Source organism: Rhamphochromis longiceps, linkage group LG5 (genome assembly GCF_057381845.1).
Source record: "Rhamphochromis longiceps isolate RC_006_pf linkage group LG5, R_longiceps_female_GT1.1, whole genome shotgun sequence".
Lineage (NCBI taxonomy): Eukaryota > Metazoa > Chordata > Actinopteri > Cichliformes > Cichlidae > Rhamphochromis > Rhamphochromis longiceps.
The window spans coordinates 33,255,021-33,478,548 of record NC_140561.1 but is presented as its reverse complement, the minus strand read 5'-3'; the positions used below and the strand labels follow the sequence as shown (position 1 = coordinate 33,478,548).

Here is a 223,528-nt window from a genome sequence, read left to right as displayed (position 1 = left end):
ATATGATAAGTTTATCTCTATTAATGGGGTACACAAAAGCTGTAATTACACAACAACATGAAAAGCTTTTACTTGATCCAGTTGTCTTAGCTAATTATAACCCAATCTCCAACCTTCTTGTTATGTTAAAAAAAAAATCTTGAAATCAATGTTATCAATGAGCAAACTGATCATTTACAGTGGAATGGTTTATTTGAAGAGTTTCAGTCAGGATTTACAGTCAATTTCTATCATAGAACATAAACTGTCATGTAACTGAAACAGAATAGGAACAGATCCTGCTGCAGAGCTACCTGTCGGACATTTTACTGTACTATTCATCAGGATAACGTTTCTATCATAGAATAGAAACAGCACTAGTTAAGATTATAAATGACCTGCTTATGGCCACTGGCAGTGGACCTAGCTCTGTGCTTGTCCCATTAGACCTCATTCTATACTGCTCATCATAACATTTTAATACAGAGATTGAAAACATTCTTAGTATTAAAGTCAATGTACTCCAATGGTTTGAATGGTATCTACCTGAAAAGTTCCAGTTTGTGCATGTAAAGTAAAGTTAGTCATGGAGTTCCACTGGCTTCAATGCTGGGGCCAATAATTTTTACATTATGCATGCTTCCCATATTAATATAAACTACTGCACTCTTTTTTATTACAGATGATGCCCTGATATCCAGGTATATCTGTCTATGAAGCCATAAATCAATTAGCTAAACTAGTGTCATGTCTTAAAGATGTAAAGGCCTGGATGTAATTTTCATCTGCTAAACTCAGACAGAACTGAGGCTATCATGGTTGGCCCTAAAAATATGATGTCTAACAGGATAATCTGGATAGCAGTATCTTGGCCTCCAGTAAGACTGTGGGGAATCTTGAAGTCATTTTTGATAAGGATATGTTAATGTGCACATTAAACAGACATTAAGGACAGCCTTCTTTAATCTGTGCAGTATCTCTGAAACATCCTGTCTTAAAGTGAGACTGAAAACCTAATAAATGCATTCATTACTTCTAGGCCAGAGTTTTGTAAACCATTATTATTAGTTGTCCCCAAAGTTCCCTGAATAGCCTCTAGGTAACTAAAAATGTTGCAGCTAGAATGCAAACAAGAATGAGTAAGAGAGATCATAATTTTCCCATATTAAATTTAAAATCCCTCTCCTCACATTCAGTATTAGCATCATATTGTCCTAACAGAGCACTTCAATCTCAGACTGCAGGCTTACTTGTGTTCCTTAAAATACATAAAAGTAGACTTGGAGGCAGACCCTTTAGCTATCAGACCTCTCTCATATGGAACCATCTCCCAGTTTAGATTTGGGGGATAAAGATAGATATCCTCTCTATTTTTAAGATTAGACTCAAAACTTTCAATTTGATAAAGATTATGGTTAAGACTAGATCGGGTAACCCTAAACCATCCCTTAGTTATACTGCTAGAGGCTTAAACTCTTTTGGGAATTCATGTGATACACTACGATACACTTATTTTCAGCTTTCACCTTCTACTCACCTCTTTTCTCTCTCTACATGTTTATATGCCACTTCAGTATGTCAGTAAATGTGCTTGCTCATTGGGGATCATCTGATTGTTGGGGTTGGTTTTCTCCATTCTGAGGAGACTGCTATTGTGGTTTGGTGGTATATAAATAAACTTGAACTGAACTTAATTGAATCAAACTGAACTGAGCCACATCAACTGCAAACAGATCTATGAATATCATGCATACATCCATGCATGTTCCTTTGAAAAACCACTGGTGACAAAACATGGGGTCACACTGCACAGCTCAATGACTTTAGGGTGGCTTAGTCACAGGATGCCATCTTTACACTAAGTTAGTTTGACAAATGTCTGCCCAGTGTGGTCATAGCAAAGTGTAAATATCTAGGAGCAAAAACAGCTTGTGAAGCAGTATGCTACAGAAGTCCCTACACTGTAGAGTACTCATGCACACAGGAAAAATGTTTGGAAGTGTGAGACTGCTTCTGAAAACATGTAATGGCATGTGTACACAAGACATCAAGGCAAGACATCAGCAGTGCCAAATGTCAGCTGGGGTGGGGTAAAGTGCTATTCAATTGGAGTTTCAGGTTATGGTTTCCTGGTCCTGCAGGTTAGATTAAACCTTTTCTCTTCTTTTTAAAATTGTATAGTTACATGTTCGAAGCAAATCAATCATTTTTCTTCTTTCAGCTGCTCTCTTTAGCGGTTGTCACAGTGGATAATCTACCTCTATCTCACTGCAACTTTAGGATCTTCCTCTATTACACCGTTTCCTCCTTCACTACATTTGTGAATCTTTTCTATTATCTTCCTCTTTCCCTCCTGTCTGGGAGCTCCATATATATCCACTATCTCTCCTCTGCACATGTCCAAACCATTTTGACCTTGCTTCTCTAACTTTGTCTATAAATTGATCTGATATACTCATTTCTAATCCTGTCCCTCCTGGTCATTTCCAGTGAAAATCTTGGCATCTTTAGTTCTGCGACATCCAGCTATGCCTCACATTCACATCTTTTTGACAGTGCTATATTTTCCAACCTCTCTCTCTTTCATTCACATGTGTATTCTGTCTTGCTTTTACTGACTTCTATTCCTCTTCTCTCCTGAGCATTCCCCCACCTGCATCATACGGCTCTCTTCTGGCTGCTCCCTATTCTCACCACAGATCACAATGTCATATGCAAATATCATAGTCAAATTGTTTTCCACTGACTTCCCCCTTACCGATTTGCTGCATTCATCCATCCTCTTTCTCCCTCCCTTGCTCCCTGCTCTCTCTCTCTCTCTCTACATTAATTAGCTCAACAGAAAAAATTCTTATAAAATTTAAATTGAATGAGTTGAATTGGCAGCTGTCTAAAGACTCAATAATTCTCTTCACAAATATAAAATTGTATTGCTGGGCTGTTGTATTATTTTTTGATAAAGCCCACTTTATTCTATTCTATTCTATTCTATTCTAATTGTCAAGTGTCAAATTCTATATTTAATGAATTTGTTAATTGAAATGTTATATAGCAGTTGATATAAAGATTGAAAACAAGGGAAAATTTACATACATAGGTTTCCAGTTTGCCATAATTTTGAATAAAATATACTCAGAATGCAACAGAAACATTTAGCAAATTTGCCCAAGTATGATGCTTATCTCACCGTGTGCATAAAGTAAAGCACTGAAGTTCACATTAAATTCTGAGCTAACCACATCCCCCACCCCACCCATTCAGTGTTTATTTATTCTAGAGGGAAGTATTCTAACACAATGGATAACACTAGAAATCACAGTTAATCTATTTAAAAATAAAGTATTAAGTTAAGATCACACAGTCCAAATCTTTTTATATACATAAACAATTAAAAATATCAATGAGTGCATTTAGGCAACCAAACAACTTTCATATATCATCAATTATAACGATAGATTATATATTCACAAATCACACTGGTGCTGCTTTTTGTCTTTGTAGTGGAGTATAAATATGTAAAGCAGTCATTGTAGGATCATAATAATCAGTTTAATGCTTTTAGAAATTATAGATTCTTTTTTTTTTAAAACTTTTTTTTTACTGCACACTCTTTGTTATTTCTTTTATTGTGTATTCTTATTTTACTTCATTTTCTGATTTGTATTTTTATATTGTTATTGCTACTACTTACTCCCTCTACTCACAGATAGGCCTTTATATATATATATATATATATATATATATATATATATATATATATATATATATATATATATATATAATGGTGATAAAAGCAAAATTTAAATGTGCTCTTTACTTGTGGCTATGTGTTTGAAACTGTGAAAATGCGAACAAATCAAAACAAAACATTTTCCTAAATCAAAAAGTAGATTTTACCACTAACAACCGCGAGGATCTGGAATACTATTTCATACTTCAATAGTTCTTAAAAACTTTTTTCCTGCAAACAGTGTCGGACAAAAACACGATCCAATCAAAACGACGCAAATGGTTGACAAGCAAAATCACGGACCAATAGAATAACTGTAAACATGCTGTAGAGGGGCGGGATTAGGGTATCCTGTGTCATCAACTCACGGGGCTTTGTTGTTCTTTCGGGATGGAAAGACGGGACAAAATTTCTTTAATTCTTTGTAAACAGTCTGAGTTAAACGCCCGTAACATTTCATTTGGATCAGTATAATCAAAAGCGGTTATCGTACGGATTTGAACTGATCTCTTCTGGTGAAAAGTGGCGTGTTTGTGGGACCAACTCAGTTCAGCGGTGAGCTAGCTAACCTCTCCGGGAGGGTGTCCTGGCTGGAGCGGAAGGAATTCCAGCCACTGAAAGAAGAGCAGAAATCTCTGCTGGGATGCCCCGCTTAAGTTGGAAAAAACTGCATTTTACGATTCCACCTGGAATCGTGACGATATAAATCTTAAATATGTGCTTGCTTGAATGGTCGTAAACTACAAAAACAACTCTGTGGTTTTATAAGTGTTAAGTTAACGTGCCAGTTCTAGCTAGCCACGTAGCTAACTCTCAGTGGGAAGGCATTTAAAATGGCGGAAGGCTGGCCCATTCCTTCGGCCCTTATCTTCATGCTGCTAAGTTTGGGTGCCTGGGCCAGTGAGACTTGTCCTGCTCCTTGCTCGTGTTATAAAACAGAGGATGAGGTTCATATTCTGGACTGCAACAGAAGAAGGCTGTCGATGGCTCCAGTGGAAGTCCCAGATGGGATAACCCAAGTGTAAGTACACATCTGGATGAACATAACTGAAGTTAGCAGAGCTAGTCCTTTACTGAACCGCTGCACTGATTGGTTGCTCAATAAAAGATTGGATAGTAATATAGAGATACAACCAATTTGAATACATTTTAACCACTTAACCAACACCTTTGAGTATTTTAAGGATAGGTAAGATTATTTTTGGAAATATACTCGTTGTTTGTAACTTTTGTTTTGTCATGAAGAAAAGTGTGATATATAAACCTCTGCTCACAGTTTATAAGGGACATCAGAGTAAATTTGTTTAAAATCTCAGTTATGTATGGCTATTTGACTGATGCAACTTTTTCATTTTTGTTTAAATTTGATTTCAGTACTTTGAATCACAATGAGCTGACTGTTTTTCCCTATCTTGGCGATGTCTCCTCAAACATCACAGGACTTTCTTTGTAAGTACAAAATCCTCTTCAGGGTTTGTTTTCAGTTATGTTTTTTTTTGGTCTTTTCTATCAGCACTCAAACTAATTATTAAAATATTCCTTGAATTCTTCTGCACATTTAAACACTTTGTAAAAAAAAAATTGTACAGTATTTAATGTTGGCTGAATTTTTATGCTTTGTTGGATGTTAGATTAAAACATATTTATACAAAAACAGTGGAAGACACCACCAGAGTCAGTCTTTTGTTATTCCCCCCCCCCCCCCCCCCCCCCATTCTTTCACCATGTTAATAATATTTTAATTAGACTAAGAATGCTTTAGTAAGCATTGACATCATTAAAACTAATACCTTTTTATATTTGATATATTTCAGAGTCCACAATCGGATCACTGAGCTGTCAATGCTTCACCTACAACCATATGTTTCCCTGGAGACACTGGACCTTACATCCAATTCCATCTCTGAGCTCAAAGTTGGATCCTTTCCATCTATGCAGCTGAAATATCTGTAAGTCAAAGTCATCTTTATTATCAGTACTAGGACAGTGTGTGAGACATGCAGTGTTAAAATATGGTTTAACTCTACATTGACTTGCTTGTATGACCGTGAATAAGTTTGCAATTGGAAACATTCTGTGTAATACAACAGTAAGAAGATATTCATAGTATTGGAGGAAACACATTAGAGCAAAGCGTCACATGCTCTTACGAGAGTACTGAAAACACCTTGTTTTGTTCAGTTTGCCCTAGAAAGCATTTTATTGCAAAGCAACCATTTTTGTAAATATTTACTTCACACAGTATGCGTAACTACAAAGGAAGAATGATTCCTTCTGCTAAATTTGGTAGTAATGTTTTTTCTTTTTTTTATCTCATAGTAATTTAAGCAACAACAAGATCAGCGTCCTGGAGCCTGGCTGCTTTGAAAACATCTCCAGCTCCCTGTTGGTGCTGAGGCTGAACAGGAACAGATTGACTGTGCTTCCATCCAAAGTCTTCAAACTTCCACAACTTCAGTTCCTGTAAGTATAATAAAATGCTGTAACATTATCACTCAGTTGGTGAATTTTAATTTATATAACAGATGCTCTTATTTTACTCAGTTTTGCGCAGTTTTACAATTAGGTTTGTAAGTTATTGGACATTGAAACTTTAAAAAGAAAGATTGCTTCTGTACACAACCGTGGATTTTCAAGTTAAACAATTAAGACAGAATTGAAGCTTTAACACACATCGTGCCCTATTTACAGAGGATAAAAAATAATTGGACCGTTGCCTGACAGTTCCATGGGCAGGTTTGGCCTTCTTCCTCATTATTTAATGACAAACTAAGCTGATAGAAAGATAGAATTGTTTCCAAGAGTGTAACTTGCATTTGGCTGCTTTTCCCAGAAAATCTAAATATGAAGTCCAAAGAGATATTGATGCAAGTAACGGGGGGGTGGAAAAACCACAATAAACCAATTTGAGAAAAAGAGCCAAAATTTTATGCTTGGCCAAATCGACGATCTGGTACATTCTTTAAATGAAGGAATGAACCATTCAGCTCCAAAAGACCTAAAGGCTTGGATGACCACAAAAGTGAGTGATTACACAGTTCTTCCCTTGGTTACATAAAACTCTTTTACAACATCTAGCGTAGTAAAGAGCAATCTTGAGGGGATAGGTGTTTCATTGCTAATGCCTACAGTTAATAGATGCCTTTATGGATGTGAATACATCATGTCAGTCACCTGTTCTGAAACTAACAGAGCATACCTTTCAGTTACTGAACACAAAATCTAATTTAGAAAGACCCAGACACAAGTAGCAACTGAATGCAGCTGCAGCAAACATTTGGCAGAACATCTTAAAGTTCGAAACACAGCATTTGGTGGTGTTTGTGCATTTCAGATTTCAGGCAGTCTTTGTCTGCAAATTGTTTTCAACAAAGCAGTAAAAACAATCCTTATGTAAAATTATGTTAGTTTGTCCAATTATTTCTAAGCCTCTGAAAAAGCCACACTACGTATAAAAATGGCCATAAATCTTAAACAGTTAATGCAAAACATTTCTAAAACCTTTGTAATTAAAAGCCTGCAAGTCTTGAATCATATCTTGATTTGTATAATTTTTAAAACCACTGGATTTAAAATCGAGCAATGTGGTGTTGTACAGAGGCAAAATTCCAAAAACCTATGGATCCAAATGTTCCTATTCGAGAAGCTCTGTTGTGTGAGTTTGTTTATGTATAAAAACACTTGGTTAAAGAAAATGGATTCTTTGTGTTTGTAGTGAACTGAAGCGGAACAAGATCAAAATTGTTGACAGCCTTACATTCAAGGGGATGGACTCCTTGAAATCACTGAAGATGCAGAGGAATGGCATCACTAAGCTCATGGATGGAGCCTTTTTTGGACTGAACAACATTGAAGAATTGTGAGTGCAATCTTTTGGACTTTGGCAATATATTTAGCAAAAAATGTGCAGCACCTATGAAAAAATCTTGCTGAAAAAAAATCTTCCATAAAATGTTCTCACCTATGGTTCCCCCTGCAGATATGTTAAAGCAATAAATTGATTTAATACAGTTATTTTTGTCAATAATGTCGCCCCCCCCAGGGAGCTAGAGCACAACAACCTAACAGAGGTTAACAAAGGTTGGCTGTATGGCTTGCGCATGCTGCGTATCCTGCGGGTCAGCCAGAATGCTGTTGGCATCATTGGACCAGACGCCTGGGAGTTTTGCCAAAAGCTTGAGGAACTGTGAGTCTGTTTGCTTCGTTGCTACAATCCCAATGTAGCTAAGAGTACTTGGAGCAGTTACTGTTATCTTGCTGCACTGTGTTTGTCTGGGCTGGTTCAGTGAGGTCTAGCTTCTACCTAATGCACCATATATGGTGTTTTTGTGAAAACAGCTCATTTCATCCTTAAATGTGGACTAATATTACCATACAGAACATAGGGAAATTGTTTTTAGTTAATGTTTGTCATATTTGTGGTTTCTTTGAACAGAGACTTGTCTGGCAATCATCTGACTAGACTTGAGGAGACAGCTTTTAAAGGTTTAGATTTCCTGGAGAGCCTGAACCTGGGAGAAAACTCTATCAGCCATTTGGGAGAGGGAGTGTTCAGTGGCCTGTCAAGTCTGCGCACCCTGTAAGTGCAATGCCCGAATCTGTCTGCAGTATGTGTTTATTATTTGTGGTTAGAAGTTTAATGAATCTCTGTAAACGAATTAACTCAAGTCCTGTTGGCTCTGCATTCTCATTGAAGGCTTCTTGCAAAAGTAGGTCTGCACTTGTTTCTTTCTACATTTGTAGTTTTAGTTTTTTGTTCTTGAATTCTTTCCAAGTAGTTCAGAGAAAACTGTAGAAAGTACCACTATTTCAAGTCCCCATCTTATTGTAGTGCCATGCAAATCTTTTGTTGTCAATGGTGTACATTTAGATTTAGATTAAACCACTCTGTGTGTGTTTTCCATAGATGTATGTTTTTCCGGCTTTGTGTTCTTTGTCCTGAAATTTACTTACACACAATTGTGATTCTTTTTTTTTCTTCTTCTTTTTTTAATTAGTTAAAATGTGAAAAATCTACGTGAGGTGTGTGCATCTCCACCCAGATAGTAAAAGTTTCAGGTTTACAGTGTTTTTGTCAGTAGCCTCTCAACATTCATGTTGGAGAGGCTTCACTGTCAGAAGCACTTGTTGGTTGATCTAGACCACATGTTGGCAACCTTCAATATCAAAAGGGCCATATTAGGCCCTTCCACCAAACAATGGGAGGACTAATGTAATTGGGAGAAGATAAATAAGTACATGTAGTGTATGTATTAATAGGGTTGGGGTTAGCTCTAATCCTAAACTGCAGCTTTTCAAAGAGTATCTTTTGGGGTTGGACAGTGAAGTGACTGGAGAAAAAGGTAGCAGGAAAGATTTTGGTATGAAGATGGTTAGCAGCAGGGAGATTCTCCTTGGTCTCATCTGTTGTTGTATCATGATGTTCTGATATTGAGTCAGGCAATTTCATCTTCACCACTTTAATGTAAGGGCTGGGCAAGGTTACTGTACTGGAATTCCTGGATAGCACCACTGTTTTGACTGCCGTTAAAGTAGGGCTGCTCAATTAATCGAATTTTAATCACGATTACGATCTGGGCTTTCAATGATCATTAAAAATGACTGAGCCGATTATTAGCCCCTCCCTCATTTATCCGCGACACCTTATAAACCGGTCCGTGGCGCAAAAAAGGTTGGAGACCGCTGATTAAGAGGACCCGAGGGAAGCTTGGAAAGCTAAGCAGAAGTTATTTGGAGAGGAGAGTGACTGCCGTTGGTTGAAAAGAGAGGTAAAAAAAAACTTCAGTGGTTTTGCACACTATTTTATATTATTTTTTAAAGTCATTGTTAACCCTTTAAATCCGGTCAGAGCAGCACGCTCCGTTTTGTGTAACTATTTTTAAATCCCTGTAGAACCTGAACCGTGTAAGCTAGCACAATAATTTGTTTTGCATATGAAACCGGAGGAGTTGTACTTACATCTTATGCCATCAGCTTGTCCTCGGTCACGGTTTCCTTCCACATAAAGCTTTGCAAAAATTGCATAAAAAGTGCTTGCAGCAACAAAAACATAATATTCGAGAAACACGCTTTGCCGATCCGATCAGCTGTTTGTAACACTTCCCACAGTGAAACAGATGTCAGCGCGAACTATCGCATGTCCGCCATTTCCTGGCCGAAACCGGAAGTGACATCATTTTCGCGGAAATGTAGTTTTTTTTACTTGTAGGCCTTAAAAGCCTATACTGGTCATGTTTGACTTTTCTGAATAGTTGCTGGGATGCTTAGAACTCGAATTGCACTGCTGGAAATAGTTTATTTTGATGCACCTGCTGTTTTCTTTGCAAATTTGCATCATAGGATTGTTTTTTCGTTTTTCCTGCAGTATATAAAAATTGCTGTATCTCCAAAATAAAACTATGAAGACACTCAAAATAAATTTCCTGTTGTTGTAAACTATTTTTTGCAACTTTTTTTGTATTTAAAGTTTTGAGGGATAAACCTCTTAAATTTCTCCAAGTAGAAATATATGTAAAAAAACCAAAAACGATTTTCAATTTTTTTGTAGTTTATTGCACTTTTTTGCAATTAATGTAATTAATGGACTTAATGCATACATATTATTAAAATATGGGCTATAACAGTTGCATAGCAACTTGAAATGCTCCCACAAATGGCACTACAACATGTAAAAAAAATAATATAAGCTCTGGCGGACTTGGTTCTATAGTAGGTCTTAAAGGGTTAAATAAATATCGTCAAATAATCGAGATTTCAATTTCAGTGAAAATAATCGTGATTATCATTTTTGCCATAATTGAGCAGCCCCTACTTGCTTTACAAGTGGATTATTTGACACAGTCTAACACGGTTGTTGTTGTTGTTGTTGTTGCTGCTGATCTCGAGCTAGGACATGTTAATGAGAGTTTTTCGGGTTTGTTTGTTTGTTTGCTTGTTTGTTTTAAAGTAAGGGCAGTATTTTAGGTTTAAAACCAAAGCTATTAAAATTCTGATTAGCAAAATATCAGCCCAATTAATCGAGTATATCTTCTTCATCCACAGTTTATCTGTGAGAAAGTTATGAACTCATTATTTGCTGCACGGAGCTCTCTTTAAGCCAGTGAACTACAATGACAAAGGGGTTGCATTTGGGATTTTGACCATCTCGGGATCTTTCATGGGAGAGGGGAACTGGTGAGTGCAGAACTTCTTTCAGAGGTAGCCAGGCATGAGGAAAGAGAAACAAAAGAGCCCATGACCCATCCTGTAAACACAAGGCCTCCCTGGACTTGCAGTGGACCCATGAACTGTCTCAGTGCTAAACAGAGCCAATTATTTCCCCTCATCACAGCGGCAGGAGCAGCAAGCTGTGACATAGTGTGGAAGTATGGTGTCTCAGATTGTTAGTCTTCTAACGAAGAGTCACTGCTGCTGGCAACCCCAGTGGTGGTAATGTGTGCTCTTTGTTCTTTGCAGGAGAAGCCTTTAGATGTTCAGCCTGTGTGTACTGTGTTTAATATCTAATATGAGTCTCTTTGCTTTTCAGAGATATCCGTAATAATGAAATCTCCTGGGCCATTGAAGACTCCATTGGTGTATTTGATGGCATGAAGAAGCTAAACACTCTGTGAGGGCATGATATGAATTTTAAAAATTGTATTTTTATATATAGTATGCAAGTTTGTAAAATGTTTTTGTATTTAGAGAAATAGAGCTGGTTTATGTTAAGATACTTTACAGTGCATCAAACAAATGGCTGCACAAATTTTCAGAAAGGTTAAATTATATTGTAATGTTTAATATACTACATATCTGTTTTTAACACATTTGATTTATTTAGTTCTCCAATTTATTTCAATTTGCAGTGTAATTTGTTTCAGATGTTATAGCAGCCTTCACAAAAGCTGCTGGAGCAGTGACTTGTTTTTGTAATAAAGGATGGCCTAGGAGCAGGCTAGTTTGAACTGTTCACTTGGCCTCGTGTGAAATATCTTTATTTTTTCCAGAATCCTACAACAGAACAAAATCAAATCCATCACAAAGAAAGCGTTTGAAGGCCTGGAAGAGCTCGAGCACTTGTGAGTAAAGCCCTTATCTAATACTTTTTAGCCATGCAGTCATTTTGATATCTATTATTAAATGTTTAAACATAGCAGAAAGGTTTATTGTCCTGTTGTTGCGTTACACTTCTGACAAAAATGTCAATTTGATCAAACTGGTGTGTTTAATCCATATTTGTGTCCCATCTTTAGGGACCTCAGCAAGAATGGTATCATGTCGATACACCCAGAGGCGATGTCTCATATGAAGCTGAAAGTGTTGTAAGTAAAACAAAACCAAACACAGAAATATCCTACAGCTCTCATGCGCATGTATTAGCTGGTATTTTCCTGTGTTAATGTTTGTTAGACTGATTTATTGTTATTGACCTCATTAAAAAGGAATTACAATGATTAAGAAACACTGCAGGGGCAGTGATTTACATTTTAAATTGGCGTCACTGAAGCTTTTAAACAGGGAGTCATTGTTGATCCACCATAGCAATTTTAATTTTGTTGCCCCATTTAAAATCTTTATTTATTTATTTATTTATTTGGTTGGTGAAATTTAAGGCTAAATATATTTACTGGGTTTATATCTCCAAAAGTTGATTCTGTTCATCCGGACGTAGTGTTTTGTGGGAGAAACGTTTCGTCACTCATCCAAGTGACTTCTTCAGTCTCAGCTGACTGCAGCGTGTTTTGGGGTTTAAAAGCCACAGAGACCCGGTGTTTAGAAAAAATGCGTCTCAACTGCTCCGATACTCCTGACACATACGTCCAGATGAACAGAATCAACTTTTGGAGATTTACTTTCCTGGATGATTGAGAATGCATCAAGATACTGGGTTTATACTTTTTTTTTTTTTATTCGCAGTTGGCCAAGCAAAGACTTCTGATTTAGTTTTTGAGTTGCAGCAGCCTTTACTTAGTTGGGACAGCTGTCTCCTGTGTGCGAGGAAAGGGAGCGGAAATGCAAAGTCTCTCACTGTTTTGAGCTTTTGATCAACCCATCTTAGGAGTGTCTCTCAAGCAGTGGCTGGCTAAATGCCCCAGCTGCTGTCAAACTGACAGTACTCATATCCTCTTGTTAGTAATTAGTGTGCTACCTTAATAGAATTTAACAGTATCTGCTTTGCAAGCGGATAAAGTGGCTTGGTTTGATAACTTGACTAGAAGAAGATGGCAGCATTCCTCTAATTAAAATGTATTTTTGTACAAAAAAAATAGAGCGCAGTTCTGGAGGCTTTTTATAGCCTTGAATCCAATTTCATGCCACAATTTAGATCCTTTTGCCATGGTCCAGCTGACAGGTTGACTAAAAGGCTTTATAAACAGATTTAGATGTTCACCAATAACAATTCCCTGTGTGTTTCACAGGAATATAGCTTTATTTGGAAGCTATATAAGCTTTATTTAGATATCTGTAAATGGCTCACTTTAAATTATTTAAGATTAAATCTTCTTTTCAAGTTAGTATGTGGAGGTTTCTTTTCTAAAAGAATAAATTCTATTAACTCTCTGAAGAGTGAGTTCAGATGAATCCCTGAAATCCCAGATTAATTTTCCCTTTATTTCCAGTGGTTCAATCTCATACTTCATTAGTAGAATCATTCCGTCTTATATTACTATGAGTCATCTCATGTTTCCCAAATTACTCCTCTATTTTCAGTGTCCTGAACACAAGCAACCTGCTGTGTGACTGTCACATGCAGTGGCTGGGTCCTTGGTTGACAGACAGCCAGTTCCAGCAGTCTGTCACTGCTATCTGTGCCCATCCTGTGAATCTGCTCGGTCGCAATGTCCTGTCCATCAGCCCGGAAGAGTTTGTTTGTGGTCAGTCTTTTTTTCTTGTTTTAATTATTCCCAGCCTGCCATTATAGATTCTGTTGAATAAGCACAAAACATATAAAACAATGTTTATTGGTATATGGAAGAAAAGACTAAAATTAATATTTATTTTGGATGTTTTGAGAGTGTCCAGCGGATTATTTCACTTAAAAAGATCCAAAATACGTGAAAAGTTGTTTTGTTTTTTAACTTGTCATTTTTTGAAAAGCTGTATTTGTTTTTTTGTTTTTTGATACTGTGTTGCATTCTGGTGGAGCTTAAAATCTTATATATATATTTCAGTTAGAAAAATGTTTCTTTTATTTCCTTTGTTTTTATTTTCCCAAACACATGTGCCTACACAGATGATTTCCCCAAGCCTCAGATCACAACTCACCCAGAGACGTCTGTTGCACTGCGGGGAAACAATGTGACTCTGAGCTGCATTGCGTCCAGCAGCAGTGATTCACCAATGACCACAGCCTGGCGGAAGGATGGGGAGGTGCTGTATGATGCAGAAGTGGAAAATTATGCCCGGTACCAAGAGGGAGAGCTGATCTATACCACTGTGCTTCACCTCCTCAATGTGAACTTCACCGATGAGGGGCGTTACCAGTGTGTGGTCTCCAATCACTTTGGTTCCAATTACTCCAACAGGGCCAAGCTTACTGTCAATGGTGAGGATGTGTTATCTCTTTAAATGAACGTGATCAGTGATTGCCAGTTCTTTTTTGGTTTGTTTGTTTTTTGGGAGGTTTTTGCGTCTTGTTCACTTACCCTGTTTAGGCTTTGGGTTGCTGGTTTTGCCAATTCACTGCAATATATCTGCATGAAGTTGATACTTGTATATAGTTTATTTGTTAAGTAGTATTGCTACCCATTTGACAGTACAGTAACTGGGGAAAAAATTAAATAAGAGAGAGGTACCCTAAGGTTTTATCTCGTTTTCATACATATATGGTATATATCAGTATTTGTTTCTGTCTGTACCATTGTATTCCACCCTTGACTTTCTATTTTCTGTCTTTCAGAGATGCCTTCCTTTCTTAAGACCCCCATGGATCTGACAATCCGGACTGGGACTACGGCCAGGCTGGAGTGTGCTGCTGAAGGCCATCCATCACCACAGATTGCTTGGCAGAAAGATGGAGGCACTGACTTCCCTGCTGCCCGAGAGCGCAGGATGCATGTGATGCCTGACGATGACGTCTTTTTCATTGCTAAAGTGAAAACAGAAGACATGGGAGTGTATAGCTGTACCGCTCAGAATGCTGCTGGAAGCCTGTCGGCAAATGCTACTCTGACTGTTCTGGGTGAGTCAGCCATCTGATTAACTGAGTTTTTTTTTGTTGTTTTTTTTATCTACTGGGGTCATTTCAGATAACTCACTACTCCAATTGGCCGCTCATTTATGTCTGTTGCTCATTACAAGCTCTTGTTTATGTGTTGCCGCCCTGCCAGTTTTAACTAATGATGACGTAAAAGCAAAAATTCCACATGGCCTTGTTATAACACGACCATGTGGAATATTTAAAGGAGACTGCCTGGCGCATATCCGAAATCAAATATAGTATTATATTTCTTAATTAATGTACTTGCAAAATGTGACTTGAGCTACTTGCAGGAGTATATAATGACTGACTGTCCAATTGGCGGAGTTTGTGATTAATCATTAAATATTAGTGCTGGAGAAAAATTGTTTAGAAAATAGCACACATCCATCTAAACTGGCCACGGATGACTTAAATCAAAAATGAGTTCATCCTCTTCTCTTTTTTTTTTTCCCTTTTCCTCTGCAGAAACCCCATCCTTCATGCGGCCACTGGAAGACAGAACAGTGGCCCGGGGTGAAACTGCTGTGCTTCAGTGTATAGCTGGAGGCAGCCCTGCTCCTCGTCTCAACTGGACCAAAGATGATGGGCCTTTGGTCCTAACAGAGCGCCACTTCTTTGCTGCAGCCAATCAACTTCTTATCATTGTTGATGCTGGTCCAGCTGATGCTGGGAAATACACCTGCATCATGTCTAATACTTTGGGTACAGAGCGTGGCCACATATACCTGAGCGTCTCACCATCACCAAATTGTGATACAGGCACAGTGTATGACCAGGATGCCTGGACCACTGTGGGCATCGTGGTGATTGTGGTGGTGTGCTGTGTGGTTGGTACTTCGTTGGTCTGGGTCATTGTAATCTATCACATGCGTAGGAAAAGTGAGGACTACAGTATTACCAACACAGGTAAGTAGTTTGGACACACAGCCATCTGTCCTGTAACATAAATGTGCCTTATTGAAAGCTTTATCCAGAAAAGATGGCTGCTTGTAAACTGAAATGTTTCCGTGGACACTTTGTTTTGAAGTCATGACATAGAACTGAAAATATGTTTCCGTTACAGATGAGATGAATTTGCCAGCAGATATTCCCAGCTACCTATCCTCTCAGGGTACTTTGTCTGAGCCTCAGGAGGGTTACAGTAATTCTGAGGCTGGGAGCCACCAGCAGCTCATGCCTCCCCTCTCTAATGGATATGTCCATAAGGGCACGGACGGTGGGTTACCTGCCCTTTGAGTTTGAAACAGAAAACAATAGTTCCCTTCTGCATCTACAAACCAAACTAGATATTTCAGTAGTATCCTGTCAGTATTTATGAAGGATTTTTCTTGTGCTTTAATGTAAACTTTAAGTGACATGAACCATTTCTTTTAATGTTAGTGGTCTGTTGAAAATTAGTCAGCAGTCTAGTTTAAAGTCTGAGGGTATGTCAACATTGTGATCACAAGACTGCAGAGTCTTGTAAACAAGTCAGTGCTGAGATGACAAAAACAGAAACTTCCCATTTTATAATGTACCTTTTAAGGGTTCGGTTGTTCGGGAAATTCCAGTGTCTCTTAGGTTCCTATTCCTTCATTTATGTTTTGGATCAGCTCCCCGCTGAAATAAAACTGTAACTAATTATCATGTTGCTCCCAGGTGTGTGTTATGGAGACACAGGCAGTGAGGTGGAAACTGAAGGGAACAGCATGCTGCACTGCAGGGTTGGCTCGCTGTTTACTGGCCGTAGCAGTTTCCACCCCGGGGAGCCTCGTGAGGGACTAGCTGGAGTCCCCCCAGGTGAGTGTCATTAACACAAGTGTTTGGGCTTGCTGCCTCACCAGCAACGGCCTTGGCTATAGGTATTATATTTCTGCACTGACTCTTAAAGCAATTAATTGATTTAACAAATTTGTGTTCTGTAGTTATTGTTTTAATGCCATCAACAGCTAAGCCAACCAACCAAAATATTGAAATACAGCTAAACCTAAATATACATAATCTTTAAATGTGTACTGGTTTGTATGCAGACTGTTTTAAAATGTAAAATTCTGTTCCAGGTCTTGTCTATAAAAAACAAAAAGAACTTCAGAGTTCTTTTCAAACTGTGGAACCATATAATCCACCTTTCATAATAGTTTTGCATAAAATGTATGGTCATAGTAGTTTTGAGAAGAATCTTAAGTACACAGATTATTGTATGGTATGACACCAGTCATGTGCTTATGTAATATTTGTTCTTTGTTGCCAGGCGGTGCAGGTCCTCTAGTAATTTGCTCTGACTGCTATGACAATGCCAACATCTACTCTCGCACGCGGGAATACTGTCCCTATGCTTATCTGGGGGAGGATGATCCACTGGACAAGACTGTGCCAGGTCTGAAGGAGAACCTCAGTGAGCATGCCCAGCATGAGGACGCAGCTCTGAATAGCCTCACTAGCAATCAGGACTCTTCTGTCTTTTTCACCTCACATGATAAAAGACTAAGCAGCCACACTCCTCCAGAGCACTATGGTGAGAGTTGTAAACAAAAATTTCAGTTCTACTTTTTAAATCAATATGTTTACATCCTAAGTTTATTGCAAACTACCAAGCCCTTCCCACTGAGGCAAAATTTTGAAACTTTCCACTCTGACATCTAGTACCTTCTTCAGTGTTAACAACATATTATTTGTAGGCTCAAGGTTGAATTTTGCAGACATCTTTTTACACATAATGAACATTTCGGACATCAGTTCACAGTTCAATAAATTTGAGATTTTCCAGTGAACAGGTAAAAAAATACTGGAACACATCTGAGTTGAGTTTGTAAATGTGGCATCTCATCATTAAAACTGCATGATTCTGAAAGTTATAAGCTAAAACTGATTGTGGAAAAAGTTACTTTGTGAAAGCATAACAACATCTAACTACACATTTAGTAATATGAATATAATATTTGAAAATAAAAAGCCTTGGGCCTTGGGTACTAACAATGAAGGTCGAGGTCAAATGCTTAGCCAACCAAGGTACCAAGGCCCAGTATTTTGTTTTGAAGTTTGAAGACGATTCATAAAAATTGGGCAATATAAAGTTTTTACTGATTTTTCACATTTGGTGTAACCTTGACGTTGAAATCTTGATAATGTTATTGGTATTTAAAATCACACAAAACCTGAAATTATATTTTGAAAACCCTTGATGCTAGATTTCTAAAAAAACAAAATAACAGAAGCGATTAAATACTTCCTTCGGGGGAGAATGATTTTAAATTCTTCTTGAACTTAACAGTTCTTTAAGGTAAGACAAGCCAATGCAAATAGCACTGAATGGCACTATTGTTGTAAACAGCTATTGTTGTTGAATGTCTTTGCAGATTCACTTAGCAGGTCTTTCTGGAGAGAAGCAGAAAATCTATCTTCGAAGCCACTGCCTGGAGCATCCCAGATCCCAGTGACTGTACATAGGACGCCTCCTCTGACCTCTGCAACTGATGGAGCAGTAGAACAGAGTGAAGCAGAAGTGGGCTATTCACCCAGTCAATGCAACCAAGACCACAGAAGTGCCTCTAATAGGACTAACCCTCAGGAGCATCCAGCTCCCACATAGGGTTTTTCATTCTGGCCACATTCTGCCTCTGACACTTTGTTGCTGCAACCCCCCCATCTCACATTCACCCTTCACCCACTACCTCCAAAAAGACTCCTCATATTCTGCCAAAGATGCTCTCTTGTATGTTTACATTCCCCTTTAATCAAGAGGACATACTAGTGTGCTCCAGTGTGGAAAGACTTGCCACATCAGACCGGATATGTGGACAGGTGATTAAAGTGACCTCCTTTCTGACATCTCCACCTCTGCAAGACCTCTTTCCTCCCAGAGCCTCCACTCTCCTTTGTTCTCACCCAAGAGAAAACTATGAATGTATGCTTTAAGAGCCATGTCAGATGCTGCCATGAGAGAACACAGAGACACGGTCGAGTCCTCACAAGCTCTCGTCTGGCCCTGGTACTGTGAGACTAACATATGTTGTGCCAGTTGATGTCATGCTGGCAGTTTTGTCTCATTATTCCTGGTACAGACACCTGTTGGAGCAGCCTAGATGACTTGAGAAGAAGTCGCTAGAATACTGCCTCTCAAGCGGGAAAAATGGGGGTTAAAGAGGGGACAGTGGTAGTTCCCTGACCAGCAGTTTTTGATGGATAATATTGGAAAGACCCTTGAAGGCATACCTACATTCCCACAGCCATCCTGACTGACTCAAACTATGCTATGGTATCCATTTATGCAAATCCCAGAGACATGACATCAAAATATGGTGTATATTATGAATATATATGGATATATCATATATTATCAAAACTTAGTTTTTTTTCTTTATGTCAAACGCAGTTGATAATTCCATATTTTATGTCTTCGTAATGATGAGCAGTTTGAGGACAAAGGGTACAGTTGTTATTTTGGTGTGTTTGTTTTTATTTTGTTTTTTTGCACATGAGACAATCACAGTTTTGCTGTCGACCACTTTCAGTTATTGTCTAATGGATGGCCTTTTAAACAAGCATTCTCAGTAGCCTTGATCATGTGACATGATATTTTTCATGCTTTTTTTTGTTTGTTTAAATACAGTATGCACTGATTTGTTTTTCCTTTTCTCCTATGTTAACAGGCACTTAATTTAATGGTGGCAAAATTAATTATGCAGTGTGCATGACTTTTTTTTTTTTTTTTTTTAACAAGTCGATTTATCATCATAGTTTATTCTCTCAAAGCTATTGTTCCTTCTATGAATATTATGTAACCCTAGGTTTCCACTTAGGACTGTGAACATGAGAATGTAATGTATTATTTTATACATGTATGTATGTGTACATAATACTAGTTATTAAATTCAATGTTCTAATAATCCATTTGCTGACAGGTTTGACGGATGAGCTGCAGTAGCTTTGAAAACATTAAGCTTATTTGTTTTAGGTTTCTGTTGTCCCACAGCTATTCTCAAAATCTTATGTTCCTTCAAGTAGCAAGATAACATTTTTCTTGATAATGGGGTGTTATTTTCTTAGAATTGAAAGACGGCACTCCCAACAGCTGCCTGGCCTCAGCAAGCTGTGCTCTTTCCAAATAAGAGCTATTGTTATTCTTTAGGTTTGCAAGCAAAAATGCCCCCGTTAAAAGAATGTCCTGTCCCATCAGTTTTGATCTAATGAGTTGTTCTTAAAGTCTTCTAGATTATTGCACTTTGAAGTTGTTCATCTATGATTGTTTCTGAGTGGTATTTACTCAGTATTATTCGAAAATTACACTTAGCTGCCAGTGTATTAGATAAACCTAGCAAAAATGAACTCATTCAAATAGTGTTATTTTGCCGTTTGCGTACCATTTTAATGAATTTAAAGTGTTTTTATTTAAATTTTATTAGCAACTGACTCAACTGTGCAGTCATTTTGTTGGGTGTAGTTAAATGTGTTTGTGCTCTATACCAATGTGAATAGAAACATTGCTTGTATATAGTCAAATTGACTTCTCCATAATGATTATACAGTTGAGTAAATACCTTACCAAAGTTTTCTTTTTTTTTTTTTAAACCGAACAAGTCTAATGAATAAGGATTATCCTAACTGCATGAGTTTTTAGTTAGGTGCTCTAAATAAACTGGCAGCTGAGTGTATGTCATGTTCATATTTTTCTAGACCTTTTTTTTTTTTTTTTTTTTTTTTTTTTTTTGCATATAGTTGACCAACACACGTTTGAGAAATGGAGTATTCAAAGGTACTGAGTCGAGGCACAGAAAAAAATCACAAAGTAAAAAGTTCATCTACCATGCGCATTGTAATGTAGCTTGATGCTGTGTCTTCCATGTAATGTCAGAATATCTAATTTATGTGTCATCAGTAACTTCTCAAAAATGCATTGATTAATATTTTCCAAGAACTTCACCTCCTTGCTGGTACGTGCAGACATGAATTGTATTTTGTTTCCACTTTCTTCTACCTGCACATTCCTATAAATTCCTTTGAATAACATCAACTGTTATTGGCATCAACTTTCCCGGCCCCTCTGTATTTTTTCTATTTTTTCCACATTTCTTTTTTTCGGTGGTGGCACATTTGTGTGTCGATGTTCCCAGACCGTTGGTCAAAGTCAATTTCATGCCCCTCTTAAGCGATACAAAAATTTAAATGAAAACTCACTGCGATAAGTTATCCTAATGAAGCTACATATCTGGGAGGCCGAAATCAATTCAGTGTTCAATACTTTTCACCAACGCAGCCTAAAATAATGTGCATTTGTTTTGTTTTCTGAAATGCCCTTTATGACTTTATACCAAAGTTTAGCAGTAACTGCTCTGGCAATATCCAATGCTGCTTTTTGTTTTTTACCTTGTTTCCTGTACATTCTGTAAAGCATGTCTAAAAAGCCTTTTTGTTACATAGCCATTATTCAAACATTAAACGTGAATTCTGATCATGTCTTTTGAATCTTTGTCTCCCTCTTTACTTAAAGTGGATTTTCTTTCTTAAGCTGTTGTTAAACATTTTCCAAAAAATCTTCGGATGCTCTCTGAAATGTAAATAAAAGCAACACACTGATTTGCACATCCCTTAAACTGCATCTTCAATTTAATGCAACATCTCAAATGTAGTGTTGATTTTGGAGGAATTCTTTCATATGTTAGCAGATTGGACAAATTGGTCCATAACTTACTGACAATTTTTGATGTGAAACAAAAGAACCCTGGGATTTTGCCTTGTACATAAATAATAATGAAGACGGAAAGAGTCAGGATCAGTCTGTACAAAAAAATCATACATTCATACTGAATGGCTGTGACTTTAGAACACTAAAGTGGGACTGCATTAAATCACACTTTTAATAACAAAGACCACTACACAGGCTCAGGAACAAATTCAAATGGAACATCACATGATGACAAAATTTCATTTAAATGACTTTGTACATGGCATGGCTGTTAATGCCAGGCGGACTGGTCTGAGTATAAGTAGAAACTACAGATCCACTAAGATTTTCCTGCACAAACACGTGGTACTCGCAAGGTGTGTGTCAGTGAGCATGAATACCCAAAAGTTATTTACAGAGACCCAGGTTAAAGTGCTACCTTTATGGAAGTCTAATCAACTACATTTTCTCAACTGCCATGGTGATGCTACCACGGCCGAATTAGAATAACCAGTTAAAAGTAAATGCAGAAACATTTTGACCAAGGCAAAACAAACAAGCAAGCAGAGAACGCAAAATCAACAGAGAAATGCACTACCCAAATCCCTCCCAGGTCACTTTCTCCTGGAGTATGATACTGTGGATGAACGATAACAGTGATAATGTTAGCTGCTACTCCTTCATGCCATCTTGTACGACAAGGCAGTTGATTTTATTCAATTTTGCTTTTTATCAGTTCATATTTCAAAAGCCATCTGTGTGGATATGTGAGTGCAATAGTGCACATGGCATAGGCAACTTTCACATTTGTGAAGGCACCACTAATGCTAGACTGTAAGGATTTCTTTTTATTGTTCATATATTCATACTTGAATTGCACCATAGGTTGCCCTCCATATGATCCCATCCTTTTCAGGAAAGATTGCTTATTTTAGCAAGATAATATCAAAGCACTTTCAGCACCTTTACAGTGGCACAGCTCAGGTTTTAAATTGATGGACTATGAAAGGAAAAATAAAACAAAGAACCGTTAAGTAGCTGAAATCCTATATAAATTCATAATAAAGGGAAAATGATTCAAAATGTAACTGCCATGGCAACTAATAATACTAATAAACTAATCAAATAGTACTATAAATGAAAAATAAATAAAATGAAAAATAAATAACTTCAACTTCATTTTTTTTTACATTGTCTGTGAGAGGAGATGATTATTTTTTTTTATCTACATTTAATATAGTGTTCAGGACTCTTTTGGAAATGGTTTATGTGAATTCATAATAATATGTGACATTGATTGTGATTTTTTTTTTTATCTGACCCCATCAATTTAATTTTCAATGAAAACCACTTCAAGTAGTAGTTTCTACTGGTTGTTATGGTATTTTTCCTTACTCTGACAGTAGGCAACTTGGAAGAAAAATCTAATTATGTGCTAGAAGGATTTAATTTTGGTTACAAATAACTACAGCACAGCTGTCTTAGAAACGACATGATTTCTGGGCACACCATGGAACGATTTAGAAGGCCACGACATCTATAATCTGGATTTAGTCATGTCAAGCCAACACAAAGCCAGCTAATATGGGATTTTAAAAATGTTAGTTTGTCATAAGGCCTGACTTCAAGAAAAAGGCCTCTTTTTTTGTCCCCACCCGCATATATCTAGCAAAATCCCAGGAAACAGTGGAATTAAAATGGACAGTTCTTTATCCCTTTAAAGTGTAGAGGTTGTTTGGATTTCTGCTGCGCTCCCTGGTCCTGATCAAAGATGCTGTTAATCATCTCCTAGTAGCCGGTGAATTACTCAACACAATGTCCAGGGTGGCAACTGTGTATTTAAACACAGACTTGATGGATCATATCCAGAGAACAGAAACAACTACAGATTCATAAGTGCTACTGATGGTACAGTATGTTCCCATCTTCCAGTCATCCAGTTAATGAACTCTACTGACATCCTTACACGGCAGTAACATTTCACTGTCCTACTAGTCAACTTGACATATCCATGGGAATGGATGTCTGTATGTGTGTGCCTGTATGTCTGTGTCTATATGTCAGGTTGGGTATCAGACGCCACCTCTCTGGGGACATCTCAGGACCTCTAAGGTATCTCCCCCCACCACCACTTCCCCTGCCAGTGGCAGATGCTCTCAGACATCGGTGCGTTGGTGGTTCTTTGTGTCCGGGGGTGGGCGTCCAGGTACACACCGGCTCACTCCTTGGTGGCTGCTTATCGGGGCCTGGAGCCTGGGGCTCGCTCGGGCCACTTCGGGGGTGGGGTGCCCTCAGCCTCTCGGCCTGGGGCTCGTTCACTCTGTCACAGCTGGCTGCCGGCAGAGCTCACGGGCATGTCACTGCAACCCCCCCGGCTTCTGCTCCGCGGCTGCTGAGTGACCCCTCATCTGGGGCTCTCCTCAGCTCTTTCTGGGACAGTGGCGCGGTTGCCCCTCTGTTGGTCTTCCTTGGTCTCTTGTGTTCTGAGGGCCTCTGGATGTCTGGAGCCTGGATCTCCTCCATGCCTGCTTCATGCCCTGGAGGACGGGGCTGTGGCCCCCCACACCCTCTAGAAGATCATTACATGAAGGAACCTTTTAAAACAAGCGTGTTCATGCTCACAGGTGTACAGACGGGTGATCACACCCACAAACTACACCCTTTTTGGCTCCTACCTCAAAGCACACTGTGCGCTGTCGAGCTTACGTGCTGCACAATAATGTTTAACATTTAGTATTTACTGTTATATTCCCATATATCATCGTGATGTTGTTTATTATGTTGCTCTTTTTTTCTTTTGCTTGTTTTCTCTTTTTTCTTTCTCAACAGGTGATCCAGGTGATTGATATATGTATTTTTTTCTGCTTGTTTTGTTTGCTTTTGTTTTTTGCCCTTTATCACCGTTCCTCTTCCCCGCTGTTTTTCTTTCCCTCTTTCTTTCTCCCCTTTCTTTTCCCCAGTCAAATCTGTCCCGTATTTAGCAAGTGAAAATAAAATAAAATAAACAATAAAAGGTGAATCAAATAGACCATTACGGCAAGGCTGGGATGGTCCATTTGGTAAAGTAAATCTGTTGGGCATCTTTCTTCGCCTTTAGACAATAATTCTGATGGCAAAAGAGCCAAACGGGACAGGCAAAAAAACCCAACCAAACAAAAAAACTTGACACATCCAAACTGTCAAAATTTGTCACACTGTATTGAAGATGTTTTGAAGAGGTTTTCAATATGCCATGAAACAACAGCTACTCATCCCCAGAAATAATGAAACATATGCAAGCTTTAATGTACTTTTACACCTACACTAAACCACGTCTGCAACATCCTGCACTGTATTATCAACATACAGTCTATTTAAATCCAACATTTAAAGACAAAGGAGGTGTTATACTCTCTCATAGTGTATATCAAAACACCTAGTTTTATGTAAACGTATGATGCAAAACCCATGTTCTGAAGATGGAATCTGCGGGGCTGGATGTAGGTGGGAGTGCAGTTTTCTCTTGAGTAAAAGGTCAGGTTTACAGCAGCAGAGCTATTTATATGATAATAATCTAAATGACTTAAAGGATTTTTTTATACCACAAGATGTGCTGTAATACTGTTTTTGTTGCCTCTACAAGTAAATGAAATCAGTCATTTCATGTTTTTCTGATTTTTGTCAGTTCTTTGTCTACTTTGTCTACTCTCTCCTGTAGTTTGTGTTTTGTGAAAAATGCACCTAAAGGTGCTGGTGCAGAACTGTTTACATCAGTAGGTGGCGTAGTGTAGACGTTAATTTTGGAGACCAAAAATTACCTCCCCAAGCATAACTCATTCATTACGAACGCAGGGTCACAATTAGATGTAATTTATTTTGCATGCTTAATATTAGGATTACATGCTTGTGCGTTTTAATTAGTCCGATATGACACACCTATTCCACCAAATACAACAGCACGAGTCTCATTTTATATAGAAAATAAGCTGAACTTGTTCGTTTTTTCAGGATCTAAGATGACATCAGGTTACTCTAATCGTTGTTGCTCTGGTACAGTAGCCTATGTTGTTCAGTTCTCATTTTTTCTTTTTTTTTTTAATTTCCATTTTATGTTGTACCGCATCACACCAGAGGATGGAGCCAGCTTGAGAGTCTAGAAAACACTGCTGCTGTTGAGCGTAAAAGGGGAGTTTCGGAGCTTGGCAACATCTCTCTTGACGGTGCCAGGTGTGTTCAAACCTGTAGCAGACAAACGCTCGCAGATGTCTTTCAGCTCAGTCATCATGGGCTGGATCTCAAAAGCGTAAACCGCCAACCGGTAAGCGCTGCCGCCCGTCTATTTTCAGCCTACCCACAGGTATGAGGGATTTCTCATTGACGCACTAAATTTCAGCGTCTGACACTCCACGATCTATCGCCGAGTAAGTAAAAATATACTCTGTTTATATTTTTATTACTACTTCACGTTTTGAGGATCCTCTACAAGACGAAGGAAAGCGCGGATATGGTTCCAGAGAAGCAATGGAAAGCATAAAACCTTGATTATCTTCTGGTTAACCATATCGCTGCAGTCAACTCTCCTGTTTTACGCACAAAAAGCGCTCGGAATTATTGAAACCAAGGCAACTGTGCGCACACCGGAGCATAAGCCCGTGGGATGACAGAGCTCAGCGGCAAATTCACGGGTGAAGATAAGCCTCATAAATGTCAAGAAGATGAAATTCCCTGCAGGTCGCGAGAATAACTCACGAGGGTTTATTAGGCCGCATCACTTCGCGCTCATTTAACAACAAAAAGCCGAGGCGACTCCTACCAGTTAGATTGTTAGTTATTTGAAAAGGGGACAACCATGTCTAGAACACTGAAGAAGAAGAAACACTGGTCCTCTAAAGTGGTGGAGTGCGCCGTGTCATGGGGGAACCTGGGAGACTTTGGCTCCGTGGTGGAGGTCCTCGGAGGAGCAGAGCTTGGACAGTTCCCCTACCTGGGCCAAATGAAACTGGACGTGCTGGTGTGTCACGTAGGGAAGCTTCCCTACTACGGAGACGTTCTGCTGGAGGTGAACGGGACGCCTGTCAGTGGACTTACAAACCGGGACACACTGGCTGTCATTCGTCACTTTCGGGAACCGATTCGCTTAAAGACCGTCAAACCAGGTGCGTCCACTACTTTCAAACCTCATCGCTACTGCTGGTGTGCAACTCGAGTTTCTGTTTTTGTAAGATGAGCGTTTTGATAGGTTACACACACTAACCCTAACTACCCACATGCGTATGTACACCAAGTAATGCAGGACTCATTATTGATGATCATCACAACTACACAAACATTGATATAACTAGTTTTTAAATTCTTTTGGTACTTACAATATAAACATTTATTAACCACCTCAAAATAAATCAGAAAGGTAAAGAAAAAATATTAGTCTATCCCTGTCTACCCGCAGCTAAATAATTCTGCACTTCTTAAAGGACAGCCCAGACTTAGACTATAAATCTCCTACTGTCTCGGAGCATCTAAGTGACCAATTCGACCACCACTTTCTCGGGGAGAGCAAATAGTGATAATGGTAATAATGGAATGCAGCCCAGTAGCTTCTAAGCTAAGTGCACTTACATGCATAGAAAGAAGGCCTAATTACTGCCACCCATTATTCAGGCTTATTTGCTGCCCGTTGGACAGAAGTTGGTGTGGATAACTGCTCTGTTTTATCCCACTGTCCCATCATTCCCCATCCAGCTTTCTAAGGATGATTGCTTCAACATCCCAACTCTTGCTTTAATGCTGGGATGGCTTGGTAATGCTGCTGTTGCTGCACTGTGGCTCTGACCCAACCTGAAGTAAAGGGTTTTCGTGACACTGGTGGGGCAGCTTTGTGGTTTTAAGTTAGAGGGAGATGACTTTACTTTGACTACATGCTGGAGCTAGAATGTCTAAACAACAACTACTAAGGCTGTTGAAAAGGTTACATCAGCAGCAGCAGCTGAGTCTCAGGACCTCAGGCCAGAATCCCTGAAGATCAGCTGTATGTGTGCACATGCAAACTTGTGGTGTGTCTGTGCGCATGTGAGTGTTTTCATCCTTAGAAGTGTTTCAGCATTTTTAAATTAATAATGTTTTATATCTTTTATAAGTAAAAGATTAAAGGCAAAACTCCCTAGATCTATGAATACAGAGCCTGTTAGTGTGAATGCACATGAAGGTGTGTGTATTTCATGGCTTTACACTCTGCAGAGCTCCTTACACCATGCTCTCTGCCCCACTAACCAAGGATGATTAATAAAGGGCCTGAAGGAATGATAGAGCAAGGCCAGGAGAGAGAGACACAGTGGGAGAGAGAGGAAAGCAAAAGGAGAGAGACATGAAGGGAGACGGGGAGAAAATCGGCTCTGCCTTTGCTCCAGGCTCGACTCCCACGCAAGGCTGTTTTGGTCTTTAAAGCTCACAGGGAAGTAATAGGTGGCAAAGATGGCAAAATTCCTTGTCACATATTTCTTCACTGTCATCCTTACAAGTCTGACCTAGATGCCCATACGCTCATTCATTAACATGCTCTTCACTGTTCCTTTAGCAAAGAAGACCTCACAAAGCCCCCCGGCATCAGCATACAGATGGGATTCTTATATTGTATGGTTACGTATTATGTATCTGTGCACATCTGTGTTGTGTGTATACATTCCTATGAGGTAGCTTCATGTTTAATTCACATCTCTTACATAATTGAGTTAGCGAGTGGATTTTCTCCACTCTGATGGAGGAAATAGGCCTAGATCAGCTGTTACTAGCAAGCCCACTAAGCCACTTTAATAGTGGACAGAGTCCCTGGGACTACCAGATGTTCTACTATACTCTTCCCAGTTTCTTCTTGTGCTCTTCCTGTCTTGCCCTCTGGAGCTGATGGGCATCCTACAAAGCTGACATGTGGGGCAGAGTGAGGAGGGAAGACAGAGGTGCAAAGACAGAAATGGGAATTTGAGGAAATGATAGAGGGGAGATGCGAGAAATGATAGAGGGGAGACATACCCCTCGTCTGTGGGGGGATTTGTCTCGCTTAGCCTTTGATCGAAAAGTGAATGTGAGCTGAAAGAGTTGTAGAAACTATTTCAAGTAGTCTTCTATAGCTTGCTCTGGTGCATTATAGTATATTCTCTAGAGGCTGCCTAGAAGTCTCTTTCACATACATCCTCACATGCATAGCCTTTTGGTATTACAATAACAAAGTTCATACTATGCCTTTTCTAAGGCTTAACAACATGCCACAAGCTGGATGTGCCCATTTGGTATCTTTGATTAAGCTAGGAGATGCCTTTATTAGAAGCTTTGCGCTCAGAACAGGAATCTATTTTTGCCCGTACCCCCAGCTAAAGCGCGGAAAAGATGTCTGATGAAAAGCTTTATGATTGGCATCCCAGAATTCCCTTTCCGCTGCACAGTTATTTTCTGCTGTGCCTCCTATATGTTTGCAGCTTCAGTCACTGTGCAATCAAACATACTTGCAACCTGTAACCATTTTTGTGCAGCTGAATAGATGATGACTCTGGCATCAAATGAATAATTTCACATTGGAGTACACAGTGGAGCTAGTGCAACAAGCCTTCATTTGTCTTATAATACTAAGATTAGCTATGTGAATGTATGAAACGCATGTAAACAAGGCCTTGCTTTAAAATTGATGCACCCTGGTTCTTCTTCGTCTACGTCAGTTGGAGACGGAAAACGTAATACATATAGTCATGCAATCTAACAGTAGTCACCAAATTACAGGTTTATTTGAATGAAATGGTAATTGAGTGAAATACTCAAACATCTCTGGGGTGTGTGAATAACATTATTTTGATTTGGAAATGATATTCATTTTATCTTAATTGATTTCAATATTTTTTAATTGTTCCTCTGATAATGGGAACATATCACATCTGCAAAATAGCTTAATTCATCTGTTCCTGTAAGCTGCAGAGTTTCAGAGGCTAATTTTGTTCTTTATTGTCTTTCAATTTTGAACCCAAATTACATAATTGAGTTTGTACAAAGCTGCAGTAATTCTGCTATTGATAACACTTTGTTGCCTGCTCTTGATCACAGTTTGATTTACCTGATTCTACTCATACAGTAGCATTTTCCATTTACCTGCTGTTGATGCCAATAGAGAAAAATACACAGTGACATGAGCCCCTAAGCCCCTGTATCAAGCAGCAATAATGAGTGTGGGTTAATCACATTAATGCACCTCTCATATCAGAAAGTGCCTCTCAATGGAATCATCTTCCTGACAGGCGATGCTTTGTCGTTGCAAAGAGATTTGCAGTTGGCTGCAAAAAATGAGGGATTGAGTGAGAGTGGGAATACATCAGTCCAGAGAGCCTGGTCAAATAACTGGAGACATCTGTTCTTGCCTCAGATATGTTTCTGACAATCAGCTGAATGAAGCCAGAGAGCCACTGTGCACACCGCTCCTTTGGAACAGGACATGTAACAACGTAATTTAAGGCTGAAATAGCACTTTCTTACTGAGTTGAAACTGATTATGAGTGTTTTTATGCAGATTCAGTAAGACATCAGCTGTGTTTTTAATCTGCTTTGGCTTGGGAACTGATCTTGGTGATCTGTTATTGGATGATCAACGCTTTGGTGATTATTTCATTACTTTCTAAACTTCTATCGTGATTTTCATTGCTCCTGTTGTTTTGCTTTGTATACTTTGTGCAACCTGCTTTAGGATCTCAAATAAATACCTGACTGTATTGTTTATTGGAAATAAATATTCTTAATCACGTTGGCGTTAGTTGGCTGAAAAGAATTAATGAGGAAAAAGTTGTGCTGATACATGCAATAAACTGTAGGCACTGATGAATTTTCATTGACCTCATTAATAATTTAAAATGGAGGTAATGCAGATGATAGATTATAGAAAATGAAACTGCACAAATCTCTGCTGGACACTTATATGAGATATAAGCATAATATTGCATCAGCCAGCCTGCTGGCTCCTTCTGAATTTATTAAAAACATCACAGATCTACTATCCTCAAATGTATGGGCTTAAAGAACCTTAGCTGTGGTTTTCTATAGTATGTTTCATGTTTGTACCTAATTACTGCTGTTTTCTAAAGCAGGCTGTAATGTTTCAGTTCTTGTTTTTTCCCCTGACTTTACAGGTTTCCATGGTTTTCAGTTCTTTTAAATGAAATATAAAAATCACTCCTCTAGAGAGTCTATAAAGGTTATTATCACAGTGTATGTTTTTATTGTTGCCATATATGACTGTGTGGTAACAGCACATAGATTTTTCACTCACAACTGAACAATGGCGACATAACTGTAACGACAACAAAAGCCGGCATAATGTTCACTTTGATTCTCATTCTGTTCTGAATTGACTTGGAAAGTCTGAAATGCTACATGGAAATACAAAGCTAAAATAGGGTTTTGTTACTTAGAGAAAGTTTTTTAAAACCTACTATGGACAAACTAAGCCGAACTCAGCTTTTAGCTACTACCATAGCTTTTCTTTTAACTATATACAATAAATATCTGACATCATTGGGAGAATAGGGTTGGGAATATGTCTGAAGTTGCCCTTTCTCAGTTGTAGCACATAACTGGAAATAGGCTCTTTCAAAGGATTTCTCACTACAGGAAGTATTTAGTTTGGTAAGGTCAGGGTGCTGCTTGGATAGAATAGGGCAGGAGGAAGGAAACACTGTCCACTTGCTGTGAATTCACTGGACAATTACCTGTGCAATTGCCACATGGGTGCAGTCGGACATCACACAGACTTTGTACTAAGGAGCTGACAGGCAAAAGACTGTTCAATTTCTGATCCAAATGGAGTTGTTATTACATGTGTAAAAACGGCTATAAAATCTTCTTGATGTTGCTCAGTTGTCATGGAGCTGAATCTTTTCACTATTGATATGATTCTATTAAAAGAGTGATCTCCAGTCACTATGTTGTTATCAGACTTCTATGCTAGGTATTGGTGAATATAGCAAACACCATGATCAAGCATAAAGTGGCTCAGAAATCTGCTTGATACCATTAGCACTGTAGGATAAAGTTCAGTGATCGACTTTGCTGTTGTGTCATCTGAACCAAAGCTGTATGTCTTAAACACTGAAAAGAGGAGTGGAGCTGTCAGGTGATCACTGCATAGTGGTGAGTTGGTCCAGATGGTGGGAAAGGTTGTTAGATAGACTTGAAAAACTCAAACTGGGAACTTGTGGTGCAGGTCCCTGCCTGTATGGTCTTTATCTCCCATATTTGGAAGGATTTCTATGACATCTTGGAGGTGGGTGGGGACTTAGTATCCAAATGGGCAATGTTTAAAATATCCATTACTGAGGCTGCTGGCAAGACCTGTTGTTCTAAGGTCATCCTGAGGTACCAAGGACCTGCTGGTGCACGCGGGTGGTGAGGAGGCCGTCAGGTTGAAGAAGAAAGTTTTACTGGCTTGGTTGGCCTGGGGGGATTTCTTGAAGCATCAGCCAAAAGGGTTGCATCCTCAGGAGTTGCGAAAGCAAAAACTTGGGTGTGGTAGGAGTTTGGTGGAGACTGTGGAGGAGCATATTTAGCAGGCCATAAACAAGCCAACAACTCAGGAAGGTTAAACAGGGCTTGGCTTAGGGCATGTTCAGTTGGGGAGGAGAACTGCTAACCTAGACTGGAATATTGTTGGGCCATGGAAAGAGCACTTTGAGGAACTCGTACATCCTGCCAAAATGTCTGATGTGGAGGAGGCAGAGGTCACCGGGGTAGTTTAAAAGCTCCCTGGGAGTAAGACACTATGACTGGATGAGATTCACCCTGAGATGCTGGACACTGTACGGCTGTTTTGGTTGATACGCTTCTTTAATGTCACAGAGATCAAACATCTCTAGAGATGCTGCTCCTGCATGTCAACAGAAGACAGCTGAAGTGGTTCAGGCATCTGGTTAGGATACCTCCTTAGTGCTTCCCTTTTGAGGTTTTCCATGTACGCTAAACTGGGAGGAAACCCTGGAGTAGACCCAGAACCGCTTGACCTGGGAATGCTCAGGGATCCTTCGAGAGGAACTGAAAAATGTGGCAGGGGAGAATGTTTGGAATACCCTGCTTAACCTGCTGCCAGTGGATGGATGGGTGGATGGATGGTTGAATGAATGGATGGATGCATGGGTTCACAAATAGTGTATTCATTGTCACAAACACCACTGCAATAACACCTGTTCTAAGTTAAATGCACAAGCTTTTTCTTGTTGGGGGAGAGAGGTTTAAACTCAAGAGAAAAAATCAGCTAGACAAAAGCTTAAAGAATCAATTTTTACACTGCATCCTGAGGGAGATGAAATTATTGGTTCCTACAGTTTTTGTGCTATACCATCTTATACAAATTAAGATACTAACATTTAAAAAAACATTGGACCTTGTTCTAGAGGCAAAGTCAGGTGATTGCCAAAGTTAGCAGGTTGAAAATGCCAGCCATGACAAACCATCACATTGTTGTTGAAATGTATATGATATTAGTTTGAACCTAAACAGCTGACCATGTGGGGTCTGTGTTTAAAATGCTATAGCAATAACCACCCTTATGTATAATAAGGTTAAACACCATCCACTTGTGCATGGTGTTTAACGCAAGTTAAGAAAAGTGGTTTTGACAGAGAGACTAATCTAATTTAAATGTTATTTAAAGGTATATAAGACAAAGAACCCTTTAAAGCTTACTCCAATCAGATGCTGATGATCTGACACTTGCGATACTTAACCTCTACCAGTGAGAAGCACAGCAGCAAACAATTTTTTCTCAAGCCATCCTGTTGTTTTAATACCACTATGCTGCGAGCATATCACCATGTTTATCAGCTAGCGTGGTTCTGTTGGTGCTGCACAGGGACATTTGAGCAAGACAACCAAACAATAAATACAAGACAGTTGCAACAGCACCTGCGTATGACAATTAGCAGGAGTGCTGCTCCAGCCTTGAATATTGTCAACCTTCTAACCTCGCCTCATTAATGCCTCATTAATTTCTATTGCTGCCTCTGTACTTACTTTCCCTCTTCACTTTTGCGTAAGATGGATATATTTCTATAAGAGTTTTGTCTCTTAAAATGTTGTACAAATAGGTGAAGCTTTAAGACATAATCTTTCAAATTTGCCCAAACTATTTTAAATTCTTATCTAAGTCTATTTTCGTTCAATTAATATTTTTGTTTTTGAACCCATTCCTGCTTTTTGTATCGTTTGGCCTTTTACACTATATCATCATACAAGGCACTTTGCTGATATACAGCTTGTTTGTCCTTTGTGACTCTCATCAACCATCTCCCGTATGTGCCTAAGGCAGCTGTCAAGTTTGTAGTGAAGTGCTGCTGTCTTACCTCACGCAAGCACTCATGCAGAGAGAAAGAGACAGGCTGAGAGAGAGAGATGTGTTTTTGTAAATTCAGATTACAATGATGTGCATTAATTTTAGAGATGCACCTATTACAATTTTCTTAGCCAATTCCTTTTTTTCTTTTTTCTTTTTACAGTTTGTCCTGCCAGTACCGATTTTGCAGATTCGATTTTTCTTTTTAAGAACTAAAACTCACAGCCTAAAGAAAAAAATAACTTTTTTTCTTAATGGAAAATATTATTTTATGATAAAAGAAATTAAAATCTTTAGTTTCCCACAAGTTACAGGCTCTTCTCTCACTGAAATAGCTGAAAATAAAGTGCTCTGCTTTTGGAAGAAGGCACAAATAATTAACTCAACACAAGTTTTTATACACTAACCTTTAACTGGCATATTTTTTTTACATTCCCAAACAAAAGCAGGCACAACAGATTTATATAACAAAACAAATGTCAGTAATACAGTTTTCCAGTATGTTTAAAAAAAATTCACCAGACAACATGACATTGATTCCTTTCTCTTTTTCATTCGACTCTATAATTTTCCTCTTTACTGCTTTGATCCTTGGCTCGTACTGAGGCTGCTAGCTTGTGGGTGTGCCACCCTCCCCCGTGTGGACTGTGAACACGTGTGCCACTATATATGGAATATATATCCCTAAATTTAGTAAGACTCTCTCACTAAAAGCCTAAATAGGTACTTTTTACAGAAACACTGAATTTGTCCTCATATTCATATTTTTCCCTAAAGACTTAACACCAAGAAATGTGAGACCCTGTTAGGGAGAAGAAATTAATGAAGTTTCCAACATAAAATAAAGTTATTTAAACTAAACTTAAAAAAGCAACATCTAAAATGATGATGCTGTAGATGTGTTCTAGTTTTACATTTCTCAATCATTAAAGGGCATCTTGATGCATTCTCAATCATCCAGGTAAGTAAATCTCCAAAAGTTGATTGTGTTGATCTGGACGTAGCGTTTTCAGTGGGAGAAACGTTTGGTTACTCATCCAAGTGACTTCTTCAGAGAGGAGGGGGCCTAAGAGTACATCTTTCACCATCTTACAATGCTGTGATTGCAGCCATTCCCCAACTCTCTGTGAATGGTACTCATGGCCATTGATCAGTGGTCTTTGATCAGTGGTTGTTGATCAATGGTCATGAGAATTTGCATAATTAGGATGAAGGTGACCTCCCAGCCCATTGTTCCTTCAGTGGGCTGGTTTCAGTCATTATGCAAATGTACTGTTTATAAGATTGGGGAAACCTGCAGTCAGCTGAGACTGAAGATGTAACTTGGATGAGTGACGAAACGTTTCTCCCACTGAAAATGCTATGTCCAGATGAACAGAATCAACTTTTTGGACATTAAAGGGCATGCACATATCTTTTTGAAAATTATTTAAATTATATGAGGTAAATTAATGTCTCTAATCACAAGAAGTTTTGGCAAATGTGTTTTTTCTGCATCCAAACCAAATGGTAGTTTTGTTTTTTGGCAATGTAAGATATCAAGAGCAATATCAGAGCAGTATTGCACCATTTTTCTAATAATGTTACTGCAAAGCAGAGCTGCCAAGATCCCATAGCATCCTATGAGGGCCCACTCTCTCATGTCTCAAAGTGTGTTTGTGGGAGTGGAGGAGGGGGGAGCTGGCGAGGGGAAGGTGGGAGGAGGCGTAATGTGACTACAACACAAACAAGCGTAAAGTTGCTCCCACCCCTACTCAAAGTCCTCAATAATTCATTTATACCAGAGCGGGATACTCCACTGTGCATGTGCGTGTACATGTGTAAGTGCGTGGCATCTTGTGGTATTAGTGTAAAGCTGGAGGATGCAGTGAAAAGGCATAGCATGACTCCTGGTCTCCAGCCCTCTCATTATTCCCACTTTAATCAAATTGGTGCTGCTCTGTAACACTTTCCACTAGCACCTGCAACAATCTCAACGCAAACAGGTCTCTTGATTAGATGGTTTAAGGCTGGAACTCTGTGTTTTGAGATCAGTGATAAAGAGTGTTTCATGGTGATTGCTGTGCAGGATGTGAAATGTACAGTGTATATACAAATCTTTGCAGTAAGGCTTGTATTGAGAGATGCAGAGGTGGTTGAAGTGGCTGATAAACTGTAACTTCTAGTTAATTTCATCAGAATTATAAACAACCACCTTTGAATTATTGGTTTCTTTCAGTTAAAGATTAACATTAACTAAAATACACATCTGTATAATGGGTATTGTGGCAAAGTTACTGATACATTCTGAAGAATTGAGTCTAAATTGTCTTTTTTGCACCTGAATATATTAGCTGACATGGAAGAAAACTATTTTAGTTATGTCTTGGGAGAAATAATTCTTTGATTCTTTGCTGATTTTGTAAGTTTGACTACACAAAGAAATGAAAAGTCATGTTTCATTTTAGTGGAATGAGACAGGATATCTGTTCATGAGTGTTCATTTCTTTGTAAGGGAGAAAACTTAAAAATTCCAAGGGAATCAAAGAATTATTTTCCTCACTGTATATAATACCAAGCGAGCAGAGAGTGGTGGACAAGGGTCATAGTAGCACTGTTTAATGTGTTTGGGAGAGACAGGGGCAGGGAATACAGAGAGGATTACTTCCACTCAAATCTATCCTGTATGAAAAAAAGAGCAAACATTCATAGAAGTTGCATTTTCTACACTGTATAACTGTGTATCTAATTGAATTTGCTACAGTCGCTTACAATAGCATCGGTCATAAAGCCATAAAGCATACAAATAGCATTTGGGTGTTTACAGTATCTACAATTTCCTCTGGGATATTTTTTATCTTTGTAAGGTTCTGGGGGATTTCACTTCCTCCCTGCCTTCAGTCTCTGTTCCAATTAAAGACTCTGTTGTCTTCTTAAATGCCTGTTAGCGCTCATACAGCGATATAATGACTAATTCTAATCCTGGCCCCATAAATATGTATTTATTGTGGGGTTATAAAATCACGTTATATATCTGTTGTGTTTTCTGTGCCCCAATAGTAACAAATTATTTGCAATTGGAGTTGGGCTTTACTGCTGACTGAGTAGACGAAGAATAATAGGCACTAAAAATGGTCATTTTTTGCTTTGACCTGCATCCTATTTGGCCTCATTACCCACTGTTCCTTCTGCCTGCTTTGTAAAGAACTCTTTTCTCTGCTCCTATTTCCCCATAACTATGGCCATGAGCCTTATTTACTACGGTACATGAAATTGAAATCTGTCATTCATTGCTCTTTTTCCGAATGAACCGTGGTTTATTTATACAGTAAATGCACAGATACTTGTTAGACAGCACCATTACCTAATAATATCATAAAATGGTCTAAAACACTGCTATTATTTTGTCTCCTAGAACCCAGAGAAACCTATGTGTTACAGGATAATACCAGGAATTAAAATAAATCCTGAAAGGATAGTTTTTGTAATGTGATAGCACTAAAATTATTATTATTTTCTGAGTACATCAGTCACATCCTGCAAATGTGAAACTAAATTAGAGGAAAAAACATAAAGGTTTGGATGTGACGGTGGCTTGGATCATCTTTTGCATGAGGATCGCCGTTGTCAGTGTCAGCAGATTAGAGGAGATGGCTGGTGAGGAGTCACTCAGACTGAGAGGCTTGTTTATTTTACCAGAGGCACGGCAGCCATACGGCCGCTGACTGACCCAGCGCGTGAAGGACGTTATCTTTATGCAACAATGATTGCTACATGCAGTTGTCTCTGCACCCCCTTCAGCTGCACTCAGTGATTGCACATTTAGCCAACGTGTCACTTCCCACCTTCCTATTATACAAATGTGCATTATCCTCAAAATGGGGTTTTATCACTGCAAGATAGGGGCTCAGGTCACCTCTAGACTGCTCACAGGTAATGGGCCTTGACATCTGAATTAGTCTACTCTTTCATAGGGTGATTAGCAAGTAGCTTATGATTCTGGGGAGATGTTGATAGGCTGACATAAACAGGCAGGGGTGATGAGCCAGTGGGTTGCTCTCTCTGTGGCTCATGATGGGAGGCTTGCCAGTAATATGGCTCATCATGAAGTGGTCACGGTATGGTTTTGCAGCTGACAGTGGGTGGGATGGAGGGGGTGACTGGGGAAAGTGCGATTACGTGTTTACACTGGTGATTTGGCCACTCGGAGTATATAATTTTCATTAGCCAGTACTGCAGTCTGAGGATCAAGCCGATGACCCCGTAAACTTTATGAATAGCAGAGCTTTAAATTTTATACCAAAATCCTTTTCCTGTCTCTGTATCTTGGCTGTGTGACTGGCGGCCCAGCTGTTACGCTTATCCTTCCCCCAGCTCTTTTATTATTCCTTGGCTGTGTGATTCCCTGTGTGCTTGTGGCGGCAGGGGAACGGCTGGCTTTGTAGAATCTTAATAGCGGTGAGCTAGTGCCAAGCTTTCCATTCGCTGCTCGCTGCAGGCGTGTGACTGAATGCCAATGAGACATTAGTGTTGAAACAGGATGGATCAGGCCAGGCCATGGCAGGCAGTATCTGAGTGGCTGTAGAGCCCTTTACCAGGTGAAGTGTGCACATGTCGGCTCCCAGAGGGTTCACAGCAAGAGGCGCTCTGTGTCTCAGGGTTATCTCAGCGCACCTAATCATCAGAATGCACCATATCTTGTGCTTCTCTGTCAAGAGTGAGATAATCTAAGTGCATTCTGTTCGTCTTTGACTCAGTGTTGCTTTCTCTGTAACATACTGCCCCAGAAAGTGAAGATGTTAGATTAGACCTGTTAGATTCTGATTCAGTAATTATATGGAGATAAATTACGTTAAAGCTGGGGAGCACTCTCTTCTCTTCTCTTCTCTTAGATTTCAGATCAGACTGGGTAATAAATATGATCATAATTTACCATAGAATGCAATCATTTGTAAGACTGTTATTTAGGCTTACCCTTGTAATACCACTGTTTGTCTGGATATAATCTCCTCACAACTGCTTATCACCACAAATTATTTATTGTTACCTCAGTATAATTTTAAGGCCCTGAATAAAAAGTACATCACTGAAGACAGTATTATTAAACTGCAGTGATACTGCAAAATACGTTTGTCTTGCCCATCCTTGCTGTTTGGTTTTTAATTGATGTATAGTCTCATTTTGTGTCTCCCCTGTGTTCATTCTGATCACATAAGTAATCACTGGGCTAATTAGATGGTTGTTGTTGCTGAAATGCTTAACCAGCCATCTGGATGGGAAAAAAAATCCTGTTTTTCCAAAGGAGTTTTATCCCATTTTTCAAGTTGCACCTCTGCTACCTAATCAAAGCAAAGATGGCAGCTTGCCAGCTACCTGGATTACAACTGCAAAGGCAGGGAAGACTGAAGCATGCTCGTGTAAGTGTCTGTGTGTGTGTTTGCGTGTGCATGTGTTTTATCAAGTCATGAACAGTGAAAGCAACAACACTGGACCTGTTAATGGAGATCTGCTTTACTTTGGTTCTCTGTGTACATGCACACACACCCATTGGCACTTTAATTTGTCTCTTTCGCAGCATGCACGTGGTGCTCCACATGACGCAGATGTTGTTAACAGTGGGATGGAATGATGGGTGGATGTGAAAGGCCCAGTTACCCAGTCACTGCCTAATCTGATTACAGACAGCTTTGCACGGTCATCCTGACTGGCTGATGAAGGGCATCAGAGGAAGGACAGATGGCCGATGGTTGTTAACAGCTGTGGTTAAGGCTATTGTATAATATACAGTTTTGGTACTGGTATGAGGGGGGCAGGTGCTCCCATTCTAGTAACCGTACCATCAACACAGCCATGTGGTGATTTTTAAGCATTTGAGATGAAGAATTCTGATTCTACAATAAGTTGTAATTCATCCTAAAAACGTATCTTAATGCATCAGCCATTAATGATTTACATTTTCCACAATTCATGCAACCAGTTTGGCTGGCATTGTCTGTAATGCCACTTCCCTCACTGTATGCAGAAAGAAGTAGGAAGACAAGGGTGTTTGTATTAGATTATATATAGAACACGTTTCACAGTTGATTAACAAACTAAAATCAAGAGTGGCTTGTGCTGATTAACATTGAGCTCGTTGTGTTTTTCAGGCTCTCTAACCAACCGCTGTCAAAAATGTGACTTTGTAGCAGTTTGTAAGAATAATAGCAGCTGCTGCTGGAGGAGCTCTGTCAGATTTGCAGGGAAATAACACTGAAATATTTTTCTCTTTTCTCTTTTTATTGTAAATGTGAAGAAAATTTGTAGGATTGAACTTGTAGATGACCACAACACACCGATAAGGATGTTTAAACCCATTTATAAGACCAATTCTGTTTCTGCAAAAGTTAGGATACAAATAATTAAAAAAATATATATAACTGAACAAATCGAAGCATCAAATATTAAACTGGGAGTTTTTTGTGTATTATAAACTGTATATCCAGCAACTGAGGACATGGGGATGTTTACCACTGTCTTGCATCACCTCTTATTTCAACACTCTCTAAGCATTTGAAACAGAGTACAATAGCTATAGTTTTAAAAGTCAAAATAATAGAGAGGTTATTTTTACTAGGCCCTGACACATAAAACACTGACATTTAAAAATGCTTTACTTTCTTCTTTATATAGTTTGTTAATATGAATTTCTATGTATCAATCGTTGTATCTATCTATTAATGTCTGTCTGTCTGTAACATGTACATATAGACTGATAGAGATATTTAATGGTGTGATAAAAGCTGAACTGGATTAAAAGCATAATCATGTACCTCTGCATTATGGGTGACAGTAATTGAGAATGCTGAAAGCTTTCTTGAGGTGTTTAAGGATTAAACACCATCAGCGACAATGACCATCAACATCTAATTTAGACTTATTTAAATATGAAACATACTTTCGTGAAGTGGCTGTTTTTAAATTAATTATATAAAATTATTTAAAATCCAAGCTTGCACAGTGTCTGTGGATGGAGAAAAACCTTAGCATTCAAGCTGTAGAGATGAAACTGCCCAGTATTTTAAAAGGAGAAAAAAAAAATCACATTACAAAGCTGTTGCAAACTAAGTAACCATAATTAGGCAGAACAGGTTTAAAATTTCTAGGGCATTTGTTTTGTTTTAGAGACAACATAAAAGCTAGCAACATAAAAGTTTGTTTCTAAGGTAAAAGACTAAGCCTTTGAAATAGTTTTAACAGTGTGGATAAAAAGAGAGCAAAATCTAATTTGACATCATTGCTGCTGCTGCTGCTTCCCTTTTGTTTGCTTACTGTATGTGAGAGCTTTGAGGATTTGTTTTTTCACACTGGGATGCGTCAACATCTTTGATTTACCCGCATTTGAAACAAACTTTAAATCATATAGTTGTTTGCACTAAATATAACATGTCAGTTCTGTATATAGCACGCATTAAGCGTGAGTGCAATCATCACTACTCTGTGTTCATGAAAGCAGGTGTTGCTGACAGGCTTTTAGCCTGCCTGTGCAGCAAATTGGTCAATAAAAAGTAAAAATGGAGCATTCTCCTCTGCTAACTTTCTTCCTTTGTTCAAGGACTAGCTGTTCTCTGCTCCGTTGCACTCTGGTCTGTGTCTGCAATTGTGTGCGCTATGCCAGTGATGCGTCACAAATTGTGGTTATACCTCTGAAATTTTGATACAGATCTGTTGGTTCCCTCTTTGTTTCGCCTCTCTGTTTATGACCTCATCATCTGCACAAGTCCGGGCCTGTTGTGTTGCAGACGCACTTAGTGAGGAGTTAGGTTTCTCACATAACAATTGTTTAGTTGGGGGATTCGAACAACAGTGAAACCAACAAAAGACTTTATTGTATAAACTGATACAGCATCAGGCGACAGAAAGCTGCATATTTACAGGGCTGCAATAATGAATAAGTGTCTTGATTTTCAGTTTATTTTCCTGCTTATTCAGATGCAGATGGGATACACGGTAACATACGCTCCAGCCTAACATCATCAGTGATGTGCGTAATGTAAAAAAATGTGTTTTTCTCCAAACATTTAAGGTAACACCGTTACATCAAAGATGCCGTTAGTTCAGGCAGGTCACAACTGATCTGATGCCACCCACAGCAGCTGATAGCTCAGCTGATAAAGTTTGCTATTTAAGTTCTTTTAGTCTGCTCACTGTTGTTGAACATTTCAAGCCACTTTGAAACCCACATCCAGTCCAGCTCCACCTTTCATACTGTGTCTTACTCAGTCATATCTGTTGTCTTACTGCTGCCTTCAAGCATTCTTGTTTATATACATTGGGAAGGTAGGAAGATCCAAGAAAAGAGCTATACCACCAAATATGAACTACTGCATATGGAAATAATCTTATTTTGACTATACCTGATTACCATCCATTCAGTTCAGACATTAAATGTATTCTTTTTACTGTCATATAAAACAAATAAAACTAGAAAAAAATTCTTAAAAATTAAACTCACTTGCATTAACTGTGTAATTGTTTAAGCTGTTGTTTGTATTTCCCTATGAATAATTGTAAACCTCAAAACTAACTTTTAAATAGGTCAAATTTTGGATGCTAATCTCTGTTAAGCTTAGTTATTTACTACCTCAGACGTTGTTGTTAGTTTTCATACTGGGGGATGGGTTTGCGCTTTGGCGCTTCAGGCCAGATGATGCAGTGTGGCATTATGATCTCTCCTCTGATTCAACAGACTGAGCCAGTTTGTGTTTTGACATGGCTGACTCTGACCCCGAGCCCCAGTCTGTCTGGATGACTGTTTTTATACCTGGCTGAGCAGGCCTGCCATTGGCATTCACCCACACATGAATGTACCTACAAGCAAATCCATTCACATACACGCACACAAAAAACTTTTAGGTTGGATGTGGTAGAAGATGGAAGTCGGCAAAAGGCAGTCCAGCTGTCCATCAAGCTGAGGTTTATTTTCACATAACTTATGTAGTGTGATGGGTAATATTTATTTTGAAATGAGAACCAAAGCCTGACAAGAGCGATATTAATTTTATTATGGCGAGTGTGTGATTGTGGCTGTCTCCAGGCTGACATTTGAACAGTTAATAAAACAGAAAAGGCTTCTTGGATTGGAGACCAGCAGAGGCAATGCTTCTAAAAGTTAATTTAAAATATGAATGATGAAAATGACATTTTTAGCTCTCTCCGATATTGTGAAGTGAGTGTTCAGACCCATCGTTTCCTTGTTTGGTGCTGTCATACTCAATAATGCATAGAATCACTTATGAGGATACATTTTTGAGCATTATTAAATTAAGGGAAATCGAATCTTGCGTTTAAGTGAATCTCAAATTACAGACTCCTTTCTATTTTACACTTCATATGATATTCAATTAACAAAAAAAGAATGAGTTGGAAAGCTTGTATTGTTTCTCTCTTCCTCAAAACACAGAAACAGCCTTGCGTGAAGAATCCTGCTGCATAATGTCTCGCAGTTCTCATGAATGTATTTAAACGTAAAGCATTGTTGTCTGTCTCAACAAGTCGGTTATATATATTCACCCCAATTAGATCCTCTGACCTGTAACGCTCCTTTTGGTATAGGATGCCCAGGTTTGAGATCATTTGAGATATCACCTCGAGAAATGTCTGTGTTTACTGAATGTGATGGAGCCAGACGCCTTCTAGTGTTAACAATCTGTAAAATACATTTTAAAAACTCTAAATCTGAATGTACCAACTGAAAGAAGTCATCGGTTAGACAACATTACAGCTAAGCTGAGATGGCATACCATTAACGTTCCCATCTTGTCACGCTGTCACTAACTCGACTCCCTCGTCATGGGTAGATTGATGCTCTTGTTGGGTGAGGCTGCAGATAAAAGAGATAATAGCTCCTGCATGAAACTGCGTACAACAGAATATGTGGATATGTTTGTTTTTTGGCTCAACCAGGTCATGTTTTTGAAAAGGCACGCTGTTCCCTGACACCACACGGAGTACCGCAAAGCAAGGAGTACTTTTCAGTTCTACTCAAGACAACCACTGCAGAAATGTGTACCTTATCTCTAAATCTGGGCATGGATAAGTCACAGAAAAGGCCAGAAGAAAAAATATATATTTATTTTTGAGTGAACTGTCAGGAGTTGTGAATGTCCGTCATAAAGCGCCGATCCTTTTTCAAGGATAGGTTTCATTTTGTCAGTCAAGTTAATTTTGCTCCTTTGAAGACCCCAAAATACATTAAAAAAACAAACTAAAAAAAAGGAAAAAGTAAACATTTTACTCGGAGAGATTTGTGAAAAGAAATAACAAAATCCAATTTTCATATTGATAAAAATCCCATTTGGTTTGAGCATTGCAGACTTATATCTCTATATTTGTGAGTCAGATGCCCTGGGAAGACCTCTGCAGTTTGAATTTTTAGGTTGTATTAACAGTAAAAGGATGCAAGATTGGAAGAACAATACAACCTGGGAAAAGAGTCCATTTGGCAAGCTATTTCACAGCCGCATACCAAAGCAATTTCGTTTCTCTGGAACACAAACAAAAATTGATCTGTGTAAATAGACTGGATTACTGTTGCACTGGAGGGGCCTAACAGAGGAACACGGACAAATATATCCACTTATCCTTCTGTCCATCCATCCATCTATCCATCTGTCCATTCAGCCGTCCAGCGAGACATTGTTTTTTTTTCTGACAGGGATGTTGCTCACTGTGACAGGCTTATTGACAGGCCAAGGAGGAGCTCAGGATTATGGGAGTAGAGGACATCATGAGTGCTTTTCAGACTGATGTGGAGGGTAAGGCTTACATGTTGTCAACAGGCTGAACACACCTCAGTGGCATGTGTGGAATCCATGCAGCTGAACTTTGACAGAGAGCGAGAGAGCTTTTCTGATGAAAACCAGTTGAACCAGTAGCACCTTTGGACATGCACCGTTGCTGCTGAACATTTGGGTTTATTTATCTGTGTGGAAGAGGGATAGATGTATATAAGCTGATTTAATTACATTACTGACCTTTAAAAAGGGGAGGAAAAAGCTAATAAATAACGTCATGGTCTGGCTGCTACTGAGAAAAATAACAATTCTGTACATGAAGCATTTGTTGTGTATTCATCTATTGAGCTTCAGTAAAGCTCAGCTTCAAATGGCAGCACAAGTTCGCAGTGTGACAGGTTTGGATATTGAATATGAACTTTGCATTGTACACCGAAGGACTAGGGTTTCATATTTTTATGAAACTAAATTTTTCTCTGCATTCATTATATATGTGTACATGTAGATCTAGTTAAATTGGGTGGTGGGTGGTTATCGCTGTCCCCTCACAGCAAGAAGGTCTTGGTCAATCAAGCAAAACTTTACTGTACACTAACTTTAATTGAACATCTTCTATCCAAAATAAACTGTACCTGTGTTCTTACTTTACTGACAAGCAAGTTTGTCTTTTGTTAAAATTTCCACTCCATCAAGCAGCAAGCTTTGAAAATGTTTTGGGGGAAAATATTTAGAACTCAGAGGTTTTGACAAATACATCTAAAGTCAGACATTGCTACAACACGGATGAGCGATTACATTACTTTTTCATCTCCCTTCAAGGACATGAACCGGAGTCTGACAGCCCATATAACTTACAGCATTCTGGACAGATCCAGCCTTGGGTTATTTGTCAATTCAAATGCATGTGTGAAGATACTAAGTGAAGAACCCTGATTGATGTCTGTGCTTTAAGTGTTTTCATGGGATTCATGTCTTAATTTGTGTTACTGCTTATAACTGTTATGGGAACACGTTCATAAATAATAAAAGCAAGATGGAGAATCAGGTGTGGGTAAAGTGACTTGATTTATTTGATTGTATTTGAATTCCACAGCGTGTCTGAACCACAAGGCCCTACATGTCTCTGTGTACAGAATGCTCTGAATCATCCTCCTTTATAAAACCAGTGAGTAAGCCTTTGGTATTCTGTTCCACCCAGCCACACCAGTTGTGTTTCCAAGTTTTTGAGCACTCAAATGGATCCTTCCTACAAATCCCTCGCCGGCCTTCTTCCCCTATAAACTTGCTAAAGCACATGTTTGCAGGGAGGGGCATTGAGTTTTTAATGCAAATTTTACTGCCATATTATGGTAGTGGATTCATTCTGTGAGGCTTCCAGTTTATGTCTAAAAAGCAATTGTAGCTGTGATAGTTGGATTTCATTTTCCAGCAACAACCAATGCTCGCTTATCACTCCTTTTACTTTGATGCCTACTATAATAGCTTTACACAGGCATAGGAACAATCCAAGCAGCCTATTACCTCTACCTGCATTTAATTTGCCTAAGCGCGGAACTAAAATACTAACCTTAGCCTGCACCGCTCAATATTGCACTACCATTAAAATTTTTTTTACCAGAGATGAAAGAGAGAAAATTAAAAAAAAACAACAACCCAACAACCTTGGACTATACTCCCTCTATAACAAACTTGTAAATACTAAAGATTGGGATTTTGAAACACAAAATCACAATCAAAATCACTCTCAGAGGTTTTTTCAGTATAAAAAACCTCAGAGATTAAATTGGGAAGAGTCACATATTTTTCAGACATGCTTTTTTTTCTTCAGGTTAACTGTAACTCTAAAGTTGAAAAAAAGCATCCCATATTCAGTACTTTTTTGATAGAGGAAAGTGACAGATTGCCCAGTTCTACCTGATGTACCGTGCTGTGCAAAAGTCTTGAGCTACCCCTCATTTCTTTTGTATTTTGCTTCCAACGAGGCGACTAGACACGCTTAACATTGACCTATGAATCATTTAAGCATAAAAAAAGCACCTTACTTAAGTGATGAACTAGTGCTATGTCCACATATAGGAGATAAATTGGTAGTTAAACAATTCTAAAATCAATTTTAGGCACTTTTGTATGTGCAGCATGTCCCAAGTTGAATCTCCAAAAAGAAAAAAAAAATCCCAAACAGAAAAAAAAATCAAGGAATAAGCTTGCATCCAGGAGTCTATGTTCATTACTAATGCTCATGAGGGAAACACAAAGACATTAGACACTAATGAAAAACCTAAGCCCTTCCTACTTTCCACACAGAGATCAGAAGGCTCTTCCAGGAATTTATGATGCTATTTTCTGGAGAGTTAATTGGTCAGTAGGTGATGATTTCAAACCTGTTGATTTGTAATCTGATCCATAGCAGGTTACACAAAGCAGACATCACTATGTAGATTTACCCAAGTAAAGAGTGAACCACCTTTGTAGAACAGAAAACGCAGGTGAGACAAAATTCTGTTTCATATTACATTCCTCATGAGAAAGGTACAAAACTGAGTGTCTACAGTCTTCCGTAAAACACACACAGGGCTCTGTCATGGTTTGAGGCTGAATTTCTGGCAGTGCTATTTGTGATTTTGTCAAAATTTATGGAATTATGAATCCAAAAACTATTGTCAGATTTTGAACCACCATGCCCATCCATGCCACGTATCTGGAAGGCTTCTGATTGGAAACAGCTTCATTTTTCAGCATGACAGTGATCCCAAACGCACTGCCAGTGCAGTAAAAGCATACCTGGATGAAGGAATTATATTACTGAGCAATATTTAATACGTGCTATAATGCTCACTGTATATATAAAATCCTTGTTTATTCTTGAATATGTATATAGAAGCAGAACTGTGCACCCCCCCCCCCCCCTTTTTTTTTTTTTTTTTTACATGTCTGCACTGGGTAGGAGTTGCTTTTATTCTCATTGTACATGTGCATAGTGAAGATAAAAGGCATTCTATTCCATTGTATTCTATATGCAGTAAAGTATTGGAAAAACCAGGAAAGAAGAAGAACACTGTTTGTTTTGTTGTGATATGTAAAGCACTTGTTTTTTAAGTGCCAACTCGGTTGAAGTCATTGTGGAAGTGTAAATAGCAGCAATTCCTGGAAGTGAGCCACATGTTAACGTGCCCAACTTACCAGCATTAAAAACATGTTAAGATCCTGGAACAAAAAACTGTTTAGAGTTCCGTGGATACAATAGTTTCCACCTTTATAACAACTGTTGGAGGTGATTGGTGTTTTTTTTTTTTTTTTTTTTTTTTTAAACTCACCTGTTTAGATTCTTCCCAATGCAAAGTTAGGGGTGAGGCTGCTTGTTAGGCATGCTGACACAGGTAACAGTTATTGATACCTGCCTGCCAGGCCTCACCTCCTCAAATTGTCACTGAACTGGATCTCTTGGTCTTGTCTGTGGTGTTACTTTCTTTCCAAAGATTTTTAAATGGAATTTCTAAATTAATTTTAAATGAAAAGTGGTTGCTTTAATTTTTCTGTCTGAAATTATTGTATTTTATTAATTAAATTTATGAATAAAGCTTACAAACCAAGACCAACCTAGCATTATCTGATAACTTAGCGTTTCACCTTCGTAAGCTTATTAGGTAACTTCTGGCTCCCCAAACCCCCCAAAATGGCAGCAGTCAATATCCTAACACCGAACGCCTTCAAAATGTGTAACATCAGATATTTTATTTCAAACCAACATAAAAATAATCAGGCAGATATTATTAACACATTTAAATGTATATGCATATTATTTACATGGCTAGCTTAATCTTTTCTGGTGATTAATGACCCTGTAATGCTGACTGCTGACTTCTTGCATGTAAATATACTCTCTCCCCCTGCTGGCAATGCAACTTCTGCATGTGTGTCCACTTCAGGTTTTTTTGAGGCAAAATGTGGAATGGAGACTGGTGTGCTTATTACAAGTTTTTTTTGCGATACTGGGTCAAGCTACAGCCATCTTTTCTAGAATGTATGTCTATTTTAAACAGTTTTTTAAAATGTACAGTAAAACTTCACATGACCTCTTTAAATAGCCGGCAAACTGATTTAAGACACTTTACTCATTCTGACGTTACTGAATAATGCAGGATTGCACTTAGAATATAAAATGTCATTTTTCCAATCAGTTCTTCTGGTTGGATGATTAAATTAAAGTAGATCTGTTTCAGGAAGGAACTTGTGTGGCAAATTTTATTTGTAAAACTATTATGTAAATACATTTATGCTTAACATAGGTCTTTTCTAAATATCCGTATTTAATGCTTTGGACCAGTTTTAGGATTCTGAAATTAATTTTCTTGACTTTGATGAGGCCCTTTTGAGGAATGCCACTAATAAAAGTAATTTAAAGAAAGGCTTTCGCTTGTAGTCGGCTGTTTTCATAATGTGTTCTTTTACAAACAGATAATTAACAATAAGACTTGCTATCATATTTTAATGGAATGTACTGTTGATAGAACAACTTGGCTAATGTGGACTTAGCCCTAACATCAAACCTCCTCAAATAATAAACACAGTTTATAACCCTTTGGCAGTTTCATCAGAAGTGTAAGGGAAACTGAGAAAATGGTAAAATTAGCCACCTCGAGTAATATGTCTGGGCTAACAAAAACCTAACCCATCTTACTGAGATTAAAATGAGGCCTCATGCAGGTTTTTACTTGTGCTTGCATCATCCCTGAGAGGCGAAGCTGTGGTTGAAATGGCGGACCCCTGGCTAGCCACCGCCATCCTTATGCATCAATTTGCAAGCAATAGCTCCTCCCCTTTTATCTGGGCGTTTATTCCTGAGCATTTCTATTATTGGGCTCTCCTGCATTCATCTGTCAGTGGATGCTCCGTGATACGAGGTGGCAGGCCACAGAGGCACTGAAGCATTTCCGCTCCAAGTGCCCTCTCTCCCTATTTTCCCTCCTCTTTTCTTTTTCTCTGCTATCATCCTTTTTTTGGGCTCTGTTTATGTCTTTTGCCCATCTGGCCCGTCCATAGACAAATACATGCAGACACACATACTATGCACACATTAATTGTGGTCTAAGTCACACATGAATAAGAGTGCGTGCACACATGCTGTTTTGTTTTCACTATTTCAAAGGGCATTGCATTTCCTTAGATTTTCATTTTCTGAATGCGTACTGTAACCCCACATATCGCACTACTTGGCTAACTCTAAATATTCCGGTCATCCTGACCTAAACCTAACCTTAACCTAGCTTTAATCCTTTAATAGCTTTAGAAATGTCCACAATGTGACTGTTTATAGAAAGGTTTATGTCCCCACAACATAAAGAAATAAGTACACACACTCTCTCTCTGACATTGCCATAGAGAACTGTACTAAGGTATGCATCTGTGTTGATCCCCTTGCCCTCGAGTTGAAGCGTAAATCACTCAAGCATTGCCTGTAAAGAGGAAAAGGCTTTTTTTACTCATAGTTCTTAATGCATGCTTAGATTGCGCTTGCACAGATGGAATTGAGCTGTGCACGTGCAGGCGTTTTTGTAGGTGGGTGAATGAACATGCCCACATGTGTCCTGAGAGCTGACAGGATGAGAGGGTTGAGATAAACAGTCCATTGTCTGTTGCAAAGCTGGACGAGAGTGCAGGGCTCTTGTTAAAGGCGTAAAAAGCTGAAGTGAATAACTAGATGCGCCTGCCCTGCTGTTGACTCAGAGGGAGGATATATCCACCTCTCTAAACCTGTATTTCCAGATCCAACATATCTTACTTGGTGTTAACAACCGTTAACAACCGTTTCTTCTTGTTTTTTGTCCATCAGTGATGCAAGAAGTATTTTAATTCCTTAAGTAGCAGTAGTAATTATCTCATGTTAAAATATTGTTATCTCTGATACAGCTCTGTTACCCTGTAAAGGGTAAACCCATAAACTTGAGGGTAGCTGAAGAACATTACCTCAGAGTTACCTCACAGTTTGTAGTTTTTTTAAACAATATTAAAGGAAATGTGAATCTTAGTATAATGGACGTTGCATAAGAATGTAAAAATGTCTGTAAGTGTCTTATTTCCACCTTGGCTGATGAGCCAATCTGAACAAAACTTTGAACTAACTTTTTACATATACTGTGATTGTTTGTTTGATTGGACTAGAATGTCGCAGCCCCCGTGAATGAACCTCAGTTCTTGCTGGGAGATGATGTTCGTGATGGAGAAATTTTCACAGCATTTTCCTACTTATTTACATGTAGATTACCCCGATCATGCACATCTTCTGAAATAGCTCATTGAGGTTTGTTTTTCTTAAAAATGTCAGGCTTGTGCTCCAGCACACCAGCACATAAAAAAGCCCATTCACTAGAAATATTCATAGCATGTTTGCTGTTCAAGTGGGCTCCTGGGTATTTCTACTCCTATATCATCTCCCCTATCACTCATTTAATTAAAAAGTGATATTAGGAGATTTTTCTAAAAACATTTTTGCTAATGTTGAGCTGATGGTTCAGCCCACACAATCCTCTAGAAACTCTAACACATCTTCTCACCTGATGACCCCAAATGCGGAGTTATCAGTAAGCTTCTTTATTTGAGTCTTTGTGTAGTGCCTAGAGTCCCAAACGCACAGGATAAAGAAAGAGGGACAGAACAATCCCCTTTGATAGCATTGTCAACTACATTCACTCACAAAGGCAAACTGGAGGGGGTCTAATCAATGTTCGAGCAAGGCTGCAGGTCAGCGTTCATTGTCTGTAGTTGTTGTCATCACAAGCCTTCTTTGGTACAGTGACCAGGCTCCACAGCACAGGGACTTCCTGTAGCTCTAAGCAAAGGTTAGAGAGGTGCTGGATCATGACACACAGTATGAAGGTGTGTGCATTAACACCCTCAGGCAGATACCCATGTGTCCTTGCCAGGTGGAGTTACTTAGTATCATTCTTATATTTTCAGCAGAGATGGTCAGCAGATTGGAGATGTCTGTTGCTAGGTGGTTACTGTCTGTTAAAGTTGTAATTTAGTGCCTTGTTTTTCTCTGTATTTGTAGGCCCTGTCTGAGGGTTTGAATTGATCCCTTTTTATAAATGAAGCGTCTGACACGTGTCTTAACAAAGTCATGCAGAACTTTTCCTTTTGCCTTGCACCCATGGCTGGGTGTTATTACTGACAAAAGATTGATAATCAAATGATAAAATAAAAAGAGTTTTCAATCAAAATGGACCCCAAAGGATGTACAAAAAGGAAAAATAAAAGAGAGCCTAGTCTAGAGCCTTGTGGTACTTTAGGGCAGATTAGTGCAATGAAGGATGACTTCTTATGGAAGCTTATGTGCTAGTGTTGTGCTCACAATTTTCTACTGCCCCCAAGTGGACAAAACGTCATTTGTTTCATGTGTAATGAATCAGGATTTTGGCAACATGCTACATCAATATTAAAGAATATCTCAAATATGGGATATCTTCTCTTATCTTAAACTCAAGCTGACTATTTGAACCAGTGGCTTTGCTTAGATTAGGGAGCCTGTTTTTAAGCTTCATATTTTCAGCTAAAATTGCGATACAATCTGAGGCCTGTGGCTGAAAACTGTTTTCCACACGAGATTTAAGAAGATGCAAATATGAGCTATTTGCATGTATCGGTAAATTATTACCTTAATCTTAAATGACAGTCTAAGCAGACTTTTTTTTTTTTTTACACTGAAGATATTATTCACAAAGTTCGCTAGTTATCAGATATATCCTTCAGTGATGAAAAAATCTCATCTCCATCTGCTCTGTCAGGCTGCCAAGATCCTGCTGTAGATTTCACGTCACGTACAATCAGCATGCTTTGAGCCACCGGCTCACATTCAGTCTTTGAAGTAGTCTGCTTTTCCCTTCCTTGGTCCTTTCTCCCATGCCAATACTTCCCTCAAAGCTGTGTTCCCATCAGTCCCTGCTCATAAGTGGGCCATTGCTTCAACTGTTGTGCAGCATTTAATACGGGATAGTGCTGAGGTTTGTGATAAACGCATACACTGAGATTTTCTCGTAAGCATGCAATTTTGAACCTCAGAGTGGTTTCTGTGTGTAAATGCAAGCCAAAGCTGCAAATGAAATGCGTTCATTCATGCGCTTTCACAGATGTTAGATCTTAATTTGAATAGTATTTGGCTATGACTGATAGACATTTGATATTGGTCGTGCGTACGTGAGGTGCCTTGTATGATTTGTGTTTGGCTTTTCTCCCATGTAATGCTTAAATGCAGAATTGATATGTTTACTTCACCCTCAAACGCAGCGCTGGAGCAATAGAAGCAAAATAAAAATCACTAAGCAGTTACCCCTGTTTTTCAGTAAATAATGGCATCACTTGAGTCATTGAGCCTGTATGTAAACTAATTTCCCATGTAGATAATTGTATTGCATCTTTTTACAAAGATGGAATGCCAGTACATCTGCATTTGGCAAGAATAAAAATGCAGAATACTGGATATCGTTTTTCCAGTTTCTAAAAAAAAGAAAATATCTGTCTTATGTTAATTTTAAGCTAATCAATCAAACTAAAAGCTACAAGCCTTTTAGTTAATTAGTGTTAGCTGTTTTATGATGACTTATTTATATCACTGTGAACAAGACGATTGATTTTTGGAGGAATTTAAAGATGTAAGTTGAAGACCTCTATTTGTTAGTAGTGTCCCATTATCAGGGGGCTTTGGAGCTTCAGTAGCGATCCACAGCACTGATTCAAAAGTTGTCCTACAGTTTAATTAAAGGCATTAATTTTTAAAGATTCTGATTTTATAACCACAGCACTAATTAACAAACTAAACACACACACACGTTATGTTGAGAGCACAAGCCCTCATGCTGGCATAGCAGGACAAATTTGCTTAATTTGTCACCAACAACCTGTTAAAAGAAAGTTGCTAAAAGAACATGAGAAAATACTAAATCCAGTGATAAAGTTGCTAAGTAACTAAGCAACAATGAAGTGAGCCGAAACTGGATGATAGGTGCTGCGGTCCAAATACTTAAGTGTTCAAGTTGAGCTCTAATTTCCTTTCAAAATAACTTGTTTTTTCTGCCTCCATAACATGACGATAATCTTTGTTTGCAACTTATGTGAGGGCAGCTTAAAAACTCATTGTTCGGTAAAGTATAGAACAGATTCCTCTAAAATTGACTCCATTCAACAAACAAAAGCCTTGCCGTAATCAGATCACATATAATGTTGATCATTGTATCATGCACTTCTAAACTATAGCTGGCCTAATGGGACTTCTCATCTGTCCTGGTGGACTCTCTGCTTATTGACTTGTGAGACTCAGAACATGACTCGCATCGCATACCTGTCTAATAGATTTGCAAGGCATCATTTCCAGCTCCTGCTGAAATAATTAAGTTGACATTCTCTTCCCAATGCAATTAACAGTGAGTGCTGTCCAATCTGTGACCTGTTAGATGTTTGATTTCATGGACTGCATCTAACATTACAAGCCTAAGACGCAGGAGGCAGTATGAGAAACTCATCAGGGGTACATGGTGCTAAGAGGACGGTGCCTGTGAGGCATATCTGGTTCACTTAGCTAATTTTCTTGAGGTGTTGTGGGCTCTGCTTGCTTGTGTACAAATTGCTGTCATAATGCTGTAAATTACCCATCTTGCACAATTGATTGTGTTTTTAAATGCTTTTTTAAAGGACTAAGATTTGAACATTGACAGCCTTTTGCTTCATATCTGTAATATACTGCTAAAAAGCTCATTGTCACTATTTTTCCTGTTTTATTTCCTTCTGTGTTGTAATTAAATGTATCCGTGCCCTTTTCCCCCCCCATCTGTGACATTTTATGTGTGTCTGCGCGCACATGCGTTTACCTTGATGTACAGTAGATCAAGCAGCTCCTCAGCTCAGTCTGAATGGCTGAAAGCAGGATGCTGTGAAATTCAGATGCACCGTGTGCTGGAAGGGAGGCAGCCTCTGATGTATTTTTAGACAGGCTAAATAATGAATGCCTGAAAAGACTGCTAGGACCTCACTGCCAAACCTTCCCCTTTTCTCTATGCTCACCTGCGTTCTTCTCGTACATGTCTTGAGACGGAGGGTAAGAAAGAGGGCGTCTTCACCTTCACCAAAGCAGCCTCCTGCTTTTGTCAGCAGCTGTCACTGGGAATGGCAAAAGATCACTTAAATGTCTCATCTGAATTCACTCAGACTTTTACTGCCATTAAAGCCGGGGGAATGTATGACAACTGTGTGAGATTACTTCATGTCACCTGCTTTAATGTAGCTTGAACCTCTCTTATTTCTCATCTGGTTATGTTTGATATGTTTCATAAAAAAATAAAATCTCCAGTTGATGTTAGATTGCTGGTATTATACACAACATCTTTTTTTGTTTGTTTTTTAAAGGCTTTGTGAAAGAATAGGAAACACCATTTTAAGATGTACATATTAATTTTAATGTTTAGTCTAAAAAATAAGAAACTAATGATTTTCTTTGGGGCTTTCACCATTCACGTTACACAGATGTACCGCTGTACTACTGCGATTGTTGATCATTTCTGATACTAGACAATGAATAACCAATTAATTAGTCATTTACAAGCCAGTCCATACTGAAAATAATTAGCTGCAGATCTAATTTTATAAAAACATGCTGTTAACTGCATTTGAAATTGCAGTGTTGTTTCCACTCTTCCGACTTCTCATTTAAACAACACTGGGAAGAATGGAAGTATGTCTTGATGATGTTTTTTGAATATAACATTTTGAAATAATTCCAACCAGTCAAGCTGAACCACTGCTTGTGCACAGACCAACAGAAGTGATGAAGTATCAGATTAATGCCAAGATGCCATGGACCTCTGGGTATTACTGAGGCATCTCCATGAAGAGAGATGATTAAAAAAATAATAAAAAGAAGAGTGGTAGAAACAGTGCAGTGTGTGTGTTGTGTACAGTATGTGTGTGAGATTTTCAGATGGCAAGACATGTCAAATAGGGCCCTTAGAGGAGGAACCCTGGCTGAGCTTCTTCACAAACTAAATGTCTTAAATTCCACTCCATAAATGCTGTGGGGCCGATTAAAGGGATGATTACACAGGCAGTGGGGCACTCATTAAAATATACCACAGATAACAATGGCAGTGTCATCATTTATATTCCCACTGCTATATCATCACCAGTTTTTTGCTTAAATATAGGCAATGTTGAAATATCTTATCTTAATATTACCCTGTGTTTTTCACGTCTTAGTTCTTTACATCGATGTGAAAAACACATATTCTATGTATTCCTGAGAATTTTTTAAAAATCCCTCACTGGGGGTTTGCTCCTTGATATCTCTGCTGGAAAATACAAGCTGGGATTTAGTAAATCTCTCATCATGAGCTCATTAGTCGATGCTGGAGAAAAAAAGATGAGAGATAGTTGTGCTGACTCTGTAGGAGCCCCGGAGGTGTGTATGAGTGTGTGCTTGAGTTTGTCATTTTGTGGGGACATAAATGTGTTTACACAGCCACATTGTGGGGACTCTCTTTCGAGCACAAAAACAAGTCCCTGTAATGTGAAAAACTGACGTTTTGGGAGAAGACCTTGTTTTACTTTAGGATAAGTTTACTCTCATTGGTCAAAAAAAAGCACACCCACTGTCAGTTCTAAGGTTTTATATTTCAGGGCACGAATAAAAATGTATCTAGCCCCTAACAGGTATTAAAGACAACATTAGATGAACAAAAACACATGAAATTACACACCATTACATATCATTATTTATTTAACAGAAATTAAACCAGAATGAAGAAGTACACCCCCGTGATTCAGTAGCTTGTAGAACCACCGTTCACAGTAACAGCTTGAAGTAATATCGTCTGCGTGACTTAATTAATTTTTTAAATCATTATGAAGGAATTATAGGTCACTTTTCTTTACAACGTTGCTTCAGTTCATTGAAATTCCATTTATGCACAGCTGTCTTGTGGTCCCACCATAGCATTTCACTTGGACAGAGGTCAGGACTTTTCATCACTGCAACAGTTTGATTCTTTTCTTTCAAAGTCTTGCATTGTGTTGTTGTGTTCAGATGCAATTTTTCAAACCTAAGCTGTGCTGCCGCGTTCTTTTTAGAAAGAAAAGGCTTTTTTCTGCTAGCAGCCTTTCCAAACAAGCCATGATTGCTTAGTCTTTTTTAATTGTGCTGAACTTTAACATTTAACATGCTAACTGAGGCTTGTAGAGTCTAAGATGTAGTTCATGAATTTATTTTTCAGTTTCTCTGAGCATTGAATGTAAAAATAAATAATGATACTGTGTAATATATCTTATTTTGGAGTTTAATTTGGATTTTAAGACCTCCTAAGAACAATATTTTCTTTACTATGTCCTGACACATAAAACATTGACATTTAAAGAGGATTTACTTTCTTTTTTAATATTGTTTATGTTATACATTTCCATATATCTATCTGTATATTTGAAGTTGTAACTGGAAAAGTAATGCTTGTGTTCAGTGTTCATTTTATAGGAACTGTGTGTGTGTGAGCTGCTCAACTGTCAGCCACAAGGATTTTATCTGTATTTCTTTCTGGAAGTACCACCATTGTACTGTGATTGATTTCTCAGTGTTGCCACAGTGCCAGCTGACCAGCTGAGGTTAGTCAGGCAGGTTGAGCAGTTCCACATCATCATTCTCTACCTGCAGTATAGTAATGGTGAAACTATCATTTTTCAGATAAAAAGACTTGTTCACTGTGTTGGTTTTCTTTAGAGCGCATTACAAAAGAAGATTTGGGGCTGAAACAACAAGTTAATTGGATTAGACAAGTAATTAAATGGAATGATAATTAGTGCGGCATTTTATATAATGCTTTTCTAGTGTTATTAATTAGCCAAAGAATTTGTACACTATAAGCCAAGTACACCCACATGCACAATAATGTTGTTCTTTATGTATCACAGACTCATAATTTGGGGTCCAGTATTGACTAAGGACACTTCAGCATTCCTTAATTGAATAATTATGGCAATTATTGACAGTAACTATTACTATTAAAGATTTAAAGATTGGTTTGTATGTATTAGTGATGCACTGATAAAAATAATAAACCAAAGACTGCTAGAGAATGATATTCACCTCACTGAATGCCATCAGTCAATTGGCAAATAAGATTAATCAATGGCAGCCACTAATGCTCTTTCTTTCTTTTCTTTTTTAAAAGATGCATATAAACAGATGTGCAGCAGCTGTCATCATTTCTCTGCTACTGCAAAGAGAAGCAGCAGCTGCTCTTCTTTTGTTTCACATTTACCAATTTTACTTCTTTGATCTTTGTTTTTCAAACCCATATCCCTGAAGCCTTTGTCCTTATTATCTCCATGTCAGCACTTCACTCGATGTAGCTAAGGAAGGCTGTATGTGTCCTGAGGGCTCTGTCCAGCTTTAGTGTCCCACTAGTCAAAGCTAAACACCTGTCACTTCACAGCTCTGCTTCCGTCCCCTTGTCACCAGCAGCACTGGGGGTTTGATGGGCCTTGTCCCGGCCTTTCAGTGTCAAGGCATATGAAACTCAGAGGACTTTCCCCGTCCGTTTCCTTTTACACACACAGTGAAGCAGATAATCTAAGAGTTTGTGTTTTTGTGTGTGTATGTGTGCCTTAATGAGTTCTCTCAAGTTCAGCTTAAGATCTGTTATTTGTGTTGGTGCACTGACTGATCTAAAGATTTTTTTTTATTTTTTTTTATTTTTATGCTTTATTTAGTGGCATAATCAAGATGACTTTATACTAATAATCTTAAAGAAATTAAACAGCATAAACAAATTCTGATCATCAGAGTGCTGAGAGCTACGCAGCTGTGCCGTTTTGCTGCCCTGATTGCTGTGGTGACAGTTGTAAGAAATTGCATCATTAAAATAACCACTTTGTAGGGTGCCCGCGTTAGTGCTCATAAAGATATTTAGCTCTATAATCTGCTTATCCCATGATAACATCCTAGAGAAGCTGGCTACTAAGTTAACGTCTTAATACCATAAGAGGAGATTTACTCGGCTTGGTTACAGTGACCAGCTTTTAGTTTGAAAATCTCTTTACTGTGACTGCCATATCTTAGGAGTGAGAAGGGAAACATTTTTGCTTGTAATAAGTACTACTCCGTGCGGCTCTAGAATTTAGAAAACCTAGAGCTTGAAGCCAGCGTACTGTACTTTAAGTAAATTTTAAAAGAGACTGGGAATTTTAAATCATGTGAGACCAAAATGTTGATATAAAAGAACAAGAGCTTGTCTACATTAAATAAAGACCGCAGGAACAAACATTATAATATACTCTAGTATTGAAAATGTCATGATATCCATAATGCATGTCCTCACACAGAGCATATAGGGTGCAGAAAATTGTAACTGTAATTTCAGAGCTATATCTCCATATATGTTGAAGACATATATAAAACAAACTAACAAACAATAAACAAAATTGTGATTTTGCTGTGGTTACCATAGATACCCAGTGTGCTCTACAGGACAGAGACTTCACTGACAGAAATTTTTAGACACCAGGCTTGTTCCATAAAAGCAGAATAACAGCTCTATCAAACAAACAGCACCCGGCTGAAAACACCAAAGGGGCAGTGAAGTACAGAGAGAGCAATCCACCTAAACTGAGAGCCTCTCAAACATTTATTACATCATATTTTGTCATCTAGAGCAGCTGAAAGTGTTGACATCTCACAAAGCCTGAAACACTTTTGTTATACGCAAACCGTGTGAAGCATTAGGCTTCAGTGTAGGTAACAAGTGGAACAAATCCCTGCTATATTCCACTTTACATATACAATGCATTTTGCAGTTTGTAACTGCTAAAAACACTTCCTTTTCTACTACAACAGTTCATTTTCGTGTGTAATGTTAATATATATTTATTTTTTTTAAATTGAAAAGACCGAAGTCCATAGTGGCACCGTAGAGACAACAAATATATAGCAGATCTCACCAAGAACGGAGGGTAGAACAATTCATGGTTCTCTGCTGAATTCATGTGAAAGTGCTACTTCGTCAATTCTGTGTAATAGCAAAACAGAAAAATTCCTCTGTGTGGTGGGACACACTAAAAATAGACAAAGTAGCCAAGGACAAACTTTTTTATGAACTTTCACAGGAAAATATCAATAGCAGCAATATAAAGTGAGGCATCAGCAGAAGAAGAAGGAAGGGTGCACTGGGAGTGCCTACAGTGTGGCAACTGTGCAGTGTGGAACTTCTATTATAATGCATTGCTGCAAATAATGTTATGTTTGCAAGTGCCTTAGATAACCAAAGTAGCTTGATAATCAACATCAATCCTGAGCTTAATAACAACTCTATAGACTTGGGATTAAAATTTATTTTTGGTCATAGTGAAATTTAACATTTTAAGCCATTTTAACAGTTATTTCTTTTCTTAAGGTTTCAACCCTCAGTTGTATATTTGTATATTGTTGTATATATATTTTTTTCATTTCCAGTGGGTGTTTGCTTTGGTATCCATTTATAGATTATCATGGTTTGCTTATCTTTTTCATGGTAGCTTAAAATCCCAGGGCAGCTATGGTTGAGTCAATACCTAAATGATTTTGATTTGAATGTTTATACTGATATCACTAGGGGAAAAAGTGCAGATGTCATGTAACTTTAGTGGGCACATCAATCCAGTGCAAAATGGAAAGGCGCACAGGTGTTTAGAGCAGAGCAAATTGTGTCTGCACAAATGTGACATGAGCAAAAAAATTTTTTGCTCCTGGGGGTTTGTGACTCTTCTTCATAAGCATACACTTACAAGACAGAAAAGGAGGGAACCTATGGAGACAATGTGCCTTGCCGTCTGTCCTCTGGACTATAACATGGCAGGGAGGATTGTGCAAATACGGTTAAAAATAATGATGCTGACTGAACTAATTATATTTCTTGATATTTTGATGTGTTCGAACACTTACATTTAAAACCAACAGCCGTTGCTGTGTATTCAAATAAAGAAAAAAAATGTAATTAACAAATGCTGTAGACAGAATTTTTATTTGCCACTACTGCTGTCTGGCTCACTTTCTTACAGAATTTGGAATGACTTCAGTAGACCCTGGCTTTATTCATAATTCCAGTAGCTCTCTCCTCACGTTCATCACTGAGGAAGCAGTTGCAGTGGCTGTGTTGTGTCAGGCTATCTGTCTCTTCCAGACAGACTAGTCATGCATGTGGCTCAGAATAGAGCAGCTGGGTTGGCTCTTAGACTGGGGCACTGAGTGCTGTATGTGGTCAAAGAAGAGCAGGCAGAGATATGCCCTGTTAAGCTGAAGCCACACATGGCCCTGCTGAGAGCCTGTATCAACTATTCAGCAAAGCTAGAGCTGTAAGAAGTGGAAAGGCAGTAGTAGAATAAGAAACAGATCGCCAACAAACTGGAAGAACATGACTGAACACTCTGTAGTACTCTGTACAGTGGGGCAAAAAAGTATTTAGTCAGCCACCGATTGTGCAAGTTCCCCCACTTAAAATGATGACAGAGGTCAGTAATTTGCACCAGAGATACACTTCAACTGTGAGAGACAGAATGTGAAAAAAAAATCCATGAATTCACATGGTAGGATTTGTAAAGAATTTATTCGTAAATTAGGGTGGAAAATAAGTATTTGGTCACCTCAAACAAGGAAAATCTCTGGCTCTCACAGACCTGTAACGTCTTCTGTAAGAAGCTTTTCTGTCTCCCACTCGTTACCTGTATGAATGGAACCTGTTTGAACTCATCATCTGTATAAAAGACACCTGTCCACAGCCTCAAACAGTCAGACTCCAAACTCCGCCATGGCCAAGACCAAAGAGCTTTCGAAGGACACCACGAAAAGTATTGTAGACCTGCACCAGACTGGGAAGAGTGAATCTACAATAGGCAAGCAGCTTGGTGTGAAAAAATCAACTGTGGGAGCAATCATCAGAAAATGGAAGACATACAAGACCACTGATAATCTCCCACGATCTGGGGCTCCACGCAAGATCTCATCCCGTGGGGTCAAAATGATCATGAGAACGGTGAGCAAAGATCCCAGAACCACACGGGGGGACCTGGTGAATGACCTGCAGAGAGCTGGGACCAAAGTAACAAAGGTCACCATCAGTAACACACTACAACGGCAGGGAATCAAATCCCGCAGTGCCAGACGTGTTCCGCTGCTGAAGCCAGTGCATGTCCAGGCCCGTCTGAAGTTTGCCAGAGAGCACATGGATGATACAGCAGAGGATTGGGAGAATGTCATGTGGTCAGATGAAACCAAAGTAGAACGTTTTGGTATAAACTCAACTCGTCGTGTTTGGAGGAAGAAGAATACTGAGTTGCATCCCAAGAACACCATACCTACTGTGAAGCATGGGGGTGGAAACATCATGCTATGGGGCTGTTTTTCTGCCAAGGGGACAGGACGACTGATCCGTGTTAAGGACAGAATGAATGGGGCCATGTATCGTGAGATTTTGAGCCAAAACCTCCTTCCATCAGTGAGAACTTTGAAGATGAAACGAGGCTGGGTCTTCCAATATGACAATGATCCACAACACACCGCCCGGGCAACAAAGGAGTGGCTCCGTAAGAAGTATTTGAAAGTCCTGGAGTGGCCTAGCCAGTCTCCAGACCTCAACCCCATAGAAAATCTGTGGCGGGAGTTGAAAGTCCGTGTTGCTCGGCGACAGCTCCAAAACATCACTGCTCTCGAGAAGATCTGCATGGAGGAATGGGCCAAAATACCAGCTACTGTGTGTGCAAACCTGGTAAAGACCTATAGTAAACGTTTGACCTCTGTTATTGCCAACAAAGGTTATGTTACAAAGTATTGAGTTGTATTTTTGTTATTGACCAAATACTTATTTTCCACCCTGATTTACAAATAAATTCTTTACAAATCCTACCATGTGAATTCATGGATTTTTTTTTCACATTCTGTCTCTCACAGTTGAAGTGTACCTCTGGTGCAAATTACTGACCTCTGTCATCATTTTAGGTGGGGGAACTTGCACAATCGGTGGCTGACTAAATACTTTTTTGGCCCACTGTATATCCTCGTAGTCAGTCGTATGACTAGCTAACCAAAACTTTATAGAACCAGCCTAACAAAAGCACACAAAATTTTCCAAAAATGCATGTCCTCAAAGACACAGGCGCTCATTCCACACCTTTTAGATTAAGCAGCCATGTAGAGTATTGTTCTAGAGGCACAGGTATGAGTTTGGAGCTCTGCTGGAGTGCTTGCAGCACCAGAGTGCAGGGCCACAGGTGTTCTGAAAACAACAAAGGCAGACCAATCAATTAGGAACATAAATAATCCTCAACAGACTCTGTCCCAGCTTGTTCTGTCTATGATTGATTCTCTGCATGCTACCAATGGTTACAACGGATCATTGGCTCATTATTTCAAGAGTCACAACCTTCAGTTGCACAAATCTTTTAAAAACCAGCTCTTTATCTGAAATAACATGTATACAAACGGAGGATATTGATCACTGGGGTGCGATTCAGTCTGACTTCTCTGAGTTGTGAAAGTGGAGTTGAGGAGCTGCCCGTGAGTGGAGGAGTTGGTAACCAATAGACTGCTTAAGCCCTCAAGCAGTTTTAGTGTCTTCATCATCTCTGTGCCATATGCATCCTGATGACTTGTGCTCCTTCCTTTAACTTCTTATTTTGTCACATCTATTTTTGTTTATACTGATCAGTGTTTCCTTACAGGTACCCAGCATAGCTAGTACTTGCATGCTACGTGTCAGGAAGTAAAACTTTGGACAATGTCTAGACTTGAATCGCCAAATGTGTGAAAATAGTTACTTGCTTAAAGCTTTTTCAGTTGCATGGATCTGATAAGTGCTCTAACATTTGAATCATAATGTTCACTTATCCGCTAATTCTTGCAGAACGAATGTGACACTCTTTGGTAACTCTTTATGTATGAGCTACTGATGGGCCAAAAGTCAAGACATCAAGGATACAGATATCAAGGATAGCTATAGGTTTGGAGGTGAAGTACATTTTTAAAAAGCTGCTTCAAACAGATGAAAGCACCTGTTTTGCTCAGCATTCGTTCAGTGCTTGTAGATGAGTGGTTAAGTGCTTGTGCATACATTAAACACAAAATTACTGACAGGAAAGGTTATGTGATCAGAGATGTTTTTGAAGGTACATTCACTATTCTTTTTCCAATACTACTCCAAGGACGTTCCAGAGTGTTTAAACATACCATGTCTCTGATACTGTTTTGTTTTTGTTTGTTTGTTTGTTTGTTTTAATTCAAAAACAGAATGAAGGCCAGTACCCGCTCTTTTTAGAATAATTCATTTATCCTCATAATACAATAAGAAGGCAAATACTAAAAACGACTCTGTTTACTCTGTGTGCACAGTTTAAAAGACAAAAGTCAATAGATTTGTTCTGACTTTATGCTTAACTCACAAATTTCTCACAGAACTCCCAGAAAGAAAGAAAAAAACATTTTCAATTTCTTTTATTTTTGCCTTTCAAGGGGCAGAACATTGCAATATAGTCTCACAAACTTCTTACAAGATTATACCTTGATTTTAATGACATTTCATGCATGCCTCTTGAGTCAGCAGCAGAGGTGGGACCAAGTCATTGTTTTGCAAGTCTCAAGTAAGTCTCAAGTCTTTATCCTCAAGTCTCAAGTCAAGTCTCAAGTAATGTCAGGCAAGTCAGAGTCGAGTCTCAAGTCACTGGTGTAAAAGTCCGAGTCAAGTCACAAGTCTGAAACTTTGAATTTCAAGTCCTTTCGAGTCTTTAAAAAAAAAAAAAATGAAAAAATAATGTTGCAGTTATGCTAAATGTAAATATTAGACCATGTAATTTTAAAATCTGTGTTTTTCTCAACACATGACAAAATAGTGAACTTAGAAAATATACACAAATTGTGAAATTGCACCTCTTTAAAATGCAGCTCAATTAAACCTAGCTCCAAGAATAATTTTCACCGACAGTTCTGAGATAAGCTGCATGTTATTCTTGGATGCGGTTGTAGGACCAGCTTTAAAATCGCATGACAAAAATATCATACACATTAAAAAAAACTGTATCACCAACGTAGCCTGGACAACATTTGCTAGTTGGATGAAGTCAGCTATCTCATCTTAGCATATTTATATGCATATTTATAATTATACGGTTCTTGGAGTGAGTGCATACACTCATGAAGTTTAGTAACTTCAGGTCACTGCAACAAGCCCAGGTACAGTTTACCGACAGATGGGTGCAGGACCTTGAAATGCACCGTGTAGAACGAAAGACCATCGTACGTATCATAAGTTTACCAGTCTCACAAATCGTCGTCATAAATACACATTCGTTAACCGTTTATTAATAGGACCTTTGAGCTCAACGGTAATTAATTAGTAGTGGAAATAATTTCTGGTAGCATCACAGAAATGTAGCAGTGACAACAATATTGTATGTTGTAATCGTACTGGACAATTAGTGATACAAAAACCTGTTTTATCCTGTGAATAAAAGTATATGTTTTTGTCAATGTACCATAATAACAGAAGCGAAACGCAATATTGTGTCAGGATAATTCACTATTTATGCACAATAAACAAAGGAGCATAGCGCGACAATTTCTGTTCAGCGCCAGACTTGCTTGTAACCTATATCACTAATTATGTTATGAAAATGACGTATTAACTACTAAAAAACACTGACCTTCGTGTAAATGCTTGGAGCAGACTAACCTGTGAGCTGGAGGGTTCTGGGACGTTATATTTGATCTTTGAATGGCTGCAATCCAGTCGCGTCTTTGTTACTTTGGAAACATGGCTCGAACAATTTCTCTTCAACGACGTAATCCGATAACAACCGATCTCTTTACCCGTCGGCTTCCCGTGGCTGTCATGCGACCGGCTATTGCAGTTAATAATACAACAGCTTCTTGACATTTTTGTGTTTCTTTTTATCGCTGTATAACTGATTTTAATTGAAAGCCTGCGTGCGCTAGTACCGCTTGCCACGAGTTCCCAGAATCCTTTGCGGTTCTACCCGTGAATGACGTCACATTTTCAATCTCTATATAATATGCATGTTAAATTTTATATTTGGGGTAAAATATCAAGTCTTTTCAAGTAAACCGGTTCAAGTCCAATTCAAGTCCCAAGTCATTGGTGTAAAAGTCCAAGTCAAGTCACAAGTCTTAGAACATTTTTTCAAGTCAAGTCTAAAGTCATAAAATTAATGACTCGAGTCTGACTCGAGTCCAAGTCATGTGACTCGAGTCCACACCTCTGGTCAGCAGTGCCTAGAACAGACTAGTCTTCAGGTAAAACTGTTATTTTCATATCACTCAACATTAGCCTGTCACTCACCTGTGATCAAAACAGTCCGGAGAACATTAACTTACATGTTTCTACATGTTCTGAAAATCCTGCCTCCTTGGTCAGTGCTCAGGTTATCCAAGAGATGCCTGTTATGAAAAAGAGCCCATGTTTCTGGCTTGTCAATAAAGAATACATCACGACTATACCAGCCGACTTCATGCCTTAAATTGTGAACACGCTACAGGACTGAGAAAGGAGCTATTTTTCTGTATTTGGTTCATTTGTCAGGGCAGGTTGAATGCCCACCCCTCCCCACCTGCAGACCAAATGGAGTCTGTCACTGTTTATTCGTCTTGACTCTGCTCAAGAGTGGAGTCTCTTTCTCCAACCTTTCATTACATCAGCAGAAATAGGACTGAGCTCTCTTCCTTTCTCTCCTGTAACCTTGGCCGCTCTGACCAATCACAAACAAGTCTCTTCTCTTTTTTTTTTTTTTTAGCCATGCTTGTTATTACTTTGGCAGCTGACACACACAAGTAATACCATGAGAGGTATGGTGAATGTCTCTCTTTGGGGAAAACAGCAGACTAATTGGTTCCATCTACTCTTGAGTAGATATTCCAGGAGCTGAACATAATCTCATTAGGCAAGCAGCAGCCGCGGGGCTGTGTGGGGAGAAAAAGGCAGTTCCCTCGCCCATACTGAACTGGCCAGAAGCAAAAAATACTCCTATGGAGACTGCTGGACATATGAAAACCATGTCAGCCAGGAATTGCCAGCTTGACAGCTCTTTGTGTATGTGTGCATGTGCATGTTTGCACTGATGTGAATGTAAGAACCCAAAATGGACCTTGTTACTATTTCTGAGACTCCAAGTGAATGACACAGGTGCAGTCTAGGGTTGTTTCCACAGTGATAAGTTTTGCCATCTCCAGTAGTTGCAAGAAAACCTTTGCAAATCCTTTGTAATAAGCAGGATTACAGCACTGACTACTCATAAAATGAGGTTTGCAAAAGCATTAACAGCAGTCTAATTACACTCTAATCCAAAATAAGATAAAGTCTCAGTAAATAGGGGAAATTAAGCACTAGCATACCAAGAAAAGCCAAGTGTAAGTGTAAAACACGTGAAGAAATCTCAACAAATGGCTAAAATCCTGGTTCATGTGTCCATTACAAGGACAATATTGATAAGAATGGTGCTAATATTAAATGATGGACTCCACAATCCACTGAAAATGAGCAAATGAATAAATAAAGTTTTACTAGTTATCTGGAAGGAGCATTATGTTTTGTGGTTGCATATGGGGTTGCTTTGTCTTCAGCAAAGACATTTTACAGGGGAATATCAGAACACAAACTCACTCTGGGTGAGGTTAGTAATGCAAAAGGACAAAGACTATAATCAGATAAGTGAAGTAAAAACAGGATGGTAAAAACATAATTCAAGTTTGGAATAGCCCACTCTGACAGTAATCCAGGTTAACGTGAAGCGGCGTAGCAAAAAAAGACATGTTCCGTTTAAAAAACAAACAAGGTTTGCATTGTTAGTGATACCTCATTGTGTTCAATAACTTTGTTAAGAGTGCAGCTGTATCTGTGTTACTAGTTTACTCAGATCTTGCTTGTCTTTATTTTGCAGAAATTCTGTTTTCTTGAAGGTTTTTCTTGCAAGTGTGTAAGCACTTAATCTTGGTAACACTACAGGTGCCAGAACACTGAGAAATGCATGTGTCTGAGAGGTTATTTGTGCAGAGGCTGTTCAAAGGTTAGGCTCACAGCTTAGCCAAAATTCTTCTTACCATAATTGTCCTTGAAACAGCTCACTAAAAGGGCCATTTACTTGGCAAGATTTATGCTTAAGCATTTTATTATAATTTAAGAATGACTTTCTGTTTTCTTCGGCAACTTAAATTCAGCCAAAGAGTTTTTTCAGATGAATATCAAAGAAAAACCTTAGCAACAAAAGTTGACTGCATTTCATTTTTCATTCATGGTAAAATCACTGTGGACATGCATTATGTCTTTCCAAATTATAGAGGGATGGATCCTATGATGTCATGTATGGCTTTACTCTTTGTACGTGCATATATCTAAGTGCAGGAGGTAAAAGAGAAATAGCTTTGAGTGGCAAATACCTTCTACCATTTAGACCTGACAGAGGAAAGGCCACTCTGACACATCTAAATCTAGGCAGTTGTTTACTAGAAAATACAGGCTTTATTTAGGCACAGTTTTTTTGAAGTACTTTATTTCCTCTAAAATGTTAAATGTTCACAATTGTTTCTACCCCTATAAACACACTCTTGGTTTTCCATCAATTATTAACAAATCTGCTTTGTAAAGAGCATACTCTTCAATTTTCAGCCTCAAGTCTTGTCACTACCAATCACTCAGAGAGCCAGCGTGATCTCCCATTCGTTTTTCTAATAAAGCCTCTTGCATCTTCTGGTCTTACACCCAGTTATTGCTATGTCAGGGAAAGGAGACCATCATCATCACTAATCATTCTCTCAGCCAGCAGGTCTGACTAAGTACTCGGTTGATGCTATTAAGGTACTTGTCAACAGCACTTTCCAGAGTGTGCAGCCTTTGGCTTTCAATCTAATCAGCCTTGATGGGAAGCCTGCCGACACCACACAGGAAATCTTCACCTCCAGCCCATCATACGTGGGCATTTAATGTCTGTCCTCACCTACCTGCACAATTAGGCATGAATCCAGTTTTCCTTTTCATCTTGTTTTTAATTAATCAAGCTCTTATAGGAGGAGTTGTTAATGGCTTATGTTGCTCAGTCACTGAAGAGCTCCAGATTTTTGACTTAATTTATAGTATGGACTCTGCTGGCGACTTATCTGCCTCATTAGACATCCAGTCGCCTGACAGGAAAGATGGACAGGTCTGATCTATTTCGGCTCAGATGAGATGGCAACAAGCATCAGATTACAATCTGGATTTCCTGCAGTTTTTTTTTCTTTTTAACTAGAGTGGCTGTCAGAGTGCTAGCATCCTAATTTCATTGCAAACAACAGTTTTGCAGTCAGGTTCTTCTGCACTACCATTGCCCCTTTGACTATCTGGGTCTGTCTGCTCATTTATCCCTTAGTCCTTCCAAAATCATGGTGTCATAACACATTGATAACTTCAGTAAAAATAAATGCAGCTGTAAAATTAAGACAACAATGAGGTTGTTGGAGTTCCACTCCAGCTAATGCATTTTTTTTATTGTCAGAAGAATTCAGTCTGTTCTGTCAGTATATATCTCCAAACCAGAAAGTTATTTATTTATTGTTATTTATTGACTCCATTCTAGGAAAAGATGTGAATTAATAGCCATAGATGGATACAACAATAAAAGGAAAAGGAGAAGCTAAATATTTTGCAGCAGTATTCGCCAAATGGAGCAGAGTGTAAGACTGCATATAGAGACCACTCAGCCTATTAGAGAGGATACACTATAATGCCAGCAATGTTTTTACAAGCCTTCAGTACTTATAGTACTCAAGGACTTTATTGCTCGACAGATTTCACTGGGTTTTCAGTGGCAAAAAACCCCCACCTTTGAATAAGGCACTGATGAGACTGAACAGTGTGGTACAGTCTTATGTGTCAAATAGATGTAAGTTGTACATATACTGAGGCAAAATTAAGATGCCCATATTTTAGATTTGATGCATGGAACCAACCAAGGTGAGCCTAATAACATTTCTACAATGAAAATTTAAATAACGCTTTCAGCTTTTTGTTTCTCACATTATGCATGCACGATAATAATCACGCCATTTTTAAAGAGTCTTTATTAGCTGAATTACTTTCACCATAGGAGGGTACTATCATTCACTGGAACGTGCCTCTTCTTTCCCAATCTGAAGAACTATGTTGTTACCATGGTAACCATATCCTTATCAGACTTACATGAGCATAATTTAAGCTGCTGACATTTATTAGAAAAATGCAGAGTTTAGGATTCTAGGTCAGAGGAAACTTGTTCAGGTGTCTTTATGTGTGTCATTTTTTGGCATATTCATGTCTTTGCACGCTTGTTCAATAATTGTGAAATGATAGCAGATATGGCATCTGTGCAATATTTTCATGCATGACATATGTGCAGTATCTGTTTAAGGCATCTGTGCAATATTTTGATGGATGCATCTGCGTGATATTTTGATACTGTTGATATTTATTTTGCTGCATGTGTTTATAGATCTGGCTGTGAGTCCCTAATGATAATGATAGGTTTATACCTGCTGCATGGAGTGCATTCACTCTTTACTGCCCGGAAAAACATTATTCTTCTGCTATATAAAGTAGATTAAATAGGACATGAACTTAGTGAACTTAGTCATTTTAACTGGACCTATTGTTGCTCATTTCCAGCTACATATTTTTATTCTTAGACTCTACTAGAGTAGCTCGAAATGAGTCACCTTTCAAAAAAAAAAACTAAACTTATTTGTCTTAAACTTCTGGGCCATGGTGCAGATCCCTGCTCGACTGAAACAAGCCTTTTTAGCTCCTCTACCTTTTAGGTCACCCTCCATTTAAGTTAGATTTTTTTCTGATCTGCTGGCGCTCACAAGATTACTATATTAGGGATATACCTTCTCCCGCTATCATACAGAGCCAAGAGTGGGGAAAAAAACTGACTGAAACCTAATGTTTAAAGCGTGAACTTTTCAGATCACAGGGGTAAATTCCACATATGCTGGCCTCATTATTTGAAACTTTGACCAAGTTTTGTTTTAATATGTACCGTTGTAACAGTGGGAGGAAGTAAGGAAAACATTATGGATTCAAAAAATCAATTACACTACTTAAAATGAAACTTTAAAGTGCTTTTGTGTGAATGGTATCATCCGTGCCACGAGTTAACACAGCATGTATATAATTCTGCAAACACTGATATAATTATGATACACATATATAGTCCTGGGAGATAAAGGGTCTAATGCAGGATCTCAGCTATTGCTAGGACTGGACTCTGGCAATTCTCTGGACAGAAACCTTTAATGTTGTGGCTGAAATCTGCTAGAGCCACTCTTTAGGTTTACAGCTCCAAATGCTCCTATTATTGCTGGAACCACTTTGAATTTTACCTTCCATATCTGCTCCAGCTTTTCCTTCAGAACCTGGTACAGTAGTTCTATTTTTATGTCACTTTGTCTGGTTGATTGATATTTAAATAAATTGAGTAAAATGGTAAAAATAAAACTGTGGATTATATAGATGCCACTTTCAGCTGGACAGTTTGCTCACAAAGTACTGTACAATCGATTGGGACATAAAGAGTCATCCAAAGAGCTCAGGCTTAATCCTTAGAGGAGTGAGCAAGCTGCTTTAACAACATGTGGAGCCAGAGGAATGTTTTGCTCAGGATGAAGTCCTGACCCAACTTCTCTGTTGCTGCCTCCTGAGGGATCAGGACCAGGACATATGATACTGTACTCATTGTTTCTAGTTTATTTATCCCGCAAGCTGCCTCAGCCTTCATGCTGCCTCACCAGCTCTGCTCCACACGGCAACAAAATTATTCTATACAACTCTGCAATAATGCAAGCCTATTCAGGGAGAATATTTTCACACTTGCATGCTTTGAATCTCCTCATCTGCTCAGTGTCAGGTGTCAGGGGTTTTCCTACATCGTCACAAATCTCTTTCAGTTTACTAAAGCTCAGAAGTTATCTGTGCAAATCTCAGTAAAGGTCTTCCCCTAAACTCCTGTGTTCAATCACTTCAGCTTATTTTCACAGAGGCAAGGAGTGTTCTCATTAGGAACTCAATTATTAGTTCAGTCATACCATTGTCTGGCAGTGTTATTGGCAGTCTAAAATGAATTTAAGTAAAGAAAACAATTCGGATTAAGCCTCGCTAGCAATTAATCACTTGTTTGTTTCAGCAACAATAATTGAGCAGTCTGCATAGGAATTTAATGTAATTCAGATGGTAACATTTGAACTCAAATAAAATATGAAGAATTAGAAATATGAAATGATTCATCCACCTTGATTTCTCCTACAGCTCAAATGAAAACTTGTCCCCTGTTACTGTTAGGACAAAAGAGGATCACTGCTATTATTTCTTTCTTTTTTCTTTTTTTAGAATTAATAGTTTGATTATTGTCTGCTAAAATTAGGCCTTTTTTCAGTTTAGTAATTTAATTTTCAGGCACAAGAAAGTTTTGCTGTGTACACACATCACTGGCTCAAGCAGATCTGGTGAATCAATCGATAAATGGCAGGGATTATGGTTTCTAGATCATTTGAAGAGTTGGCACATGAAATTACCATTACCTGAGAGGTAGCAAGTCAGATAAGGAATGCAAGAATACTATGGTTAATTGTCTTTTAGGGTTACACGTTACTGAAAGCTGGAGACGGACATTAGAAGGTCAGTGAGGATGTTTGTTCACCGTGGTGAGGACCTGACCTTAATGTTGGTGTAATGTTTGCTCTGTTGCTTTCATCTTCATAGATTCTTGCAAGCGAAGTGTACTCATTTTTTACAATTTCTTTTTCTTTCTTTTATATTTGCTCTTGAATACCTCAGTACATGTGTCCTGAACAATCACGACAACTGTAATGTTCTCAGGGCTGAGTCATCCCTTCTACTGTCTGTCAATGTGCATTTTGAATCAAAGAACTGGCATTATGAGGGAAGAAAAACTGTTTTTTTTTCTCTTTGTAAACTTTCAAACTTTAAAAACAGTTTTCTTTCATTGGTGCTTTTAGATCACCGGAGCACAGAGGTGGCTGTGTTGTAACTTCACTAATTGTTGCAAGGTTGCATTCTTGAAGTCTGACACTGACTTGTTTATGCCTGCGTTGCTTTTGTTTTGTTTTTCTTTTGTTTTTGTAGGATCGGCTGCGATCATGTTGAAATTCCGCTGAAACATAATTCCACTAATAAAAATTGACAGCAGCTGACTTATGTGCTGTTCTCAGGTGAAAACGATGGCAAACACTGATCTGAGGGGATAATAAAAAGGGAGACGAAAAGGATTACATTGAGTCAGAGTTTCAGTGTTATGAAGGTGGTTCCCTTTTTAACCTTTTTATCCTGAATACATAGCATATTTTAAGCACATTGTATATTTTATTCTGCATAGAAGTTATTTATTGTGACCAATGCTTACCTTTCCTTTAACACTGATGTGGGACAGCACTCCAGTTTTATGCTATTGTACAACTACGCAACAATAGTAGTGGAGTTAAGTGTGTGATGGCATGCTCAAAGTGAATAATACGCCCCCAACACCCCCTAAAAATGTTTTCCTCATCATGTGACAGTGTTATCCCTAAATGCACTTTCTGAGTGTAAGACTAAATAAATCTAGGTTACAGTTTAACACCTGCAATGTGCTTCTGTTATGTTAAAAATAAATGGCAGCAATGAGAGCACACTGAGGGGTAAAATAAATATTCTCTTATGAATTTACAGTTTTTCAGCAGAATTGCTCTCTCGTCTTGCAACACCGGTAGCTATTTTTTCACCCTTCATAGCTCTCCACAACCTGTTGTTCTAACTGACGTAGGCGACACTTGAGCACTTCTTTTTGCATGGAGGAAAACTCAAATGACTTGTCAAATGTCCTCCTTTATGAGTGTTCACAGGACCTGGTTAATAAAGAAAGTTGTAAACACTGTTGTGATCTGACTAGCAGTTTAGGTTTTGTCGAGCGGTGAAAAGCTAATGAAAAGATAGCCTGGCGATGTATTTTCTAATGAACAGCATTCACTGCGAGGTAAACTGAAATATTTGCAGTTTTGTGGCTCTGCCGTGTTCATTTATCGGTCACTTAATTGATGAAAGGAACCCATTTTTCCTGACACGGTTATTGCTGGTTGAGTCACACTCTCTATATGTTTATCCTGTTATCCAGGGTTGTGAGCGGTCTGTGTACAAAGTGCTGCTAGAGTTGAGGTATGTAAATATTATGCTCTGAAAAGGTGAACAAGCATGCTCCTACACCTATCTATACATCAACAGTAAAGCTTCTCTGCCTCAGTGTCACTTAGATACTTTTTTTTGTGCATCCTTCTGGTGTAAGTCCATTAAATCAAACAGATAATCTGTTGTCTAGCCTAAATGTAAGATGTATGTTTCAGTTGTGGGTGGCTTCTGTCAGTGCAGATATAAAAAATGCAATTGAAGGACAGTGCAGTTAAATAACAGAGAAGTTAATTGTTTCTAATATGTGTTTGACAAAAAATTCTTTGTCTTAAATGTAAGTATGTGTCCCTCTGTTTATTTGTGCGTTTACTTAGCTTACTTACTAGCTTACTTTAGCTTTCCAGATAACTCAGTACTGGGTAAATGAAGATGCCTTTGACTATGTTCTTTAATGTCCCATATCTTTGTATTAACCTTGAAATCCACTGGTCCCCCTCTGGGGCTGTATGAGGACCTTGTCAGGCATCCATTTTCACTGCTTGTTGGACCAATTTGTGGCTGGCATTAGGCTTTCATTACAGGCCTCCCAGTGCACGCACACCTTGTAAGATGGGACTTAATTAAGTTTATGCTTTCGCTGGCAGACCCAGGGGCTGGCTGCTTGCTTCTGCTGCCGATTGTTGATTTATGTCGAATCCTCAAGGACAATCTGCTTCCTCTGCCACGGAGCAGGGCAGGAAAACAAACAGTAGTTCACTGCCAGCTGTTTGGGGATCATATTTCCCAAATACTGTCTTAGTATTCCATTTTTTATCCTGTGTCAATCCCGTGTCATTCGTTCTTTTGCCCTCCTTTGAGTCAAATTTAGGCTACTGAAATAGCTAAAGTTGCAAACGCTCGATCCTCTAGTCGCTGTTAATTATTCTACGCCGCTTCTTTCTCGAGTGTTTTCGAGGATTCCTAGAAGATACTTCATGTTCTTTTCATGTATCTGCGTTGATGGGTAGTGCGCAAATGCACTTCAGATATTCACTTAACACTAATCAGCCATATAAAGTCGAAGCTTTTCTCATGAAGCTGGAGGTTATCATCAAGGCATGAAATCCTACCTGATCACAAACACTGCTTTTCTTTCTCCTGGTAGGATTAGCAGTGTGATTGTCTGGGAAATATAAACACAATGTGGCAGAAAGATATCATGGTATTCTGATTGACAGAATGTAGCGCAAACAATGGCATACACAGTTAGGGATGGTTTTTGTTATGTGCAGCATCATGTTTCTTTTCAGCTCTTTTCTTAATATGACTCAGTAAAATACTTCTAAATATTATGAGTGCCATTGTGTCTCTTTGTGTCCTGTCCTTATATCTGTTTGGCTCAAGAATTTCCACAGAAAAACTGCGTATTGTTCATTATAAAGAAAAAGACATTTGTCTGTGCTGGGCTCCTCTTTGATGTGCTCTTCCCTTGCTGTCAGCCACAATAAATGAGATTCATCTAAGAAGCCAAGCAAGACAAATAAATCCAATAAGGTTTTGTCACTCACTCTGTGTCCTTCAGTGACGTTCTCTCTTCCTCTTTCCCTCCTCTCACGCCTTAGCTTGTTCCCTTCTCCCTTTATTCTTTTGCTTATTCGTATTCTCTTTTTGCTCCTCCCTAGTGAATCATAGCAATTGTTTACCTTTTCAGATGGAAAAATGGTGCTTGGTTTAATAATGTACCACTCCACCACACTGCCACCTCAGGGAGTCTTAAAGAGAGCTCGACTGCTTAGCATTTTTGTCTGTTTTGGAAGGTACTGATGTTTGTGTAGTGCAAAGCCCAAAAGAGTGACAGAGTAGCAGGATAAGGTCTGCCAGATGCCAACAGCACATCCATCAGCACATCCATCAGCCACCTTCCTGACACATCTGCCGTGCCGAGGTTCCTGCTCTGAAGTCTGGCAGGCTGCAAGCTTCCCACAGCTTGTTAATGTACCACATTACGCTGGGCACTGGTACAAAAGATGGCTGCTCCTTTTTAATGTGTATCTGCTCATCTGCGACATGCTTGCACTACATTTAAGCATAGCCTTGGCATAGGCTCGAAGAGCAGGATCAAACCTGTAGCTACACCAGGAAAACACAGCAATAAAGAAAGAGTTGGGTCTATGCCCGGAAGACTCTTTGTTCATGTCACAGGGTTACTTGCACAACATGTTCTTACACAACAAAAAGCGACTCAGACACAGGAAAGGGAATGTCACAGATTACAAGTATTGGTGTGCAAACTTTGAGCCCATCTGTGATTAAACTGCTTTTTGACACTAATTAGATATGTTGATGTGAATGCAGCTGGGACAAGACCTAAAGGAGCGGAGCTCTGTTGCTGCTGGTGAAGCTGAGAGGTGAAGTGAAAAAAGTTTTTTGTAACAGCGTGAAGAAGCCAAGCCTGTGTCTTCCCCAGCAGAGGATTCCTGTCTTACTAATTGGCTTTGATTCTAGGGTGTAGTGTAAGCAGCGGTGCTTTGAAAACCTGGTGTGTGGTGTGACTGAGAATGTTGCAGGGCCCCAATACAAAGACATTGCATGCGTTATTGTTTTAAAAATGGATTTGTTATTCTGGCTCACCCATCCGTGACTAACTGTTCCTATTTGTTTGTTGGGAATGACGGCACAAGTGTAGTAGCATGGGGATATACTAGCTCCTTAGTCGACAATCCTGCGAGAATATTCTTGTGAAACACTGAAAACAACACTCAACAAGCTAATGACTGGTTTGACAGAGTAAACAGACAAATCAGCCCCATTTAAATCATTTATCCGTGTCACAGATATGTTTGTTGTTTTCATGATATATTAAAGATATAAAAAAAACTTTAACCTTTTATTTTTTTCAACATTTTTAGTTAAAATGCAAAAATGTTATGAGCAACCAAAACTCTTTTAAAACAAAAATCACACATGGAGCTTGGTGGTGGTTTTGCTGAGAGATTTTTAAAACCTAGTGTATGGGAAGTCTCTCTGTTAGGTGAAAACACTGCAGCCTGTAATGATATTTAATAATCTCAATTGAAACTGCAGGATGTTCTTCAAGCATGTGTGCACAGTAAAACTGCATCGATTCCATGATTAGCTGCAAGTGCGGTTTTAGCTTTCGTCGCCTGACTCACTGAATAAACCAGATGTGCATTCTTGCGTCTCTGTAGAGCTGTAAAATAAGTCTCTGAACATATCGAGACACCCACAGAATCAGGATCCATTAATCAAACTGAATGAATATGCAACAGGGACTGCTAGGATGCAGCCTGCTGTCTGTCTGGCTAACAAGGGTGGTATCCTGCAGCTTCCAACTGAAAGAAAGATATCTTTCTTTTCAATGGACTGAGCTCTGCACAGGGGGCGTGCCAGAGGCTATGTGCTGTTGCTCTGCATTAACTCTCTCTTCTCATTCCTTCACTGTATCTGCTGTGTCTGTATTCATTTACTCACTGACCAGCATCATTATCTAATATGCATCCTGCTTAATCATTTCTACATAGCAGATTTCCATTTTGGAAAGTTACATGGGAAGCTAACTCATTTCCTTACAAAAAATTATAAATTATTATCAAGCACCTAAAACGGGACTGCTGAAGAGCTGTTAATTGATTATAGCCCAAAGGAGCTCTCTTCGCAAAAGCAGTTCATAGGCAGAGTATTCCTTTTAGATACACTTGCTTCAGTTGATCAGCACAGCCAAGTTTTGATAACTTAGCGTTATGTTGTGTTGTATTTTAAAAGATTGTCAGGAATACATGATTAATTAAATCTCTTTTGGTTTGACAGTTGGTGTGAAATGTTTCACAAGATGCAACCTTTAAGCGTTTTTTGAAAACTGAAAAAAAAATGTTATTTTTAGACTAATTAACTGACCAACGACAGAGAAAATCATTGTGGGGGGCTGTCTCTAAAACCTGCACAGCAGTAAAGAACAAGGTGCTAAAACTTGCCCTAATTCTGATATGCCCTTTATGTGTTAAGTAGCAAACCATGATTTTTCTTTATTACCCTCAAATTTGTAGCACTTTTCCTGTATTTAACAAAAAAGACACTACAGTCTAACTCTTGCTAGATTAAATAACTTGAATATTGCAACAGTAAAAAATTTTGAGGCGTCATACTAAGCTCTGTTGCAGCTCTTCTTTCGGGCTACATTGTGCAGATGATGCTTCTGTAGATGCCAGTGACCTTTCTGCTCTTAACGTGTTAGTTGTCCAGACAAATAACCATCATTCTAAATCAGTTACATCTGTTATAGCAATATGAAATCACAACTGCGACGTGGAGAGGACCGCAAAGAGGTTGTCACAGTGTAATCATAAATGTTAGATATGGCTTTAATTGGTGTCATCAGTCAAGGCAGTATTAACCTGGTTACAGAGAACAGTTATAAAGCTGTTTCTGGGCTTCTTTCATACAGCAGCCAATAAGGACTCTGTCTCCTGAGTGCTTGGAGGAATTCTCTTTCTCAGCTGCAGGGCTTTTCTGTGTTGAGGGCTTGAGAACCTGTGTTATTAAAAAGACTGCTATCTTCCTTCTGCCTTTAGAGTGTGAGTCACATGAACAAAAACACGTAAGCCTGGCTTTCCATGTAAATCACAGAGGATTACATTCAAAGTTACATACAGATGATCAATACGTCTGTGTTATCCCTTTCCCAAAAATCTCACAATATGGCTTTTGTAAGTTCATCTCCTCATTCTCCCCCCAAAAATCTGACCTACTTTAAGTTGACTCTATTTTCTCACTGTTTCTGTGAGGAAGAAGGGGAATCTGGGGGTGGGCAACTGCAGAGCTCATCTCCCATGCATCTGTGTTTTATATGCAGTCTCAAACTTGTAACTGGCACCATTTTTAGAATATGCACACTTTGTGATTCTTGCATGCCCCTAAATCTAATCAATCACTGTTAAATCAGATGGTATTGTTTTAAAATTGTGAACCTTCTTACTTTATTAAAAATGACTTGTTGTCTTGACTATACTCACTTAGAAAATTGCTAAGAGAACTTCTTTCTCTCGAAGAATTGAAGATGCTACACAGAATAGTGGCTGTGATTCTCCTTGTGGTTTAAATGAAGCTGGCAGATTTTGATCTGTGCCATTACTGTTTCATCACATTCGTCAGACCAGACGGGCATCCACAGAGCAGAAACAGCAGCAAGCAGGTGACTGGTGTTCCCATTAGGCTCCTATTCCCTTCAACTGCTGAAACACACCACAGCGTGAGAAACATAACTGCCACTGGAGACAAAGATCTTGTCGTAATAGAACAGCTTTCACAAAAAAAGGAGCCATCAGAGTCTGGCATGAACCCTTTAGATCCGTCATTGGAATGCCGTCTATTGCAATGTTAAATGTCCAACATGGATGATGAGTCATTAAGAGAAGGCTGCAGGTTTTGGATGTGTACACATTCAATCCATCAAGTCAGGTTAAATCAGACAGACTGCAGAAGAGTAAAACCCATTCATATGTCTGTATACACACATAGACATTAATCACTACACCATATCTCATTTATTATGGCAGATGGAGTGAGTCTCACTGTCTCTACAGGCATCTGCTATAGGGAGGAACTGTGTGCACTGTGTGAAATCGAATGCATCTTCTGGCCCTGATGAATCAGATGGTGAAGAATGTGTTGGTCAGCTGAGACAACAGGTTTTAATCCTGTCCAGCATCATAACCACCACAGGGACAGTGAGCCATCCATCTACTTTATTTTGCCACCACTATAGATACGCTTAAGCTAGAGAGATGCCTACGGTATCCTGGAACTATCACCTATTGTTTTCCTGCACTGTCGTATATTTAGGCATCTCCTTGCCAAAAACTGTGCAGAATTAAACACAAACTCTCGACTAATTGGCCCCAGTATAAACCCAAAACAATACGAGGACGAGTTAATATGCAAAACGGACCAGGTTAAGTAGTATGAAAATAGAAGATAATGATTAATAATGACCTCTTTATTCGTTACGTGCCTTTTTAAACGGCGGTACTGACCACAGGAGTATATGATGAAAATACCTCACAAAATTTTCCTGCCTTGCTTTGGCAGGAAAATAATAATGTTGTCTGAGATATGCAAAGTGGCAAAGTTTAAATAAGCAGACTGCAAATATGCACTAAACTGTGCTCTTTTACAGCTGAACTTTCATCCACTGAAAGCCTGGGCTCACGGTTTCTACTCTGCATTAATTTGACAACAACTCGGTGACACTATAAAAGATAACGGTAAAATGTCATATATATCTGTGTCAATGTCATGTATATGTGTGCGTTTCACTCTGAAACACAAGTTGCTGTAGTTCTAGTAATGTAGCATAAAACATAGAAAATCTCTGCTGTAATGCTTAAAAAAAAGATTTTTTTAAACCTGTTTGATCATTGCATTTTACATTTGTAATGATCAGCTCGTCACTTGGTTTAGGAGGGGATAAACAGAAGTAACCTATGGAGCATCTTTGCTTGATTGTGATTGGCTGAGGCACCCGTCAATCATCTGAGGTGACGCTCTTCACTTCAGTTCTGCCAAACATGCCTGGCGTTTGCACAGATTTGGATTTTCAAGGCTCAGTTGTGGAAAGAACAGTGAATCCAATTCCAGGATTATAAATAGTTCTTCAAAACTGATGGCTTGTAGTCTGAACAGACATATTACTCTACTCAGGCTGCTGCTGCCTCTATAGGCAACCCACACCACACCATTATCGTCGTCTCCTCGTCTGGTTCAGTCCATCATACCTTATATCTGCTTCTGTCAGTTCCACGGCCAGGAGACCACATTATTCCACCTCCATGAGTGTTTGAGCTTCAAGGTTGTTCTGAGTCTAGTCAACAGGAATGACCTCTGGCCAGATGTCAGTTGACCTTAACCTCTTTATGCAGACATTGTCATTCCCTCTGGTGATGCTGCCAAAACAATGCAAGTGCACAGAGAACTACAACTGTCTGCTGGCAAATTTGTCAATTTACAGGGTTCATTGCTTGTTAGTTAGGAGTGTATGAGGCGGTGTTTCAGTTAAGATAACCATGAGAGTATTTTTTGGGCTTAGTACAAATAGGCACCACAGATTTTGTTCTTGTCATTTCTCCATTTGTCGGAGACATTGAGCAAAAAAGTAATGGAGTCCCTGTGGAGATGGGCAGCCTATGTGGCTCTCCTGTGGTGTGGGAGTTATAGTAGATAGATAATGTCACGGACCACTGCTTAAAGAAAAGGGGGATATGGGGGGACAGAGAAGAAGATTGAGATACAAAGGCATATGAGAAAGAGAGAGCAGGACTGCAGATCGGAATCACCAAACAGAAGCATGTGGAGCATCAGTGCAGTACAGTATATACTGTACATTTATGCAGCGTCTCTCTTACTCATCACATACTCTGCAGTGCTTAGCTGGCAGGTATTAAATTAAGCAGAACTGTCATTCACATGCTGTCTCATGCTCATTAACCTCACTGTGCATTAATCGCTCTCTTGAAATAATTGTCTGTTGAATCACTGACAAGGGCATATTACCTGCGGACTGATTTTTGTTTTAAATTTTAATTAAGCGTCTACCCTTAATTAAAGAACTCTTTATAAACTGTTTGCTTTGCTGAATATACAACATAAAATGAATTCAAAGAGCAGTTGTCATAAGGGATGTGGGATGTGGACCCAAATGAAGGACTCTCAGGCACACCAGGTAAACATAAAACTGACCTTTTTATTGAGGTAGGAAGCCAAAGTCCACAAAGTGCAAAAAATCCACAAAAAGAAAACAACTTGAATCCAAGAAATTCCAGAGCATGACCTGAACAACACAAGGGAGGTTACACAGAAACGTTGACAGAGCCTAAATGAAGACCGAGACTACTGTATATATATACACACAGGAGGTAATCACGTTAATAGGATACACTAGTATAACAAAATACCGCCGAAACCAATCAAGATCAAGACATGGGGAAGTAAAATCTTGCCAAGACAAAGACTTGACAAGATACAAGAAGACATTAGGAAGCTTAGACTAATCTAAAGCAAAAAATGAAGTATAAACTAGAACTGTAAACACTGACAAACCAAGATCATGAAATATCAAGAACTAAATGATACTAGAATACAAATGGAAATACACAACAAACCTGACATCACTTAAAAAATATTAGTAGTTCAAAGAAATGCATAATTCAAAAGACATAGAAATCCTAACTACAACTGCAGAAAAAATAGAATTCACAGACCATGACAGCAATTTTTTATTCTTTTCTTTGTCTTCTCATTTTTGATTCTATACTTTGACACTCATAAAGAAACCCTTCATCATAATGATTGCTAGTAAGTGAAGAAAAATGTGGGTGACAAGCAAGGACGAGAGCTTTGATGGCAATATTCAGAGCTTCTTTTACACTGTGTGCGTGTGTGTGCTTGCATGCGTCTGCATATGTATTAGTCCCAAGAGAGGCCACACAGTTGCTACGTGCCTCCCTGGGAGCACATAGAAATGGGGCGGCATGCATGTACTTGTTCCCTACACAGATGGGAAAACATCAATCCACAGGTGACACACACACACACACACACACACACACACACACACACACACACACACACACACACACACACACACACACAGCAACACTGTGATTTACTGTAGTGGCAAGAACTGTAGGTGTGTGTGTGTGTGTGTGTGTGTGTGTGTGTGTGTGTGTGTGTGTGTGTGTGTGTGTGCATACATATGTGAGTGAGACACAGTAAGTAGGTCATGCATCCCAGAGTGAGAAAATAGATTCACATTCAACTTAAATCACAGAAAACGAGTTAGGATTCTTTCACCGCGATGAAAAATGTTTTTCAGTTACCACAAAGGGCGACCTGCTTGGCTCATTTATCGGGTTTTTAGGTCGTACTTTTGTTTGTGTGCAGATGCAGTTTTTTGTGTGTATGTTTTTACACATGTAATTATGTTCTTGTCTTACTTTATGTTCTTTAAATGAGTCTGCTGTTCTGGCCAACAATTGGAGCTTGCTTTTGATTTTGGAGGCACAGTTTCAGGTCCTGTGGCGGTGTGAGGGAGGAGGGAGTATGAAGCTCTGATTGGACAGACTCCATTTTTACACACACACACACACAAAAATCAGAGATGTACTGTACTGAGTAGAGGGTAACCGTAACCATAGAGTGGATGTTACCTTTCAAGGTACTGTGGTAATAAAGACATCATATTGTATGTTAGTGTGTGTGTTGGTGAGAGACAGAGAGCTATAGCCATGTAGTGTTAATACCCTGGCTCCATCGATGCATTGATGAATAAAAAGAGCCTGTTTTATTAATAAACAGACCTTCTTGCTGTCATCTCACATGAAGAAGGCTCTGGGTTCAAGGTGCTGCAAAACTGACGCCATTCTGTGTACAATATACATGTTTTGCATTTGCCTGTCCACATGCTTGGGCTTGGTTAACTGGCAAAAATTAATGGTCCAGGTACAGGCTCAAGTTCACCCTGGCTGGATGAGCAGTTAAGAAAATAGATGGATGATTTAAAAATAGTAACATGAGTTTATTCATTCCTCATCAGACGGAAACTGCAGACTAGTAAACATGTTCTAGTTGGCCTTTCAATGATTTCAAAGGAATTAATTTGGTTTAACTCCATCCATCCATTCTCTTCCAGCCTCCATACAAACTCATGGTGGTCTGTGTTTGTGAGCTCTCTCTGTGCATGCTTTAAAACTGCTAAACTAATTGCTGGTTATAATAGGACCTTAGAGTTTGGATGTATGTGAGAGTTTGGAGCTGTGAGAATGATGATTGTCTTTCTCTCTGTGTTGGCCCTGTGATGAACTTGTGGCCTGTCCATGGTGTACCCTTCCTCTTGCCCTATGTCAGCTTGAATAGACTCCAGCACTCCCATGACCCTGAAGCTATGTTCACACTGGAAGCGTTTCACTCGTCGCACATCACTTTGAAGCTGATGGCTGTTTTCCTGTGGATATTCTAGGTTGCGGTTTCCAAGGTGACCTCCTATTACTACAAGTCCATACGTCAATTAATACTCTTCTTCGCTCTAATTAGCAGTTGCTTGAGTCAATAACCTGGAATTTGAGAATTCCAAATTCCTGATTCGTTTCAGGTTCCACCGACTTCCTGTCACTTCTGGTTATTTCACCCAAATGTCGCTCACTTACTATAATCTCTGGTTGTACTTCCAGTACAATTTAAGTTTATTGTCATATGCACAGTAAAGAAACACGTTTCCGTATACAGTGAAATTCTTTCAGACATCCACAAAATAAAATAATAAAAATAATTAGAGACAGTTACAGATAATTAGAGTACAAGTGGATCAGTAGTCATTCACAAACCATTGCTTTCCATTTTGCATGAGTCCATAGTTGTACCTAAACCCTGACTGAGTTACTACAATAATCACTACCTTGTCTGAGACCTATTTGTGCGTATTGTCCATATAAGCTGATAACATGCTCGACATTAAAAGTCTATATTTAGTTTTTAACAGTAATGTTTTGGCATTATTTGAATTAATTTGACAACATGAACAGTATACAGTGTCTGCTGCATCTCTTCATTGTTACAGTTAAATCAGAGGAATAGTCTTCTTTTGCACCTATAACCTCACCAAACAGAGATTTCACAGAGTACTGACACACACTCTCCCCAAAACAAGAGTTTTGTGGTTGACTAAACCTGACCTCACTGAAAATGCTGTTGTGGTCGGTCTTAGAAAGAGAGATGACAAATCAAAAGTTAAAAGTTGCAGATGAGCCTGACGGAGCTGATGGATTGCGTGACTTAAAGAAAAGCTATGCAGCTGGGTATGTTGCCAAGAATAATTTATAAATTCTGAAAAAGGTTAAAGAGCACAAGCGAAATTGAGCCCTCACTTTGATTTGTGGTGAAGATTTTTATATTTACAAATAGGAGGAAGCTGTTGTGTTCCGTACAGTGATAAACTCCTAAATGTGGAAGAGTCCCTCATCATGGGAAGCACTGGAGACAGTAAATGACAGCTTGAAAAACCTTCATGTCTCACGTTGTACCAATTCACTGTTAAATGAGTTTTCTCTTTCCAAAAGTTTGTTGTATTGTTAGAAAATGCCTTGAGGCACTGCTGAATTTGGATTTTATGCAGTTCTTTTATGAATTTCACCCAGCAGCTACTTTACCCTGGCAGAGTGTGTTAACTCTGATTTACTGTTGAGAGTGTGTTGACTCTGGAGCACTATGTATTCACCTTGTAATAAAATGGAGAGAAATAACTACTCTCTGGTTGTATTACAGTATAGGTGAAGGTTTCACTTAAAATATATGCAATGATTGTGCATAGCAGTGCTGTAGCAGAAGAGCAAATAACTGAAGAAAAAAGTATGTGGGAGACTTAAAAAAGAATAAAAGCATGGCTGCCTTCAGGATTGTTTAGGTAAATATTGAAATCATTTTAGCGCTATTTTTAAAGTTGGATTTTTTTTAAAAGCAGTTGAAATTATCATTCCAGTTGCACTGTTTTTCTAATACCACAGATGAATGAATGAACATGGTATGATGCTTATTTTCTTGCTACACTGTGCTATGAAAATAGAAAACTGCTTCCATGCTATTCAGGTGCTCGTTTAATTTTCCGCCTGCCAATAAGGCTATATGGATAGTTAAGCAGCTGTTGATGTGCTCAATGTACTATTCTTCGTAACAATTATTTATTCATAAATAGATATGGATATAGATATATAGCCTCCTTGTATTTTCTATGTTTACTGGGAAGAGATCTGTTTAGGAAAGTCTGGTGCTTCAATACAAACAATACACACAGCTCTTTATGGCTCCCCAAGTCTATTTAATTATAAAGAAAATCACACACTATTATTGCTTCCCTTTCATTCAAGCTTGATTCTCTCGAGTTATGACAAATGTTGTTTTGAGTGAGTCGATACCTCTGCTGACATTCAGATCAGGTTGTTCTGTGAAAGATGTTTTTGAGGAGTTAAAAAATCTTTCCTTAGCCTTTATCTGGCAGACAGGTCTAATTGATTGAGAGCTCAGTGGGTTGGATAGAAGCCGCACATATACTACTCTGAAGAGTACTTTAAAAAATGTAGTCACTGAAATCACAGACTGTCTTGACAGATGAAAGTAGCTTCATGATCATTTTATGTAAAGCACCGTATTGCTAACATTAAAAACATACAAGTGCTTGCTTTTGTGTGACTTGCAATCAGCCATGGGTAACGTTTTGTATCTTCCTTTAGATATGGCTATTTTGTCCACTGGCACAAAAAAAAGGGGGTGGGTTGGGGGACCATAAAGGTTGTGGGTCCTTTGCCCATTTAAGCCAGTATCAGCCTTTTAACACCTTAGTTGGACTTAAAGGTCACTTCTCTAACAAACCTCCTCATACATATTCATCCCTCCGATTCTTCAATACTTGGCTTAACGAAAGCCTAAGCATTTCTTTTATACCATCATTTCTCCCTCTTAAATGGAGAAAACCAGCTTCCAGTCCATATTCTCCTTATTTGAGGCCCCAAGCTCTCATCTCCTCAGCCAGTCAACTCCTTCAAGGAGGCTGAGTTTGCACCCTCAGAGGATCTTGCTTGTTTGGCCTTCAGGAAGAGTCAAGTGAGGAAGATAGAGCTAAAAAGTGGACTGCTGATCTAGTTGGCTAAGAAATGTACTTCAACTCTTCTCTCTGCCCTCAACATTACTTCAGCACCATCAAACTACCCCCTAATTAGCAAGTAATGTATTATGGATGCACTTCTAATGGATCTGTAGAAATAACTACACGGATGTATGTGCGTGGGTGTAAATTTGTGCAGATACTAACTCGTAGCTACTAGTGCATGCATGGCTGATATGACACATGTGCATGCCGCATCAAGTGCCCATGTGTTGTCATATCTACATGTGCATGTGGTTCCAAGCTGTTGCATATCGCCATCAGCGTTAGTATCTGGTGCAGCCCACCTGCACTCAAACCACAGGCAAGAACAGAAGAGTAGTGGATAATCTCATGAAAAATGTAGGGGAGCAGCAGCCTTATCTCTCGGGCACTGTGCTGGGGTGGTTTGTGTGCTGCTCCAGCCCTTTGATGTAGTCCATTGATCTCCCCTTGCTGACATGTTCTCCCAGGCCCATGGCTGCACCAGCCGGAGGGGTGATTAGCCTTATTAGTGTAATGGAGGGGAGTGAAGGGCTTTAGAGGTGGAAAGGATGGAAGAGAGTATAAGAGGAGGAGGAGAAGAGGGGAGGAGGGATGTTTGGCCGTTGCAGAAGATCATCAAGCTATAGCAAGATTTTCTGCTTGTAATCAACAAGAAGGAGTGAGAGCGGAAGGGAGGAGGCCAGCTGCAGCAATACGAGTCACTTGGTGACTCGGTTGGGTTAAAGTGCAGCACTGCAGTCCTTTGTTATACTGCATGCCTCACTGCCATTATTTATCTTCTGTCTCAGAGGACGAGTGCTACTGTAGAATGCAGAATTTTGTCTTTTAAGGAGGAGTCGAGAGGATTTGGCCACAATTATGCTGAAAACTATGAAAAGTCCTGGAGCTCTGAGGGCTTTGGTTTAGCTGCCAGCTGGTGTTTCTGAGAGCAGCAAGCTATAGTAGACATTATTTAACATGAAGAGATAGGTCAGCAGGAAAACAAAAAAAAAACAATGGTAGCACAAAACCATAGGCCAGTCAAACTGTAGTTAGTTAGTTGCATTAGTGCACTGGCAGTGTTGAGATCAGTGAAGGCATGTAGAAATGAATAAAATAAAAATAATAAATAATTTTTTCTCTCACTGAAAGCTGGACATTTTGCTTAGTGATGACAATAAGTGCTATTTTAGAAAGATGATTTCTTATATCACTGAGTGGGTGCTTTCCCAAGCAAGAGCCCAGATTGAACAAAATGATTTCCTCTGGGGCACAGTAAGGCTGACCACTCCTTTACGTCTTTCCCGTCATTTACTGCATAAGCATGTGGATAATGGCTGTGATTTACTGCTATGCATACACTGCCAATCTAGCTGATGGAGCGAATTCCATTAAAGTGCTTTGGTTACAGTGAGAAAGCTAAGTGGTTCAATATCCCTGCTTTCCACACACTGTGTTATCACGCAGAGATGCCTCCCCAGCCACTGTGAAACCAAACATGCATCTCGCAGTGGAGAAGGTGGCCACAGAGGGAGAGACGCAGCAGAGCCTTTAGGAGGAGGCTGTTTGTAGCTGTGGTCAGAGTAAACAGTGTGGAACAATACAGCTGAAGTTGTCCTTTACTCTCTTTTTTATTGTCACCTGCTCCTTATTCGAGCGTGAAGGGTTTTTTTTGGTACCTGGGTATGGTTTGATTGCTTGTGTATGACTGCAGAATCCTAGGGACAGACGTGGGCATGCCACAGGGCCAAGAAAAACACTGCGAAGCACATAGCTCATGTCGGTAGGAGTAAACTAGCCTGTCGCTCATATGTGTGTCTTCCTCGCTAAAGTCAGCCTCCAGTTCGATCAACCTCACAGTCCTACTTAGCACACACCTGGCATTCCTGTCCAAACATCGGAATTGCTTCACTAGTGTGAACAAAAACTTATTACAGATAACATCAAAGTCTGAGATTAATCTATCTAATCTTCTGTCTGCGGCCTGTATTTTTAGTCAAAATGGTAGCTGAAGTAAAATTTAAATTACCCACAATTGGAAAGTCATTACTTTTTACTTATTTAGTTGTTTAGCAGAATTGTTTCACTTACAGCTGACTGTGCTGTCATTTCAGTTGGGAAAGGGATTTAATTTTCCTTAGAGAACAACATCATTTGAAGCCAACACCGATGCCGTAGCCCTAACATGCCATTTTTCTCTGGTTTTAAGCCTGGAGTCAGGAAAAAACTATAACAGTTTCCTCCCATTTACCATTGGCTAGTCCATGGAAGCCTCGGGGGTGCCAAAACCAAGCAAGCACTTTACATCGCAGTTAATCCCGGCCAAGGAATGGGGCGGACAGTCGGTCTTCCTGCTGCACTCACTGACTGATAGTTTTTTAAATGAAAAAATATATTTATATATGTTACACATAACAGTGCCGGGCCAATCAGTTTATTCAGGGGAGTTGAAAAATTTAAACGTCTGAACTTGGACAATAAGAATTACTTTATCTACTGACTTACTTCTGTTCTGCAGTCACTTTAATACTATCTCAATAGGGTCTTGAAGAGCTTTAGGACAGTGGAAATATTGTCTCTGACAGTCTTCACTTTTATTAATAGTGGTAGTAGAAGCCATATTAGTGGTATTAGTATCAATAATAGCAGTTGATGGCGTTTCTGTTTTTCTATTTTATTTATTTATTAACTTTGGCTTATTTGTAAAACATAAACTTCTGTTTTCTCACCACGTTTGTACCTGAGCCCCATATAATGCTCTTCGGAATTGCTTTGGTGGTTGGAAAACGTTTTCAGTCCTAACATTACTCATTACATGCTCCTTTATAGAATGCATATGCTGTATTTCATCCCGGTTGCATGCAACATTACCACCACTTTTTCAAAAACATAATGTCTAGGATGGGGCGAACAGTATATTAATCAACAGCTTCTAACTTTTTTCTCTGTCTGCCTCTTTTTAGGAGCCACACATTCACAGATGGCACACAGATGAAAAGTCTTTTTCTCTCAGTCGCTTTCACTCTTTCCCTCTGCTCACTTATTGTCTCTCAACTAACACACACACGAACACACACATTGTCACCCATTTTGCTTCATCACCAATAGGCCATGAAAAGAGACAGTTTTTTAATGAACAGAGTAAACACTAACAGGACGACAGTCTGTCTTTCCTGGGGACCTTTTCTTTTTCCAGCAGGCTGTAGGCCCCTTGCTGTATCACACCTCAATAATCTCAGGTCAATTGCTTTGATCAAAGCACCTGCTGGCTGCAAGATTGCCTGCTATCATTTTAATGGATCGCCACTCTAGATACACTTTAATTATGCCTTACTTCTGACAAGCTGCTAAGGTTTTGTTTTATGGATTTAAAAGTGTCAGACAGGTTTAGGAAGTTTAAAAGAAATGCCCTTTCTTCCTTTACCTCTTGAAATCTGCATCTGGCCAATAGTACAGGGAGTAAGTATTTGCTGAACCATGACATCTTGTTTTTTCTCTCACAGCTATTTTCTCATGGTGGCCGGGCTCTCGCTGTGACACGATGACAAGCTGTGTCATGGCCCTGTAGCAGGACATGATTTACACACATACTCATGAGGACACCAACATGCAAAGGGCACATGTTAAGAATGCACACACGCTATGAAACACAGGGCCATGAACACCTCATATACCCACTATTGATAGAGACAAAAAAATATAATCAGACACGTGTTAGTTTCCCTTAAGTCCCCAAGCTGGAGACTAGCATCGCATACCAGCTTCACTACCGCACACCCGCAATTGTCTGTGACACACATTAGGCGCCGTGGCAACCACATCTGTCGGCCAACATCAGCACCGCAGTGGGAGGAAGCATGTGTGGTCTTTTGCTCTAAATTCAACTGTTCTAGTCGTCTTCTTCCTCCGGTCTTGTCCTTTCTGCAAGTGTACTGGGAGATGCTTCTGTCCAACAAAGTACGCTGTCTCCACTTGAGCGCACTGACTCATTTGGTTTTAGTGTGAGCTAGTCGGTGTTTGTTGGAACCACTGCAGGGTAACATGAGTTCAAGTGCCATAATTTGTTTTATTTATAAGTCTAGCAAATGCACTACTACTAATGCCACTCTTTGTTTTCCTTTTATAAAGGCGTTCACTGGATGTTTTTAATGCAGAGCCATCACTAGCAAGTTAAGCAGAAAACGGCAGAGGTTTACTTTTTGTTTAACGAATCTCGAAGCCATCTACATGCTGCCGGCTAGATACCAGACTGGTCAGAGCAGGAGAGCTCTCAAGTCTCTCAGAGAAAATTTACTGTCGCAGCACTGAAGACAAACACCGAAGGGGCAGCATGTCACGATAACAGCGGCTCATCACTCCACCCTGAACAACGCTTGAAAATCATCCAGCTGTAGCCCGGCGATTATTTCCATGTCAGAGTTTGCATGTTAGTGGCTTTATGATTTAATGAGTGAATGGTGCCAAATGTGGGTTTTTGTGTGGAGAGGAAGAGTTCACGTTAGAGAACAGCCTGTGTTGTGGTGATACACTCTCATATTGTATTCTGCCTGCGTGAACGGCTGTCATCCAAGGCAGATCAGGAAGACTAATTCAAAGGGCTTATGCATACTTAACAGCACTCTGTTTGGTTTTTAGCTATTTATTTACACACTGTATCCATGTGCATGAGACTCCCTTTTTTCCTTTTTCTCATCAACCTTCAGAGTGGCAGTGGGAGCTATTTTTGACTCAGACAAAATGGTTGTCTTAACCATTTTATTTTACTACCGAGCACTTAATTTTAAAGGAATTAGGTAGAAAGGAGCAGTTGCTTTTCAAATTTATACATTCCGCGTCTTTAGAGCAATGAGTTATTTGGTAAATTCAAACGTCCTGCTCAAGGATACGTTCATCAAACACTGGAAATCAAAATGGTGCCTCTTTTTTATGAGCAGCTCCTTACAGAATAATGCTGAGCAGCTTCAGCGGCTGCATCGATGCTGCGATGTGTCAAACGCTTAGTACTACAATATAGTATGTGAAAAGCATGTTGAATAGGATTCTGCTTTCTGGCATATTAATGCAACATGCCACCTTCTGAGTACTGTAGCTAAACGAGATTCAGATCACACACTCGCCCAGCTCGTTTGCTAGATCACCGAGTAGTGCAACCTAACAAGAACAGCAAGCATATATTAACTTCATCCTCTTCTCTGTTGTTTGCCAGTGGCTAAAAGCCAACCCCTAGAGTGACCAGCTGAGATTTTAAGCATCGTGTCCACCGTTGTTTTTTCTTTCCCCTGTTCACAAACATGTTCACACGATGTTAAATAAAACGAGCAAGCTTGAATTAAACCTTTCACTGTTATTCATTGCCTGGGAAAATTATTTAACTTTTAACGTCACACACCAAAAATGCTAATATGGGAGCTGAATCGGAGTAACACATCAGATCTCCCCTTTATGACTGTGTAACCTTGAATATTTTAGGCTTGTGAAGACCTCACTGTGAGTATGATGGATTCTGAAGGTGTGAATTGGACTTTTAAAGCGATGCTACACTCGGAAGTGATAAATGAGCCTGCATGACATGCAACACCCCAGGGACAATCAGTGCTTTAATTGGAGACAGTGAGAGCTGTACTAGCATGCTAAAACCAGGATGGTGTTGATTACACAATGCGCCGCATGTAATCATGTGACACAGAGATCATTATCTTAGTGAATTAGGTTTAATTATAAGCAGTAAAACGCGTTATGATCCTACTTAAGGTTGCTTAATAACTCAAATACACACCAAAAGTGATGAATATAATCCTTTCTCTTACTGAATTCACTCGACTCTGACCCCAGTTGACTTTATAATTCTTAGTGTGGCGATGTCCTCCATTTGTCATTTCCCTTGAAATTGAAAGAATTTGTGCTACAGCTCTGCTGGATGGACAGAAACGAAAAATGGCAGATAGAAGAGGGGTTGTGGCCGGAGACTGCCCTGGCATGGAAGGACGCCGATTTGGCAACATCGACTGTCTCCCTGATCCCCTCTCTCTAATTCTGTCTTCCCACGACAGAGAACACCCAGCCCCAGTCTCCTATCCATTATGCATGGATGAGCTTTATTGCATTATGTTTTTTTAGGCTAACACACTTAGCAAGCTTGTAGCATGCACAGCCCCTCTTCACCAACTCGGTGAATAATTCAAGGCCAGGGCATTAGGCTTGGAATAGAGGAGCTTAATCAAAGGCTACAGCTTTCAGTGCGGCTCAGCGCTGCCCCATTGGCAGTTATAACCTCAAGCTTGGCACAACATAGATTTTAAAAAGGAAGTTGAATTATCAGGCCAGAGGTAGACTTTGGAGAGCTTTGTGAGCTTTGAGAAACTCTTGAGATTGTAATGTAATTCAGAAATCTTGCGTTCAGCAAACCTTCTTAGTTTTTATTGTGAGCAGCCAGGACACCTTGAACTGCACATGCTGCTGTTGAAGAAGCTGTAAAGAAAATTCAGCTCCGCTACAACCCCTATCTTTTTCTACATTCATCCATAATTCTGATTACTGCCATTTTTTTCTACATTTTTCTGTAAGCATGTTGGAAAACTTACTTACTACTGTGAGTTTTGGAGTATTGTTTAATAATATTGTTATCTAAGTTATCTTTTCAGGAATTTCAAATAACTACCTGGCTTTCAGATTTTAAAACTTCTTCTTCTTTTATTTATTTTTTTAATCCAGTATATTAAAGTGTCCAGTAATTGAAAATGTCTTCATACGTTTTGTTTGGTGTTCACAACTGATTCTAGACTGTTTGGGGCTTTAATAAATGAGTGTTGTGCTCGTTTATGTGTGTGACACAACAGCAGTAACTTCAGTTCATTATTCATAACTATTAAAATAAGTATTCCTGCCACAGAGACAAGATTGGTGTGGACTTCATAGTAAATCACAGTCTATATTTTGCAACAATTCATTGTTACAGTTTTACAGGTAAATCATTTGCTGTACAGCAGAATAGTTGACTTGATTTTTTTAACATGACTTTTGTGTTTTAGTCTTAATAAAAGTCTAATCTGAAGTTGTTTTTCAAATTCTGAGTTATTTGCTGTTGGGCCTCAGGCTTCATGGATAAAATTAAGAGCCCAGTCTACCCAAAATACAAAAAGTTGTTTTATTAAAAACCTCTGGTACACTGTCTATTTGACTGGCACAGCTGTTGTTAAGGGCTGTAGAGATGACCTCTCCTTCTGCTTTGGGGAAAGTGAGGAGTTGTGCTAGTGTAGTTAGGATTAAGTGTTACCTTTCTATTATTCAATCCCGATATGACATCATGTCCACTACACTTTGCCAACATAGTTTCAATTTTTCTGCACCCCTTCAGCCGCTCAATCTTATTCCATCTTTGAAACTTTGCAACAACACTCCACCACCCTTCATGTTTCTTTCAATTTTTAGTCTTTTCAGCCCATCCTCAATCCCCTTTGTATGTTATCCAGCTTTCTCTTCCATTTTGCCTCCCTTCAATCCTTCTTTATCTTTCTGTCTTTCTGACTTTCTCTCTTTTTCTCCATCTATTTTCTTTCTTGCTCTCTCTTGCGCTCTCTCTCTCTCTCTCTCTCTGTTTCTCCCCTGTAAAACGCATCCAGGCTTCCCTCGGGGGCTAATCCTGTTGGAAACGTTTCAGGGAAAGCGGATTATCTGTCGGAGCGGCATGATTTTTGGAGAAAGTTCACTCACACTTGATTAAATTAATCATTGTCCTCCAAAACCCCTCATGGTCTTTCCTTGTGGATACTGGTGGAGATAAATAACTGTCCTCAAACAGCATATTCATCTCTAATTAATTTGGGGTGTTGTGCTTTCTATTTAGGTGGAGGTATGGGCCAATGGTGTTGAGTAACAGAGAATGGGTGGCAGAACTGTCAGGAGACTGTTGGCAGAGCTTTTGTAGGCACACAGACTATTTTAATCTAGCAGTTTCTGCAGGTTGATGCAAAATCTTTGACAGCTTGATTTATCCTCACTTTTTAATTCACCAGTGGATTGCTTGAAGGGGGCCCAGCATGCTTTTGTTAGAGCTAGACAGAGACTAATGCCTGATTTGGTCTGTGCTTTCATAATTTATATAGAGGTGCCAGCATGCGTCATGCTGTCACCGCGGGTATTTGCTGCAGAACACATTAGAGGAAGGAATTAGTGTTTAAATACAGGTGTGTGTGTGTGTGTGTGTGTGTGTGTGTGTGTGTGTGTGTGTGTGTGTGTGTGTGTGTGTGTGTGTGTGTGTGTGTGTGTGTGGCCAGTAGGCAATTGTTAGTTTGTTGTTTATAGCCCATGAAGAGCAGTGTGGTCAATGAAGCTTCACAGGTGGATGGGATACAACATAACCTTGAGATGATGATAAACTTTCCAGTTCCCTGCCTACAGCAATCGCTCCCTCTCTCCTTTACTTTCAAACCATCCTTTCAACGGAAAGCCCACTGAGGCTCCATTTAACAAGAATATCCTCTCATTACACAACTGCGAAACCTTAAAAGTTACCATCCGTTAAGTGGTTTCATTGAAGGCAATGGAAAAATTCCCTTTCAAAGGAAATAATTACAGCTGGTTCTTCAGGGGTGCATGTAGCGGCAGTGTTTATGGAGCATAATTGCTATGCAGAACAATTACTCCGCAGCAACAATTGGTAGCTTTACCCCACATGAGTATGAGGATTAGAGCTGTGATCACCCAGGGTGTCAAGCACTTGTCTGGGTACGATTACTGAAAAGGTCCAAGGTTTGGAGTGAATCAGCAGCCCTTTGTGTACAGCATCAATAATACGAGGAAGGTGCATGCACATATGTGTTTGTCTTGCCCAAAGGACTCAACTGTAATTTTATCAGCAACAATTATATTTTATTACCAATTTGGTAATATTGATAAATACTAAATATATCATTACCTTAAGAGATTGATGTGAAAATTAAGTAATTTTGTACCTGTAACTTTATACCCGCCGTATGTGCAGCGTAAGTTGGAGTAAGTTTTGACAAACGAACACAGACCTAAATTCAAACAGCAACAAGTACTACTTAAAACCTGCACTGTTTACACAAAGAAGTAAAATTATATGGAAGTCAATTGGAAAACAACTCAACTGCTCACTTGAGCTATGACCTCAGTAACCACTTTCCTAATGAGCAGAAACCTGCCTTCTGAACTGACAAGTCACTGTCCAACTGTCCCACGTCTCAGTCAGGCTGATACCTAGCTTGTGATGCCTGATTTTAATAAACCTAGGTGGCTAAAATGATCAGCCCACAGGGTTTGATAATCCAGAGGCGGATGTCACGGTATCTACATTCACATTTTATATACAGCCTACAGTAAATAGAACTTTATGTGAAAATTGTAATAAATAAATTAGAATTTGTGTGTACTGCATGTAGTGGTTTTGTGCTCATCATTTTTTGTGCTTTCATAGCAGGGGCAGGTTTTTATAAATGTGGTCTGGATATTATTATATGCATATGCCATGTTTGTTATTCATCCTCGCTGCAGTACAGGTTACTGTCTGAAAAATGGCAGTATCTAACATCCTTAGACCGTGTCTCTGGAGATTCATCACGTTACATCATGATCCACTTGCTCAGCAGACATCCTGCCTGAAATGTCTTTCAGGTTTGACTCTTCGGGTCTGGATACCAGAGTTTGTCTGTTATGTAATTTGTCTGCGGGAAAGATGTGGTCTTTCTTTTTTCTCCCCCCCCCCCCTCTTCCTGCTTTCAACTCCATGCACGTACCTGAGGTTGTCTGTCTTCATAAATCAATGTATCCGTTGCAGATTTCACTGTGATATGCAGAGTGGAGATTCAGACTTCGATGGATTTGCATGGTTTTTGAACTGGGACATGTGCAAATAGGGAAGAAAAAAATAGATTCCCATGTCTTGTGCACTTGTCCCTCTGGTTCAGAGAGGTTATGAAAACACGTTGTTTCTACTTCACAGACCACTGTTGCAAGCTGCTTTATTTGTGGTTTGTGTAGATATTTTGTGTGCGTTTATAGGTAGTTGCTTATTGTATGCATATGCTTTGTATAAATAATTTTGCTCCTCAGGCATTTGCTGATTCAGTGAATAATTAATCAGCAGAAAACACTGATTATGGCTTAAAGATTAAATTCATGTCAAACAGCCATTAGTCCTAGCTGCGTGTGTCAATGCTGTGTTTTAATACATTCAAAATACCCCAGTTTTTGACTACTGGTTGGAAAACAGTTTCATAACTAACACAAAATTGTCATGTGTTGCTGTTACAGCCTTACAAATTGTAGACTTTTTTGATTAATTGATGTCTGATAAATTATCAGCACTAATGAAAATGCTGTTTAGGGAAAGATGGTGTCCGTATGCCAAAATAATCTGCAGTGCAGTAAAACGCAGTAATGTTTCAGTAATGTTTTATGGCCTTCCCTTTTTGAACGTTAGACTTTTTTTGATTTTTCTTCAGTTGTTTAGCTTTCTGCTCTCTTCTAATAGTTATTGTTATCATCTTCGTTAATACATTTTATTGATGCACTGTAAAATAGCTGCCCCAGACAGTTTTTTTGTTGCTTCTCTTTATTTTTCCCCTGACTTTCCAATCCTTAACATTTTGAACTTGTTAGCACGTCTAAGGTATAACAGGGCCATTTCTATGTGGACAGCCTAGGTGAGATTGTCAACAGGTCACGGCACTCACCTGAGCCAGGTTGTCATAGGATCATCATGGGGACTGTCAAAATCTCCCTCCACCTCTAACGGCTTGTCCTCTCTTGCTGTTCTCACGTGTTACCTCCTCTACCATCGAACTTCAGGCTCTGCTGACTCATGCGCCCATCTCTCCAGACATCATGTGTGTCTGAGAGCAAATTTTTCCTGAAGCCAAAAACATGTCAAAGCCTACCCTCAATGTTTGTCTCCATCGACTTCACGCCTTGCAAGTGTCAACACGCAACTGACAGAAATTCCTCGGCCTCTGCTGCAAATTCTTCTTCTCCGACCACTCTAACCTGTCTGTCCTCCTTCCCTATGGAGCACTCTCCTATATTCCCAAGTTTTCCCTGTGTCACATAAATTGAGAGTCAGCCCCAGAACCTGTAGTGGAGACGTGAAAACAGCCCTCTTCTCTTCTCTTCTCTTCTCTTCTCTTCTCTTCTCTTCTCTTCTCTTCTCTTCTCTTCTCTTCTCTTCTCTTCCATGTGGTTATTTACAATTTCACTGGAGTCAGCTGATTATCATATTGTCATAGTTAGATCTAAATTGATGCACCTGTTTTCACACCTATACAAAATGAACACTAATATGACTAGAATATTTTTGGGCTGGTTGAATGAAATATGCTGTCTCAAAATGTCACATGTAAAGGGACGTTTTCCCTCAGGCCCCCTCAGAGGATTTAGTACAAAATTGTAAGAGTCATTGCCTTTGTCCTATGAAATCATTTTATCCCGATTGAAGCGGTAATGCCCCTATCCATATGGCACAGGGGCTGCAATTAGTCATTACCGCTAAAAACACCATATAGCTTCTGAAGGAATAGTTCCAGAGGCTTATAAACTAAATGCCAGAGTAGATTTAAACTGTTCTGTTGACATACTGCGACCCAAAACCCCTAATAAAGCACTTTATGGGAATACTCAGTGTTGTATTGTTTCATTTGAACTTGTTATTCATATGTATATTTTATGAACACAGGAGATTGGTGTCTCTTATGCCCAAGTTAGGTTATGCTTACACAAAGTTAGGTAAAGGTAGAGCTGGATCAAATCACTTTATACTTTTCAAACACTGAAAACTTCAGATTTTGATATTTTTTTTAATTATTTCTTGTATTGTTGTCATTATACAATATTTAACTTTTGCAAACTTGTTTATATTGGACAAAAGGTTGTATTAAAAAATCTTTATGTATTCTCTGTAGAAATGCATACATAGTCTACCATATGCAGCATAATTTCTGTCTGGCAGTCTAAGCCATGTGGTTGCTTTTTTGCTTGGCAGAAACCAAAATGGATTCTTTACCCTTTAGTACCAAAATCCTGCAATCCCTCAAACTCTCTCAGCCTTTTGCCAATTAGGAGCTCAGCAAATTGTGTTTCCAACTGTTTTCAAGCAGACTCCCCAACTGAAACTGTAGTTATAGCAATATAAGCTCATGATGGGGTTAGCGGTTAATCCCCGTCTGCAGATCCACAACCACACCTCCACAGCCTAATCAGCGCAGGCTGCTTTCACCTCTGATTAAACCTCTGTCATTTCTCTTCTCTGTCTCTGTATTATTATTATATTATTATTATTATTTTGGTATGAAGCCAACACATTATTCACCCTTCTGACTCAGATCATGGTGCAGACTGCAGCCTTATCATAATTTGTGAGAAATTCTGGTAGTGGAATCATACTTGCACTACTGCAAAGTGTTTACTATAGTAAATACTCAACAAGCAGACATAGTTGCCGAGATATAATGACAGCTTATAGCATAAGGCAACAAGCCTGGGATATAGCTGTGCTGCACTTTAGTTATTTTCAGATTCAGAGCCGATGTAATCTGAGTGTCTGTCATAAACACGGTGGGGATGTATTTTGTGCCATCTTCTTTATTGCTCGCATTGTTATAAATGGCTCTCTGGGTCCTCTCAGTCAGCAGGATTACAGCCCAGGATTAAGATTCTGCACAGTGAGCGAGTGGGTGTGCAGTGAGCGAAGCGAGTTATTGGAATTGCTATCATTATCCTCTGGATATCTCATCATGAACTTCTCACCTGAGTGCTCCTACAGCCGCACTGTATGCTGCACTTGCTGAATGCACACAGCTGCAGAACATTAAACGTGCAGATGTTGATGAAGTTGTTTTTCCCTCCTCCTCCTCTATATATAATCTCAAACTCAGTTTGGCTTTAGCTCGCATAAGTTTACACAACATAGTTATATTTAATTACACAAGTTGTAATGAGCACATCACAATCATTTCCATATAGAAAGCCATGGTGTTTACTGTGCATTGCAAATAGCATGTTTTTGCAGTGGGAGAGAGCTGCTTCAGTCCTCTAGTGTTTCCCAGGGACAACTGCAGTTGATCAAAAGAAAGATGATCTGAATCTCTTTTGACTAATTAGATCATTTAAAAGCCATTTAAGGAAAACAGCTCTAAATATTTTTAATTGTACATTATGTAATTATAAATTCCAATTTAAATCTTTCAGCTTTGATAGTTGCCTTGCCTTGAAATTAGTGTGCATTTTCTGATAAAAGAAATAAATAATAATCACAAAAATGTTCTGCTGCTTTACTGGTAATAAAAAGAAAATGCTTCAGCCCTATTACCTCTAAAGGGCTGATATAATGAGTCTCATGGCTGGAAATAACAAAACTGTCTCATAAAAAGGATCACTCTTTAAATAAATTGCCAACAGGTCAAAGATGTGTTTCTAATAGTGACATTTATATTTCCTCCATTCAAACTCTGTTTAAAAACTAACCATTGGCCTCAGAAAAGCTTAACATAGTTTTTTGTGTTGCGTGTCCTCATCCTCGGTGTAGCAACAAGGCTACACCGCTAGTCTAACCGCTTTGCACAACTGTGCAATAAACTGGCTAGAAATTTACATGAGAAGCAGAGGCAGACAGATGTAGCTGCCATATATAAGTGTTGTGATCATCTTAGGAACGTGATGCTGTACTTGGATGAGGGTGTGTGCATGTGTGTCTAAGGTGAAATATACTTGTGCTTTGTGCTCTCTCAACACAATGCACTTTCATAAGATGCCCCAGTGCCCCCAGGATGCTCTTTGCTCACTCAACAGTAAAATGCATGGTATTGGAGGCGATGGACTAGCATTTCAGGCAGCACGGAAAAGACGACCTTTGTCATCCACAAGAAGTCATAATGATAAAACAGAAAGTGGAAGAAGAGTTATTGCCCGGAGAGCAGAATTAGACGGTGAGCTGCACCTTTTGTTCAGTCTGTATATGATGACAGACGCATCTAGATTGACTAGTCCTTTGGTCCAGACGTTGGGAAGTTGCTCTTAATGACAACGCACTGTAATGAACTGGATAATAGTGCTGAGTGTCACACAAATTCTAACTGTCTCTGTGGTGACACTTGCACAATCTTGCTCTCTTTCGTTTTCGTTCTCTGCCAAATCTGGTGATGTGGCTGCTGTCTGAAAACAGCTAAGCTAGCACATCTCATCACCACAGCAACAACTACGGTTCTATTTCAAGCTTATCTTTTTTCTGGGTGTGCATGTGGTTGAATTAATAATATTATCCTCCTCTGTCAATCTGTCAGTCACTTAAATTCCTCACAGAGAGAGAGAGAAACAGTGAGCCAGAGATTTCCCGGTTTCCTGCCCTCGCTTTGCTATGACCCACATTAATGAGCACTTTGTAGTTTGACTATCTGTTAGTTACCACTGAGGAAGATGACTGTGATAGCCCATATTTCTCTCGCCATTCCCCAGTGGCTGGCAGGATTAATGGCAAAGCTGCAGACTATGGCACTCGACAGCCATCTTGGGTTAAGGATGACTCAGATCTTTTTGCTCACTGTAGACTCATTAAACATCAAAAAGAATTCCTCATGAGCTCAGTAGATGCAATAATGCACAGATTTTTTATGCCGTGTTGACTAAACAGTACTTAGGGTTACAGGTTTGCACTTACAGTGGCTGCTAGAGTCCTTCTCAATGCACTTTATGAGCTGCTTCTGTTTATGGTGCCTTGGTTTGACACGACAAAGAGGAAAACACACTGTGCCATTAGGTCTGAGGTGATGCAGAATGAGAACCCAGGCTTTTATTTTATGTTTCTGACTGCCTGAGCATGTTAGTCGGCTTCCACCTAATTTCAGTTGCTAATACATTCCCTTTCTTACAGTTTTCCCTGGGTTTCAATAATTGAACATGCCTGGCTTGGCTCTTGCACCACAAAAAAAGAAAAAAAAACATGACTTCACTTTTATGGAGACATGATTTGACAACAAGCTTGGGATTAGACAGACCGTCCCACAAGCAGAGAACAACACAGCCCACTTGAGTCACACTTGTTTTTTTTGTTTTTTTTAGATATAACTTGAAAACTCGTTTCTCTCTTGCAGAAACAGTGTTTGCATCCATTTATGCCAGATGTAGTTTTGCATGTGAAACAGGTAAAGTGAAGAGAGGCAGTGAATAAGAAATGCACATCAGCCACACCATTGGCTTTTCAAACTGAGTGGCTCAGAGGATGTACATTACCGCAGGGAGAAAAAGACATCGCTGAAAGAATCGGATCCACTGGGAACAATAAAAAATTCACCGTGCTGGTATGCTAACAAGGCTGTCAAGACTGAGTCTGGCAAGATTTATTCAGAAATCAAAACACCATATTAAATACAACATGGGCAGATTTTTTGCCAGGAGAAAATAAAGCTGGTGAGGCTTATAGATCCAAATTTATCAGTCAAATCCAAAATATGGCAAATATTTTCTTGCTCTCAAGGCTGCTATTAATTAAAAAAGAGATGATTCAGTTTATAAAGAAAATTCTGGCAGTGCTGCTTGCATTTATAGCAATAAAAGTAACATATAGGGCTGCTCGATTATGGCAAAAATGATAATCACGATTATTTTCACTGAAATTGAGATCACGATTATTTGACGATATTTATTTAACCCTTTAAGACCTACTATAGAACCAAGTCCACCAGAGCTTATATTATTTTTTTTACATGCTGTAGTGCCATTTGTGGGAGCATTTCAAGTTGCTATACATCAATACAACTGTTATAGCCCATATTTTAATCATATGTATGCATTAAGTCCATAGTAATTACATAAATTGCAAAAAAGTGCAATAAACTACAAAAAAAATTGAAAATCGCTTTTGTTTTGTTTACATATATTTCTACTTGGAGAAATTTAAGAGGTTTATCCCTCAAAACTTTAAATACAATAAAGTTGCAAAAAATAGTTTACAACAACAGGAAATTTATTTTGAGTGTCTTCATAGTTTTATTTTGGAGATACAGTTTTTATATACTGCAGGAAAAACAAAAAACAATCCTATGATGCAAATTTGCAAAGAAAACAGCAGGTGCATCATTTCACTGTGGGAAGTGTTACGAACAGCTGATGGATCGGCAAAGCGTGTTTCTGGAATATTATGTTTTTGTTCCTGCAAGCGCTTTTTATGCAATTTTTGCAAAGCTTTATGTGGAAGGAAACCGTGACCGAGGACAAGCTGATGGCATCAGATGTAAGTACAACTCCTCCGGTTTCATATGCAAAACAAATTATTGCGCTAGCTTACACGGTTCAGGTTCTACAGGGATTTAAAAATAGTTACACAACACGGAGCGTGCTGCTCTGACCGGATTTAAAGGGTTAACAATGACTTTAAAAAATAATATAACATAGTGTGCAACACCACTGAAGTTGTTTTTTTTTTACCTCTTTTCAACCAACAGCAGTCACTCTCCTCTCCAAATAACTCCTGCTTAGCTTTCCGAGCTTCCCTCGGGTCCTCTTAATCAGCGGTCTCCAACCTTTTTTGCGCCACGGACGGTTTATGCCCGACAATATTTTCACGGACCGGCCTTTAAGGTGTCGCGAATAAATGAGGGAGGGGCTAATAATCGGCTCAGTCATTTTTAATGATCGTTGAAAGCCCAGATCGTAATCGTGATTAAAATTCGATTAATTGAGCAGCCCTAGTAACATAAATATCTCAACAGCTGGTAGAGTTTTGTGAAATGATGTGCAGACATCCACGATGCCGCAAGGTTAAATCTTCATGGCATTAGTGATGTCACTAATTTCCCTCCATGAGGTTAACATCTGTGGTTTTAAGTGAATTGTCTACACCGCTGGATTGATCGCCAAAGATCCGAATATCTGTTATCTGCATTTCACAAGAATTGCTGCTCCTTTGAGATTATTAGTCAGATGTTTATAAAACTTCCAGTTATGATCACCAAATAGCCCTTCATCCAAATTATGCTAAAGTTCAAGGTTGCAAATGAATTATGATGATCATTAGCTGGATGAACAACGTCACGGACGTTCTGCTTTCAGTGTGGTGCAGATTTTAGTTGAATGAATAAATACGCTGTTATTGAAGACATGTTGCTTGAGCATGACGCTAGACTCTGATGCCAAGCGAGGATCTACAGGAGATGTGTTTTTTGTGTATTTCTGTGTCTACATCTTCAGCTGCTTCATTCTGCACAGACCACATTAATGATAGAACAGAGGCTTGGTCCACAGACTTCTCATTAAAAGTACAGCCATGAGATGAAGAGAAGTCAGACTGTGAGGGACTGTGAGACAGCAAAAAGAGAGAACTACAATTAAAGGTGGAAGCTTTTGGAAACAAAATAGGTAAACTAGAGCAACAGTGTGTCTCTCAGCCCCTGCAGGCTAAAAGTCTTCTTTCCTCTCAACACTTCTTCATGCTCTTTCTTCCACTTTTCATTATCTTCACTTCCCACCCGCCCTGCCCCCCGTCTCTCTGGGACCAGGACATCTCCCGCCTCACATTATCACAGCACTGCTGCTGTTGATGCTGCTGTTAATTCGCACACCCCAGCTCACTCCCACCACTGCACTTCTGCTGAGTTGGTCTGATCTTGCCTTTACTTTACAGGAGGAAGGTCATTCCTCCATCTCCTGTGTGGTGATGGACAAGAGAGGGGAGGGGCAGGAGGGCAGAGGAGAGGAAAGCATATGGTTAGTTAACTTTAATGCAGAGGCAGATGTCTCTCTGTGTAGTTGGAAGATTAGTGGGTTGGAAATGTGTCATGCTATGATCATACAAGGGAATATTTGTAGTCTTTATTGTCGAGGGGCCGCAGCCCAGGTTTATGTTACATATGGGATGTGAGCTTCACTTTTAACTTTTGCCTTTTTGATATTGAGAGTGCTTAACTTCTCATTACCTCATATAATAAATCATGTATTTGGATTTCAAAATATTCATAATATATCAGCTAATATATCGGCTTTGTTGATTTTATTTGCAGTCTACTTAAAAGTGCACACACCGTCTACACACTGCCTCCATATGAGTATGTGCTTGTCTCTGTCACAAAAATAAAGTCTGAAAAAATTAAGCACTGCCTTTAAATAGTTTCTTTTAAATGAAGTCCTGACATCGTCAAATATACAAATCTAATCGCCTGCTAAATTTTTTTGTTTTTCCATTTTTTTCTTGTTGCCTCCCCATGCCCTCTCTCCACTCCTCTTTTAGTTCATCCCTCTAAGCTGCTTATGTCAGACTTCTGTCCCGGTGTGGGCACACTGTGAAAATGAGGTGAAATGAAGTGTGCGGAGAGTGGTTTGGGCATGTGAGACCACTGCCTGTTTAACTTTGCATAGCTCTGTAGCCAGCCAGCCAAGCAGACAGACTGAAAAACATGGCTACAGAGTGGCCCATCATGTCCCTCTATTACAGAATCCTCCAGCCGTAGTAACACTCCACATGCCAGTTATATAAGTGAAGATAATTCATCTGACGGTTCTGTGTGAGGTGTGAGATCATAAGCCGGGTTTATGGCACACCGCTTCTCTCGACGGAGTCAGCGAGATCCTAGTCCCACGGACAACTGTCTGAAAAATTGAGGCGAGGCTCTTTGCTAAACTTGCCCCTCAGAAGTTCCCTCGGGCAGTTTTGTCCCCTAAAATGGCCACAAGAAGCTGCAAGGTTAGGGGAAGGGGGTGGCGCTCTGTCAGTCCAGGAAATTTATGAGAACTATGAGGGGAGCCAAACCAGAGGTCTTGCAGGTGTTGATGCTGTAGCAAACTCTCTTTGACCAAGTGCCACAGGAGATAGAGGCAAGCTTGATGTCAGAGGATGTCGGTGACTTGTCATACATCACATGATGAATGGGTAGGGAAGGCTAAAGGGACTAGAAAGATCAAGCTTCCCTGAACTATGGGTGCAGGAGAGCATTAGAGAGAGTGAATTAAAAGTGAAGAGTGTAAGAAGCACCTAAGATTAAATCTCAGAATGTAGGGAAGAGTCCAAATAGCACAAAGTATGTCTTTATCATATTTTATATGTGGTGCATTTACATATTGCATGGATTTTCGGGCTCTTTATGCATACATTTTAATACTGAATTTTCTATGTGCACTTAGTAAAGTGCATATATTTACTGTCTTTAAACCTGCATATAAATTTTCCCCATTATTTATTTCCTTTTAACTGGAGCAAGACAAATACACAACATGAGACAGGTTTCAATATTGGAAGAACCCATGCAGGGGTGTTTGTTTAATTGAGTTTGGAGACTGGAGGGATCAAACACCATGCTATCCAAAGATCTTCTCTCTTTGGTGCTTTGATGATAGTGGTGCAGAACACTGTATACAAACATGTTTAGTCCGAATCTCCCAGTTATTCAGCTGGTATCAGATGTGGTAACTGCAATGCCATAGCATTTCATTCACATAATTGTCATACACATCATGAGAATGTTGTTTTCCTGTAAGAGATCATCATCATCATTATTTGATGGGAATGTTTCATCAAAGGATAAAGGAGATCACTCTGAAAAAAAACTTGATTGCTTTATCAGTAACCCTTTCTTCCCAGACTGTAGGGGATTCGAACCATGTCAGTAAAATGCCCCCTACACAGTAATAGATCCACACAACTCAGTATTATTTCATTTTTATCTGTCACCTTTCGATTACATACAATATGTACAATTATTATAGTGGGAGAAGTGAAACGCTGAGCTGTGTCTTTGTAGTTCTGGCTTTCTCTTCATTATAACATAACATTTTGTACTTCAATAACAAACCAGTGGTTGGATTATAAGCATTTTGTGTTTTAAGCAAACACTGGCAAAAACCAGCAGGTGATGTGGAAGCGGGTGGGTGGGATGGAGTGGCAGCTGACACTATTCACTGTTGGGTCAGGGCATGCGACTAATTAATGTTTTAGATGTTGATTAACCCTGTAAACCCCTTCATACTAGGTTTTACCTGCTAAACTACTTCTTAGCTGCGATGAGCGATACCTGGAGCCTCTTCTGGTTGCCTGACATAGTAACTGGTCACTGTTATGATAAAATCTGTTAACAGAGTCAAGCTATTTTTTCCTGTCTCCAGGTGTATTGCTAAACTAACCAGTGAATAAATTTACACTATAGGAGATGTTCCCAACCTGTTTCATTTGAAGTACCAAAAGCATGTTTACTGAAAACAATTTTGTTAAAATGTATTCTTGACTACTTTTAGTTTTTCATGTGCAGTACAATTTCCATTTCTTTCTGTTTTAGTATTAACCCATATGTTATGTTTAGTGTGTATGCTGTTTGCTAAGGTTGCTGATAGATTTACTGTACTTTCTTTTCCTGTACTACTACAGTATTTCTAATATTAGTCTATCATGCTTTCAGCCAATAATTTTAATTGATACCTAAATTTTTTAGGTGGTTTAACCGTTTATTCACTTTTTGCCACTTTCTCATCTATTTTAACCATTTTACGTGGACTGTTTGCTCCTTTTTTCTGGTGGTCATCTTCAGTTATCCAATTCATGGGTTGAGGTATTTTTTTGCATTCGCATAGCATATATATGTCTTGGGGGAATTCATGCCTTGTGTTTCCATCAGTGTATAGAGAGAGGTGTCAAAGAACAGCTCAAGACCTGACGACATATTCCTTATTCAGATGTCAGTTAATTAACAGACAGACAGACAGACAACAGAGATAATGACCTCCCAGTGGACTTCTCCCTAAGGGAGAAGGCCTCAGAATGAAATGTCACAACTGACTCCAGGCATTTGCTCAACTTTCACTGTGCTTAAAGAGAAACACAATATCATGCATTTTAAAACATGCCAGGCATTTATTTATGTATTTGTCAATATTTTAATGAGATGATTGATAGCCTGTCACGTCTCTATGGTAAAGGGGAGGTAATAACTGCTGCGGGGCCACTTGTATCCTTAAAAAACTTGTACAAGTTGTTATTTGTATGGATTAAATGAAAAATATATTATGTTTTAATAAGGTTTGAGGTGACCATTTAACCATTGCCCTAGCTAACTATCTGCTGGTAGAAGCTTCATCTTAATCTTAAAGATAGAGACATCTTCTCATTTATTCCCCCAGGAAGGAAAAAAGTGTATTTTTCCAACAGCAGGCTGTGGTTATTCTGTCTTGTTTCATCAGAAAACCTAAAGCTTGCAATTCAGTGATTACATCATAATCAAATCATTGGTCAAAATGTGCATATCTTATTAATAAATTTAAAAAGTGATTTGAACTTATAGTAACCTACAGATAATATGTAATATAGAGTACAGTTTTTAATAACAAATGGTTAGCTGCTTTAGAAGTACATGAAGCATACTTAGAGAGTTGGAACACCATCAGATTACATCACACTGGAATGAAATGAATATCACTAATGTAACTAATGGTTTTTTCTCTTTCTTAATTGCTTGTCTCAGTACTTCAGTTTAAAAGTGACATGACGTTTTGTCAGGCTTACATAATAATTTTCACAGTCTGCATTTTTGTATAATATGCGGACTGGAATTTGCAATTCACTGAACAAATCTCCTCAAACAGATGCATGACGTGTGTGTGAGAAAGAGTTATGTCTTGAGCTTCGAGTGTTAATCTAATTCTGTGGCTTCTGAGTGTGGTGTTGGTCTATGTGAGGATGTTAACAGTCTGTCGCTTCACTAGGGGTGCCAGGCACCGCTTCTGTTTCTGCAGAGCGAGTGCAGATATTTTCTTTGAGTTTCGGAGAGAAAACAGTACTGCTGATGCAACACGCAGCTGAAGGATTCCCGTGGGTGACCTTGCTCTTTTCTGACACATCCTCTGCCATTACTTCATGAAAAAATGACAAGGTAGCAGATGAAAGGATTCGTGAGAAGAGTGGGATGTGAAGCAACAGCTTAATATTTAAGGGATATGTCCATTTGATTAGACTACTCTCATCCAAAATGGGCGGAAGCCTGCGAACACATGTCACAATATAACTGACAAGAAATAAATTAGGTCCGATTTCCTACCATCAGTTTGACTGCAGCGCAGTGAACAATGCAATGGAGGGGGGGACTGTCAAAATTGAGGAAACAATCATTTTAAATAAAAGAAATTCGACAGAAATTAGATCAATTTTTTCCCCTTATTATTTTCTTTTGTAGACAGCTACTGTACAGTTTGCTCATCTTTTTGGCTCACTGTAGAGAAATAACCTCCAACTGAGTGGATGGCTGATGGGGTACAATAAAGCCCATTGAAGCCCTGTCACAGAAAAATGAGGCCTGCTACAATAGCAATGTTATCTATGGGGAGGTGCAATGAGGAACTTCTCTGATGTGACAGACTCGCTAACAGTGTCTGACAGGACCCAGGAAACCACAAAGGCCGCACTGTAGCACTGTACTCGTACTGAAGTAAACAGATCAGAGCAGCGGGTATGTGTGCCTGGGAGTGCATGCATTTTTGCCCTTTTATTTATCCAGTGGCTACTCAACTGTCTTACATTATGGCACATTCACACCTAGTATCTTCACTGCATCTGTATATGTGTTTGTTGAGGATTGTTCTCCTTTGATTGTTGAGGCATGATGAAGCATTACAGTGAGAAGTTGACAGTTGTGAGAAGACTTTCTTCATCATCAAAGAGTGAGTTTCATCATCCCAAATGCACAGTTAACCTACAATTAAGGGTTCAATATGCAGACTAATATTTGATGTGAAAGTCTTGAGCGCGGGGAGGTTTTGAGAATAAGGAATGATGACACAATTAGTCTAGTGGAGCTGATCTGTGAAGTCCAGTGTTACATGCAAAGTCTGAATGGACCCTCAGACATTCCCACAACTTGAACAATGAATCTTGAAGACAATGAAAACAGTCCTCATACTCCTGGAAGAAAATTTAAAAGGACGCTACATCAGGGAGGAAATGAAAGGAAAAAACCCAGTCATAGGAAAAAATATGAATTATAGCATCCTAACCAAGGCATTTGCATGATTTAGTTAAAAATCATAATCAAATATTAAAGGTTGTAGATTCTTGAACATTTCTGATGGTTATGAATTGTCTGAAATCTGCACTTTTTTGCTATGCAAGCCATCCAGTCATCAAAGAAAGCAGAAAGCATCTTTCAGCCATACATTTAACTGCTTTTATCACTTTAGGCTTATCTTAGCTGTGAATAATTTGAGTTAATCTGATACTCCTGTAAGTTCCCTTCTCTGAAAACCAAACTGACATTTCAGTAATAGTCTAGCTGTTGCAGGTTTAACTGCCAAAAAGTGGCAATGCTCCAGTTTTAAGAAGAAGCAGTTTTAGTGATTTGAATTTAAATTTGCTGAATTTCTTTATCTATATACTAAGTTATGAGCTGTCAGTGAGCATATGGAGCACATGTAGTTTGCTGAAAAAGCCTCACTTCCCTATTAATTCCCATGTGTGCAAGCTGAAAAGGATATTCTGGGACAGTTTTGAGATGAAGTTTCCAGATTGGGCCTTGGTTCACCAGTTTCAATCTGTCTGTCTGCTAGACCAGCTGTAATGCAGCCCTCTTTGGAGAGGCAGACGGAGAACATGCAACCTTTATTCTGAAAAGCCAAGCCCGGCGGGATGACAGCTCCTAAAACTCTGTCAGATGGCAGCAAGGCCTCTGGACATGAGGGGCATTTTGATTTGAGTCAGTAGCCTCCAAAACCTGGAATGAGAGTAAGTTTAGAACACAAAATAATCGGAAAGCTGCGCTGTCACAATAATGGCCTGTGTTGGCTTCTGTCACGAGCTGATGAGGAAAAGAGGATTTGAGGGTTGAGTAAGCTTATGGAAATATACCCAAAGCTCATCATTATTCTATCACCCCTCCTTAGTCTAGTGCCTCTCCCCTCTCTATTAGTACATATACTGCATCTACAGTAGCGAGATCTCATCTTTAGTCCTTATGATTGGTATTCATAGCAATGCAGAACAGTGTCATGCTGAGCAGAGTTTGGGCTGTGTGCACCACAAAGAGGGGAAAGACACGAAGAGAGAATAGAAGTGAAATGGGGGGAAAATGATTACTTCTCCGTAGTCACGCTGTTTCAAAGCCTACTCTCTCTGTCAAGAGATGAGGAGGATGAGGGCTTGCAGGCAACGAAGATCTCTTCCTGTTTTCCAAACTCCTCATCATGTTCTTTCAAAGAAAAAGTTTTTTTTCCCTGCTTGTGTATGACGACTCAGAAGTCTTCCTCTGCCTCAAACTTTGCATGAACTTTCTTTGTTTTTTCAAAGGCTTCTGGGAGTTGAGAGCAAAGGCGAAATCTTTTCAGATCTTCTTATGAAAATCTCTGGTGTCTTGCTTCTTGGAGGTTGTGGCATTGCGTGTCTTTGGTAAAAACGTTTATGAGTCTTGTGCGAGGTTATTGAAACTGTAAAGACCACCGAGCAACAGGCACAGTTGTTATCAACTGTCTCTTAGCGGTTTGGATTTCCGATTTGTTGCCTCGGATGAATGGATTCAGCTCGGTCCAGTTTGTTCCGATTACTCAGAATGCAACAAACAGTCAGAGATGTAATCTACTGCAGCTTTGCAATCAATTTTTTAAGTGTTTCTAGGCCAGAAATCCCTCTATAGTCTCTTTTGTACTCCAAATCCCCAATCATCCTAAATGATTACAGTGAATTTCACAGAAGAGATCAAAGTTTAATAATCAGTTTAACCTTTGTTCTCCCCCTCAGTTACATTTTCAATTGTGTAATCGACCTGGACTTAGAAGGCAAATCAACAAGGATTTAAGCTCTCAGCTTGAAAGGACAGGTGGTCTCACATACTCTCCACATAAGAATATATTCTGTCAGTTTCTGACTTTGTTTTCCCTTGCCCCTTGTGAATTTTGAGTTTACCAAATGATCTTTACATTTTGTTTCATTAATTTAACCTCATTCATTCAGGGAGGGTCTTACAATTAACCCAGAGTATCAAAATTTAAAAAACTCTTAAGTAGGAAACTGCTTGCTAACCTCTGTACTGCCCTTTCATTGATTAATGTAAGCTACCATTCATTCGTTAGCGTGTCCCTTTATACTGTCTGTATACTGTCTATATAGAATGAATCAAAATACACCTAACTGAATTCAAATGATTACACTTAAAGTACTACTGGCAGACTGCAGCTGGCCATTTTCCGTGCCTTGCAATATCACTGCAGGAGTGTTCAGGGAGTTGCATGGGCTTAATTGCTTAATTATTGACACCTGAAAAGACATCTCTTGGGTAAATTGGTCAAACCATGTTGTCTGTTAAGCTCTTCATGCTTTCATGACAGTGTTTTTCTTATACCTTGATTTTAACTTGTATGATGTTCTAAAAATAAAACCCATGTCTTTATTAAGTCGTCTCCATTTCATGTTTCTCTTTGTTAGCACAGTTTGCATCAAATAATTACACAGAACACAGTTTATTCCCTGAGAAACAAACGTAAATATTACGTTGAGGCATGAAAGGGTTACAGTTTTGTCAAGAAAAACAGTTTAATCTCATTTTGTTGTATTGATTACTTTGTGAGGGTACATGCCACTTGGATGGATTTCCTTTTAGGCATAAACTCTTCTGAGAGACTACCAACATGTTTTTATTGACCTTCCTTGCCTCTGCTTCTGTTGATGCAGGAAAAGTATTGAACACGGACCTGCGCCACTACCTCAGTCTGCAGTTTCAGAAGGGCTCGCTGGACCACAAGCTCCAACAGATTATACGGGACAACCTCTACCTACGCACCATCCCCTGTAAGTACACCATTGATGGCATTCACTATACATGGTTTGAATGTACAGTCTACCCTATTTTCAGCACATGTGCACTTTTGTCTGAAGCACCCTATGGGAACAATGAGGCCGTTCTGTATGCATCTGACAGCTGGAAACATATTGCACTGAAAAGCAGCAGGCCTGTTCTGATTTTATTACGCAAGCCTGAATACGCACACCGCGCTCAAACACATATGTACCCTGTCTGCTCCTGCACTGTCAGTCACTCACAGCTCTCTGTCACACACACTACAAAACACACATTTCAGTGTCACCATAGCAACCCGGCCAAGGACATCTCTGTAACCCCCGTGTAACTTATTTACTTCTGTGCCGTATCATCATAATGATCAAAGTCGTATTCTTTCCATAAATATTCCTGCTTTTTCCCTCCCCTTCTCTGCTTTTCCTTGCTGACATTCTACTCAGCGGGGCCGTCACCAGCTATTATTCTTGCTGTAATCAGTAATTGAGTGGTAAATAAAAAGGTTGGTACTGTGGACAGTGAATGGGTTTTTGGGTAATAGTAATTTTGAGTGGAAAAACGGAAAAATATTTATAAGCAATATTAGTCATTTCATTACAAATTAATATATTCCAAAAACATACAATCCCTGTAATTCCAAACAGTGGAAATGTTTCATAATGTCTTCAGGATTTGGACTGGGTTAGTCGAGTAAAATTCACTTTTACCGTGCAGACAGAAACCTTTCATTGGTAAAATGTCACTTTCCAGGAGCTAAGAAAAAGAAGAACACATTTGCAGCCTGACGCCTCTGCATTTTCTAACCTTTTTTTAGATAATTCAAAAGGTTTTATAAGCTTGAATGTTCGCCGTTTTTGTTAAATGAAAGCATGGAAATTACCAAAATTAGAGATGAGGCTGTTAGCACAGCAAAGGTGCAAATTAATATCCCGATTAAGGGTTGTGTGGGTTGCATAAATGCAGGCTGTTTGCCACAATGATGAGAACGCCTCTAAAATTAGAAATGCAATTTTATTTCTTTTCTTAAAAGGATTTTTTTTGTGCTGTATCTGTCTGCATTGCTACTGTAATTTAAAAACAGATTTCCATTTAGAAAATTTGTATTAAATTTGTATTAAATTTATTGTAAAACGGTGAAACACTGATGTCGAATGACGCACAAGGAGAAACTGCACAGAATTTTAAGGCACCAGATGATGTGCTGAAGTGAAACTGCATCGACGGGAGACGTGACTCTGACACGGTGTCTGTAAGTCTGACGTAATGTTTGCACAGATATATTGGCCTAAATATTTACCACGTCATGCTGAACACTGACTCTGCTCAGAGAAATGCCGTAATTGGGTGTAGTCAAGGTTTAAGTCACGTGCAGAGGGACTTCTGCTGAGGCGATGACAGACTCTTAGGCACAGCCCTGTCACAAACACGCAGCATCTCAGCACTCGCGCCCCTCAGGGCTGGAAGTTGCTCTGCTTTGTTCAGAGGGGTCATGCAGCGCAAGTGTGAAAATTTTCAGAGAGTAAGCTGCTTACCTTTAATATATATTTTACTTAAGGACGATCCTTCTTCCATCCCTCGCCTCACTCAGTTTCTGAGTCTTTCTATGTTTTTCTTTGTGTTTATTCCTCTCATATACCTGTCAGTCATTTTGTGAACTTTGTGAATTTTTCTTCTCAAAACCTGGCTGCACTGGTAGAATCTTGGGTCAGTTACACTCGATGGACAGAAGTTTATTAAAGAGCTTTACAAAACTCATTCCAGTAATTTCCCCCCCAGCACTGCTACCTGTCACTCTCACCTGCTCTTCTCTGCACACACACACACACACACACACACACACACACACACACACACACACACACACACACAACATAACATGCTTGGACTCTTTTCTGTCACCCATCCACACACCCCCAGTATTAACTACCTGTTCAAACACGACGTTGTATATTTTCATGTACCGCGGCGGCGGTCAGTGAGATATTACAGGCTTTGACCACCATTCATCATCCGCAGCCAGTGGGTTCGGTGCATGAGTCTGACTCTCTAATCCCCTGCTTGAATTACTGTCTTAATGAGCAAGAGTCCGGGACTTGCACAGTGACGGCACCTCCATCATTCACTCCCTCGCTCTCGGTCTCCCATCCTTCACCCTCTCTGTTTCACTTTTACTCTTTTTCTGTTTCAATTACCCTTGGCTCTCCTTTCAGCTTTATTTAGATTGTGGTTTGAATGTATAAAAGCAAAAACATTTGAACCACAACTAATAATTTAAAACAAACAAAAAAAGATCTGTTTTTGCAGTTTATAACCTTGAAATGCTCCAGTGTATATAACCTAGTGTTGGCATTCCAATGTCAGGTGCATAAAAACATTTTACCTGTTCCAGAATCAGTTACAGTAGCATACTGTAGCACATATTATCCTCCATGTATCCAGAATAGCATTACAATATTGAATAACTGGTTGGTTTTACAGCACCAATTCAGTATTTACTCACTGTATACAGAGTGACCACACTGGTATCAACCATACCAGACAATAGTGCAGTGCAACAGCAACACAAGCTGCTTTGTTGAGTAGTGTGAATGGCTTTTTTTTTTTAGCAATAGTCTATCTTCTGCTCCCCTGCTGTGTTTTGCAGTTATTTTGCTCTTGCAATTTCACCCTGCAACTCTTCAGCATGGATTCAGCTGGTCATATATTTGGCACAGAAAAGTGAAAAGTTGTGCAGTGAGTACTCCTACCCTATAAGTAACACTATGGCATTATAAATGAGGACACATAACAATTCGCTGAATGTGTTGAACATGACGAGCTGATGATAAACAAGCACATTTGAGAGCCATGTGTGACAATCATGCTGACAGCAGGCGGATTAGCGGTTGGTTTGTGTCACCATGCCAGTGGTCCACTTTAGTTAACTACCACCACACTGCACTACGCTAACACAACTACAGCTGATCTGTGCCATTCTGTTTGTGCAGCCTACTAACACCATAAGGTCAATTCTACTGAGCTTTAGATTTTAGGTTCATAATGCAAGCATTACTTTTAGGCCAGTTATGAAACACAAAACAAATTTTTTAAGAGACAGAAAGAAGAGGACAGGCGATGAAGAGTGGTCTGTAATGGAGGAAAAGGGGGGGAACAGAGACAACACGCGAGCACAGTCTCTGCTGTTTGTGTGTGGTAAATCCCCGAGCCTCCTTGACAGGGTCTTGGGACGGGCTCCATCTCATTTGGACTTTACAAAAACGCTGGAGGAGGCTCTCAAGTGCTCTGAAGAGAACAAAAAGAGGAGGGTTTTCTAAGAGGACAGAATGCTCAGGGTCACAAGCGGTCCCTTGACTCCCCACCAAGATCAGAGATGGGGAGAAAGAGCTTTATGCCAAACAAACTCTCTCTCTCTCTCTCTCTCTCTCTCTCTCACACACACACACACACACACACACACACACACACACACACACACACACACACACACACACACACACACACACACTGCACTAGTGCAGGTACATGCACAGACAGGAATGCAGGGATGGATCAACGTGTCATGTACAAATGCTGCTGGACTATCCCTCCATTTTCTCATTTCCCAGATTGCTCATCTTCCTTGCTTCCTCTCCTTGTGTCTTAGGTCCTCCCACCAGAGATGTGAGTAGAGGAGGCAAGGAAAGGTTATGAGGAGAGAGGAGTTGAGACAAGTCCGGTTGGCCTTTTGTTGTGGGCAGTCTGAGGTACACCTGTGCACTACTCTTGATGTCAGATCAGCATCCTGATGTGGCACACCTGTGAGGTGGGATGGATTATCTCAATATAGCAGATGTGCCCACTACCACACATTTGGACTGATTTGTGACCACTGTTTGGGAGGGATGGTTATATTGTGTATCTGGAATGAATTTTAGGTCTCTACGTCCATCCCATGGGGAATGGGAGCAAAAACAAAAGTGTTGCGTTTATATTTTTGTTCAGTGTATGTTTTATGCAACATACGTACCTTTTTTAGTCACGCACAAACGGTGAAGGGTAGAAAGCTTGATCTTAAATAACTGACAAAACAGTTATTTAAACAGTCCATCTCTCATGTTTTTTTTTTTTTATATATATTCAAGCTGTGAGTCATATCTCTTTTATACACTGGAGGTAAAAAAAAACACTTCGACAAAGGACACACCTGCCCATCGTCAATTACATCTCCTCTGACAAACCTCCTCTTTCCTCTCTTCTACAAGTGCATTTAAAGAAATGAGACATCCTTCAACGTGGCATACTGAGATTGATTTCCGGGTCACAGGCAGAAGGATGGAGGATAGACAAGACACGGAGCCACAAATTAGAGAAATGAGAAAAGCATTCTGACCTCGCTCTCTGCATGCTAAATGTGGCGACAGCTCATTCCTTGTGCTCTGCCTCCCTGTTCTCCTCATCAACTGATTTTCACAATTTCCCATTAAATCAATACTGGTAGAAGGTAGATAAAGGAGCTGTTATGCATTTACTTTTTATATGGCAATATAGGGTAGTCTGTTTTACAAAAAGACATCAGCAGATAGCTAAGTGACAGAGTTTGCCAAAGTATATTTTCTCAAAGGCGATTTTTTCTGCAGAAATACCAACAGAGTTTGGATTTGTGATGATCCCTTTTGCTTTCCCTGTTCTTTCTTTCTTTCAATTTCAACATCAAAGCCCTAAGCCACCCTTGTTTGAAGTACCATCATAAAACTGTGCACGAACTCAACATGTTAAATTTATGGCCTGCCACTTCTGACTGACTACCTCTGAAGTTCCCATTGTGGCAACCTCGAGTCCAGACGGTTCAGAAAATAGGTCTCAGCAGTTAGACCTTGGAAGACTAAGGTGACAGGTTTTTTTTCTAACCAAGATAGACAGGCGCACAGCTCTGAACCACTACTCATAACCATAAAATAAAAAGAATAGTTTGACATTTTAGGAAATGGTCATTCAATTTCTAATAAGAGTTTTATGAGAGCGTTGACACCATCCTGAATGTTAAATGCAACGCTAAAGCCAGCAGCTTGTCCGTCATAGTGACAGGAAACTGGCTTTGTACCAAGGACAAATCTGCCTAACAATGCCAGTGAAGTGAAGTTTAGTTTGTATTATAAATGGAGTGTATGCATGTGACTTGTTGTCATTGTCAGGTTTGTAATCAACCAGCAGTTTTAAAGATAAAAGCTTCAGATATTTGGTTTTTATTTTTGGGGGTCAGAATTTAGTGTAAATGTAAACCATCTAAGCTTGGGCACCGGACTTACCTGTCTCATCTGTCTCTTACTCCAGGCAGGGATCATCACTCTTCAGGTCACCTCATCTTTGCCTACTCAGTGACTTTGTCACAATACTAAGTAGCTTTTTATTTTTTCAAAAAGACATGTAGCTGCAGATCTAGGAACCTTTTGAACAAGCAATGCTGTGCCAAAAGCACATGACATAGATCTCCCTAGTCCCTACCCAGGGCACATCTCTGAATTTACTTTTTCAGAGATTTCAGAGATGCTTGGTGTGATTTTAATTTTTTTAAATTTTATTTATTTAAATCACAACAAAACCCTTCGATAATAATAATAACTTTATTTATAAAGCGCTTTTAAACAAAGTCCTGTACAGCTATTTGAAACTAAAAAGATAAATAAATAAAAGCGATACATAGCGATACAAGTAGAAAACACAATACAAGTTAAAAACAGTAAGAATTTTTTTTTTTTAAAAAGAAGGTAAAGAATTAAGACATGTAGGATAGGGTAAACAAATGTGTCTTCAACTTAGTTTTAAAAACCCCCACAGAGCATGCCTGCCTAATATCTTGAAGGAGGAGGTTCCACAAAAATGGGGCACGAAAAGAAAAAGCACGCTCTCCAATTGTCTTTTTTTCTGGCTCTAGGAACCTTTAGAAGGCCAGAGTCCTGAGATCGTAGAGCACGAGATGGAACATAAAGGTGTAAAAGGTCGGAGAGGTATGAAGGTGCCAGTCCATTTAAAGCCTTGTAGGTGAGCAGCAGGACCTTAAAATCTGCTCAAACCTGACATGGTAGTCAATGAAGAGATCTCAATATAGGGGTAATGTGCTCAAATTTCCAAGTACTTGTTCAAATGTGAGCAGCTGCATTTTGCACCATTTGTATGCACAACAAAAACCTTCAATGCACTTCATATTGTATGGTAAAAACCCTACAATAATACAGAGAAAACCCCAACAATCAAACAAGACGATCCACTGTATGAAAGCACTCGGCAACAGTGGAAAGGAAAAACTCCCTTTTAAGAGGAAGAAACTTCCAGCAGAACCAGGCTCAATGAGGGGCGGCCATCTGCTGGTGGGGTGGGGAGGGAGGCAGAGCAAGAGACATACTGTGGAAGAGAGACAGAACCTAATGATTAAAAGTAAAGTGGTGTATAAACACAAACCTGAATAAGGAAGAAACAGTCAGTGTATCATGGGAAGCCACCAGGAACCTAGGCCTATTGCAGCATAAGAAAGTGAAGGTTCTGGGTCATCGGATTCAGCCCTAATTATAAGCTTTATTTATATAGTTTGACCAGACAAGCAGCTCCCTTACTATTGTTTACAATACCTCTAGCACCATCCAAAGCACATGCAGCAGATGGTGTTGAAACATTTTCTTGACCTCAGGTTACAAAATTGAAATGAATAAATAGGTCTAACTAACAAAAGGTGAGCTTTAATGACTCCACAGGGCTGATAAAAACAAAACTAGAACCCAGAAAAGCTTTTGAAATATGTGAGTACAAGAAGGTCAAACTGAAGGTAAATAGACAAATTTACAGGGGAACAGATTAAACTGCATACGCACACAGGGCTGACTGGATGCAGGTGAAAACAATCACAGTGAAATTAATGAGGGCAGGGCAGGCTACAGCAAATGAGGGAAAAACAAAAAAGAAATACCAGAGATCCACAACTAAAATAAAACAGGAGCTAACAAAAAACAAGACAACAAGGAAAAATAATCAAGTAAAAACTGAAGGGTGCTTCAGAGACCATGATGCCATTTTTTTTGTACTTTTTAAACTTTATGTAACCCCAAAAACTGGTGTCATTTTGACTTTAGAAGTCACGGCACTACTGTTGCCTTTTTCTTGTGTGTCTAGTGATTTTGTCAGATTACAGTTGTACAATTGTTGCCTTTAATTAAACCAGGAGACACATGTCCTGAATCTTTTATTACTTGCTGTTGATTCCCACTGAAGCTCCAGAGCCTGAGAAAATGTCACTCGGTACAGCCCGAATTTGAATAGAGGAGACTCTCCCCTCTGCTATGTGCCATGATCCAAATACATTCCTGCTGTGTATTGCTGGGCAATTAACTGCAGTATATCCACTTAACCTTTTTCATTATAGTATCTTTTTTGGAGGGGGGGGGGGCTTCCTGCCGTTAGTTTAGCAGTCTCCAACCCTTGTGTTCAAAAGAAAAATATGGCAAGATGCTGCAAAGTTCTGTTTGGATTTGCCACTTTCATTCATCTGCACCCTCAAAACATGAGCGAGCCCTTATTATATTGGCACAACTGATTCACAATAGCAGGTTTATGGTATATATTGGTGTGGCATCCAGGATGATGGCTTAGGGAGATTCTTGGCAGGTACAACTGTGACTCAAGTAATTGGGCTACAGGGGACATTTTCGAGGGACCAAAGCCAGCGCCGCAGGCAGACAAGTTGGTAATGAGAAGCAGCAGAGGTTGGCATTCACACACACAATGCAGTGTCAACTGCTTTTGGTAACACAAACTGTGGTATCACAGCAGACTGTAGAAGCAAGCGTCTGTGTTTTGGTTTTTTTCTCCCCAAACTGTGATTTTGCTCCTGCACTGTGCAGTGAAGCTGTCACAGTCCAATTAGGGAGAAAATATGAGTGGAAAAACAAAAGGAAATGGCAACATAAAGTTACTTAATAGGCTATTTGGCCACCATGATCTACAGACCCTTTTCACTTCTAATTAGCACAGACTCTACAAGTGCCAAAAAAATACTCTGGAGATGCTGCAGTATATTTCAGTAACATTCCACTATAGTTGTTGTAATGCCTAAATGCAGTTTATTTTAATGCAACACATGTATACTGTTGCTGAACAGATCAACGGCACACTTAGGGTATATTTGTATTTAATTCAAAATACTTATGTTACTTTCTTGCTGATACTGTGCGTTGCTGTTGCTGAATTCAGAAGTGGTAGAAGTGCTCTTGCTTGGCATTGTGAGAGCATATTCACTTACTAAACTTTTTTCTGTGTTGTAGGTCTGTGTAGTATCGTTTCTGTGTTTCCCTCATCTCCCTTTTCTGCTGCAGGGCTACTCGATTTGCTCTGGTTTCCTCTTACACTGAAATCGGGCTTATTTAAAATTTCAGATTGAATGATTTTCTGAATATAAAGGACTGTTTTATGCAAGCCCCCTACAGACTGGTAATCTGCAGGGTTGTTTCTTCATCTCCCTCTTATCCTCAACCCTCTGCCCTTCCCATGACCCTAGAAAGGATTAACTAGGAAGTATCTGCTCCAGAAGCATGACTGACATTCATTTAGGTGAGAGAAATGTCCATGAAATGCAGGATTGATGACTGGTGGCTGTGTGTCTGCTTTGTTTTGCCTCTCATGCTACCAATTACTGCTGTCCTACCTTCAACTCTTGTGGTTATTTTAGTGGAGTTTACAAGTTTGGTGACACACCACCTAATTAGCCTTGAGTGCAATTGTAGCACATTCCCACTTACTTATTCATGGAATACAGTTTACATAATCCCCATGCTAATGTAATCATTTGGTGTCAATTTTTTTGCCTTGCAGATAATCATCCTCGAAGAAAAAAATTCCCATCAGTACTGAAGTAGACTGTGGCTTCCCCACAGGGGCAAAATATGCACTCAGAATTGCCTTGTGTCATTTGCATTCGCGTTGCCCTCTGTGGCACTGAGTGAACTTAACCCACACCAGGGGGCTACAAATCCCATTGCTTCCATCATAATTCACATCTCTAATTTGCTCTACTGATTTCTGCATTTCAGCTGTAGCCAGTATATGTGCCAAGAAGCTTCCAATAAGAACTTGTTAGCAGAGGCTGCAGTTACTCACGAAGGATTAAATGAATTAAGCCCTCAGTGCTCTACAGGCCTTCATCAATTATCCATCTTTCACAAGATGGTACCAAGGTCTCTTTGGATTTTCATTCCAAAAAGAGATATCTGCTCTTATCAAATATGTACTGCAGTCCTGTACAGATAAAAAGAAAAAAACGCACAAAAACTGCATCTTTTGTATCTTTGAAATCAAGAACAGAGAGTAGAGAGTTGTTTTTATTTTGACTGGTCAATTCAGTTCAGAACCTGTTAGCCGAGAAAATATCTTAATCTCAGTTTCTGTCTCAACTGAAACATATTCTACATTACTGCTTTATCTATACTTGTGTTGACTTGTATGCTTGTGTGTTTTTCTTTGCAGGCACAACACGGCTTCCTCGAGAGGGGGAGGTGCCAGGCGTGGACTACAATTTCATCAGTGTTGGAGACTTTAGGATCCTGGAGGAGAGTGGACTTCTGCTAGAGAGTGGAACCTATGATGGTAGGCATCACGGTGGCATTAAGAATATGAGAAACCTTTCTATGTGCATGTCTTCGGCGGTGTGCATTTAGTCAGAGAATATGATTCACACTGACAGCTCTCTATAATAGAGTGAGTGTAAGCTTGCTATTCACAGTCATTATGACTTATAGCCTGCCTTAGTGAAATGTGACGAGCGGGACAAAATGTATTGATCAGTGAAACACGATTAAAGACTTGTTAGAAGTGACAGTCAGAGTAGCAGCAGTATTTGCAGCTCTTGATATAAACTGCACTATTCAGCTTCTCCTCTCTATGTGTAGAAAGGGCGATGAGGTATGACGCTTGCAGACCTTAAATTTAAATAGACATAGAAATATTGTATAAATAAGAACAAATTTTTTGTAGCAAGGATTAAATAAACTTTACATTTTCCAGGCACTTTAGGACCTGAAATAGTCAGCAGTCAGTGACAGGTGTGATAGGCAGGAAGGGTTTTTTCTTCTTTGTAGCAAAGCATTCAAAGTGTTTGAGCTAAAGGGTGAATTATAGGCCTTGTGTTATGTATGTTGCAGTGATCAGAGGATTGTAATTTCCTTTCTAAGTACTATAATTGACAGCATGTAGAGGAAAAAAACAAAAAAAATTCCAGTCTTCTTTTTATTTTCATTACAAAATTAATTATTAAACAAAACTGCTGGAGGTTACTGGATGTTCTTACTCCTAAACAACTAAAACATAAAGTGTTCTGCAACCAGAAAAAGATACAGATATTTAAATAAAAAGAGTTGCCCGAGTTTTCCCAGATAACAGGTCATTCACCCTTTTCTCTTTTCAGCTTGTCTCCATAATTAAATCTTTTGATCTTTTCACTGCTCGTACTGAAGCTTGTGGCTGGTGCTCAGCTCTGGTTAGCTTTATCTGGCATTAGACACACATGGACACACATACATTGTTAGCACACAATTCCACATCCTTGAATACAGAACAAATCCTGTCCTTCCTTCTGTCGGAATAGATCATCTAAGAATTTGAAGATCAGGTTTCCAGGGCTACCAAGGCACCCAAAACCTGTCCTTCATCTATGAGCTGAAGTCAAGTGGGATTTATACCTTTTATAAAGAGTTTGACTGTTTGCAGAAAGAGAGAAATGGGGAGCAAATCGAGGAATATAATATAATAGAGAAAGAGATGTAGTTGACAGGCATACTGAGCTCCTCGTCTCCCAGTGGAAACCCCCTTTGCCGAGGAAGCAGGACAGCGTCGGCTATGTGCAGATGTGAGGATTAGCTTCTCAAAAGTTGGAAGGTTTCAGTATACTACTCCTAAGAGGGAACACTCTGAACACTCTGATAGTGGATGCCCCCTCCTCTGCGCGTCTGCTTAAACTCAGTCAGCACAAGCGATGCACGGCTACTGTGGCAGGGAGTGTTGATCTCTAAGCAGCACAGTTTACTCAAAGGTGGAAGTAATCGGATCAAGGAATGTGATTTACTGCATTTAGTTGTGTTTGAAGCCCAGCCTATTTTTTTCTTTGGAAAGGGGAAAATAAGTTCCTGTGTCCTGTCACAGGCCAGGTGGCTTCCATAGTTCTGTGAGGACCTCGTGAATTACCTTAAGTCTGTAGTCGTGCATAATAATTGAGCTGTGCACAAGTTGCTTGGCTAATGGGATTCTTAGTTAATTATAATGAACTCCCTGATGTAATGGCCATTATCTTAATGGCTCAAGAAAAACATTTGTCCTCCACTAAGCAAATGGCTTATGGGAGGCAATGTACATATATTTTTAGCCTAAACAGCGTCTCCTTAACTTATTTGTCACAAAGCTGTCAGGGATTGTTCTTCTCTCAAGAAAGACTGGATAAAAATGAGGACACAACACACTTGTAATATCCCTCTAGGATAAGATTGTTTCTGTGCATCCAGGCTGCTCTAAAATTGGTCGGATACAAGCTGGACAATCTATGTTGGTTGTGGTCCCAGGTAATCTGGCAAGCACACATATAAGCCATCCGTGCCAAGCATTCACAGTTAGTTTTTTGGGGGGGTTGGTCCCTCCTTGATTTCTGTGCCTCTGAGATCCAGGTTGGGTCACACTTTCAGAGTTGAGCAGAGGAGGCAGTTAAAAACTAAATAGGTCTTTACAAGACTTTTTTTTCCCTGATAGATGAACTTTAATATGCTACGAGCAGAATTCTTTCATCTTTTGTCAGCCACTTCTATACAGTTGTTTTAGGGTATATTTTGTGGTAATGAGTCAGATTTTTGCAAGAAGTGAAAACAAACATTAAATTGGATTTTGAAGCTGACTGTTTGTGGATTTGGTCTGATGGATTTGTTGCTGTGTATGTGTCTGTCCGTGCATTTGGTAGGATGAAAGAGTGCTCATAACCTTGTGTAGCTTATATTGCCCTTCACAACTGGAAGCTTTTTTTTTTATTACCAGTAGCTGATTCCACCACCATGAAATTACTTGCACACACTTGGAAGGAGCAGGTTCACTCATCCTTGCTCATCAACCTCATGACACAAGGATCACAAGTAACATTGGACAAGCTTCCTTTTTTTTATCAGCTTATAAGGCTTCCCTCCATTTATAATGGCAAATAGTGCCACAAATCTCTGCTGATACACTGCTTTCACACACCGCTATATCTGCGCCACACATTTATCAGGGGCCAAGATACATGTTAGTAAGTAATTAATCACAGAGGTAGCGTCTGGCTGATAAATGTCAGCGTGTGGCAGGAGACAGGCGGGGATTAGCCAGCAGACCCAATCTTTCCCCGCTATCGCTGTGCCACCCCTGTTAATGAAGCCATCTTTGACAAATGCGGATGGCTGTCGCTTGGTAAACAGTAAAGTTACATGTGAGGAGGGGAAGGGTAGGCTTTCATCCAGCCTTCGTCTTCTTTTCAACCTTCCTGCTGCTTTGAGAAAGATAGCTGCATTAACCCTGTTTGCCGTGTACTGTTGCTGGCATGCCCGAGGAGATGAGGCCTGGCTCAAGATGGGCTCACTTATGAGGAAGGCTGATGTGGTGCTACTGTATCGCTCTGTAAAGCTGCTGGAGTGGTTGTGATATTTTCCTCACAGCCCTCTGTTCTTTCTGGCATGCACGATGCTGTCAGTTTTCCCTCTTTGTAGCGAGCTATAAAAAGATCTGGAGTTGATAAATGCTGCTCTTACAGTACACTGTTTGTGATGCCTGCATGTTCACGCTTAAATACATCAAAGGTTCATAATACAATGGTCCCATAAGCAACTGGCTCCAAATGAAAATAAGATCAAGTTTATGGAGGCTAATTAAATAGCCAAAGATCTGCATTTCCCAGCGGTATTTCTCTGTATTCTTTATTTAATCTAATTATATACGATGATTTCGCTGAGTAGGCTCAATCTGACGATCACTTATTGTAAGTAGCAAGTAAATATATGCCTTTACTAATGGATTACAAAAAAATTAATTTGATAATTTTTCCGTAAACACATCTGACAGAGCAGCATTTAACAAACAAATAATCATAATAAATGGCAGGGATTTAAATTAGTATGCACATTATTTGTAATCCTAATGGAGGTTGAATAATTACTTATTCAATGCCTAAATTGAGTTCCACATACTGCTCACTAGCCATACATAGATAGATCACCCCATGAGCTAAATGAGAAAATAATTTAACAAAGTTTTACTCTCTCCTGCGTCTCTTTACAGAGCGCTGTTATCCCACTGAATATTTATAATCCGTAACACAAGGTCTTTCTTCATTATGGAAAAAAAGCAAGCTGAGAGATAGATAATTGCTGTATTCAATGATCAGTGTAATTAGTTGCTGGCAAATTCCAAGTGAAGTGATTTTAATGTAACATGAGTGATGACAGCCCTGTGGTGCGGTTATCAAGGGGAAACAAAGCGGGGGTTTAAGAGACGGAAAAAATATGCAGAGGAATCAGACCTCTGAAATTTGTAAATGGTTGACCTTGAGTGCTGGTGTGTGACATTTAGAGAAATCATTTTTGATTTAAATCACAGAAATTGTGGTGATAGTGGCATAGTGGAGGGCCTGTCTGTGTCTTCTGGCACAGCCAAGTACAGTTTTCTTTCCTTTTGGTCTTTTTGAAATATACTCAAGCTTTTCTATTTCTGGTTACATTATTTTAAATGACTTCTTTTTTTCATTTTCCTTTCCTCTGTAAGGTAACTACTATGGAACCCCAAAGCCTCCAGCAGAGCCCAACCTGGTGCAGCCTGACCTGGTGGATCAGGTGTTGTTTGATGAGGACTTTGGTGGCGAGGTCCCCAGGAAACGTACAACCTCAGTCAGTAAGATGGACAGGAAGGACAGCGCTGTACCTGAGGAGGAGGATGATGATGAGCGGCCACCACTGGTCAATGGCTTGCCTGGTAGGTCAATGTCAAAGCATAAAATGTTAGGCTTCAAAAAAGGTGTACGAAAATAATGTGGCACTACGCTCTCCTGTGCAGATTGGTCGTCTTCGTAATTCATTTTGTCATTTTGCATCTCATTTGTCAGTCAAGATTGAAATATTTTGTACTCCTAGATCAAATGGTATTGCATATTATTTTTCTTAATGAGAAGCTCAGGGGAAGAAATTTCTACTTCCGATTTCTTACTGTTTAATAATAGTCAGTTTTCAGTTCTGTGTTTAGTTCAGTTCAGTAATACTTGACCCTAAAAGACCCTAGAAAACCCTAAAGCATCAAGAATTACTGTTAAGTCTTTTTTAGAAAGGGACCTGAGGACAGTGAGACCTGATCCAAATGCAAAAACAGGCCCAGAAAGAGAGCATTCAACAGGTATTGGATTTTTCATTTCATTGTTAAATATAATCCAGATTTTTGACATAATGACACTTAGATTGAACTCAGTCTGTGCCCTGTCTGACTTGGTTCCTGAGGATAGATTTGGGTTTCTAGTTTTGAAGGGACCCAACCGACATGTAAAGAACTTTAGGTCACAGTAATATCGCTTTCTAGAAATAATAGAAATAATGTTATCTTGGACTCTATTTTAAATGTGTGATGTGACAGCCCTGTTACCATTAGCGTTGAATAAACTCCCAGGTCACCTTGAGAGACTCTGATCTAGGAGAGTAGGATACTGTGCATGTGATCTATCAGAACAACTCCTGGGCTCTCTAAGGAGTGAATCTGTCCTTAATGCTTACAAGGAGAGCAGACCTGTAGCAGAAATAGGTTACATGCTACATACCATATCCATTTTTTTTAGTAGGAGAGAATTAGGGTTAAGATTGAGGCCAGTCCAAGCTGAAAATATTTTTTACACAATGAAACGTTGTTTTGACAGTCTCAGCTCAAGCACTGCTTGCTCAGCTGTACAAGGGATTCACAGAAATCCAGTCTGTTTACACAACTGTTCTGTCATATTGAAATCAAACACAAAACAATGCCCAGACATTCAGGAGTTCTTTTTATGGAAAGCAACCAGTCACAAATGACTGCTCTGCTACAGCCCACAGCTGTGGCAAAGAAGTCTCAGACCAACCGTAGATGGAGAGAGTTATGGTCGAATGAAAAAAGAGGTTAATGGAAAATGTGAGCTCTAAGTCTCTGAACTCTTCACTGCAGCTTCCCCCATCGTTGCTTAGGCTTTCCTTATCAACCACAGTCCTTCTATAACCCATCTGACTCGTATCGTCGAGTGGGCCCTCACCCTGCTGTGAACCTTACTGATGAGCTCTCCTTCAGGCTTTGCCCTCAGGCTGGTTCTCCAAGTCTCTACATAGCTCGAGCACATAAAGCATCTTCAAACATGCCATCCGCACTTTGTCTTCCTTTAAAAATCAAGCTCAAGTGTGCGTATTTGATCAGAGAGGCAAAAGAGGAAAGTGTTTTAGAAGCTGTAAATAACCAAAATTTGAATGCTGCTGAAGGGCTCTGTAGTTGTTTCTTTTAGCAATTTATAGGCAATATAAAATTCTGGTGGAATGATCTTTAGGAAATGCATCCCCCCAGATATGCTTTTATTGTGATTTGCGTAACATCTTTTGGCATTATCCTCTATTGTGAGGAGGGTTAGCGCCACATAAAAAGAAAAGGATGAAAACCAGTTATGTTTCAGTGCTTTATAACAATCTTCTGAGGAAGGCATGGAGTGCTCTTTGTTGTATGTTTTGTGTTCATTGGCAAGCAGTTTCTCATTAAAGGGGAGTGTCTACAAATGTAATAGAATATATTTTATGTGCAGTTATAAAGTATTATCAAAGAGAAGAAGCCTCAGGGTTCAACTGGCCCTTTCGATGTGAATCCCTGCCTCTATCATTGCAACCCACAGGAAATATACACATACATAGGCACAGACTTTTCCTCACACACAGTTTGCTCAGGCAAATCTAAAACTGCCCTTTGGCGAAGACATGCAAATCCTGTGTGTGACATGGAATCGCCAATTCCCTGCAGCAAGCAGGAACACAGGACATAGGTGTTCCTGCAGGCGAACCTTCTACTCTCTCTGCCTTGCTTTCACTGTCTTATTCCCTTTTTAATATATCCATCCTCCAACGCTCTCCAGAGCACAAAGAGGGGGCAGACTGGAGGAAAGCAGTGCCCAGCTACACTCAGTCCAGCAGCACCATGGACTTCCGCACATGGAGCTCTCTTCCTCGTGACGACAGCTTGGAGCCCCTGCCTTTCAACTGGGAGATGGCTTATACTGAGACCGGCATGGTCTACTTCATAGAGTAAGTGAGACGTGAGCTGTGGCTCAAAGTGATAATGTCTGATACAGGGCTGATTAGAAATTGCAGTTATTTTAGTTAATTTTATAGAGTTTATAAAACATAATTACACATGCTCTCAGTCCTGGATTATCAGGCAGTGCATCCTCAAATGTAAGTTATTACTCATTAACCCACAAGTTGCCATATATGCTATGTCATTCTATGCTTCTCAAACAGTGTTTATTTAATATTTATTTAATATTTATAACAAAATATAATTAAAATAACAACAATTAACTGATTCAGCCCACAAGAGTTGTTGTGTGTTGCCTGTGGCCAAAACTATTAAAACCACATCAATAAGTCACAAATATTGACCTTGGTGAAAAGTTCAAATATATCAGGGCCACTTTCACCTGCCTGCTGCCATCAATACTCATTAGCACAACAAATGTGTGTTGGAACTAATACACAGAAGAAAGTAGTCCCAACAAATGCTAATATGTGATCAGTTATTTTAGGAAATTGCTTTGCTTGTTTTGTGAGGTGCTGTTGAATAAGAGAAATCATAAGAAGATGCTGCTGCAGGTTAATCTGCTGATAGCTGGTGCAGTCTGTAAACTGGATGATGAGGTTTGAAATGTGGGCCGACTGACAACCGGAGTGTTGTTGCTTATGTAAATTATCGCATCTTACAGCTACAGTGAGGTATGCTGCTAAATGTTATGGTAACATGAAAGTGTTGTGTGTGTATCAATTGTCATACGTTTTTTTTTTTATGTTTGCTTGTTTCTCATTTATCCATAATGAAGGACACATCAGAGAATCAGAGACTTTATTAATCCCAGAGGGAAACTGAGTTGTCATAGCAGCAACTACACAACAAACATCAAGCACTCGTATAAAATGAGTGTAGAAACAGAGATATTGGTAGATAAGTATAGAGATAAATAGGTATAAATATACATATAAATAGAAAAGAACAAGTATGTCTGCAAAAAGTTCAAAAAATATTTCTGTCAGTTTCAGCAGCGATATTAGGTTTGATCCTCTGTCTGATGATGAGTTGTGTAGCTGAGATCTACACCTCATTTCCTGTCACAGGAAAATTAAACCATAACAGCCTGACAACAGCATAAAAACAACTAAAAAGAAGAAAATGTACACAACTGTCCTTTGTTTGGATAGATAGATAGAACTGTATTAATCTCTCAGGTAGATTCCTCTGGGAAATTCAGTAAACTTAACAGTAAAATTCAGTTTAATAGTAAACTTGCAATATTTCTAGGCCTCACAGTGTATCCGATGTTTAAAAAGACAACTTAGTAAAGCTAAAAAACAGACCTTCTCTTAGGGTCTGTAAGTGTGTGTGTTCACGACTTTGTGTTTTATTCGCATTTTGCTCTAAGCTACTTGTCTCTGAAGATATCAGAAGACCATTGTGATTTTCCTGCTGATTACACACTCCAGTTGTTTAACACATTTGAGGATAAATGAGTTTGTCATGTTTCACATCACATGGTTTTTTTTTCTCCCCTCTGAAAAGGCCACCTAACCATAAACACTGTAATCTGACAGCTGAATATAAAGCAATGGATCAGATGTTTGCTGATAAATTGAGTAATCTTGTGCACAAGAGCATGTTACACGGGAGAATACGGCTGCCGTTTTTCCTGCTGTGATACATCTTTTTTGTTGGCTGCTTGTGCTTCAGCAGTGGTTTCCTTGTTTTCAGAGGTCTTTACTGAAGATATTTCCTGGCTTTTATTTTTTTGCACTCTACAGTCACAATACCAAGACAACCACGTGGCTGGACCCCCGCTTGGCAAAGAAGGCAAAGCCCCCTGAGAAGTGCGAGGATGGCGGTATGTATACTCCTTTGCTCAGCTGGTTTTCTGAAGCGTACACTCATTCCATTAAATACTGCACATGCTTTTACACAAGGGCATACTTACATTGTATATGCCCTACATTACATGAGCCATCACTTCTCACCCTTTCTCACAATGAATCAAGCAACCAACCAGGATGAAATATGAATGTTTGACTTCTCTTTGAAATGGCACATCACCTAAGAGTAACCTTAAGCATCGCAGTGCTAAAAGCTAATTTTTCAAAAATCTAGAGCTGGAGTCTACTTTGAGGATTTTCAGACGTGCCTTTTTATCCTTAGGATATAATGTGGGCTTAAGTGCAAGCATAGACAGACAGCAGCCACGGCTGAAAAAGTGGGACCCTTCCAGCTTGTTTTTAATGGATTTTTACAGGCAAATGGAAAGCTAGTGAGTGTGTTTCTTCTGAAAAGCAACTCCAGTGCACTTCCTTCCAGTGCATTAAGAGCTCATCTGTCTTTTCTTTTCTTATGCCTCATAATGTTCGTCAAGACATAACATTCACCAGCTATTCCAGCCAGATTGTTGAAAACCACGGGAATATGTCTTCTAGATTATTATGGCAGTATTTTCATACATACGTTCCAATGTTAAATATTCCAGTCAGGGGGGAAAGATACACTGGTAACTACCGCTGTTCCATAATGCCAGATAGATTCCCGGACCTCTGCAAAATATTGCGCATACTCCTCCCCTTTCCTTCTATCGGTCTGTTATCTTGTGAGCACCCAATTTGCATCTCCACAGCACAATAGCACACTCTTTTCCTTTTGCAGAGTTACCTTATGGCTGGGAGGAAATTGACGATCCACAGTATGGGACATACTATGTTGAGTAAGTAATACTGATGCATCTCATTTCCCATCACTCCAGTTGCCATCATCACCACCAGTGCCAATTGCTTTGTCATACTTGTTCGTCTCAGATGCACATAACACACAAGCGTATTTTACCAGCTTGGTCAGTGCACAAGTGCATATTGCAGAGCTCTGTGTACTTGAGCGGTGGGAAAATGTAAAGTAATATTGTCTAAAATAAACAAATGGTTGTAGCACATCTTGGGTGAGAATATTCTGAATTATGCAACATACCGAGAGAAAGCCTTTACCTGGAGAACACTTGAAGATTTTGATCAGGATTTTCACATTGTTTATCGGTGGGTGGCAAAATGAAACTCTGCGGGTAACATTGCAGTGACCTGTATATGAACACAAAACAGATTTTTCTCTCATCGCATTCTGTCAGTGTTTGTGTGTGCTTATAGAGTCTGTGTATTTGTCATTGCATATTGTTTGTATATTTGTCTGTGTGCTAAATGTGTATTTGTCATCAACATCCCGGCAGGAAATCTGTGAAACACAGCCATTGTAACAGCAGTAGAGAGAAATGGGGAGATTTTGAACTAGAATGCATGGAAGAAGTGGAGTGGGGGTTGGAAGACGAGGTAGCAATCTGTTGTGTTGAAAAGAAAATGGGAATTCTCGCATTGTTTTATTGCTCAGAAAGCATATAAACGCTCCTAGGTAGAAGTGACATGAGAGAGAGACCTGCACTGTTTGGACAGGGAGTCAATGGCATATAGATGGAGCTTGTACCTGCTAGTGTTTAGCTTGAAATGAGCTCACTATGAAGCAGTGGCTCTTTGTATGCCAGGGGGACAACAGGCTGTTTACCTTGTTGTAGGGGAACAGGCAGTCAGGGGTTCATTTTCTATAATATTAAATGGCTAAAAGCAATGGTACTTTCCCCCACATAAAGAGGAGGCAAGTCAGAATGTACTGTATGTGTGCTGTGCTTGTGAATTTGTTTACTGGCACCACTATAGCATCCCTCTATCAGAAAATTATACTTCCTCTAAAAGGATGGTGCATACATAATTAACTGCAGAAAAATGATGCAGTAAGCTCAATAAGTGAGAGATTAGCATGTCTATGGGTGTGCGTGTTTGCATTCCAAGTCTCTTCTCACAAACCTGAACCTCTTTATGTTACAGCCACATCAATCAGAAAACCCAGTTTGAGAACCCTGTCCTGGAGGCAAAGAAGAAGCTGAGCCAGGAGACTGCAGCGATCCAGCAAGCCGCAGCAGCACCTTCTCAAGGTAACATTGCAGAATGCACCCCCCTCTTTAACTTCCACTGGGTTTATAAACGTTTTCCATGGTGTCATAACGGCAGAAGCCTGTGATAAAGAGCACAAAGGATCAAGTTTGCACGCGTGAAAATTTGCAAATGTTGGATTGCTAATGTAACATATGGGAGCTTTGTAAACATTATGGGATAGTTCAGCCTCTTGCATGAGTTTTGGCACCACACTTGGGTGTATACTACATGTAGTTACATGTGTACCTGTAATTATGTCAGAGAGCTTTCTAATTTGTACTGCCATTGCACCCCGTTAAAATCAAGCAACTGCATTATGTTACTGAAGTTAGAAAAAAAAATGCCACACTGAATAAATTTGTGAAGATCATCAAACTACCCAAGAAAAATGGAAAACGCCTGCCAATGTTAAATGTCATGTGGTTGGTTGGGGTCGAACTGGAGGTGATTTACGTCCCCTCAAATGTTCTGAAGGAAGCTACGAAGAAGACGCAATTTAGCAGTGAGTGTGAAAAAATTTGGGGTTCAACTTTTAATTTTCATCACATGATATGCACCAAGTTCACCAAAAAGGACGGAGGGGTTTGCGAGGGGTGATTCTGGTGGACCAATTATCTGCAATAACGTGTATGTTAGCATGTCAAAAATAATAATAAGAAATAACTGATTATATTCAGAATGTGTATAATAAAAATACAGATGTCAAAAAAAATCAAGAAACTGCAGTTACACTGAAATCATCTAAAATGACAGACTCTCTGTTGCGTCTGTATTACATATTCTTTCAACCATGTACTACTATTATTTCATGATGCTGCGAGATTATTCAAGAGCACCAGAAGTAATTTAGTCTTTATTGTAGCTTATTCTATTTCTGCACTCACTGTAAATCATTTTGGACACAGGCATCAGCTAATTAGCTAAAATATAATTGTAATTTAATTACTTTGGCCTATCCTCTGTGTAGAGGCCTGACCTTTTTACCTCTGTCAGTGCGCTTTGATAAACGTGCTTTGTGGGAACAGAAAGCAGTAGAACGTGATCATTTTTTACAAGGTCAGCTGAAAAAAAGAATGAGCCCTTTCTTTCACAGTTTCCTCATGTAACAGACTTTTTTGTCAGCTCTCCAATTGTGGTCTGTTCTTTAAGTTGACAAGTTGACATTTTTCAACTGCAATAAACATCATGAATTAAGTATGTTTTCATTACAATATATGTATAATAGATTACAGTACTGCAGTAGTGGAAATAGACAAGCGCATAGCGCTGGCAGAGATTCAGAGAGTGAAAGAGGGAGTGTAGGGGAGGAGGCCGGCTTTTAACGGTGCATGTGGCAACAGCTGGTGTAACAGCACGTCAGAGAGGCCAAGTATAATCAGACATCTCTCTGCTCAGGTGTATAGGGACCGAGGAATCCACCATCCAGCTCCTGATTACTGATTACACAACTTAGTGAGCTGTCAGACAGTTGCTATGATGAAACCTAAGCATCATCAGTTGTCGGTTACACCTCAGGCTACAATCCACACTCTGTTTTCCAAGAAGTTCAATTCCCAGGGAGTTCTATGTGAAGGAAATGAACTCTGTGAATACAGAAATAATGCATATTAATAGTTTATGTACAAATGTGTTTTGTTTTGTTTTTAAAAACACCACAGGCAAAAATGTGTTTTTTATGCAAAGGTCAATTTTGAGATATCAGTGAGTTTTGCTCCATAACGTGCCTTCTTTCAAAATATGCCTTAATTGAGATCCTATCTTGTTTGCTTATGTAAATGTAAAATTACAGAGTACTTGTAACACATAATAATATTATTAATGTAAGTAATGTAATGTTTTCACAGTACATCATTTTTCTTAGTTGCATTGCTAGTTTAAGCAGTTAGTTTATTTGTATGTTGAACTGTGTTGTGTAATTCTTTCTTGCATCATGTGTCACTGCAGCTAACCACTAAAAACACACATGGCTATATGTGTTCCTGTTTGCTTTGTTCTGATCCATTATCTATATTATTTGATTAAACTAGTAATTTGGTCATTTCCCTGATAGTCAGCTGCTGGCTTTGTAGGCTCATTCCTTTATAAAGACTACTCATGACTTGTACACTCTTGCACTCTTGCAAACAGCCGTTTCTGTTGCTCTACTGCTGCTTCGCGGATGTAGTAAAGAAGCTGTTTCCTCAACTATGCTGAATAATGTCACTGGAGATTTACAGTGAGACTGAGTCACACATAAGAACTCAAAAACCATGGCCGTTTGATGCAGTTGATATGATGGTTTTGTCTGCCTCTGGTGTTTAAAGTCTGCCCACAAACATTGGCACAGAGACCTCCCTTGGACTCTCCCACACAAGTACAGGCTTGTACACATCAAACTCACTTCCTCCCTTGGTTACTCTCTCTTTCACCCTCCTTTACCTCGGTCTATTTCTTCACACACAAATGTGCAGGCAAATGGGTATATCAGCGCTCACTGGGTTGGGGGGCGAAAAAACATCCCATGTTGAGTTTATCAAGCAATTTGAATGTGATTATGCAAATGGGCTTTGCTTGATCCATGCAACAGTGTGGACATCTGGAGTCCACACTGACTGTGATAAGTTACACTCGCTCACAGCCGTTCATGTCTGCAGCGAATGTTTATGGCTGCTGAACTGTTTCAAAGTATGAAAGCGCCTTCATTTGTATTCCTCACACACACCCTTGAAAGTTAGCCTTTATAAAAGTGAAGGAAATGAGTGGGGGAAAGTGCATCTGTTACTTTTCAGCCAATTTACAAAGTTCTTGCCATTTTTTTAAACTGGATATAGGGATGGGCACACAGCTATCAGATGTGACTGTTCAGTCATCGTGTGTATAGAAGCTGCATAAAGATATTAAGAGATACAAGTGAAGAACGCAGCATGCAGCTGTAAACCTTCATATCCATGTCTGTTCATTTCAGGTAAAGTATTCACATATACACAGCCCAAAGAGCTTTGCAACGTTTTTTAGTTTCTAATGGTAGCACATTATTTCAAAACAAGCATGTAACATTATACAAATTATGTATTTGTTAACCTGTCATACTGCAGCTTTTTCAGCTTTTTATAAAAGAAACCATTTAATCTTGAACAGTTTACAAAATGTACATCCTCACCAAGTGTGATTAGGCTTTGAGATTTAGTGCCACCAACAAACTGCACGTTGTGATCTATTTGTTAGATTTGTTGGCGATACGAAAAATCAGAATAACACCAAATCCTTTGCTTGTTGCTGAATACATTTGCAAATTCTTAATGAAATAGTACTCCGACAACCACGTCTTTAACAAACATGGTGTCAGTGTAATAATGTTCGAGGCTGCATTTACTTCATACATTTCCTGTTGTTGTTGTCATTCTCTTTGTGGTAGAAGTTGTGATAATAAGATATCTGTCACTGAGATTTTTAGTGTCGTACAAAAGTAGTAATTTTCTCTTAGCTTACTGCATATGTGTCTCTTGGGGATGGTTATTTTGCCACAGTTCATTTATCTTCAAATATAAAGACCCCAGATAATGACAGTACCATCACACTCTCTCAGTATATAGCAGAATCACAGGAATATGCCCCATTTGTCACCAGCTGGTTTCCCTTTTACTGTTTTTGAGTCAGAGCTATAATGCGGTCCAGGCCAGAAACCATCAGGCAGCAAGCGAAAAATGGTGTGTCCATGATCTAAAGTGCTGATACCACAGTAATGCCAGATAGAGAAGCTGCCCAGTTAAATGCAATGTGACCCTGACAGTCGGTTATCTATTGTATTGTGTATGCCACAGCCAAGCTGCTCGTCCATATTGATGTTGCCACTGACCTTAAGTTGTTCCTTTTTCCAGTTATAAAAAGTCTACAGTGATAAACCTTTTTTTTTTCTGAGTCACTGATTGCAGTAGGGAAGGGATAACAGAGGACACTGTGGTAAATTGGATACTGTCAGAGGTACTATATCAATGTTCAGCTCTATAGTTTTCAAATGAAGGTAAATGAGTGTATCAGCTTCTATAGCTGTAATTTTAACTCATTTTATCTGTCTGACTGTGCAGGTTGGCAGGGAGGTGTAAAAAAGGTCTCTGTGAAAGGTTTATCTAGTTAAGGCTTACAGATTATGCCTGTTAATTAGAAATTACTAATTACGGTGTTGATCCTCAGCACATAATGTGTATAATTGAGGTTCAGTGCGGACACGGATGGATTTTGCTGTCTTTCAAGAAGGCTATGAATTTATTAATCATTGTTGCTGCCTTTCATGTTGTGTATTGTTTTGTTATTTCGCTTGTGTTTGATAAAAAATTGTATTCACTCATAATTTTATTAATGTGCATTCTCGCACATGCTGACACGTAGATGTTCTGCACAGGTAAAGGTGGTGCATCTGGCTTCACAGCAGACCCCAGCCAGCTGAAAGGGGAGATTTACCACACAGCGCTGAAGAAGAGCTCCCAAGGATTTGGATTTACCATCATAGGAGGTGACCGCACAGATGAGTTTCTGCAGGTGAAAAATGTGCTCAGCGACGGTCCTGCTGCCCAAGACAAAAAGATGGCATCTGGTGAGCAAAACCTTTGAAAATATGCTCACAATTTACTACAGAAAAGGACCAGTAAGAGCTGATACACTTATTCAAATAAACATTAAAATCCCATTTAGCTGGAAGGGAGATCCATGTGTTCACTAATTTCTGCAAAGTTGCTGAAAATTCTTTTGTAGCTAACATGTACCTACTGTGTTACTATGATGCACCTTCAGGTATCAATTTTACATCTGTGGTCTTCACTTAACCTAACACTGCCCCATGAGTTTCAGTAAATAAAGCAATAACAACTTTAGCATTGTCAGGGGCATTGTTTTATAGCAGGCTGATTATGGTGGGCGTGAAACCATCTAAAAGCTTTATTGTTCAGGTTCTGATCTTGCCTTTGGGCTGTCTACATAAACCAACAGCCATGAGGCTGTGTGTGATGGTTACAGTAGTATGATGTGACAGAAATCTACGCCTGTCTCAGCTCCTGTTGTTGAATACTGTTCAGGTCTGTTCAACAATGTAGTGAGTAAAGAGGGGACAAGAATAAAGTAGGAATGAATGAGATAAAAGGAAACTCAAACGGTACCAGGAGCTGCCAAAATGAAAATATGAGAGAGTAGTGAAGGGGAAAAGGACATTTCAGAGAAAAGCACTGTCTGGCAAAAGGAGAAAGGACTCCTCCAAGAAAAGTAGAGAGGTGATGTCTAGATTAAAAAGCACGGGATTAATTCTTTCTTGTTACATTCTTTCCTTTCTCCTTGTCTTAGGTGATGTGATTGTTGAGATTAATGGGGTATGTGTGCTGGGGAAGACCCATCCAGAGGTAGTGCAGATGTTTCAGTCCATTCCCATTAACCAGTATGTGGACATGGTTCTTTGCCGTGGATACCCGCTTCCTCCTGACGTTGATCTAGACAGCGACGATCCTCTTCCCCCTCCTCCTCCTCCGCCGGACACCCAGCCCCAGCAGGCTCTGCATGGTGGAGAGGTGGTGACAGCTGTGCCCCTGATCAATGGACAGCCACTGCTTGTCAAAGGTGACGTCCTCCATGGCTCCTCACAGGAGCTCCACTATGTTACTACTGATGCCAGTGGCCGTCCTGTTGTGGCTGCTCTGCCAAACGGGAGGCAGGGTGGAGAAGCAGCCACAGCGATGCTCCAACCAGAGCTGGTAAGCGTGCCACTGGTCAAGGGGCCTGGTGGATTTGGTTTTGCCATTGCTGACTGCCCTCTGGGACAGAAGGTGAAGATGATCTTGGATGCCCAGTGGTGCCGCGGCCTGCAGAAAGGAGACGTGATTAAAGAGATCAACAGGCAAAATGTGCAGTCGCTTAGCCATGCACAAGTGGTGGACATCCTTAAAGACTTACCAGTGGGCAGCGAGGTCAATGTACTGGTGTTGCGAGGAGGTGAGAGACTGAAATAACAACACATGTTTGCACTTGTCTGTCTGACTCACCCTCATGCCTGTCTTTCTATCTGCCTAACTTTTTTTTGTGCATCTATAGATTCATGTGGCTCACTAGCAATAGATCCATATTGTCTGTTCTTTCTCAGCAAGCAATTTTTGTTTTTCCTCCTCAGTGTATCCCTCTATTATTCTTATGCTTTTATGCCCTTGTGTGTGTGACATAATATGCTATTACTGTCAATGCAACTCCAACAGTGCCCATGGGAGGTGAGGTCAGCGTGTTGATACTGAGAGGAGGTGAGGTGGTGTTGTGGCTGGTTGGGGGGCACTGACTGACTACACACTGTTGTTCTGTAGAAGTCTGGGTGATGCCACTTTGACTGCGATCTGTGTAAGGTCACCACAGCAGAGAATGCTGCCTTTTTAGCTGAATAGATCTAACAGTGCCACTGTACTCTAACTCTTGCAAATGATGATCAGACTCAATCCATCAGAGTCGTATTTTCTGGCATGCAGACTCTACATGTTTAACATTTCTTGAGCGTTCCTTCTCTTTTCTTTCATTTAATCTACATCTTTTTATGACAACTCCCATTGAGGTGTAATGCTTTCTGTTACAAGTGAGTGAGCAGGAATTATGTAAGTGTGGGGATGTTCTTTATTCCAAGTAGCAAAGAGAGGAGAGTAGACACCCTACAAATGTCTCCTAAATCCATCTCCTGCCACCCCAGGGATTTACTGTGCTAGTCGATGAACCCTGGATTGGCTTTGATCATCAGCAGAGCGAAGGAGATCTCTGCATGCTTCTTAGGGATCCATAGCTAAATGGCTGTAGAGGGAACGTCCTCAGGGGCTTCCTCCCCATAGCCACACCTCGAGCCTCTGCCTCATATCCCAGAACACCCACGCTACGTATGCTCACTCTTTTGCCGCCATCACCACTTCCTGCTCCACTGACGCACTGCATGACCCCACAGTTAAAGCAGAGCTGGGCTCAGCTTCGTCCAGCCTGTCCAGTTAAAGCGCTAATGCTAGTTTTAACCCTCATTAGACAATTGCCTGTGGCGTGGAAGAGGATCCCGGTGCTCCTGTTTGTGGGATTGGTGGGCATCAGTGCTTAGAGAAAGAATAGAAGAAAAAGAGTTGTGTGGGAAGGTGTGTGTCATGTGTATGTATGGTACAGTTGTCTTATTTCATGCCATTGATGACTCTGATGTTGGATTGGGAATTTTGCAATGAAGCGGAAAAACACCGCTGTGTCTCCCCTTTTACATCAGGCTCCATTAAGCCCTCATCAGCCGTGTTAGCCCAGCTCCACGGGACTCCAGGCTCTAGAGCAGTGTTTGTTAATTCACTTAAAGCAGGGCGTTGAGATGGGGGGGGCTCAGATGGAATATGTGGGTGTGCTGTACAGTGAACAGAGAGCAGGAAGGGAATCTTCAGTCAGTGAATTATATGCATGAATCTCTAATGCCCTCACCCACTCTCTTACAGTTGATTTGTCACCTCTTCAGCACGTGTAGTATCTTGATATTTCTTATGTATCTTTAAACGCACATGAATGTATTTTCCCTAATGGATGATTCTTTAGTGAGCACAGCTCTCGAGTTTAGAGCAGCACTGGTTTATTTTTATGCTCGCTCTCTCTGTCGGAGAGTCACTGCCATCTGGTGGACAGTGACTCAGTGACTCTTGTTCCAAATCTTGTTTTCATTTCCTAATACGTTTCTGTTGTCTGTCTGTGTCTCTCCATAGGTCAAACATCGCCTGTGAAGAGTCTGAAGCCTGTGAGTAAAATCTTATCTTTGTCTATTTCTTCATTATCGTTTCCCCACGGGGGATATATCCCTCAATTTGATTTCAAAGCGTTTTGTCCTTCAGCCTAACCAGCTTCTGTTGCATTGAATTAAATGATAGCAATAAATTTGAATATTGATTATGTTTCTGGGCGCCTTCTTTTGTTTGCTCTGAAAAACAATCTTAATTACTTCCTTTCTGTATTCGTAGTCTTACGGCTATTGTCAGGGGACTGCAATGGTAATGAAGCATGGATGAGCCTCTGTAGATATCGTGGTATTATTAATGCAACAGTTTTAGATAAGAAACTTGCCCTTTCTGCCTGAAGAGGCCCGTCATAGCCTTTGGGGAAATCTTTACTTTTTAAAACATATTGTATCCAAATCCCTTTGCTTAGAATTTAAAACAATAGGAAGTAAGTAAAGTGAAACTGCTTGATGTTTTCATAAAAAGTGACCTTTATTGCTTTTGTAATCCATCACCGTTAGATGCTCATCCACTAGCTTTTGATAATGAGCCATATTCTACATAAATGGTTTTATTTTTTGAAAACATGAAGCAACATGTGTCTGTCAGAGACAGGAAATGACGGCCAGTACAGAAACTCTGGACATTGTCACAGACTCGGCACCTCAGGCCTTGCCTTACCACTCCAACACAAGCACCCTGCGCTCTGCCGATTCTCCCAAACGAGATGCTACAGAGATATACTTGAAGTCCAAAGCTCTTTTGGAGAGCAGACGTAAGTTTAGGCCAGCATCACTTGTTCATATAATTTTGTAAACCTTTTGTTGTTCTGGCCAGCTTTAAACACTAGGAAAATTATGCCCACAGAGCCTCACGCCAAAGATATAGATGTTTTTCTGAAGCGGGACATTGAAACAGGCTTTGGCTTCCGTGTTCTGGGAGGAGAAGGGCCACAACAGCCAGTAAGTGTATAAATGAGTGTCTTGAAAGTATATTTTAATTTCTGGTTAAAATTATACAATTTTATGTATTTATTAGACACTGACCCAGTGGTCAGGGTCTGTTATTAACCCCATATCAGAATGTATTTCCCCAGGTGTACATTGGTGCCATTGTGCCTAATGGAGCTGCAGAGAAGGACGGGCGTCTCAGAGCTGGAGACGAACTTATTGGCATCGATGGCGTGATGGTCAAGGGTCGTTCGCACAAGCAGGTTTTGGATCTGATGACCAACGCTGCCCGAAATGGCCAAGTTATGCTGACTGTTCGTAGGAAGGTGATCTACAGAGGTGAGTAACAAGCCAAGCAAAACCTGGCATGTTTGTCAACTTTTTGTAATTAAAAGTACATTCAGGAGCTTTATTGCACTAGATTTTTTAATTTATCAGATTGGATTAGAGTAAAACTTTAATGTGCCCAAGTTTGTTTTATAGGTAGTAGTCCAACACATACACACATACTACACAGTGTAAAAACCTAATACTGGGTCCAAATGTACCAATGTCACCATAAAAAGTGAGGGAGACATTTCAAATTTGGTTTATTATTAATATCTTACGCATGCCATGCAGACTAGGAGCAGGCAGGAATCAAACCACCAACCGATTAGTAGATGACGAGCTCTGCTTCTGAAGTACAGCTACTCCAGACTAAGACTGCTGAACCAGCAAATAATAAAAAATAAACAGTAACAACATGTTAATAATGAATGCATGCATTTAAACTGAGTTGCATGAGGTGTAGCAGGTCAAAGAAAAGAGCACTAGGAAACAGAATGTGTCTCTGCACTTGCTATGCATTTTCATTTACTCCAAGTAACATTTTGGATATTTGGGATTAGTTGAGTTACACAAAACATTTATCCTGTTACCAAGATAGACACTGTCCAGCACAATCATCATCCATGTTTTGTAGACCTGTAGACCATATAGCTCAAAGACAAGACAGTTCAAATCGTCTCAGATTCCTCAAGGATACACACCTCAACACTCAAATTTTAAAAAGAATTGTTCAAGACAGAAATGCATTAGCATCTGTATCCTTTCATATCAGATGTGACAGATGAAGATCCTCAGGAAATGGCGCCGGTGCTGGTGAATGGTTCTCCCAAACTACCTCGCCTACCGATGCCGAGTGCGCTGGACCACGAGTCTTTTGACATCACACTCCACCGCAAGGAAACTGAAGGCTTTGGCTTTGTGATCCTCACGTCCAAGAGCAAACCTCCACATGGAGGTGAGTTCAGTCTTTTCAGTCAGCTCAGTTCTCGTAATTCAATTAAATCAAACATTGTAGCATATTTCTGCATATGCCTTACTTAGGCTGAAGAAGTTGATAAGCATGTACATTTAACTAACCCATTCAACAGCCTCTTAATACACTTGTTGGTAACATATACAAAAAATGATAGGTCTGTAATTATTATTATTATTATTATTATTATTATTTTTATTACAAATATATCCAGAAAATGGCTAGCTTCTGGCCTCAAGAGTATTTTTTGGAAAATTGAAAGACTTTTTTGTAGATTGAATCAAACCCTGACAAAACTAAGTAATTGTGGGACCCTTCTTACTGCCATTGTGTTGAAAAAAGACAGTAAACAGACAGTAAAAGGCAGCTTCCTAACGGTCACTCTGACCGGGCCTCATATGTCTTTATTACTGCCATTTCAGTTATCCCACACAAAATTGGCCGTATCATTGGGGGCAGTCCCACTGACCGCTGTGGCCTGCTGCACGTCGGGGATCGTATCTCAGCAGTCAATGGACGCTCCATCATCGAGCTCTCTCATAATGACATCGTCCAGCTTATCAAGGAAGCCGGCAATGTCGTCACCCTTACTGTGGTTCCCGAGGATGGTGAATATTTCTGAGGATGGTGCATTTATTAGAGTAGTTAGTGGGTCTGTTCAGTTCAAAGTGGCCTTTTAGTGGGACATTAGTTTTGCAGCCAGGTAATCAATTAAATCGAGCCTTCATAAGATATAAATATTTTATTATCCATATTAAAAATTCAGTTTCAAACTGAGATAGTTAGAAACTGAAAAATTAGACCCCTTCTTCACCGAAATGATTGTATGAATAAAAATAAAGCAAAATACCTGAGAATCCCTTTACTAGGATATTTTAAGGCTTCATTGAGGGTTGTTAAAGGGAAATAAATGCAAAACCTTTAGCTTAAAATGAGCATTAATCATTTTAGAAGAATTCTGTATGTCTGCTTTTTTACCAGTGGGAGTTTTCATTATTAATATTATAATATACTGATTCTAATATGTTGTTAAAATGTATTTTAGAGTACAAGGGCCCTCCATCTGGAGCGAGTTCAGCAAAACAAAGTCCAGCTCTTCAGCACAGAGCCATGGGGCAAAGATCAGCACTACAGGATGAGCGGTAAGGATTTAATCCCACAAAAGAAAGCTGAGAAACTGCATAATTCTTCATGCATGTTTAGCGTTAGTAAGTTTTCTTGCAAGTGTTTGATTTTTTTTAAGTTATGCTAAACACTCAAAAGTATAAGAAAGTTGTATTATGTAATGCTGAGAAAGTGTAGACCGAGGAGGCAGCAAAAAGCTCTTAAATTGAAAATAAATTCAATTATGGTTATGGTGATGCTATTTTTTAATTACTAAAAACCTTAATGAATTCTTATAAACCTCCAGTAAAAGTCTCACCACAATAACTACTGAGCATGAAATAAATCGTGTACGTGGCAATGAGGTTGTCATACCCTCAGAGTAAAAAGCCAGAGAAACTATAAAGACACCGGTGTAATAAACATAAACGTGTGTAAGATGATAAGAGGTGTCGTGCGAGTACGCGCAGGCCTTTCCTATTTAACATTCAGCATTAAATTTCACTTTGTTTTTCATAAAAGCGTTTTCATTTGTTGGCCTGAGGCCTTCTGTTTACAAGTATCGCTGAAGGAATTAAGTGCATATGCTGTTTGTTCTAGTTATAACCTGGACATGGAGGAGAGAAAGGAAGGAGTCAACTGGTCTGACCACAAAACTCTTTCACTTGGTGAGACGGGGACGCTGTGTGTGACAGGGCCCAACCAGGTAAGAGCCATCCCCTTTTTTTTCTTCCTTTCTTGTCTTAGAAACTATCAGAAGAGGTTATTTTTTGTGCTTACACCATCTTTCACAGGTTTATAAAGTTCATGCACTTATAATACTGATTCTTTTACGTAATTTTCAAGTCATTATGGTCAAAGAATAAACTATAGCATCTCTAATATTCTCTGATTCTCCTAATGAGGTATCACTGATTTCACAGCAAAAGATGTATGTTAGTACACTTGTATATGTCTAAAAATGAGTGTTGTCTTCATGCTGCAGGGTTGTCTGACAGTGGAGTTAGAGAGAGGGCCCAGGGGCTTTGGTTTCAGTCTGCGAGGGGGCACAGAGTATAACATGGGCTTGTACATCTTGAGACTTGCAGAAGATGGGCCTGCTCAGCAAGACGGAAGAATCCATGTGAGTGCTCCTTTTATTGCAACGTTTAAATGGACACTTCTGAGAGGTTGATATCACTATCACACAGCTGACAAGAAATTACAAACAAAAACTAATGGGGGGAAAAAAAAATCATAAAACACGATGCAGTGCAATCAGTGTATTGTTTTGGAGCTCATGTTATTATCCTCACCATTGCTACATGCAGCATGACATGCTATTATAGAAAGCATTCCTTTGCAGAAATGTAGTGTTGCACATTTAGTTTGTGAAGGAGAGTCGTAAATCAAAATATAATTTGTGTCGCCTCGCGTTGACTGAGATTAAACTAATGAATTGTGTTTCAACAAGTGCCACTTGCAGTGTTGTAGGGCATGCAATGTTTTCTGCTGTGATCTGTGCAGCGTTTTGTTGCTTTCATTGTGAAATGGAATTCCACGCAGCAAACAGCGAAGCGATAAAGACGATTTTGGTTTAGTTCTTTGACTTTTTTTATTCGTGTTCATCATCATTTGTGTACTACTGTCTCCACCAGTCTACCCATCCATCTCAGCAAGCATCCGTTTTTTAAGTTTGTGGCTGTTAACAGGAAGGTCACAAAGCAATTGACCCTGTATTTTCTCTTCATATGGTGGAGGTTCAGCAAAATTTGAATTTTCCCATGGGGATGATACTATCACATTATTATTACAGGAAGAGAATGGAGCAAAGTTCCCTAGTGGAAATCAATCCTAGGCCTGCCAGACTGTGATCTGTGGGCACGACTTTGCCTGTCTGAGGATGAAACAGAGTTCTCTGCACTGTGTAGCAACTACTGCATTTTTATTATTTAAAACAAGCTTCTTTTCTCATTCGGTGATCTCTGCTTCTCCGTGAAAGCAATGCACACATGTACCTTTGAAATAATGAAAAAGCTGATTTCCCATCGGTGGAAAGATCATTGAAAGGGTCATCTGAGAACATATTCTGATGAGAAACAATAGCTCTTTTCTTCTAGTGAGGGAGTCAGTGTGAGAGTTGGTCCAAGGTCCTTTGTAGAAAGAATGACTTTCTGATACAAAGGGATCACACAGTGGTTATTTTCTCATCACTTTGTTGCTATCATTTCTTCCCGACAAAGACAATGCTCCCACACTGTAAAAGTCAAAGGGTTGTGTTGAGGTTTCCTTGCAAATTTTTGTCTTTGAATCTAAATCCCGGCCTGCTGCACAAACAGGCTTGTTCACTCTATCTGATTAGAGTCTATCAAACTGACATGTTTACAAGCTTTATCCTGAGTTATTTTGTCATCTCCGATAATAGCAGGTACCTCCAGGGTATTACAAAACTCTGTGTGTGTGTGTGTGTGTGTGTGTGTGTGTGTGTGTGTGTAGGCAGATGTGTGTATGTGAGAAAGGGAGTGTATGCATGTGTGCATGGCATAAAACTTTAATTTTGTGTTTCAGCAAGTGTTTCAGTGAATTTGACTGGCAAAAGATGCAAAGTGTTCATAGGTATATTTTAGTATTACAATTGAATTTTCTGAATTACCGACAGGTTGGAGATGAGATAGTGGAGATTAACGGGGAGCCGGCTCGTGGCATTTCCCATACACGGGCTATTGATTTGATCCAGGCCGGAGGAAACAAAGTGGTACTGCTGCTGAGACCTGGGGCAGGTCTTGCTCAAGATGCGAGTGAGTACATCATTTGAAACTATTCAGTGCGTTGCGTTTGATATGGGCAAAGTTTGTGCTTGGAAATGTTGTATTATCACTCAGGTTAGAATTTTTGGGGGTGGATTTAACAATGCAGAATAACTGGAAACAAAAGCATGTGGTTGCCAGTGGCTCAATGACATTTACAAATAGACATAATTGTAGACGTACGTGTGTGTGTGCGTGTGTGTGTGTGTGTAAGGGTGTGGGTGTTATTTTGACCTTTTCCTTTGCAGTGCAAAGACAGCTCTTTCCCCATCATTCCAATTTTAATGCTTATCTAAACTTTCCGTCTGCTGGCTGTAGCTTGATACTGTATTTAGCTTTGTTATGAAACTGGTATGCCAAAGTCAGCCTGTTCCTTTAATATTTTTTTAATATTTACATGAAGTTTTAGATAGAAACTAAATTCTTTTATTTCCTAAAGAGTTTAGCTGCTATTTCCCATTTTACAAGGAAGGAACACTGCCAGTAGTTAAATACATGCACAAACAATAAATCCACCTAATGATAATTACTGTATCCATTTGTTAGTTGATGGAGCCTGTTTTGTAGTTAAGCCCTCATTGATTTCAATGTGCTTTCTTTGCTGTGTGTGTGTTTTTTTGTTTTGTTTTTATTTAGTCATTAACTCTTTAACTGTCTGCTTCCTTTGGCGTTTCTTCTCTTTCCCCTGATGCAGGTAATACAGCTTCCTCTACTGTGTGCTATTACACTGAGCACCAACACTAACACCTTCACTGCTTTTACTGGGCTCTTCTCTTTTACCTTGGTAATTTTTTTCCCACATGCTTTCCCACCTTTACCTCTATATAATATAATCTTATTTACTTTCCCTGTTATTCTGAATTTAAGTATTTTGTGTGCCATATTTATTATCCTTGCATACCTATGGTCTCATGTCAAATTTGTGCTGCTCTTGCAGGTCGACATGATCAAAAAGTCATTTCACCCACAAGCTATTTTGGAGAAGTTTTCTCTGACACATCACCCCTTTCCTCTCCATATCCCACCGGGGCTTCCACCTTTGTTTCCTCTCCTTTCTCCAGCAAACTGACGCATTCTCGCAGCTGGAGCACACTTTCTCCACAAGGCCGCAAATCCCGCAGCAGCGGGGGTTTAAGCTCAGTGGAGGAAAGTGTTGAGTGGGCGGACACGGAGGGAGAAGGGCTCCTTCCCACCTCCAATGAGCATGTGAAGTTCTACAAGAGGACCAGGCCCACGAACGACTCCAGAGAGCTAAGCAGCCCAAAGAAAACAGAGGAATCTTTTCCTAAAGCCAAAGAGCAACTACACAGTCCCAAAAAGACTGAGAGTCAGGCACAGGAAGCAACAATGAACAGAAAAAGGGTGCCTATCACACAGACAAAAACGCAATCTGCCAGTCCTGGGAAGTCCGCTCACGTTGGACAGCAAGGGATATCAGCCCTGCAACGCACCGAGAATCAACAAGGCCTTCAGCAGAGATTAAAGGGTTCATCCAGTAGAGAAAGCTTAAGTCATGAAAAGAAAAATGGAAAAGGGGGGAATTTTGAGATTGGAAAATACCCTCAAGGATGGGAGATGGAAGGGAGAAGAGAAAGGACCAAGTCTCTGCATGAGAAAGAAAGTTATAAAAGAAGGTCGATTGGGGAATCTCACCGCCACAGGACATTTTCTAGTACACTAAGAGAGAGCGAGAAAGGTACAGGTAAAGACTCAGGGCAAAGAGACGTTGATGCCAAGGGTAAACTTACAGAAAACAGGACTACGAGTAAAGAGACTATTAGCAAAAGAGAATCACCGCTGTCTTTTAAAAATGTATGGCGTAGGAAAGGTTCTGTGAATTCACCAAGAGATATAAAAGGAAGAGAAGACACATTTTCTAAATCCAAAGACAGCTTAAAGGACAACTTTGTGGCCTCTGTAAACAGCATTCCAGGAGCCCTACAAACCCTGAAGGGACCTATTAGCCCTGGCCCTTGGAAAACGCCCAGCTCAGCCAAAATCCTCTCTGAGGCAGAAGTCCTCCGTGACCCTTTGTGATGGAATATTGAATCACAAGGACGTGAGCTGTGCCATGGAATATTTTACAGTATCCTCAGTGGATTATTTTTCTGAGTTCTTCCATAAAACAGAGAAGTGCAACATGGTGCCACATTTATCCATTTTAGACTGTGGCCAGATTTGTATTGTGGGAGCCCTGTGACATCACATGTGGCATGTAGCAGCTCCCCTCCGCCTTGTCTGCTGCTTTAGCATCTTTGACGTGGGACTTCAGCATATAGGACATGCTCGGGGCCTTGTCAGACCAGACATTCAGAAATGTGAATATGTGCCAATCCCGCGAGCCTCCTGTGGAACGACGACTACAAACAGCGCTTCACCCATTACAATGCAATGACCCATATGCAAAGAAAAGAGAAAGGCCCTCGCCTCTCGTCTGTAGAATATACAGTGTGACTCATCTAGGGTTTAATTTTGCTCTCAGTGTCATTGTTGAGTATTTCAACTGTATTCTTCTTATCAGTTTGCTCAACTGCATGCAGTCGGTCCTTCTGTTTGTTTTACTGCACGCGTTCTGTACATCGCTGAGGATGAACCCATTTCGTATTTATAATTTTCATTCTGATCACCAGGCAAATACAGCAAGTGTTACTGGGTAATCTAGACTGTTCTATGGCTATAGTCATGACACACCTTCATACAGACAGTATCATTTAAAAGACCAGAAACTTGTGGTTTGAGATCTTGTTTACCATGTGTATGATAACTAACCAGTGTGTAATTTATTGAGGTAATAGATGAATATATGTATATGTAGCTGTACCAAGCCATTCCGCATTTTGATAAAGACTTTCAGAAATTTGTCCCATGTTATTTGAGCTTTCACCTTATTTCCAATGTACTTCAGTGGTAGGAATTACCAATGAAATTTGTAGTTCATGAAATGTATAGATGTAACGTGCAAACTGCTGTACCAAATGTTTAAAATTGCTCAAAATGTGTCTCATTGTGAAATATAATATATATGTATATATATATATATATTTGAATGTGTGTTTTGGAAATTCTATCTATTAATTCCATTGCACCGCATCTGCCCTTGTAGCAAAACAGATTGACCATGAGTTGTATTTAATTTGTGATGTATACTTGCTACCAAAACATTGCATTTATTATTGTTTTTTTTTTTTTTTTATTTAATGGGTTGTTTTTTTTTTGGTTTTTTGAAATGATCACTGTTAAAGGGGGAAATGGCAATTTATGTAATGCTGTGCAAGTTCTGAATCATGTCTCTGGTTTTACATGTGCTTGTTGATGAAAAGATAAATGAGGGTTTATATTGTAGGTACTGCTGTGTGATTATGTGCCAGGGTAGCTTGAAGGATGAAAGAGGCCAGAGAATGATGTGGTTTACTAAGATACCGAACAAGCTGCTGAAATAAGGCATGTATACAGAAAACTCTCCACCTTACATATTAAAGGGAGCCAATAGCACAGAGAAGACCAGTGTAGTTTTATAATGTGCAGTCTATAAAAATAAGATAGTCAGATTTCACTGTTACTTTAAAGAGGACATATTATGCTGATTTATAGCTCCATACTTTTATACTTGGACACCATAAGAGTCGCTTTGCCTATTTGCCTAATAATAATACTCGTTTAAGTTATATTGGGCCGCTGTGTAGCATTCAGGTCATTCTCTGTCTGGAAAAATGTGTTTTAGTTCCTTGGCCCTTACCTTTATGCCAATTTTTTTTTCTTATTGGCAAACAGAAACAGCAGGTGGGAGGGGCTGCTGTGTGTCTTTAGCATTCTTTCAAATAAAAAACTGTCTAAAAATAACAAACCATTTAGAGCAGTCTGAGCTTTTGGCTCACTTGGATTGCTTGTGTGTACAATGACCTCATTATTTGAGGTTTGTGCCAGACAGAAAATGAAGAAAAGCATAATAGGTCCGCTTTAAAGGATTTTTGAAGTGATACGCAAATATACTCAACATACTTGCAAATACAACTTTGAAATAAACACATTCAGATGAGCTCAGGGAAAACTGAATTGTAGCAAATGTGTGATAAAGTCGTTATCAATGAGAGCTGAATGGTGGTTGAAGTCTGTGATTGTATAAAGGAGTTTTCAGGTTACAAATCCCTAGAGGATGTACTTTGAGCCAATCAGTGGTAGGCTTTTGTGCAATAGTTTGGTTGGTTGAATGAGTAAATCCAACCCCGAGTGCTGAAAAAAAGTTCACTCTGGTTCAGAATCAGATAATATCCTCTTTTATTGTATGTCCCCTGCACTGTAGTACAGCTTTATGCTTTCATTTGAACAATTTTGTTTGACATCTCTGCATCATACTGTGGCCTTGCATTGCTTCATTAGAAAAAAAAAAGAAAAACACAATCCTTGTGGTATCTTCTACATTCTGTAGGAACAGTAGATGTAAATGTTTGTACATTGTACAGCACCTTTATAAATACTTGCCGAGTGCTCTTTTGGGGAGAAAAAAATAGAGGTATATTAAATCGCTCCATTATTTTTTTATGTAAAAAAAGAGAAAAATATTTAAAAATGGATTGAAAAGGATAGGCAATGACCTTGATATGGTATTCTGTTCATGCACTGAAAAATAAAGTTTTGCTGAAAACATGTTTCTGGATTTGTTGTATTGAAACTGAGATGCACATAAAATGATCGTCATCATCTTATCTGTATAAATGTAAAGCAAATAACAATTCAAGTGTCACACTTTTGACATCTAAGTAATTTGTTGCATATATGATGCAGAAGAATATGCTACTGTTACTATGGCAGATTTCCAGTTGTTATGGTAACTGACTGAGCTATAGTTTTTCAATTACAAGAGAAGCTGTATATATTTCCAAAGCCATCGTGTCTCATGTGAACATATTTAGAATGAGAATGCGAATCTGCTCAGAGCCCCAGTGAAACCCTAAGAGCGGTTTTGAATCCTCTATAAATTTTAGGCACCATGAAAGGAATAAATGATAAGATCTAAATGTGGTTAGGTGTCCTACCATGCATTTTACACAAAGCTGAAACACTTCAGTAGAAGGCTCATAATGTATTACAAGTGCTTCGAAAAGATTTAACTGCAAATTCAAAGTTGTAAAAGAAGTACATGCTTGGCCTAAGAAGTTACTTGTACTAGATTCTTCAAGCAGTAATTTAAAGTTGGGCTAATTCCAAAGAATCACAGATCAAATATCTATTTCAAAAAAAAATCTAAGCAAGGCTTAACAGTGCCTTTTTTCTGAGTATTTTGTGTCAAATTCATTCAGTTAGAGAGTAATGCCTAAGGTTTTCACTACATGCATTTACAGTTGTTCATATACAAGCTTCAGCTGAGCTCTTAAGGGTGTTTTAACTGTTAAAACTGTGTGTAAAGTACTGAACCTCTGCATCTCAATCATGCTAAGTGTGCCGTTACGGTTGCATGTCTGATGCAAGGGCGTGAACACCTTTCTCATATCACCACTCTGAAGACCGATGGGCGTTGTCAACAGGTTTACTGACATTCAAAAGGGTAAAACTAGAAACAAGACAAAAAATACAGTCAAGACATACATAAGCGTAGCATAACATACATTTATACACCGCAATACTAATACACAGCATACGTCTAATTATATAAACTTTTAAACAACTACTGAGGCTATCTCAGACGACCTCCGACATCGCGGATAGCTAGCTTAGCACCGAGATTAGCTTTACGGTCAAATACTGCGCTAGCGGCAACATAATGTACAAAAACAAGTTGTAATTTAACTTTAAGTACATACCGGCGATACAACCGTAAACCAAAGATGTAGACAGTAAATTTTCCGACAGGACACCATAAGCCGTGTGCCGATATGTCTCTCTTTCTTTCGCTCGCTTGCTTTCCTTGAGCTGACTTCCTGTTCAATAAAGTTGTTTCAAAACAAACCATTTCTACGGTGCATTACTTGAAACGACCACAGAGGGCGCTAAAACACATAATAACTAACAACGTACTGGGAATAATATTTTAGTGATACAGAACACTCCCCGCCTGGCGTGAATAACGCCACGATTAAACGTTGAAGAAAACAACACGTTAAGAAGGCACCAAGGGTACGATCTCTGAGATAGGTCTGGTCAACACCTTTGTACCATCTGATTTAACTACCTTAATTTCCACGGTACGTATTTTACCATCTTTACTTGGGAACACCTTAGTTATGAGACCAAGAGGCCACTCATTTCTTGGCACTCGACTGTCTTTGAGTACCACAACACTTCCTAAGCTCACGTTAGGCTGGCTAGACTGCCATTTGCGGCGTGGCTGTAGGGTAGGGAGAAACTCTTTCCTCCATTTGTCCCAGAAGATGTTCGACAGGTGCTGAACCTGGCGCCACTGATGTTTGTAGAGGTCTGATGCTGTGAATTTTTCAGCTGGAGCCTGAAGGGGTGCTACCTTTTGAGTCAGGAGAACAGCTGGAGTCAAGATAAAGGGGTCACTTGGGTCTGATGAAACCGGGACGAGGGGTCTACAGTTTATGATAGCAGCCACCTCTGCCATGAAGGTGACGAGAACCTCATGAGTGAGTTTAGTGGTCTTAAGCTGAAAAAACATAGAGTCCAATATTCTCCGTGCTAAACCTATCATTCTCTCCCATGCTCCGCTGAAATGGGAGGCATGAGGTGGGTTAAAAGTCCATTTACATCCATGTTCTTTTAAGAAGGTGTGCACAGCTGTGTTGTCCAAGTTTGAAGGGATTTTCAGTTCTTTACATGCACTTACAAAATTGGTGCCTCGATCAGAGCGAACAGTTTTCACTGGTCCCCTCACGGCCAGAAATCGTCGGAATGCATTAATGAAGCTAGATGTATCAAGTGACTCTACCACTTCAATGTGAACTGCTCTAATACTCAAACAAGTGAATATGACAGCCCACCTTTTATTCTGGTTGACGCTTCCTCTTGTACGTCGTGAAGACACAAACCACGGACCAAACACATCTAAGCCCACATTCGTGAACGGGGGATCCGTTGTGAGACGGTCTGGAGGGAGGTTTGACATTTTCTGTGTGCTCAAAGGGGCACGAAGTCTTTTGCAGGTAACACAATGATAGATGATTGTGCTCACTTTTCTTTTACCGCCCACTATCCACCATCCTGCGGAGCGAACGGCTCCTTCTGTGAAAAGGCGACCTTGATGCTGGGTCTGCTCGTGGTAGTGCTTTATGAGAAGCGCTGCAACATGGTGGTGGCCAGGAACTATGAGAGGGTTTTTCTCACCTTGGCTAATGTTTGAGTCTCTGATGCGACCACCTACTCTAAGGAGTCCTTCTTTGTCCAGATAGGGGTCTAAGGTTTTGAGATGACTGGTTTTGGGTAGTTTTCCATGTTTTTGCACACACTTGATTTCTTCAGCATACACGTCCTGCTGTACTGCTCGAATGACAAGGTTCTGAGCTTGCTTTAACTCATCCACAGTAAGTCCCGTTTCACAGTAATGCCAGCCATTACAGTGATTGGCTTTGCCTGGTGGTGATTTGAAGTTGTGGATGACATGTATTAGTCTAGAAAGAGCACGTGTGAGGGATTTCCAGGTAGAAAACTTGGTGAATCTGTCTGAGCCCAGTTCTTTAGTTGAGGCTGTTGTTTTGAGTGCGGTTACCTGAGGTCTTACATCTGCGTCCATGTTGGGTTCTACAAGGTCATAGGAGTCATTCGGAGAATTCTGAATCTGATGTAAAAGGTCAGGGCCGGTGAGCCAGTTACTAAGCGGCAGCTGGAATGCAGGAACAGAACGAGTGGCGTGATCTGCAGGGTTCTGACTGCTAGCTACATAGTGCCACTGGCATGGCTGAGAAGATCTGCGGATTCTAGTCACACGATTACTGACATAGACATAAAATCTTCTAGACTCGTTGTAGATGTAACCTAGGACTACTTTACTGTCTGTGTAGAAAGTAGTGTGATCTAGTTTACAGTCAAGTTCATCTGAGATAAGATCTGCGAGCTCAACCGCTAAAACGGCAGCACTAAGCTCTACTCTTGGAATAGTCTGATCTGGGCGTGGTGCTAGCTTAGCCTTACCCATTACAAAGCCTACTTGACTGTGTCCTTCTGCATCTGTCACTTTTAAATAGGCCACTGCAGCTATGGCTTTGGTAGATGCGTCTGAAAAAACACACAACTCTTTTTTCACGGCTGTTGAAGGGGAAATGTCTGTGTATGCTCTGGGAATGGTCATGTTAGGCAAGTCTTTGAGTGAGTCTTTCCACTGTGTCCAAGACTCTTCCATTTCGGGAGGGAGTGGAGCATCCCAGTCCCCATTTTCAGCTGTAAGTTCGCGTAGAATCGACTTCCCCTGTATGGTGACTGGTGCTACAAAACCCAGCGGATCATAGAGACTGTTTATTGTTGATAGAACACCTCGTCTGGTAAAGGGTTTTGACTCATCAGATACTTCAAAGGTGAAGCGGTCTTTACTTAGGTCCCAGAGGAGACCTAGGCTACGCTGCATGGGCACCGAATCACTTTCGAAGTCCAGGTTTTTTAGATTTTTGGCATGATCTTGAGTCGGGAATGCCTCTAGTACTTCCTTCCTGTTTGCTGCTATTTTATGCAGTCTTAAGTTTGAGTTTGCAAGTGCGTCTCGGGTTCTTTGGAGTAGAGATATGGCTTTTTCAACAGTAGGTAGAGATTTGAGTCCGTCATCAACGTAGAAGTCACGCATGACAAACTGCTTCACATCTGCATCGCAGTCCGGTTCGACGCGTTGGTCAGACTGGTGCAGGCCATATATGGCTACTGCTGGCGATGGGCTGTTCCCAAAGACGTGGACCGTCATTCTGTACTCCACAACTTCTTTGGACATGTCGTTGTCACGGAACCACAAGAAGCGTAAGTAGTTCCTGTCTTGCTCTCGCACGTTGAAACAGTAAAACATCTGTTCGATGTCTGCTGTGAAGGCAACGGCTTCTTTTCTGAAGCGTATTAGGACCCCAAGCAATGAGTTATTAAAATCTGGTCCTGTTAACAGAACGTCATTCAGGGATACGCCTTCATACTTGGCGCTGCTGTCGAAGACGACCCTGATCTGCGTGGGTTTACAGGGATGGTAGACACCGAATAATGGCAGATACCAACATTCCTCATCCTCTTTTAGTGTAGGGGCGATCTCTGCATGTTTGTTTTGGAATATTTTGTCCATGAAGGTGATGAAATGTTCCTTCATCTCTTTCTTCTTTTCAAAGGTGCGAAGAAGAGACATTAGGCGATTCAGGGCCTGTGGTCTGTTGTTAGGGAGCTTTCGGCGTGGATTTTTAAATGGTAAAGGAGCTGTCCAACTGTTATCTGTGTCTTTTGTTAGTCCTTCCTCCATTATTTTTAAGAAGGCATTGTCCTGGATGGAAGGTGAGATGTAGTTGTCATTTCTGGTTTGTTTGAACACATTACATCCTAAATGATCAGGTTCACAAGCACTGTCTGCCAGCTGGGAGCTGAAGTTGAGTGGAACTTGTATCCCACAATGTTTCTCTTTTATGTTGAAAACATTAGGACATGGCTCGAATGCTGTGGGACGTCCCCTTTCAGTTGCATTTGTGAACAGAGTCCTTACTGCAGGAGTTCTGTGGACGTCACCTAAACACACGTTTCCTACTATGACCCATCCTAGGTCCAATTTTTGAGCATAGGGTGCGTTGTTAGGGCCACTTATCTGTTTGCGGACTTTGTGAGCTCTAATGACATCCCGTCCAAGAAGCATTAGTATGGGGGCGTTAGAGTCCAAGGCAGGAATGAGGTGAGCCACTGACTTTAGATGGCTGTGGTGTCTAGCTGCACTGGGTGTGGGGATCTCGTCTCTGTCATTTGGGATATTTTTGCACTCAATTAGGCTAGGCAGTGAGATGTGGACTGAACCATCTAAAGCTGCCACTACATAACCTGTAGCTCTTCTACCCATTGTCTCTTTGGTACCTGCACATGTCTTAAGCGAGTAAGGGAAACTAGGGCCGCAGTCATTAAACAACTCGAAGAACTCCGGACGTACTAGTGATCTGTTACTTTGTTCATCATGGATGGCATAAAGCCTTACTGCTTGATGTGGGTGGCCTGCTGGGTAGACATTCACGAGACAGATTTTAGAACATGAAGTGCCTGCTTCATTCACACCACAAACCTGAGTGCATTTAGAAGTGATCTCCTCTGATTCAGTGGTGTCAGGCTCCCCGCCATGCTCTGCTGCTGGTTCGGTTTCTTTTAGCCAGGGAGCTGGTCCTGGGTGGAGAGCCGTGCAGTGCTTCTCATCGTTGCACTCGGAACACTGTACCTTGGCTTTACAGTTCTTTGCTATGTGTGAAGATGAAGCACAGCACCTGAAGCAAAAGTCATTTTCTTTTAAGAACATTTTCCTATCTAACAGTGTTTTCATGCGAAATGCTCTGCACACTGCGAGAGGATGGGCTTTCTTGTGAATTGGACAAATCTTTTCACCATGTACAGTTTTGTTTGGGAACCTCTGTGTGTCTGAACTAGTGCGAGAGATGACATCAGTTTTGTGCACAGAAATCTCTTTTTGTCTGTTTGCCCTCCAAGATAGTTTGTCTGGTCTGGGTGCATCAGGTGATGGTGTGAGGTTAAAGCTGGGGTCGTTTCTAGCATCAGCTTCTTGTGCAACAAAGTCTACTAGAACACTAAATGGTGGGAAGGAGACACATTTTGTGCGTTTGTAGTTGGCTCCTACCGTAATCCACCTTTCTTGCAGGTAGAAGGGAAGTTTTTGGATGATTGGATTTACTCCTCTTGCTGTATCTAGGAACGCGAGACCAGGGAGGTCTCCTTCAGCTTTAGCACACTGCACTTCCATGAGCAGGTCACTAAATTTTCTCAGTTTTGCAAAGTCTTTGGATGAGATTTTTGGGAATGCATCAATTCTTTTAAACAGTGCATCCTCGATCACTTCAGCTGAGCCATAACATTGTTCAAGTCTGTCCCATATCATGTTGAGGCCATTGACTGGGTTGTTGATGTGTATGGCTCTGAGTTGTTCTGCATGTTCAGCCGATTCCTTGCCAAGCCATTTTAACATCAAGTCCATTTCTTCACTTGCCGTTAGATCTAACCCGCTTATAGCATTTTCAAATGAGCGTTTCCAAGCTCTGAAGTTTTGGGGCTTGTCATTAAACTGGAGCAGCCCTGTTGCCACTATTTCACGACGAGCAAAGTATCTGATGAAGTCACTCACATTTGATTCTCTAGGCTCTTTGTATAAAGGCCTAGCATTATGGAAGCTAGATGCTGACACCTGATTTGACCAATTGGTACTGTAATTTTTATTAGCATGGGGAGAAGGGGAAATGACTGGAGTTTTTTGGCAACAGTCAGGATCATCTGTTAGACCAATTGGAATTTTTTGTGGGTCATTTTCCTTTTTAGGGCTTGGTGGCTGATCACAGGTGAGCTCTGATTTACTTTGTGTTACATTTTCATTTTGTGATTGTTGAAGAGCAGCATCATTTTCTTTTCTCACAAATGTAGATTGGCCAATGACATACTGTTTAGTTCGTTCTGCTGTTACTGAGGGACAGATGTTGCTGCGCGTTTCTGTCTGTGTGGCAGCAGCTGCTTCTAATGACTCTGCTTCAGCAATGGCTGAAGCTACATCTTTTTCATGCTGTAAATATTCGATGGATGCCTCGACTTTAGCTTTTGCTACTTCTATTTGTGCTTTTTCTACCTTCAAATCCATTTCTTTAGCTGCGAAGCTGAGCCGTGCCTTGGCTGCCTCAGCTTTTGCTCTGGCTTTGGCTGCTGCAGAACCTGTAGAGGAGGCACACGAAGCTTCGGACCGGGTCTTGAGGGATGACGCCTTGCTGGACATGTTGGAGTTGATTAGACGACTGCTGGCTCACTGCTGTATGCCGTGTTGCTCCCAGGCGCAGTAGTGGTCAGCTTCACTCTAGTGTGCGATGACTGCGTTATCTTTGTTCGTGCGGATGTCGCCGTTTTACTGTGCCGTTACGGGTGCATGTCTGATGCAAGGGCGTGAACACCTTTCTCATATCACCACTCTGAAGACCGATGGGCGTTGTCAACAGGTTTACTGACATTCAAAAGGGTAAAACTAGAAACAAGACAAAAAATACAGTCAAGACATACATAAGCGTAGCATAACATACATTTATACACCGCAATACTAATACACAGCATACGTCTAATTATATAAACTTTTAAACAACTACTGAGGCTATCTCAGACGACCTCCGACATCGCGGATAGCTAGCTTAGCACCGAGATTAGCTTTACGGTCAAATACTGCGCTAGCGGCAACATAATGTACAAAAACAAGTTGTAATTTAACTTTAAGTACATACCGGCGATACAACCGTAAACCAAAGATGTAGACAGTAAATTTTCCGACAGGACACCATAAGCCGTGTGCCGATATGTCTCTCTTTCTTTCGCTCGCTTGCTTTCCTTGAGCTGACTTCCTGTTCAATAAAGTTGTTTCAAAACAAACCATTTCTACGGTGCATTACTTGAAACGACCACAGAGGGCGCTAAAACACATAATAACTAACAACGTACTGGGAATAATATTTTAGTGATACAGAACACTAAGAGTTTCCCCTCTGAGAACAGCTCAGCCATTGGAAGAGCAGCCTAAACAATGAGTGGATGACTTACAATTGACTTAATTGTTTTAAACGGCTGAAAATCATCATATCTTGTGTTCTACTTTTGGTACTGGGATGAAAGAATGTGTTGAAGACAGGGTGGAGCTAGACTTTCAGCATAGAAGCAGCAGAACATTCCCAAGGAACTCTTCTGATAAGATAATATTTAGAATCACAGTTATTTAGAAGAAAGTTATTAAGGAAAGGTACTAAAGCAGTGCACTCAAAAGGATTAAGTAAAAGTATGTTAGTATAATAAGGAAACCATACTTGATATAGAGCAGGAAATGGCCCTGATAAGTCCCATTATCATTCCTTTAATGGCCGCTTAACGTTGACTCAAAAAGTCGCTAGAATTTCCTGTTAAAAAAGACCAAATTCAGAGCAGAAAGAAGCCTCTTTAGAGCCTGTAGGAGTAGAAGTAGTGACCATAAACTCATTAGATAATTTTGTTTACTGAGGTGTCAGATCAAGTGGAGTAAAGAGCAGTTTTCCCAGTGACCTCCATGCAGTAGGAGAGATTTTTGAAACCAGAAGTATCGTCCCCTGTTGCCCAATATAAAGAATAGTACTTTCAGGAATTAAGTATTGGTTTGACATCTTTGGAATCAGAAACTACACTCAGCGTTTATATAGGGTGTATAATCATACGATCATTTTAAAATCTGCAGACGTTTTAGTCTCTCTATGAAAGTCCAATATACAACCTCTCGTATTCCAGTATACATGAAGACACTCTTATAGGCACTTTTATAAAAGTAAGCCTCCATAGAGGATGTGAGGAGGTGTACGAAAACTACAAAGTCACTGACAACATCAAGCAATAAGGGGTGAAGTAACTACTGGTAATATATGTTATTACTTTCTTATCAGTATCAATATTATTATTTTCATTTTTATTTTTGGGTAAAGTTTTCAACGAGCAATAATCGCGCCTCGGATAAACCTCATAGGCTACGATACTGCCACTGCGCAAAGCTTTTATTTTTATTTTTATTGAAAAAAGTTGTTACAGTGATTCCAATATAGCATAACATAAATGTTACAGATACAAAATAGATGAAAAAAATCTAATAAAAGAAGTCTTTATTGTATTTTACTGCATGTTACAGCAACAACCTCCAAGTCCTATAATGGAAAAATAAACAACACACACTTTATTTTGTCACTTAATAATTTAATTAGTTACTCTTAATAAAAGTGACATTAAGCTTGTTGAGACTATACATTTTGATGGATCACAGCGACCACATTTCTTAAATCGCAGTTTATCTTTTTAGCACTAGATGTCACTGAAGGACATTAGTTCCTTAAAACTTTTTTCCCGCCAGTCATCAGTTGTTGGGGTTTTTTCTGAATGAAGATTCATTATTTCTTGTCACCATTAATGACAGTAACAGAAAAATGGATGTTGTTTTAGCATGAATGAGATGAACATTTTAATCCTGTAGATTGATTAAAAAAATGTGATACTGAGGGGAAAGGCATTTCCAAATGAGAACCTTGCATGCACAGACCTGCCATGGCATAGATAAGACGATGCTTCAAAAGAAGGTGGAGTTAAACTGTATGATAATGCCACTGTTCACGTCACCTTATTGGTATGTCTCAACATTAGAAAGGCAGGTGAATTATTCAGCAGTGTGCTGTAAAATTGGCACCCTCTTCTCCACATTATCCGACTTGATGAGAAGCAGATGGGGGCTGCTGAGAAGGGAGGTGTCTTAATCAGTCACTTGAACATGGTGTTCTGAGAGATAAGAATAGCAAAAGAGACCTGAGCACAAGACGTTGCTTGTCTCACAAAAAGCAGTTACCCACTAATGCTACTTTTTGAATATTCCTTAAAAGGGAATAAGGTGCACCGCATACTTTTTATAGTTTACATTTGATTGATTTTACATCACTGCACTCACAAATGGGTTGGGGCTCTAATTTCTTTCATTAGTTTACTTTTTAGAGTGATGCAGGCTGCCTCACTAAAAAAGTGGATCCCATATGCTGGTGTTTTCGCACTTCTTAAAAACACCCCAGTCTTTTACTGTACAGATACGGGCCACTTGCGCTTTGTTGTCCTGTTTCTAAGTGATACTAGATGGTTTCTCCGGCAACTCTTGGGTGGAAAAAGAGGCAGCCCCTGTCAGCGGTTTTGCTGGTGAGCTTGGAATTTAGACAAGATTATGAGGCAATGAGGCGCAGTCCCCTTGTTGAACAAAGCCCGTATCCATGGTAAAAATCCAAAGCATTTAAAGTGACTCAGACTTTGACTGTATAAAGTGCTACGAAGGGAATCCCCGATTTCACAACTTCAGCCATGCCTTTCCTATTTTCACATTTTTGTTTAGTTAAAGTTCGCACCCAAAAGTGGATTTTTGTTATAGTAGATAATGTCTACCACGTATTCCGTTATATAGATTTATTAGAAATAACTGTTTTCACCTTTTGAGGACCCGTGAAACAAAAAAGAGGTTTTAAAGATACAGAGAGGGGGTGGCCGATTTCTTTTCCAAGACAGTTATGTTTCACCTTTTCCCCTCTTTGTACTGTTTGGAGATATCACCGCTCCTACTCTATTTGCAGGAACAGATTGGGCAGTTGACTAGGCAGTTCGGGTTGCTGCCAGTTGCAAAAAACCTCTCACATGTATATATAGCGTATAAATTTAGCAGAACTTCCTTTAATACTTCCAAAGCATTTCAAAATAAACGAAACAATTTTTACGTTATATTAAATCCATATTTCATACGCATATAATTATGTCTACATATACATACACACATACCCATACCCAATATATGCACATGCATGTATAAAAACATGTGTATGTCTTTGAAGGATTTAAACAATAAGACTGGACATAAAGATTGTACATTAGGCCTAAACGTGAGTTGTTTAAAGACTATGAAGTGTACAATCAGTTGTAATTATATGTGCATATCTAAACATTTAAACATGTAAAACTGAACAGTAAGAATTTGCACGTTACCTGAGTTGTTTACAGAGTGTGAAATGTGAAGTTGTATGCGCAGGTTTTCCTTCAGAAAGCTACAAATTCATACATCAATATTATATTTTTTTTTTAAAAATCACAAACATGTACTTACCTTAAAAGGGCTAGTTTCCTAATTCAGTCGGCAGTTTTCTTCTGGAGAGGGTTATTCTTTCTTCTAGGCTTTTATTTTGGAGGAAATTACTTCACTTCCGGTTACACGTGCAATACAAACAGCATGACGCGTTCGCAGACAGCAGAGAGTAAAGAGTTGACAGTCTGAGGAAAGGTTCAGGTCTCTCTCTTGCCTCTCTGAACAAGTTGCGGTTAACGTAAGGATTTTCCAGAGTTGGACCAGGATCTTTTTTGTCCTTCTGCGACATGGAAACTCTATTGGACACACAGCGAAGACTCAAGTCCCTGCTATTAATGTACCTCTTGGTCGTAAACGCAGCAGGTCAGTAGTAACACCATTCTCGGGGGAGTCTGCTTAATGAGATAATAATTATCAACCAAGTCACAGGAGAACTCTAACTAAGAGAGCCATGCTACATTTTTTTACTGTCTGAGCAAGAGGAAAAGAAAAGTCGCCAACTTCTATGAATATCTCTGAAATGATCAGCAGCTGTTGAGATATTTACAGTTATACCGTTTTATACATTTCACATTGAATACCACTAGCTGACACGAATATTTGAAATAACTTGTCATGATGAGAAATACCTACTATTCTACCATACAGCGCACTCCTGCGATTATTTTGAAGTAAACAAATTTAGAAAGTGAGAAATAATATTTTGAGCGAAGATGTCAGTTAAGCTAAGACAACCAAAAAGTAGAAAGTTTTTCTTTTTCTTATATTTTTAGTAGTTGTTTGTTTAGTTCAGTTTACCAGGGTTTACTTATCCACAACTTTAGATTTAGATTTATTAATGACCTCTTAACATTTCCAGTGGGAAGACCTACTGAAATAAGAACTCCATGGTTACTTATTAACACTTACATTACCAAGAGGGACAGGTGAATGCCTGGTTCAGCATTATAATATGATAACATACTACCTAGTCTGTTGAGAGAGAGAAAAAATAGCCACAATTTGTTGTTCAAACAACATATTTGACGTCTTAATACCCTCAAAAGTAAGTTTAACGTTTATTTCACCTGCTAAATATCTGATTTACACTAAGTTGAAGCACATATAATTGAAATCAATCTTGGTATTTTTAATTAGTCACAAGTGGTTACTGGTTTTCTTATTTTGTAGAAAAAAACAACATCAGTAGCAACAGAGATCCCTGTGATCACGTGTTAAATAACCAGACATTCCCAAGTTAGATCTGGGAATGGAGTGTAGTTCCATGACTAGATACCAGTACAAAGCCATAGCCATAAATACTTACACATGTTGATACATATAAGCACGCACACACTGAGGCACCATACATTGAGCCATGTGTGGAGGTGGCTTTATTCCAATGAACTAATGACCTCTGCGAGCACACATACATTACAAACCTACATACAACCATCACAGCACAATGAACCTACAGTGAACCATTTTTTCTTGTCATTTTGGTTAAGTATTCCCTTTATAATATAACAGCAAGTATCCATTTACAAATGCCAAGATTAGTCAACATTTCTTCAAACAAAAAGGCCCCTGTGATATAAATTTCATTACTATGCACCAACCACATATGTTTAGGCTTTTTGAAGCCAGAAAAGAAAGTGACCCAAAATTCTAACTGTATACGTTAACACACTTATCAATATTACAGCTTTATCAGCTATACAGCTCCTGTATCAAGACACAGGAGAATCTCATGGATTATAATGAATTTTTGATTAAATTCATATTTAGAAGGAAGTTTTAGTTCTTGTTGTTTGTTACAGCCTCGTGAGAGAGGTAGTAAAGAATAAATCTAAAAGTAGAATTTCAATGTGGTTTAGTGTACATACAAATGTGATGTAATGTAGGTGGCCTTGTTTTCATATTTTTTACAAAACACACAAAATAAATTAGTCTTTTTTCCAGAGATAATCTGAGGATCTTCTCTGGAAAAGTCATGACTGATTAGTCAGTAGGCTCAGATTTCATATCTACTGATCGCTAATCTAACCCGCTCTGCGGTAGGTTAGGTTTGGAGGATAAGTTATATTGCGGTAAGATATACTTTAGTAAGAAGTAAACCGCCTTTGTAGTACAAAAACCCCAGGGTTAATTAGATTTGTTTTTAAAATCAGATTGTATCTATGTAGATATGTTGGTAGCAACTTTTCCTGTTTCTATGTTTATTTTTTGTTTGCCATTCAGACATTCCAAAATCAATCTCTACAATCTGTGCATGCCAAAAAAAACAAAGCAGGTTTTCACTGAATGAATGAATAAGGCTTTAGTTCTTGGCTGCATACTCTAACATCAATTTCATTTCCTCTTGGGGTTCTCTCAATTTAAAAAATAGACCCGCTCCAAAACCTTGTGAATGTAAGCTTACTTATATCAGTCTAACCTTTTGTCTGTTATAGATATAGAATGATCAAATACATTGTACACCTGCATTTGCATTTCAAAGACCAAAGACTTTTGTAAACAAGCACCTGGCTTTAGGCTTTACACTCTCCCCCTTTGTGTGTCTGTGTTGGGAAATATTAGGAAATATAGGGAATCTCTTCCTGTGTGTGCAAGAAAGAAAGCATGCAGGAAAACACATTTTTGTGGGGCAACATTATCTCTTTTTTTCTTAAATATTCATTGGAAAACTTAGTATTAAGAATTAAGTGCATCTCATCACTAGGGGTATAGATTTTTTCTGTATTATGATGATAGGAACCTATATTTTCAGTGTTTTTATACAAATAACAAAATGTGACTAACTGAAAATAAGGATGTTAACACAAACTTCACCGAAGGAAGTTATATTATCCCTCTCCATTAGGTTATTTATAAAAGTTGCCTTACTAAAAAAGCGATTTCTGATGAGGAATTAGGATCGGCAGATTATTTTCATTCATGTCTTCCACTAAAGCCTATAAGTTATGTATGATATTGGCTGAATTTGTATTTACATTTTTAATCATTTTAATCAAATTTTCATGTTTAGTGTTTAACTGTCATGACTACTGATTTTAAACCATTTTTTTTATTTTACTTCCAGGTGACTGTCCTAAACCTGAGGGAGGGAACAATACTGTCCTAACCAATGAATCACTTCTAAAGAATGTTTTCCCAGAGAATATCATGGTCACGTTAGAGTGTTCTAGTGGATATATTAAAGAAAGCGGCTCTGAATTTATAACTTGCATTAATGATCAATGGACTGAGTCAGAGCTCATCTGCAAGAGTAAGTCTTGTCTACTACTGTTATTTTGTGAGTTAATGTACAGCCTGAAACACCTGTAGTGATATCTGTTGTTTGTTTTTTATGCTACAGAGAAAGACTGTGGTCAACCTCCACCAAAGCCACATATGAAGTTTGATACAAGTGAGGGTACTCTGTTTGGTGCTCTAGTAAAAGTAACTTGTGAAAAAGGGCAAGTATAAACCTGTTTCACCTTCTCATACTTATCTGGTTGAGCATTGTGTTAAAATATAAGAAAATCCAAAAAGAAAAATGAAAATCATGAAGTAGTGACATACAAAAATAACTAAAATATTAATGTTCATTTCCAAACATTGCATTTCTTCATGCTGTAGTGCTAAACGTTGTCTGGCATAAAGTACTGATAAATGACTGATGTCTGTGCAATGGAATGCATTGGCTAATGGAAAATATTTCTAAAGAAAACAAAATACATATGAAAGACAAATAGATTGGTTGTCATAAGATGTTACTTTGTGGTTTCACTGGCTAGAAACTTGGCTCTCCTTCTAACAACGGTGATTGATTCAGTTGTAAAAATGTTTTTTCAGTGCATTGCAATTTTATTACTGTTAAGGATGAACATTTCCTTAAATTAACAAAGCAGCTTTGTTTTCACTCTGTCTTTTTACAGTTACCAGATTAGCGGGTCGAGCTACAAAGAGTGCTATGATCAAGGGTGGAGTGGCAGAGCTTCTTGCGAAAGTAAATGTCTTCATTTGTTAGCTATCAGTCATAGAACTGGTCAAAACTCTTACTTAATGTTTCTAAGACAAGCATTTATTCAGAAACATTCCTCCAGTCTTCTGTTCTGTTACTTTTTTTCCTCAATGTCAGTTATTAATGCCACTATATATAAGGAGTAAAATGTGTTACTTTGTGATCATTTTGTGATTTTTTTTTTTTTGGAGTAAAGAGGTTTTTCTGTTTCTCAGTTGTAGCATGTGACAAACCTGCAATAGCCAATGGCAATACTTCATGGGATTCTGGAGATGACCCAGAATACAACAATACCATACGTTATACCTGTCATGAAGGATACACCCTCATAGGGAGTGATACTGTTGTATGCAATGAAACTGGTGAATACAGTCCTGATCAACCTGTATGCAATGGTAAGGCTGATGCATCAGTGTGTTTTACTTGTTACTTTTGTTATGATGCAAAGCAGGTCGAGGTGGTCATAATGTTTTGAGAATATTACATTATTTTAGGATCATACAGATGTTTTTGTATTCTTCAATGTCGTTTTTATGAATGTTCTTTATGCTGACCACTTCCAAACCATGCCATATTTAATGTATCGATTTGCCATTATCTTCAGCTTTTAATATTTACCTCTTATAAATGTTCTCCATCCATGTAGTTTACCTACTAACTGGCACGCTAATTCTAATAATAACCTAACATTGTATTAACTAAAGCGTAAATTTTCCCCACAAGAGTTGTTGGGGGCGGGGAAGCTATGTCAAGGAGCAACAGCTGCTGCTGCTGTGCTTTTTTTTTTCCTTTGACATGATATGAAGGAAAGTGTTTTCTGTTTTTATTCCTATTTGACAGAAGTGACAAGAGCGCCAGCTACTACTTCTCGATCACAAGGTATATAAAGAGAAATAATGGATAACAGTGGTTTTACAGAATTATATATATTGAAATATAGAGAATAATTATGAATTATGTGGTTTTACCTCTTCCATTAAAAAGCAGTTTTTCTCTTCCTCATGCTAGTTGCCATAACGGATTTGACAACAACTGACGCAAAAGTATCCACGTTTTCAGATTCCTCTGCTGCACCCACAGTTCACAGAACTCAAACTGTCACAACCAGTTCAATACCAAATCTCTCAACTTTACCAAAAGGTACAGAAAAACTCTGAATTGATACTGTTTAATCACAGGAGCATGAATTTATTATATGCATGTTGCATGCATCTCAGAAACGACTTTTCATATAGACCTACTGTTATCCTGTTGATACTTAAAAATTTAAAGTGAAAACTTAAACATTTCTTGAAGCTTTGTTGAAACTTGGGGAGAATTATTCTATTTGTGCTATTCAAAAGTTTTCAGAGGAAAAGCTACTTCTGCCGGTATTCTGTCAACTACATCATCATCCTTTCAAGGTAGAGAGATGTCTTATAAAGCACTCAAGCATTTGAACCTTCTTTTTTAATATTTTGGCCTGTTTTTACGTTACATTGACTACCAAATTGCATATTGTACACCACTGAATGTCATTACTTTGTGGAAAGAATATAAAGGTTCTCGAAGACTTTGAACAACATCAATATTGATACTTTGTAACTGATTATGAGTTGACAGCTAATATAAAGCCATGAGATAGGTCGGTCATAGATTATTCATGTGTATAAAACACATTAATTTTTTAATACTAAATTTACTTAGTTAGACTTTAACTTGCATAGTTTAACATTTTCGTGCTTGTGCTCTCTGCCTGAGAACACTAAATTATGAAATGTGAAAATTGTGAAATCTGTCTATCTGGCTACAGTATATGTATCCTTGTTGCCCTAACAGTTTAAACTGAATACTAAAACTGTGGTTGTTTGTTTTTTGTATATTTCTTTTGTAGGCATGCATGATGGGAATGTAAATACTGCCACGGATAGTGGTGAGTTTTTTAACCCCAGTTTTAATAAGAAACATTTATTGTATTTTTTTCCATGTGCGTTTAACCTTGCTTGTCTTTTTCCAGGAACAGTGGCTGCTGTCGTCATTGGTGCTGTGGTTTTGTTAGGTAATGTATATTGTTTCTTTTGGAATTTATATAGTGCATTTTGTTGTGGAAATGAGAACAAAAACAAAAAATTTCTTTAATTATTTTTTGCAGGTGTAATTATAGGTTTTTTCCTGTTGCACAAGTTTAACATGAGAAGAAAAGGGTAAGTTCAATTTTTTTTTACTCTTAACTTCATCATGCATGGCTTACATTTGATTTTACTCTATATGCCTCTGCTACTTCTCTTTGCGTGCTCTGCTCTTTTGACCTTTGAATATTTAGAGCTGTATTTTCAGAACCTATATGGACTTGTACAGTAATATATCGTCAATATGCTGCAGCAGTTTAAATCTATCCACTACATTTTAGTCTTTGAAATTCAGATGTGCGTGTGTGTGTGTTTCCGGACTGCTGAGGAATGAGGGAAGTCAGGAGGAAATCCTTTAACAAAAACAGCTGTGAACTACAAATCAGCAAAAAAACAAAATCTCTTTGTTTGTTTTTTTGCTGATTTGTATGTCACAGCCATAAGGAATCAGAACATTTGTTATAATAAATTTAGCAAATGGATGGATAGATATTTTGCTGCTTATGCCCACAGAATGCATATAAAAGATGGACCTAGCTGCCTTTAATCTCCATTAGTTTGTGAAGTACCACAACAACCTGAGCATTTTTACCTTCACCTGTCTTTTTTTGAAATCTGACATGATGAACATAGAGCAGATATAACTAATAAACTGATGACACAGCATATGATATGGCTCATATGGGTCATATGGCTCATTGTCAATCAAAATGTATCAAAATCACATCGCATTAACATAAAGCAATGTTATCTCCCCTGGCACAACTGGCCTATGACAGGAAAACAGATGAGATTGTTTTTACGTAGAATACTTATATAGACATACAAAGCAATAAATATTGTTCACATTTTTTTGCAATAAAGAGGTTTGATTCATGTTTATTGTTTTGGGGAATTTGTTTGATTGACAACAACTGTGTTTACTGAATGGTTGTCCAAACCAAGACGACTAGGATCGCCTGTATAAATCTTACAGTCACCTCAAAGTGTTTTATATGGTAAGGTTACAAAAAACCTACCTGACAAACAAGTGATTAAGACCAAAAACTCATCAGGAAAGTGTTTACTGAAGTCACAGATGAAGGGATCCAAAGGGTAGCTTTTCTATTTACAACTGAGTTTTCTTTTGTGGTGACAAGAGTCTTCCTCTACTAGCCATTAGAAAGAATCTAGGTTTAAAGTGCTCAGTCATTAAACTGTTCAGACATTGAGGCTACATTGATCTCATATATACATTCAATGACAGAGTCATTTTGTTAAGTAATTAATTTCTCAATGTTGAATTGACTAACACCTAACACTTTTTATTGCCAATTAAGAATGCAATAAAACTAATAAATTTTTTAACATAAAAGTAATATAACTCCATAATTCTGATGCAAATTCCTTATTTAATGGCACCATAGCTCATATGACACCAGAGAAGACCAGAAGCCGGGGTTATTACACTTCCAAAATCTTTAGATTGCCTGCCTCACCCAGGTATCTGTATAAAACCATCAAAATACACCAGAGACATATTTAACCATTTTTCTGTCTGTAAGTTTAGGTTGTTAATATTAGTATTGCTAGTGTTGTATTGAAGCCTAAAAAAGAATGATGCATCATTTCCCTTTTTTGCATTACTTTGTGAATGAAGGTCAACTTAATGTTTTGTTTTTTTACACTAGTTCACATGGAATTTCACCTTTATGAAAAGGCCCAAGGATGTACCATCAAACTGTGCCTCGCTGAGTTGACGGGGAAAGACAACTTACTTTCATTGTTGCCACAGTTCATTTGGCAGATAATCCACCCTGCTGAGCTTACATAGTTAAAGTATCAAACTTGGATTGCCTTTTGTAATATTATATTTGATTTTTGCATTATTTTAAACCTAATTTGTAAATATTTTATTGTACTTTATTATTGCTGCTTATATGCTATTTATGTTATAAAACAGAGTAAATACAATAATGTTGTTTTCTTGTTGTTCTTGCAAAAACTTTTGTTTGCAGCTTTTGATCAATTTTACCACCATAACTTTACATGTCATGTTATATGTTAATGTTTTGTTTCATTTGGCCAGAAGAAAGGAGGTTAGAAAGAGATGCAGTGCATACAGTGTGGTTAATTCAGTCAGTAGAATGAAGTGGTGACTTCTAAAGATACAATCAGCTGCATTCTTTGCCTCCTGACTTTCTTTTCATCATTGTCTATTGTTGAGATCTAAGCTGCGGGGGAAAAAAAAAAGAAAAAAAAAAGTGTAAACTGCACTCCCATGAGAAAAGGGCTGTGTAGTTTTTTTTTCCTCATTATGTTCTTTAGTTTTTTCCTCTTTGATCAGGCAAGATTTGGCTCTATTAAATATGAAAGGAATTTCCAAGACCAAGGAGCAAAATTGATAAAAAAAAAAAAACAAAACATAACTGAATGGGTTCATTGGACAGATTGAGAAGCTGTTGTGAAAATGAAAATAATCTACTAGATAAGAGAAAGATTTTATAACCTAATTTTTGTTGTGCATGCTACTATTATGCAGGTTAAAGAACATGATGAAGTCTTCATCACACCTTAAAATGTAAAAGTTTCTCTCCTAGGAGGAGAGCATCAGTGAATGCATTCACTGTCATGTCAACAGATTAGCACAAAGCCATTATGCTGACAAGGGTGTGGATCCATACAAAGACAAGCCCAAAATAAAATGTGATGATGACTGTCACGGTCTGGCTGGGGCAGACCGTATGTGTTGCAGAGGAGGACTCAAACGCAGACCAAAACGTGGTGTGGATTAACAAAACAAGCCGTTTATTGAGGTTAGCAACGAGGGTACAAAATAATAGGGCATCGGTGAAAACTAAACAATAACCTAAACTGGGTGAACTAATAACAAAACATGAAAAACCTTAACCATAGTGAACTGACATGGGTACCTGGAGATGAGACATGGATGAGCAGACGACCTGACAATGGCATGCAGAAAACAAAGGGCTTAAATACATACATGAGGTGATCAGGGGAGGTGGAGACACATGGGGGAAACAGCTGACAGACATAAACCTAATGACAGGACCAGGAGAGGAAAGCTAAATACAATAAACAAAGAACACATGACATTGTCAGAATAAAACAGGAAATACTAAAACTAAAACATGACAACACAACTTAACAGACCTAATATGTGATGAATAAATACAAAACCCCAAAACATAGAAAACCCAGGAACAATAACTGCCTAAACTAAAGGCAGATAGGAAATAACACAAACTAAATCACATAACAAAATGAGACAAATACAAACATGAACTCAGAGCGCTGGGTCAGAGACCCAGCCTGTGACAATGACTGTTTCATTGTATCCTGCTCAAGTGTTGTATTTCATTCAGTGTAATACTTCAGCTCTATCTCACGGCAGGATACGCCTTCATTAACATAGTTGTTTGTCTTAGTTATGCTGACAGACATTTAATTATCAGAGGGAAGTGGTTTTTGTTTTTCTCAGAAACCTTGACAATCTTGGCAAAAACAACAATCCACCATAAGACACCTTAAAAATGAAATTTACTATATTTATAAGGTTTTCTCACTGGTCGCATGTCCACTTTGCGTTGGACTTTTTTGTATTAAAAGGATACATCTGAGGAGTCTGTTTTTCTTATTGTAACAAAAACAAAACTAACAATTTTTGTCCTATAAAAGTTTTTCTTCCTTTGAAGCCCTTGTTTGTTGAGCAAAACAAAAATCACGTCACTGAGACATTCAGTCGCAGTATGTGACAAATAAACAACTGAAAATGCCTCTGCAGGAAAAAAAAATTAAATAAATGCAATCCCCCATAGCACACATCACTGTCTGTCTTCAGTAGCCCGAGGCATTTCTGGAGCAGCCATCTAAAGGGGCCGTCTTATTGATGTATTCACAGATGCTCCATGATTTGTCTTAAATTGTGGCTCTTACACTCAATAAACTTTGTCCTCTTTCTGTTGCTCGTATATCTCTCAGGGTGCTGGACTTTGGGTGGCGACTAATATACTCAGGGAAAAAAAAGAAGGTAAGGAAAAAAAATAGGTGTTAGGATTGGAATATTACATGGAGAAATGTACATGCTAAAAATGCTAAAAATTTGTCATTCTATCTCATTACTAGGCAGTTAATAGGACGTGTACTCTGTTTTTTAAAGAGATGTTACTTTCATGAAATTAAAATGACAATCCTTATATAAGTGCATAAAGAAACAGACCCATTTAGCTCATTGCTAGATGGTTGTTAGGCAACACAGTAATGCTATATAAGATTTGATATAGATACGAACCTTCAAGGGCCTCAGATTTGCATGTGTGACAAGTGTGGTTGCTTAACTCCTAGCAGGAGTTGGGGGACAAATAAACAAACAAACACAGAGACATGTTTGTTTTTGCAAACCATCCACCAACTGAGACAAAACCACAGATATGAAATGAAAAGAAAATTCCTTGGATTGTCGAAGTAATTCTGTTTCCTGGCACCTAAAGCCTTTGCACAATTTAATCATCCATCCATCAAAAGTTTTGTAACAATTTCAGACCAATACTACCACCCCTAAAGCCATGCTGCTATCATGATTAAGAGTGAAGAATCTCATTGGGCTTCTCCTTTGAACAGAATATTACAACAAACCCTCTAACAACATGATGACAAATCCAGCGTCTGGGGAGGGATGACGCATGAGGAACTCACAATATTGGCCAGTCTTTTAAAAGGCTTAGTCACCTAGTTGTCATCAAAGTGGCTTACCCTTTAATTACCAGCCTTGATCCTTTAATTCCCACCAGTCTTGTGATTTTCAACAATACTCATTTGTGCAGTTAACAAAAACAGTTTTCTGTCTAATTTTCATATATTGACCAGCCAACTTTACCGACCCTCTTCTGTAGCTTTAACAATCAAATAACAAATACAGAAGTACAAAAACGAATGGAAAGTTGGAAAAACAAGTGAAAACAGAAAACAAGCTGGTTGTCTTTCGTGTCTGACCAAGTGTTCCACTCACCAAAATGTGTAACATTTATTCTGCCTACTCTTTAACTTTGTTTTTCCACTGACCTGCCACACCCATAGCAGCTCACTATGTATCATCACTGTCATAAAACCTTAAAAAAACTGTCACTGTCAGAAAATCTTTAAAAAGAACTGCAAAGCAGATTTACAGGAAAGAAAAATAAAGGAAGGAAGTGATAAAACCCTGGCTTTCTGAGTTCCATGTGCTATGCATAAGGTTATACTTAAAAGTAACTCCATTAGCTCCTCTTGATTTTCCATTAGACTTCCATGAGCTTTTGTCCTGTTTGTGAAGAAAAAAGATGTGGTCCTGTTATCTCTCTTCATCCTCTTTGTGGGTTTCCTAATAGTTTTCTTTATTTTTCTGTTCATATAATAGAAATTCAGACATTATTAATTTTAGTTCATAAGCTTGTTATGTTATTGTCAAAAAAAAATCAAACATTTATTTAGCAAGTTTTAAATCAAATGGACAAGTGGGCTTTAGGCTGGCTCCCATCACATGAACTTCTTAAGATCATAATTAATTTTTGGATTATGTCACAACACAAAGGGGAGGAAATGTTTTTGCGGATGAGGGGCACTGGGTAGTTATTTTCCAGCAACATGGTAAAGCTGGGGTGGGGGTGGGAGCACTGTAACAGTGGAAATGATGCAGTTTTACACATGAGGTAAACAAGAAAAGGCAAAACGTCAGCCTGATAAAAATGTGTAATTGTGAAGTAAACCACTAGCCAAACAGGAAGAGAGGGCATGCATACTTTTGTTTATGATTCACGTGTGTTGTCTGAAGCACTTCCACAGCTACACAAAATATGGTGGGAAATTAGAGAGTGGCTTCGGCATAACTGTTTTGTGGTGGAAAGGAGAATGAGGAAACCCCTCTTTAAAATTGTTCTCATGAGTGGGGCGGATGGAAATCTTTAAGCTGAAGACGAGATAAATGGTTCCCACTGAGGACTGAGAAGTAGACAAAAAACAGATGTTAAACAGGGATGCCCCACCATCTGTATCACACTGTAAATGTTTACATGCTTTTGCTGCAAGCACATTCAACAATATGGAAACCATTACTGTTAGTTATATTAACACTTGTGATGTACTTATATTACTTACAATGAGACTTAATAGTTTTTGTGTAGTGTTGCTTCTAATCAGAAGCATTTTTTTCTCTAAAGGCTTTTGTACAACTTTTTACAAACTGTGGACATTCTCAGCATTAAATGCTCAGTCTAAACAGTTAAATGCAACCCAAGAGTTTTGTGCATAGGTTATAGGTTATAGAGGGAGTCTAGGTTATACTCCCTCCATATTTTTTCTAACAGTAGAGTTGGCTCAGCTTTGTGGATTTCAGAGGGCGAGGACGCTTGCCCACCATTTCACACTGACTTTTAGTGTGCCAAATGTCAATACAATTTCTTTAGAAGCTGTCATCGTTCTGAGGTGTTGTTTTTTCTGTTTTGGACCGTATTACATATTTGTTTCTATATTTTTTCTCATTCTTACTGTTAGGGTTCCTATCTCTGTCTCAGCTGTCCTCTGACCACTTTCTGTTTTACTTTGAACCTTTCTCTTGTCTGTTGTTTTGATTTTACTTACTGTTTTTCCCCCCTTTCCTTTTTTCCACCTAGCTTTGTTCCCAGTTTTTCAGGTGCATATGATTTTGTCATCGAGGTTTCTGCTTTATTTGCCTCTTTTTTGGATTTTGACTTGTACTTTAGCGAGTAAAGGCTAAAGGAAATTGTTTGTTTCCATCTGCCTTTGTGCTCTGCGTGAGCCCGCTCATCAGATAACAGACTCAGCTTGATGAAATGCCTTACAAGTTGTTTTTGCAATAGTCCCTAACATTAACATTAGTATAAATACAGAACTAAACTGTCAAACAGCTTTGGTGACAGATATCTGAAGCTTGCTAATGTTAGTTAACATTGGATGCTGTAAACAAGTGGTGATTCCAGACTAATCAAAGCTTTACAAGCCAAGTTTTGTTTTGTTTTTTTAAGTTAATGACAACAACTTCTCATTTTTAAGAGGTTACGATATTCTCTTCTTAGTCCATAAGTGTTGTCTTGGTAATAAAATGACTGCAGTGCTTCTAAACATCGTGTCTGCCATGACCAATCTGTCATTTGTCAGTTTTCTTCCTGCAGCTGCTGAGGTCAGGGGCAAATTATATCATTTTAAGCAAGCAGTGATACTAGTCTTACTAGACCACAGAACAGGGCTTGGTCACAAATGGATGAGGCAGCTGACGTCATGTTTAACAAACTCCCTATGACTCACTTTTTCTTTATAGTGGAAGTAAAGTAAGTGAAGTATGTTTTTGTTTGCTGTTGATATAGAAACTCACTCTGATGACGGCTTCATCTCCCTGGTTTCCTTCTTTCCAGACACAACAGATGAAAATAAGGTCAAATTGAGATTTACCCCATTGGATGACAGGCTTTCAGTAGCCTCTTTCATGCAATTTTATTTTACCTAGACTTCACACTTTTTTTGATAAGGCTAGCAGCGGGAAATCAATAAAAAGCTGTGTTAGATGACACCACTTAGCGGCTAACCCTGTTACTCTCGGTTAAGAGAAAATGTCAGAGGAGGATTTGGGAAGCAGTAGAGACCTTTCAGCTGGTGGTTCCACATAAGCAAAGGATGTTAGAGGTGGTGGCAGATCTGTAATTCATGAACCTAATAGTAAATCCTGCCTAACATTTACTGAACTGTAATAAGTGTGTTACCTGACTGGTCAGTGACTATAATTAATCATTCTGTAGCTCTTTTAGATATAATTCTTAAAGACAGTATCTCCCCATACTTACAAAGAGCAAAATTCAATTGGAGTGTAGCTGTTGTCAGACAGAAACAAAGCAAAACTCTCATTGGCAGCCTGTGCACTTTTTTATCATGTCAGTTTTGATACTTCACATAATATAGTATGAAATATGACTCTTTAAGTGTAAATAGGTGGGTAACGAGAAAAGAATATCTATATAGTGGTCAATTTAGTCTGATTTGTGATGTAAATACAGACTTAAATTAATCTTTATGTAGTGGTTAGATTGATTCCTGGCAACCTACTATTAACCTTTTCAAATTATGCATTTCTGAACCCTCTTAGGTGAGGTTAATCACTCAGAAATTTTAATTAAGAATTTTCAGTAATTTATTCAAAAAGACCCCAGTTTTAATGCATATGTCAGCTACGTGAGGTGTAGAGGGTGAAAAGGTTGCCATTTAGTGGCTTAATGTTTTAGGCTAATACTGGTTCTTGTTCCCCATCTAGTGTCCAGGTAAATGAAGCGCGTGAGAGTCTGTCAGGCACGTATTATATGATTACATGCAATAATTTAGCTTAAAGCTCATAAACAAGAAAAACAAATCCTGCATGAACACTGGATAAACTGTAGGCTATAATTAAAAAATGATTCAGCGGCTGATGCTGAGCTTCTCTCTCCCTAAAAACAGTATGGTGTTGCTACTAAATTAATCCAAAAAGTTTAAAAACAAAATATATTACACATAATTAGATAATATTGATAGTGTTAGTGTCAGGCTAAAACTGTTTAGAAAAACTGTCATGTGCATAATTTAAATGCAATACACAGTTTCGATGACTAAAGGACAGATGTACATTTTAAAGAACTACATGAACCCTATACCACAACATCTGGACCAGTTAACCACTGAAGCATATAATCCCTTTTTTATGTTCTTGGAAGAAACTCAGAAGACATGTCTGTAATTTGCAGATAACATGGCTGAGTGACTGGAACATGGCAAAGGGTCTTTTTTCCTTTTTAATCCTTTCAAAAAGTTTTGCTTCACCCTGCACGTTTCTTCTTGGTCTCCTGAATGAACAGGGTTACTCAGAAAATCTTTCACTGTCAGTTCAGTTCAGTAATATAACACCAAATCACAACAACAGCTGCCTCAACAGGCTTTATATCATAAGGCAAAGACCCTAAAATAATATACTGCTTCAAGAATTCTTTATTGGCAAGCCTGGACAATTCTGGAGATTGTAGAGCAATGCTGCCATTTAGTGGAATTCCATCTGCAACTGAAGCAAAATCTTTGTTGATAGTCCCTCCACATTGTAACCGATTTCAAATGGTGCTAGACATGATGGAAACTCTGAACACCAGAGGAAAACGGTCAGCCTTGGTAAGAGGGGGAGAGGGGGGTCTAGTGGTCAGAGAACTGGGATCAAACTGGTGTTTTTTTCTGATTTACTGAGCATTAGGATTGGAATATTACATGGAGAAATGTACAAGAAATCTGGAGCTACATCTAAATTTATGACACAAACAATGCAGTAAACTTTCTGTCAACCTAATGAAGAATATGGTTCAGTGACATCACTCCCGAAGTGTGTTCCCACTCAAGAACACCGATTTCAAATGGTGCTAGATGGGATTTTGTACTCTAAGACACCATCTGAAACCAGTTCCCTGGGGAGGATAACTTTGAGAGAATCCATTGTCTGAAGGCATGTCCTCATCTGAAATTAGAAAATAAAATAAAATAAATAGAAACACTGCTGTAACCACTTTGAGCACATCATTTTACAGTTGATTTGTCCAGTGTCTGTGGGAACACAAAATCAAAGCAGAGTTTCTGGCACATTTTGTGTTTGAGAATGAGACGACAATGAAGTTCATCAACATGCTGAATTTTCATTTTAGCAACTGATTTGTTCTAATACTGTCAAAGCACCTCAGCCCACAAGGTAGTAAATTTGATTTGTGTACAAATAAAAATAATACTAATTAAATTTCCCATTAGGCAGATGTTCTTTCCTGAAGTCATAGCCACCTGCCCAATGTAATTAATGATGCCCTTTGAAATGGCAGTAACACTAGTTTCACGAATGACAGCTTTTTGTTTTGACTACATTATGGAGAAAAACATTTTTTTAAGGCACTGATCTGTGGCTTTTTCAGAAGGAGAACTCGTGCTGTGGTGCTGAAATTACATAAAAGCATTTTTGATGGACATCCCTTTAACTTTTAGATAATGACTTTGAAACAAAAAATAGAACTGTTTTCCTTATTTATGATGAAACTGACTCTTTATGCTAAGTACAGCTTACTGAATATGTGCAACATGTGCTACAGACACATTTGATTTAAGTTCAAAGATTCAAGCTAAAAAGTCGCTACTTTAGAATTAAAACTTTCCAAGTGGAGACAAATTTAAATAAGAACTCCAGACTCAGGAAAATTCAGACACTGAGAGCAACAAAATGATTGATGGACAGAACACTTCAGAATGACACAGCAGCTCAGTATCTTGCATTAGGAGAGCATCAGGTGATCTCAATGTAATAAAGGGCACAGTAGCAGCTTGGCACCAGTAACGAACTCTAACAAAAATTGTCAATGAATCATACTGTGGAAAAATAGATCGCTGCAGCTCCCTGTGGACTTCTTTGTAATGCACAATAGGATACTGTGGCCTCTCCTGGGTCTGCCTCAGGCATCCAGTCCTGCTCTTGGTCCAAGTGGAGTTGACTGTGGTGCAAAATGGGAAAAATAGGTCCTGAAATAGGTAAGTATTCATTAGTAAGAACTCCTATTGTTCATCCCTATAAGGTATGCAGAGTACATAATGTCCATAGGGAACTCATTTGAGACTTTCTCTGTTGCTGCTCCTGGTTTCTGCTGGAAATACAGCACAACACCAAGACAAATAAAGTGAAAACTCACCACGTTCTATATGTGGGTCGAGCATGAAAAGGCTGGCATGATCCTGCACTATATCAGCTCACTGCGTTCTGCTGATGGGAAAATGTGACGTAGAAACTAATCCCAAAACCATCATGTGTTTTTCAGGCATAATTTCCCTGTCAGTGAATCTCTAATCCTCCTCACTTGTAGTTTAATGTCTTGTATTCACAAACAAAAGCAGTTGTACTATACTGGCACTTGTAAAAAAAAAACAATAGGGAATATATGGTGGCAAGTGCTATTATGCAGATATATATTTGTGTCCAAACAAAATGCAAAGCTATTGGTTTTGACAGGAACTCACGGTATTTACATGAATACAGTACCAGCTTCAGGAGTAACTCAGGCAGACAGTGTAGTCTAAAGGCCGCGACACTCCTTTCATCCGTCTTTGCCCTGTTTATTCTGACTCCTCCCACGCCACAGTACTAGCCCTGAACTCTGTATCTACGTCTGTCCTGATCGCTTGTTCTTTTTACTACAAGCTCTTTTCGCCATCTATTGCGTGTGCAGAAGCTGCTTTCAGCATCGAAGCAGTTTTTTTCCCCCTGCCAAGTCACCTGACCATCTACGGCTTGTTAAAGGCGCATCACTCCGGTTTGAGTTACGCAACTAGTGGTTTAATTTGAATCACAATATCAAGATGCATGCAATCACCACCTTTACCTTTACAATCATAGGCAAACTGCTTTAAAAAAGGATTACAGGTAACATAACTGTGTCCCAGTGCGTGTGTGTGGATATATCGATACACACACAATCCCAATCTCAGCAGACTGTTAATGTGTCACAGAGAGAGACACTGGGTTGGGCCAAATTAGAGCAGGTGACGTAAAATGAATGCCGAATGCCTACATATGTGTGACACCGTGTGCGTGTGACAGTGGGGGGAGGGGTTGTGTACTTGTGTGCACGTGTAAACAGGGAAGGTGGTTAATCCTCTTACAGATTAGAGGTCCTAATTTATCGGGAGTGAGAGGGGCAAACTCATCGAGGTGATGTGTTTTTGAACCACCCTTAACAATTGGGCTGCTTAAAATAAACCTACAGAATATTTTGGTTCACAGACGTGAATGTATATATGTGGAGTACACAACACATTGGAGAGCTACTTTAATTTGACTTTAAAGTTGACATTCACTGCTTTTTGATTTACTGCCATTAAAGGAGCTGAGGCAAAAAAAAAAAAAGGAAAAAAGAATCACATGATACCTGTCTGGAACTATTAGACCTCATCTGCTGTTGATTTTTTTTCCTGTACAGACAATGTCCTAACAGTTCCAAATATTTGGATCTTATAAAACTTGGATGTCTCCTCCTATGTTGCATCACCTTCACTTCAGAGCAACAAATTGAAAAATGTTTAGAGAGGTTAGAGCCGTAACGCGTTCAGATGAGCCTGACACTTTGTTTATTGGATCTGCTGCACAATTGGTGGGAATAAATGGGAATGCCACAGGCGGAAGACTTGATTTACACTTTATCACGTTGTCCTGGCTCCTACTCTTCTTGTTGGGATGGGAAATATCTGATGTCATGGTGGTAACAAGAGTGGGGTTATGAGTTAAACAAGTAGAGAGAAAAGTATACACAGATTTAAAATATTTTAAACATGGCTGTAAAAACAAATTAGATTTCACTTTCTGAGAGAGGTGAAACCAGGTTAGTGTTCCCTGCTGATAAGTTATTTTGGACAAAAATACTGAAAAACACAAATAATCGTAAGTATTTACAGTAGTTAAAAACAAGAAATATGGAGGCATTTAATGATGGCAGGTGCCTGTAGACTTGTGGGTTCCAGCTGTTTTTGCCTCTTTCACAGCACATTAGGTACTAGCAGCTAACAATACCTGCAAATGAATGCTGCCTCACACTTATCTATTAATACATCATCATCTGGCAAGGCCAGCAGTGCTCCAAGTTTAAATTTAGCACTGTCATCTCTCGGCTCTGTGCCACCTCCTATTCTGTAATCTGTGTGTAGGAGGGATCTGTTTTAAGAGGCAGTGGGTCGCTCACTATTTTCTCTGAAGGCTTATGTGGGCTACAGGTGATGCTGGACCCCTGCTGTAAACACATCCGTCAATGGATTCACACGGCCTCTCTCGTCTTTGAAAAGCACCTCTTTGCCGCATCCATTTTTGGACCAGCCGAATCAGCTGAATTGCATTTGCTCCGGCTCTAAAAGAGGGATTGTTTTGTAGTAGTTTTTGGTAACCTCTCTGTTGTGAAATTTCTCCACGAAGTCTGAATAAAACTGGGTTGCAGGCTTCTGTTTGTTTGACTTGAGAGCCATCGCCTCCCCCCAAAAGAATTGCAAAGTAACTATTGAGGTCACGTTTCCTTGTCTGTGAAAGTGGGTCGCTTCTGCTGGTCAGCCTTTTAAGACGTGGTAAACATTACGACTACACGGGGCCTGATTCTCACACCAGAGAAGAATATTCGAATGACCTCTGGCAGCCTTTAAAACCTAATTCAGAATATATTACTTGATTCATATTTTCAAGATAATGCAAATGAGCCTTTGTGATGTTTTGCTGTGAGGCCACCCCGACCCTCCTCCTTTGGTGATCAGATTGTGCTTTCTCCCGTAACTTCTACCTCAGTTTTAAAACGACCATAATGACATTCCCTAGGGAGTCAAGTTTCTATTCAGTACACATAATTAAAGTTCAAAAGGTCCCCTCCCCTTCTTTGTCTTCCTCTCGCTTTCCATTTCCCTGTCAGTGGTTTCGCACCATTGAGTGAACAAATCCACTTGACAGGATGGTGTTTGCTCTGCCTGTGTGTCTCATTTTCACCTGGTCTCTGAGAGGCAACGAAGCACCTTATCTTCTGTCCCTTTGACAGGTTAGCAGTAGGAGGGACCACACCTTCCTTCACTGAGGTCATAAGGAAGGTAGGAGTGACCAGCCGCCTCAGTGCCAACAGCAACAACGCTGTTATCACATCAAGCGTGTCAGTGTCCTATTGTGCTCTGGCAGGGGTACATTACAAGCTCTAGTAAAGTGTGACAAATCTGCTAAATGGCTCCAATTTACAGTAACAGCGAAGATTGCAAAACTATGACTAGCAGCTTAAGGCTGTGAGTAATTTATTTAAGTTTTATAATCCGGTTATCTTTGACCATGCCACCAATATAGCGTAGGGTTTAGTAGGCCCCAGAGATAGAGGAAAAACACCGAGTGGTCATTCGAGAGGAAAAATACCTGTGTGTCAACATCTCTGCACAGCAAATAATATTGCCAGCTATTGTATTACTCAATAGCACCCCCTATGTTTTGGACATACAGCTTGTTTTTGAAAGATCAAGTGCACACTCCCAGGTTACTATTAAGGACCTCCTGGGATCTCTGTGACGCAGCAAATGTTGCTTGATACCTAACCCACAAATCAAGCTGCGTCACCATTGTGTTGCTTACTAAACGCTCAAGTTTTTATTTCCTCTCAAATCCCACAAATAAGAGCACAACACGTATATGTACGTTAGTCTTTATTCAAAACTGCACTTTAATGATGACAACACAATGAAAAATGAGGCCACTGGCTGTTTAATGATCGTGCCAATACGAACTGCGTAACATCGTCCTCTCCCACAACAGGATTACGCACTATCCATCTCTTGCGCAGCATCCTATTCCGAGCTCTTCCTTGACACGCCATCCCTGTCGACACCACGCTTTGTTTACATCCTCATTTTAACGTTAAAAACAGTCACAAGTCAAGTTTCGGAATGAGCTCAACTACGCTGTTATGCCTTCGCAGCACGTTCAACCATCGCAGCGGAAATTCCCACTGGATTTCAAGTGGCTTGTCGGAGTTCGCGCTGACGCAGTTTAATTTACCTGTTGTCATATCGATGATGAAGCACCGTGATTTTACAAAAGTGTTTAAAACCGCTTTTTGCCATCAAGCCTCCGCGCCCTAGCCTATAAGACTGTGAAAGCAAGACTTTTATTTTCTTTCGTCATTCTTTACACTCTCACGATAGCACCCCTGGGCTTTTATTCTTACCTTTTCATCCAGCAATCCAGTGGTTATGAATTACATAGTGGTATTCTCTACGCAACATACGCAGTATTATGTCGCTTTGGCCATGTAATAGCATAAATAACTTACGTGTTTATCCCAAGCCTGTCTTCCTCCCGTGGCGAAGGAGTGTCACTCACTTCCCGGCCGGTGGCACTCAGACCCGGTCCTCGCTGAACTATCAGTCCATCTGATTCAGGTTTCGACGTTACTGTCGCCATTATCAATCTCAGAGCGCGCGTTATCACAGTGTATTCCCCTAACGATTTTCCATAGCGCAAGACGAGAACCCCGCCCCTGACACTCCCCCGGTTACTGATTGGCCAAGCGGCTGGAGACTCTTTCGTCATCGCCAGAATCACATGTGGCTGACGCATGTTTACAAACATCGGTGAAATCACATGGTAATGGTCGCCGTTTTACCGTAAACTACCTCCCACTGACGCAGATACCAGATGTCGTGACGAGAGGCTGTTACGAAAAAAAATGAAAACAGCAAGTAGAATATATAAAGGATATTTATCATGTTAGATATAAAGAGTAGAAATCGCTGGTACACTTTACCTTTGGGGGGTGGGGCGCATTTCTATAAATTATATAGCTTTTCAAAAATTGTTTTCTTCTGCCCTACTCCCGCTAATGTCGCACGAAAGTGGACTTGGGTTATACTTTATCAGGCAATAATTGCTTACATTTTAAATGGCTAAAAAGATATGAACCATGATCATTTTAAGTAATATATTTCATAGCTGCTACACACAGACGAAGTTATATTAACATCCACATCAAATTATATAGAATGCTTAATTTAATGGCCTTGTGTTTTGAAGTACTCTCTTAATAAGACTAAAGCCACCCCTCCCACCCCTTTTTTCTTCTTCGTAAAGGGACCTCCTAAAATGTTTTGTAACACAACTGATCCTGCAGTAAGTTGTAAGGTTACAAGAAAAAAACAAAAAAACAATCGTCTACATTGCAATGAGCATTGTGTCACGATAGATGGCACCATATTCATGAAATAGTGACTTGGTACCGTGAGGTTATTTTTATGGGTGCATTATACTATATCAGAAGTGAAATTCTAGACATTCACTATACATCTTTTGTGAGTAACAGATGACTTCTATCCTATAAACATGCTATATTTTTTTATACCAAGATTCGGGCAAGGAGCTGCTCAAATGGTAAAAACAAAACCATAGACTGTGTGATTCTGTATCTGCCTTTGGAGCTACTGCAGTTTGTATAGTTCGGTTATTATCAGACCGAAGAAGACATTCATTCTAATTTAGGCGGTAAACGTCACAAATCCCGTAGCAACCATTACTCTGACGTGATTCACTGCTTTACTTCACTGCACTTTACGGTAATTGTTTTGTCATGTAGCTTATGTTTTGGTGGGATATTTATGGCAGCTGAGACTAGTTATTAAAGTAATTAAAGATCCCACTCTTACACAGACAAACAAAGCCATCCTGGTATGTATGTTTAAAGTGGTAGCTGTTTGATTAGACTCGGTTATTTTGATTTTTATTACACCTTCCGAATTATGTTCTTGTTTTTGAGAAAAAGTGAAAAATATTATTAATTTGTAAGAGAACAAATCTGTTTTAGTCTCAGCAGTGTTACCAGGGCAGCTATGTGGTTTAAATACAACCTCTCTAAGTTTGATATAAGTTCTTGTTTAAGAGCAGCATGATAATTGACTGAAGGACAAATTCCCAGTAGATGGAGACACAGCTATCATCTGAAAGGCTAGCTCAGTGGTATCAAACTGATTTCAGTTTTGATCTGTTGTAGATGGGAACACTGAAACTACTGTCCAATAACCTAAAAAATAAATAGTTTTGCTTTCTTTAAATGTTCAGAAGATTAAGTACAATCTGAAAACATTCACATTTAATTAATTCATTCTATCCGTAGCAGCCTGGGGTTTCTTTAGAAAAATAAGTTCCCTTTTTAGCTTTATGACCTAAAGTCATTACAGAGATGCTCATCAGTGTAACCACTATGGTCTACAGAACATCGCTGATGTGTTTGTCAGTAAGAAGTGAGTAAAACTGTGGTGATGATTCAGACTCCTGCTCAACATATAGTTTGCAGTTCTTACAGTAACTCTATTGATGTCACTATTCTTACCAACTTGCAACACAAAATACGTACACACCTACATACAAACTTATATATTCCTTCTTTGCAATTATTGCACATTTTCTTCTATATAGTGGAACAGGTTGAACACTTTGGCCCACCAAAGGGACTACTGGTCCTGGTTTCTCATCCCCTGTTAGGTCATCCACAGAGTGGAAAATATAGGTTGGTTTTGCACATTGTGTCATGTTTATAGGACAACTGTCACATTAAATTACAAAGACATCAAACACAAACTAATTTATTGTAGCTTCTTTAAATCTAAACTAAATTAAACTAAATCAAAGAGGATATAAACTTTGGGTTTGACTGCGAGCTAGAATGAGAGATTTTAAGTAACATGTTTTGATATGTGCAATGATGGACTGATGTGGTCTTCTTTAGAGTCATTGCTGATCTGCTGCCAGCCAACACTCCACTAACCTTTCCACCCTCACGGCTTTACAGCAGCAGCACAGACAATGGAGGAGTGAAGCCCGGCAGGCTGGGTAAGTGAACCATTACAGTAGGCATGTAAGGGCTGTCAGCATGTAACAACAAGGGCTGATAAAGGTCACATCAGAATGACAGCAGTGGTTAATTTGCTGTGGCTGCACATTAAAACACATATGAAGTCAGGCTTTTCACACATGCAAGCCCGCTCTCCAGTGTATCTGGACACTGTCAGGTCACTTGTTAACTAAAGCTACATTTAAACTTTTAGTAAACCGAACTAAAAATAAGAAAGCACTGAAACATCAACTAAAATGTAGTGTATTTGCAAAACTAACTCAAATGAAATGAGAATATATCAGAAATACATTAAAAAAAGCTTATGAGCTAGACTATCGGTGGATTTTCTCTCATCTGAGATACCAAGTATACCATCTTCAGGGTACCACAGACCAAGAAACGAGCAGAAGGTAACATGTCATGTCTAGCGTTTTGTTAAATTCGTCACAAAAAACATACAGTGTCTTTTAAGAGTGTTTATTATCTATTTGAACATAACAATCTTTTTTGAATATCTTTGGAAGTAATTAACATGATGAGGAAAGAAAACAATGGAAGGTCCTAGAATAAAGGTAGTTAACTATTTAATTTTATATAAGGGAAATTCTAGATTCTATATGTGCATTACAGTTGGATCAAAAACACTTCACAATAATGATTGCTATCTATCTTTTTGCAAAGACTTGAATATATCGTTATCAACGCAAATATGCATTTTATATTAAAGATTATATGTGTAGCAAAATACAGCATTACATTTATGCAAATATTCAAGCTCCATTGTAGCAGACAAAGTTGAGTCTGTCTGCACAGTCCCAGCTGACCAAGTGCTGCTCATCCAGTGAGAGGGCCCCACAGCGGTGAGTCCAGGTGGGACACTGAGGCATCTCGTTTTGGTTCTTGGCCTGGTGATCAGCAAGGATACGATCCACCCAAAGCCAGCTGTCAGCTAGGTAGCGGAGGCTGGTCCACATGTTGTTGATTTCGGCTGTTCTGCTTGTCGCCATGACTTGAATCAGATCAGAATATGAGCGCAAGCTGAACAGTTCCATGCCCTTTATACGACAGTGCTCGAGTGCTTCCTCCCACGTCTTGTTTTCTTTCACCAGGACCAGGTGGCTCTTAAAGCAGAAGAAGAAGAATTTGTCCTCACAATTCTTTTTACGCCAGCCAGCTTGGTTTTCTACAACACATCTGTTATTAGGATCTATAGGGTCCTGTGGATCCCAGTTGAAGAAAGATGCATTTGTCCCCCCTGACCACTTCCAGTTATCACTGTCATCCTGGTAGAGACCAATCCAGTACAATGTTTGTACCGATGCCAAAGAGGAAATGTAACTGATGAATAATTCCTCTTCATACTGGTTACCGATTGATGACAGATCAGTATATTCATCTCTGCAGTATTTTCTGGCGTCAGACCAAGTCATTCGTTCTTTGACATAATAATTAGTACCAAAGTAGGTGCAGAGGGTCATCTTGAAGAGACCCATAAGAATAAGCAATCTGAGAGTGCTTATCTTCATGTTGAGTGGATGTTAGTTTCTTACTGTGGAATGACTTAACTCTGTTGGGGACTTTAAGCATTTGAAGGAGCAGCAAGCATCCAATCAGAGTTCATTTTAGCCTGGTATGAAAATGCACAGGTGTACTGAAATTAATTGATGGCATTCACAAATAAGGCTGCATGGAAAGTATTAACTAATGATTATAAGGGGTTTGACTTTGTTTGAAATTTTCCCAGTCATCTGTGCTACTCATTCAGGACTGATAATAGAAAAAAATTGGTATCATTCTGCCCTCTCTGTGGGAAATTATGGCATTAATTAGTTGCTCAGAAGTTTTTGTTTGTTTGTTTGTTTTTTAATACGCAGATTTTGGTTCTCGGATTCGAATGTGATGTTGATACTAGCCTGTCAACCAGGGTTAACTTCTCAGCATTAAGCTGATTTGCAGACATCAGGTTTCTAAAACTCTGTTGGCCTTCCCTTAACTTTTCAGAAAACATAAACGTGTTAGATAAATAAAAAAAAAACATTCAATTTTAACAGAAAAAAAACTGGTGAGACTGAAAATGATTGAAAATAGTGTGTTTTGTGTTGCCCTCCGTGTAATTCACATGCAAACTCAGGACTATTAATCCATGCAGTCTGCTAATGAAATGTTTTGGATTTTTCATTTGTGCTTTTAACTATGAAAATTTACACTACAGCATTTAGTCATGCAGGCTGCTTTCTGCACTGCCTTAGTCAAAATATTGATTTGCATTTCATTAGGTAGCATGACTGAGAACCCTGCATAATGTAATCACAGGACCACTGTTAAACTCCTTTCATTGCCTTTATTTTGAAGAATTTGATCAATATGGAATAACTAGAATTCTTTTTCTTCTTCTTAATAACAGGAAGAAAAATAAGAATTTTAGTTATTCCATTTTTGTCAAATACTATTGTATTGACTGCGATAACATTAGGGATAAAATATGTTTTTGGCAATTTATTATAGATGGAAGTAAATGTGTAAGCATACTGCAAGGCTAACACTGGACTTTTTTTGCACAAAAACTGCATATAAAAATTCAGCTAAGTAATAGGTGGATTAATTAAAATAAAAATTGAACTTTTTCCTATGCAGATGGAAAGTACAGAAAAATATTGAATATGTTAAAAAAAACATCAGCAGTGCATTAATGCAACCATAAAAACAGAAAAATATTTGTCAGTCTAAAGCAATTAAACTGTGACCAGTGTTCAGTTAAAGGGGTTTTGTTGTTTCCTAGGCTAAAGTCTAAATCACTAAAGCAACTGTCATTTTTATGTCAAATTTATATAACATGAATAGCCTGGCAACATTTTTTTATACCTCAGTGATACTAAAGGTCCAGGCAACTTACAGTCAGTCAGGTGACCACGAACTCCTCTATATATGAAAGTCTTCTACATTAAATGTGAGACCATTACACAACAATGTGCAAGACTGTTAAAAGTCCTAGAGAAAAGGTAAAGTGTTATTGTTGCAAAAGGTGGTTCTATAAGTTGTTGAATCTTGAGGTGTACTTAGTTTTTCATGCACTACTTTTGAAATTTGACTTTTTTTTTTAATTAAATGAAAAACTACATAGTATAATATGGCACATGTTTTTTGTTTTGTTTTTATCCGAGGTTGTGATTTTAAAGCTCAGTGCACGCCGAGCCAAGCTCATGCTGAACGGATAGTATTTCCAGCTATCTGTGTTACCCATTAAGATCAAATAATGAGAAGACATCAAGTAGTGAGTCTGAAATTGTGTATTTTTCTGCCTTTGTACATAAAATTTCAATAGTCACTGATTTTCTTTTGTCTTAATATACTGAATGCGAATGTGACGATACAGATAGAAATATGTACTTATCTCTCAGATACCATTTTCCTCAATCTGGTCTCATCTGGGATTGAACTGTTTTGGGGGCATTTTCTATCAAGCTTAAAAATTGTGTTACTTTTACATGAATTGTTCATAGAGTCCAGTTGAAAATTATACAAGCATTAAAATATTAAATGAGCTAGTGTTAGTGGAACTGTCCTGTCACTTTACTGCACATTTAAAGTCATCAGTTTTTGTGGTGGAGTGTTCAATAACTTTAAAGAATACAAAGAAGTAGTTTATTTTACTTGTTTGTTTAAGGTCTTAAATGTGTGGCTCCAGACCCACATGCAACTTATTTGCCTTTCTCATGTGTCTTCCTGTGACTTTGACAAAATGAGTATGAAAATTTTTGCTGAAGTTTAATTTTGTACTATCAGCATTTAATTGAGTCAGTAGCATAAATACAGATAGGATTCAAAGTGGCCAGAGCTTTATTACGGATCTTTTTCAAAGTAGCCCTAGATATACTTATAGAAATAATCTTCCTCCATTCCCAGTTCCTCTAATTTGTTGGTAATTTAAAAAAAGTAAATACTAAGCAAGCAATTGTGGTAAGGCAACATAACAGGAGAAGATATACTTTATTTATCCCAAAATCTGGAATGTCTTTTGTTACAACACATAAACAGACAAAAGAACAGAACAACAAACAACTATCGGCGTATATTTCATGGAATTTAGTAAGTATTGAAACTGACTTTGATGACTATTTTGTCATCACAATTTACATGCACATTACATTTTAGAACAACATAATCCATTTATGTTTGTAAAGTCATAGATATATCTATATGAGCTGATATGTGATTTCGTAGTATAGATTATATGTATATCACACTGCACTGACACAGTTTATCCTACAACAGATGGAAAGGTTTACAGTAGCAGATAAAGTTCAGCCTGTCTGCACAGTCCCAGCTGTCCAAACGCTGCTTGCTCAGTGAGAAGGCTGCACAACGGTGAGTCCAGGTGGGACACTGAGGCAGCTCCTGTGGGATTCTAGACTGCTGGTCGTCAATGGCCCTATCCACCCACAGCCAGGTGCCAGCTAGGTAGCGCAGGCTGATCCACACATGGTCAGTCTCCGTTGCCTTGCTTGTTTGCAGGACTTGAACAAGTGCTGTCTTAGAAAGTAAACTGACCAGTTCCATGTTCTGGCTGCGACAGTGATCGAGTGCTTCCTCCCACGTTTTGTTTTCTTTCACCAACACCATGTTGTTGTGAAAACAGAAGAAGCTGAATTTGTTCTCACAGTTGTTTTTAAGCCAGCCAGCTTGACTGAATACAACACATTTTGTGTTTGCAGCTGCATCATGCCCTTTTGTCCAGTTGAAGAAAGATGCATTTGTTCCTCCTGACCACTTCCAAGTGTCATGGTCATCACTGTAGAGGCCAATCCAACTGTCTTGTTGAAGTGATGCATCATCTTTTTCCTCTGAATCTGAATGAACAAGTGAAAAAAGTTGAAGCAGTGCATCTTCTTCTTCCTGATTGTTGATTGAAGACAGATCAGTGTAGTGCTCTCTGCAATATGTTCTGGCGTCTGACCAAGTCATTTTTATGCTAACATAATGATTGTGCCCAGGGAGGATACCAAGGGCCAATTTGAACAGAACTGTAAGAATGAGGAATCTCAGAGCACTTATCTTCATCTTGAGTGTACAAGAGAGTTCCCTTCTGTGGAATGACCTTGTCCTATCAGGGGTTTTAAGGAACTTGAAGGAGCAGCAAGCATCCAATTACAATGCATTGTAGGCTGTTATGAAAATACACAGGTGTACTAATTGAGGGCAGTTACAAATAAGGGTATTACGTAAAAACTACGTAATATAGTTATGTAATATATACATATATGTATATATGTACATACGTTTTAAGTAATGATTTTATGGATAGTGGCAATATTTTGTGTTATTAACTTACACCCTGGATAAGAACATTGGTGGGGGAGATTGTCACATCTTGCAGGAGCTTTCCTCTCCTCGGGAACTCTCTGCAGGAGGGGGAGATACAGGAGAGGTGGAGGAAGATCTCAGCCTGGGCGTCTATTGTCTTATGTAGTCTGGAAGATGAGTGGATGGTGGGGTGGGTGCAGTTTTCTCTGTGGTGGGGTTGGGTGGACTGTCCCGGGCTCTGTGGGGCCGGGGGGCGCTGCTGCACTGGGCCCCGGTCTGGATGGGCCTGGGCCCCCTTTCCCTGGCGGGTCGTGGAGTATGGGAGTGCCTACTGGGGTCAGCGGGGGAGCAGGCCCCAGGGAGGGGTCACCTGCCCCTCCCTTCCTTCCCTCCCCATCTCCAGCTGCCTCTCTCTTCCCGCTCCACCACAACCACCCACACATGGAGGGCCTTGGAGTAGGGGTATGTCACCAGGGTGTAGAGGAGGCTACCCCCCCCCCCCCCCGTCCCCTTCTGGCTGCCTCTGCCTCAATTTTATCCCACAACTTAGACATTCACATTACTCACACTCTCATTACACATACATATAGGATCTTGGGGGTGGGCACGATACACGGAGTCCAAATTACCATCAGGGTGTACACCTCACCCCTGGCGTCGTTGCCCACCTCTCAATTTTAAATACACGTAGACATTGAGGGCTAGCAGGAGGGACCATGCGCTTACCTGCTGCTCTCTGGCAGGTAGCTCCATGCCCTCCTGGGTTTTAATTGCACCTTAGAACACACATGCATCAACACTACAATGAGCGGGTGGAGGGAGGTTTGGAGTCTTCTCTCACCCCCGTTCTCTGCGGCCTGCTGGAGCGGGGGGGCTAGGAGGAGGAGTTGGCCGTCCGACTGCGGTCTGGAGTGTGGGGCCTCCCCGCTGCTGCGGAGTCGGGGCGGCCTGCCCCCCCCCCCCACCGCAGGGAAAAGGGTAACACCACCTGGGTCTGGGTGCAGTTCCCCCCTCCAGGGGCAAGGGTACCTAGACCCGGTTCGTAGAGTACGCTTGGGGAGTGTGATCGTGTGCACAGCGTCTCTTTATGTCTGTCTCCACGTTGGTTGAGTGTGGAGTGAGTGCATATGAGAGCATGAGGGAATGGATGTTTGTGTCTGTGTGTGCCTGTATGTCTGTGTCTATATGTCAGGTTGGGTATCAGACGCCACCTCTCTGGGGACACCTCAGGCCCTCCAAGGTTTGGAGGCCTATCTCCACCCACCACCACTTCCCCTGCCAGTGGCGGACTCCCTCAGGTGTCGGTGCGTTGGTGGTTCTTTGTGTGTAGGGGTGGGCGTCCTGGGGCTCGATCACTCAGGCACGGCTGGCTGCCGGCGGAGCTCACGGGCGCGTCACTGCAACTCCCCCTGGCTTCTGCTCCGCGGCTGCTGAGTGAGCCCTCATCTGGGACTCTCCTCAGCTCTTACTGGGACAGTGGCGCGGCTGCCCCTCTGTTGGTCTTCCTTGGTCTCTTGTGTTCTGGGGGCCTCTGGATGTCTGGAGTTTTGATCTCTTCCATACCTGCTTCATACCCTGGAGGACGGGGCTGTGGCTCCCCACACTCCATAGCAGATCGTTACATGGAGAAACCTTTGGAATGCAAGCATGCTGATCCACACAGGTGTACACACGGGTATTCACAGACGCGGACTACAGCTTTCTTGGCTGCTGCCTCAAAGCACATTGTGCGCTGTCTATCTTGCGTGCTGCACAATATCGTTTATTATTTAGTATCTACTGATATCTACTGCTAGCTAGTTTATTGTGATGGTGCCGTTTTTTTTTATTATGTTGCTCTTTGTTGTTTGCTTTCTCTTCTGTTTTTTTTCTCCATACAGGTGACCCAGGTGTTTTGTTTTTTTTGTTTTGTTTTTTTTTCTTCCCCCCCTTCTCACCGTCTCTTCTCCCCTTTGGTTTTCTTTCTCTCCCTCTCTTTCTTTCATTCTTTCTCCCTGTCCTATCCCCCAGTCATGTCTGTCACGTTTGTAGCAACTGAAAATAAAATAAATTCATAATTATAATAAAGGTCAATCAAATGGACCAATATGGCAAGGCCATGATGATCCACTTGGTAAAATAAATCCGCTTGGCATCTTTCTTGGCCTTAAGACAACAATTCTGATGGCTAAAGATCCAAACGGGACACAAAAAAAAAAAAAAAAAAAGAACATTGGGTATTAACTCTAAAGGAGGGGCATGTTTGTACCCTTCGTTGTGGGAAGTTGAATCCGTATCTGGTGTTGAAACTGTCCTGTCAGTCACAGCTTCTTAGCATTAAGCTTTCTGTTATAAGTTGTGTAAGGCATGCATTAATTTTTGAGACGGCATAATTCAAAAAATTACATAAAAAAAGAGAAGAATATAAAAACATCTCAATCTTGAGATTGAAAAGTATTTAACTTTGTGTGTGTAATGATGGAAGTATTCTCTCCTTGTACCTTACATGCAAACTCAGGGCTATTAATCCGTGCAGTCTGCTAATGATATGTTTTGAATGTTTCATTTGTGTTTTTCACTATGGAAATTTACACTTCAGCATTTAGTCATAGAGGCTATTTTCTGTACTGCCTTAGTCAAAATATTGATTTGCATTTAGGTAGCATGACTGAGAACCTTGCATAATGTATTCACAGTGCCACTGTTAAACTCCTATTCCTTTGCATGTTCTTTTAAATTTGTTCATGTTTACATTTGTAATATAGTCAGTTTTAGAGTAACAATCAAAATAATTGTGTCCTCCAAGATGCATATTGAAAAACAAGTTTGTGCTAATTTAGTGTGGGTGGAAGTAAATATATAAACAGCCTATAAACTAAAAAGCCTGAACTGGACATTTGTGCTAAAAAAAACCCTATGTTTTAAACTGAGCTAACAATTAATTTTGTTAACTAAATGTAAAATTTTACATTTTAATGGAATGTGATCTAATTAATTTACTTACTTTTATTTACCAAGTATATTTATAAATTTCAGTGGCATTTTACTTTTATCGCTTCATGTTTATGAGGGCCAAGAATAATTGTTTTGAGTGTAGTAGCTAGCTTACTAATAAGAGACTAGAAACTGAGGACGTACAGTACAACTCCATATCTTAAAAATCACATTCTTTGTTGCGCCATCCATTAGTTTGCACTAAAGCTTATGTGTGTTACACGTGTCTGGAGTATGCAAGTCCTTAATCCAGTCGTTGATTATTTCCATTATTTCCGAAATGTTTGTGAATATTCCAGTGTGGATACGTGTTGTATTACTTATAATACAGAGGGATATGTAGAGTCTGTTAAGTTTCAACTTGGAGAGATAAAAAAGCAGACACACCAAAAGGAAAGTAAGGAGGTAAGCCTTGTTTTAAGATTTCCACAAGGTTAGAGATAGGCAGATATGCGTTACAATAAATGTCAAGTCTCCTAAAAACAACTCTGCTTTTTAAAAAAAAAAAAAAGTATGGGTTGTGAATTTTAAATTATGAAATGTTTCTATTCATATATCAAGTAAAAACAAAGAAAAGGAAAGAAAAACACAACTCGGCTGAAAACAGCCTGCAGTGATATTGTCAAGAATCACAGTTTATAAATCAGACACAGGCATTACTAACAGAGAAAGCAAACGTATTTACACGTGTAGTATATCAAAAAAAGAAGCCAGTTATTTAAAAGAGAAGCACAAAATGTGTACGTGTCTATCAACAAGGTGATAAGAGCAGCCTTGGGAATGCTGAACTGATGATTGTATTTGTCATTGTGTCATTTGTTTTCCTCCCACTTTTCCCTATAAAATTGACCTGCTGCTGTGCTTCATCATGTTCTGAGACAGTGGTAAGAGTAGAGAAGATCTTGATTTGTTGAAAAGAAAAATTAAACAATCTGTACATTAGTGACAACCATGCAACCACAAAAATAGAAATGCACTTTGTTCTCTGAAACAATTCAACTTTGATCAGAGGTCAGTTAAAAAAATTGAACTTTTCACTAGGCTAGAGTCTAAAGCACTGAGGCAACTGTGTGATTTTCAGCGGACATTTACTGACATGAATAGCTTATTAACATTTTTATACCTCAATGATACCAAAAATCATGATTGTTGCTATTTAATCATTTTCTATGCTTATGTTAGGTCAACAAATTTTTGGTGTCTGTAATAAATGGAAATATGGCTTCTTTTTGTAAATTGCAGTTTGACAATTACCTGTATATAAAAAAAAATGCAGCCAATTCAAGAAAAAAACCATTTAGTTTATGGCAAATACAGAAGCGTTTCAAAAAAAGTGATGGGAGAGTGTCAGTCCTTTTTTATAGGCGAGTCAAACGGTATAAAAACTGGTCACCATTCAGCTGCCTGGCTTCACTGTTTCACTGCAACACAATTGTTGGTTGAAATAACAAAGCATCTTCTGCTTCTTTGTCACGAATCAACATTATATGACATATATGACATTATTTGACTATCCTACAGAGATTGTTTCAACTATATTAAAGTCAAAAGACAAATCCCAGTCAGTCAGCGTGCATAGCGTCTCTTGAATTTGGCAAAAGTAAGTATTCCCAAACTTTTCACATTGGAGGAACAGTCCCCGCTGTCATTATATTGTCAGCAGGGACTTTGTTGTTGTTATCATTCAGAATGGCATGGATTGAGAAGAGAAAAATTGTTGAATTTATCTCAATTTGCACACTGAGGATGAGAGACCAGTGGGTCCCAGAGGATGACTGGCAAAAGAGGTTGAAGGTGTCGTGATTCACATCTCTGTGTCAGCCACGGGGGTCTGGGTGGCAGAGTGTCCATTGGTAGTGGGAGTAGCGTTGGTCCCATTTTCTGGAGGAGACTCTCCATTGACAGTGGGCTTATCAACTTGCTCCTGGGGCAGGGGTGCAACAGACACCAGTGTATTGGCCTGGTTCTCCTCATCAACCTGAAAAGACTCGGCCTAAGAGAGAGCACAGAACCAAGACTTCATTTCATAACTTATTCTGGATTAGAAGAGCTTTAACACAGGCCAGCTACATTTTAACATACAAGCCACATGGTGTGTAATTGAAAATCGATTTGTTTTTGTGGGAGTTGTTTAAATAAGCACACTCTCAGTTAATGTCTTAGGGTGTGTGCTTTTTCCTTGCAGTTTCCACACATACTTGCTTTATTATTTTTCTTGGCAAAAACAAAGTTTGAAAGTGCGATGGTTTTTACTCTGTCAGTGAGAAGTTTGTGGCCATGACTGATTCTCACAACAGATCTTGATTAAAAAAGCACAGCATCAACAAGCTGTTACACCAGCAATCACATGGATGTACCACCATACGTAATGTACGTGATGTTCTTTAGACAAAAAATTAAACCATCTGTATCCCCCAGGCAAGAGGCTGAAGCAGAAACAAGAGAAAGCACCACCTTAGCTTGCTTACTCTATTAAGTCAGGAATTGACTGTAAGATAATAACACATGTGATCTCAGATCCATATGTACTGTTTTTTTCTGGAAAATTTACAGTCACTGTGTACTTTGGTTAGATCAGGTCAAAGGTTAATTTCAGCTATTTACTCTTAAAAAAACAACCCAGAAGGTCGGTATAACTGTTATAATTTACTTCATTGCTGCTTTTAAAACACAGCACCCACAGTGGCCATCATGTGAAAAGCAACTATTAAAAATAAGGGATTTTTGGCAATAAATCTACCCACCAGTCTGACTCCTTTTGAGTTCTTGCGGTGCATCTTGAGGTAATAACCAGCTACCAGCAGTGCAGCCAGCAACAGGCCAGTCAGCAACAAGGAAACCAGTACCAACTTTGAGTTCTTTCCCCAGCGAGGAACAGCCTCCTTCACATCAGTCTGATTATAAAAATGTGTACAAAGTAACATTAGTTGAGTGTTCAGTCATAATTACAGCACTTGTAGAAAACCAGAAAAAAAGATCACTATAGAAACTGAAATGGGCCCCATGAAGGAGTTATGTTTTTAATACCTATATTTTTTTACTTGGAGAAAAAGATCTTCATTATCCAGTGACCGTGCCTTGAGAGACTTTGGGGGAAAACAGCTCCACTCTTTCTGGAAATGTATGCATAGTTGCTGCAATATATTTCCTGGCTTCAAAGCAGTGTCAAAAAAGATGCCAGTAAGCAGATAGACAGCATAATGAAAAATGAAATGTGTCAGAAAGAGGGAATTGCTTATAAGGTTGTTCAGTATATGTTGGAACAGGGAGGGAACTGTAGAGTATGACAAATGCAGTGAAACAGATGGGTGTAACAGGCACACCCATAACCAAATATTGTTCCCTAGGTATTAGAAAAAAATGTTTTGCTGCTGACAAGTGGATTGTTTGTGGGGTTTGACACCAAGTGTCAGCCTGATGCCTTTGAAAAAGTCTCCAAACTCTTTTCGTATTTCGTATTTTTCCCATGAGTAGCTTCCTGTCGAGTTTGATTATGAGTCAACTTTTAGTGGCTCTTTGGTGCCCTCGTGCTATTGCATAGGTTTGAATCTTTATCTATCTAATGATTATGACACAAAGACAAAAACAAAAGGTAATTGGCACTGAAACTACATCCAAATTATATGACTATACTGACACTTGTGCAATATAGTGCACTAGGTGGGACTTTACCTTGTCTTTTATGTTGTCGTTGTTGAACTTGTTAGCCATGCCTGTAACATCATCTGTAAATACACAAATGTTGGTGTTTTTACTGTCACAAGGTAGACATAACCAGAGGGTGCTATATTGTTGGACAAGATCATTTTTGCTTTAAAAATTTATTGGTGATTTTTAATGTTTAAGGCAATAAAGAAGATGACATTAATGCAGATTTTGCAGGAATTATAACTCCTGCCAGCCAAAACATAAAAAGCTTATTATAGGCTTCAACACTGAATATCAAATTTCAAACTGAGCTTATTAAAATATTGGTACTGACCTTCAACATATTTCCCAGACACAAGGATTTCATCGGAGTTGTTTTCCTGATAGATCTCTAGTTTACAGTCCTCACTACACAGCTCTTGTAGAACGCTTTGAATTTTCACTTTAGATTCCTCCTACAAACAAGACAACAAATAAAAGGTAATTAGCACTGAAACGGTTTTCACATGTCAAAATCTAGAATAAACGTGAAATTCATTGCTAATACCAAATCATTAGCTCCCTTCAAAATCACAGCTCCAAACCTTCAGTATCACCTTTAATCTTTCTCTCATTCCCTAATCCCTTCACGCTCAGTTTCATTTCTCTTTGTCTTTAATCCAGTCAGGGCTATCACAATTCTGTGTGCTACCTTTTCATGTAATCTGATCCAAACAACAGACTCTACCACACCGTAGCAGCCCTTTATCTCAGTTCAAAAAGGAACAGATGGCAGGACACAGTAACAGACAGCCAGGGAATGTGCACGCTTATCTGATAATTCAATTTTTATTTCAGTTTCCCTGCAGTGGCACCAGAATGGTTCAGTTCCATAAATGAATGCACTGCACTAGATAAGCCTTTCAATTACATATTTAGCTGGATAGCCAAGACCTTATTTTGCAGGTCCATCACTGTGTTATATGCAGTGTCTCATATCAGGAACTTCGCATGCCATTACTGAAATACTTTACTCTTTAAATAACGCAAGGGTAAACGCCTATATACCCTACTCTGTTTCAGTCCCTCCCTGTGAGCAAGGTTTACTCTCTGATCTGAAGCACGGTTCATTTCAGATCTCGGTTTCATCCTGTTTATAACCATAGCAGCATAAACTGTACTGCTCAGTTGTGATAAACTTTACATGAACCATTGTTGTTGTTTAATTTGCTCTAGATTAGAGCAAAATTGTTCCTCTGAAATGACAGTGAAAAACAGAAATCCTTGGTAAATGTCTTTGACTGGTGGCACAAGAACCCCCGATGTTATTCTGCTGGTTACAGTATATTCTACAAGGCATTTGCTGCTCAGGCTACATGAGAGCTGTAGCTAACTGAAACCATATCTAGTGAGTTCAGACCTCCACATAGCTTTGTAGACCTCAAAGCTGTTATGCTTAGACACTGGAGAATGTATACTTCTAAACACAAACACACCCACACACACACCCACAGTACTGCCTGAGGTCTCTTTACATTATTCATTTTACAGTAGCGGTGAGCTTCCCATCATGCTCCCACTCCCTCTGCACTCATAGCACCATACATCCCCTGGATTACATACAGCAGAAATATTTTTGGACATTTCCTGGGCAGCGTTTTTCTCTAGCTTCACTGAGATGTAACAGTTACTGCCTTCAAAATGAGGAAAAATTTCCTGCTGAGCTCATGTTCGCCTGATTGCCAGTGGGAATGGCAACTAAACCAATCCGGGGAATATTTTTCTCTCTAGTGCAGTTGGTTGTTTGTGTGAGCACAGGATGAAATGTATGCAGGAATATTTTAAGATTCTTTGTTTTACTCTCGGCTATTTCCGTCTTATTACCTGTATGATTTTGTATATTTTTCTTCCTGCTACGTCTTCCAAACATTTTCATTGTACACCGAATATGAGAATAAGAAACAGAACTTACACAGTTGGAGGATGCCTTGAGTTTCAGACTGACAGCACTTCTGTCTTCGATAACCTCTTTGCTCACGCATCTGACATCATCCTTTGGCACCGGCTGTAAAAAGAGAGAAACCAAAACTCTTAACCTTGATGTGCCCTTCTTACCATTAACTGCAGCATGGCACCAGCCCAATGTAGCCAGTTCCTCTAACCAGTGTTTATACACAGAATTCGATTTAGTGTTGAATTCCTTTGTTGCCCTTTCTAATAATTGTATCATACTTTGATCCTACGTAAAACAATCATCTTAATTCCTATGGCACATTCAAAAACACAATATCTGTAAGTTATTTAAATTAAATCCACTAAACATGAAACAATATGAAACACATAAACAATGGAAATTTACAAAATAGAATAGAATTAAATTTAACTTCATACAATGCAATAAGGAATTCAATATCTTACGCATGTTGGGTGTCCTGTCATCTCTCTGTTTTTAGGTTAATGTCATTCAAGTGCCTAAAAAGTGAAGTATTAATGCGCTCCTCTGCTAAGCTACTTTTTAAGCTACTTAAAAACATCCTTTTTTTTAATGATTAAACTGTTATTGATTTTCTATCATTTGCTGATTTCCCTTACACCGAGTCCAAATAACATTATGTCTTAATTGCAAACATGTTTGATGCTCCCAGAACAAGGAAAAAAAATCTAAGTCACACTTTTAGGATTGAGCTCAAATATTCAGAGATGAAAATTTGTATCAGTTTTTGCTGCAGGGATGACATTTTTGAGTTGATGAACAAATGCAAAGGAAATGTATTTTGTATGAAATCCATCCTTATTTTCTTATGCAAAATCAGCTACCACTAATCCTTTTTCCACATCAGGAATCGTTTGCAAATAACGTCACGCCTGAGTATAATTTGCAACATTTGAAAATTTGATGTAAAACCAGGTGTCCCTCAATGTTCTATGCTTATGCAGCTATATGTTATTCTAAAGTGAGTATTTAAAGTAGACGTCTTCAAATAAGAAGTAAAATGATTTGTTTTGTCCTTTTTTTTTTGTTTTAAATCACATTTACTTGTTTCTATTCAACAACATGCTTTTCTCGGTCTACTCTTCCAGATAAACTTCAAACTAGCAACATTGCGTTATGTTATGACAGCCTGTGCAGTCTTACCTTTGGTTTATTGTTAGGTCCGTCACCTCTTGAAGGTGCTGGAGTATCTGATTCCAGAATTTCCGTGTGTACCACAAATTCTGTTGCACCAAATGCCTTCTGTGTAGCTTCAGTTTGACTGTAATCATTGTCTCCCGGCATCTGTGTAGTTGTAGCTGCTGTAGCCGCTTGAGTTCCTTGTTTATCAGTAGGATATACCAACTTTTGACCTTGTGAATCATCGTTTGCTGAAAATATAATTCAGTTGACATGGTTAATATGGTAAATAGCCATACAATACACACAGTTTCGATTCCAGGCGTTTGCGTAAAAAAGGTGGCAATTTACTTATTATTAAGTATTGCAGTTTGGTTTGAAGTGTGTGTAGACAAATGAGTGGGCTATGGTTTTAGAAAATTGCGTGAGGTTATATGCAGTTCATTCTGAAAAATGATGACATTATTTCAGCTACAGCAATCCATTCAGCCCAGGGGCTTAGGTACACTTTAAATGAACTCTATTAAGTATGTGTCTGTTCGTAGGGACACTGCAGCCCTGTGTTTACAGGTCTAAGATTTTACATTTGTTCTGATAATACCTGTATTCATATAAGAATTGTCAGGACAACTTGGTATTCTTTTGCGTAGATTGTGACTCAAATAAAGTACTCTGTTCTTTCTTCACATAAGTGAGTCCATTTGTCACACACACAAATAAATCTGTACAACAAACCTCAATAAAAGGTATTATTATTATGTAATGTATAGTGTTTCTTACCAGGAAATTGTGATGGCTTTGGGACCATGTCTCCACGTACTATCGACGATCCCACAGCCGCCGCTGTTTCTTGTTTCATAGGTGCGTCTGTCTGCGCCATGACTCCTGCTGTTAAATCAGAATGTATGTTAAGTATAGGAAAGAATCTTTCAAGGGTTTGTTTTTCATTCAGTTACACGGAAGAAACATGACTTATTGAGTCAGTTGTCCATCATTTTAATTTACCTATGCAGGTGTGATAAGAAAGTAGGTCAGAGCTGTTACCTCTGGTGGCAAATTTAGCCATCGGAGGTAACAGCTTGTAGCATGGATGGAGAATGGTTTTTAAAAGTGTGCTAGCTTAATGTCAGTTATTATCTTAATGCCTGGACTCGATGAGAGCTCTTCAGTGTTCTCACAGTATTATTTCTTCATGTCCCTCGAGGCCTCTGGAGTGATGGAAGATTAGGTAACAGATCGTAGTGCAGTAAATAACTAAAGTCTCAGATCCACGGATCACATCACAAAGTCATTTACTCTGAAATACAATCTTTTTCGCTTCAAGGTTTTAAAAAAGATCCTACGTTTGCAGTCACTTATTTTTGTTTAGACACAAATGGAATGTACAAAATAGTTTCCTGAACTGTATTAATTTGGGTTTCTATCAACCTGTTAAATGCCCTGACTGAATGTGCTGCTGAAAGACACCAGGCAGTGATGCCACAGCTTTTTCCAAATTATAGAATTATGTAATAGGTTACGGCACAGTTGTTCATTTTTCAGGAGACGTGTGACTTTAGGAAAAACATCTTTGATTAATTTCAAAACCTGTAATAACCTGGATTGCTCTAAAGACACATTTGATTTTTGTGTTCGTTTGCTGCTATGCTGCTGCACTCTGCAGTCACTGACTCGAGCTCTTTATTGTGTTTTTGTTAGGGGTAGGATCTAAAAGTCCATACAGGGTACGCAGTGTTCATTCTATTTTACCCAGCTCTCCCTCTCTCTGTCTAACAACAACAGCATTACCTCACACTCAAAACATTCCCATAATACCGTTCTTCTGCAGATCTCATTACTTCTACACTCTTACTAAGTCATTCCTTATTGTCCCATATTAAGTTTGTGATTGATTTCAGGTTTCAGGTTTGCAGTTGCTCTGTACTGCCCCCTCTTGACCTACATTGACTTCATTTTTGTTTGTGCATACTGTATACAGCTGTTACACATTACGTAGATGAACATTAGATTTCTGTGTAAATTTAAGCTGACATTTTACAGCAAACAAAAATTATAAATGGTATATTTAATGCTTACCAATTAGTTGAATTCCTAGTATGGACATATATTCATATTGTAGTTTTCTATTCTTATATAACTCACAGCACCTTACACTACAAGGCACTTTTAACTTTTACATAAATAGTCATACAGTTTTTACTTTCTGTTCATTAAGCCAGAGTAGGAAACTACTTTTGTACTTGGATACTTTGGCATGGAGAGCATACAAACTCTCTCCACAGACAATATTTAACAATAGAAGGTCACTAGAAAAAGTTGCATTTCCTGCAAAAATGCAGTGTAGTGGAATCTACGGTGGCCCTGAAGTGCAAATCACACTAACAAATTGCTAAACACAACAACAAAATTGAGAGGCCCTGATTTGTTGGTGTGATTTGCACTTCAGGGCCACCGTAGGAATCTGCTGTAAACAGTTGAAGAAGCAGAACTTTCTGCTGAAAAGAGGTGAAGAAGTGGAATTTGTGCTGAAAAGAGGTGAAGAAGTGGAATTTGTGCTGAAAAGCGGTGAAAAAGCTGGAATTTGTGCTGAAAAGCGGTGAAAAAAACTTACTGCATTCACACAATAAACTATTTAAAAATCACTGGCATCTTTGTGCCATGCTGTTTTCTAATACTTAGGACCCATTACCAAATGCTGTACTTCCTCCTGGGCTTTTGCAGCAACAACCTTCAGTCGCTCTTTGTTTGGGAGTCACGCTTCCCTCCACTTTTTCTTTGATGAATGAAAAACATCTTCTTTTGGGCTGAGATCAGGTGACTGATTTGACCATTGAAGAATATCTCTTTTCATTGCCTCGAGAAACTCTTGCTTTGCTTTTGCTGTCATTTTGGCTCGTCATCCATTTACACTGTGAAATGCTGCCTGATCAGTTTTGCAGGATTTGGCTGAATCTGAGCAGAGTGTATATCCCTGTACACTCGATCAGCAGTCACATCATCAGTAATCAGTTTATTAGCACAGTTCCACATGCCCGTGCTATAACATTGCCTCCACCGTGTTTGATAGATGATGTGGTAATCTTCGGATTACATGCTGTTCCTTACCCTCTCAATACTTTTCTCTTCCCATCATTTCTGGTAAAAGTTGATCTTGGTTTTTTAGAACTGTGCAGCCTCTTTTAAATTTAGACAAATTCTAATCTTGCCTTCATATTTCTGACATGTATCCTTCTCCAAATACTTATAGACCTAATTGTAGTTTAGACTAAATATTGTTGGAACATTTGAATAACCTACACAAGATGTGATTTATTATTTATTTTATTTTCAATATTTTTCTCACATTCTAATTTTTATTGGTTGTTGTGTCATAACTCATCTTTGTTTTCAGGTTGCTTCAGCTTTTCTTGGAGTCATCTCTCTGTCACAAGCTGGGGTCTTCATATATGGGACACATGTGTTTACACACTGGTGACACTGTGACACATTTCCACCAACTTCATAACCCATTGTGACACGCAGGTGCCACAAGTCTAGTGTAAACATTGTGTGTGCTTATAGCTAACAGGTGGGATGGTAATCTCTAAGGAGTTCCTTTGGCATGATTAGTGTCAGCAACTGTCTATTGCAGCTGTCATGTGAGATCTGTTTTGCACTTTGTCATTGTTTTTAATTGCTTTAGAAAACACATAACAGTTAGTGATCTTTTCTGCATCTACATAAAAATTAACAGTAAATTTATCATGTGAAAGTTGCAAATATGAATCCTCTGTTTGACTTCACTCTGTATCTCTAGTTTACTTTCAGAGCAGGGACCATCTTCCCTTGTTAAACCTGTCTTTGAGATCCTTTTCCAGCCTGCGGCCTACAGCTGCCCTCCCTCCAGTCCCTCCATGTCTGGGTGGTCTGTCTGTTTATTTTAATGGAAAGGAGGAGGTTTAGTATGGGTGAGATGGTAAGGCATAAATTAGGTTTTCTCATACAAACGTGACATACAGGCTAAAGCTGAAATGTGTTGTTTCAGCTCTGAGGTCATTTTCTGTACTGCATTGACAATTAAAACCCAGTCAATTGTGCTGTAAAACAAAAGTCTAAAGATGTACACTGTGGCTGATTGCTATGTTTAGTCCTCCGTAACAGTCTGGCCTTTGAAGCAGACTCTGCTGGACGCTGGGGAGATGTTGTGGTGAATGAAAACGATAACATTAGCAATATTTTAACATATTTGCTGGATAAAATTCAACTATAATAATGAAGCAAGACCATCTCAAGCACATGTTTATAATTGGCTGCAACACTTTTATAAAGCAAAACATGCGTGTTTTAGCTTGAGGCGAAATAACACAGGGCCTTCTGCAACTCTGCCAACATTGCCAGTAAATCCTGTCCAGCTCTCTGACCAGCCATCACTCATTACACGCAAACAAGTTTTCCTGACAGACCAGAAACCAGATGGAATGAAACCTCTGCAATATAATTACCTCTTATGATCAACATTTACAAAAACATTTGGATCTGAATTTGATCGCATTGTTTTTACCTAACAGTGCTGCTTTTTTGGTAGATTCTTTTTACACTTGCCGTCTGCTTTGGTTATTGGTTTAGAGGCAAGTCTGTTATTTAAAGGTAGATTGTAGCCTTGGCCTTTGTGCTGTAATCGATACAGTGGTGTTATATCCGTATTTTAACAGATTTTCTAACAGCATGACCTTTGAACTCACCACCACCTCACCTCTCTTTACCTTTCACACATTCATTTAAACTACAACTAAATTGGACTTTTAACTGGGTTTACTGAATTCTTATGGTATGGTATGTTTTTTGTCTTTCTGTGTTTAATGTCTAGAAAGGTCAAGATATCAGTCATCAGCCGTGGGTCTAGCTATCACTGCACAAACAAGGCAACTGTAACTGTTGTAATAAACTTAGATTCCATATGTTATTTAGCGTAGGCCCTGACTTCATTGCCCTCTTAAAGATTTTCCCATCAGATTGCGCTGAGTAAAGTCTGCAGTCTGGATATGCTAACGCACCCCCCCCCATCTCTTGGGACTCTGGATGAAGGAATGTGGCAGGCTTTGGAAGGAGACGAGCCCTCGGTTCCACGCCCTGCTCCCTCCCAACCCTCTGTCTCTCTTCACCCTCTCCCAGTCACGCACAGCTAATCCCAGGCATCCAGCGAGATGAGATTTAACTTCAACCTTCACACCTCCCACAGCATAACATTGCGTAAAGCAGTTTAATTTCTTTCACGATGTTCCAGAAAGTTTGCAAAGATTGCGTCATGGTGTACTGTACATAGGGTGACCAGATGTGTGACCCAAAGACTTTCCCCCCCGCTTTCCTCCCACATTGTGAGACTGGGTCCCGCATTTTGATTGTTTCTAGTTAAGCCAAGGTTCAATAAGAGACGCGCTGATTAAGGCATGTTATTGGTACTGAAATTCCTAAATGGTCACAAGCAGACAAAAGAAATGTAACAAATGTTGCAACAGAAAAAAGGGAATAATGAAATAATACAAATAATATTGGATATGACTATTAAAAAAAAGTATTTTAATTTTCTTTTTATTGTACTTATTTTACGAGGGAGCTGCAAACACTTTGATTTGGCAGATTTTTTTTTCATTGATGACCTTCCTGATGCATCGTTCAAGGGATCTGTTCTTCTGTATTGACAGGTTTTCATGTAAATTGTCAAAATGCACCCATGTAACTGCAACCACTCTGCATGCTTCACTGTATGTATATGTGAAGCATGAGCCAGCTGTTAGATGCTTTCAGTGATCTAGCTTTACAAGCCTTTGGCCTCCGGTCCCACCCTGGCTTCCATAAAGTCCTGTGATACATGATCACGAGGGGAGAAAATATAGCATTGTGTGCCCGTGACCTCTGGCCTCTGCCTGCTTCTACTGATGAGAACCCTGTAACGTGTAATTGGGCTTAGTGAGGTGATAATGGTCTACACACATCAGTTAACCACCATGTTAAAGTCCCAGTGACCGAAGCTCCACTAGCCCCCGCTGCCACAAAACATTTCAATAGCTTTAATTCACAGTTTGTTTGTTTTTTTTATGGGAAACCAAAAAAATATGTTTGTATATATGTATAGAAATGTGTTGTTTTTGATGCTAAACGCCAACACCCTCAACACACACACTGTAAACACTCAAAAATCACAATCATACTATATATACTTGAAATAGGCTCTTGTCAGCAGGACAGGGATGTCTTGTGCAGTGGTGAGTGAATGGAAGCTGTGGAACAGAGTAGCAGGATAGATCCATAATGAATGCCATAACATCCCACATGCTGTTTGATCAGCACTGCGTCAACAGCATGCAATGTATAAACATATAAATTAGTTGCAAAACCAAAATCTTTTATGGAGTAATATTCAAAAAAGACTTTAAAAACAAAATTCTGCAGGCATTCTACAATTCTACACATATTTGAATCGCTGCAGTATAGTATAAAAGAATCCCTAAAATAATTTCTTTTTAAAATAATTAATGCCCAAACTTGGAAGAAAGCTTATTTTATGGCCATTAAGTGGAATTTGTCTTCATCTGAGTCTATCTCGATTTCAGGCAGGATTACAGAATGACAAAAACAGCATTCATTGATGTATTCATAGTGTTGTTTTCTTAAGGGATGTTTTCATAATTTAGTATCAGAGTTTGTTAAGCATACACTATGGAATGTGACATTGGAGCAGAGTCCCGTAGGGTTAAACATGCTCTGCAACTCTACCCTCTTTGAAACAACAGTCTGTTGACCCCTACTATCTTGACCCTCCCCACCCCCTACTGCACCCTCTCTGCACCCCCTACTCTGTCATTTCTGTCACGCCAATTAATAGCAGAAGCCAGGCCATTCTTCTCTCATGGCAGCAAACCAACTGAATCTCATGGTTTCAATCAGGCCGGTGAAGCAGAATCTACCTCACCCAATGCTGCCCAGCTGTAACATTCACCCAGCCCAACCCTGAAGCCACTGCAGCTTCTTATCAAGAGTGTGATGCCTGTTTCTAGGGACCACAATCAGGAAACATGACATCTGTTTTCAATTGCAAGCAATATATCACTCCCCAACCCCTCTCACAGACTCACACACCCACAGTCACTCTCTCAGTTGCCCGCTAAAGTTTCACTGCCTAGTGCGTTTATGAAATGAGCCTGTCTGGATTGAGTGTGTGCAGGTAGATCCTGTTACAGTCAAAGCTGTATTATCAGTATTTCAGTTGTACCACAACATATATAATGAATATCTTGAAGTTGAATCTTAAAGTCTTCTCTTTTTAATGCACTCCAATAAAAGTAACAGTTAGAATGTTAATATTTATTAACTCCAAGGATAACACAATGAACTCATTCCATCCATCCATTTTCTTAATCATTTATGCACCTCAGGGTTACGGGGAGCTGGAGATGATCTCAGCTGTCATTCTGTGAGAGGCCAGTGTACCTTGGACAGTTGGCTAGCCTATCGTTATCACAGAGAAATTACCAATCACTTACACTCACATTCACATCCATAGCCAATTTAGAATCAGCAGTTAACCTGTGAACTCTGGGAAAAAGTTGGGAGTACTTGGAGAGACCCCACCCTCAGTTTCACTCATAATGAGAGAACACCAGACATGCAGGGGAAACATGAAAGTGCCACAAAGAAAGGCCCCAGCCTTGATTTAAACCCAGGACCTTCTGGCTGTGAAGGAAATAGAGTAGGTACATGAAATATATTTGTAGTTTGTTTATGCAGTGATAATTTTCCTCAGTCCTTGCTTCTCTGGTACTCCCTTTTATGTAATTTGTAGATCAGAGCAAATGCTTGGACCTCCTGGTTGTTTTTATAAAGCCGCATTTTCGGCTATACCATGTGAATGTACATTCACTGTTATTACACACACAGTAAACCCAAAAGTACAAAGGCTGGAAACACTTCAAAGCCAACACTGCTGAGAGGACAGTGGAAAACAGTCTACTCTTATTAGTAATGGATAAAGGAAAACACAATGGCAAGCAAACGAGAATGGTATATATGTTAAGTGCGTGTATGTAGTGTGTGTTTGTGTGTATGTATCAGCATGTTTACTTGTCACCGCTGGCTCACTTGACACTGAGGTTTGAGATATTCTGTGCTGTGTTTCTAAAAATGAAATGAACAATCTGTTGCTGACATTTTTCTAATTCTTTTTGCTACATCTCGGACTTTAGTGATTCTTCAAATCAGCTCACAATGAAGTCAACTTAAACTGTTTCATGAAAAATCAACTCATTGTCTGGGTAACATGCTTGTTCACAACATCTGTATGTCTACTCTCATTTCATCAGAGTTATATAGTAAACCCATCTTAATTTTATATATAGATAACTGCAATGCTCACATCTCCTTGGTTGGAAAGGCAATTCAGGAATAGGGATCGTTGCCTACGTTTGTAAACTTGATTCTGTGGTTGAAATATGCTTAAGCTTAAGTGGTCTGTTTTTCATTTGTACTATAAAATCTGTTATCTTCTTTATTGCTATTCATCTTTATTTGGCATGCCCATTTGGCCCAGATACAGTGTCAGATGCTTTGAGCTGCTTTGAATTAGCAATTCTCATCAGAACACTCTTTTTCTTATCCAACTGGAGAATAAGAGTTTGTATCCCTCCAGATCTGAATCGATAGCCCACTGTTGGTTGAAACTATATGGGTGCAGTTTTATTTTGCAAAGCCGATGCAGCTGCCTCCCTTTGCTGATGACCTCAATCCCATAAGTTCTACATGCCATAAACGGGACATGAGGTTTGAATTAAGTCCCCCAGTGTGTGATTCATTTGCAGCCACAACAGAGGGCACTCAAGATGATAGTAAAGCATGAGCCAAAGAGCTTGAACGAGAGCTGTTTTTGTTGTTTTGAACTTTCCTATGCCACTATTGAATCTTAATATACATTTTCTTCTGCGCATATCCTATCTTTTATTTTTGTCTTTTTCTTTTCCTGTCACCAAATGTCTGTTTACTGGTATAAAGTAGGGCTGCCACGATTAGTCGACTAGTCACGATCACGTCGACTATCAAAATCGTCGACGACTGATTTAATAGTCGACCCGCGTCGTTTGAAGCTTTGTAAGATCCCAAAAGACGCAGGAATAAGTAGTAGGATTTAAGAGTGTAATAACGGACTGAAACAGAAGATGGCAGCACTGCATGTACAAGGATGCCAGCTGCCGTTAAACCCCGAAGAAGAAGAAGCTGTGTCCCAGAATTCATAGCGCAGCCCAGCTCAGTTTCCAACAATGGTGGCAGCTAGTTAGTTTTAATATTACTCTTATTATTCTTTCTGGGTCACAAAATAAACGTTTAACATATTTTCAGGCGAGAATGTAGCTGTGTAAACCTCAAATATCTGCTCAGTTTATCAAGACACATATTTTCAAAAGCGCTCTGACGTTTTCGGAGACGTCTGTTACCCACCAGCTCGATAGCTAGCCGGGGGCAAGGCTCACTAGAGCCCGTGAGAACACCGGACTCTGGGCAAATCGTTTTCAAACCCACCGCCGTCTTTCGCTACTCAGGCTAAACATATACAAATCCCTCAGATAACTTAAAAATTTTATTGTTTGGCTTTTTTTTTAGTATTTTATTTGTTCCTGAGTAAATCGGTTTGGCTGAGATTAAAGTTATAGTTTTTACACAGCTGAATAAACGTCAAGCAGACAACTGATTATCAGAAGTGTGAGATGCTTGAGAATATACTCTGGTGTCCTGTTATATTTTAGATATCAAGGAGTTTATTAAACTTCACCGAAACAATCTGCAAATTTCATTAAAATTTAATAAACTATCATCTTGTCTTTATTTTTAGTTAGCACATACCGTAAACACTTAAAGCTGTAAGCTAATGATAGTTATATAAGAGCAGATGCATGCTGGTGCAATGGATGCATGATCTGATTAGTCTACTAATCGCAAAAATAATCGGTGACTAGTCGACTATCAAAATAATAGTTTGTGGCAGCCTAGTATAAAGCTACAGATAGGAATTCTATTCAAAACTGGTTTCAAATGAATTTAAAACATTTGCCACATTTAAATTTAGCTAGTGTAGGAACTAAACTTTAGAATAAGTCCTGCGGTGTGAAAAATATGGTGACATCATCACACAAACATGAGTTCCAACTGTCTGTGGAAGTTGAACATCCTGATATATCCCCGATGGCTCCCCAAATCTGTTGCTACTTCACCACAGCCTTTTTTTGAAATGCACATTAACATGCAAACCCCACACCCTTCTTCCACGCACGCTTCAACTGGCCTCACGTTACAACCAGCTAAATATAAATACACATTTCTCAAAGTCCTTGAAAATCATGGGAACCAGTGCTGTAGAAAAGGAAACATAACACCAGTGGAATGCCCATAAATAGTTCTGTTGTACTGTAGAGTGCAATACAGAAAAATTAACTAGATAATACTTAAAAACTGTTTGGCTGTATACTCAAAAGTTCAAAATAGAGATTTTAACTTGAAATATCAATTCAAACTTCACTGTACCTCCTCATAATTTAAAAAAATCACTCTCTAAAAAAAATCCCTTTGTTTGCCTGGGCAAACTACAAAGTAACCCTTTTCTGAGAAATATGTTGGGGAAAACAAATCTTTATCAACTGCTTTTACAATGTATATAGATCTATTTTATGTTGGAGACAGTTAGGATTCCTGGGAATCAAAGGGTTGTAGGGTTAAAACCTGGATTCAACTCAAAGACCATTCAAACAAACGCTGCTCCACCCCAACCCCACCCTTACAGTTCACTCGAATTCAGCAGATGAGCATGCGATCTTAGAATTTGTATTCTTTGCATTTAGTATTTAGTAACTTACCATTTAAAAATGAAATGATGAGGAGCAAAGCAAAAGGCGGCATTATGCAGGGCCTGTGTGTTCTCTGTGCGGAGGATGCTGCCATTCTTGTCCTGAGCGGACACACGTCCAACGGGTGTGAGTAAAAAGAGAGGGAAAGAAGACGAGAAGCTGGTTGAGCCAAGGCACTTTAGGGTTTCCTCTTACCCAGAGCAGGATGGTGTGGATAAAGCCCCACTTGTGTTCTGTCAGTTTTTATATAGCCACCCCCCTTTCTGCTTCACTAAGGCCCAGCCCTACACCCCGTCTTCCACTTTAACCCTTCATCTGTGCCCCCACCCTTCTAGCAGGCAAAAGGAAGGCAGACATAGGAAAAGTGAGTAATGAGATCTTGTTGGGGTGTTGTGTGTTTTTTTTAAAAACCCTCTGCATTCTTTAAATGCCTCTCGATGTTTAGATTATATGTGCATTAAAAAAAGTGGTTCAGTGCTTGAGATATCCTTTATAGCAGTGCTGTATTGTGTGAAGTGTTTTGGTGATCACTGTTCATTATTTCATCCATTCTCTGACTGGGCAACAATGTCTGTTTGAACTGTGAACCCTGTCTGGACGGGAGCATTAATCCATTCACAATAAAAGGTGATAGCTCACAATAAGCTGTGACATTCAAGTCCTTAATAGGCTTAAAGAAATAGGCCGTGGAGCAGAATATCATACTCGAAACAAAGGTGCAATCCACTGTTATGTTAATAGCATTAATCCATTTCAGTGGCCTGCAGTCCTCACTACTCTGCAAGGCCATCAATCAATGCGAGTCTTGCCAGTAGTTGAGACACCACAGGATACGCTTAAACCTTTCACACTTCCACAAAGTCCTGAAAGCATCTAGCCCCCCTGCAATTTGAGGCTCTTTGCTTTACTTTTGTTTGCTTTCATGCTAGCTCTACTCATGCTCTGTGTGAATTGCACATCTGGAAACACTGGTGAAGGTATGCTAAATGAGTTGTTAAAAAAAAGACCCACCCTAAGGCCAAGAGAAATGAGCAACAATAGTAAGTCGAGGAAATTCACATTCTCAAGGAACAGTCTTGTAACTTGATACCAGCAATGCCCAAATCTCCCTTGTTCCTGTTTTAGCCCATCCTTCCCCCAGTCATTGAATTTCCTTCCTGTAACACCCCCACCCTCTGCAGACCTCTATCAAACATTGAGCTCAAACAGTGGGATGCTGAGGTGGGCAATTGGCTCCTTACTGTGAGCCCAAGATGAGCTTTTGGTGAAAACCTCAAGAAAGAAAGCAGTGGTATACCGATGGCCACAGCTGTAAGCCATCAGTCATGCCACCCCAGTAAAATATTAATTACACTGTTAGCTAGTTAAGTATTTCTTCAACTTGAGTCCTAATGAATCACAACTTGAGTAGTCAATGACAAGGAACAGATTTTACATTTTCCCCTCCACAAATCACAACAGGAACAAAATTATAGTTTTTCTTGCCCATTGTATATGTTTTCTTCTGTAACGTTTTATCCAATAAAGTTGACCTATTTCCAGTCATTTAAAGTCCTACATTTTATACTTTGTCTGTCATAGGGAGTTTATTCCCAGTTCAAAAATAATCCTTGCATTTTACGCAGGGCTTGGTGCAGCCCCTCAGTTTATCAGCTGTTTAATAAAACCAGTTTTAGCGTCTCGCTGTTAATGCTCTTCTCTAACGTTCTTCAGTTTGAGAAGCTGCACCTTTCAAACAAAAGGTTTAAACAGATGATTGTTGGGGTTGCTGTTCTCTCTGACATTGTAGTTATCTAATAGTAGAAAAACACTTTGGCATGTAGCATTTAGAGCTCTATACACCAAGCTTTTGGCTCACAAGGATTACTTGTTGATCTAATTGCTAGAATCTTTGGATAAAGCAAAGCCTATAGGAAATGTCCAGGGTTCAGAGAAACTAATTTATAGTTTTTCTGAACCGTGTGTGTGTGTGTGTGTGTGTGTGTGTCAGTCTTGGTTGTAAGCGCATTTTCAGATGTCATATTCAAGTTTTTGCTTTTTAGTTGTATAAATCATGTGCATACGCCTCGGAGCATGTGTGTTAAATGCTCTCTGAAATGTATGATGCACTGTCTCATGGGCAGAAATACTTTGCTTGTAGTTTCTCACAGTGAATCCCCTGTAGATATACCCTGTACTTTAAAGACCACAAAAATCTCAAGCTGTTGCAAACCATTTTGTAAAAATGTGTTGTTTTTTTCATTTGTATGCATTCTTTTCATTTCTATTTTTCTCATTTTATTCAGTCAACACACACTTGCGTTCACATATACTCACCTCCTTTTGCAATCAAACACAGTAAAAGAAAGCATGTTTGTCTTTTAGGCATATGTTAGACTAAATCATTGTTGGTAGTTAATTTCTCTTTTGTTAATGGTGTTTGTGCTGAGGAAGGTACATTAACCTGAATTGAACCTGCGTCAGAATTTCACTTCTTTAAGGTGTTTCAGAGGCGTCAGTGGCGTTTTATCCATGCAAACTTGCTTGGTTGTTAATTGAATGGCTTTGATCACTGAGGCTAGTCTGGTGAATCAGATGAGTACTTTAAGCGGCAGATCCTCTTTACTTACTAGAGATCATATTAGAAGGATATTACCTGGATTATATTCTCAGAAGACGTGCTTCTGAGATTATAAGAAAGCCTCTTTTAGCCTCTTTAAAAAGACAGAAGCTTTCTTTATAGTTTTGTTTAAAATGCGAATCTCAATGGTTGACTACTAGGAATGTTTATTTTATTTTGTCTGAGAGCACAAGAACGCAGGGTGTCCACACGCAGTGGCTTATTTGTGTGAGCTCAGGCAGAGTTCTGAGCAGGAAGCTGTAAAATGGCAACTCACCTAATGTTTTGGGAAACACATTTTTTCCACCCATACATAATTACCAGCTCAATTTAGGAGATTAGTAGTTCTGTTCTGACTTTAGTCACAGAAACAGCTGAAAAGCAATTAACACACTTTGTAAAATGAATTAAAGGATTTATTGTAAAACAAAACAAAATACTGTGTTCTTATTTTAATTTAAATTTATTTATTTGTACAAACATGCAGTAACACACAGCCACAAAAACACATACTATGTAATGCAGATTTTATGGCACTTTGAAAATGTGAGCTATAAAACCAGCTTGGCTACCTAGGAGGGAGTCTGTCTTGAAGTGATTTCATGAGTGCAGGAGAGAGGGAAGCTGAGAAGGAGGGAAAACTTTGGGAGGAGCAGAAGTGGGTGGAGATTTTGTTTCAAACTCCAGCAAATTTGGACTGTTACCTCTCTATGCTGAGCAACGAGAGCCGTGCAGACAAATAACAAAAACAGTGTCACTCTTCCCAAAATGAAATATGCTTTCATTCGGGGCATTTCAGGGATGCATCCATGTGGCTGGGCTCAGTATTTCAGAAACTGCTCATCTGCTGGGATTTTCCCCTCTCTAAACTCTAGAGTTTAAAGAGAATGGTTTGAAAAAGAGAAAATATCCAGTAAGTGGCAGTTCTCCGGGCAAAAATGCTTTGTTGATGTTAGATGAGAATGGCCAGGCTGCTTCAAAGTGATAGACGGGCAACAGAAACTTAAATAGCCACTTGTTCCAACTGAGGTATGCACCTCAGTTCGATCCTTGAAAGAGATGCAACAGTGGAAGACCACACTGGCTGTCACTGCAGCTAAGACCTGGAAACTTAGGCTAAAGTGTGCAGGGTCTAGTCTGGAGTTTTCAAATATAATGCAAGTTGTTTAATTTTTTTTTTTGTTAACTGTCGATAAAAAAAGTTACATCCTTACATTCTATAAAATTAGCTGAAATATATTGTCACATAATTACTAGTTAACAATAACAGAAACTGTAACCTATCCTATCTTGATGTGAACACACATTCAGTCTTTTTTTTGTTAACATGTATGAATACAAAGCCAACAAAAAACAAAGTTAAAAACCAGAGAGACCCTTAAAGTGATAGAAATGTGGAAAGTGTGGAACCACTTACAGGTAGAAATGGAGTCTGCGAGCCCAACTGCTCATCATGCCTTTGATAGCTGTTAAAGAGACGCTGGGGTCAGCATTCACTCAGCTTTAACATCACCATCACCCAGAGTTCTTAGCTAACTTTGTGTCAGCATGGAGTCTGTGCAGCTGTTTACAAAGGAGCTGAAGTTGTGTTTGCAGTATGATGCAGTTTTGCCTGTCCTGCTGAAAATGCTATTGTCCCTTGGTTTCATAATAAAAGTAATGTTCATGTCTCTCTGTTCAAATACTCCTGAAATACTTTTTTTGATTTCTTTTGAAAAATTTAAAGCTATAAATCACTCCACCATTTTCCTCTTCCTGAACACAAACTGAAATCAGCTAACTGAAGTGCAAGTACGCAGGAAGAAACGAGGATGCCCCCCCCCCCCCAATTTCTAACCATCAGATGTGCAGGTGGTTGAAGAATCTTTGTTACACAAGTAAAGACAGAGCTGTAGCCTTAATTGCTGGAATTTGTTCCAGTCAAGATGTTATATTACTGTTTCTCTAAAATATGTAATGTGATTATAGGAACACGTTACTTTGGAGCGTGCTACACCAAACACTGAAGGTGGCTGAATCATGTGCTTGTTGTAACATATCTGCTGAAATGTATGCTCATCTCTACCATATTTCTGTGGTATTTGCTTTTTATATACTTTATATTTTTCTGCTAAAGACTGCTGCAGCCACTGTTGATGTGGCTGCTCAGTGGAAGTGTGTGGGCAAGTAACATTACCAGCACATAGCCAAAGCCACTGTCAACACTCTCAGTATGTTTTAGCTACTCTAGGGTGTACATAAAGCAGAGTTTCCAAATGTTGTATATCATCTACTAACCCAGAAAATGAAATAAAGCCTCTGTTAAAGTTAACTCCACTGTTATTAGAGCGCTGCAGTGATGAGAGGCGGTAAGACACTGTTAATTATATTGCATGGATTTGTGTTTTCTTTTATTTTGTGGGACAACAAACAATATGTGCAGCATTTGGAAATCATTTAAACTAAAACTTGGGCCTGTTGAGAGGCCAATTGGCATGCGCTTCATAAGGGCTACAGCGACGTGTTGGAAATCTTACTTCTCACATATGCAGAAGTGAAAGTCTCTCACTTTTATCTAGGTTAGAAGTATAACGTCTACAGATTAACCGTAGGGTCTCTGATTGACCAGTCAAAATAGCTTCACACAGAAAAACAGTTCATCACAAAAATTAAAAAAATTAAAAAAAATCTGATACTCACTGAAGTTGTACTGAATTTTATCATTGATTATTTCTTGTTTTTTCTTTTCTTTTCCCTTTTTGACATTTACATGTATGTTGCTCTACGATGTACATATCTGGCTTTGATGCACAGATTTATGCACACCGTCTTAGTTACCCAAAAGACCTCATTAATTGTATTTATTAGAGTTTGAAAATGATGTCATTTTTATGTATTGAAAAAATGACCAGTGATACAGTTGTCCCAATTTATACAATTTATACCTTCACAGTACAGTTGCACTAGTTTCTCTTCTCCCTGTCCTATGAGTGCTCTTTCTCAAACAGACATAGGTGAAATGAAATCTTTTTAGTTGCATTTATTGCAAATTGATTTGTTACCATGCCAGTGAAAGTTTCCCATGAGTTTATGTTAAACTCAAGATAATAAGATTTAAAAAGTCAGAAGGGGAAGCTTCTTCTTTTCTCAATCACTTCTGTCATCCAAAGATTCCTGACACATGATGCCATAACCACAGAACAAAACAGAATTTAATTGAATTTACTAGCGAACTGTCAAATTACCTTATATAATTTTTGGACTCAGAATTGGAATAATATTCAGTCAAATTATTAGATGTCTTTATTTCCTAGTCCAGTTGTCGTCAACTACATTTGTCCAAGAGACAGAATTTTCTCAGCAGGCACTGTGAGGGGCCAGATGCTGTTTTAAAATAAAATGAATATTGTATCCTAGGTAATATATTATTATTTGATTATACTAACTTTCCACCTAGGTTTATGTTAGCCTTCGTCAATGTTAAAAGACTCGCATTACTTATACCGCAGAAACCCACCAGAGGGCGACTGCAATATTTTAGGCTTCATATTTATGAGGCTGTCAAGCACATGCAGTGTTGTAGTTTATGGAGTACACTGGCAGGAGAAAGGCCTTCTGAATGTATGTCAAGCATGAAAAATGGCACTCTTGAAGAGCCTTAATAGAAAGTTGATGCAGAAAACTGCAGATTTAATGAAGACTGGTCTAGTGAACATGTATACATGGTGTTAGTGTTCACATTACAGCTATAGCATACGTATAAGACCGTCTCATCCACTCAGAAGTTGAAAAAGGAAAAAAATTATTTGCATGTTTGCAGTATTTATGAAAAGCTGTTATATTTCCGGTATTTATCTTCGATGTTACTTTGACTTGTTTCCACAAAGTGACTTCCATAAAGTGCTTTATGGAAATGATTAGGGTAGATAATTTGCAGATTTTGCATTAATATTTAAAGGTAGTTTTAGTTTCATTGACCAATAACTTTCATCATAGTTTTTGTCAACATCCTTTGTCAACAATAACTAAATAAATGCTGAAAAAAAAATTCTAATTGAGATCGAATCAGAACTAAGTTGTGTAAAAAGGAGGGAAACAGTTTAACAAAAATAAAAATAGACTTAAACTAAAATAATATATTTGCCTAAGTTGTGATTTAAACCAAATGATCATTTAATCCAGTTTTGTTATGCTAGTTTATATGTTTATATGTACTTTGTCAAGACATACAAAGATAACTACTGTGAAACGTTAGGACAAACCTTCTCATTTAAGGTTTTTTCTTTATTTTGATGACTGTTTACATTGTAGATTCTCACTGAAGGCATCGAAACTATGAACGAGTACATGTAGTAAACAAAAAAGTGTGAAATAACTCAAAACATGTTATATATTTTAGATTGTTCGATAGCGACCCTTTGCTTTGATTACTGCTTTGCACACTCTTGCTCTTGGCATTCTCTCAATAAGCTTTGTGAGCTTGTCCCCTGAAATGGTTTTTCAACAGTCTTTAAGGAGTTCCCAGAGAGGCTGAGCGCTTGTTGGCCCTTTTGCCTTCACTCTATGGTCCATCTCATCCCAAACCATCTCGATTGGGTTTAGGTCAGGTGACTGTGGAGGCACTCCATCATCCTTCGTGGTCACATAGCCCTTACACAGCCTGAAGGTGTTACATGATGTTACAATCTTTGAATTGGCCCCTTGATAGTCCAGCAACTAGTGATTACCCATGTAATTGAAGGTGTATATGCAGTCCAAATTTTTCACACAGCAATGGATTCAGAAGGAGTCCAGCTCTGGTACCCCAGTTGGCCTGTGGAGCGTGTTTTATTTTAATTTATATATTATGCCTCTATGTGTTAGCACTGTGACAGACTAGGGACCTGTCCAAAGTGTAAACTGCCCCTCGCCCTATTACAGCTTGGATAGGCTTTACTATTCGGGGCCCTCAAAGCGCTTTACAATTCCACTATTCATTCACACACTGGTGGAGGCAGCTACAGTTGTAGCCACAGCTGCCCTGGGGCAGACTGACAGAAGCGAGGCTGCTATACCGCGCCATCAGCCCCTCTGGCCATCACCAGTAGGCGGTAGGTGAAGTGTCTTGCCCAAGGACACAACAACCGAGACTGTCCGAGTCGGGGCTCGAACTGGCAACCTTCCGGTTACAAGACGAACTGCCAACTCTTTGAGCCAAGATCTGAATGTTTTCAGCACTTCGTTAAATCTGTGCCATTAAGGCAGTTATAAAAACTAAAGGGTATGTGTATATATGTATATGTGAACAAATACAATCTCAGGTGAAAGTACAGTTTTTTGTCACTAATACATGTTTACCCTTTTCTTGTTTCCCATGTCATGTTTTGGAGCCTCTCACATCTACTATTTTCCATGAAAGAATTAATAATCCTTATTTTGTCCCTACCTGTGATGATCATTTTCACCAGAAGATGGCATTAGTAGACTAGTGTGAGGTCCAGATCAACCAAATGGGCTTTAGATCCCTTAATACATCATTCCTTTGCTTTGTGCTTATAAATATATGTATATGTAATCAGAATCAGAATCAGAATACTTTATTGATCCCTGGGGGAAATTATTTTTTGTTACAGTGCTCCATTTTAAACCAACATTAAGACAAGACAGACAATACGCTAACTAAGAATAGTACAATATATACATATATATACATACATACATACATAAGTCACTTATAAATAAATATTTGGAAAAGAAACATGTGTAGTTGTAGCAGCAAACAGTGTGTTAAGTGGATGCGTTGTACAGGGAGATGGCCACAGGCAGGAATGATTTCCTGTGTCGTTCAGTGGTGCTTTTCGGTAATCTAAGTCTCTCACTGAACGTGCTCCTGTGACTGACCAACATGTCATGGAGTGGGTGGGAGGTGTTATCCAACATTGTCTTTATCTTGGACAGCATCCGCCTCTCCGACACCACCTTGAGGGAGTCCAGCTCCATCCCCACAACATTGCTGGCCTTACGGATCAGTTTATTAAGTCTGTTGGCATCTGCGACCCTCAGCCTGCTCCCCCAGCATGCAACAGCATAGAGGATCGCACTGGCCACCACAGACTCATAGAAAATCCTCAGCATTTTCTGGCAGATGTTGAAGGACCTCAGTCACCTCAAAAAATAGAGACGACTCTGGCCCTTCCTGTAAAGTGCTGTGGTGTTTTTAGCCCAGTCCAGTTTATTGTCAATGTGTACTCCAAGGTATTTATAGTCCTCCACAATGTCAACACTGACCCCCTGGATTGAAACAGGGGTCAAGTGTTTCCTGGTCTTCCTGAAGTCCACGATCAGTTCCTTGGTCTTTGCCACGTTGATCTGCAGATGATTCTGCTCACACCACGTGACAAAGGAGTCGACCACAGCCCGGTACTCTGTCTCATCATCCCTGCTGATGCATCCAACCACCGCAGAGTCATCAGAAAACTTCTGAAGATGGCAGGTCTCTGTGCAGTGGCTGAAGTCTGTGGTGTAGAGGGTGAAGAGGAAGGGGGAGAGGACAGTCCCCTGTGGTGCCCCTGTGTTGCTAATCACCTTGTCAGACACACACTGTGGGAGACGTACATATTGTGGTCTTCCTGTCAGGTAATCAACAATCCAGGACACCAGAGAAGCATCCACCTGCATCGCTGCTAACTTATCACCCAGGAGGGTCGGCCTGATGGTGTTGAAAGCACTGGAAAAGTCAAAAAACATGACCCTCACAGTGCTCGCCGGCTGGTCCAGATGGGTGTAGACACGATTGAGCAGGTAGATGATGGGGTCCTCAGTTCCGAGACGAGGCTGATAAGCGAACTGAAGGGGATCCAGATGTGGTCTTACTATGGGTCGCAGCTGGTCCAGGATGAGCCTTTCCAGGGTCTTCATGATGTGGGAGGTCAGTGCCACGGGCCTGTAATCCTGGGGGCCACTGGGACGAGGCGTCTTTGGTACAGGGACGAGGCATGATGTCTTCCACATCACCGGGACCCTCTGCAGACTCAGACTCAGCATAAACAGTTTATGAAAGACTCCACACAGCTGGGGGGCACAGGCCTTGAGGACAAGGGGACTCACTCCGTCTGGTCCAGCAGACTTGCCTGAGTGAAGTCTCCTCATTTGCATCTCAACCTGGTATTGAGTGAAGGTGATGGGTGGGGGAGGGGTGTCAGGAATCTCACAGGAGGCAACATGTGAAGAGAGAGGCTGGCACAGTGGTGTGGCTCTGGATTCCAGGCTGACTACAGGTGAGGTTGTGGGGGTGGGAGCAGACACTGTGGTGTCGAATCTATTGAAAAACAGATTCAACTCGTCGGCTCTATTCTCACCTCCCTCAGCTCCCCTGCTGTTGGTTGGCCTGAATCCAGTGATGGTCTTCATGCCCCTCCACACCTCTCTCATGCTGTTCTGCTGGAGTTTCCACTCCAGCTTCCTCCTGTAATTGTCCTTAGCCTCTCTGATCTTGTCCTTTAGTAACACCTGGACCTTCCTCACCTCCTCTTTGTTGCCCCCTCTGAAAGCCCTCTTCTTGTTGTTGAGGAGGGCTTTGATGTCCTTAGTCACCCACGGCTTGTTATTTGGGTAACAATGAACAGTCTGAGCTGGAACAATGGAGTCGGTGCAGAAAGTTATGTAGTCTGTGATACACTCAGTAAGCCCATTGATGTCCTCGGCGTGAGGCTCACAGAGTGTTTCCCAGTCGGTCACCTCGAAACAGCCCTGTAGTTCCGCTATTGCCTCCTCTGACCACCTCCTAACAGTCCTGGTGGTCACAGGTTCCCTCCTCACAATTGGCACATAGCGGGGGGTGAGGTGAATCAGGTTATGATCTGACCTAATATGTGTGTATATTACCTTGAACTATTTTCCACTTTGTCCTATAAAAAGAATTAAGCTGTTAGTTTTAGGTGGCGAATAAGAGAGTATGACTGTGGAGTTGCTAGTGGACAAATGAAAAATTACTTCTGCAAATTGAAGAAATAAAATGTCGTCATGGATGAGCTCATCTAATAAATCGTGAATGAAGCTGTTACTGATAGCAGTTATGGTCCTTTAAGATTTATTCTACACAGTTAAGAGGTTTTTCTTTTCCAAGTATAGACAACTTTTCTTTGTCATGAGAATGAACAAGCATCATTTACATGATTGTGTGCACACTAATAATTATTTAATCAAAGCAGCTGGAGGCTAATGTTTAAAGCACTCAAAAGCTTGAAGGTTGCATTCAAGAGATGCTCAAGGAAAAGTGACCCGTGAATCAGTTCTATTAAAGAAAAGTATCTTTATTTAATGAATGGGGTGATCTTATCACCTAGCTGGTGCCTTATCCCACTTTATGCTTAAGGACAGTCCATTAACTATTTACACCTGCTGTGCTGAATTGTTCGCATTTGCTCAAGTGCACAGAAAGTCCAAGGAGGCCTCCATTCAGCATTCCTTCTGCAGAAAGAGCTGTCTTAAAAATCAGCAGTCTGTGCATAAGGCCAGTGTCCTCATTATTTTCTGACTACCTAGAGAAGCTGATGATCTGTCATATTACTTTACCTCAGACTAATTACGTCAATCAGGCGTCCAAGCAGAATGAGATATTATGACAACTTAAGGTTGTTGTTTTTTTTAAATGAAAAGTGATTGTTGTCTGATGACAATAGTTGCTCTATAAACTTGTCTTGTACCATCCTATAGCACACAGTCTATCAAGTTGATATCCTGCAGCTTTCTCAGCTGTCAGTAGAAGAGGTCTGAGTCCTAATGATCCTCCTCGAATGTGTGCGAGGGGGAATTGTTGGCAACTGAGTGTCGGTACTCTGACAAGTAAAGAGTGAAAAAGGGCAAGATGAGGAGTTAGAGCCTGGCAGGTGTACAGAGGACCCTTTTGATACACTGATCATAACCAATATGAGTCCGACAGGTTTGAGTTGTGGAGTCTGGGTATTACTGCAAGCCCCCCACACCTGGTTTCTGCTTGTCCGGAGTTTTGCGGGTTAAACATGAACAATGCTTATAGCAAAGACTCACAAACTTCATATATGCTTGTCACATGCCGTACTACATCACCACAATCACGGTAGTACAAACTGTACTTTAGTAAAGTTACATTAGAGTCTTGAGCTCATAGAGTGATGATTGGCTGTTTTTGGCTCATGGCAGTAGTTCAGACTCCCTGAAACGGCATTGCTTCTTGATTAATTCAAAAAGGGGAAGGAACAGCATTATCATTACTTGATCATTCTCCTCACATTTGTTTTCTAGTTCCAGGGAAAATATTCCAGCTGGAGGCCATTACTCTACAGGTCTTTGCTGATTTGTGAAGTAGGCTTTACCTTTGTTGGGTCTGGAAATACAACACCCTCTTCCTGTGGAACACTGTAAAGCAACACAACCATGAGCATTTAAATTCAACAAAAAATTAACTATCTTTTTAAAATGGTATTCTGAT

The 223,528-nt window shown here is 39.4% G+C and overlaps 5 protein-coding genes, 1 long non-coding RNA gene and 1 other non-coding gene across 11 annotated transcripts; 4 read left to right on the top strand and 3 right to left on the bottom strand.

Annotated features, from left to right (window-relative positions):
• The first annotated feature begins 4,040 nt into the window (after positions 1-4,040).
• Positions 4,041-18,743, top strand: lrig2 (leucine-rich repeats and immunoglobulin-like domains 2). Of its 2 annotated transcripts, XM_085407299.1 has the most exons (18): positions 4,041-4,730; positions 5,084-5,158; positions 5,524-5,658; positions 6,029-6,172; positions 7,425-7,568; positions 7,752-7,895; positions 8,145-8,288; positions 11,235-11,315; positions 11,695-11,766; positions 11,941-12,009; positions 13,400-13,563; positions 13,923-14,234; positions 14,589-14,870; positions 15,357-15,797; positions 15,955-16,107; positions 16,530-16,670; positions 17,122-17,385; positions 18,227-18,743. In XM_085407299.1, the coding sequence occupies exons 1-18, from the start codon at positions 4,543-4,545 to the stop codon at positions 18,457-18,459; spliced, it is 3,186 nt and encodes a 1,061-aa protein (XP_085263425.1). In that variant the 5' UTR covers positions 4,041-4,542; the 3' UTR covers positions 18,460-18,743. The 2 variants fall into 2 exon arrangements, with proteins under 2 accessions (XP_085263425.1, XP_085263426.1); XM_085407300.1 differs by lacking the exons at positions 4,041-4,730; positions 5,084-5,158; positions 5,524-5,658; positions 6,029-6,172 and adding an exon at positions 6,310-6,731.
• Positions 18,744-25,705: 6,962 nt separating this feature from the next.
• magi3b (membrane associated guanylate kinase, WW and PDZ domain containing 3b) lies at positions 25,706-150,756 on the top strand. 2 transcript variants are annotated; one of them, XM_085407316.1, is made up of 22 exons: positions 25,706-26,666; positions 112,100-112,216; positions 121,710-121,829; positions 126,009-126,215; positions 128,365-128,533; positions 130,298-130,377; positions 131,181-131,238; positions 132,398-132,504; positions 136,884-137,075; positions 137,816-138,457; positions 140,215-140,246; positions 140,833-140,998; positions 141,091-141,185; positions 141,305-141,512; positions 142,276-142,458; positions 142,899-143,084; positions 143,522-143,618; positions 144,181-144,286; positions 144,566-144,703; positions 146,219-146,357; positions 147,061-147,150; positions 147,304-147,426. In XM_085407316.1, the coding sequence occupies exons 1-21, from the start codon at positions 26,360-26,362 to the stop codon at positions 147,108-147,110; spliced, it is 3,399 nt and encodes a 1,132-aa protein (XP_085263442.1). In that variant the 5' UTR covers positions 25,706-26,359; the 3' UTR covers positions 147,111-147,150; positions 147,304-147,426. The 2 variants fall into 2 exon arrangements, with proteins under 2 accessions (XP_085263442.1, XP_085263440.1); XM_085407314.1 differs by lacking the exon at positions 147,061-147,150 and having other exon boundaries at positions 147,304-150,756.
• Positions 150,757-151,806: 1,050 nt separating this feature from the next.
• On the bottom strand, positions 151,807-158,967 carry LOC146670407 (uncharacterized). 2 transcript variants are annotated; one of them, XR_014911782.1, is made up of 3 exons: positions 158,732-158,967; positions 152,165-158,481; positions 151,807-151,914 (listed from the first exon to the last, which is right to left on the bottom strand). XR_014911782.1 is itself a non-coding variant. In XM_085407313.1 (2 exons), the coding sequence occupies exon 2, from the start codon at positions 158,236-158,238 to the stop codon at positions 152,461-152,463; it is 5,778 nt and encodes a 1,925-aa protein (XP_085263439.1). In that variant the 5' UTR covers positions 158,239-158,481; positions 158,732-158,967; the 3' UTR covers positions 151,921-152,460. The 2 variants fall into 2 exon arrangements, 1 of the variants encoding a protein (XP_085263439.1); XM_085407313.1 differs by lacking the exon at positions 151,807-151,914 and having other exon boundaries at positions 151,921-158,481.
• Positions 158,968-159,880: 913 nt separating this feature from the next.
• Positions 159,881-160,014, bottom strand: LOC146670406 (U4 spliceosomal RNA). Its single transcript, XR_014911896.1, has one exon. It is a non-coding gene; the product is annotated as a U4 spliceosomal RNA (small nuclear RNA).
• A 2,241-nt stretch (positions 160,015-162,255) lies between these two features.
• Positions 162,256-170,176, top strand: LOC146670405 (complement decay-accelerating factor). 2 transcript variants are annotated; one of them, XM_085407297.1, is made up of 13 exons: positions 162,256-162,480; positions 165,179-165,364; positions 165,455-165,554; positions 166,017-166,087; positions 166,318-166,497; positions 166,943-166,981; positions 167,111-167,242; positions 167,446-167,505; positions 167,976-168,014; positions 168,099-168,140; positions 168,234-168,285; positions 169,617-169,692; positions 169,881-170,176. In XM_085407297.1, exons 1-12 carry the CDS (start codon positions 162,405-162,407, stop codon positions 169,672-169,674), a joined length of 1,035 nt encoding a protein of 344 aa, XP_085263423.1. In that variant the 5' UTR covers positions 162,256-162,404; the 3' UTR covers positions 169,675-169,692; positions 169,881-170,176. The 2 variants fall into 2 exon arrangements, with proteins under 2 accessions (XP_085263423.1, XP_085263424.1); XM_085407298.1 differs by lacking the exon at positions 169,617-169,692 and having other exon boundaries at positions 169,881-170,175.
• Positions 170,177-172,160: 1,984 nt separating this feature from the next.
• Positions 172,161-191,384, top strand: LOC146670404 (uncharacterized). The gene is made up of 3 exons (XR_014911881.1): positions 172,161-172,240; positions 185,517-185,620; positions 188,786-191,384. It is a non-coding gene; the product is annotated as an uncharacterized LOC146670404 (long non-coding RNA).
• A 3,131-nt stretch (positions 191,385-194,515) lies between these two features.
• On the bottom strand, positions 194,516-211,725 carry LOC146670403 (uncharacterized). Its single transcript, XM_085407295.1, has 8 exons — positions 211,512-211,725; positions 201,418-201,525; positions 200,662-200,888; positions 199,498-199,590; positions 197,881-198,001; positions 197,571-197,623; positions 196,643-196,792; positions 194,516-195,891 (listed from the first exon to the last, which is right to left on the bottom strand). Exons 1-8 carry the CDS (start codon positions 211,594-211,596, stop codon positions 195,703-195,705), a joined length of 1,026 nt encoding a protein of 341 aa, XP_085263421.1. The 5' UTR covers positions 211,597-211,725; the 3' UTR covers positions 194,516-195,702.
• Positions 211,726-223,528: the final 11,803 nt, after the last annotated feature.

Coding starts and splice junctions, on each gene's coding strand:
- lrig2 (XM_085407299.1), top strand. CDS start 4,543: ATGGCGGAAGGCTGGCCCATTCCTTCGGCCCTTATCTTCATGCTGCTA. Junction 7,896..8,144: donor TGCCAAAAGCTTGAGGAACT/GTGAGTCTGTTT, acceptor TTCTTTGAACAG/AGACTTGTCTGGCAATCATC. Junction 15,798..15,954: donor CTACAGTATTACCAACACAG/GTAAGTAGTTTG, acceptor TTTCCGTTACAG/ATGAGATGAATTTGCCAGCA.
- magi3b (XM_085407314.1), top strand. CDS start 26,360: ATGTCTAGAACACTGAAGAAGAAGAAACACTGGTCCTCTAAAGTGGTG. Junction 140,247..140,832: donor CTGTGAAGAGTCTGAAGCCT/GTGAGTAAAATC, acceptor TGTGTCTGTCAG/AGACAGGAAATGACGGCCAG. Junction 144,287..144,565: donor GTGTGACAGGGCCCAACCAG/GTAAGAGCCATC, acceptor TTCATGCTGCAG/GGTTGTCTGACAGTGGAGTT.
- LOC146670407 (XM_085407313.1), bottom strand. CDS start 158,238: ATGTCCAGCAAGGCGTCATCCCTCAAGACCCGGTCCGAAGCTTCGTGT.
- LOC146670405 (XM_085407297.1), top strand. CDS start 162,405: ATGGAAACTCTATTGGACACACAGCGAAGACTCAAGTCCCTGCTATTA. Junction 168,141..168,233: donor TGGTGCTGTGGTTTTGTTAG/GTAATGTATATT, acceptor TATTTTTTGCAG/GTGTAATTATAGGTTTTTTC. Junction 168,286..169,616: donor TTTAACATGAGAAGAAAAGG/GTAAGTTCAATT, acceptor ATGGCACCATAG/CTCATATGACACCAGAGAAG.
- LOC146670403 (XM_085407295.1), bottom strand. CDS start 211,596: ATGGCAGCATCCTCCGCACAGAGAACACACAGGCCCTGCATAATGCCG. Junction 201,526..211,511: donor CATCATTTCATTTTTAAATG/GTAAGTTACTAA, acceptor CTGATTTAACAG/CAGGAGTCATGGCGCAGACA. Junction 200,889..201,417: donor AAAGCCATCACAATTTCCTG/GTAAGAAACACT, acceptor TTATATTTTCAG/CAAACGATGATTCACAAGGT.